Here is a 253782-nt window from a genome sequence, read left to right on the forward strand (position 1 = left end):
GCTGAAATTACGGGGATGTTTTCAGGCTGAAACATCCCCGTAATTTCAGCCGTAACGGACGCCCTCGTGTGAACATACCCTAAGTGTTAGGGTATGTGCACACGCTAGCTGGCTTTTACGGCTGAAATGACAGACTGTTTTCAGGAGAAAACAGTTGCCTCGTTTCAGCCGTAAAAGCTGCTCCTCGTATTATGCGAGGCGTCTTTGACGCCTGTAATCTTGAGCTGCTCTTCATTGAGTTCAATGAAGAACGGCTCAAATTACGTTGCAAAGAAGTGCCCTGCATATAATGTATATAAGTGTCCTGCACTTCTTTGACGAGGCAGTCAATTTACGCGTCGTCGTTTGACAGCTGTCGGCACAGTACGTCGGCAAACCCATTCAGATGAATGGGCAGATGTTTGCCGACGTATTGTAGCCCTATTTTCAGACGTAAAACGAGGCATAATACGCCTCGTTTACGTCTGAAAATAGGTCATGTGAACCCAGCCTGACTGTCTCACCCTAGTGCTGGATTCTCAGATACACTGCTCATAACTGATGTATAATCTCCTCTAAATTGCTGCCGCTTCTATATATTTGTGATAGTATGCAGTGTATAAAAGACAGAATAGCCGTTAGGCTTTGTCCACTAGATCAGAGAAAACTGGAAATTAAAGATAGAGCCTGCAGAGGGGAAAACTGCTACATAATGTAGAATACAAGCCATAGCCAGAAAAAAAAGTGTTATTTCTCATGTACACACATAGAACAGCTTATTCTGAAAAGTCCTCCCAATTTGTAAAATTAGCAAAACGGGAGTCAGTTATATTGCTGAACCAGAGGTTAGTGCAGCCAGAGAAAGTCTTGTGTAGCAAATGATCACTCCTGGCAAATCTGCCTCCCCAGCTGTACTTCACAATTTGAGAAGAACGGATGTAGCTAAAACATGCATATGTGCCCCTAGTTGGGTTAAAAGGAGTCTGTCAGGTCCTTTATGGCAGCTAAACCAATAACAGCGCCAGGTATGGAACTCATACTTTTGTGGCCGCAGATAGACTCAACATTTCAGAGGGAACAAACTTTGTTCACATATGCAAATTAGCTCGCTAGTGCCCAGAGGGCAGTCACAAGCTTGGTAAGTGCGCTGACTCTCGTGAGTAAAGTCTGCCCAACGCCTCTTTCTTGGCCTTGTTTGATGGCTCCAGCGTTCTCTGAATGCTAAGTCTATCTGCGGCCACAAAGTTCCCCTACTCAGCGATGTTATTGGTTTTAGTTGCCATAAAGGATGACAGACCGCCTTTAAAGGGGTTGTAACAGAATTAAAAAATATCACCTATCACAATTTCAATATTTATGTAAATTGCAAATAAAATTGGCAAGTGTATCATAGTAATGACGGTGATTAGTTACATACTAATTTATTTATATGAATATAATTACTTTGTAGAAAATAAATGGTTTATATTGACTACAGTCAAAAAGTCTTAATAAATCCATTGTGAATCCAGGTTGTTACGCTACAAAGCATGAAAAGTCCAAGGGGGATGAATAGTTTTGTAGGCACTTTGGGAGGAATTTATTAACCTTTCTATGGCAGTTTTCTGCATTATTCCTGTGCAGTGACATTATTGTCTTTATTATCCCTATGCTATGATTTCAGTTTTAATTTTCCTTTTACTATGACAGAACTGTGGGCGCTACCCTTGTTCTGTGAATATTTTTCTAGTGCTGAAACGGCACTATGTCAACTCCATCTATAGTGACTTATATAGTCCCTAAACTATGACATCACTGTTTATGATCCTTGTGCAGTGACATCACTGTGTCTTGGCTGTTACATCACTATCATTACTATACTGTGCAGTGACATCAATCCTGATTCCCCCTACCCCGTTAGTTTTGTCTACTCCATGTGTTTTTACAATGTGATGCTATTGTGTGTAACTTCTCAGTACTACCTAGTAAATCCATCAATGTAAAATCTTTTATGAACACTACATAAAAACAATTGTTTGCAAGGTCACGACCAATATTTTTATTTTCAAAATATTTTTTTTTTGCAAAAAGAAGGCTATTTCCTTTAACCCCTTAATGACCAGTCCTGAAAAGGCCTTAGGCCCCATGCACACGGCCGTGCCGGCAATCTCGACCCTCCAGCATTTTTCGGGCCGAGCTCCCATACAAAGCATGGAAGCACCTCCTGCAAAACACGATAAAACGGACATGTTCCATAATTCCCAGCACAGTTCTACGGTCCGGACCCCCTTACATAGCGATACGGAAAGGTGTCCGCGGCCATTAGAACTGAATGGGCGCGTAATTACAGACCGTAATTGTGGGCACTTTTACGGTTGCGTGCATGGGGCCTTAATGATCAGCTAAATTTTTCTGGTTTTGCCTCTATGCGTTTCAGCAGCCATAACATTTTAATATTTTTATTGACGTGACTGTATGATGCCTTGTTTTATACGGGAGAAATAGTATTTTTTTTTTCTCGCATATATTTGTACGGTGTGAATGTAGGAAAAACCTATTCTCTGCATAGTTTTTCTTGTTTCTTTTTTTATCCCGTTCACGTTTCACACTAAATAACCTGTTAAATTAATTCTTCAGGTTATTACGGTCGGGTACATACCTTATATGTGTAGGGTTTTTGTTTTTATGTAACGTAGGGGCAATAAAATATATTTTATGCAAAATAATTACTTTTTTATGGGGACTTTTTTTCATGTATTTATTTTGTTACTTTGTAATGCCATTAAGGGAGAACTTTACTTACAACTTTATCTTTTTACTTTAATGTATTAACATGCTTTTGTATTCTAATACATTATACTGTGTCACTATAACACAGGCTGCTGTTAGGGTATCACATAGTGTGCCCTAACAGCAGGCAAACTGAACAGACAGCCCTGGGGTCCTTTCTAGGTCCCCAGGTCTTACTGCAGAGGGATTCCCCAGTCTTTAATGACATCACCGGGTTTTCGATGATGCGATCAAAGAGGGGAGTTTCCTTTGATCATACCGCGGTAATGGACGGTGATGTTTTCCAATCCCAGCTGTATTTAGCAGGCTGCTCTAAGATCAGGAGCTGTAAGTTACTGCTTAGAGGATGAGCGCTCACAGGAGTGCTCATCAGCACCTGCAGACGAAGCACCTGCACCGCCTGCCGTCAAAAGACGGTGGGCGGTTGTTAAGGAATAGTAATCGAAACAGTCATCAATGAGCTCATAATAGTTGGTAGGCTACATTTCCATGTGACCGCTTCTACTATGTGCACTTTATAATAGGAGAGTCATTGTACCCGGTTTAATAATAAGTGAAGTTATACTTTATTAAGTACTTTATTGGTGATTCATACATTCATTATGTACAAAATGTCATGTTCTTTCATCTATTTTACAAAATTATCAAGAATTTAAATGAAACATTCTCTTGCAACAAAAAAGCATTCAACCTAAAAATAAAAAAAAAAGTAAAAATAATTATATATATATTAGTCATGTAAGTCACAGTCAGACGCACAGAGGCTGGTTCATTTTCTTTAGCTGCTGGTTCACTGCGGCTAAAAAGACAAAAAGAGACTTGTACACAGAGAACGAATACATTTCGCTGTTGATGTTGTTTTCAGACTTGCTATTCTACAATTCTAGTGAACATAAGTTGTGCTTTAAGGCCTCATGCACACGACCGTGTTCGGTCCAAGATATAAGGTCCGCATGTTATCCGGATTTCCCGGACCGAACACAGTGCAGGGAGCCGGGCTCCTAGCATAAAAGTTATGTATGGCGCTAGGTGTCCCTGCCTCCCCGCCGAACTACTGTCCCGTGCTCAAAACAGGATTACAGTATGGGACAGTTTTCCCGCAGCGAGGCACTGACACGTGGCATTGTACATAACTATGATGCTAGTAGCGTTCCTCCCTGTACGGTGTTAGGTCCGGGAAACGCGGGCCGACAGGCGGACCGTATATCACGGACCAAACATGGTCATGTGCATGAGGCCCAAGAATCACTTTATCATAATATAAAACTTGCTGAACATAGTTGATACCATGAATTCCTTGTTTAGAAAGAATATAGATGCCATAATACTGAACAAGACGACAATCAGGGATTAAGGTATAGCTCTCCAGTTCCCAACCAGTCACTAGTTTAGAAACAGAAGGCGGCAACTATGAAGAGTGCTAGCAGCTATCCTAAAGGGGTTTTCCCAACAGGGACATTTATGGCATATCCACAGTTATGCTTCCGTAAGTGCCATTCGCTTCTATGGGAGTTACGTAAACAGCGTAGCTCAGCAAGCTACGCTGTTATCTGCTTACATGGTCAGAAATTACAAGTCGCAGCAGGAAGAGAGAAATATAGAACGGGGTTTAGGGTGCCCTTTTCTAGAGATCGGTGCAGGTCCCAGAGGTGGGACCCGCATCTCTCTGACATTTATGACATATCCTGTGGATATGTCATAAATGTCCCTCATGGGAAAACCCCTTTAAAGGCACAACCCAGTCATGCGATTGCAGCCGATGAATTGATAAGGAACCAGTGACCTCATTAATGTAACAAGGAAAACATTTGAAAATCTCATTGGAGACTAATGCCTTGATGTGTGTAGGACTCAAGAGCTTATTATAGTTCAGCTGTATAATACTTTATTCTTCACGTTCCTTAGCCAAGTGCAAAACTCATGTCTTAATTATATAATAGTCAAATGTACACTATGAAATGTTCCCCCACCTTGTGTACGGTGTGTCCCTTGTTCCGTGTATCATCAGGAATATCGGTCTTCCCTGATGATACACAAACAGCATTACATGCCACTATACATTGACCCAAATAGCGTGGCTAGATTGTGGACCTTGGCATGCAATCTTGCAGGTGTATTCTTAACAACACTGAACCACCAAGAAAGATCAGCTCCGCCGCAACACTAGCCAAAAAGATACTCACGATATGCAGGTACTTAAGGGGTAACTAAACGTTCAACAAACTTCTCACATGTTATAGTGACATGTCGGAAGTTTTGATTGGTTGGGGTCCGAGCACTGAGACCCCAGCGATCGCTAAAACGAAGCGGCAAAAGCGATCGTGTGAGCCGCTTCGTTTCGGTTTGGCTTTTTCCGGAAATCAATGTAGCGGTGTAGGGACTCAATAGAAAGTCTATAGGCCTGTACACCGATACATCAGCTTTCTGGAAAAAGCCGAACAGAAACGAAGCGGCTGAACAGTCACACGAGCACTTCTGCCGCTTCGTTTTAGTGATTGGTGGGGTCTCCGTGCTCGGAACCCCACCGAACAAAACTTCTGATAGGTCACTATGACGTCAGAAGTCTGTTGAACGTTTAGTTACCCTTTAAAAGGTTGTAGGAGAATAGAAAACATGGCTGCTTTCTTTCAGATACTCTGCCATTCTTATCCATGGGATGTGTCTGGTATTGCAGCTCAGCTCCTATTAAGTGGTTTTTAAGCTGCAACACCAGACACATCCCATGGACAAAAATGGTGCTGTATCCGGAAGAAGCCATGTTTTTCTAAACTCATACAACCCCCTTTAATCAATTACCCTTGTCAAATATAATATAGAAGGAGGCCGACCTTGCTTACAGCAGTAAATTTGATATAAACATCATCACAAAGTATCTGCTCTCTTCCCCTGGAATTCATATTCACTGTGAGTTCCTAATGACAGGTAACCAATAAGTGGCATCCATTAAGGAGCGAGTATGGAGATCAAGGAGTCATATCTGAAATAAAAGTTCATGAAAACTCAGTTACCCCGAGCCAGCAGATCCTGTATTCAGAGCATCCTCTCTCCCTCCATTCATTCAATATATATTCATTATGACGACTTCTTACAACAGGCAACCTATATGTGCCGTTAAATTGAAGAGCCCTCACAGGGTGCATGAAGACCCAAAGAGCCGGAGCAGGAGCTTAGTGAATACTTCTAAAGACTGCTGCCATGAAGATGGGGGATCTGTTACCCCTTGGCTCTACTGGACCGAACGTAAATCATCATAGGGTTCTATAGTATAGCTGCGGGGGAAGGGGGGGGGGGTCTTGTGTTGCAACAATAATACAGACACTAAAACACAGCAAGTCTTAGAGAGGTCATCTTTAAAGAGGCTCTGTCACCAGATTTTGCAGCAGATCGGCGCTGCAATGTAGATTACAGTAACGTTTTTATTTTTAAAAAACAAGCATTTTTGGCCAAGTTATGACCATTTTTGTATTTATGCAAATGAGGCTCGCAAAAGTCCAAGTGGGTGTGTTTAAAGTAAAAGTCCAACTGGGCGTGTTTAAAGTAAAAGTACAACTGGGCGTGTATTATGTGCGTACAACTGGGCGTGTATTATGTGTGTTACATCGGGGCGTTTTTACTTCTTTTACTAGCGGGGCGTTGTGTATAGAAGTATCATCCACTTCTCTTCAGAACGCCCAGCTTCTGGCAGTGCACAGACACAGCGTGTTCTCGAGAGATCACGCTGTGACGTCACTCACTTCCTACCCCAGGTCCTGCATCGTGTCGGACGAGCGAGGACACATTGGCACCAGAGGCTACAGATGATTCTGCAGCAGCATCGGCGTTTGCAGGTAAGTCGATGTAGCTACTTACCTGCAAACGCTGATGCTGCTGCAGAATCAGCTGTAGCCTCTGGTGCCGATGTGTCCTCGCTCGTCCGACACGATGCAGGACCTGTGGCAGGAAGTGAGTGACGTCACAACGTGATCTCTCGAGAACACGCTGTGTGTCTGCACTGCCAGAAGCTGGGTGTTAACGAACAGAAGTGGATGATGCTGATTCGTCAGCATCATACACTCCCATTCCTAACGCCCAGCTAGTAAAAGAAGTAAAAACGCCCCGATGTACGCACATAATACACGCCCAGTTGTACTTTTACTTTTAAACACGCCCAGTTGTACTTTTGCAAGCCTAATTTACATAAATACAAAAATGGTCAAAACTTGGCCAAAAATGCTCGTTTTTTAAAAATAAAAACGTTACTGTAATCTACATTGCAGCGCCGATCTGCTGCAATAGCAGATAGGGGTTGCAAAATCTGGTGACAGAGCCCTTAAGCTTTGCAATGATTGGATGGCCATTTCTTGCCCCTGGGAATTGCACAAATAACGTAAAGCGTAGTCGACGAGCCAACCCAAACGATCAAGCCATTTATTCCCGCCACAGGGCAGAATACAAGCTGTATGTATGGTCTCCGGCTGCATCCAAAAAGAGTACAAAGTCATCACATACAGATACAGGGTCAGTGACAATCCTATAAACTCACACTGCGATTGAATATTAGCCCAGCTCATGTGCATGTATTTTTAATAACTGAAAACAATAGGATGGTCATACATTTACAATGCAATGTGGTTTTATCTACAAGATAAATTGCCCGTTACAACTTAAATTACGTACACAAAAACAAAATGAACAGTCAGAAGTAAGGCTTAAATTCCGTTTTTAGGCAAAGCGTTCTACCTCCAACATGAAGCAAACACTGTAGATGCAGCCATTTTGCTGGCTACAGAAATATTGACCTGGTAGCTTAGTAAGAACAGGTGACATCACTGTGACCACTCCCCTTGGTGATGTCAGCGAGGCACGTTGATTCTAGGAACATTCAGTGTAGACAGGGAAGCAGGATATGTGCGGATATCCAGAGTGCCACGTATCACCAGGGATGCCCACATTGTTCATGTTAATACTGCTTTCTGATCTGAACTGCTCTTTCTGGTGGCACTAATAAATATTCTTCTATTCTTCTTTTTTTTTTTTTTTCAAAGAGCCACCAGTTTTAGGCAGGCAGAGTTGAATGAAGATCTATAAATGGTGATCAGGAGGGAACATGGGCACCTATTAAATGGTGTCAAACTGGGCAGCTGAAATCGAGTGCATACTATGTTAATAACGTGCTCCACCTGTTATCAAGACCAAGTGGTACGTACTGTATTTGTGAGTGTGGAGGAAGGGCTAACATCTATTGTTGATGTCCTCCTTTAAAAGAGATAAATCCTTTGACAGATGCCCTTTAAATAGACTGCCAGTAAACTGGTTAGTAGATGTCTGTGCCTGTCATGATGAGTGACCCTGTGCTATTAAAGGGGTTTTCCAGTTTAATTTAAAGGGGTTTTCCCATCAGAGAGATTTATGACATATCCACAGGATATGTCAAATGTCAGATAGATGCGGGTCCCACCTCTTTTTCTCATAACTCCCATAGAGCGGAATGGCAGTTGAAGAAACAGCGTAGCTCGCATGCTACGCTGCTTCCGTAACTGGAATGCACTACTATGGGGGTTACAGAAACAGCGGATCTTAGCGAGCTATGCTGTTTCTTGTAATTCATGGTCGGAAATCACACGCTTCAGCCACAACACAGAGCCATAGTACGGGGTTTAGGGTCCCCGTTCTAGAGATAGGTGCGGGTCCCACATCTGACATTTATGTCATATCCTGTGAATATGTCATAAATGTCTATGATGGGAAAACCCCTTCAAGTACATCCTAATCATAGTGTACTGAAAAGTCGTACCACTTTCAAAATCTACTTTGTGTTTCAATTCAACAGCATTTACAAAATTGTTGTTTGCTGTCAGTGAACAAAAACATTATTGTCTACATCCACAGGCTGAAAACCAATACAGATCTAGTTCTGCTCACAGATGGATGGCATATAGGACTGCATGCGCTCTAGACCATCCGCTGTCAGCTAAATAGTCTGGACTACAGACACATTTTATTTACACTGATACATTGTAGCAATTCTCAGGACAGAAGAGATTTGCACGTATGACATATTTAGATCACAGAGGATTGCCTAGGCTGGATACAATTAGATTCAGCTTTCAGCAGTGAGCACGACTAGTTTTGGCAACTTTTCAGCATCTGAACAAGAATGTTTCCATTTAATGAAAGTGGCAAAGAACTGAGACATAAATGCATAACTTTGCATTATTTAATGCTTAAGCTTTCTAAAAAAAAACAAAAAAAAATGGAAAACCCCTTTAAGAGTGCAATGAGTGATGTGGCTTCTACATCCAGAAGTAATGAATGGCTTGCACATAAGAACTCTGCATCTACTGTATGAGCTGTTGCAGCCGTAGCCGGAGGCCTCATGACCTGGTTTCCCCATACACTGCAGGGGGTTGACCGAAGTTATGTTAACTTTTATAACGTAAAAATGAAGACTATTCAATAAACTTCATCCAAACAGAGAAATAATTACAGGGGTTGTCCAGTTTTAGAAAATGAATGTTATTCTTTTTGTATAATTAAAAGTTATAAAACTTTCCAATATACTTTCTGTATTAATATCTTACAGTTTTCAAGATCTCTGCTTGTTGTTATTTAGTAAGAACATTCATTGTTTACTTTCAGTGGATACATTTCTGTCCATGGTCATGTGATACACACACAGGTGCTGGGATCGTTACAAGACAGCTCCGATACACATACTGTAACTGTAACGATCCCAGCACCTGTGTGTCCAGCACATGACCATGGACAGAATTTTATCCACTGGAAGTAAACAATGAATGTTCCTAATGAAAAACAACAAGCAGAGATCTTGAAAACGGTGAGAGATTAATACAAAAAGTACATTGGAAAATTGTATAACTTTATACAAAAAAATGACATTTATTTGCTGAAACCGGACAAAGCCCTTTAATAACATGTAATTGAAGGGAACAAAAAGCTATAATACATATTTGTTTTACAAAGTATTTTCCTTACATACATATACAAAATGAAAGACATTGCATCTCCTTGTGCTTCATAATCTAGTCCGCAGAAATAGTGATTCAATGGTTCAGGAATCAACGCTGTGGTTGTTATTTTATACAATGGCTCGTCCAGTTAAAGGCCGCAGCGTTGCCGGTTTGCGCTGCATATAATAAAGGTAGGATACGTTTAGTCTCTGTTAATTCCAGATGAGATCCGACAGTCAACAGGTAACAAGAAATCCTGGCTCATTATCTTGAGTTTTTCAGGAAAACAAAAACCTCCTTGGTTTAAAAAAATCCAAAATATATAAAAATATGAATACTGTACAGTAAGGATTTGTTTCTGTCGGATGATGTTCCTGGTCTAGTCTTTTCTTTACGTCAAATTTGTTACTGTTTTGTGTTCAATAAGGTCCCTAAGAAACATCTGCTCCGCTGATATATTGTGGTATTCATTCTGCCAAAGGGAAAGAAAAGACAATAGATGTAAGAAATGTATATATCCCCACAAGCGAGCAAAGCTTGGACGCATTAAGAGAGCAGGGCTTGTCAAACTACAGTCAATATGATGAGCAGGAAATTCGGCCATGGTGACCCGGCTTTGCTCCCTGCACTTTAAATATTCAGCAGGTAGGTGATTCCACATGGAGCTGAAAACATGGTACTAGATCACGGACCACATAAAGCTCCATCTCGCTTACCAGGCGGACGAAGAACACAGCACTGCCCGCCACCGCAGCAGAGACCGCGATGCAGGGGGCTGCCAATATTATGCTGCTCGTACATACGGATTCCCACCAGCAGAGGGCGCATCAACAAGGGCTATTACTATCTCCCAGGGAACCCGTACAATTCTTCTGTTGTACTTATTTACATTTTGCATCTAATTTTCTCACTTGATTTCGAAACCACTGACCCTTCATTTGCTTGACATCATAATAAGGCCCTCCTGTTCCCTTTTATCCTCTGAAGAAATATCTGATAAGAAAGTAAAGATCTTGGAGGAAGAATAAGCGGCAATTTTGAATTGTCCTAGATTTCCTTTACTCAAGGACTAAATAAAAAATATATAGTACCTGATGTACAAAAACTGGTGCAGACAGAATAGCTTCCCATAGCAACCAATCAGGAAGCTGAATACTGTGGCTAAGCACTACATTTTCAAAAGTTTGTTTGTTTGAAGCCCGATTTTTCATTGGTTTAAAATCAGGGAATTGCTATTTTTGATTGGACATTGAACAAAGTTTGCCAGTCCTAAATCAACACTATATAAATCTGTAATGAATATATTGCTTCATTTCATTTCTTTTATGCTTCCAATAACATTATTTACATTCTCTAGCAATTAAATTCATACTGAGAGGTATTTATTTAAATAGTGACTTTTACTCTATCTATACCGTAAGTCAACCCCCCGAGCAACGCCGGGTATAACAGCTAGTTTTATAGATAAGACACAAAGACTGTTCTAATTGACCAGGGCAGCCAATCAGATCACTCATTTTTATTTTTAGTCCACTATGAAAAAAATTAAAGCTGGAATCTGGTTGGTTGCCATGAACATTTTCGCTTTTTCTTGAGAACCAGTCTGGATGGCATTAAAAGAAGACAATACAGAACGCAGGTTTGCCATAGGACATAAAGATAAATAGGGAGCTGTCAATTCTTTACCTGAGCCATTACAGACATGGTGTCATTTCCATAATAATGAAGAGAACTATTTAAAGAAGTCAGGTTGTATTTAAATCCAGCAATATGGACTTCATTGCATATGTGCAGCGCCAGCGTGATCGCAATGATACCAGTTGTTGGGTGCTTTGGCTTCTGGAAAACAAAAGAGCAACAAGCAGACTTGAATATTAATCCACAATTTACTGATATCCACGTACAACCAGTAGATGGCAGCATCAGCAAACTTCTATTGTTCAGATTTGTGTAAATCCCTTTTGTAAGAAATGACTAAAAATCAGCTTAAATATGACCTGACAGCTTCCCTGACATATCTGTATTAGTAAATACTTGTATTCTCCATGAAATAACAATGTTGAAGCGTCTTTTCTCAGATCTCTGCATGGTTTTGTTCCTCTGTTATTCCTCCTGTAAACGTATGAATAAAGTGACAACTTCGTGTTACCATTACCCTTGACAATAAGTTGATTGAACTGTGTCCAAGTGTGTAGGTGTGCGTTCCCTACTGACAAGGGGAATGGTAACAGCTAGTTGTCAATGGCTTTATACATTTCCAGGAGAAATAACGGCAGAACACAGAGATCAAAGACAAAGTACTCGAGTATTGCCATGTCAGAAAACCTGATCGGTCCTCTTCAACCATACCGACATCTGCTCCACTAGACAAAAACCTACATCTTGCAAAATATAATTATAATTAATTTGCATGATAGAAACATTTATGTATGGAGATAATACCACAACTAGAATGAACATTTCATCCCCCCATATTTCTCTCCCAAACCTTAGGCAGGTCCTGTCCAGCTTTGGTTCAATCTCCGGTTTGATATTGAGAGCCCTTATTATTACTCCTTCAGATGCTCATGTCTCTTTACTTAGGGCCAACTTTACGTCTACCTGATCGCCCTCCTGGAGTCCCTGGGTATCCGCCTTTCAGCATCATATGACACCCTTTTTTCTACTATTTGTCCTCCTCTACACAGTAATTTGCGGAGTCTTTTAGAAGCCTGGGAGAAATATCTTAATGCCATAGATTCTCCCCAGCCGGGACATATGATGTCATTTTTACCTCAGCTTCTTATTCTCATCAGTACATGTGGCAGGAAAGTCTCCTGTGTCTGGAAGCACACACTCCCTCACATAAGGAAGACTACATTGTTTTACCTTAAAGTCTAGGTGTCCCTAATATTACAAAATATTAACTATCAAGCCTCCAACATTGCCCTCCTAGCCCTATACCATTCTAGCACTGACCTCCGCTTCTCGCCCGAACTTCGTGTTTGGGACATTTCCCCTAATTTCCCCTCACTAGCCTCTTGCTTCTGACTGCAGGAATCCCATGTATTACCCAGGACAGGTGTCCCCTTTTTACAGGTGGACCACCTCGGTATAACTAGGATTTACCACTTATTAATAACATATAGAGTCCGATCCTTCTCCTCCTTACGAGCCAACTATGGCCTATCTGCAGAGCAGCAAGTCCGTTATCTACAATTAAAACAATAGATTGTTTTCTCTTTTACAGAACACAATGTGCCCCTGTTGCTCTCCGTCCTTCGAGATTTGTCGCCTGTCTCATCTGCACGCCTCAGACACAATTTCTGAAATGTATTCTTGCTTTCTCTCACAACCACGCCGCTCTCAACTCACATATTGTCCATAAATAGGTGTCAGTTAATTGGGAACCTAATTCAGATTATGATTGGCAGAATATTTGAGATATCACTTCCAGAAGCTCCTATAGAAAGGAAATTTGCATATTATTGTTGACCAGTAATTTTCTCTAAATAGAACTTACGTTATTAGCCAATTTGTTAACCCATTCAGGACACAGCCTGTTTTGGCCTTGTGGACACAGATGATTTTTTCAAATCTGACATGTGTCACTTTATGTGGTAATAACTCCGGAATGCTTGTACCTATCCAAGCGATTCTGAGATTATTTTCTCGTGACACATTGTACTTTATGTTAGTGAAAAAATTTGGTCGATAAATTCAATATTTATTTGTGAAAAACTTAAAATTGCAGCAAAAATGTGCAAAAATTAGAATTTTTCTAAATTTTAATGTATTTGCTTGTAAAACAGATAGTAATACCACACAAAATAGTTACTAGTTAACATCCCCCATATGTCTACTTTATGTTTGCATAGTTTTTTTTCACGTCCTTTTATTTTTCTAGGACGCTACAAGGCTTAGAACTTTAGCAGCAATTTCTCATATTTTCAAGAAAATTTCAATAGGCCATTTTTTCAGGGACCAGTTCAGTTCTGAAGTGGCTTTGAGGGCCTTATATATTAGAAAGTCCCCATAAATCACCCCATTTTGAAAACTGCACCCCTCAAGGTATTCAAAACCACATTCAGAAAGTATTTTAACCCTTTAGGCGTTTCACAGGAATTAAGGCAAAGTAGAGGTGAAATGTACAAATTTTAGTTTTTTTGCCGAAATTCATTTGTAATAAAAAAAAAATCTGTAACACAGAAGGTTTTACCAGAGAAACGCAACTCAATATTTTTTGCCCAGATTCTGCAGATTTTAGAAATATCCAACATGTGGTCCTAGTGTCCTAATGGACTGAAACACAGGCCGCAGAAGCAAAGGAGCACCTAGAGGATTTTGAGGCCTCCTTTTTTTAGGAATATATTTTAGGCACCATATCAGGTTTGAAGAGGTCTTGTGGTACCTAAACAGTCGAAACCCCGAAAAAGTGACCCCCATTTTGGAAACTACACCCCTCAAGGCATTTTTCTAGGGGTACAGTTTTTTAGCAGAATTTAGTGGAATTAGTCTGTGAAGATGAAAATCACCTTTTTTTTCTGTGGAAACATAGAATTTTTTTTCATTTTTACAAGGAATAAAGGAGAAAAAGCACCCCAACATTTGTAAAGCAATTTTTCCCGATTACGGCAATACCCCATATGTGGTCGTAAACTGCTGTTTGGTCCCACTGCAGGGCTCAGGAGGGAAGGAGCGCCTTTTGGATTTTGGAGAGCGGATTTTGCTGGATTGGTTTTCAGTGCCATGTCGGGTTTGCAACGCTCCGGAGGGACCAAAACAGTGGAAACCCCCCAAAAGTGACCCTATTTTGGAATCTACACCCCTCAAGGAATTTTTCTAGGGGTATAGTGAGCATTTTGACCCCACAGGATCTTTTTTAGAGCTAAGGTGACCAAAAAACAGCGATTTTGGCGCTTTAAATTCTTTATTTCTTACAGCGTTCACCATGTGTAATAAATTACGTTTTAATTTATTCTGCCGGTCGGTACGATTACGCCGATACCATATGTGTATAGTTTTTTATAAGTTTTGCAGCGTTTGCACAATAAAATTACATTTCTATAAAATAATGTATTTTCTGAGACACACTATTCTGAGCCGTACCTTTTTTATTTTTTCGTCAAAAAAGCTGTTTGGGAGGTCTTGTTTTTTGCGGGACGGGTTGTAGTTTTTATTGGTACCATTTTGGGGTAAATGCGACTTCTTGATCACTTTTTATTTTAGATCTTGGGAGGGGTGGTGACCAAAAAATAGCGATGCTGACAGTTTTCCGTTTATTTTGCTTGCGGCGTTCACCGTGCGGAAAAATTAACATCGTAGTTTCATAGCTTGGGTCGTTACGAACGCGGCGATACCAAATATGTTTTCATTTTTTCCCTAAAATAAATGACTTATAGGAAAACAAAACCTTTTATTTTTACACTTTTATAAACATTTTTTTTTACTTTTTACACTTTATTTTTTTTACCTGCAGCTCTGATCGCTGCTAGAATACATTACACTACCTAGGTAGTGTAACGGGTTAATTGCCTAAATCAGCGGCGATGAGCCGCTGATCGGCAACACTGGAGTGTCAGCTGTCGGGGACAGCTGATCTCCAAGTTCCCGATGCACACTGTCGCCGACAGTGTGCATCGGGAACGACACAGTGACTTCCTGTCACTCTGACAGGAAGCCTATCAGGACCAGCCGAAGGTTGGTCCTGATGGGCTTCCGTCCATGGCAGACACGGAAGCCATTGTTTGGCTTCCGTTTGCCATACTAACTAACTATCAGCAAACCCCGCGATTTCGGACCGGGGTCTGCCGATATGTTAGAAACCCCCAAAATTCGGCGATTGCAACCGATCGCCGAATTTAAGGGGTTAATTCGCCGAAATCAGCGGCAAAGGACCGCTGACCAGCAAGAGTGGAGGGTCAGCTGTCGGCGACAGCTGACCTCCCAGTTCCCGGTGCACACTGTCGCCGACAGCGTGCACCGGGAAAAACTCAGTAACTGTACATCGTCGTGCGGGAAGTAACCTCCCGCAATGACGCACAGTTACTTCCTCGTGCGGGTAGGGGTTAAACGTGTTATCACTGTCTTGTAGTCCATGTTGTTCTCTTTATTCAATTTATACCTTGGTCACTTCTTTAAACCCTTACCGCTGTGGCAAGTCGACTACACTATTGATTCTGTCAAAATGACGGAACCTGACGGCGGAACCCTTGCACAGCTGAGACAAACAGAAACCATTGGCACCGGATCCGTCACGATTGAAATCAACGGTGATGGAAACAGAAACCACTGGTTTCCATTTGTGTCAGTCAGGGCTCTGTTCCGATAGAAAGCTCAGACGCAACGTCAGAACAACGCCCTGACGCAGGTGTGAACAAAGCCTTAGATAAGTGCGGTTAGCAATTTACACCTCCTGAGCTGCCCAGCCATACAGGCCAATTAATTGCTATGAAGGAAAGAGTTTCTGTTGATGCAAAAAAAACCTGAGTCTCCTTTAAAATGAAACCTGGCCAATTCATTCACCTTCTACCACCAAGGATGGACAGCTAAGAATGTCTGCCAGTACATTAAACGGAAAAAAAAAATTAGCAAGAAGATGAACCTACTTCTGTCTTGGGAAAGCTTGATGGAAAATTCAACAGATTTTGAGACACTTGTTTCAGGATGAAGGGGCTGAGGACTCTCAGCTGATGAGGTTGGTAGATTAACTTCATGGCAGGTTTTCTCCAAAAACCATAAGTGCTCTGCAATGAAATAAGCATTATCTGTAATTTGTATACAATGGAAGGAAAACAACGGATAAAGACATGCTATTGTGGGAACATATCTAGGACTTCGATTTTAGTAGGTACAAAATATATCATTTATAATAAATAATATTAGCTCTCCTGACACTTTCTGTCTGTCTGTTTTAGTAAATAATTGTATTCCACATCAAATAACAATTCAAGTTTTTTTTCTTAGAACTCTAGATTGTGCCAATCCTCTGTTACTCTGCCTGGAAATATATAAATAAGCTGACAACTGGGTGTTAGCATTCTCCTTGTCAATAGGGTGTGTCCCTACACAATTTCAAACGGTCAGCACTGATTGAACAGTGTCCGACTATGGAGGGACAAGTTCCATTGACAAGAGGAATGGTAACACCCAACTGTCAGTTTACATTTCCAGGAGGAATAATAGAGTAATGGCACAATGCGGAGGTCTAAATAAAAGATGCTTCTGAATTGTTATTTAATGGGAAATACAAGTATTTACTACCACAGATATGAAAACGGACAGGTCCTAGGAAAGTTTGTATTTACTTGTATGTGAATAATACCTATGTATTTGTCAATTAACTCTTCCATCACAATGACGATTATGAGACACTAGTGTTCATACGCTGCCGCTCCTCCCTGGCCTGGCACGACTCCTCTACTCGCCTACTCTTTGATTTTCATAAATCTTTCTTCCCACAGAAGTTCTGCAGTATCCAAAGTGCATCCCAAACGATACACTGTTCATGCTGCTGCAGAACCTCATAATGCACATTACAGCTACAGGAGAACCTCTTCTGAAGGAAAATGGGAAGCTATATGTTTGAGTCCAAGTATTTTCATTTATTTACGCTCCCTCCGCCCTCCAGTCGCTGATGGACACATTCCATAAAGAACCTGTATCATCTGAAACCTTCATTTACTTCAGGATCGGTTATAAAAAAAAACTAGTGCTTGAGGGGTCTTATTTGTTGCCACAATCCCTTCAACAAAGCGAAGAGCAGATCAAACAGGGGAGACACGTATAATCCTTTCCTTTGGGGAACGGCTCATAAATGGATTGCATTAGAAATCGTGCATTAGATAATAGATAAAACTTGAAGACCAAGAAGCCAAAACGCCACAAGTATAATGAGAAAATACAAATTTTATTGGGACATACAACACAAAATTACATATGTTAAAATTCAAGGGGATCTAAAAAAGTCAGTGTGGGTTGTTTCACAGAAAGGATCACCATTTCGGGCCGCAGCGTGGGGCCATCCATACATTCACCTTTATGGGTAAGCCTGCTACAATATTAATTTGTGCTTTCAGTAGATCCTTTTTGGATCTACATATGCTTCGGACATCTAATACTTTCCTCTTTTGGCCTGTTGGCTTGACTCTGACCGTTTTCCTTTCATCTACTCCTATCTTGGCAGTACTGGTCTTGCAATTTTTTGATTCTGGGCACTCATGAACACTTACTTATGTGATGTACCCCATGTTTCTCTTTAAATGCATCTGTAGAAATACGGATAGGCTGTATACATTTCTATAATCTACCATTTAGACATTTGACTATTTTCTGGTCATTGCTATGCACATCAGAGCTAAGGAATCCATTTGTCGCAGGACACCCTAGATCCTTTCTGTGAAACAACCCACACTGTTCTTTTTTAGATCCCCTTGAATTTTAACATATGTAATTTTGTGTTGTATGTCCCAATAAAATTTGTATTTTCTCATTATACTTGTGGCGTTTTGGCTTCTTGGTCTTCAAGTTTTTTCAGTATACATGAAGTTTGCCTTGACATAAATATATAGAGGAGGTGCTCAGACACTTGATAGTGGCACCTAACCCGTTATTTAACCTGCTGAGTCTTTATATTTAAATTAGATAATAGATATACGACGACTCGTAATGGACGTCAATGGGTAGGGTCGCCAAAGGAGAACTTTGGTATCAAGTTTTAAATAAGTTCAATTTGGTGAACGTGTTTTACCCATATTTGATTGTGTGTTCCTATGCAAAACAGTTAATAGAACAGAAATCAAATATAATCCAAGTCCCCTAAGCTTTGTGTTATGTGATGATACACTTACCACACTCCTATGTAACAGTAATTCTGACAACCATTTCACATCATGAGGCTTGAACATCATAAGCACCACTGTGGTGTTCGGATCATAGTGCAAACTGTCAGAAAAGATCGATTCTGGGTAACAAAGGCGGAAAGTAGTCTTCTGTCCCACATCATCTTCATACCCCAGGACAGGGCCATCATTCATCCTACAAGGGAAGGAAACCAGGCTTATTAGTTGTCTGTTTCACTGCAATCAGTGCTAATGGCAAGCACATTAAAGCGGTTGTCTGTTCACACGGCATGGGGTTAATTTGCTGAAACCAATGGTTTTTTTTCCCGCATTCCAAAATCCATTACTTTTTTTTATATTTCCATCGATATAGCCATGTGAGGGCTTATTTTTTGCGGAACGAGTTTTCGTTTTTTTGCGGAACCATTTATTTTACTATATATATATATATATAATGTACTGGGAAACCGGAAAAAAAATTATGTGCGGTGGAATGGAAAATAAAGCGATGCCTCCATTGTTAACTTTATTCTACGAGTTAATACATTTACAGCAGTAACAAATTGATACATTTTTTAAAGGTTTTACTACATTTACAAAGAATTAAAAAATAATTTGTTTGCGTCGCCATATTCGGAGAGCCATAACTCTTATTTTTTCATCAATTGAGTGTGGGGGCTTGTTTTTGCGGGATGAGCTGTAGTTTTTATTGGTATCATTTTGGGGTTTAGGCGACTTTTTGGTCACTTTTTATTCCAATCTTTGTGGGAGATGAGGTGACCAAAAAAACACAGCAATTCTGTCATTTTTTTGGGGGCTCACCTTTTGGCTTTAAAAATGTTAAAGTGTAATAGTCCATACTTTTACGGACATAGCGATACGAGTTATGCTTTTTTTATATGTATACATTTTTCTTTTTAATCTTCCCCTAGGGGGCAATCTCTTGAACCTCCCGTTCAAGATATTATTGGATCGCTTGCACAATATACTGCAATACTTATGTTAATTAGACAAGAAGTCTCACAGGAAAAATACGTGTCAAGGTGGGAGACAACACTCAACCACCCATAATACTTATGTATTGCAATATATTGTTTTTTTTATCGGCTCCTATTAAGCCCTGCCCGGTTTTGATTGGTGGGAGTCCAAGCACTGAGACCGCCATTGTTTGCTAAAACTTTAACGGTAGAAGCGCTCGGGTGAGCGCTGAGCTGCTTTGTTTCTTATCGGCTTTTCTCAAAAAAGCCGATGTGTCAGTGTACGAGCTCAATAGAAAGTCTATGAGCCCGTACACCGCTGCATCGGCTTTCTGAAAAAAAGACGATCAGAAACCAAGTGGCTCAGCGCTCACGCGAGCGCTTCGGTCACTTCATTTTAGCGATCGGTGGGGGTATCAGTGCTCGAACCCCCACCGATCAAAACCTATGACATGTCAGAAGTTTGTTGAAAGTTTAGTTACACTTTAATAATAGATCACAGATGGCAGACCTGGAGGCCTTCAACAGGCCTCCGGCTGTCATGACAACCCGAGATTTTGTTGCGGGGGGGATCGGGGGACAACTGCATTGAAGGGATTACACGGCCAAGATCGAAATTATGTCCTGGCCGCTGTCAGGTGAATGGAGCTCAATGGATACGTTTGGTGTATAAGCCGGGAGCTTTCCTGGTACACACGCCAAATATAGGGATCAAACAAGATGTGAGCGGAGCCTTAAGAGGAATGGGACTCCCTATGTCACATGCTAGGCTTTCAGGGTCCGGTATGCCTGGTGGATACCCGTGATTTGGTACTGTCGTGCTGCTGAGTGTACCCGCTCTTTACAATCCACCAAGCGTCCACACCTAAACCTGTGCATCAGTCAGATCAGTAGTCAAGTAGTGCAAATCACCCTGTGATTGAGCGTCACACAGACCTGATATGACCCTCCACATGAATCTTTGAATATACAAATACAAGTATAACATGGAGAAGTCGCCGTACCTTATTATTACATCATAGCTATCAATTTTCTTGCCTAGTGTGCTGTTCCGCAGTACGCCTCCATTCCCGACAACAACACATTTCTTACAAGAAATACTGGAGAGGAGAAACAGAATTGTTCAGTTGTTAATGATATCACAATAAAGGAGGTAGAGATTCATTGCTGTCTATAGTAAGTTCATTTAACTTTTTATTAATAATATCTTCTATGCTCAGGAAGAACAGCATGGCTGGAGAAAAACTAAGGCGAGATCTCCACATCAACTTTTAGTCATCTGAGATTAGAAGTAAAATCACTAAATTACTGCAACGGACGTGCCATCTCCATGATACCTTTATGAATAAAAGTCTCTTCATTTGCTACCACAAAATTGAAATACTGTATTTGGGCAAAAACTGTTTACTTTAAAGAGGTTCTGTCACCACATTATAAGTGGCCTATCTTGTACATAATATGATCGGCGCTGTAATGTAGATTACAGCAGTTTTTTATTTATTTAGGAAAACTATCATTTTTGACGGTTATGACCTATTTTAGCTTTATGCTAATGAGTTTCTTAATGGACAACTGGGCATTTTACTTTTTGACCAAGTGGGCGTTGTACAGAGAAGTGTATGATGCTGACCAATCGGCGTCATACACTTCTCTCCATTCATTTACACAGCACATAGCGATATAGCTATATCACTATGTGCAGACACATAAACACACTATAACATTACTCAAGTGTACGGATAGTGAATATACATTACCTCCAGCCAGGACGTGATGTGTATTCAGAATCCTGATACTTTTGTAGCGTCTGTGTGATATTTACAGCAAGGCAAGCATAATCTCGTTTTAAATGACAGGTTACATCGCAATCTCACGAGATTACACTTGCCTTGCTGTAAATATCACACAGACGCTACAGAAGTATCAGGATTCTGAATAGACATCCCTTCCTGGCTGGAGGTAATGTATATTCACTGTCAGGACACTTGAGGAACGTTATAGTGTGTTTATGTGGCTGCACATAGCGATATAGCTATATCGCTATGTAAATGAATGGGGAGAAGTGTATGACACCGATTGGTCAGCATTATATACTCCTCTGTACAACGCCCACTTGGTCAAAAAGTAAAACACGCTCAGTTGTCCATTAAGAAACTCATTAGCTTAAAGCTAATATAGGTCATAACTCCGTCAAAAATGTATTGTTTTTCTAAATAAAAAACACTGCTGTTATCTACATTACCGCGCCGATCATATTATGTACAAGATAGGCCACTTATAATATGGTGACAGAGTCTCTTTAAGACATACTTTAATAAAAAATAAAAAAAATACGAACCCAATTGTCAACTAATCGTCCCTAAATAAGGTTTTAATGGTTCCTAATTTGGCCCTGACCTGGCACCTTCATGCAACTTTACAAAGTGACAATGCTTTGCCCAAACAAAGCAAACTGCTTTACCCTTCACTTCTGTGTGGGGGAAGTGACAACCATGCCAATCTCTACAAACTGCCACCACCACCCCCTGAAGTGCATTTGAAAAGCACAATTCATACTACAAATTTAGTTGGGAGGAAAAAAATAAATAGATATTGTAGTCGTCAACTTGACACAACATTGGCCCCTTGATTCTATCAGAGGGACACACATCACACTCATCTAATGCCAGAATAATAGGTATGCTTAAATATATACAAATATTACACGCTTAAATTTGCAGGCTTTTTTCCCTGTTTTATTTCTTGCCAAAAATTTGAGTTAATAGGCAGAAGAGGGGGAAAAAAAAAAACGTTTTCCCGCTTCTTGCCGTCAAAATCTGTTGTTAGTTTTGGCAAGTTTTCAGATGCGACGCTGCCCCTGCTGCTTTCTAGCTGTGAGAGAGAACAGCCCCTCTGTTCTCTATGGATGGGTAGGTCACTCTGCCTGATCATTATCCTGGGAATGACAGCTGCCCTCTATGTGGATGTCTTCTCTTAGGCTCCGGGCCACACTCTATACACACACGGATCACTGTATAAGATGATTGCGTAGGGTAAACACATTTTGATCATGCATCGCAATTAGAAACGCTTTCATTAAACTAGACCTGTACCATGTGACATGTAAGACTTACTTCCTAATCTCATCCGGAAGGTCGCACTTTGGAAGCTTCCTGAGAGCCATATCGAAATATCGTTCTATTAAAACATAGAAAAAAAAAGCATGAAACCATGCAATGTCCACAGTAACCAACACAGGAACGTTATTTATTGTGCAAAACATGATTAGTTAATAGTTAAAACGTTTCCGCTTGAACCAGAAGACAAACTGCTGCGGAAAAACCGCACCATTTCCTGCTTTTTTTTTACTGCAGATAATAGTGCGGATTTTGCGGCGTTTTTTTTCCAAGTTTGTTTAATGGTAATATCTCAGCTGAAAAACGCAAGAATTCAGTCCACTTTTCGCAGCACTAGTTGACATGCTATGAAACGAAAAATACGCACCGCAGGTGAATTTCTGGACTGAAATTTTCCGCAGCATGTGGATGAGATATGTTCATTCACACCCACGGTGCTGCTACTGTATTCTGCTGCGTAATTTCTGTCTGGACGGAAAATACGCAGCAATTACGTTACGTGTGGACAAGCCCTAAATGTGTGAAAAGTTCTCCGTACTACAGAAATAGAGCAGCTAAACCTTAAGTATATTAGGAAAACGTCCAAATACTTTATGCTGCAAGTTCCTTAGAACAAAAGTATTAATGGTAGATCTCAGCAACGCCAGATATCAGTCCCAGAACTGAAATGATTAACCACGAAAATCAATATGACTCTTTTGAACACTGTAGACAATGTTCTGATCAGACATTTGACCTGTGACCCTTCTCCTGACAATGGGACCTTGTTATTGCCTTGCACAGTTCACAGCGTATAACATGATGGCATTTTCTGCACTAAGCTCCGGGTTATTAGCAAGTCTCATGATCTGTGTAACAATCCCACAGTTATTGTATATGTAGTCATATGTCAAGAATGAGATGGAGTTTCACAGACTGATCAGCAGATTAAAAAAAATTAACATAATAGTAAATTAACATTAGCAAAAAAAAACATTTTTAGAAACTTTCACTTTAATGGGTCTCTCGACATCCCCTAAAATACTTGATATGGTTCATTGTTCTAGTCCTTGCTGCCTTTAACATTTTAAAAAAACGTACGCCTCATGCACAGGACCGTGTGTGCCGTCCGAGTTCCGTCAGTGATCCGAGGAAAGATAGGACAAGTCCTATCTTTCCTCGGATCGGAGACTCTGACCATTTTTCACGGACCCGATTCACACGCTAAAGAGAATGGGTCCGTGAAGACTATCGGGTGCCACTTGGATGCTGTCAAAAACGGCCCGAATGGCACAACGGTCGTGTACTTGAGGCATTATAGTGTGATGTCCCCTAAGGGGGAACCCCCACACCCCACCCTTCAAGCCTTAGGCCCCATGCACACAAACGTGCTTTTGCAGCCGCAATTACCCCGAAAATCCATGGGGGAATTGCGGCCCCATTCATTTCTATGGGCCCATGCACATGACCGTGGTTTCCACGGTCCGTGCATGGCCCAGTAGCTTGGACTGCAGAAAGAACGGACACGTCTTATTACGCCCGTGTTCTGCAGTCCAGGCTCATAGAAAATAATGGATGCAGCCATGTGCATGGCTTGCGATTTGCAGGCCGCTTGCGGGTGACACTCCGCGGCCGGCCGACCCGAAAATCACGACCGTGCACATGGCTACGGTTGTGTGAATGAGGCCTATGAGTGAGAGACACTTCAAGCACTGCTCTTTGCTTTGGAGAACTACAGGTGTCCATTGGAAATGTGTGGAATGCTTTATTTTACCAGAAGCAGTGCCAGTGCCAGAGGCTTAGGGAGTAAGTTTGTTCGAACCGTCAAATCCCATCCATGAGACCACCCACCCCTTCTTAAATAGATGTCGGTGAAGAAATCAGCCGATCCCCATGGGCCCGGATTCTCAAACCGTGAGCAATTAGCTGTTTTTCTGGGGAAAATTTAGTATTATATGGAAGCTATTCAAATAATGCATGAAAAGGCCGGGTCTGCGAGAGGGGGCGAAGCTCTTACGGAACGACTCTCCATTCTTATAGAGGGTGGTCCCGAGCCTATTAGGATATAAGGATAGGAGTTGTATTTATGAGACTAATCTCATCAGTCGATGCCACAAATTTGATCTGTAGTGTTAGAAAGTTTATATCTGCTGACTAGTACTTCAAACTTGCTAAACTCACTATAAGGGGCCAAACATCCCGCAGAACTGGGTTAAAATTTGACCATGACATCATCTACATAGAATTTTATTTTTTTTATAATGGTCACCTAGTTTCCACCAAAACTATACTGGTAAATTGACTGGTTTCCTACTAAAATGAACCTCAGTGTGGGTGTGAGATATCAACATTGTGTATACTGCACGCAAAATAGGCTAGCCCTGAAAAAATGATGGAAAATAGAAGCACAGTTAAAAACGAATTGTTGGATTGCGTCAAACGTAATAACATTCTTAGAGCTACGCCATCCAAAAACACAGAACCTGACCAGTTTGCCCAAGGATGAAGTTATGATGCAATATGCTATACTGTCTATACGTTTATCTTTATAATTGAGTTTGCCAACTATTCCAAGGCGATGCTGTCAATGAGTATATGAGACGTGCTTATAATTGCAATGTTTTCCAAAGATAAGCAGTAAGCTAAACAGTCAATATTATTCAACTTCCTTAATATATTAACGGTTTTGGCAATGTTTTTGTACAGAAATAAGAATTGACCTCACCGGCAAGTCAGGACATACCGTACATAGGACATATTAACAGTTCTCTACTTGTATGTGGTTGTGCCGTATTAATCTATAGCGATTCTCTTATGGTGTAAATACTTCACAATGAGTCATTTTAGTGAGGGGAGAGACCAGGTGATCATACAGTGAAATCCAAAACTCCAAAACCACAAAGGTTTTCAGTCGACTTCAATATCATTTCGATTTGAAGCCAAGGCGTATGACAAGGTGTATTGTCCAATGAAGGTATTTTCACACCTTCATTAAAGTTCTGTATAAACTCTGATTACAAAAAATTTGAGGATCTCCAAAACAAACCAAAACTAAAAAAAAAATAATAAAAAATCTTAGGAGGCAGAACTTTGTGGGGTGAAATGTGCAAAAAAACAGCGATTACGCCATTTTTTGAGGGGTTTTGTTTTTACGGCATCCATCAGGAGGTAAAAACGACATTCACCTTATTTTACAGGTTGATACCATTACGGCGATACCAAATTTATGTTTTGTTTTACCACTTTTAAAAAAATAATAAAACTATTTGCCAAATTAAAAAAATCTTTTGTGTCGCCATGTTCTGAGAGCCAGAACTTTTTAATTTTTCCATCAATTTAGCAATGTGAGGGCTTAAATTTTGTGGGGCGAGCTGTAGTTTTCACCGATACCATTTTGGGGTATATCCGACTTTTTGATCAAATTTTTTTGGGGGGCTAAGGTGACCAAAAACCAGCAATTTGCGTGTTTTATATATATATATATATATATATATATATATTTATTTATTTTTTACGGCATTCACCGGTTAAACAACGCTATATTGTGATAGTTCTGACTTTTACAAATGCAGCGATACCAGTTATGTTAACTTTTAATTTTTTTTTAACATTGATTTAGGGAAAAATTTGAAAAGGTATTTTTTTAACTTTCAATACTTTATTTTTTTTGGAACATAAAAAACCCTTTATTTAAGTTTTTTTTTTATTCGTCCCCCTAGGGGACTTGAACCACCGATCGTTGGATCGCTTGCTTGATATACTGTAATACTAATGTATTGCGGTAGATCGTGAATCTGACAGTCTCCTTTGAAGCCGTGCAGGAGGCAGAGCTTCAAAGGAGTACAAAGATAGCAGACCTGGGGGCTGCCATAACAACCGTTGTTACAGGTCGATCGTGTCGCAGGTGGGGGGGTGATGGCTTGTTTGAGGGGGCGCTCCCCCCCAATTTTAACACTTTAAATGCCTTGGTCACGATTGACCGCGGCATTTAAGGTGTTAAATGGGTGAAATCAAAGTGATCTTAGTTTCCGCCCGTTGCAGTGAGGTGTCGGCTGTGTAACACAGTTGCCACCCGCTGTGTATGGAGCGAGCTCAGCCCGTGTGCTCGCTCCGTACTTCCGCTTAACCCTTATCACGTACAGTTACGTGATAATGCGTTAAGGGGTTAATCTCCTCTTCTAGCTTGAAATTTTGGATTGACTTTTCCTCCGTATAATGCTGTATGAATTCAGATTATTTGAGCCTGATTAAAACAACTCATCTCATTTCTTTAAGACCGATTACAAAAGACTACAAGCATTGTGAAACGCAAAATGACTGGGGGAGGGTGAGGAAATGTCCAAACATGTTCTAACCATGGTTCTTCTGGCTGAATATTCCCCTTGTTGTTCTCATATTCAAACCACAAAAATTAAGGAAATCGTTTAAGCAAATCAGAAAAAATGAGTTAAAATAATAACCATTGATATCCCCCCATCTGCCTTTATGTGACCATCTTCATACCACAAACCAGTCTGCAACCGAAGAAACCCAGCAATAGATATTACCACTTATACAAGCCACAGATACAGATATTCAGGCCTATACGATAAACATTCATTTAGATAATCATTGTGTCTATAAAGATCTCTTTCAAGTGCCTGAACACATATCAGGCATACGTAGAACACTAGTCCCACTAAAAGTACAAGTGCACCTTTAGAAAAGTCGGCGTCAATAGCTAGAACATATAAAAATCTATAACGTGAATTACTTATTCTGCCGCCTTACTCCTGTTCCACCGCTGGGTGTATTGTATTATAATAGGAATAAATTAGATCTTCTGTATACTAACATAGGTGGTGCTATTGTTTCAGCTAGGGAGATCGGATCACAACTTGGTTTTGCCGCACCCGGAATATAAACCTGTGGTATTAAGATCGAAAATTAAATCTAAAAGTCTTCAAATGTAGAGCAAGGAAGCGGAGGATGAATTTAAGGCGTGCTTTGGAACGGATTGGGACGTACTGTGCGGCCCTGCGGGTGGGAACATTGATGAGGCGGTGGATCTGGATTCAGAGTACATTAAATTCTGCACAGATAATATTGTCCCCATGAAGGATTATTGCTCCTGTGTCCAGGTCAAATTTTCCATTTCTCATAACCACTTCTTTAAACGATAATATTTTTGCAACCGCTTTGAATATCACAACTATTTTTACTTCATTTTTTTTTACAAGACTTACGAGGCTTGCATTTTGTAGATGTTTTTAATGAATTCCGTGTTTTTAATTTTTATTATGAGGGCTGGCCGGGGATTCCGCTCCTAGAGGGAGCTTAGGTGGCGCTATCTACAGGGGGTTGTATTACATTGTTTATATACGTGACAACTGAACGGGGCATCGGCAGTTGAAACGTATATAGTCGCATGGCAGTCGTGAAGGGGTTAAGAATGCGCAGAAGGAGTTGAAGAGTAAACTCAGAGAAGGGAGAGAATCGTACGGGAAGAAATGAGAGAATAAGCTATCAAATAAAGTCATGAGAGTTTTGGGCGGGTTTGAAAAATATTACGGGATTGAAATCAAAGTGTGCGACTGTGGATGGTGATATGGATAGAGCTAAAGAGTTGAATGTATTTTTTAACAGATTTAATGATGACTGTGGACAGATGCTGGGTATAGTACAGGGTAATGTCTCTAGTAGATCTGGGTGAAATCCGCAACCAACGGCTAAACCCTCAGATGACAGTGTCGGACTGCCATTAGTTGTTGCGCCGTGGGGAGGTTATCAAAGAACTACATAGGCTGCGTGTGAAGAAAACCGCCTAACCAGATGGGATCTGCACTAGAGAATTAAAAGTGTGTGCGGGAGAGTTGGGGGAGGTTTTTTGCGAAACTGTACAATATGAGTATATCTACACTACCGTTCAAAAGTTTGGGGTCACCCAGACAATTTTGTGTTTTCCATGAAAACTCACACTTATATTTATCAAATGAGTTGCAAAATGACTAGAAAATATAGTCAAGACATTGACAAGGTTAGAAATAAAGACTTTTATTTGAAATAATAATTTTCTCCTTCAGACTTTGCTTTCGTCAAAGAATGCTCCATTTGCAGCAATTACAGCATTGCAGACCTTTGGCATTCTAGCTGTTAATTTGCTGAGGTAATCGGGAGAAATTTCACCCCATGCTTCCAGAAGCCCCTCCCACAAGTTGGATTGGCTTGATGGGCACTTCTTGCGTACCATACGGTCAAGCTGCTCCCACAACAGCTCTATGGGGTTGAGATCTGGTGACTGCGCTGGCCACTCCATTACAGATAGAATACCAGCTGCCTGCTTCTTCCCTAAATAGTTCTTGCATAATTTGGAGGTGTGCTTTGGGTCATTGTCCTGTTGTAGGATGAAATTGGCTCCAATCAAGCGCTGTCCACAGGGTATGGCATGGCGTTGCAAAATGGAGTGATAGCCTTCCTTATTCAAAATCCCTTTTACCTTGTACAAATCTCCCACTTTACCAGCACCAAAGCAACCCCAGACCATCACATGACCTCCACCATGCTTGACAGATGGCGTCAGGCACTCTTCCAGCATCTTTTCAGTTGTTCTGCGTCTCACAAATGTTCTTCTGTGTGATCCAAACACCTCAAACTTCGATTCGTCTGTCCATAACACTTTTTGTCCAATCTTCCTCTGTCCAATGTCTGTGTGCTTTTGCCCATATTAATCTTTTCCTTTTATTAGCCAGTCTCAGATATGGATTTTTCTTTGCCACTCTGCCCTGAAGGCCAGCATCCCCGAGTTGCCTCTTCACTGTAGACGTTGACACTGGCGTTTTGCGGGTACTATTTAATGAAGCTGCCAGTTGAGGACCTATTTCTCAAACTAGAGACTCTAATGTACTTGTCTTGTTGCTCAGTTGTGCAGCGGGGCCTCCCACTTCTCTTTCTACTCTGGTTAGAGCCTGTTTATGCTGTCCTCTGAAGTGAGTAGTACACACCGTTGTAGGAAATCTTCAGTTTCTTGGCAATTTCTTGCATGGAATAGCCTTTATTTCTAAGAACAAGAATAGAGACTGTCGAGTTTCACGTGAAAGCTCTCTTTTTCTAGCCATTTGGAGAGTTTAATCGAACCCACAAATGTAATGCTCCAGATTCTCAACTAGCTCAAAGGAAGGTCAGTTTTATAGCTCCTCTAAACAGCAAAACTGTTTACAGCGGTGCTAACATAATTGCACAAGGGTTTTCAAGTGTTTTCTAATCATCCATTAGCCTTCTAACACAGTTAGCAAACACAATGTACCATTAGAACACTGGAGTGATGGTTGCTGGAAATGGGCCTCTATACACCTTTGTAGATATTGCATTAAAAACCAGACGTTTGCAGCTAGAATAGTAAATTTGGCACATTAACAATGTATAGAGTGTATTTCTGAGTAATTTAATGTTATCTGCATTGAAAAACACTGTGCTTTTCTTTCAAAAATCAGGAAATTTCTAAGTGACCCTAAACTTTTGAACGGTAGTGTACTTAGTGTGTTCCAGTTTTGTGGAAAACTTATTGGATCATCCTGGTACCAAAAACCAGTAGTCCGAGGGAGTTGAATGATTACCGTCCTGTAGCCCTTACGTCACATATAATGAAAGTATTTGAGCCGTTGGTGTGGTCTTACATGGCTACAGTGGTGGGCCAGTATCTTGACCCTCAGCAATTTGCATATCGTCCAGGTGTGGCGGTTGAGAATGCAGTTATCCATCTTTCTTTTGCAGAGGGCATACTCACATTTAGAATGGCAGGGAAATTCGGTTAGAATCACCTTCTTTGATTTCTCCAGTGCATTTAATACTATCCGACCGGGTTTGTTGAGAGATAAGCTAATGATTTGGGGTTCGATTACCCGACTGTGATGTGGGTGTTCGATTATCTGTCTGCTACGCCACAGTTTGCTCGACTTGGGTCATGTATGTCAGAGTCATTGCTGAGTAATGTTGGTGCCTCAGGGTACGGTCTTGGCACGGTTACTTTTTGCGATAGAAACCTCTGACTTTCAATACAACTCTACTACTTGTCATATGCAAAAGTATTCGGATGACTCAGTGATAGTGGGGTGTATTGTTAATGGTGATGATCTGGAGTATACGGAGCAAGTGGAGAAGTTCTGTGCATGGTCAACGAACGAAAAATTGTTTAGTGTTAAACGTTAGTAAAACGCAAGACATGGTAATTGACTTCTGTAGGAGGCGGCAAGAAACTAGCGAGTTGAGTATTAATGGGCAGAAGGTGTCAATTGTGGACAATTATTAATACCTGGGAGTGCACCTCAACAATAAACTAGACTGGAAGTTGAATTGTGATATGTTGTATAGAAAGGGTTCTAGTCGCCTTTATTTTTTATGCCAATTCAGGTCTTTTAACATCTGTAGAATGATGTTACAGATGCAGTGCAATATTGGTTGCGGTCTTGTGCCGGTATGGCAATGCGAGGGTTATGGATATTAATAGGTTAAACAAGTTGATTAGGAAGGCGAGTATTGTTGTTGGACGTGCGATTGACCCGATCAGTGTTGTGGCTAACAAAAGGATTTTGAAAAAGTTCAATTGAACGGTTGCGTGTCCACAGCATCCTCTTTTTAAATATGTGAACTCTCAATAAAGTTTGTTCAGTAGACGCTATATTCAATTAATGTGCTCTAAAGAGATAGGTATAGGAGGTATTTTCTGCCAACAGCTATCTCTTTACTTAATAGAGTCATAACCAAAGTTATTTATCTACTGTACTGCATTTTAAAGTATATGCATATTTATCATGTATTTTTATTTCTTAATATAACAGAATGTAATGTGTGTGTGTGTGTGTGTGTGTGTGTGTGTGTGTGTGTGTGTGTGTGTGTAACAATTTGTTTGATAAGATTGTCCTGTCTGTGTTGTTAGTTTTTCATGGATAATACTGTGTGACCATTATTAATTTCCCTTTGGGAAATCAATAAAGTCTTTCTTATCTTTAAATGTAGTTGTTTTATACATGAAAATTCTGTGTAAAGTTACTGCCACTAGGTGTCTCCTTTCCTGTAACCTGATATCCACCCCCTTCTGCCAAGCAAAATCCATCTCTAGTTACAAAGCAGAGGAGACAGGCTGCAGGAAGTGGAGATGTGTCGCTTCACAGTATGCCCATCAAAGTCTATGGAGAGGGGAGGAGAAAGAAGAGAGAGAGAGACACACACACACACACACACACACACACTGCCCATAGAAGTCTATGGAGAGAGGGGAGCAGGAGGAGGTAGCAGAAACACACACAGACACACTTCCCAAAAAAGTCTATGGAGAGGGAAGGAGGAGCAGGGAGAGACAGACACTGCAGCCCATAGAAGTCTATGGGGAGAAGATGGGGAGCAGGAGGAGGAAGAAGAGAGAGATAGAGAAACGAGGCACAGAGCCCATAGAAGTTTATGGAGAAAGGAGGGGGAGCAGGAGAATAGAGTAGATACAGAGCACACAGAAATCTATTGAGAGGGGAGGGGGAGTAGAGAGAGAGGAGACACAGGCACTGCTGCCCATAGAAGTCTATGGAGAGGAGAGTGGGGGAGAAGAGAGAAAGACAGAGTCTCTGCTGGTAAGAGATATAGGTCACTCCAGTGCTGGATTCTCAGCTGCACTGCTCATTACTGCTGTATAAACTCCTCCATGTTACTACTACTTTTATATATGGGACAGATAGAGATAGGAGAGCAGGAGTCTTCTCTTCTATGTGTGCAGTGTATAGGAGACATGATAGCTGTTAAGCTATACCCACTAGCTCAAAGAAAACTCAGAATTAGCGATAAAGCCTGCAGAGTGGAAAACTGCTAAAGAATATCATAAACAAGTCATATAATGACCAAAATAGTGTTATTCCCCATAAACACACACATGACAGCTTATACTGAAAAGTCACCTGAAAAGTTTAAAATTTAAGGCCCAAAATAACTGTGTCCTCAAGGAGTTAAAGAGGCTCTGTCACCAGATTTTGCAACCCCTATCTGCTATTGCAGCAGATAGGCGCTGCAATGTAGATTACAGTAACGTTTTTATTTTTAAAAAACGAGCATTTTTGGCCAAGTTATGACCATTTTTGTAGTTATGCAAATGAGGCTTGCAAAAGTCCAAGTGGGTGTGTTTAAAAGTAAAAGTCCAAGTGGGCGTGTATTATGTGCGTACATCGGGGCGTTTTTAATACTTTTACTAGCTGGGCGCTCTGAAGAGAAGTAACATCCTCTTCTCTTCAGAACGCCCAGCTTCTGCCAGATCACGCTGTGACGTCACTCACAGGTCCTGCATCGTGACGGCCACATCGGCACCAGAGGCTACAGTTGATTCTGCAGCAGCATCAGCGTTTGCAGGTAAGATCGTTACCTGCAAACGCTGATGCTGCTGCAGAATCAACTGTAGCCTCTGGTGCCGATGTGGCCGTCACGATGCAGGACCTGTGAGTGACGTCACAGCGTGATCTGGCAGAAGCTGGGCGTTCTGAAGAGAAGAGGATGTTACTTCTCTTCAGAGCGCCCAGCTAGTAAAAGTATTAAAAACGCCCCGATGTACGCACATAATACACGCCCACTTGGACTTTTACTTTTAAACACACCCACTTGGACTTTTGCAAGCCTCATTTGCATAACTACAAAAATGGTCATAACTTGGCCAAAAATGCTCGTTTTTTAAAAATAAAAACTTTACTGTAATCTACATTGCAGCGCCTATCTGCTGCAATAGCAGATAGGGGTTGCAAAATCTGGTGACAGAGCCTCTTTAACCCCTTCCCGACATTTGACGTACATGTACGTCATGGAAAGTACTGACTTCCCGCATCTTGCCGTACATGTACGTCAAACGTTTGGCACCGGCTCAGAAGCTGAGCCGGTCCCATCATCACCGGATCTCAGCTGTATCTTACAGCTGACATCCGACTGTAACGGCGGGGACCGAAATTAGCTTCGATCCCCGCCATTAACCCCTTAAGTGCAGCGCTCAAACGCGATCGCTGCACTTAAGGTGTTTGCAGCTCATCGGAACCCCAGTAATGAAATTGCCGGGGTTCCGGTGGCTGCAATGGCAACCGGAGGCCTAATACTGGCCTCCCGGTCTGCCTAGCACCGAAGCCGGTCAAGATCCGCCCGGCGGCGGAGCCTGATCGGCTTCCGTAGCTGCCGGCAAGATGGCGCCGGGTCAGGAGCTGATCCGGCGTCATCAGCGGTGGAAGTCAGCTGTACTGTACAGCTGACATCCACCTGTAACGGCAGGAACCGGAGCTAGCTCCGATCCCTGCCATTAACCCCTTCGATGCAGCAATCGAAAGCGATTGCTGCATCGTAGCGGTTACAAGCAGATCGCCAGCCCTGACAGGCAATCGGGACTGGCGACTGCTGTTATGGCAACAGGAGACACAATGGTCTCCTGCTCTGCCATTACGGAAGCCGATTTAGGCCCCGCCGGGAGGCGAAGCCTAAACGGCTTGCTGTCAGTGAATGACTGACAGATCTAATACATTGCACTACATAGGTAGTGCAATGTATTAGAAAAAAAAAAATCTGACCGTTGGACCTTCAAGTCCCCTAGTGGGACTTGAGAAAAAGTGTAAAAAAAGTATAAAAAAGTGTAAAAAAAAGTGCAAAAAATAAAAGTTTGAAAACAATAAAAGTTTCAAGTAATCAAATAACACACAATCCCCCTTTTACTCTTATCAAGTCCTTTATTATTGAAAAATAATAATAAACCATATGTATTTGGTATCGCCACGACCGTAACGACCGGAGGTATCAAAATATTATATTATTTATTGCACGCGGTGAACAGCGTAAAAAAAACCCGTAAAAAACGTTACCAGAGTTTCTGTTTTTTAGTCACTTTGCCCTACAAATATTACAATAAAAAGTGATCAAAAAGTCGCACGTATCCAAAAATGGTACCTATAAAAACTATAGCTCGTCCCGCAAAAAACAAGCCCTCATACAACTCCGTCGACAAAAAAATTAAAACGTTATGGTTCTCACAACTTGGCGACAGAAAAAATACATTCTTTTTACAAAAGTAATTTTATTGTGCAAAAAGTTGTAAAACATAAAAAAGTTCTATAAATGAGGTATCGCCGGAATCGTACTGACCCGCAGAATAAAGGTAACATGTAGTTTATAATGCGTGGTGAACTCTGTATAAAAAAAAACCAAAAAAAGCTGTGCCAGAATTGCGTTTTTTGGTTTACCTGGCATCCCAAAAAATAGGATAAAAGGTGATCAAAAAGTCACATGTACCCCAAAATGGTACCAATAATAACTACAGCTCGTCCCGCAACAAACCAGCCCTCATACCGCTACGTCTATGAAAAATAAAATTAGTTATGGCTCCAATAAGTCAGGAAATAAATAAATATGCAGTTGTGCCCGAGGAGAACATTTCTTCTGTTTCAAGAGGCGATTTATCAAGGACCTAAAATTGGGGAACCAGGAAGGGAGGGCCCAATCATATCCGATGGAAGCGACGGTGCCCGTATTATACCAGGATAATACTTTCCCAGCAAAATTCCCCAAACTACAAAGGCGCGGAGTGTGGACCAAAAGGGGGATAAGAAATGACACCATTTATCAGTGCGACACCGGCCTGTGCAGAAAGGATTGCTTCACAGCGTAACACACATCTATGGATTATTTTTATTTTTTTATACCACCTGACTATGCCCCTTATATACTCCGCCCCGCTTACATGTACCCCCACATTATAAAACACCAGCAATACTCAAACAAATATAGTACCAAGCAAAATCCGCTCTCCAAAAGCCAAATGGTGCTCCCTCGGCCCTGAACCCTACAGCGTGCCCAAACAGCAGTTTCCTTCAACATATATGGCACCGTCATACCCGTGAGAACCCTTTTAACAATTTTTGTGGTGTGTGTCTCCAGCGTCATAAGCTGGGCATGACATATTTGCCACTGAATGGCATATCTAGGGAAAAATATAAATTTTTAATTTGCACCATCCGCAGCGCATTCATTTATGGAAAAGACCTGTGGGGTGAAAATGCTCACTACACCCCTTAATAAATGCCTTGAGGGGTGCAGTTCCATAATGGGGTCACTTATCAGGGGTTTCTTTTTATTATTTCACATCTGAGCCTCTGCAGTTGTGAACCAATACTTTGTAAATCGCCAAATTAGGCCTCCACTCCGCATGGTACTCTTCACTTCTGAGCCCTGTCATATGTCCAGACAAAAGATTAGGGCCACATGTAGGGTGTTTCTAAAACCGGGAAACACCGCATAATAATTAGAGAGCTGTCTTGTTATGGTGGCACAAGCCGGGCACCACATATTGGCATATCTATGGAAAAAAATCCCATTTTCACTCTGCAACATTGAGCGCACACTAATTTCTACAAAACACCTGCAGGGTTAAAATGCTTACTACACCCCTTGGTAAATGCATTGAGGGGTGTAGTTTACAAAATGGGGTCACTTCTGGGGGGTTTCCACTGTTTTGGGCCCACAGGTGCCCAGAAACCAATCCAGCAACATCTGCACTCCAAATGGCGGTCCTTCCCTTCTGAGCCCTGCCGTTTGCCCAAACAGCAGTTTATGACCACATATGGGGTATTGCCGTACTCGGGAGAAATAGCTTTACAAATGTTGGGTTCTTTTTTTCCTTTATTTGTTGAGAAAATGAAAAAATTTGCGCTAAAGCTACGTCTTATTGAAGAAAAAGGACTGTTTTTATTTTCACTGCCTAATTCTAATAAATTCTATGAAACATCTGTGGGGTCAAAATGCTCACTACACCCCTAGATGCATTCTTCAAGAGGTGTAGTTTCCTAAATGGAGTCCCTTTTTGGGCGTTTTCATTGTTTTGTCCCCTCAGGGGCTTTGCAAATGTGACCTGGCCTCCGCAAATCATTCCTGCTAAATGTGATCTCAAAAAGTCAAATAGTGCTCTTTCCCTTCTAAGCCCTGCCGTGTGTCCAAACAGCCGTTTATTACCACATGTGGGGTATTGTTTTACTCGGGAGAAATTGCTTTACAAATTTTGTGGTGCTTTTTCTCCTTTAGTCCTTCTGGAAATGAGAAAAAATTAGCTAAACCTACATTTTCTTTGAAAAAATGTAGATTATTATTTTCAGGGCCTACTTCCAATAATTTCTGCAAAAAAACTGTGGTGTCAAATCGCTCACTATACCCCTAGATAATTTCCTCAATGGGTGTTGTTTCCAAAATGGGGTCACTTGTGGGGGGTTTCCACTGTTTTGTCCCCTCAGGGGCTTTGTAAATGTAACATGGCCTCCGCAAACCATTCCTGCTAAATTTGAGTTCCAAAAGCCAAATGGCGCTCTTTCCCTTCTCAGCCTCGCCGTGTGTCCAAACAGCCGTTTATTACCACATGTGGGGTACTGTTTTACTCGGGAGAAATTTCTTTACAAATTTTATGGTGATTTTTCTCCTTTAGTCCTTGTGGAAATGAAAAAAAATTAGCTAAACCTACATTTTATTTGAAAAAATGTAGATTTTCATTTTCACAGCCTACTTGCAAAAATTTCTGCAAAAAACCTGTGGGGCAAAATGCTCACTATACCCCTAGATAATTTCCTCAAGGGGTATAGTTTCCAAAATGGGGTCACTTGTTTGGGGTTTTCACTGTTTTGTCCCCTCAGGGGCTTTGTAAATGTGACATGGCCTCCGCAAACCATTCCTGCTAAATGTGAACTCCAAAAGCCAAATGGCGCTCTTTCCCTTCTCAGCCACGCCGTGTCTCCAAACAACCGTTTATTACCACATGTGAGGTATTGTTTTACTCGGGAGAAATTGCTTTACAAATTTTGCGGTGCTTTTTCTCCTTTAGTCCTTGTGGAAATGAGAAAAAAAATCGCTAAACCTACATTTTCTTTGAAGAAATGTTGATTTTAATTTTCACGGCCTACTTCCAATAATTTCTGTAAAAAACCTGTGCGGTGAAAATGCTCACTACACCCCTAGATAATTTCCTTGAGGTGTCTAGTTTCCCAGATGGGGTCACTTTTGGGGGATTTTGACTGTTTTGGCACCGCAAGAGCCCTTCAAACCTGACATGGTGCCTAAAATATATTCTAACAAAAATAAGGCCCCAAAATCCACTAGGTGCTCCTTTGCTTCTGAGGCCGGTGTTTCAGTCCAGTAGCACGCTACGGCCACATGTGGGATATTTCCTAAAACTGCAAAAACTGGGCAACAAATATTGAGTTGCATTTCTCTGGTAAAACCTTCTGTGTTATAAAAAAAATTGTATTAAAAATGTATTTCTGCAGAAAAATATGAAATTTGTAAATTTCACCTCTACTTTGCTTTAATTCCTGTGAAATGTTTAAAGGGTTAAGACATTTTCTAAATGCTGTTTTGAATACTTTGAGGGGTGAAGTTTTTAAAATGGGGTGACTTTTTTGGGGTTTCTAATATATAAGGCCCTCAAAACCACTTCACAACTGAACTGGCCCCTGTAAAAATAGCCTTTTGAAATTTTCTTGAAAATGTGAGAAATTGCTGCTAAAGTTCTAAGCCTTGTGAGGTCATAGAAAAATAAAAGGATGTTCAAAAAACGATGCCAATCTAAAGTAGACATATGGGGGATGTTAATTAGCAACAATTTTGTGTATTATAACTGCCTGTCTTACAAGCAGATACATTTAAATTGAGAAAAATGCTAATTTTTGCAATTTTTCGCTAAATTTTGGTGTTTTTCACAATTAAATACTGAACATATCGAGCAAATTTTGCCAGTAACATAAAGTCCAATGTGTCACGAGAAAACAATCTCAGAATCGCTTGGATAGGTGAAAGCATTCCGGAGTTATTACCACATAAAGTGACACATGTCAGATTTGAAAAATGAGGCTCTGTCAGGAAGGTCAAAAGTGGCTAAAGAGGGAAGGGGTTAAGGACAAACCTAACAAAAGACAGAAAGTAGATTTAATTTATAATCTTTAGGTAAATAAGTGACTGTGAATGTTTTAAATCTTCTAATAATTAATGTTAATGTGATATTAGTGGTCTATACATATTTGTGAATATAAAGGGAACGACTGATTTAACATAGTTTGTATTTTTGTGCTATAATCCACATTAACACATTTCAGCCCAAAGTGGTAAAGTGCACGCAGGTACAAACTTTCTGTACTTATTTGGTTCTAGTGTCTTATAAGAGTTATATATGATCCTCTGCCGAGCAACACATGTTGAAACAATCTGGTGTGAGCACTGGTTAATCTGTACAGATTAGTATCGAAGCAATTAATCTCCTATTACTGAGCAGTGAAATATGTTAATCTCCAGTACAACGTTAGAAATTATTGTTATCGTGTATTTTGCAAGAACGTTGGGATATTGCTTAAGTAACACAAATACAATAGTACCTCAGCTTACTATGTAGAAGTCCTGAATCGGCAGATACAGACAAGCTACATTTCTGTTGCTCCTGTGAAGTAAATCCCTTCACTGTCTAGATGTGTGAATAATTGCTATGTCAGAGTTTAGATCACTAGGTTTACCTTGAAAAGGAGCTGTCATCTCTCCTGACATGTCTATTTTAGTAAATACTTGTATAAACCATGAAATAACAATTCTGAAACATCTTTTTTCAGAACTCTACAATCTACCGCTCCTCTGTTATTCCAGTAAGAAATTTATGAAAAAGTTGACAACTGGGTGTTAGGCCTCATGCACACGAACGTAAAAATGCCCGTAATTACGGGCCCATAGACATCTATTGGCCACGGGTACCTTCCCGTTTGCTTACGGGAAAGTGCCCAGGCCGTTGAAAAATATAGAACACGTCCTATTTCAGGCCGTAATTACGGCACGGGCAGGCCCATAGAAGTCTATGGGGCTCCCGTAATTACGGGTGGCTACGTGTTTGCACCCGTAATTACGGGAGCGTTGCTAGGCGACGTCAGGGGATAGTCCCTGTCCAGGGTGCTGAAAGAGTTAACTGATCGGCAGTAACTCTTTCAGCACCCGGGACAGTGAGTACCGCTGGAGTTAATAGTATTAAAAGTTAACTTACCTGCTTCTTCCTCCAGTCCGGCCTCTCGGGATGACGTTTCATCCCATGTGACTGCTGCAGCCAATCACAGGCCAATCACAGGCTGCAGTGGTCACATGGACTGCCGCGTCATCCAGGGAGGTCGGACTGGATGTCAAAAGAGGGACGCGTCACCAAGACAACGGTACGCATGAACTTCTTTTACTTTCAATCGCTGCGGAAACTCTGCTCGAAAGGGCTGCCCCTTTTCTCTTTCCAGCACTGATATAGAGAAGGTGCTGCCGATTAGCGCAGAGAAAACGAGTCAATCAATACGGGTGGAATACTGGTGACACCAGACCCGTCTTTACGGGCACGGGTCCGTAAATACTGGTGGAATACGGGTCGAATACGTGTGACAAAGGACCCGTATTTACGGGAGGAAAAAAATATGTTCGTGTGCATGAGGCTTTAGTCTGTCTAGGGACACACCCCCAACTGGTAACACCCAGTTGTCAATTTATTCATAAACTTCTAACAGGAATAACAGGGGAAAAGCACAATGTTTTTATGTTTTGCTACTTTTGCACAATTAAAACACTTTTAAAGAAAAATTATTTGTTTTTGCATCACTGCATTTCAAGAGCCGTAACTTTTTATTTTGTACCTCGATGTCGCCATACGAATACTTGTTTTTTGCGGGACGAGATGTAGTTTCATTGGTATCATTTTGTGGTACATGGGACTTATTGCTTAACTTTTATTAAAAAAATTGGTGGGGGGGGGATAGGAAAAAAAATGTTTTTGCCTCTGGCACGGCCTAATAGGCATACAGCCAGGGCAGGCCTGGGGGCCTTTGTTAGGCCTCCGGCTGCCATGGCAACACGCCGGAGGTCAGTGATTGAATTCGCGTGCCGCCGATCGGTGACAGAGGGAGCTCCCTCCCTCTGTCAAACAACTTAAAATGTGGTGGTCGCTATTGACCTCGGCATTTAAGGTGTTAAACGCCCAGGATTGGAGGTTTCTCCAATCCTAGCCATTGCAGCGAGAGCACGGCTGTCAGTCCCAGATGGGCTCCCACGGCGATCGTGCGGGCACAGTTCCTGTGCCCGCACGATATCCATCACGTACATGCACGACGAAATGCACTAATGACTGCATTCTATGCAGTGCATGTACGTGATTATGCGGGAGGGGGTTAAGGAAATGATCAGAACCCCTTATTTAGTGAGGAAGAAATATATCAGTTAGGGCCTGTTCACATCAGCAGTCGACTGCGCTATTGATTCTGTCAAAAACAACGGAACTCTGTCACATCGGTTTGTCTTTCCGTTGAGGGGTTAACCCGACGGAAACCTCAGACGGAACCCTTCAATGGAAGAACAACGTTGATGTAAACACAGCCATAGATCAATATAACCCTAAATGGACATGCACTTCTTTTTACAAGGTGTTTTTTAACGCGCCATTTTTTTCAAACGGCCGCGTAAAAACCGCCTCGTCGGAACGAAAGGCTGTTTTTTCCATTGAAATCAATGAGCAGATGTTTGGAGGCGTTCAGCTTCCATTTTTTTCAACCGTTTTTTGAGGCGTTTTCAGCCGTGTGAACATACCCTAAGAAGACTCCTGAGCTGCATTTTTCACAGAAATCACATCTTGCACAGTCCAGTAAGAGGGAAAAAAAAGGGGGTGGGTGACACAGGCAGTGCCTACCGGGCTCTGAACTTTGGAGCTCCAGAAGTGAAAACGTCAGATAAAGAAGGTCTTAATAATAATAATAATAATAATAATAATAATAAAAATAATAATGCAGAAATCCCACAGAAATTAATACTTGCCTCCTTTCCGGGTTCCGTACGGGAGATCTACTTTGTTGCTGCCAAGAATTGCAGACTGTTTCCTGTAGTCTTCACATAGAAAAGGCTCAATCTCAGAAATGCTGTAATCAAGAGAATATATTAATAAAAAGTAGATCAATCTGATAACAACAATAACACTTTTACAGAATTGGACAATAAGGTAACGTGTCCTCATAGATGGCAGGTTATTTATAAAAGCTGCTAGCAGATACTAGCAAACATATCAACTCTCCCAGTTTTACCAGGAGTCACCCAAATTGTAGCCCCCCTCATATATAGTTATCACTTAGCTGCAGGGGAAGGGGGGCACAGCATCCCAAAAAAATAAATAAAATTGGCCATTATAAATTTATCCAATAGATAGCAGCATGTATATTTACCCTCCTCGTACCCAGTGCCTCTGCAGACCCCTACAAAAGACAACCTCGCTGTAATGGCCGTAGAGAACTCCGATCCCAGTTGTTTAATCCACTTAGATGCCACAGTCAATAGCAACTACAGACTCTAAGCCATTATAAAGAGGAGGGGGCCCTCTGTCATCCCATCGTTCTTGCGACGCGATCGTGGGGTGCCGATGGGCTGTCATGTCATTCGGAGGCCTAATGAAGACCCCCAGGTCTGCCATGTTGCTCCTCCTAATAAGCCCTACTAATAGCCACCCACATGTCTTTTCACTAATATCATTAAAGGGGTTTTCCATCCACTAAAAATTTATGAACTATCCTCAGGATAGGCCATCAATAGCTGATGGGTCGGGGTCCGACTTTAGGGACCACCGCCGATCTGCTGTTTTGAAGGGGCCACAGTGCTCTTACGAGCGCTGCTTCCCCTTAATTTCTTCTTACTCACTGTGAATCGTCGACGCGAATTTAGCGGCGATTCACAGGTATTGCAGCCTTTTCTCCCATTTACTTCAATGAGAGAAAAGTCTGCAAAACCTCAAAAAGTCGGACCCCGACCCATTAGCTATTGATGGCCTATCCGGAGGATAGGCCATCAATTGTTAGTGGCTGGAAAACCCCTTCAAGGTTTCTTATGCCACAGCGCTGCCTATTCATGGTGATATGTCATAAACCCAGCACGGGTGTCCTGTGTCGGCTAGAGTGGGTGTTGTGCAGTCTAAAGACAGCTGGGCTCCTGCTCTAACAGGCAGGATTGGAGTTACCTCCAATCCCGCCCATCTAACCCATTAGATGCCACAGTCATCTAAGTAATTTCAAATGGAGGGGGCTCCCTCTGTCACCCAATTGGCGCCCTTCTAACGAGATTGCGGGGTGCCAATGGATTCCATGGCAGCTGGGGGCCTATAAAAGCCCCCCCAGGTCTGCCATCAGTGAAAGTCTATTAGGCCCGGATAGGTACAATGCACTGCAATACAAAAGTAAAAAATATTGGAGGTGAGGAATTTGGCGATGGCGGTATTACAGCAGGATATTCCTCTAGACCCTCTTCATTATCTCCTGAATGTCCCCCCTAGGTCCCTGGAGAAACCACTAGCCCGACTTTTTCGACACTTTCTCACCGCTGCTAAGACGTTGATAGCTTGGAAATGGAGACAGACCGCCCCTCCCTCTCACATCGAATTAATGACTAGAATTAGGGAAATTCGCACTATGGAGTATATGACGGCCTCTATTGATAACACGCTAGACAGGTTTAAAGTGGTGTGGGATCCGTGGGATAAGTATTGGCTTCCGATATCTCAGGACTAGGCCGTAGCTTGATCTCTGATTATCCCCTCCCCCCCCCCTTTTTTGTTTTTTCCTGGTGTCTTATTTTGTCTGTTTGAATTTACTGCTATGTCAAATGGATTGTATGGCTTACCCATGCGTCCTAATGTTATGTGTATATTTTGAAAATTTTCAATAAAAATACAGTTGAAACCAAGTAAAAAATAAATAGTTCAATAAAGTTACGAATAAGTAAATAATAAATAAATTAAAAACCCAATTTTTCCCCTTAAAAAAAAATAAAAAATCTACACATAATTAGTATTGCTGCAACCGTAAGGACCTGAACTATAAAACTATTATGTTATTTAACCCACACGGTGAAAGCTGTAAAAAAAAACGATAAGTTATCTCGCAAAAAAAAAGCCCTCATACAGATATTAAATATGAATTTAACATTTCAGATTTTTTTTCTATTGCAACCCAAAAAAAGTTTGTAAAAGTTAATCAATAAATTATATGTACCCCAAAATGGTGCCATAAAAACTACTTGTCCCGCAAAAAACAAGCCCTCACACGACTATGTCTACGGAAAAATAAAAAGTTAGTTATTGCTTTTGAAATGAAACGATCAAAAAACAATCAATTTCTCCGTCATAATAGGATGGTCACTAAAGGGTAAATAGGAGACTGTTAAAAGTACCATACACTGAAATACATAAGTATTGCAATGTATTGTATCAGCGATCCAACGATCGCATATTTAAGTCACCTGGTGGGACAAAATAAAAAGTCAAAATAAATTTCATAAAAAGTTTTGAACAATAATAAAAAATATACAGTGTTAAAAGTTCAAAACACACCTTTCCCCATTTTTTTTATCAAATAATAGAAACAATAAAATATAATACATATTTGGAATCGCCACGTCTGTAAAAGTCAGAACTAGTACAATCTCATGTTATTTATGCAGCATGGTAAACGCTAAAAAATTTAGGAAAAACTGCAGATTTGCTGGTTTTAGTCAACTCGCCTCCCCAAAATAAGAATAAAGAAAAAACTGATAAAAATTTGATGTGTACACCAAAATGGTACCAACAAAAACTACAGCTACAGCTACAACTACAACTACCCCAAACATTTTTTCACAGATTTTTATTTTATAAAACACCCCTTGAGGAAGCGGACATCGCGAAACGCACGTCGGGGTTCCATTACACAGGTATCCAGGCCACCAGGACTACTATCATGGGTAAGACTATCTGACTCACCAATTCTAGGGGTTATTTGCTTCAGAAAAGATATACCTTGTACATCCTTTTCTTAACCTAATAGCTTATGCCCTATTTACTGACTTTATATATAAGATAGCATACTGCCCTAGCCACATGCCCTCTATAACAGGGACTTTAAAATACATCATACACTTGGTCCTGCTTTTTACCTGTGTTTGTATTATAAAGAGTCTCTCCCTTCATGTACCTTTTTAACATGTAAAAAATATCATATTGGTATCGCAGTAATTGTATCGACCCGCAGAATAAAGTTAACATGTCGTTTTTACCACATGGTGAACATCATAAAAACAAAACCCAAGAAACTAATTTTTCCATTCCATCCAACAAGATAATTGTTTAAAGTTTCCCAGTACATTAGATGGTACCATTAAAAACTACAACTCAAAAGAAAAGCCCTATAGCAATAGGCAGGTGTACAGATATTTGTTTCTTCACTCTTGCTGGCTATCCAAGAGCCTGCACGGCACAGGTTTAACAGATTGTTTCTAGAAGGCTTTGTTCACATCTGCGTTGGGCTCCTGTTCTGACGTTCCGTCTGAGCTTTCCGTCAGAACGGGACCCTGAACAGACAAACTGACACAGATGGAAACCAGAGGTTTCCGTTTCCATCCCCACTGATTTCAATGGTGATGAATCCGGTGCCCATGATTTCAGCTCGTCTCTGTTGTGCACCGTCGTTTTGCCGGAAGCAATAGCGGAATCAATGGTGATGGTGATGGAAACCTCTGGTTTCCGTCTGTGTCAGTTTGTGTCTGTTGAGGGTCCCGTTCTGACGGAAAGCTACGACGGAACGACAGAACGGGACCCCAACGCAGATGTGAACAAAGCCTAATGCACCTCTTCACACTTAAAACCCACAATTATCTTTTTTTTTTTTTATTAAGGCACTGATCGCCACCTATTATTTTAAAACATAACCATTATTGCCAGTTTAACAAATTAGCCATTACTTTTGAAAAAGGGGTTCCCAAGCCATGTGGAGCTATAGGTGCCAGAACTATAGATCACCTATAGTCATGGGAAAAATTAAGTATACCCTCCTTCAATTTCATGTTTTAATTGATCAGGGCCTAAATAACAATTGTGTGGTACTCACCAACTTTTATAAGGGTAAGGCCACACGGAGCGTAAATACCGCTGAACTTCTGACCAGATATTCCACGCAGAAATTCCGCAGCATTTTCACAACATAAATGAACATGCTGCAGATTTATTATCCATACAGCAAGTCAATTTGCGCTGTTTATTTCTGCGACACGTGGATGAGATTTTTTTAAACTTTTGACTTTGCTGCTACTGTATATGCTACTTAAACTCGCAGTGTTTACGCTAAGCGAGAACACACCCTAAGGCTTGGGTTACGCGGCCACTTTGGCCGTGACACAGGTCGCTCGAGCAAAGATTGCTATGTCGCATGGTTTTTATTTTAGGAGATGAAAGTCAATAGGCCCCGTTGCGACCCGCAAGTAGAAAATCCTGCAGGTTCATATTTCTTGAAACTGACGTGTCATGGTAACCTGCAGGTTGCAACGCGGCCACATTGACTTTTCATTACATGTGAAGCAGGCAGGGCGACACAATCTTTGGTTGTGCGACCTTTGACGTGGCCAAAGTCGCTGTTGTAGCCCTAGCCTAAGGCCTTCTGCAACATAATCTGCAGTTGCTCTCATCTGTATGTGACTTGCCGATATCCATACACCTGCTGCAGAAACAACCAAATTCAGATGAAAGGAACTGCACCATAAATAACCTCTGGTGACAACAAAAAACACAACGGATTTCAGTATACAGGGTATATTCAGAAACCAAAATTCAGAATCCAGGTGGGAAAATAAGTACACCCGGTCTGTGACCCTATTCTGAGTTATTTCCCTTTTTCTTTTAATTGTGTTTTAAAACGAACTGTTTATGGGTGTACTTATTTTCTGTGATCTTCACAGAGGTGTTTACATTCTTTTTCTACTTTGAACTATTTTGGGTTTGAATAGTTTTTCTTAGGTGGTCGCTTGTTATATGTTAATTCTGGTTAAAAACAAAAGTGCCGCACAATCTACACGTGTGATAACTGTAGAAACTTAATGGGCATGTTGTTTTGGTTGACAATCAGTTAAGTGCCCCTTAGAAGAGAAAATCCCTATACACCTCTGGTGAGACGGATCCCAAATGCTCATATTGGAGCGTAACGGCCGCTTAAAAACCCCCATATTCATTATTCTTATATACCAATGGTTAGAAAGAGCCCAAAACTTTGCTTTACAACGTGTAGTAAATGACTCTTGACTTGGCGTTTCAAAGTGAATAGGCTTTCATAATGAAAAAGGCAAACCAAAATTACTAAGATGGCAGCGCCGCCCTGTAATTGAAAAACCCCGACAAACAGAGGAAAGAGCTTACTGTACATCAATGAAACATACAATTACCGTTTTAGCATTTCTGTATTTAGCAAGACAATAATAAAGCAATGTAGAATCTACCTGAAATAATGAAACCTTTCATTCCATACAGAGGTTCCGTTTTTTAAGGTTCCTAAGTCAAATCATAAGAATGGTTGTAAAGTTTTCAATCAGGAGTTTGAGAATTTTAGTAAGGCTGGGTTCACACAGGGCACATACGCTGCGTTAGGCTGGGTTCACATGAGCATGTTCGGTCCGAACACAGTGCAGGGAGCCGAGCTCCTAGCATCGTAGTTATGCACGACGCTAGGAGTCCCTGCCTCTCCGTGGAACTACTGTCCTGTACTGAAAACATGATTACAGTACGGGACAGTTGTCCTGCAGCGAGGCAGGGACTCCTAGCATCGTACATCACTATGATGCTAGGAGCCCGGCTCCCTGCACTATGTTCGGTCCGGAACTCCCCCCCCCCCCCCCCGCAAAAAAATAAGCCCCCACACCACCCTATTGACAGAAAATTTAAAAAGTTATGGCTCTTGGAAATCACGGAGTAAAAAAATAAAAACGTAAAAGGGTTAAAACATAAACAACATTAATCCAGGAGTAATTCAAGAGAACAGCAACCAACTGGTTCTTTCTAAAGCACGTTACATTTTGTCATAAACAGACCTTTTAATCCTTCATCGCCAGTTCATCACCACTATGTTATTCAACACTATTCAGGGAAAAATGCGCATTCAGTTATTCCTGGTTCTAGTTTCTCAAAAACACAGATTACCAGGAATTTAACAAAGAAAACGAATATAGCACTCGCTGAGAAGAAAAAACTATGGGATGTCAAACGATATTCTGCAAAATAAATAATTGCAGCATTGTCTTCTGACATTGATTTTTATGGCCGCATAATAAAAAAATAATAACGTTTTCAATATACTTACCGTATCAAATCTTGCTTATAACCACACTGATCTGGTCAGTCCCCCAGCGGTCCTCATATACTCCCTTGTATCATGGCATGTTGCTCATGAGTACGTCCTGTCATTTGACCCAGGAAGTCAATCACTATCCGCCATGGTGAGGTCACATTCCTCTGGTGGCGATTTGCCACTGCAGTCAGCGGACATGACGTCGTCATGGATGACACCTTATCATGCATGGGTCTAAACAAGGAGCAGTGGGGAAGCTGAATAAACCGGTGGTGCGAGTACAGGGAAGAATCGTTAGGGTAAATATATTGAAGAGTTTATACATTTTTTGTAATTTCTATAGTTTATTACTATTATACAACTACGGATGTGACAACAATTTGGGGTCAAAAGTCCTTGATCTTAAAAGGGTTGTCCAATTTAGAAAACCCAATTTAAAATACCCTATTAAGAAATGCTAAGATCAGAAACCTCATCTATAGCCAAGACAGAGCGCAGCCACAAAGATCAGGTCCCACTCTGGAGGACCCAGCATGTCTGTGCATTAAAAAGGTCATTGATTTTATCGGGAACTGTGTAATGCTTCATTTCCCCTGTGGTGGCGCTGCAAAGGATTTGAGCGCTTGATGCCGGATTACAGCACAAACTACAGTCGATTGCAGATGGTGCCAGAAGTGACTCTCTGTGATCAATGTATCAACAGGAGAGCCATCTAACAAAAAGGGACTGTCCAAAATTCTAAACAGAAAATCTCATTTACAATATGGACTCAATGTTGTAAACAATGGTGAACAGCTGTCCGGTTCCAGGGGAGCAAATATAGAATTGCTCGTTTTACCTGCAGTGACAACAAAGCATTAAATGGTGCTCATTAAAGTCATTGGGTGTCAATTGCTTTCCCTAGACAATGCAGCTATTAGAAAAGTCCCGATTGCAGGACTTTAATAAAGTATAGCCTATGGAAAGGGACTGTCTAGCTAGACAAATCCTTTGAAAATAATAATGTAGTATTACATTAAGAGCACCTGTAGTTGTTTTGACATCTACCCTGTATACACAATCCATAATGGAAGCGTGCAGTTGTATTTGTACAGTATACAAGTAAGGACACCATATCCTGTAGCAGAGCTGAACTCGGCCATTGTCTAGCTGCAAGTCATTTTACAACAGCTGGAGAGTCACACATTTTAGACAACAATGGGATAGAGAATTCGTTTTTTTGGCCATTTATAAACGTTAGGGAGAAATAAGTGACAAAGTTATATAGGTGCTAAAATATTGGGAATGAGGTTCTCTGCTTTTTATATGGTGTCTGCACACAACAGCCCAGTCGCCACTTATACGTCTTTATAATGACCACTTACTTCAAGAGGATGTGAAACTTTTCATTGTAACATGACTTGAAATCTTTGATTGGATCTGTGGGTAACCTGGAAGAAAAGCATGAACAACATTAATCTAATCTGTTTGTAATGGTTTTAAAACATGACCAATGTTTTAGGTCTTGTTCACACAGTGTAGATTTTGCATGCATTTTATAAGCCAAAAGCAGAATTGGATCCAGGAGAACAGATCTATTAGGCGTTACTTTATGCAAAATTTTTTATATATATATATATATATATATATATATATATATATATATATATATATATATATATATATATAGATATAGATATAGATATAGATATAGATATACAAAATCTGCAGTTAATCTGCACTGTGTGAACAATGCCTTATAAATCTTGAAGAGGCCTTGTCAGTTCTCCTGACATGTCTGTTTCTGTAAGTACTTGCATTCCCCATGAAATAACAATTCTGGAGAAGATTTTCTTACAACTCTGTACTGTGCCGTTCCTCTGTTATTACAAATAAACTGAAAACTGGGCGTTACCATTCTACATGTCAATAGGGTGTGTGTCCCTTCACAGTCTGACTCTGTCAGCACTGATTGGACAGTCAGACTGTTCAGAGACACACTCCGTTGATAAGGGGAATGGTAACACCCAGTTCTTAATTCATTCCTACATTTCCAGGAGTAATAACAGAGGAATGGCACAATGCAGAGTTCTAAGAACAGTTGCTCCTGAATAGTTGTTTGTTTGTTTTTTTTACTAAAACATATCTCAGGAAAGCTTTCAGGTCCTTTTTAAGAAAAGAAAAAACTGACATTAAAAGAGAAACTGCTTTTACATTTGTAAATGTTGTTGGATGAACATCTATGATAAATGGCAAGTCTGCAGAAATCACAGAATGACCACAGAAAGATCAAATAAAAACCATTAGACTTCATTTAACTCAAGTGAAAAAAGTAACATCCGAAGTACAGGCCAAAAGGGTAACAAGTCTGCACATCAGGTCGCAACATCGACACCTGACATAACCCATAGGCTTAGCACTAGGGATGGGCGATTATGATCTAGATCTAAATCACGATTAATTGAACATGTAACCTCGATTACAATTAATGAAGGATTTAGGCCACATCCCTTTTTGAATACCACGCCCCTATTTTCATGCTACGCTATTACATTTATATTTATCCCGAGCCTGCTCTATACTACTGTATATAATATACTGTGGGGGGGGGGCAGTGTCAAGGGGTATATTGAGCCCATAGTGCTACTCACAGAGTATAATGCCCCATAGCTGACCCGACACCGTAAAATGCCCCCATCGTTGCCCTCCACACACTAAAATGTCCCTATAGCGGTTTCTATACAGTATAATGCCCCCATAACTGCATTCTGTGATAGGCTGTTCACAGCGGTCACCTCCTCCTATCAGAGGTTCCCCTAACGTTGTCTCCAAGCCTCAGCTGTCAGCAAACAGCTGAGGCTTGGAGATATACGCGCTGATTGCAGCGCGATCTCATTCTAAAGCGCCGACGTAGTTTGGCGGCGCTCTAGAATAAAGCCCACTAATGACCGCCGTAAAAAGACGTATCGGCGGTCATTAAGGGGTTAAAAAATTAAAATATATGTAACGATATTCAGGGGGCATTAATCGATAAATTGAGAAGCGTTGCAGTGATTAAAAAAAAAAAAAGTATTGGAAAACCCCTTTAAGTTAACATGTTCAGAAAAAAAAAACTATTGAGGAATTGCTATCCCCCCCCCCCCCAAAAAAAGGAATTCATAAACGTTTCATAAATATACGTCGAATAATGTCAACGTTATGGCTCTTGCAACGCAATGATGCAAAATGATGGCCCACGCTAACTTACATTTCCCCCCCTGTAGATTTTTACCTAAAACCCTGTGTCACAATTTGCTAGATCCCACAAGTGGCTCCCCTAGATTACATAGTTACATAGTTTGTACGGTTGAAAAAAGACACATGTCCATCAAGTTCAACCAAGGGATGGGAAAGGGGAAGTGGGATGGGAAAGGGGAAGTAGATGCAGCAAAGATTATGATGTTTTGGGGCCTTGTGCTGCACATGGGGCTAGTGAAGAAGCAAGATTAGCCAATAGTGAAGCACAGATATTTTGTTCAATACCCTGCGTTGTTCCATGGCAACACTTTCCCAGTGACCTTCCCCAAAAAGCAAAGAAAGACCCAAAAAAGGTGCAAAGTGTGATTCAAAAAGGGGTAGGAATAGACACCATTTATTAGTGCGATCCCTGCCCCCCCCCCCCAAAAAAAAACCTGGCCTATACATAATGTATTGCGTCAAAGAGCACCACACATCTATGGATTATTCATTTCATCATTTATTTACCCTGTTATTATACCACAATATTATACCCTGACATACTCTGCACAGCTCACTTATGCCCCTATATTATAAACTGAAATACCAGTAAAACCACAAACAAAACTACTAGAAGGCAAAATCCACACATTACAAAAGCAAATGGCAGTCCTTCCGAGCCTGACAGTGCGACCAAACAGCAGTTTATGACCAGATGTGGGGTATTACCGTAGTCTGAAGAACCTGCGCAACCTTTTTATGCGGCGTGTGTCTCCAGTGGCCTGAGCTAGACACTTAACTTCTCGGGGTTCCCACTGCACTGGGGCCTCAAGGGTTCCTCAAATGCGACATAGTGCCTGAAAACCATTCCAGCAATATCGGAGCTTAAAAAAACCAAACTGCGTTCCCTCCCTTCTAAACCCTGCCATGTGTCCATATGGGGTATTGCTGTACTCAGGAGAAACGATTATACAAATTGTGTGGTTCTTTTTCTCCTTTGATTGTGAAAATTAAAATGTTTTAGCTAAACCTCCATATTATTGGAAAAAATGTAATTCTAATAATCTATTAAACACTTGTGGGATCAAAATGCTTATTTACAACCCGCAATGAATGTAGTTTACAAAATGGGGTATTTTGTTGGGGTATTTCTTATGTTTTGGCACCTCAAAGCCTATGTAAACCTATAGTCATAGCTCCCAACCCTCCCGCATTCGGCGGGACAGTCCCGGTTTCTCACCGATGTCCCGCCGTCCCGGGCGGTCTGCAAAATGTCCCGCTGGGCGCTGCAGCTGTATTAAAACAGCGGATCGCTGCTGACAGGCGCCCTGCATGCCAGACGACTGCAGCAGCGATCAGCATCACAAGAAGGCAGGAGTCTTGCGGCGGTGTTCTGACTGGGATCGATGCCGGCCCGGGAGTGGACCAGTCCAGTTACCTGACAGTCAGGTGACAGGTCAGGTGACTGGACTGGTCCACTCCCGGGCCGGCATCTACACCAGTGAGAACGCTGCTGCAAGACCTCCTGCCTTCTTCTGACGGTGAGTGACGTCAAAGCAGAGCGGAGAGTGGCAGCAGCAGGCTACATCTACCTCTCTGGCGGCATTGTGGCACAAAGAATAAGGGGGTTGTGTGGCACTATGTACAAGGGGGGAGGGGGTTGTGTGGCGCTATGTACAAGAGGGGGCTGCGTGTGGCGCTATGTACAAGAGGGGGCTGCGTGTGGAGCTATCTACAGAGGGGCTGCGTGTGGAGCTATCTACAGAGGGGCTGCGTGTGGAGCTATCTACAGAGGGGCTGCGTGTGGAGCTATCTACAGAGGGGCTGCGTGTGGAGCTATCTACAGGGGGCTGCGTGTGGAGCCATCTACAGGGGGCTGCGTGTGGAGCCATCTACAGAGGGGCTGCGTGTGGAGCCATCTACAGAGGGGCTGCGTGTGGAGCTACCTACAGAGTGGCTGTGTGTGGAGCTACCTACAGAGGGGCTGCGTGTGGAGCTACCTACAGAGGGGCTGGGTGTGGCGCTATTTATAGGGGGGCTGTGTGTGGAGCTATCTACAGGGGGGCTGCGTGTGGAGCCATCTACAGAGGGGCTGCGTGTGGAGCTATCTACAGAGGGGCTGCGTGTGGAGCTACCTACAGAGGGGCTGCGTGTGGAGCTACCTACAGAGGGGCTGCGTGTGGAGCTACCTACAGAGGGGAAGCGTGTGGAGCTACCTACAGAGGGGCTGCGTGTGGAGCTACCTACAGAGGGGCTGGGCGTGGAGCTATTTATAGGGGGGCTGTGTGTGGAGCTATGTACAGGGGGGCTGTGTGTGGCTCTATGTACAGGGGGCTGTGTGTGGAGCGATCTACAAGGGGGCTCTGGTGGATGATTTTTCCATTGACCTGTAGCAGAGTTACACAACTGGAAAAAAAATCCCCATCATGTAACTCTGCTACCTGTCAATTGAAAAGTCATCAACCACAGGGTCTCCCTCTTGACTTTCATTGTTCTCAGCCTTTTGGTTTGTCCTGCAGCTGCTGCTGCCGTGATGAGCAAATGTTACACCCAAGTTAGGAAAAGTAACATAAAGACGATATAACCTGATCCATAATATTGGTGATATCCATAGTTTTTTTTTTGTAAGTCTAGAGATCCGCAGTGAGAATGTGATCTTGTTATTTGAAGAAGGATCTGGTCGTGATTTGATGTGTTGATGCGGGATATTGGTCGTGGCTTAAAAAATTTCCCTCTTTTCCGAATTCAAAAGTTGGGAGGTATGCTATAGTGGTGCCCGGAAAACCTCCTAATAAAAAGGAGGCCTCAAAAACTGCAAGGTGCTGCTTCATTTCTAAGGCCTTTGTTTGAGGCAAGTTGCACACTAGAGTCACATATGCAATATTATTAAAAACTACAGAGCCAGGGTAATAAATATTGAGTTTTGTTTCTGTTAGCACCTTCTGTATTACAGAAAAAAATAAAAATAAATGTAATATCTGCAAAAAAAAAAGTCACATTTTTTTTTACATTTCACCTCCAAGTTGAACTAATTCCTGCGAAACACCTTAAAGGGTAACTAAACCTTCAACAAACTTCTGATATGTCATAGTGACATGTCAGAAGTTTTGATTGGTGGGGGTCTGAGTTTGAGACCCCCACCATATGCTAAAACGAAGCGGAAGAAGTGTCACTTCGTTTCTGTTCGGCTTTTTCCAGAATGCCAACTTATCGGATTTCGGGCTCATAGACTTTCTATTGAGCCTGTACTCCGTTACATTGATTTCCGGAAAAAGCTGAACACAAACTAAGTGGCTGAGCGCTCACCCGAGCGCTTCTGCCACTTAGTTTTAGCAATTGGTGGGGGTCTCAGTGCTCCGACCCCCACCAAACAAGACTTCTGACATGTCTTATTGACATGTCAGAATTTTGTTGAACGTTTAGTTACCCTTAAAGAGGCTCTGTCACCAGATTTTGAGTAACGCTTTTGTTTTTTAAAAACGAGCATTTTTGGCCAAGTTATGACCATTTTTATATTTATATAAATGAGGCTTTCTAAAGTACAACTGGGCGTGTTTAACGTTAAAGTCCAACTGGGCGTGTATTGTGTGTTACATCTGGGCGTTTTTACTTCTTTTACTAGCTGGGCGTTCTGACGAGAAGTATCATCCACTTCTCTTCAGAACACCCAGCTTCTGGCAGTGCAGACACACAGCGTGTTCTCGAGAGATCACGCTGTGACGTCACTCACTTCCTGCCCCAGGTCCTGCATCGTGTCGGCCACATCGGCACCAGAGGCTACAGTTGATTCTGCAGCAGCATCGGCGTTTGCAGGTAAGTAGCTACATCGACTTACCTGCAAACGCCGATGCTGCTGCAGAATCAACTGTAGCCTCTGGTGCCGATGTGTCCTCGCTCGTCCGACACGATGCAGGACCTGTGAGTGACGACACAGCGTGATCTCTCGAGAACACGCTGTGTGTCTGCACTGCCAGAAGCTGGGTGTTAACGAAGAGAAGTGGATGATGCTGATTCGTCAGCATCATACACTCCCATTCACAACGCCCAGCTAGTAAAAGAAGTAAAAACGCCCAGATGTAACACATAATACACGCCCAGTTGTACTTTAACTTTAAACACGCCCAGTTGTACTTTAGAAAGCCTCATTTGCATAAATATAAAAATGGTCATAACTTGGCCAAAAATGCTCGTTTTTAAAAACAAAACAAAAACGTTACTGTTATCTACATTGCAGCGCCGATCAGCTGCAATAGGAGATAGGGGTTGCAAAATCTGGGGACAGAGCCTCTTTAACCCCTTCGCGCTCAGCGACGTAATAATCCGTCGCGCTAACTGTATCGTTAGCGCTCAGCGACGGACTATTACGTCGCGGGAGTAAGAGCCATTTCGGCCGTTCTCCCGACACATACAGGAGCTGTGACAGCTGCTGTCTCGTACAGCAGCTACCGCAGCTCCTACAGCGGGGACCGATCGCGGTGTCCCCGCTGATTAACCCCTTAAAAGCCGTGTTCAATAGTGATCACGGCTTTTTAGGGGTTAAGCTACAATCGCCAGCCTGCTACGCGATAGCGGCTGGCGATGGTGGCTATGGCAACCGGACACCAAACAATGGCGTCCGGCTCTGCCATCGACAGAAGCCTAGTGGGTCCTGACGAAGTCAGGACCCACTATGCTTGCTGTCAGTGAGTAGCTGACAGTTCTAATACACTGCACTACGCATGTAGTGCAGTGTATTAGAATAGCGATCAGGGCCTCCTGCCCTCAAGTCCCCTAGTGGGACAAAGTAATAAAGTAAAAAAAAAGTTAAAAAAAGATGTGTAAAAATAAGAAAATAAAAGTTTTAAAAGTAATAAAAGTAAAAATCCCCCTTTTTCCATTATCAGTCATTTATTATTAATAAAAATATATAAACAAACAAATAAACTATAAATAATTGGTATCGCTGCGTCCGTAACGGCCTGAACTACAAAATTATTTTGTTAGTTATCCCGCGCAGTGAACGCCGTAAAAGAAAATACTAATAAACCGTACCACAATCACAATTGTTTGGTCACTTCACCTCCCAAAAAATGGAATAAAAAGAGATCAAAAAGTCGCATGTACCTAAAAATGGTATTGATGGAAATTACAGTTCGTTACGCAAAAAATAAGTCCTCGCACGGCTTTCTTGATGGAAAAATAAAAAAAGTGAATGGTTGTTTACAAAATGTATTTTATTGTGCAAACGCCATAAGACATAAAAAAAAACTATAAACATCTGGTATCGCCGTAATCGTATCGCCCCGCAGAATAAAGTGAATGTGTCATTTATAGCGCACGGTGAACGCTGTAAAAAAAAAATAGATAAAAAAAACAATAGTAGAATTGCTGTTTTTTAGTCACCACGCCACCTAAAAATAGAACAAAAACTGATCAAAAAGCCGCATGCACCCCAAGAAAACTACAATGAATTCCTCAAGGGGTCTAGTTTCCAAATTGGGGTCACTTTTGGGGGTTTTCCACTGTTTTGGCACCACAAGACCTCTTCAAACCGGACATGGTGCCTAATAAAAAGGAGGCCTCAAAATCCACTAGGTGCTCCTTTGCTTCGGAGGCCGGTGCTTCAGTCCATTACCGCACTAGGGCCACATGGGGGATATTTCTCAAAACTGCAGAATCTGGGCAATAAATATTGAGTTGTGTTTCTCTGATTATACCATTTTTTTTATAACACAAAAGGTTTTAAGAGGATTTTCTGACAAAAAAAAAAAGTTAATTTCACCTCTACTTGGCTCTAAATTCCCGTGAAACACCTAAAGGGTTCATAAACTTTCTAAATGCTGTTGTGAATACTTTGAGGGGTCTAGTTTCTAAAATGGGGTGTTTGATGGGGGTTTCTAATATATGGGCCCCTCAAAGCAACTTCAGAACTGAACTGGAACCTAAAAAAATAAATAAATTAGGAAATACTTCATTTCTTACATTATACTGATAATGAGCCGTGCCCACCCCGAGATGACCCCCAGTTTTGACCGTTTGTATAAACGGAGACCCCTATTAGACCGTTTCAGTGCCCGGTTTTCCCAAGCATACACCCCAAGAAGTGTATTTCTATTGATGAGTCCTTTGTGGATTTTAAAGGGAGGGTTCAATTCCGCGAGTACCTGCCGAGTAAGAGGGCAAGGTATGGTATGAAGATGTATAAGCTGCGAGAGCATCAGGGTATACCTACAAATTTAGGATATATAAAAGGGAAGGACACCAGTATTCAGCCCCCAGAATGCCCCCCCCCTTACTGGGAGTTAATGAAAAAATTGTGTGGGATTTGGTGCACCCACTGCTGGACCAGGGTTACCACCTCTACCTGGATAATTTTTATACCGGCGTCCCACTCTTCAACTGCCTCGCTTCCAGAAATACTGCGGCATGCGGCACTGCTAGAAGAAATCCGAGAGGCCTCCCTAAGACTCTGCAGGGCAAACAAGAAGGGGTGAGCGCAGGGCACATTCTAGCAGCAACATATTGTGCGTCACGTACAAGGACAAGAGAGATGTCACACCAGTACCCATGTACCAGTACGAGGTACCAGTACAGAGACCCCCAAACCAGACTACATCCTGGACTACAATAGGTACATGGGAGGGGTGGACTTGTCAGATCAAGTCCTGAAGCCCTACAGTGCCATGCGGTGTGGTATAAGAAGCTGGCCGTGTACATCATACAGATGGCATTGTACAATGCGTACGTGCTACGTCGATGTACAGGCCAGAGGGGAACTTTCCTGGAATTTCAAGAGGTGGTTATCAAGAACCTAATCTTTAGGGACCAGGAAGGGGGGGGGGACCCAGTACTTCTGGAAGCGAGGCCACACGCTTCGCACCAGGGCAGCACTTTCCAGGAGAAGTTCCCCAAACTGGCAAGAAGGGAAAAAGTCAAAAGAGGTGCAAAGTCTGCTATAAGAGGGGGATAAGGGAGGACACAATATATCAATGTAACGCGTGTCCCGAAAAACCAGAGCTCTGTATGAAAGAGTGTTTTAAAATTTATCATCCATCCCTTGATTTATAATTTACCCCAATTCTACTTACCCTGATGCACTCCGCACAGCTTATCTCCCATTATCTTTCCCTTCTGAGCCCTGCTGTGTGCCCAAGCAGCTGATAACAGCCACATTGAGGGTATTGCCATACCCGGGAGAACCCACATTACAGTTTATGGGGTGTATGTCTCCGGTAAAAATGCTCACTACACCTCTAGATGAATGCCTTAAGGGTGTAGTTTTTAAAACGGGGTCACTTCTTGGGGGTTTCAACTATACTGGTACCTCAGGGGCTTCTGCAAACATGACTTCGCACCAGAAAATCCCCAGTAGGCCAAATGGTGGTCCTTTCCTTCTGAGCCCTCCCATGGGCCCAAACGGCAGTTTATCACCACAAATGGGGTATTGCGGCACTCAGGACAAATTGCGCAACAGAATGGGGTATTTTATTTCTTGTGAAAATAAGACATTTTCAGCCAAAACTACATATTATTGGAAAAAATAAATTTTGTTTTAATTCCCAGCCCAATTCAAATAAGTTCTGTGAAAAAACTATGGGGTCAAAATGGTCACAACACCCATAAATGAATTCCTTGAGGGGTGTAGTTTCCAAAATGGGGTCACTTCTGGTGGGTTTCCATTGCTTTGATACCTCTGGGGCTCTGCAAATGCGACATGGCACCCGAAAACCAATCCAGCAAAATCTGGACTCCAACAAACACATAGCGCTCCTTTCATTCTGAGCCCTCCCATGAGCCCAAACGGCAGTTTATCACCACAAATGGGGTATTGCCGCACAAAGGACAAATTGGGCAACAAAATGTGGTATTTTGTTCCCTGTGAAAATAAGAAATTTTGATCACAAATTACATCTTATTGGAAAAAATGACATTTTTTTAATTTCACAGCCCAATTCAAATAGGTGCTGTGAAAAAACTGTGCGGTCAAAATGGTAACAACAACCATAAATGAATTCCTTGAGGGGTGTAGTTTCAAAAATGGGGTCACTATTCAGGGATTCCTACTGTTTTGGCACCTCAACACCTCTTCAAACCTGGCATGCTGCCTAAAATATATTCTAATAAAAAAGAGGCCTCAAAATGCACTAGGTGCTTCTTTGCTTCTAGGGCTTGTGTTTTAGTCCACGAGCGCACTAGAGCCACATGTGGGACATTTCTAAAAACTGCAGAATCTGGACAATACATATTTAGTAGTGTTTCTCTGGTAAAACCTTCTGTGTTACAGAAAAAAAATTGAATAAAATTGCAATTCAGCAAGAAAAATGAAATTTGCAAATTTCACCTCCACTTTGCTTTAATTCTTGTGAAATGCCTGAAGGGTTAAAAAACTTTCTAAATGCTGTTTTGAATACTTTGAGGGGTCTAGTTTTTAAAATGGGGTGTTTTATCAGGGTTTCTAATACATAGGCCCCTCAAAGCCTCTTCAGAACTGAAGAAGTACCTTAAAAAATAGGCTTTTGAAATTTTCTTAAAAATATGAGAAATTGCTGTTTAGGTTCTAAGCCTTGTAACGTCCATGAAAAATAAAATAACGTTAAAAAAACGATGCCAATCTAAAGTAGACATATGGGAAATGTGAACTAGTAACTATTTTGGGTGGTATAACCGTCTGTTTTACAAGCAGATGCATTTAAATTCTGAGAGCCATCATTTTGTTATTTTACCATCAATGTTTCAGTGTGAGGGCTAGTTTTTTGTGAGGTGAGCTGTAGTTATCTATTGGTTCCATTTTTGATCACTTTTTATTCCATTTTTTGGGAGCTAAGATGACCAAAAAACAGCAATTCTGGTGTTTTATATCTTTTTTTTTTTTTTTTATAGCGTTCACCCTGCAGTTTAAATAACGTTATATTGTAATAGCTCAGACTTTTGGATGCGGCAATACCAATTATGTTTATTTCTTTTACATTACTTTAGTGGAAAAATGGGAAAAGGTTTTGTTTTTTTCCTTTAGCTTTGTATGTACTGCTTTACCTATACAACGCAATTTTTACCGGCTCCTATTAAGTGCATCGGGGCCGCGCAGTGACAGAAGCTTCCCCCTCTTTCTAGCAGCTGCTGTTGATTGCGGAATCACATGGATAAGTAAAAGCAGGACCAGCATTCACCGAAGCAGTCAGTCCCGCAGATCTGACGGATTTGGCTTTGACCGCAAGATAGAGCTACTATATATACAGGCTACATAGATGCTAGATCTTAAAAAGTTATATTCATAAAAAACACTTAAAAGGTTGTTCAAAATGAAATAAAACTTTGATTTATGTAAAAAAACAAAAAACTTCTTCAAAAGTGTATATAGCCTTTAAGTGGTTAAATGTGTTGCATAAGAATCAGCAAAACAAATAATATAAACAGAAGTGGGAGCCACATCTCTCAGGAGGTAACCAAGATTATTATTTATTTATGTAGTACCTTCCTCTTCAGTGGCGTTCAGGGGAATGTGTACAAATGGAATGAATAAATAAATGCACAAATACAATATGCAAACACAGATTAACAGAATAGACCGTGACAGATACAATAGAGAGACCTACTCAAACAAGTTTACAGCCTAAAGACTTCAAAGCGTACCTAACGTTTCAGGTGACTTTTCAGAATAAACGATCATATGTGTGTCCATGAGGAAGAACAGTTTTTTCTAGTCATTATATGAATGTATGACTTGTATGTGGCATTATATAGCAGATTTCTCCTCTGCAGGCTCCATCTCTAATGCTCAGTTGTCTCTGAGCTAGTGTGCATTGCCTAACTGCTATAATGTCTTCTATACCGTGAACACAGAGACGAGGAGAATTCTGATCTATCTCTATGTATCACATATATAGAAGCTGCAGCAGCATGATGGAGATTATACAGCAGTAATGAACAGTGTAGCTGAGAATCCAGCACTGGTGTGACATAGAAATCTTACCAACACATCTGTGTGTTTCTCATTTTGCTCCTGCTTCCTCCTCCTGCCTCTCTCCATAGACGTGTATTGGCAGTGTGTTTGTGTCTCTCCCTGCTCCACCTCCCCTCTCCATAGACATGTATTGAAAAGATTATTATGAGAGTTTATATGCTTCTCTAGAGAAGTGTGTTTTTAGGTTGCACTTGAATGCTTTAAGAGTAGAAGTGTGCCTAGTGTTTTGTAGTTGTGAATTGGGACATGTTTTTGACATGAGGGTGAGAGGAGGAAATAAGTGAAGGAGAGAGAAGAAGATTGTGTGTGGAGCAGATGTTGTGTTTGGTTTGAATTTGGAGAGTGTTGAGGGCCTGGTAGGTTAATGTAAGAATTCGGATTGGTATTTATTGGGTGATCGGCAACCAGTGTAGGAAGAGGTAGAGAGGTGAGACTAGATGCATCGACTGGAAGGGTGCAAATCTATTTGATGGTTAAGGCTCTGTTAACTTCATATTTGAGCCTTCTGCCGGAGGAAGGCTCCCACTGTATGTATAATTTTATATTATATATATATATATATATATATATATATATATATATTACGGCACGCGGTATACTTTTTATTTTACGGTTTCCCTTTGCAAATAGCGTAGTCCACTGCGCTATTATATATAGCAAAAATACAATTATGCCGATGCATAGGGGCCTGGAAAATGTCAAAAGGACACCCTTCTGGCATACGCCGATTGAATGGGGATCTAAGGGTATGTTCCGCTTATGCGTCAGGAAACGTAGGTCACAGACGTGATTAGAACAGTGCCAAAGCCACAGAGGCGGTTGCTAGAGTAGTCGATCTGGGATTTGATCAGAGCAAGCCACTAGAAGGAAGAAGCAGCCGTGGGAAATGTTTTTTCATTGGAGGCAGCAAGAGGTGGTAAATGAACAGACATGTTTAACCTGTTAGTGGCCGCCCATTAGAGTTTTTACGGCGGCCACAAACGGGCTTTATTCCGATGCACAAACCAAAAACTAAAAAAGATGCAAAACGCAATAGTAAAGTATCAAAACTAAAGAAAAGACGCACATCAATGTAGGTTTACATTAGAAGATAATACAAGAAGAAAAGTAACCATACTGACTCATAAGGTGCTGGAGTAAATTCATAAGCGTCCACCGCGACGCGCGTTTCGGCGCACTTGCCTTCGTCTGGGGGTGATTTATTCAGATGCAATAGCCTTTTTACGGCGTTGCATTGGAATAACTAAACAGAGCAGGGAGCCGTTAAATCTCTGCTATCAGCTACTGGAAGTACCTGAGAACTGGGAGCAGCCCTGCTCTAACAGACGAGATCGATATCAGTATCAATCTCGCTCATTTGACCCCTCAGATGCGGCGCTCAATATTGAGCTGTTTTAGAGGGAGGGAGCTCCCTCTCTCACCCCACCCTGGGTATAATCGCAGGGTGTCGGTGGTTTCTATGGCAGCCAGGGACCTAATAGAGGCCCCCAGGTCTGCCACTAGGAATGCCAGAGGCATGGCCTAGAAGATACCTGTCCATTTTACATGGTCAGGCACTAATACACTGCAATACAGAAGCATGGTACCAATAAAAACTACAAGTCGTCCCGCAAAAAAAAAAAGCCCTCACACAGCTGCATCAGCGGAAAAATAAAAAAGTTATGGCTCTTGAAATATGGAGACACAAAACAAATAATTTTGAAAAAAAAAGTGTTTTTACTGTGTAAAAGTAGTAAAACATTAAGAAAACTATATCAATTTGGTGTTGTTGCAATCGTAACAACCAACTGAATAAAGTTATTGCGTTATTTATACCACACGGTAAACGGCGTCAATTTAGGACACAAAAAAGTGTGGCGAAAGTGTTTTTTTTTCTTCTTGTAGTCAGGGTGTCTTTAACAAATATAAAAACATATGAAAAATATGGGTTAGGCTTAACCCCATTACTGTCCCTTTTTTAGGCTCATGAATGTATACATGAAATAGATGTAACATCAGGCAAAATTATATACATTTTCTTGTGCAAAATAAACTTTTTTTTTTTAAAGTTTGGATATAGTGTTTAAAAGGGTCATCTCATCAAGACCTTTTCAGATTGAAGTTGGCCCGATGATCACCATGTGTCAGCATCAAGTGGGATGAAGATCAAAGGGCTTTGTACTTAAGCTGTGTTCACATCAGCGTTGCCCTTCCGTTGAAAGGTCCCTGTCTACCATATTTGAAAAATATAAATGCATTTCTGAATATAAATGATTGTCTTTCAGTGAATAGTCATATTGTTCAGTATCCATTAGTCACACCAGCGCAGCAGAATTGAGCTTTTCAGTGTCAGTGTTAGAGCAACTTTAACATTCTTCATTCCAGATGTCTAGCTAGTCACTCAATTTTCATTTAAAGAGACAAGATCATCAAAACCAATATTGATTTAAATTTGCTTTAAACACAAATTAAAAGGTTTGATAAAGCATAGAAAAGATAAGCAGACAAATGTAATGTAATTCGAAAAATAAAATTTAAAATGAAAGCTTTTGAGGAGAACCATGCAAATGTTTTGCCCCCGGTTTTTAAAGTAATTTCCAAATATATAAATCAACACTGATTTACATATTAAACATCAGAGAATTTGCACCTAAAATAACTGTATGCGAGTAAATCATAAGTTATAGTGATAGCCAAAGTTTGGTAATTATGGTTGTTTTATAGATAGACTAATATTAAACACTATGTCCACCTTTGTATTGTTCCAATGCATAATTGTTGATTAATAAATATTTTGGGTCTACGGTTCCTAAGCAGACGTATGTGTTTCCATGGTAAGGCCCCATGCTCACGACCGTAGTTTTGATCCGCAATTACAGACCGTAATTGCGGATCAAAACACTGATTCATTAATTCCTAAGACCCACAGACACCTTCCCGTATATTTTTTTTTATCTTACGGACCGTACTTTATAATGGGAGCACGGCCCGGAAATGCGGGAGAATGTCTGCGGCAGTCTGTGCTTGTAATCACGGACTGTGATTACGGGCACGGCCGTGTGCAGGAGGCCTGACAAAGAAATTCTGTGTAGTCTGATCCGGAAATCATATGTATATATCCAACTACTGCTTGCTAACCTTCTGAATTTATGTTAGCAAGAAGTAGGAGACAGATATAAGGGAGTATGACTACAGGATATGACTACCCAAGGTTTGTTTGTAGTCTGTTACCATGGAGACACATAGGTCTCCAAATGAGACACTAAACGGTAGGAAATTTTTAATGTAGACTAGTTGCTTAATTTTCTAATTAAGATGCGTTGGAGCAATAAAAAAAGCTCTGTCTGCTGATAGATATTCTTCAAAGGGTAATCAATTTGCAAGCCTGTTGTAACAATGAATAGAAAAATTCATTGTATTGGCTATACAACAATATAGGTTTAATTCTGCTTTTAAAAAACGAAACAAAAAAAAGGCTATCAAATTAACCAGTTAGAAAGACATAATAAAGAAGAAAAAGAAGACAGACATGCATAAATAATGCATTCTTTCACATTAAAATAATTGAAAAAAGTAAAAGAAGAAGGTTTTTCTCAATCACGAGAGCATTTTGATGAAAGAGTCTCATTCAATATACCTTAATGAATATCTCACAGATTCTGCAGTCGATGGTTTGAGTGTGGTGAGAGGTTCTTGTGGAGACACAATGGACCTGCCCATATAGAAATTTTATAAGCAATAGTATTGAGAACAGAGATAAACAGTTTCTGTAATATGTTTTCACAAATAATTATTGCAGATACATGAATTTTTACACCTCTGGACTGAAAAAACTCTGGACAATCACATGAGACTGAAATGTGCAGTTTATCCAATGGATCATATAGGTGGTGTCTGAGCAGCATTTCGTTTCGGCATTCATTTGACGTTGCTTTACTACATTTACTGTTTGCTGATGCACTCACAGGGGTCAGGTAAAACTTAGTTATGGGGAGATTTTTAGTAGGATGATCACAGAAAGCTGGTGGTTCTCTGTTCCAGACTTAGGCTATGTTCACATTTGTGTTCTGGACTTCATTAAGAGTGCCCATTGCAAATTCTGTCCGATTTGACGAGAAGAATAGCAGCGCAATTCTTGTTGTTAAAATGATGGGACACCACGACAGAACCCTAAAGGAGCCCACTATAAATCAATGGGGTCTATCAGGCATGGGTGGTATCCATCGGCACTGATGCAGATGCCTAATAAAAAAAAATTTCGTCTGAGAGGGACCACAGTACTCGCCCAAGTGCTGTGGTCCCTTCACGGTTTATACACGGTGGCACATAGACTGTCTGTACATAGAGCTCCGCCTGTCCTGCAGCTAAACACCATTGCCTGGAGCTGCAGTACCAGGCACATATACGGACGAGCCAACTTGCTAAAGTTCCATGGCCACCTTTATTCTGTTGATTGGTGGGATCCTGGCGGTCAGACCACACTAATCAAATATTGGTTAGATGAATCTTTAAAGTTTTAGCCCAGGTAAACCCTTTTAAAGGCCATCCGTCATGTCAAATATGGTTTTCCCTCTGTGGACAGCGTGTGGTAGAGCAGGGGGAACTGAAAAGATTGATACGTGGTTTTGTGGGAAAAGGTTCCTGCTCACTGTGTTCTAAAGATTGGCAGCTATTTCTGTATGCACACTAATACAGGGGAACCGCATCTATCTGACATTTATGACATATCCTGTGGTAGGAAAACCCCTTTAAATGACCAAGCAGTATTTTTACGTTTTTCCATCGTTGCATTCAAAAAGCTATACATTTTTTATTTTTCCATCGACATATTGCCATATTTTAAGACCCATAACTTTTTTCTTTTTCTGCTGACATAGCTGTATGAGGGCTTTTTTTTTTTTTGCGGGACGACTTGTAGTTTTTATGGGTACCATTTTGGACCACATACGACTTTTTGATCAAAATTTTTTGAAGGCTGGATGAACAGAAAACAGCAATTCTGGCATTATTTTTTACAGCGTTCACCATGCCGGTTAAATAATGTAATCGTTTTATAGTTTGGGTCATTACGGATGCAGGGATACCAAATATGTGTAACTTTTTTTTTCACAATAAAGCATATTAGAAGAGGAAAAAGTGGGTTTTTAATTTTTATTTTTTATTTTTTACTCATTATAACCTTTTTTTAGTCCCACTAGGTGTCTTTCCTATGCGATCATTTGACCGGTTTTATAATACACTACAATACTTCTGTATTGCATTGTATTATTGCCTGTCAGTGTAAAACAGACATGCACTAGAGGCAGTCCTGGCGGCCCCTGGCTGCCATGAGAGAGGGAGCCCCCCTCCCCCTAAAACCACTGAGATGCAGTGGTCGCTATTGACCGCCACATCTGAGGGGTTAAATGGACGGGATCGACGTGGATTTCGATCCCGCCCGCTCAAGCAGGTCTGCTCCAAGTCCTCAGCAACCTCCGTTAGTTGAGAGCACGGAGCTTTTACTGCGCCTGTGGCACTACTTTATTCTGATGAGGTGACGTAAAAAGGCTAATAATCCAGAATAAAGCCTGTTAGTCGCTGCCGTAAAAACACCTATGGGTGGTCACTAACGGGTTAAATGAATAAATTGCAGGTAATTCTAAATCTTTTCCCACAAAACTATACATCACTATGTTCAGCTCCCCCTGCTCGCAGAATGGACAGCATGCTCAACATGATAGGTACCCTTTAAGGAGTGCATTTTTCATATTCTATCAAGTCTCTGGTTTTGTTATTTGAATTAGAAAACCAGTGACCACCAGCTCTCTAGTGATAACCCTGTCAAACAACTCCCTATATCTCAATTTCCAAAAGTTGCATGACCTAATAATCCAAGGAGGATTCACTCTTCTGTGAATGTCTAATTTCCATGATTGGGAATTCTATAGGCACAATGGAGCAACGTAGTTAACAAACACAATGGGGGGAATTCATTAAGACTGGCGTTCCAGATGTCAGCCTTAACCTAATTAGAGCTGCACTCCTCTTATTAAATTAGGTGCTTCTCTAGACGATCGCTACGAGCTGAAGTAAACTTGCGCTATAATTTCCGGCAGTTTCTGGGGTAAATTATAGTAAATTTGTTGGGTAGCAGAAGGCCACGTCCATTTCCGCTAAGCCCCATCCACTTTAGTAAAGTGGCGCAAGCGGTCAAAATGCCTCAAAAGTCAAATTTTTCTCACAAATTGAAACTTTTAAAGGCATTTGCGACTTTTCTATGCCAGAAAACCGGCATAACAAATAGAAAATTCCCCCAATATTTGACCAGAGCATTTGACCGTGTGGACCGTATGTCGGCCATATTTCCTGGACTGATCACAGTTCAGGCAGCCGGACTCCAAAAATCATAGCCATCTATGATGCTAGGAGTCCCTGCCTCTCTCCATGGGAATACTGTCCAGTAATGAAAACATGATTACAGTACAGGACAGTAGTGCCGCAGAGAGGCAGGGACTCCAAGCATCAGAGAGAACTATGGCACTAGGAGCCCGGCTCCCTGAACTGTTGTCAGTCCTGGAAAAATGGCCGACATATGGTCGGTATATCATGGACCAAACACAGTCATGTGCATGAGGCCTAAGCAGTTCTAAAAAATATACCACATACATTAACTCTAAAAAGACAAACGCAGATAATAAACCTAAAAATAAAAACTGCATTTCATGCGGACACAATTAATATACTTCCGTGAAGGACAATTTAACATTTGCTTACCCCTACACATTATATTGGCTCTGTTATTCCTTTTGGTAAAAAGGGTTTGTGTGTAAAAACAGCATAGGTAGAAACCAAATGCAGTAAGAGAACACAGCGATTGCTATGCAATCCACTGAACGCTTAGCTAACCCAAGATTAGGGACTTTCCAGTGGTCCTGTGCCATTTCGCAAAGGAGGTGTAAAACAATGAACAGAAAATAACCAAAAAATTAACTACTACCAAAGAGTATTTATAATCATTGTATAAAGCTGCCGTATACATTAGGGCAAGCAAAGCATTTGTCGCCATGGATTTGCTGTGATCAGCCCAATATTTTATTTATTTATTTTTTTTAAATAATCCTGGGACGGCTTCTCTGGAACTCTTGATTCTGAATCTAATCTATTGTGGGTGTCTTCTTTCGGACATTTATAAATGTTAAAAAGAAGACACCCATATAAATTTTTTCTCAATATACATGACAAGTAGAAAGAAATAGAACTTACGTAGAGATGGTTTTCTTTTGGACAAATATATGAAGCATGAAATGAAGCAAAGCTGCAAAAACTATTCCAACGAATAGGAACTTTCTCATGACTAAAAAACCTAAAACACAAGAGAACAAGATTTTGTTAGCGATAATACACAAATCCCTTTCTGTAACCTACATTGTGGTCGACATCCCTCCAAAGACAGCAAGTGAGCGTGTTATATCATTATTAGGATCCGGTACTCAAATGCTCTCATAGCAAGACCGCTTCAGATCCAGGTTCTCTGTGACATGACAGCATGCCCTATTAGATGGACACCTGGATCATTAGTCAGACTAGAATATGAGCTATATAGTAAAATATACATATATGTTTTAAGTACGAGAACAGGAGAACTCTATTATTGTCACAAGGATGGGTACCAGATCGGGAAATTTCTGTCTAGATCTGATAATCGCCACAAACATTTACATAACCAATACGGTCATTATGATCAAATATTCTCAGCTGGATCATTGGGAAAAAATGTGGACAGCCACAAAGGGGTGGATTTTCACAGAAAATGTAAATATTTAAGGCCACGTGCACATGGCCGTAATTTTGATCCGCAATTATGGACCATAATTGCAGATCAAAGAACGGACCCATTCATTTCTATTGCCCACGGACACCTTCCCGTATCTTTACGGGAAGGTGTCCGGGCCGTATAAATGACCCGCAAAAAATAGAACAGGTCTTATTTTTTGACTTTACGGACCGTGCTCCCACACTTTATAATGGGACCACGGCCCGCAAATGCGGGTGACGGTTTGCGGCCATAATCACTGGCCGTGATCACGGGCCTAACACTACGCTAGTAATAAATGGGTATTCTCATCCACAGGACACACCATGAAATATCTGAAAGGTGGGGATCTCGCCTCTGCGACCTCCATCCATCAGGAGAACGAGGGTCACTTGACCCCTATTTGCCTCTTTAAAGCGCCCGCTTTTACTATTAAAATCATTTAAGAGGTGGCTGCACTTGTGTCTATGGGAGTTATGCATACCCTGTAGATATGCCATGAATGCCTACAGCTGGCCATACACCTTAGACAGCTGTTGGTTGAGCGCTCTTTTGGCTGACAGCCATTTCTCCCAAATCCCCCCCCCCCACCTGCACACATGAAAATAATCCAGCGTGAATTAAACAAACAGGTTCAGCTGTATTGATGAAGACGAGATAAGTGGCTTATGTGACCATATGGTGATTTCACCCCTTCAGGACGCAGCTCTTTTGAATTTAAAGACTCCGTGCCTTCTTTGGTTTCTTCATCATTGCGTTCCGAGGGCAATAACTTACATTTTCTATGCACATAGCTGTATGTGGGCTTGTTATTTGCGGGACAAGTTGTATTTTTTAATGGCACCACTGTGGGGTACGTATACTTTATTAAAAGATTTTTAATAATTTTTTTTGGGGGGGGGGGTGAAAACAAAAACTTCTGCATTTTTTGGAGGGTTTCATTTTTGCAGCTTTCACCATACGGTAAAAACCACACGTTACCTTGATTCGGACAGTCATTACGATTACAGCGATACCCAATTTATATAGTTGTTTTTTTTTATGTTAACACTTAAAAAAAAAAAAGCGCTCTTAGAGTTGTGTTTTTAAATGCCACTTTATTGGGCTAAACATAATTTATTGATTAACGTAGAATTTGTTTGGGGGTGTTGTTTTAAATAATGAGCTACCTTTATTATAGGGGTTGCTATAATCGCAGCAATACCATATTTGTGTATAATTTTTTTAACACTTTTGCTAGAAAAAAACAACAAAACACACAAATACTTTTTATGTGGAAATTTTTTTTATTTTACTGTGAACACTATTTTGTTTATATACTAATAAACTTTATTCAAATGTGATCAGCAATTTTTTTTAGTCCCACTCTGAGACTTCAAAATGTGATCTTCTGATCACAACGATGGGTATACTCCGTATACCAAAGCATTATCGCTTGTCAGTGTAAAACGTAAGCAAAACAGTGTAAAAATCAGGCTGTGCCTTTGGCACTAACAGTCACGTATCTTGGAAGACCTTTTTTGCGAGGCACCGACAGCGGTGACAGAGTTCACCATTGACCATGTTTTCTAAGGGGGTTAAACAACCAGGGACTTGTTTTCCCCAAGAAATAACAATTCTAAAGCATCATTTCTATTAACACTGTGTTGTGTCCTTCTTCTTCGATTCCTCCTTGAAATGTATGAATAAACTAACAACTGGGTTTTACCACCAAATTAGAATTATGGTGGATAGTCACAGCATGGACGCATTGATGTCTTAACCATCCAAAATCTAAGCCCATACATAGGGTTTGTCTGCATATAACTCTACAGTGCTGTTCAAACAAATCATCTAAGGCACCACGCCAGCACATTGAGCATGGTTTACTGGCACGCTACCCTCTACCGATGTCCAGCGCTGTTGTGTGCTTGGCGGCGCTGTACACAGGAAGAGAGAGATCGGCGCTTCATTATGCGCTTGGTGTCAATGATCACCAGGAGAGTGAGAAGTACTTCATTGTCTTGGACGCCGCCTAACACTGGGCAAGCACACAATGCAGCACTGCTATCTCTCCTGGTGTTCAGCATCGCCAAGCGCATACTGAAGCGCTGCTCTCGCCCGGTGATCAGTGCCACAAGGACGGAGTTCAGTAACCACTCTGTAAAGGAAAAAGTTAGCAAAAGTTGGCATCTCTCTCTCCTATGTGCAACCCCCCCCAAGCTGGTGTTCAGTAGCCATGGTCCCTACAAAAAATGCACTCCCCCAAGCTGTTGCTCAGTAGCTTTGGTCTCGCCTATGTGCACCCCTCCAACCTGGTGTTCAGTAGTCGCTCTTTCTCCTGTGTGCAGCCACCCAAGTTGGTGTCTAGTAGCCACAGTCTCTTCTATGTGCACCCCTCCCACTGGCGTCACCTTGTACGCACCACAAATGTATCATGTTTGCAAAGAAAGTAAGGGACAAGGGTCACGCTAAAATGTAAGTTTAAATAACCGATTAATTGATTCATGTCACATGTGTGGTAACCGTTTGTCTTAGGCCTGATGCAGACGACCATAGTGGTGTGCACGGCCGTGATTTGCGGCTCGGATGGCCACAGAGTGTAAACCGCGGGCCGCCCCGCAAATCACGGCCATGCACATGGCCGTGTACATTCATTTCAGTGAGCTTGGGCTGCAAAATGCGGCCGTAATAAGACATGTCCTATAGTTTTGCGGTCCAGGCTCCCGGGCAATACACGGACCGTGGAAACCACAGTAGTGTGCATGGGCCCATAGAAATGAATGGGGCCGCAATTCACCTATTCGTGTGCATGGGTCCTTATCTGACTTTCATGTTTGCATGGCACATGGTGTACTTCATCATTGATTATTTTATTTTTTTATATTAGCACGCCATACAAAAAAAGGTTGGCTACCCCTGGTTCTAAGATAATGTGGTTTGTCCAGATAACAAGTAGATTGTAGGAAATATCTAGTGTGTGGCATTTATTGGCAAAGACAGCTCTATAATAAATACCCTGCGGAGCTTACAGATAAAAGCCATGAGAAGTGCAGTGAATGGAATGGTGGCCGTATACCAATAGTTTCCATATTTCTAAGCTACAATGAGCAATTTGACATGTCGTAGATAAATGAAGCAATGTTTCTTTGTGTAAATGTGAGCGATGCGAACAAACAAACATTTAGAAGTGAAAGATTGATTCATATGGGAAATTATATTTTATCATGATGCCAATTAAACTGAAGAGGCAACTAGAGTGCATATATAAGAACATATCATTTAAACATTCCTGCCAGCATTCAGATGATCACACACACACACACACACACACACACACACACACACAGACACTGAGGCTGCGTTCACACCTGCGTTTGGCTTTCCGTTGCTCTGCTCCATTAGATCTCTTTGTGAGTGGGCAGGGAAGCAGGACTCACAGGCTCCATACAAGTCCCGGCAGTATGTAAGTAACTTTTCACACGAACATACTAAACCAAATTATAGAAAACTAGTATATCCCCGAGCTCAGGGTCTTCCCCTCTACCATGTAATGTCCATGGATAGCATAGCAGACCTGACAGGGCTGCAAAATGCACTTCATACAAGCGTTAAGCTTTCAGACCTGTGTCCTTTTTCAAGCCAGAAGAATACAGTCGACTGCGTTATTGGTTCCGTCAAGAACAACGGAACCCTGTCACAACGGTGATAAACGGAAAGCATCAGCAACGTTTCCGTCACCATTGAGATCAGTTTGCCTTTCCATTGAGGGGTTAACCTGATGGAAACCTCCAACGGAACCCCTTAACGGAAGGGCAACTCTGATGTGAACAGGCCCTAATATGTAGGCATAGTACATGCAAATTGATAGCGCTGCAACTATATATTATAATACAACAATAATATTTTTATTTATGAGGTTGTAAAGTTTCACAATGTACCATTTATTTGTTTACGTTTGTTTAGAACAGCTAGTACAGTTGTAAAAAGAAAACAAAGTAAGCGTAAAATTTCTGCATCGATTACTAATAAAATGTGGTCTGATTGTTATCTAATCACATTTATAGACAAACACATCTAAAAATTATAGACACGCAAACTAAAATCCTGCCGTTTTCATTATGGCCATTGAGCCTTACAATAGACTGACACTTCCTGTTCTGTAGAGATCACATCTCAGCAGTCATCTCATTATCTTTAAAGCAGAGGCACGGTCAAAGATTCAGTTTGGTGCCCCCCCCCCCCAACATCTCCTTCCCCCTCGCCATTTTTGCTTTTTCTATCAATCAATGAGGTGTAATTTTTTTCACATTTCTTTTTATGTAACTCGAGCATAAAACCATTTGTACATTTTCAATCAATTTATTTATAGAAGGGAGTTAAAAAGAAATTCAAAGCAAATAAGTTAAAAAGAGGTCAGTGTGCCTGACTAAAACAGATTGTATAACTGAGGCCCCATCCACACGAACGTGCTTTTGCGGCCGCAATTCCCCCGAAAATCCACAGGAGAATTGCGGCCCCATTCATTCCTATAGGGCCATGCACCGAACCGCAGAAAGAACGGACAAGTCTTATTACGGCCGTGTTCTGCGGTCCTGGCTCATAGCAAATAATGGCCGCGGCCATGTGCACGGCCTGCGATTTGCGGGCGGCTTGCGGGTGACACTCCGCCCTCGGCCGACACGAAAATTACGGCCGTGCACATGGCTACGGTCGTGTGCATGAGGCTTAAGACTAATGAGACTGTATGGTGACATAATGAAATGCCTCCTCTTGTAGATAGTGCCACACAGTACCCCCTTGTAGATTGTGCCACACACAATCCCTTGTAGATACTGCCACACACACACCTCTGTGGGTACTGCCACACAGCCCCCCTTGTAGATAGTGCCACACAGCCACCCCTTGTAGATAATGACACAGCTCCCCCTTTGTAGATAGTGACACAGCCTCCCCTTGTAGATAGCGACACACAGCCCCAAATAAAATAAAAATTGTACTCACCTAGCCTCATTCCCGCGGAGCAGGTCCACAGCCTCCCCAGCAGCCTATGAGATGGGATCCTTGCGTAGGCCGGCATGATCCATTTGTGTCATAGCACCTTAGTGAATGGAAGAGCAGGGAGTTGGCTCCTTGCTCCTCCATAGCATTCAATTGTCTCTGCGTCCTACAGATGCAAATACACTAGAATGTGTCAGTCGCCCGGGGCCCCGGATGCCCGATGCAGGCAACGCCATCGGGAATGAGGAGTCACCTGCACCGGGCATCCCACATTCATTCCCATATATTAATTAGAAAAATAATGTTTGTTTTACAATCTGTTTATAGTAGCGGAAAAAAAAAATATAGGCAGTAAATTCTCTTTAAAGCCTATTTATTTTCCTTATCTGCATGCGATGGAATGTTAAAAGAACACTCAAGTCTCATGCACATGGCTGTATTATACCGCCAATCGTAATCAGGCACCCATATAAATATATGTAGGGGCCTTACTGTGCCTCCGTATACCTCCCATTTCATATGAAAGTGTTTTTGTTGGCTTCCGTAGGAATCCAAACAGGAAAAAAATTGTGCCATGTTCCAGATATCTACTTTATAATATAACCTTTAATAATTACCCCTAAAATCGGGTGTATAAACTCACAGGACAAACAAGACAAATAAATGGTATGTGGAGACCTCCAGTGCACAATAACTGGAAGAGCCCCTAAAAAAAATCCAACTACAGTAAAACCGTAGTATGCACAGCAAGGAGATCAGATGCATAAAAAATATACCAAAATCAGCACACCATGAGTTAAGGTTTACTGAAAAATGGGTGGATCTTACCAGAATCATTGGCTGTCCGTGCTCAAAGCATTTAAATGGAGAAAACTCAGGCGCTTGGCCAGCGTTGGTCTGTGGAAAGAAGAGACCGTGGTAGCCATCCCTATCTCACCCTTAGGCCTTATTTACACGAACGTGTCCGTTTTGCGTAAAAAAACAGACACCTTTGTGTCATGTGTGTGTGTGTTCCGTGTCGCATTAGTTGGTGATGTCACTGTTGGTGCACATTTCTTTCTTTATTTTTCATTTCAATGGGTGCGTGAAGCTCTAAAACCGCACAAGAATAGGACATACAGTGCGTTTCACGCAATGGAAACACGCTGCGTGAAAAACACTGCATGTCTGAATGGCCCTATTGAATTGAATAGGTCCGTGTGACGGCCGTTCTTTTAACTTTCGTCACACGGTCGTATTATATGTCCGTGTGAATAAGGCCTAAGACAGAGAACAACAGGGCAGATATTCAGACCTGCTTATCTAACCCTAAACAGGAAAGTGGCCCCTGGGGGCCCTCACCCTATACTACAAAACCTACCTATATCTACGAATTATCCCAACGCGTTTCATCCCTCACGGGATTCATCAGGGGATTTTGAAAAAAAATTGGCTGGTGGGTTTTTTACAGTTATCGTACACTGGAGGTCTCCACATACCATTTATTTTTCTTGTTTGTCCTGTGAGTTTATACACCAGATTTTAGGGGAAATTATTAAAAGGTTATATTTTATAGTAGCTACCTATGCTTTTTCGACTTTCTGTAATATTGAGGTAACTTTCCAGCCGCATTTTCCATCTGATGCATGGTACTTTGGATGGGCTTCTCAACATGTTCCAGATATACAGCACCACACGGAGATAGTAGAAACTACTGCTCCTATTGCAATTAACATCAAGCTATGCATCCGCCCAACACTGTAACCGAGACATGGAGGAGACCAAGATGTGCACCTCTAGCGGCTTTCCACAGAAAGCCAAGGAACACTCGCTAATAGGCAAGGTTTTTATTTTTCATGTATGGATTAAAAAGATTTTGGCAGCATTCTGCCACCACTACGGGGGTGAACTTTAAAGACCATTTAGTCCTCAAGTAATTCTGCATCATGCAATTTACAAGTAACCGTTACTGTACTAACCTGTGATTTCGCAGTAGTTGTGGTGCAAAGTCTGATATTTTTTATTATGGTGGGGGGGGGGGGGGTTGACTCATGTCTGGAGCTATAGTTAATAACTGAGATTCCACCGAAATACTTTCTCTTCCTGCCACTGACTGCGGACACTTGAAACAGAACACTGCTCAAGCTGTTCATGCTAAGACTAGTCATTTTTGGAAGGAAATAGGAGTAGTCTGTATAGGTGCATGCAGCTGTTGCTAATATGGCAATAAACCTCCATGGTGGAATAAAGACACAAGTGTTTGGAAGAAAAAACAAAAACTTGTAGCCAGGGCATATCAGAGCACATGAAGTTGAGTGAAATGTACGTGTCAAGAATAAAAACCTTCTAGAGTACTCGCTACACCTTTCCCATGAAACAGTCAATCTTCAAGTCAAGTTCTGGTGTTTGTTCAATTCAAGAATTTGGTTGCCTTGAAAACGTCACAGAATCCTTCTCTCGGGAGTATCCTCTTCTCATCCTGATTTATTAAGTTACCAGGCACTTAGTTGAAGAATGCGAGGAGGAGCAGAGGGAGTATTGTTATTTTATGTTCTGTTGTGGCCTTAAGCACACAGCCGCAATATGAATCTGGTCATGTGCATGAACAATAAAATACAAATAAAGCTTTTACACGATAATAGTGTTTGCAAATTTTTGCGACATGACAACGGTATGTCTGGTTTCGACCAAAAATTTGTCACGTGTACCTATGGAAAAGATCACATATTTAAAGTGCCTGTTATGTACTTTCTTGGGCAATAGTAAAATAAAGGTTACAATACTTGGAAGTAAAATTTTGAAGCACTAACTATATCTGTTCTGCTCAAAGGGTCGGATTTCCTATGTGGACGAAAAGGATAGACATCTGTCATCAGCGGACGGTCACCACAACCCCATATATATTACATAGTCAGCTTTTCCTGCCGAAATCGGTTGGTTCAGCCGACTTTCATCTATTCTGTATGGGTACCCTTAGACGACTACTGGATCCACAGTGAATTTTTAGTGACCTACCAACAAGATTTTTTTTGGCCATCGATGGAAACCCAATTGAAAAAGTTTTGCCTCCGTAAGCCAATTTCATGGGGCATTGCTACCTGGCTAATGGATTTATCCAGCCTTATCTATGAGAGATCTTATTTCTACAGATCTATCACACAGACACAAAGAAATTAGAAGGTAGGGATTATCTTGCGTGTAGGCAGACAAACATATAAAATGGTAACCAAGTAGTACAATAGAAATTTACACAAAACGCTTGCTTCCTTGTATAAACTGGGTTCATACGGGGTGAACCATTGTGATCTTTGTTTGACTTCAACATCTGGGTCTACAGCAAAGTGAATGGGCAGGTTGCAGGTTTCACTTGTGAAATCTATTGTAACCATGAGAAAGCATTAAATAAATATATTTTCATTATGAAGGAGTTTGTACAACGCTATTATGATAAAATATTTTTTTGCTTCGCTTTGTTTTGTGCTGGGAAGGTTCCGATTATGGCGTGGAAAGCCACAACGTATCCGAGTCTGGAGCACTGGATACAATTAATTAATAAATATGAACCTATGTATCAAAAATTGTACCTCAACAGGAGATGCCCTGACAAATTTGGGAACATCTGGTCTAGGTGGTTGGAAACCTCAGACACTGCCATCTAATTTTTGTTTGCCCTACCGGCTGGAATGGGAGCAATGCGGGTTGAATGGAGGGCTTGGTTGAATGGTGTATAAATGTGTGGTCTTTTAGTTGTTATTAGGCAATGACTGTGGTCACTTAGGCTGGGTTCACACACCCTATTTATGGACGTAATTAGGGCGTTTTAGCCTCGAATTACGTCCGAAAATACGGCTCAAAAGCGCCGGCAAACATCTGCCCATTCATTTGAATGGGTTTTACGATGTACTGTGCTGGCGGGCATTTTCTTTATGCACCGCTGTCAAAAGACGGCGCGTAAAAAAGATGCCCGCGTCAAAGTAGTGCCTGTCACTTCTTGGGACGCAATTTGAGCCGTTTTCCATTGATTCCATAGAAAAACAGCTCCAATTACGTCCGTAGTGGACGTAGCAAAAAACGTCTGCACATGCCATTTACGTCTGAAATTCACGAGCTGTTTTCTCCTGAAAACAGCTCCGTAATTTCAGGCGTATCGGACGTGTACGTGTGACCATACCCTTATTCTTATCCTGATTAACGTCGAAGGACGGATATATCCGTCCTCTGCAGCTGCTAGTTCGCGCAGGAGGACGGATATATCCGTCCTGTGATCGCACAGGTACTGACACTGTACCCACACGATCAGCGGCAGGAGCACGGCTGTTATACACAGCCTGGCTCCTGCCGCAACAGCCGGAATCGAAGCACGCTCCGATTCCGGTTTTACCCATTAAATGCCGCTGTCAATAGCGACAGCTAATGCGTTTGACAGAGGGAGAGAGCTCCCTCTGTCACCCCATCGGCGCCCCCGCAAAGTAATCGCCGTCAGGTTTCCATGGCAGCCGGGGGCCTAACAAAGGCCCCCAGGTCTGCCTTCAGCAAATGCCTGTTATGCCATGCCTGAGGCATGGCGCCCCCGCAAAGTAATCGCCGTCAGGTTTCCATGGCAGCCGGGGGCCTAACAAAGGCCCCCAGGTCTGCCTTCAGCAAATGCCTGTTATGCCATGCCTGAGGCATGGCCTAATAGATTGCCTGTCAGTTTTACACCGACAGGCAATAATGGTTTGGTATAGCAAGTATACCAAAGTATTATATATGTGATCAGCAGATCGCATAGTGAAGTCCCCTGGTGGGACTAAAAAAAAAAAAAAAAATGTAAAGCAGTTAAATAAAGTCTGTGAATAAAAAAATAATAATTTACAGTCAAAATCAAATAAAACTACTTTTTTGGCCGAAAAAGCGGATTTAGTAAAAGTGTCAAAACAAATAACACATACACATATATGGTATGCCCGCGATCTAAAAGCATCTAAAAATGGTACAATTACAAAATACAACTCGTCCCGCAAAAAACAAGCCCTTATACGGCTATGTCGACGGAATAAAAAAAAAGTTACGACTCTTGGAACGCGACCGTAAAAAAAACAAAAAATAATCCTTGGTCATTAACGCGCAAAATGGCCTGGTCATTAAGGGGTTAACAGCAAAGTATATACTGTGTTGTGATACTCCTTCCTTTGTCAACTGCTTTCTCTGAACTGTTACTATCTTATATACCATGGTGCCTTGTTGTTGCCAACTAGTTTTTAGTTGGTAATTATGTTGTGCTTGTATTTACTTGTACTATTGTACTTGAAAATGTAACAAAACCTTTTAAAAACAAAAATAAAAACTATTTTCAGGCCAGGATCACACACACACACACACACACACACATCCTTTTGATTACATTTTTGGCTCAGTTTTTTTTGCCAAACGCAGGAGTGAACACAAAAAAGGATCTGCATCAGTCTTTTCTTTATACATTTCCTTCCTTTTGGATCCACTTCTGGCATGGGCCCAAAAACCGGAGGCCAAAAACTGCCCCAAAAACTGCACCGACGGCGTGTGTGATCCTGACCTCAAAGTCCTCTTCAGGTTATGTTGAAGTAAGTCCCATGATCGGGATTCTCTACTAGCCAGAGCCAACATCGGCTTCAAGTGCAGCGCTCTGCTCTAAAGAATCTCCAGCATCCATCAAAATAAATTTGCCTCAAGTAATGTTTGAAAATGTAATCTTAAAAATGGTTTTCTGGGATGTACAAATAGGGTAAATAAAATTGGTAAAACATTGGTGTACCTGTAATATCATATTACGTAACTGCAGTGGCTAATCATCGCCACATAATGTGACACAAGCATGGCCTAAACGCCACTGCAACAAGCCTCATCACGATCACGTCACATAGACCCATCATTACCGCTCTAGGTATGCATCCAAACTCCAAGGAGACCGTAAAGCCTCTGCAAACCTTTGAAGACTTTTTTTGTTTTACTAAAACTGTGTATTTTAGTGTTTTGTGCAACTATGTATTTTTTTTTAATTAAAAATGTTTTTTACTTTATTAGGTAGAAACTATATCTTGCTCTGGAACCTGAATCCGTCAGGTCAGCGGGCATGATGGCTTTGGTGACAGCGGGTCCTGCGTGTCTCTGACATACAGGATCCACCTGATATCTATCACATCTTTGTTTATTACTTAGATGTGAACGATGACAGGTGTGTGTGTGTGTGTGTGTGTGTGTGTGTGTGCGCGTGTGTGCGCGCTTTCCTGGTAGACGCTGCGTTTACTCTGGACTTGATCTAACACAGTGGACCAACACTGCTGCTCAGTGGTCCAAAGTCTTGTTTTCAGATGTAAATTTTGCATTTCATTTGGAAATCTCAGTCCCAGAATCTGGAGGAAGAGTGGAGAGGCGTCAATCCAAGTGTCTTGCGGTCCAGTGTGGAGTTTCCACAGTCAGTGATGGTTTGGGGGCCATGTCATCTTCTGGTGTTGGTCCACTGTGTTATATCAAGTCCAGAGTCAGCGCAATCGTCTACCAGGAAATTTTAGCGCTCTTCATGCTTCCCTCCGCTAACAAGCTTTATGGAGATGCTGATTTCATTTTCCAGCAGGACTTGGCACCTGCCCACACTGCCAAAAGTACCAATACCTGGTGTAATAACCACAGTATCAGGCCTCATTTACACGAGCGTAATATACGCGCGTGCGACGCGCATGCTTTTCACGCGTCTCGTACGCACCTATATTACTCTATGGGGCAGTGCAGACGATGCGTGAATTTTGCGCAGCGCGAGTGCGTTGCGTAAAACTCACGACATGTTCTAAAATTCTGAGTTTTTCGCGCATCACGCACCCATTGAAGTCAATGGGTGCGTGAAAAACACGAAGGTCGCACGGAAGCACTTCAGTGCGAACTGCGTGATTCGCGCAAGAGCTGTCAAACTGAATGTAAACAGAAAAGCACCATGTGCTTTTCTGTTTACAAACATCCGAACGGATTGTCTTACACATGAGCGAACCGACCTTTACCGGGTTCGGCCGAACTCGTTTTGACCGAACCCGGCAGGAGACAGTCACTGTGCAGGGTGCTGAAAGAGTTAAACTGGTTCAGCACCCTGGACAGTGACTTCCGATTCCAATATACGTGAACGTGTAAAAAAAAAAAAAATTCTGACTTACCCATAACTCCCGGCTTCTTCCTCCAGTCTGACCTCCCGGGATGACAATTCAGTCCAAGTGACAGCTGCAGCCAATCACAGGCCAAGCACAGGCTGCAGCGGTCACATGCACTGCCGCGTCATCCAGGGAGGTGGGGCCAGATGTCAAGAGAGGCGCGTCACCAAGGACGCGTCACCAAGGCAAAGGCCGGGAAGTTCTCGGTAAGTACGAACTTTTTCTTTTTTTTTTAACAGGTTGCTGTATATTGTGTTCGGCATTCACTGTCGAGGGTGCTGAAAGAGTTACTGCTGATCAGTTAACTCTTTCAGCACCATGGACAGTGACTGACGTCGACTAGCCTCATCTCTATGATGGCGGCTGCGCGAAAATCACGCAGCCGCGCATCATACACGGATGACACACGCAGCTGTCAAGTGCCTTTTGCGCACGCAAAACGCTGCGTTTTTTGCGCGCGCAAAACGCACACGCTCGTGTAAATGAGGCCTCACTGTACTTGATTGGCCAGCAAACTCGCATGACCTAAACCCCATAGAGAATCTATAGGGAATTGTCAAGAGGAAGATGAGACACCAGACCCAACAATGCAGACGAGCTGAAGGCCGCTATCAAAGCAACCTGGGCTTCCATAACTCCCCAGCAGTGCAACAGGCTGATCGCCCCCATGCCACGCCGCATTCATGCAGTAATTCATGCAAAAGGAGCCCTGACCAAGTATTGAGGGCATATACTGGACATCCTTTCAGTAGGACAACATTTCGGTATTAAAAATCATTTTTGAAATTGGGCTTATATAATATTCTAATTTTCTGAGAGACTAAATTTTGGGTTTTCATTAACGGTTACCATAATCATCAACATTAGAAGAAAAAATGCTGGAAATTGATCACTCTGTGTGTAATGAATCTATATAATAGAAGTTTCACTTTTTGAATTGAATTACTGAAATAAATTAACTTTTTGGTGATATTCTAATTTATGGGGAAGGACTCCATGTCCCTGGACATAGACATGACCACCAGAGTGAAAAGATCCCTTGAATTTCTGACTGGATTCAGAAAACTGCAATGATGCGCAGTAGAAAAAAGGTTTACATCTCAAAAAAAAATGTAATAACCAAAACATTTTTTTGTAAAAACGTAAAATTAGATTTTTTTTTACTGTTGCAGTCCAGTGCTAAACACTGAGAAATTTCTACAGAAACTCACAAGTAATTTCAATAAATAACAATGTTCTCTAAATTCTGTAGAAAACAACTTGCATCATGAGATATGTAGTAATAATAATAGTAGTAATAATGATCACATATATAGTATAAAAATTAAAAAAAAGGAAAGAAAGAAAAATTGATATTAGCTGTAATCCACCCACCAGAAGCTCCTCCATTCTCAGGCTAAACCCTTCATAACAACCATAAATGACACGAGGTTACGAAACGAACAGCAAGGCCTTAATCCAGATTTAATAGCTTTCTTATAACGTTCATGAAGGTGCCAGCGACTTATTCAAGCAGCCATCAAACACACACGGCTCTGTTGTACAGGAAAGGATACACGGAGGTCATGTGAAAACGACGTATTGCCACACACTTATATATATATATACACTGCTGTGGCTTTTCTCTGGTCTGGATGCCAATGCACTTTGCTATGATATATTTAGTAATATAGGAAACACAAGCAAAATGGAGATTTTGCACAACCAAATAATTTTCTGTAATCTGCAATACCTTGCCCCGTGCTGCAGTGTGCAGTTTTCTCCCTGTACGTCCTGATGGTGTCCTTCCGTCCGGCGGCCATTGACATATTGGCTGTGGTCTTTAAAAGCTATTTTGTGCCACACAGTGGACCTGCCCGTGATACAGACAGGAAGCAGCAAGATGGTGCCGGGTCATTGCATAAACTAGGAAAACAGATGTAGGTGGACTGAGGGGCTATTTTTACTCCACACTCGTCATACACACCGCACATGCAGTTTATGAGAGATAGGCCACTTTCACATGGCAGTATTTAGCAGCGTTTGTCAAAATCATGAGTGGGTCCAAAACAAAGAGGTAACTAATCTTTCTATGGCTTTTGTTCACAAATGCGTCAGGGCTCCGTTCCGACGGAGCTTTACTGACACAAACGGAAACTATAGGTTTCCGTTTCCATCACCACGGATCCGGTGCAAATGGTTTCCGTTTGTCTTCGTTGTGCAAGGGTTTCGTCGTTTTGACGGAATGAATACCGTAGTCGACTACGGTATTTATTCCGTCAAAACGACGCAACCCTTGCACAACTGACAAAAATGGAAACCATTGGCACCGAATCCTGAAATCAATGGTGATGGAAACAGAAACCTATGGTTTCCGTTTGTTTCGGTCAGGTCTCCATTCTGACGGAAAGCTCAGACGGAATGTCAGAACGGAGCCCTGACGGATATGTGAGCGCAGCCTATTATAGTTTTCCTCTGTTTATGTTCCAGTCCTGTTTCGGGGAAACACATTGTGCTGTCCTCTGTTCCTTTTTTTTTAGTCCCTGTGCGCACAAAAGGGATCCTTTGGATAGGCATTGAATGTTTATGGTTGGAATACCCTTTTAAGGATGTTTCCGACAGCAAACACAATAGTTTGTTCTTCGGTAAATTGAATCTATGACACAGAAGGACTGGTCAGTGGAGAGGAAGGGGATTTGCAGTGCACTGTCCTATTTACAGTTCCTATGAATCCCTACAAACACAGTCTTTTGCCACTGATTTGAAAGCGGAAACCGCGTCGGAAACAGAATCAAAAGACGTCCGAAATTGCCCACCATTGATTTCAATGGGAGGCAGAGACATTTTTTTTCCCGGGCGGCTTTTAGCCGCTCACGGGGGAAAACAGTGGCATGTCTTTTCCTGTCATGGTTCTGCCTCCGACATCCCATTGAAATTAATGGGAGGCAGAAAAACTCCTGCAGCACTAGTTTCCGAGCGCTTTCCGGTGCGTTTTCTGCCTGCGGTCTTTAATGGCAGCGGGCGAATAATGCAGCGAAAACCGCAGCAAAAAAGCACAAACAGGTCCAAATCTGCCTGAAAAAAATCAGTGTGAACAAGACCAAAAGCTGGGAAGCAGTAAATAAAACATTGTGCTACTCACAAATTAGGAGCGGCACGGTTTGCATCTGAGATTTTCTGAAAGTTTACAGTAAATTTGCAATTTAATCGTTCCTCCATCGAGTTCTCACAGCTCATGGGTTTTGTCATTGTAACGGAATTGAGGGCAGATTCAGACGAACGTTGCGTTTTTGCGCGCGCAAACAACGCGGCGTTTTGCGCGCGCAAAAAACATTTGACAGCTGCGTGTGTCATCCGTGTATGATGCGCGGCTGCGTGATTTTCGCGCAGCCGCCATCATAGAGATGAGGCTAGTCGACTCCCATCACTGTCCAAGGTGCTGAAAGAGCTAACTGATCGGCAGTAACTCTTTCAGCACCCTCGACAGTGAATGCCGAACACAATATACAGCAATCTGTTAAAAAAAAAGAAAAAGTTCGTACTTACCGAGAACTTCCCGGCCGTTGCCTTGGTGACGCGTCCTTGGTGACGCGCCTCTCTTGACATCGGACCCCACCACCCTGGATGACACGGCAGTCCATGTGACCGCTGCAGCCTGTGCTTGGCCTGTGATTGGCTGGAGCTGTCACTTGGACTGAATTGTCATCCCGGGAGGTCAGACTGGAGGAAGAAGCCGGGAGTTATCGGTAAGTCAGAACTTCGTTTTTTTTTACAGGTTCATGTTTATTGGGATCGGTAGTCACTGTCCATGGTGCTGAAACAGTTTAACTCTTTCAGCACCCTGGACAGTGACTATCTCCTGACGTCGCGTACCGGAAATTTTTTTACCGGGTTCGGCCGAACCCGGTGAAGTTCGGTTCGATTGTCCGGGTTCGCTCATCTCAAAGACACTCCATTTGGATGTTTGGAAACAGAAAAGCACGTGGTGCTTTTCTGGTTACATTCATCCTTTTGACAGCTGGTGCGCTGTTTCAGTCGGTTCGCACGGAAGTGCTTCCGTGCGACCTGCGTGGTTTTCACGCACCCATTGACTTCAATGGGTGCGTGATGCGCGAAATACGCGGAGATATTGAACCTGTCGCGTTTTGTACGCAGCGAACAAACGCTGCGCACAAATCACGCACTGTTTGAACTGCCCCATTGACTTCTATAGGGCTGTGCGTGGCGCGCGAAAAATACGCGGCCTGCACGCACGAAAATCACGCTCGTGTGAATCCCCCCTGAAACAATTTTTTTTTTAATAGAAATCCATTAGAATTAATCTTTTTGTTCTAATTATTTATTTGGTACCTTATTAAACAGATTTGCCCCATATTTGGTTTAATAATAATTTAAGACTTATAAATGCTTCTATGACTTCAGACTACCGATTCCCCACAATGGCAATATTGGGCAGCAGAAGTCTGAGACCTTTCCTCCACTGTGCTGCTACCTGTAATAAGACAACAGCACAGTGTAAGTGAACGACGTGAACGGGCACAGCAGGTATTGCGGACAAGAAGTGTGAGGCATTGTACACATCTGGATAGGAGCCTCCGTTAGGGGCCTCTGTCACAGATCTGGTAAAAAAAACTGCAGAAAGATATAGTGCAGCAAGCTGTGCTTTTTCTTACTGTAAACCGACAGACACCTTCAGGGAAACCTGACGACACCTTTTAGTGTTAATAGGTTCCGTTGGGCAACCTTCGTGTCTGTGATGTAATGGCTTCGGCACTTCAGTTTTTTCATTCCTCTGTTCCTGTGACGAAACTGGAACAGAAAATCTTAGAGCAGATGTGAAAGAAGCCTTATATAGTGAAAGTTAAGGTAGCTGTAAAGTTTAGCTTTTAGCTTAAAGAGGACCTGTCAGCTCTCTGGACATGTTTTAGTAGGCCTTAAGCAAGCCTAAGGCCTTGTTCACACAGTGCAGATTTGATGCAGATTTTCCATGCATTTTTTTAAGCTGAAATCCAGTAGAGCAAATCTTTAAGGCCTTCCTTTATATATTTCTTCTGTTTAGGTTCTTTTCCTGGTTTTGGCTTACTAAAACACGTCAGGAAAGCGGACAGATCCTCTTTAAGCTAAAACGGTCACCTGAAGGGTTAAGATCCACTAAAGGGTCCTTTTGATTCTCTTCTGGTGGGTCTCCTTTGAATATAGGACAATGTCGTCGGTTAGGCTTGGGTGGCATTACCCTTTTACATTGTGTAATGTTTTTGAGATCCAGATGTACTTGATGACACCACTTTTACCGCTTGACCGAGTAAAGATAGAGCAAGCAGTATGTGCGGTTCAAGCCCTGAAATAGTCAGGATGTACTGAATGTGTTTACAAAGAAGAGTAGTAAAACACGCCGCGCACATATAAAAGTCTAACAGGCACTGGAATATTGTTTCAGGGATTTTCCGGAAAGAAAAAATTGATCGCCTGTCCTCAAGATATACGATCAATATCTGATCGGTGGGGGTTCCGCCTCTCAGCACCCCCGCCATGCAGCCACACTGCTTCCCCTTAATTACTTTTACTGCTCACGTCTGTAAAACCTCTACACACTTGTAACATCTGATAACAGTATTACAGAATGGGGGAAGGCTGTAATATTGTCAACCGCCGCTACAAGTGTGCCAGCGTTTGACAGTCTAGAGCAGCGATTGTACTAGCACCACGGCCCCTTCAAAACAGCAGATTGGGGGGGTGCTGAGAATTTGTCATCAATTTTCTTTCTCTGGAAACCCCCTTTAAGCATAGCACAATGTGAGTATTGAAACGAGGTCGTTACTGTAACGTCTGTGGTCGCTGACCACAAACTACTTTCATCCGGTCGACGCCCTTCTCTCCAGAGATGTCTGCACTTGCGGCCATCCTGTTCCAGAGTGACCACCAGGGTGCGCTCGCGAGCTCCGTCCAGACAAGGAGCCAGGTCGCACACAGGTGGGAGATTGAGCGGATTGCTCCCAGAGCACCCTGGACTATCAGAAAGCATGTGCCCCTCCCTCCAATGCCTGACCCTTGTTGTCGTTATCCTAGTATGTCTATGCAAATGGTCTCCTAGTGTTTTCCAGTTCCCAGTGTTCCCCGTTCCTGCTACCTGTAACCCGCGCTATCCTGGTAAAGTGCCGTGTTGAGCTGAAGTCGTGCTGTGCTGTGTACCATGCATGCCTGCTGTCTAGTCCCAGCCGAGCCTGTCTTGCTACTGTCTGAGCTACCACAGGTACACTATATGAACTATAGACTGTGACCTGTTGGCCAGCTGCCATTCCGTCAAGGCGGTATGGCCCAGTGGGTCCACATACCCAATGTGACAGTTCTGTCTTCTTTTCCATGTATATAAAAAAAAAAAAAACAGACTTTGTAGTGGGACAGCTGAGTAGAGTTACCCCAATACACTGCTCCCCAGTCATGGCATTGAGGCGGAGTTCTGGGGTTTTCAAATCTTTTTTAGGGGTTCCTGCAGTAAAATATTGAATATTCTGATGTCACAGGCACATTATTTCATTAATACGGAGAAGAAATTCACAAAACACAACACACTTCCCTCCATGACCGCTCTGCAGGCACCCTTACACTACATGCATTCGTGGCGGAATTTGATGCAAAAAATCCACAGATAATCACAGGTGATTCCACAGGTAAAATCCGCACTTAACATTGCGTTTTTTTTAGGTGTTTTTATGTGAGGATTTTACATTTTGATGTGGAAACAGACGCAGATTTTATGCTGCAGAATTTGTTACCTTTTTTTTTAATAATCTTGTCACAATGTATAATCTTGTAGAATACTGAGCCAGAAACGCAAGATAATTGACGTGAGGAAAAATTTCTACAACATGTGGATGAAATTGCTTGAAGTCTCATTGACTTTGCTGGTACTGTACTACGCTGCGGAGTTGTCGCAGGAAAACTGTGTGCATGTGGCTTTAGAGTTTAGTTACATGCAGAAAATTTTATTGCAGAAATTTCTGCAACGGAATCGAATTTGCAGAAAGCTATACATACGCTGCAGAAACAAACCCATTCAGGTAAAGCAATCTAATTTTCAGTTTTAGACATTTTTGCAGCTAAATCTGCTGTGTGTGACTGCACCCTAGGGTTTGCTCACACATGGCATACTTGCATTGGATTTTCCCAGTGTAAAAATATGGGGTGGAAACTACAATGTATGCCTATGGGAAAAATATTCCGCAACGCAGATTTCTCCAGTTCTTGCGACGCGGAAATGTTTTTCCAAGAGGCATACATTGTGACTTTTTTTCCAGCAGAAATACAATGCAAGCATAAAGCATACCACGTGTGTGAACACGTTCACACGGAGTATTTTGGGGGAGGAATATCTGCCTCAAAATTCCGTTTGGAACTTTGAGGCAGATATTCCTCTCCCTGCACGCCGATTTTCGCGGCAATTATCGCGCCGTTTTTCGCCCGCGGCCATTGAGCGCCGCGGGCATAAAACAGCGAGAAATACGCTTTCTCCTGCCTCCCATTAAAGTCAATGGGAGGTCAGAGGCGGAAGCGCCCCAAAGATAGGGCATGTCGCTTCTTTTTCCCGCGAGGCAGTTTTACTGCTCGCGGGAAAAAGACGCCGACGCCTGCCATTGAAATCAATGGGAGGCGTTCTCGGGCCGTTTCTGCAGAGTTTTGCGACGCGGTTTCCGCGTCAAAAAACTCGGCAAAATACCCCGTGTGAACATAGCCTTAGGCCCTGTTCACACTGAGTTTTTTGACACGTTTTTTGACGCGGAAAACGCGCCAAAAACGACCCAAAATGACTCCCATTGATTTCAATGGGAGACGGAGGCGTTTTTTTACCGCGAGTAAAAAAAACGCCTCGCGGCAAAAAGAAGGGACATGACCCTTCTTGATGCGGTTTCCGCGTCCAAAACCGCATTGAAAGCATTGGGGACACGTCAAAAAACACCTCGAACTAGTGAGGTGTTTTCTGACGAGTATATTGCCGAGTGTTTTGGAGTCGTCTCCTGCTGCTAGTCCAGCCCAGCAAGGGGCTGTCATTTCCTGTCTGCTCGTGGAGCCTGAAAAACATCGTGGACAGAACTCAGGGATACAGAAAACCGAAGTCCTGCATCCAAATCGAATACAAGTAAGTGCAATTGCTCCTATGTTCCATACATGCTATACATGTATGGAGCTGTGCATTGTTCGATTTTTTTTTTCGATTTTTTTTATTTTTAATTTTTTAATTTTGTTATGCAGTTGTTCATGTATGTCATCTCTTTTTTATTTTTTTTTTAACATTTCAGGAACAGAAATGACGACAGCAGAGGTGTACCACCGAATGGACATTGATGTTGGGAAATTGATTCAAGAAGTAAGTATACTTTTTTTTTTTTTAATGTGGGCCTGTTCACATCAGCGTGGTTTCCGCTGAGGGGTTCCGTCGGTGCTTTCAGTCAGGGGAACCCCTCAACGGAAAGGCAAGTGTGAAGTGGTGACAGATCCGTTGCTAATGGTTTCTGTTTGTCCCCGTTGTGCAAAGGGTTCTGTCGTTTCGACTGAACCAATACCGCAGTGTAGGGAATCCCATTAGCAACGGATCCATCAGCATTGAAGTCAATGATGATGCAAACAGAAAACAATGTTTTTTTTAATGTGGGCCTGTTCACATCAGCGTGGTTTCTGCTGAGGGGTTCCGTCGGTGCTTTCAGTCAGGGGAACCCCTCAACGGAAAGGCAAGTGTGAAGTAAGTTCCGTTTGCATCACCATTCATTTCAATGGTGACAGATCCGTTGACAGAAGGATGTCAGGCTGGGTTCACACGACCATGTTACGTCCGTAATGTACGCAACGTATTTCGGCCGGAAGACCCGGACCGAAGACAGTGCAGGGAGCCGGGCTCCTAGCATCATAGTGATGTACGACGCTAGGAGTCCCTGCCTCGCTGCAGGACAACTGTCCCGTACTGTAATCATGATTACAGTTGCACTGCCAAAACCGCCTTATAGTAGAATATGAATGGGTATTGGAGAAGGAGTTTGGAGTAATTGCAATCAAACTTGAAATTGGCTGGGAAAATTAAGATCACAAAAAATAGACATTTGGATTATCCCATCTTAAAGAGTTGTGCAGAGGAGAAGTTGAGCTGTTGCCCATTACAACCAATCAGCTTCCAGCTGTCATATTATAGGCCTATTGGAGAATAAAGACACAAGCCCGATTGGTTGCCGCTTCTCTTGTTCCTTGAATTAAGTTAAAAAAAAAATTCCCACCAATATGGAAAAGAAGAAGTTTGGCTTATTTAAATGATGGGAACAAGGCAGAGTGTTGGATGTCATTATAAGAGACGTCTTCTCTTCATGTCTACAGCTTACAAAAACATCTGCTGCTTGGGGCAAAAAATAAATAAAAACACAAATGCTTCATTATGTCTGTGCTCCGCACACATCCTCCCTCTTAGACGGTGTGTACAAGTAATTAAAAGATGACGGGAAGACAAGCAGGAGTTTCCTTTGATAGTACAGAAGTTGCCAGACAAGTCACAACCAGCACCGACTTCTCAACTGATCGCCAATTCTTTGCAAACATCAGTGTACATGAGCTGGACAGAATATTTACTGCACGGTTATATAACAGAACATGAGGTCCATTTCTTCAACATGGGACCATAAAGGGTTTGGCCAATAACAGTTTTTGGAATATAAATAACAAAAAGATGGCCACAACTTCTTCCGTCACATGATTCCTGCAAAAATTTTTCCTAATGACTCACCGATAATACACTTTACAGGTCCGCTGTAAGCATTCCTAATTACAAGCCAACATGACCCATGCTGGCAAGTGCACTGTTAGGCTGGCCACACACGTTAGGTAATAGTCGTCCGAATATCTAACGTGCATAGGGGTCCCCCGACTCTCCCATGACAGCAAATGTCAGGGGGGGGGGGGGGGATTGGGTTTGTTGGATTTTAAGATGCCCAAGTCGTTATTTCTGCAGGGGATAAGATGCTGCCAGAGGGGTTTGGCAGCAGCTGATTGTCCTCTACCCATTGAATAGAAATACGCACGCTTGGCCAGGTCACTTAGTTGTATATTGTAAAATGCGCCACCAGTTGCATGGCCTTGCACACATGTGTAACAGAGTAATATATCAACTACCAGGCTGTGGGCTTTATCGTATGTTATTCACTTATGAATTTACAATGGAAAGAATAAATTTAAAAGGGGTTATAAGGTTACCAATTTTTTTTTTTAGTAATGGACTACAAGTAGTCTGAGTTAAAAGAAAAAGTAAGTGCAAATCTGGATGTTGGTCATAAAACTGATGTGATATATTTGGATTATATAAAAGCATTTCATACTGTTCCACACAAGTGTCTTGTTCTGAAGCTACAGACGCAGGGACTGGGGGACCATGTATGCAAGTGGGTAAAGAATTGGTTAAGGGACAGAAAACAAAGGGTCGTTATAAATGGTACTTAATCAAAATAGGTTGAAGTCAGCAGCGGGTACCACATGGATCGGAGTTAGGCCCAATTCTTTTTAATCTCTTTATTAATGACCTTGTGGATGGGATTGATAGCAAGGTGTCAGTTTTTGCTGACGATACAAAACTTTGTAGGATACTTAAAACTCAGCTTGACTTTAAAATATTACAGAAAGACGGCAGCATATTACAATAAGCTGGCAGCATGTGCAAATACCTGGCAGATAATATGTAATGTAAAAAAAATGTACAGTAATCACCTAGGACGCAGTAATAGCATTAATTCATACACATTAAATGGAATAAAATTGGGGATAACAGAACAAGAGAAGAACCTGGGTATTCTGGTAACAAATAAGCTAAGCAGCACTCAATGTCAGGCAGCAGCTGCAAAAGCAAATAGGATTTTAGGGTGTATATAAAGAGAGATAAAAACCTGTGATTCAAATGTAATATTACTACTCTATAAATCCCCTGTAAGGCCACATCTAGAATATGGAATTCAGTTTTGGGCTTCACATTGTAAAAAGGATATAGGAGAACTGGAGAGGGTTCAAAGTCGGGCGACTAGATTATTAAATGGGATGGGAGGTGTCACTTACAATGAAAGACTAGAGAAATTGGGCTTGTTCAGCTTGAAAAAATACGTCTTAGAGGGGATCTTATTAATATGTATAAGTATATGTGTGGTCAATACAGAGAACTAGCACATGACCTGTTCTTTCCAAGGACTCTACATAGGACCAGGGGACATTCATTGCGTGTGGAAGAAAGACGTTTCAGACATCAATATAGGAAAGGGTTCTTTACAGTTAGAGTAGTCAAACTATGGAATGCCCTACCCCAAGGGGCAGTAATGGCAGAACCTATGTCAGCATTTAAAAAAGGCTAGATGATTCTTTACTGACAAATGGTATTGAGAGTTATAATTGATTGAGAAAGGTTGAATTTGATGGACCCATGTCTTTTTTCAAACTATGTAACTATCCTTTCCCCCAGCGATCCAGTGCTGATGCTCCGACGGCCCTCTCAGCAATTGTGTACATGCCAGCAGCACTATAAGGCTGTACTATGAACCCCCTACTATAAATTATAACCTTGGAGTTCGGTGACCTGTATAAAAGCACATATATAATAGGCAGGGGTGCCAGCAGTCCGACCCACGCAATCTGTAGGACAAATCCCAGAAATCAGATGAATGACACACTATTCCTCCCGTCAAATCTGACGGAATTTGCGATGAATGCTACAAATGCAAATGTCAACATCACCAAAATGCCCCAATTTCAAAATACCAGACAGGCAGAAGAGCTGTGTGAATAGATATAAAATGTAAAAAAACAAGTAACCACTGTAAAAATTTCCAAGACAAGTAGTTGTTTTAAATACTTATCATTATTGTATCTTGTTATAAGCCTACACGTATACATGAACTGTATAGGTTAATGCGGAAAATATATTTGTTTTTTTACAATCAGAAAAGAACACTATGGATTTTCATTAGGCGACATTCCCCAATCACCCAAAATATAAATAATAAAAAAACAAATCTGCATCTCATGTAATATTGTAATCCACGGATATAACCAAATTATTTTCTACAGTGCCGAGCTCCATGGCGTAACAGCAATGACTTGACAAGTCTAAATAATACTTTACACATTGTGCCAAGAGGAGTAAAGATTTCGAAAAGCTGCCAAAGCATTCAATTATATTCTCAACAGAAAAAACAATAACCACAACTTAACTGTAATGTATCCCGGTAGACATGACAAGACCCGAAGAGCCACTTGCAGAAATAGAACAATAATGAAAAAAAGCCGGGCAATCTCTTTTCACTGGCAGGTGAACAAACATGCAGAGTAATCCAATCATTCCAGGTTCTGGGCGCTCTGTTGCAATCCAGATTTACGTACAATTGATATAGGACATATAGGCATCAGGGCTGATGGGACATGCCCAGCACTAGGAGCCACCCACAGGGTGTGGACAGCCTATATGCAGCCTGAGGTGATAGATGATATGGCACTGAATTTGCTTTTCAACTGTTGGCAACTTTTCGACATAAAACAAAAAAATGACAACATAATGACTAGTTCTATGTGAAACATGGCGTGCGTCTGGGGCTGCGAGACATTACAACAGTAGCAAAACAGAGAATTTACTACAATGCGCTAAAATACGGGCAGCACAGAGGTTTAGTAGTAAGCACTGTTGGCACTTAGTACGCATGCATGGCGTTTGGAAGTTCTCCCCGTGTTTGTGTGAATTTCCTCCGGGTACTCTGATTTCCTCCCTACACTCCAAAAACGTACAGATAGGTTAGGTTCATTGGTTTCCTAGGAAATTGGCATGAAATACAGAACTTCTATGGAGAACAGGGACTGATGTGAAAAATCTCGCTCAGTGACAGCCCTGCGGAAAAAGTTGCAGGAAATAAATATAATATTCTATTCAGCTATTGTTGGGGCTATTTTATACGACCATTTTTGTTATCTCTGTGTCTACAACGAGCGCAAAACGGTCTGCACCCTGACCTTATAATAGTAAATGGTTCAATTCACATGAACGTTTTTCTGTATGAACACTCGAAGACTTGGATGCCGTAAAAATAGAAATGAAGCATGCATCAATGATCCATCCAATTTACATCTGTATTACAGTTGGGACAATATTGTATGGTATTTTTGAGGATTTCTAAAAACATGTATGGACATAAAAAACGGATATAATATGGTCAACAGTCGTAATGCTTCCGAAAAGTCATACTGATGAAAGAAAGTTTTTCTTACGGTCATATGAATTAGGCCTTACGATAAGGTCTTAACGTATTTTTCATCCATGTGTTGTCGGTTTTAACAACAGACAGCACATTGACCCATACAAGTCAATGGGGCTATTCACACATACATTTGTTTCGTAGCGCATGTGTCCATTGAGAAAAACTCACAGCATGCCCTGTTCTGGTCTGTTTTTGCAAACTAGACTTGCCCATTAAAGTGTATCGGTGCGTGAAAAAACGTATAGAACACGGATGACATCCATGTGCGGTCTTGTCTGTTTTACACTGATCAGGCGCTAAATTCAGAAAAAAGAAAAGTAAAACCAGGGAGTGCTTATAGAGAAGAAAAAAAACAGATAATACACGGAAACCACACGGAAGCAACAAGGGCAGTCATATGAATGAAAAACAGTCTGTTCTTTGCGGACGAAAAATCTCACACGCTGGTGTGAATAACAGATGCTGAAATACAATGAGATTCTATGTGGATGTTCACAGCTGGCGAATGCACTGCAGAAATATCTGCAACTGAAAATCTGTTCTATACAGGAGAATGGGGTTATTTCTGTCTGCAGGATGTGCATGGATTTTGGCGAGCTTCAATTAAATTAACGGGGAAGTCACAGAAATTTCTGCAACAAATCTGCTGCGTGTGGATATACATTTATGCCTTGATGTGAGCCAGTGAGGAGTGTCGAGAGGGCTCACGTACCCTCATTCTCATATGATGTGTCCCTCTGAATGCACATACAATCTCCTTTTCTTAGGCCCCATGCACATGACGGCGCCCAGCCATCCGCTTTTGCGGGCCGTGCCCCATATGAAGTATGGGAGCACGAACCGTAAAAAGCAAAAAATAGGACGTCCTATCTTTTACGGAGCATTTCTACGGCACGGACACCTTCCCGGAAATATACAGGAAGGTGTCCGTGGGCAATAGAAATGAATGGGTCCGTAATTACGGATGAATTCTACCGTCGTGTGCATGGGGCCTTATGGATGCCCTGAAATAAAGAGCTCTATAAACAAAACTTGATCAGGAGCGGAAAATGCTGCTGCGCCAAGTTCATACTTGATTCGTTTAGCTGCCAAGAGTTGTTAATTATCCTGAATCTATTGTCAAACCTGCCTCATAAGAACTTTCTCAATTCTGAGAGGATGGTTGCTGGGCGAGACTGTTGGTTCGAGCTCATAGAAAGAGCTCAGCAGCTGTGACACTGAACTGAAGAACATAGGAACATATCTTGCTTTTTTTTTTTTTTTTGTTTTTTACATCACCATCCATATAATAGTCCACAGTAAGGCCTCATGCACACGACCGTAAAAAAAAAAACCTCCATAATTGCGGGTCGTCATACGGTCCGCAATTGCGGACCCCTCCCGTTCCATTGGCCACGGACACCTTTCCGTACCACTACAGATAGGTGTCCGTGCCGTGGGACAGTGCTGGGAATTATGGAGCATGTCCTACTTTTAGTTTTTTATGGGCTGTTCTCCCATATTTTGTATGGGAGCACGGCATGAAAATGCGTCCCACTGCCGTCGGCGGCCGGTTGCGCCCGCAATCGTGGGTCAGGATTACGGGCATGGCCGTGTGCATAAGGCCTTAGTCTATATGAACATTCACCTTTTTTATTTTCTTTTTTTTTACCATGGTAACAATAGAAACGTTTTTTTTGAAGTGTGTTTTCCCTTAATGTTACAGTTTCCCCCATACACCTTTAAGGGCCTGTTCACATCAGCGTCGGTCTTCCATGTATGGGATCCGTTAGACCGTTCTGTCGGAGAAACCGATGAACGGAAAACCAAACGGAAACCATAGCTTCCGTCTGCATTACCATTGATTTCAATGGTAATGTTGCAGTTGGTTTCCATTTGTTTCCGCTCCGTGAGGCTTCTGTTATTTTCGCAGAAACAATAGCGTAGTAGACTACATTATTCTTTCTGGGGAAAAAAAAGTAAACCTTACGGAACGGAAACCAACTGCAATGGGAGCATTACCATTGAAATCAATGGTAACGCAAACGGAAGCTATGGTTTCCATTTGGCTTTCCGTTCATCAGTTCCTCTGACGGAAACGTCTAACGGAACCCATGAACGGAAGGCAGACGTTGATGTGAACACACCCATCAGTCAATTTCTTCAGTGGGCTATCTATTCTTTTAACAAAAAGCACACTGACCCATTCATTTCTATGGTGCAATGCACATATCCGTTTCTGGATTTTTTTGTGGGTCCGTGTGCCCGATCCGAAAACTCAGCAGGTCCTATCCCTGTCAGTTTTTGAACATCTGTCCGTATACGTCCTGTTTTTCACAGATCCATTTTTTGTGGCCGTATAAAAGGACAAGGATGTGTGCATGAGCCCTTATACAGCAAACCTTAATAGAATTCGATGTGCAACGTGTAAAACCGTGACAGTTTTCTCATTAACTTTCTGAAAGGACACTGAACATGGTCTGTACTCTCAGCATCCTTGGCAAGACTAGGAAAATCGTGTGCGTTTTAAAATTGACAATCTCTAAAAATTTAAAATTTAACTATTAGCTAATTGTGTTGGATCTTCTACTTGGTACTTACGGCCGATTGAAGGAACACTTTAGTGCAGGGCTTGAGGGGCGCTGCATGACACAGTGTTTGTCTCTGGTGTTTTTTTTGCACCGATCCCTCAGGCCCTGCACTGGGCATAATACAATGTACAGTTTTGGAGTGTAAGCAACCGCTGACTATACAGTTTTCTCTAAGCGAGCTGGAAACCCCCCAACACAGTGAAAAAAAAAATGCTCAGCCTTCAGCTTCTGGTCACTTAAGTGTTTGGATTATCTTGCATTAGTCACACATTAGTACGAGACTATCAAGATTACCATTTGCTGGATTAAAGGAATTTTACTATAGCTGGTCCAAAACAATTTTTGGGGAAAACCATAACGGTCCAAATTTTCTAATTCTAATATCAGACATAAAAGTATCTAAAAACCTAAAAAACGGTTTAACACATGTAATTGTGATCATGGAGTTATCCAATGAGATCAGTCAAAAGTAAGAAGGCAAAAGCAAGAGGAGTACTAAAGGTAAGTCCACACGGGTCGTAAATGTTACAGATTTTACCTATGGATATGTAAAGGGAAAATCTGCAGCCGAATACAGTACTAGGCAAGTAAATTAGATTTTTTAAATATTATCCACCTGCTGTGGACATTTTCAGCACAGAAATGTACCTACAGTGCGGATTTAAAATCTGCATTATTCCAATTTTCTCAGAAAGCCGAGCAGTTGTGTACGGGCTCATGTATTCATTACAACAGATGGATATTGTCTCCAGATCCCCAGAGACGCCAGTGGTGGCACGCTGCTTATAAGAGTAAGAGAAAGCTTGACTTCCATAAAATGCAAGACAAGCAGAATTTTGGCTAGTGTAAGTCAAATACATAAATATGAAGTGGTGTAGGACCATGTATATTCTAGATCCAGAATAAAGCTGGCCATACACATTAGATAAAAGTCACCCAAACCCGTCCATCTTGGCCAACTATCTAATGTGTATAAGGGTCTCCCGACTCTCCCCCCAAGGCAGATGTCGGGGGAAAGAAGGCCCTTTTGTACCCACATAAGATAAGCTGTTGCCAGAAGTGTCTGGTAGTGGCTTATTTCCCTCAGCCAATTAAAATAACAACGCACAATTGGCCTGGCCCAGTGTTGGAATCGAGAGGAATAGCCGTCTGCCGAACGAACCATCTCATGTGAATGGCCAGATTAAGACGGCAAAATATTGTGAAGTATGAATAACAATAACTTAATCAGATAATTTCTTTAGAATAATTAGGGTCCAGGCATCAGTGACTCCTATGTGGGTCCTGCTGGCAAAAATGCAGGAGGAGAGGAGTCCTATGCTACTGTTCAGTGATCAATATTAGATGGATCGTGTATGTTAGAGACAAACAGGACCCGATCTCAGGCTTAACCCGCTCTATACCAAGAAGGTGTTGAATGTATGTTACAGCCGACACCTAACTGTAATGGCTGGGATCGGAGATTTCTCCAATACCGACTGCTTAACCATTTAGATGCCGCAGTCTAAGTTATTAGAAAGAGGGGGCCCCCTCTGTCACTCCATTGGCCACCCGCGGCATGTTGGGTGGCGATAGTGGTCATGGCAGCCACTGGGCCTCATGAAGGTCCCCAGGACTGCCATCTTGGTGCTCCTATTAAGTCCTATTTTAAAAAAATACACATATTTGGTATTGCTGCACCTATAAAATGCCAAACTATTATGATATAAGCATATTTATCCCGCCTGTTAAACACAAGAATTTTTCTTTTTTGGGTCACCTCAGCTTCCAAAAATAATATTGTATGTTAACCCAAAATGGTACCAATAAAAACTACAGCCCGCCCCACAATAAACAAGTCCTCACACCGCTCCAGCGACAGAAAAATTAAAAAAATTATGGCTCTCAAATTATGGCGACACAAAAATATTAACAGTAATAAAATAAACCAAGGAGATAGAGACTATGAGCACCGTTCTCCAGGTTAACAAGATACCACAGGTAAGACAAGGAGCATATATCAACTGTTGAGCAAATATCAAGGTTACACTCCTGTATACTTATTAATCTATCAGGCTAAAACAACTATGCCCAAAGCAGATGCATATACCAATAGGTAACTATAGGTAACTGCATATACCAATAGGTACCTACAACAAGGGCTAGTGCAAAAACGTTACATGCGATAGGTAAAATGTTTGCCCAAGGGAAATCCACTCTATCCTGGTGCATGTGTACCCGAATGTGTTTCCCCTTTCAGAGGGGTGCTCATAGTTGGCATCTCCTTAGGACAATGTATACGTATTGTGACAACTTGGGGTAAATTTAACTCACAGGATCGCCATCTCCCGGGTGAGATGGTTGACACATATAGAAAGTTCACTCCAACTCCTTGAATAAAGTTTTAAACCAGCCGCAGCTAGCTTTATTGTCTTCACCACAGCAATCAGTGTTACAACAATAAACATACAAAATAAACCCTAGGCCATCCAGCCTCTAACTAACACATTCAGTGTCCCTCACTACGAGACACTGAGCCTTGTGCCCAGCACCTCAAAACCTTCACCTTACACGTTGGTGACTCTCACAGGCTAGCATGCCTGTCTTCCCCAGACAGAGCCCTGTGTGAACTGCACACACCTGAATTAACCCCTTAAGGACACAGCCTGTTTTGGCCTTCAGGACACAGCCGATTTTTTCAAATCTGACATGTTTCACTTTATGTGGTAATAACTCCGGAATTCTTTTACCTATCCAAGCGATTCTGAGATTGTTTTCTCGTGACACATTGGACTTTATGTTACTGGCCAAATTTGCTCGATACATTAAGTATTTAATTGTGAAAAACACCAAAATGTAGCGAAAAATTGCAAAAATTTGCATTTTTCTAAATTTATATGTATCAGCTTGTAAGACAGATGGTAATACCACACAAAATTGTTGCTAATTAACATCACCCATATGTCTAATTTAGATTGGTATTGTTTTTTGAACATCCTTTTATTTTTCTATGACATCACAAGGCTTAGAACTTTAGCAGCAATTTCTCACATTTTCAAGAAAATTTCAAAAGGCTATTTTTACAGGGGCCAGTTCAGATGTGAAGTGGATTTTAGGGCCTTATATATTAGAAACCCTCGATAAGTCACCCCATTTTAAAAACTTCACCCCTCAAAGTATTCAAAACAGCATTTATAAAGTTTCTTAACCCTTTAGATGTTTCACAGGAATTAAGGCAAACTAGATGTGAAATGTTCAAATTTCTTTTTTTTTTTGCAGAAATTCATTTTTCATCTATTTTTTTTGTAACACAGAAAGTTTTACCAGAGAAACGCAACTCAATATCTATTGCCCAGATTCTGCAATTTTTAGAAATACCCCACATGTGGCCCTAGTGCGGTAATGGACTGAAGCACCGGCCTCAGAAGCAAAGGAACACCTAGAGGATTTTGGGGCCTCCTTTTTATTAGAAAATATTTTAGGCACCATGTCGGATCTGAAAGGCTCTTGCGGCACCAAAACAGTGGAAATCCCCCAAAAGTGACACCATTTTGGAAACTATACCCCTTGAGGAAATTATCTAGGGGTATAGTGAGCATTTTGACCCCGCAGGTTTTTTGCAGAAATTATTGGAAGTAGGCCGTGAAAATGAAAATCTACATTCTTTCAAAGAAAATGTAGGTTTAGCTAATTTTTTCTAATTTCCACAAGGACTAAAAGGAGAAAATGCACCACTACTTTTGTAAAGCAATTTCTCCCGAGTAAAACAATACCCCGCATGTGGTCATAAACGGCTTTTTGGACACACGGCGGAGCTTAGAAGGGAAAGAGCGCCATTTGGCTTTTGGAGCTCAAATTTAGCAGGAATGGTTTGCGGAGACCACGTCGCATTTGCAAAGCCCCTAAGGGACCAAAACAGTGAAAACACCCAAAAAGTTACTCCATTTAGGAAACTACACCCCTTGAAGAATTCATCTAGGGGTGTAGTGAGCATTTTGAACCCACAGGGGTTTCATAGATTTTATTAGAATTGGGCAGTGAAGATAAAAAAATTCCTTTTTTTCCAATAAGACGTAGCTTTAGCTCCAAATTTTTCATTTTCTCAACAAATAAAGGAATAAAAGAACCCCAACATTTGTAAAGCAACTTCTCTGGAGTATGGCAATACCCCATTTGTGGTCATAAACTGCTGTTTGGGCACACGGCAAGGATCAGAAGAGAAGGAGTGCCATTTGGCTTTTGGAGCACAGATTTTGCTGGATTGGTTTCTTGACACCATGTCACTTTTGCAAAGCTCCTAAGGTGTCAGTACAGTGGAAACTCCCCAAAAGTGATTCCATTCACAAAACTACACCCCTTGAGGAGTTCATCTAGGGGTGTAATGAGCATTTTGACCCCACAGGTGTTTCATAGATTTTATTAGAATTGGGCAGTGAAAATAAAAAAAATCCTTTTTCTTCAATAAGACGTAGTTTTAGCTGAAAATGTTTCATATTCTCAACAAATAAATGTAAAAGAGCACCACAACACTTGTAAAGCAACTTCTGCTGTGTATGACAATACCACATATGTGGTCATAAACTGCTGTTTAGGCACAGAGTAGGGCACAGAAGGGAAGGAGCGCCATTTGGCTTTTGGAGTACAGATTTTGCTGGATTGGTTTCTGGGCGCTATGTCGCATTTGCAAAGTCCCTGTGGGACCAAAACAGTGGATCCCCCCCAGAAGTGACCCCATTTTGGAAACTACACCCCTCAAGGTATTCACCTAGGGGTGTAGTGAGCATATTAACCCCACAGGTGATTGGCAGAAATTGGTGTGCACGTGATGTTGCAGAGTGAAAATGGTTTTTCAATAGATATGCCAATATCCAGCTTGTGCCACTGGAGACACACACCCCAAAAATTATTAAAAGGGTTCTCCCGGGTATGGCGATGCCATATATGTGGAAGTAAACTGCTGTTTGGGCACACTGTAGGGTTCAGAAGGGAGGTAGAGCCATTTGGCTTTTGGAGCGTGGATTTTGCTTGTAGTAGTTTTGTTTGGAGTCTTACTGGTGTTTCCGTTTATAATGTGGGGGTACATGTAAGGCGGGCGGAGTATATAAGGGGCATAGTCAGGTGGTATAGTGGGGTAAAAAAAAACAATAAAATAATCCATAGATATTTTTTATGCTGTGACACAATCCTTTCTGCACAGGCCGGTGTCGCACTAATAAATGGTCTTTACTTATCCCCCTTTTGGTCCACACTCGGCACCTTTGAAGTTTGGGGAATTTTGCTGGGAAGTGTTGTCCTGGTATAATACGGGCACCCTCGCTTCCAGCAGATATGTTTGGGCCCTCCCCTTCCTGGATCCCTAATTTTAGGGGCCTTGATAATTCGCCACTTGAAACAGAAGAAATGTTCCCCTCGGGCTGCACAACTGCATATTTTTATTTCCTGGCTTATTGGTGCCTTGACTAATTTTATTTTTTCATAGACGTAGCGGTATGAGGGCTGGTTTTTTTTGCGGGACGAGCTGTAGTTTTTATTGGTACCATTTTGGGGTACACGCGACTTTTTGATCACTTGTTATCCTTTTTTTTTTGGGAGGCAAGGTGACCAAAAAACAGCAATTCTGGCATATTTTTTTAGTTCTTTTTATACAGCGTTCACCATGTGTTATAAATTACATGTTACCTTTATTCTGCGGGTCAGTCAGATTCCGGTGATACCTAATTTATAGCACTTTTTATGTTTTACAACTTTTTGCACAATAAAATAACTTTTGTAAAGAGAATGGATTTTTTCTGTCGCCAAGTTGTGAGAGCCAGAACGGTTTTACATTTTTAGTCGACGGAGCTGTATGAGGGCTTGTTTTTAGCGAGACGAGTTATAGTTTTTATAGGTACCATTTTTAGGTACATGCGACTTTTTGATCACTTTTTATTTCAATTTTTGGAAGACAAAGTGACCAAAAAATAGCAATTATGTCAGTATTTTTTAGTTATTTTTTTTACGGTGTTCACTGTGCGGAATAAATAACATAATATTTTTATAGTTCAGGTCGTTACGGTCGCAGCGATACCAAATATGTATGGCTTTATTATTTTTTTCAATAATAAATGACTTGATAAGGGAAAAAGGGCCATTGTGTTTTGTGTTATTATTTGAAACTTTTATTGTATTTTTTACAACTTTTATTTTTACTTTTTTGACACTTTTTTTGACACTTTTCTTTAGTCCCACTAGGGGACTTGAAGGTCCAACAGTTTGTTTGATGTTCTAATACATTGCACTACCTATGTAGTGCAATGTATTAGAACTGTCAGTTGTTCACTGACAGCAAGCCGATCAGGCTCCGCCTCTGGGCGGGGCCTAATCAGCTTACGTAATGGCAGACAGGAGTCCAGTGTTAGGGCTCCTGTTTCCATGGTAGCAGTCGCCAGCCTTGCCATCGCGTGGCAAGGCTGCCGATTTGCTACAAACCTCTAGGATGCAGCGATCACAATGGATCGCTGCATCGAAGGGGTTAATGCCAGGAATCGGAGCTAGCTCCGGTTCCTGGCGATAGATCGAGGTGTCCGCTGTAACATACAGCGGACACCCACTGCTGATGACGCCGGCTCAGCTTCTGAGCCGGAAGCTGAGCCGGCGCCATCTTGCCGATGGTACCGGAAGCCTCCTGGGCCCCGCCGACGACGGGGCATAGGAGGATTCCGTTGCTGGCGGACCGGGAGGTAAGCATTAGCCCTCCGATCACCTTTGCAGCCACCGGCAACCCAGCGATCATGTTGCTGGGGCGCCGGTGGCTATAAACTCCTCACATGCTGCGATCGCTATTCAACGCAGCATGTGAGGGGTTAATCGGTCGGATCGGAGGCTAGCTCCGGTCCTGGCCGATACCTCAGGGTGCCAGCTGTAACATACAGCTGTCACCCGGCGGTGATGTCGCTGGCTCAGCTCCTGAGCCAGCTTCATCTCCATGACGTACAGTTACGTCAAGATGCGGGAACAGTCCATCTCCCATGACGTAACTGTACGTGATTTTGCAGGAAGGGGTTAAAGAGCCATCTCAGGTGAAGCCTAACTAAGCTCATCAGACAGCTCAAGACATGGACTGTCTGTATGGAGTGGAAGCCGCCCTTCTCCTTCACACTCCAGCAAACCAGGCCCTATTCCGGGCTTTGCACCGAAGCAACAGCAGAGAAAACCCTCTCTGCTGTACATGCTCCCTGGTTGCTTAAAACCTGACAGTTTCTGCACTGTCCAGTAGCTGCACTGCTACAGTATTGATAATTTTTTTTTATTGCCATCATTGTTTTATAGAGTAGTTTATTTTTATTAAGACTGTCTATGTGGGGAAATTACTTCCATAAAATAAATGACATGTAATTTATATATTTACCTTGATACATGGTATCGTCTCCCTCTACCCGCATGGAACGGCTAATCTGAATCAGTCAAATCCACATAGCAATCTTTGGGCCTTCCTTTCAAAGCAGAAAACGTCCACATTGAACCGCACGTTTTGGACCCTGGAAAAGGGAAAGAAAGAAAAATAAAGTACATTATAATCAACAGCTCATCATATTAGGTAAAACAGCACACAAAAACCATCACCTTAATAATGTAATTTAAAGTAAAGATGTCACCGTTATCAGACATAAAACAGTCAGCGTTCTGTTAGCAGTTCATTAAAACTGAAATATGAACTTTTAGATGTAGCAGCGCTGAATTTGTCATTTACCCTTTTCCGCTATATAATTTGTTCATTTTATGCTCGCTGTGTCAAGATTATGCAGTGATTTATAGAGGACCTGTCTCGTCTCCTCTCCTGACATGTCTGCTTTAGTATAGAGTTGCATTTCCCAAAAAATAAAAATTCTGGGGCATCTTTTCTTGGAATTTTGCATTGTGCCTTTCCTCTGTTATTCCGCTTGGAAATGCTTGAAGAAATTAATAACTGGGTGTTACCATTCCCCTTATCAAAGGGGCGTGTCCCTACACACTAACATTCTCCAATCAGTGCAGAGACACCCTATTGACAAGGAGAAGGATAACGCTCAGTTGTCAATTTATTCATTACATTTTCAGGAGGAATAACAGAGGAATGGCACAATGTAGAGCTCTAAGAAAACATGCTACAAAATTGTTATTCTATGGGAATACAGGTATTTACTAAAAAAGACAAATCAGGTCTTCAGAGAAGAGATATCACGCATCGTGCGAAATAACAAACTCATCACCGCTACTTTGGACAAAGGCAGCTCTGCTTCATGACTTTTTACAATACTTTCTGCAAAAATAAATCTAACAAAGACATAAAATAACATCAGTTTATCTATTATTTGATTATTGTTCACCAAAACACTGCACATTGCTTACTAATATAAAAGGGACCCTCACCTGTACATTTCAGAAAATGAAATGCTAGATTGTATTTAGGAGCCCCTGAAATATTAAAACTGTATGTCCCTGAAGCAGAAATAAAAAGAGAAAACATTATACACACTTTGGTTTGACACTAGTTGCTAATATATTGCCCTGCACCAAAGAGCCAAAATGCAGGGCACAATATCAACTAACTTATCGCACATATGCACAAACATTAGGGTGTAAGAAGAAGAAATGTGAGAACCCAGAGAAAGCCGACATAAACATAGGAGAACATTTAAAGGGGTGATCCAGAGAACACAAACATTGGGTTAATTACATATAAAGAGGTTTCTTATTTTACTTGCATCATCGAAAATGTGATCAAAAGGGGCTGGCGCTGCTACCGACCGACCGTTTACTAAGCCAGCCCCTTCAGGAATGCAGCATTGCGCCTCTGCCGGCTATTATTGGGGATGTGACTCCTCGGTTAGTCTCCTGCACAATCTGTGCGTGCTCCTTAACTCAAACTGCAGTGAAACGCAGGAAATAGCATGGAAGAATTATTAGGGGAAGCGATGGGGGGAGCCTGTGATGAGATGGGGGAAGGTGTAGGCGGACAAGGGTCAGAACTACTCAGGTGGATGAGCAGAGGGATGTGGTGGGTGGAGATTAGTCTGTAGAGAGGCCAGCAAAGCATGATGGGACAAATAGGAAAAGACCGAAAGAACAGCGTGCAGTCCCGCCTATAACCCAGAAGTCTGACAGCGTTTGTGGAATAATATGGAAGGGTTGGTACAGGCATAGTATTTATTTATTTTTTAAGTGGAAATAATAGAATTACATTGAGGATCAAGGTTCTGCTTTTGTATTTTTTTTTTGTATTTTTTTTTAATGGTGCCGTTGGATAACCCCTTTAAAACCTAATGCAGATCAGTCCTGATGAAACCCAGTGTATCAGGCAACAATGCGCTCATGCCACCCATGTCCATTACACATCTCTATTCGCTGTTTTTAGCAATAATAACAGATGACAATGAGGGTAGAAGAGTCACTTTGGTCTACCTGAAAATCTGTAAATATGAATTGGGCTCTATCGGCCCTCAGCCTTCGGAGATCAGTTCCAGCTGCCTGAGATATGTTGGAGATATTCTGAAATGCAACAGTCTTGTGTTATAAAAAGGAAGAAAAAAAATATGCTGCAAAATAGTACACTAGAAGATCACACACCCAAACTAGCAATGAAAGATTTTAAACACTTGTTTTGGAAGGAGCAAAAGCGGATTTATTAAATTTTTTACCATGGGAATTCAAATGCATTCACTCCCTCTACTACTCCACCCATCTCAAGAAAACAGTATTTCACAATCGAGTTCTCTCACTAGAAGAAATTCTCTTTTGACTGAGGTTGATTTTCCAGATAAAACATTACGTACAACAGTAAAGAAGATAATTTACAAATAAATATGTAGATTTATGAAATCCAGCCATAACAGGTCGTCACCGTTGCTCCAAAGTGTTCTACCTTCTATTCCCAGCCCCTCCCTTCCTTCCGATGATTTGCAGGGCCAGGCAGTGTAGAAGACGTGATCACGCCTGGCCTCGTATTCTTCTGAGATCACCCGCGCATTGACACATGTGCAATACACCACCCGGGGGTGGCGTGACATAATCGGTGCGTGCGCAGTGGAGCCGATTCGACTGGTGAAACTTCACTGCTGTACTACACATGCGCCGATTCGGAAAGGCACGCTCAGAAGCATACGGGGCCAAGTATGATCACGTCTTCCACACTGCCTGACCCTGTCAATCAAAGAACAGAGGGCGGGTCGGACTGGGGTTAGACGTTAGAGCAGTTTGGAGCAACGGTGACACAATTGTTGCTCCAAAAAGCTAATTTGCATACTAATCTGAAAAATTAAAACAGCCTTATATTCAGGTGAGGCTGCACTATATTACTGGGCTGTTGCTTTGATAGGCCAATTTCTGGTGACAAACTCTCTTTAAGGCTGGGTTCACACAAAGTTTTTTGCAAGAGGAAAATCTGCCTCAAAACTCCGTTTGGAATATTGAGGCAGATTTTCCTCTGCCTGCACGCCAATTTTCGCGGCAAACGTTGCGAAATACGCTTTCTCTGCCTCCCATTGATGTCAATGGGAGATCAGAGGCATAAACGCCCCAAGATAGTGCATGTCCCTTCTTTCTCCCGCGAGACAGTTTTTCCGCTCACGGGAAAAAAACGCCTCCGCCTCCCATTGAAATCAATGAGAGGCATTTTCGGCTGTTTTTTGGCGCGTTTTCCGACGCGGTTTCAGCGTCAAAAAAACGTGTCAAAAAACTCAGTGTGAACTGGCCCGAAGGTGTTCAGACATATCTGACAATATAATATCAACAACTAGACGGAAAAACAAACAACAAATAATACAATTTCCCAGTTGGCCTTTTACTTCTCCTTCATACATGACCGGTAGCGATTAGTATCTGGTTAGAGAGAAGCTTCTATGGTATAACGTTTCAACACTTATAAAGGGGTTGACGGGTTTCCGCAAATGAATATGATTCCAATATATTTTCTGTATTAATTGCTCAAGAGTTTCAAGATCTTCAGTAGGAACGTGCTTTTGCGGCGGCAATTCCCCCGAAAATCCACCAGAGAATTGCGGCCCCATTCATTCCTATGGGGCCATGCACACGACAGTGGTTTTCACGGTCCGGGCTCATTGAAAATAATGGCCGCGGCCATGTGCATGGCCCGCGATTTGCAGACGGCTCGCGGCTGTCACTCCGTGGCCGGCCGGCCGACCCGGAAATCACGGCCGTGCACATTGCTACGGTCATGTGCATGACGCCTTATTGTTTTTATCCACTGGAAGTAAACAATGAATGTTCCTACTGAATAAGAACAACAAGCAGAGATCTTTAAAACGATGAGCAATTAATACAGAAAGTATATTGGAAAGTTTGCTGAAACCGGACCTCCCCTGTAAGAGCTTACCGATAGAATAGCTGAGAATATTTCCCAGGAACGGATAAGTGGCCATGCCTAGAAATTTAATGTTTGATAATGCCAGTTTCTATTTTCACATTATTCTAAAGAAAGGGCTAATCAAACAGAGGCCTGGACCCATGCCACGGTGTAAACACAACTGTATTATGGCAGCAAAGTTGAGTAGAGATCTGCCGTTCTAGTATTGTACCTAATACTTCCCTGAAGGCTGTGTTCACACAGGATGGATACGATGAGTAAAAGTACACAGCGTACTATACAGAAAAAATGGGGAATATCCTCCAGCTCACCTTGTCACAGGCACGGTATAGTGATCAGCGCACGGATCATGACTAAGTCATGACTAAGGACCCAGCAGGGGTCTGAAACGCGTAGGCTACCGCCTATCTTCTTCAACACTCTCTGTACTTTGGACATTACCTGCCCGTCACCACTATATATTTCGTTGTCCATTGTTTTTAACAAAGCAACATTAAAACCTGGAAGAAGATTCCCGTTTTTAACAGAATTTCCACTTCAGCGCTGGTTTCAACTTCCCTTTTCTCTGTTGTTACACAGCGTACTAGTCGTGGAACCTGCAGGGAATTCTGCCCGAAAAACTTTCTATTTGTTGCGGGTTTCACATCCCCATTGAATTTAATAGGGAAAACTCGGAACAAAAGTGCAGCAATTCTGAAGCATAAATGGATATGCTGCACATTAAAAACCGGAACCGCAGGTCCATTATGAACTTTTTCTGCAGTGTGTGGTATGAGATTTGTTCAAATCCCATCCACTCTAAGGCTGAGTTCACACGTGGCGGATATGCTGCGTACTAGCATGAAGCGCATCCGCCCTTTGCGCCGCAGGGAATTCCGGGTGAAAAAGTACATCAAACCAAAGGAGACCTTTGCAGCCTGTGAATGGCTGCAGGAGCGGTCACATGGCATGAAGCGTCATCCCAGGAGGCCGGCCCTCTGACATCATCCAGGCCGGCCTCCTGGGGTGACATTCTATCCATGTGACCACCGCTACAGCCTGTGATTGGCTGCAGCGGCGGTCACATGAGATGAAGCGTCATCCCAGGAGGATGAAACACAGACTCCTCGGTAAGTTTAATTTTTTTTAACGGAACAACTGCTATTTAATGCAGGATTTACATTCCCACTGAATTCAATAGGGAAATCCCGCAACATATAAACAGTGTAAAGATAATCGACATGCTGCAGAATGAAATTCCGCACCACAGGTTAATTTCTGAGCGGTATTTCCGCTCAGTATTTCCGCAGCGTGTGGATGAGATTTGTTCAATCTCATCGACTTTGCTGCTACAGTATTTGCTGCGGATTTTCCACAATAAAATCCATTCCGGAAAATCTGAAGTGTTAAAACTGTGGGTGAACATATCCGATTAGTGACAGATTTATAGTTAAAGAGAATTTTCCCAAAAACAAGAAAATACTTGAAAAAATAAGTCAGTGAGTCGTCCTCTTGACCTAAATCTTATTATTCATTCATAATTTGGCCCTAGGACAAAGCATTTCCAATTAATTATCAATACTTATACATTATGAAACTTCTGAATATTTAGTGCGCAACAAAAAAAATTAAAACCCCAGCATTCCTATATCTTCCTCCTTGTTTGATCTGGTCTATCAGCGATATGCGAACGGGTTAAAATATCACCAATCCCTACAGTCTATTAGTGAAAAGAAAACATAAATGGCGATCTAAAATCCTCCCCAACATGTTTCGCCAAGAAGTGGCGCCCTCAAGGGTATTGAGGCTTATATTGAGGGTATTATTTCCTATACCCTTTTATAACCTATCTGACGGCAAATGTGTCACCGCTACATTAGCCAATCCTATTCGAACGCTAAAATTCATCCACCCAATAACGTCCTTATGTAATTGACATGCTTTCAAGGGGTTGCACAGGATTAGAAAAACATGGATGCTTTCTTTCAGAAACAGCGCCACACTAGTCCATGGGTTGTGTCTGGTATGACAGCTCAGCTTCATTGTAGTAAATAGGGCTTAGCTGTAATACCACACAAAACCTGTGGACAGGTGTGGTGCTGTTTTTGGAAGACGCAGCCATGTTTTTCTAATCCTGTACAACCCCTTCAAGGATGTAGTTAAATGGGTCTGCAGGGGAGCCGCACGGAAAAAACGCATTGCTGAACCACGGCAATTCATAGTAAAATGTGTACTTTTATGACGATGCGGCACACTACCGGCCCATGCAAATATACTCTTAGAATACCTGATCAGCAGCATAGACCGACTACAGCTGTCCCTACACATTAGATAACGGTTTACAGACTGGTTAATACATTCTGTGTCAAATTTTATCTGCTTTAGATTCCGACAGCCTTTCCAAAGTTCTCACGGCGAGTTTACTGAGAAAACAACAGACTAGTGCAGAGGCTATCAATTGGAAAACGCAAACGACCTTCAGGCTATAGTTAGTTTACAAAAGGCAAAACATCAGAGGACTGTCCGCGCCCCCCCCCCCCTCCCCACCCACGAGACATCACAAGTTTTCCTTCACCTGATAATTGACAGTTTGACACATAGCAATATGAGGTACAGATCCTGCGATACATATAACCTGTGCACGGCTTTGTAGGCACCTACAGATGTTTTATAGCTGCGACACTTATAATCACAGACTAGGAAGCAGGCAGTACAAATTGTGTGTTTGTGTGTAATACGTAGGTCCCAGTGCTTCTGTTCCCTACCAAACACTCACCTGAAAGGGGGTAAATTCTTCAGAAAGGAAAATTGTACATTGTGACCAGACTTAAAGGCTATGTGTCCTGTATACAGAGCAGCTGTATCTTGCACTGAATCCTGTACCAGTCAGGTCCGCGGGACTGACTAATTCACTGACACGCAGGATCCACCTGTTATGGATCATATAGTTATGAACTTAGATGTGATCGATAACAGCTCAATCCTGCGTGTCAGAGATTTCAAAAGGTGTACATAGCCTTTAAATATTAAATCAAAAAATAAATAAATAAATATACATATCTATTTATCCATCAACCCCTTGCCGCTACAGCCAGTGTTGAACTTCCTGACAGCCTAATTTTTCAGATCTGACACTTTATGTGGTTATAACCTTGGAATGCTATTACTTATCCTAGTGATTCTGAGATTGTTTTCTTGTGACACATTGTACTTTATGTTAGTGGTGACATTTGGATCAATACATTTAGTATTGATTTATAAAAAAATAAAAAAAACATGTACATTTATCTGCATATGAGAGATAGTAATGCCACACAAAATAGTTACTAAATAACATTTCCCATATGTTTGCATAATTTCTTTAATGTCCTTTTATTTTTCTAGGGCGTTACAAGGCTTATAAGCTTATCAACAATTTTTCAAAACCTATTTTTTTTTAAGGACCAACTCAGTCCTGAAGTGGCTCCGGGGGATGTTAAAATCCCCTATTAAATCACCCCATTTTAAAAGCTGCAGCCCTTCAAGTATTCAAAACAGCCTTTTGGAAGTTGCTTAACCCTTTAAGCGTTTCATAGGAATGAATGCTAAATTAAGGTGAAATTAGAAAATCTTTTATTTTTTAATTATTTTTTTTTGCAGGTAATTACTTTGAATCCCTTTTTCTGTAACACAGCAGGCATTAACAAAAAAACACAGATCAATATTTATTACCTTGAAGCTGCAATTTTTCGAAATACTGTATACTTGGCCCTAGTGTGTTACTTGACAAACACAGGCTTTAGAAATGCAGGGGCACCTTGTGGATTTTGCGGCTCCTTTTTATTAGGATGTTATTTAGGCATCACTATAGGTTTGCAGTGACCTCAAGATGCCAAAACATAAGAAACCGCAATAGACCCCATTTTGGAAACTACACCTTCCAAGAAATGCATGTAACGGTGCAGTGAGCATTTTTATAAAAAATTTTTTTTAAAAAGAACCATAGACAAAACATAAAAGTTACAGCAGTTAGGGTAACCTGACGATGGCGGTGTAAACGCGTGCAGATCAAGGAGACAGCCTGTTGCTCAGCACTCGTTTCCGCCTTTCACAAGGAGCTAGTATGGGGATGAGCGCTCCTTACTACGATCGCTCGTCCCCATACACCTCTATCATGTTGGCAGCACCTCTCCCTGTTTACACACAACGATAAAATTTTCGGCTGCATAAACGATACAATCAGCCGATGAACAAGTGTTTGCTCATTCGTCAGCTGATCATTGCCTGATAATTACAACTCATGGAAGGGTTAAGGAAAGGGAGGAAAAACTAGATTAGGGATATCCAGAAATATGCATTTAGAGATTCAGACTAGTCGTGCAGTGAGCATTTTGACCCACAGGTGTTTCACAGATTTTAGTACAATTGGACCGGAAAAATCAAAAATATTTTTTTTCCCAAAAATAAATTTTTAACTTACATTTTTAATTTCCAAGTGAAGGAGCTAGAGCACCCACAATTTGTAAAGGAATTTCTCCAGAGTAGGGCAGGAACTGCAGTTTGTGATCAAACTGCTGTTTGGCCACACAGCTGGGCTTAGAAGGGAAGGAGTGCAATTTGGCTTTTGGAACACAAAATTGGTTTCTGAGCACCATGTCACATTTGTAGAGACCCTGAGGTACCAGTACAGTGGAAACCTCTAAGAAGGGACTCCATTCGGGAAACTACACCCCTTGAGGAATTCATTTAGGAGTAAAGTGAGCATTTTGGCCCCACAGGTCTTTGCTAAACTGATTAAAATTGGGCTGTGAAAATGAACATTTTTTTTCAATAGTGTACTTTTAGCTCAAAATTTTTCATTTTTACAAAAGGATAAAAGGAGAGAAATCATCCCAACATTTCGAAAACTATTTCTAGAGAGTAAGGCAGAAACTGCTATTTGGGCACACGGCAGGGCTCAGAAGGGTAGGAGCGCCATTTGACTTTTGGAGTGCAGATTTCACTGGATTGGTTTCTAGACGACAGGTCACATTTGCAAAGCCCCTTAGGTACCAGTACAGTGGAAACCCCCGGGAAGTGACTCCATTTGGGAAACCACACCCCTCATGGAAATAATCTAGGTGTGTAGTGAGAATGTTGACTACACAGGTGTAAATTAGTGTGCAGTGGAAGTTAGAATGAAAATGGCAATTTTTCCATAGACATGCCATTTCAGTGTCCATTATCTTGTGTTCAACTGTGTGAAAAAACAGCTCTCTAATTATTATGCAGTGTTAAACACCCCACATGTGGGCCTAATCTTTTGCCTCGACATACGACAGGGCTCAGGTGTGAAATAGCACCATGCGCATTTAAGGCCTAATTTGGCAATTTACACAGGATTGGTTCACAATTGCAGGGTTCTGATGTGAATAAAATAAACCTCCAGGAAGTGATCCCATTTTGGAAAATAGACCCCTAAAAGGTGCTTTCCAGACAATAATACGCAGTGGATGATGCAAAGCGAAAATTGCAATTTTTTCCACCGATATGCCATTTCAGTGTGCAATATGTTCTGCCCAGCTTGTGTCACTACAGACACATAGTCCATAAATTGTTAAGAGGATGCTGTTTGGGCACACTATCGTTCAGAAGGGAGGGAGAGCCATTTGGCTTTAGGAGCGCAGATATTGCTTGGTTCTGTTCACTGGTATTTCAGTTTATAATTCTGGAATTGTTTTTTAATTAAATTTTTTGACAGTGTTCACCGTGCAGTATAAATGACATGTTAACTTCATTCGGCGGGTCAGTACGATTATAGATCATACCAATTTTTTTTTTTTTTATGTTTCACTATAGGAATGTTCCCCTCTGGCGCACATCAGGATGGTTCTACGCCTTACCTTTTTTATTTTTACGCCGATAGAGCTGTGTGAGGGCCTGTTTTTTTGGTGGACAAGTTGTAGTTTTTATTAGTACCATTTTGGGACACTTTTTATTCTATTTTTTGAGAGAGAAGGTGAGAAAAAAAAATCTGCAATTCTGGAATTGTTTTCCATTCTTTTTTCGTCGTTCACTGTACGCCATAAATGACATGTTAACTTTATTTATCGTCTCGATACAATTATGGTTTATAGTTGTTTTTTTTATGTTTTACAGCTTCTGCACAATAAAATAATTTGTTTTATGGGTATGTTCACACGAGGTCATTACGTCCGTAATTGACGTACGTATTTCGGCCGCAAGTACCGGACCGAACACAGTGCAGGGAGCCGGGCTCCTAGCATCATAGTTATGTACGACGCTAGGAGTCCCTGTCTCACTGCCGGACAACTGTCTCGTACTGAAAACATGATTACAGTACGGGACAGTTGTCCGGCAGCGAGGCAGGGACTCCTAGCGTCGTACATAACTATGATGCTAGGAGCCCGGCTCCCTGCACTGTGTTCGGTCCGGTACTTGCGGCCGAAATACGTCCGTCAATTACGGACGTAATGACCTCGTGTGAATATACCCTAAGTGTTGCCATATTCCAAGAGCCATAACTTTTTTATTTTTGGATGAAGTTGTGTGAGGGCTTGTTTTTTGAGAGACAGGCTGTAGTTTTTATTGGTACCATTTTGGGGTAAATGCGACTTTTTATTCCATTTTTTGGGAGGCAATGTTTTTCATATTTTTTTACAGCGCTCACCGTGCGGGATAAATAACTTGATAATTTTATAGTTCGGGATGTTACGGACGCGGTGATACCAGTTATGTATAGTTTGTATTTTATTTTTTTACAATAGTAATAGAGTGATTTCCTGTCGCAGAAATTTCTTTATTTGTCTGAATGCATGTTCCATTTAGATTAATGGGAAAGTCACAGAAATTTCTACAACAAATCTGCCATGTCCCTACTCCGTCTGAGACTGAGCGGTGATTGGACAGTGTCAGAATTGCGTAGGTTCACACCCCTTACAGGTAACATCCAGTTGTCAATTTGTTCATACATTTCTAGGAGGAATAACAGAGGAACGGTAGTAATACGTTTTACATAAGATATTGTAATATCGAGTAAAAGTTCCCAATCATTGCCCAGTGTAAACATGATCAGCAATTGCACGATCAGCGAGAACTTGCTCGCTTGCTGTTGATCTAATCTTTTAAGATGGCCTAAAAACTAGTGCTTGTCAGCGTTATATCTCCTCGTGTAAATGTTAGGCGATAGCAGACTAAACTGGAAGAAAGCAGTAAAGACAAGAATTCTCAAAAGTGATCGAAGTTATGAAAAACTACAATTATTGCAATATCGTTGATCGCCACTTGTTTTTACAAATTAACTTTCACGAGCACCCTTAGGACAATAAAGCTACACTGCCGTAAAACACATTTATCATCAATAGTCAGGAAGAAAGGGCTGTAACATGTATTTCCTTCCAGGTCAATTCCAAAGAAATTTTAGGCACAATACAAGATTTTCCAGAGTCATAAGGCTGAATGCTGCGTATAACGTGCGGATTTGCTGCGCCTATTGTCATGCGGCAAATCTGCAGCGTAATACAGCACCAGCAAAGTAAATGATTTCAAGAAATCTCATCTACACAGTGCAGATTTTTTCTGCACGTAAATTGACCTGCGGTGCATTTTTTTAAATCTGCATCATGTCAATTTATCTTGCGCTTCCGCATTTGACTCGTATTGAACTAATTTAAAAAAAAACGCACCAAAATCCGCAGCACAAATACGCACCTATTTCCGATTCAAAATGGAAAAACCACACATTCAAAAAAAAACAAAAACTATTAGGTGCGGATTTTACCTGCAGAACTACCTGCAGTTTTGATGCAGATTTTCTGCACTAAATTCCGCACGTGTGCATTTAAGCCTTAGGCTGGATTCACACGAGCGTGTGTATTTTGCGCTCGCAAATAAAGCAGCGTTTTGCGCGCGCAAAAGGTCCATAACAGCTCCGTGTGGCATCAGCATATGATGCGTGGCTGCGTGATTTTCGTGCAGCCGCCATCATTATGACACTGTTTTTATGTGTGTACACAGAAAAGCACGTGGTGCTTTTCTGTTTTCATTCATAGTTTTTACTGCTGTTGTGCGAATCACGCGCGTCCCACGGAAGTGCTTCCGTGTGCTGCGCGTGATTTTCACGCACCCATTGACTTCAATGGGTGCGTGATGCGCGAAAAACACAAATATAGGACATGTCGTGAGTTTTACGCAGCGGACATACGCTGCGTGAAAATCACGGACAGTCTGAACGGCCCCATTGACTAACATAGGTCCGTGCGAGGCGCATGAAAATCACGCGCGTTGCACGGACGTATTATTCGTCCGTCTGAATAAGCCCTTACAGTGTGGGGCCTTCACCAAAAAACTCCTGTTATCAGGGCTGCCTCCAGGTTTATGTGGGCCCTTGGGCGACAGAGACTTAGTAGGCTCCTTTGCGGGGGAACTCACGGCGGCAGTAAAATGGCAGAAAACGTCACTTTGTGCCCCAGATAGAGGTTAGGCCCCGTTTATGCCCCCATATAGAAATTAGGCCCCCAGTTTGTACCCCCATAAATTTAGTGCCCTCTGTAAATAGTGCCACACAGTCCCCCTCCCAGGGAGTGCCACACAGCCCCCTTCCCTGGTAGTGCCTCACAGCCCCCAAGGCAGTGCCACACAGCCCCCTCCCAGGTAGTGCCACACAGCCCCCATCTCCCAGGTGGTGCCACACAGCCCCCACCTCCTAGGTAGTGCCACACAGCCCCCACCTCCTAGGTAGTGCCACACAGCCCCCACCTCCTAGGTAGTGCCACACAGCCCCCGCCTCCCAGGTAGTGACACTCAGTCCCCGCTTCCCAGGTAGTGCCAAACAGCCCCCCTCCCAGGTAGTGCCACTCAGTCCCCGCTTCCCAGGTACTGCAACACAGCTCCCTCCTCCCAGGTAGTACAACACAGCTCCCTCCTCCCAGGTAGTGCCACACAGCCCCCCTCCCTGGTAGTGCCACACAGCCCCCGTCCCTGGTAGTGACACACAGCCCCCGTCCCTGGTAGTGACACACAGCCCCCGTCCCTGGTAGTGACACACAGCCTCCCCCTGTAGGTAGCGATTTGGGGTTCCCCCTAGGAGTGGAATCCCCAGCCAGAGCATTGCCGATGCTCTGGCTGGGGATTCCGCTTCAGGAGAAACCCCTGACGTCACTGTCCATATAAGGCTAGTGATGTCAGGGGTAACCCCAGAGCCAAAGTCCCGGGCAGAGTGCTACTAGCACTCTGCCTGGGACACTGCTCTGTTCCTGACAACACTGTCCATATATGGACAGTGATGTCAGGAGCTTCCCCAGAGACGGAGTCCCGAAACAGAGCCGCTTGTAGAGCTCTGCCTGGGATTCCTTCTCTCCCTCTGACATCACTATACATTTATGAACAGTGATGTCAGGAGCTGCCGCAGAGACGGTGTCCTGGAGCAGAGCCGCTAGCTCTCTCCTCCTGACATCACTATATGTGGATATATATGGACAGTGATGCCGTGATGACGGCAGCGACAGCACCCGGCAGCCGAGTGGGGGCCCCCCATGGGTAGTGGGCCCCGGCACTTGCCCGGGTTCGCCGGGTGCCGACGTCGGCCCTGCCCGTTATCTCGGCTCCCTGGACCCCTGTGAGCATTACATGGTGTGACCAGAATACTGAGGTTAATCTGTAATTGGGCATGGAAAGTGTCAGGGAGAATGCAGGGCGGTACAGTTGCCGAGGCAACCATACGATGCCAGAAGAGTTTCGTGCACGGCTCCTTGCAATTGGCAACCGCACCACCTGGTGTACCTCCAGAGTGTCTCCATGCCTGATGACAGATCGGGTTGCTGATTAGTGTACACACGTGGTGATAAAAAAAATCGCAGTATTTTGCCGAAAATGTAAAAAAATGCTGGTAAAAACGTAAATTGACCGCGATGTATGAACACCGTCTTAGGTTAGTTTAAGTCGATGTAATGGAATAATCTGCTAATTCTTCTATATGGAGAATATCATTTTCAGAGTACAGAAATTATACTAATTCACATTCTGTACAGCTTACATATTATGCAGAACCCACAACCCTTTTGAAATTAACAAGTATCTGCAACCTGCGGCTCTCCAGCTGTTGTAAAACAACAACTCCCATCATCCCCTAACAGTTTTCAGAGCCACAGGCTGCAGACCACTGGCCTAGAACATCAGTTGAAGCATCAGGTAACCAAGAAAGGCAAATAAACAGGTAGGACTTGAGGGGATCCAGCCGTACAGATCAGTGACAAGGCCTCAAAGGACCTGCACATGGTGTTCAGTGACTGAGGCACTGAAATCAGCCGCCGTCATTAACTGGCAGGATCACATACCCAGCAATGCTGGCATAATTTATTGCAAAAGTACAAACGTACAGTAAGTATGTCATCAGCTTTAACCACAGAAAAATAAACAGGATGTGGTCAAGTAGTCATAGGTCTTTCTCCCTCAGTTACACCCGTTGGCTTACCCACGTTTAAGACCGCAGTAAGAAGCCAGCAGAGTGCAATTTAATGGGTCTTTATTAAGCGGCACTGGCACAACCATATGGCTAAAAATAAAAGTTTCCATACAGGTCACGGATAACAACATGCTATGAATTTAGTCAATTATGAAATAAAACATGACCAAACAGGACAAAGCTCTCATTGTCAGGGCTCATTCCGTTTTCAGACCTTTTCGTATATCCCGTCAGGAGTTCATAATGATCATGAGCCCATACTTGCATGTGTTTTTAACCTGCAGCTGTGCCCATAATGCACCAGCCTAATCACATCATGTCAAGAACATAACACCACGCTACCACTGAGAGAGTCACAATTTAGATTTTTTTTTTTTAAAGATCCCCTTATTCTTTTGTACTGTACCAATTGTGAATTTTTTACTGCGCATAGGCCGTTAGAAAAGACCACCTCATACTGTTGGGGGACTGCAAATATAGAAAATATTTTTAAATATTTTAACTTGGTACCCAGAAAAGCAAGGTTATGCACCCGGCTGCATTAGGAATAATAGACCCCTAATGGGGCTATTCACACGACCGATTTTTTGACGGCCGGGAAAACCGCCCGTCAAAAAATAGGATATGCTCTATTTTCAGCCGGGTGCCCGGCCGCCCGGCTCCCATAGAAGTCTATGGGGCCGGGAAATACACGGCCATCACCGGAATGTGTCCCGAGTGATGGCCGGGTCTGCCGTCGCTCGCACACTCTCTCTCCTCCTCACAGTGCAGAGTGCATGTGAGGAGGAGGATCTTTTATTGCTCGCTGTAGGAGTCGGAATCCCCAATCCCCGGCTGGGGATTGGGGATTCCGCTACAGGAGAAGTGCGTGACTACACTGTCCATATATGGACACAGCGAAGGCACGCACTTCTGCAGCGGAATCCCCGACTCTATGGCCGGGGATGCCGCTACAGGAGAAGTGAGTGACTGCACTGTCCATATATGGACACAGCGAAGTCACGCACTTCTGCAGCGGAATCCCCGACTCTATGGCCGGGGATGCCGCTACAGGAGAAGTGAGTGACTGCACTGTCCATATATGGACACAGCGAAGTCACGCACTTCTGCAGCGGAATCCCCGACTCTATGGCCGGGGATGCCGCTACAGGAGAAGTGAGTGACTACACTGTCCATATATGGACACAGCGAAGTCACGCACTTCTGCAGCGGAATCCCCGACTCTATGGCCGGGGATGCCGCTACAGGAGAAGTGAGTGACTGCACTGTCCATATATGGACACAGTGACGTCACTCACTTCTGAAGCGGAATTCCCGACCTGTGGCAGGGAATTCCTCTTCAGGAGAAGTCAGTGACTACACTGTCCATATATGGACATTGAAGTCAGTGACTTCTCCTGGAAAGGGGGGGGGGATGGGTGCAACCTACAGGGGACTGTGTGGCATCACCTACAGGGGGCAGGGTGGGTGGCATCACCTACAGGGGGCAGGGTGGCATCGCCTACAGGGGGCTGTGTGGCATCGCCTGCAGGGGGCTGTGTGGCATCGCCTGCAGGGGGCTGTGTGGCATCGCCTGCAGGGGGCTGTGTGGCATCGCCTGCAGGGGGCTGTGTGGCATCGCCTGCAGGGGGCTGTGTGGCATCGCCTGCAGGGGGCTGTGTGGCATCGCCTGCAGGGGGCTGTGTGGAATCGCCTACAGGGGGCTGTGTGGCATCGCCTACAGGGGGCTGGCTGGCATTACCTACAGGGGGCTGGGTGGCATTACCTACAGGGGGCTGGGTGGCATTACCTACCAGGGGGGCTGTGGCATTATCTACAAAGGGCTGTGTGTGGCAACAAATTTTAAATGAAATTCATCCGATTTTAAAACGGACAGGGAAAAAAACGGATTCAAATCAGGTTCAAATCGGCCGGTAAAAACGGCAACTCGGCCCGGAACGGAATCGGAACGGATGCAAAACGGATGCAAACCGGCCGGGAAAATCGGCCAAAAACGGCCGATTTTCCCGGCCGACACTCGGACCCTGTCGTGTGAATGAGGCCTAAAAGGACTTGTCTCACCAGGATAACCCCTATTTCTGAAACATCGGATATTGCCGCCATGTAAAGTTGAGGCCAGTCACACATGGTAACAATGCAAGTGGATGAAATAGATGGCTGGGCCGAGTCAGTCAGAACCGTTCTTTGTTAGGGGCTCACTGCTGTGGCTAATATAGAGAGGCCCCAAGCAGGGGACCACCCTCTATGACGTTCATACTCCCTCATAGGACATATGGACGGGGGATGTCTTGAGGAGACAAACTCTTTAATTATTATTACAAAAACAACTTGATATTGGGCTTTCCAACCAGAGTCCAGTTGTGAAGTTTGGACTAAAATAAATCAAAAGCCCTAATATAAAAAAAAAATTACGGGTGTCCAAGCTGTGTGCCACGTCTATAGTGACTAGCAGAACTTCACCTGGAGAAACAAAATCAGATTAGTTTGATTTCAACCTCTCTGATGCTACCATTGCCCCCTGAATAAGAGCCGCCAGTGACACCATCTTACTCCCACCATATAAATAACACGCAGTTCAACTGACAGGAATTTTTATAGTGGCGTGAAGGGAGATATGTAGATAGTGATGTCATGTCTTTGGCCAGCATAAAGCTTCAGGAATACGTCATGTATGTCACATGTGTGGATATGGCTGCAGTTAAGGCCCTTTTACACGGGCCAATGATCAGGCAAACGAGCTCGTTCATCAGCTGGTAGAATCTTTTATGCAGCCAGAAAAATTGTCGCTTGTCGGCAGCACCTCTCTCAGTGTCAACAGGGGATGTGCTGTAGACAAAATGTAAATGTATGGGAACGAATGATCGTAGCAATGATTGTTCATCACCATAAATTCTGATAATTGCGCCATTTAAATAGAGCAAACGAAGGCCGATCTGTACTCGTTTACCAGGCAGAAGATCTGTCTGTGTAGAAGGGCTCTTAGGCCCTATTCACATGACAGGGTTTCCCGGCCGTGTGACGGCCGTTCAAAAAACGTCCGCCACAGGAACAACAGACCCCAAATGGGGCTACTCACACGAACGATTTTTTGATGGCCCGGAATCCGTGCCAAAATATGGCTGAAATTGCCCCCCCCCTCCATTGCTTTCAATGGGAGGCAGAATCGTTTTTCTCCCCGGGCGGCTTTTGGACACTCATGGGAAAAAAAAAAAAAAAGCAGCATGTCCTTTCTTGCCGTGGTTTCCCATTGAAATAAATGGGAGACAGAAACAACCTGCGGCGCTCGTTTCTGAGCATTATTCGCACAATTGTTTGTTTGAAGTCCTTGCATTAGCTTCAATGACCGCGGGTGAAAAACGCTGCGATAAAAGCCGCAAAAAAAAGCGCAGGCAGTTCAAAATCTGCCTCAAAATTCTTGAAGGAATTCTGAGGCAGATTTTTTCTGCCTGCAAAAAACTCTGTGTGAACAGGGCCTAATAAGTCAGAGCCAGTATTGAACGACTACATTCATATAAGTAGCAAGCTATAGCACGTTTACATTTTTGTCTTTTCAGCCATGCTAGATCGAATTAACATAATTGTATGACAGCTTCTCTTTAGCAGACAAGTAACATAAATAATGTAAAAGATCCTGTATGATAAGACATCACCTGGACAAGCGGTTCACTCCACAAAGGTTACATTTTTCAGTAAGGGTCATTTCGCACGTTGCGTAAATACTGCGGAACTCGTTTAGCGGAAAATCCGCAGCAAATACAACAGCACACGACCTATTTTCAGGCGTAAACGAGGCGTATTATGCCTCGTTTTACGCCTGAAAATAGGGCTCCAATACGTCGGCAAACATCTGCCCATTCATTTGAATGGGTTTGCCGACGTATTGTGCAGACGACCTGTCATTTACGCGTCGTCGTTTGACAGCTGTCAAACGACGACGCGTAAATGGACTGCCTCAGCAAAGAAGTGCAGGACACTTATATACATTATATGCAGGGCACTTCTTTGCCACGTAATTTGAGCTGTTCTTCATTGAACTCAATGAAGCACAGCTCAAGATTTACAAGCGTCTCAGACAGCTCGCAAAATGCGAAGAGGAGCATTTACGTGTGAAACGAGGCAGCTGTTAACAGTCTGTCTTTTCACACGTAAATGCCTCTCATCGTGTGAACATACACTAAACGAATCTCATTCACACGCTGCGTAAATACTGAGGGAAAAAACGCTAGCTAACCGTTTGGTGCAGTTTTTCGCCTGGAATTCCCTGCGGCGCACAGGGCGGATACGCTGCATGCTTTTTCGCAGTGCACCCGCGCCGTGTGAACTGAGCCTAAGAATAAAGTATAATCTTCTATAAATTCCCTGTATCGTTGTACATTTAGTATTAGTTACATTTAAGGGAGGAGACGCTGTGAATGCCTGATATGTGTAATCATCTCTGCACATTACCAAACTTCTACTATCAGAAAATAAAACATTCCCACAAGAACGGACAGTAATATGGAGCTAGAAGATAAGACAGACTAATGGCTGTGAATGGAGTCTTATCTGGACTTGGTTAGTTCCCTGATTCAGTCAGTAAAAAAGCAACAAAACAATTAGGCCTCGTTCACATCAGCGTCGGGTTCCGTTTGACGTTTCCGTTCATCCATTCCGTCAAAGGAACAGATGAACGGAAAGCTTCCATTTGCTTTACCATTGATTTCAATGGTAATGCTTCCGTCGCAAATGGTTTCCGTTCCGTAAGGTATCTGTTTTTTTCATGGAAACAATAGCGTAGTCTACTACAGGCCAGTGGTTTATAAAGTACTAGCCTCTTGTGGCTACTGGGTTATACGGTACTAGTCCCTGGTGAACCATGAGTTATGGAGAACCTGTACCTTTAGACCAGTGGGGAATTATAGAAATACTCCATGGTGGCCATTGGGTTTCACAATAAGTGTATGTTCACACGAGAACGCAAAATACGTCTGAAATTACGGAGCCGTTTTCAGGCGAAACCAGCTCCTGAATTTCAGACGTAATTGCAACCACTCACGTTGTTCGCGGCGTCCATTACGGACGTAATTGGAGCGGTTTTTCAATGGAGTCAATGAAAAACATGCACTTCTTTGACGTGGGCGTATTTTTACCCGCCAACTTTTGACAGCGACGCGTAAAATTACACTTTGTCTGAACAGAACATCGTAAAACCCATTGCAAGCAAAACGCCTGAATTACGTCTGAAAATAGGTTGTGTGCCCATACCCTAATAGTGAGTGCTATACTATCCAATCACTAATGACAGTGTCAGACTGTGTAGGGTAGAAAAGCGGCTTATCGACAAGCAAAATGGTAACATCCAGTTGTCAAAGCATTCATACATTTCCAGGAGGAATAACGGAGGAACGCATTGTTCTAAGAAAAGATGCTCCACAATTGCCATTTCATGGGGAATGCAAGTATTTACGGAAACAGAGAAGTCAGGAGAGATGACCAATCCGTTTCAATTTGCTTGGCTTTGAAGCTCTCTGTGGACATCTATCGTGAATGGATATATTTTCTATACGGTGCTGCAGAATATCTCGCTGCAATATATATAAAAAAAGGAATCTCAGCAGACCTGACAGGATCGCTTTGCAAAAAAAAAATAGACAATAAAGTTATGCTAATTGTTTGCAAAGTTTCTCAGCCTTGCATATAGATAATATCTAAATAGTTGTTGAGAAGGAAGTCTCCACCTTCACTGATCTCTGGCGCTGGCATTACTAGCAGACCATATCTCTGTAGGAGAACAAGCAGCGGATGAGTACTCCGGCTCATACTGTTTACTATATAAGAAGACCCCAACGTCCAGTGCAAATAGAAATAGAGCACCGACAAACCCATATCTGAGGCCTATATGGCTATACGCGGTACTCGAGCAGGGGAGCGTGCTGCCGATTGTGGAAATAGATGTATATAAAGAATACGTCTAGGACACCACAACGCTGTCATATGCTTCTCCGGTACATTTTTGGTGGCCATTTAGCACAAAGGCTACAATTATAGAGAAGATGTGATAAGTTGGATTGCTCATCTGCTTTGCAAAACAGAATAACCTAACATACCGGACATCATCTTTAGACATAGGCCTCATGCCCACTTCAGTTATTTTCTTCAGGGTGCTATCCATTTTTTATTAACCCCTTCCCGACAATTGACGTATGTCTACGTCATAGCCGGGTAGGGGAAGTATGGAGCGGGCTCACATACAACGCAGCTGTTGGCTATATGTTACAGCCAACACTTCACAGTAACGAGCGACCACTGCATTTAAATAGTTAGAAAGAGGGGCGACCCCCTCTAGCAGCTCATTGCGCCCCCCAAAATGCAAATTGCGGGGCGATGGTTGCTATGGCAGCCTGGGGTCCTAATAAAGGCCCCCAGGTCCGCCATCTTTGCGCTCCTATTTAGCCCTGCCTCTGGTAGGGCTTAATAGTAGCCTGTCAGAAAGACGATATACTGCAATACATTAGTATTGCCGTGTATATAGTGCAAGCGATCCAACAATCGCTGGTTCAAGTCCCCTAGGGGGGGGGCTAATAAAAAAAAAAAAGTATAAAATATAAATGCCATAAGCGCTATTTTTTGGTCACCTCATCTCCCACGAAAAATGGAATAAACAGTGATCAAAACCTCGCATGTACCCCAAAATGGCAGCATTAAAAACTACAGCCTATCCTGCAAAAAATAAGCCCTCATATCACTTAATCGATGGAAAAATAAAAAAAAAGTTATGGCTCTCAGAATTTGGCGACACAAAATACATTTTATTTTTTACACTTAGTTTTTTCCTTGTAAAAGTAGTAAAACGTAGAAAACAGCTATATATATTTGGTATCGCCGTAATCGTATTGACCCGCAGAATAAAGTTAACAAGTCAATCAAGCCCTCAGAGGACTATATCGATGGAAAAATTAAAAAGTTATGGCTTTTGGAAGGTGGAGAGGAAAAAATTAAAATCTGAAAATTGTTTATGACGGCAAGGGGTTAAAGGATATCACACTGACATATTAATTTCTATGGGGCCATGCACACTTCCGTTGTTTTAACGGAACCGTGTGGCCGTTCCGACAAAAATAGGACAGGTCCTACCTCCTGTCCGTTTTTGAAGGAACAGACTCAGCCTGTTCATTCATTTGGCCCGTTGAAATAACGGACTGCACATGGAAGCCATCCGTGTGCAGTCCGTGTTTCACGGATCCGTCAATAGCGGCCGTACGACGGCCAACAGAGGTGTGCGTGAAGCCTTACAGAGCTGTAATAGGGTTGTCCTAGAAGTGCATGGGGCCTCTTCTGTATCTCCCATTTGCCTCTGATTTCATACAAAGAAATAGTCAGGTTTTTTCTGTATTTATAAGGCCCTCATTCAGGACCTTTATCTATTAGCCAAAGTAGAAAGTGGTTACAAAGTGCGTCTCTTGCCTTGAAAGACCCAGCACATCTATGCATTACATGGACAACCCACTCATTTCAAGAAGAACCATGCAAGGCCCCATGCACACTGACGTAAAAATCATCCGGAATTGCGGAGCCATTCACTTCTATTGTCCACTGACACCTTCCCGTTTATTTACGGGAAGGTGTCCGGGCCGTAGGAGTCTACCACAAAAGATAGGACATGTCCTATATTTTGCGTTTTACGTACCGTGCTCCCATACTTTGTCCGCAGCCATCCGTGACCGCAATAGTGGGCCGTGATTACGGTCACGGCCATGTGCGTGTGGCCTAATGCTTCATTTCAGCTATGGTAGAACTGCACGGGAATTGAACACAGTTTCCAGAGTACATCTGTCCAAAGGGGATAACAACAGCAGGACACACAACATAAAACGCTCTGACCATCCGAATTGTTGGGACGTTCGTATATGAGCAGCGGGTCAAAGTGTCATCACAATCACACATTTTCTCTTTATAAATCACAGTGCGATCACATTACATGGTACAAGTGTTTAGCAAGGTGGAATGTTTGGCAAATTTGCTGCATGTTACCCAAGGATGAATGCGCAGATGTTTTTGCTTAGAGGTTTTATTTTATTCCCATATTTGGAATGATACAAATACTGCAGAGTGTGAAGAAATCCAGAAAACAGCTTTATTTTTATTTACACCACTCCATCCGTAACAGAATTGGAATACCACGGCTATACTTCAGTGTCCTTACTAACTATGGAAGTGACAGCTTGCATAGTCACGATGGCACAGATTGGGCACTCCATGAATTGACACTATAAATAGCTCCTGTAAACTATTTACAGTATAACCAGCCATAAGAAAGGCCAAGCCATCCTAGCCCCCTGGCCACTCTCTTCTTAAACGGTAGACCCGTCAACAGCTGCTATAGCATTTACCGCCAGTATTTTCAGCTATCAGTCCTCTATTCTAAACTTGACTACTTGCCAAAATCCATTTCCCATTTGCCTTTATGAGAGCTCCTCAGCGATGTGATTATTGCACTAAGGCCCTGCTTACACTGCGTGTATTTGATGTGCATTTTGTCGCATTTGACTTGCTGAAATACGCTTCAAAAAACGCATCACTAAGCTTCCCATTCAAATCAATGGGAAAGCGCACAGTTAGTACATACACTTGAATTAAAAAATGCGTTGTATTTTTTAAAAAAACGCGTAGCGTAAAAAATTTGCGTCAGGTCAATTCTTTGACGTGTAAAACATGGCATGATATAGTCAATAGGAGTCCTAATTGCTCTCCAAAAAAAACTTGCAAAAAGCGCGCACAAAACGCGTAAAGAACGACTGAGTTTTAAAAAGCACTTCACAAAAGACGCTAGCATATTTGACACGTTAGGTTTTTTTTAGCGCCATGTGAACATGCACTAATACATTCACTTAAGATCGCAGTGCGATACCATGTGTACTGTTTTGCTATGGGGATCACATGAAATAATATGCGTACATGTGATTTTATGTGACCACGATATCGTCATTACAGAAAAACTAAGGGTATGTTCACACAGCAGCGTCCAATACGCCTGAAATTATGGAGCACTTTTCAGGCGAAAACATCTCCTGAATTTCAGACGTAATTGCTCGTACTCGCTTTTGTCGCGGCGTCTTTTACGGACGTAATTGGAGCGGTTTTTCAATGGAGTCAATGAAAAACGGCTCCAATTACGTCTCAAGAAGTGACATGCACTTCTTTGAGGCGGGCGTCTTTTTACGCGCCGTCTTTTGACAGCGGCGCGTAAAAAAAGCCTGTGTGCTCACTAGAACATGTCAGAAGTTTGTTGAAGGTTTAGTTACACTTTACATTGTAATAGCACAATATCACTTACTATTTTAATAAGACATTGCAAAAAAAATTATTCCATGAAATACGTAATACCCCCTGTGCTTGTTGGGAATTCAATGAACAGCAGTCTGGATACTTCTGGTGCCTCACGCCTCACATAACAGAACAACCAGTAAATATGTAAAAAAAAAGAAATCAAACATTCTGGGCACTAAAAACTGAACCATATAATACATTTATATTCATTCATTTAAAACATAACCCAGTTCCAATATATCTGCAATACCTATAGAACGTTAGACGTCAATGTTTCCCACTGTGTAATAAGGGAATATATATTGCATGCTCACCAACCAGGGGATTTACTGATGTACAAGTAACTTAGAAGTGTCCGCGTGGGGCACTGGCCCTTTGAGTCACTCTCCGTGCTTTTTTCCTTCCCATACGATAAGTTGCCGCAGAACCCGACGAACAGTATTAACTAGTAATACAACATATGCTGCTTCTGAACTGTATGTGTAAAGCTCCAACATTTAACAGTATGTGTACCATTAATGGGTTAGGCTATAAAAGGGAGGTGTGGTGACATGTCAACAAACAGGTTTATTCAAGATAAGAACAAATATAGGAGTTGTTGCTGGAAAAAAACACAATCTTGTCCATGGGTCATGTCTTGTATCGAAGCTTGGCACTATTTTTGCTTTATTTAGCGCAGATAGCCCTTAGCCCCTTCCTGCCCCATAATATTATGTCACGGTGAGTGGATAGTTCCTGTGAACCGGCATAATATTTTGTCGTGGTGATGTTGGAACTAACAGCCGACATTAACCGCCGGGATTGGAGACAGTTCCCATCCCGGCCGTTTAACCTTTTAGATGCCTCAGTCAATAGCGACTGGGGAATCTAAGTGGTTAAACAGAGGTAGGAACCTCGTCGCGATAGTGGGTGCCGATGGGTTTTCATGGCAAGTGGAGTACTAACTAAGACCCTGGCCTGTGTATCGGCCTTCTAAGGTGGCCATACACAATAGATGAACGATGGCCGAGCCCAACGATTTCGGCGGGACCGGCATACCATCTAAGGTGTATAGCAGTGTCCCAACAGCTGAGAAGGCTTAGAGAATTGGGATAGAAGGATCGGGCATGTTGGATTTCAACATGCCTAATTATTTTGTTTGTAAGGAGCTAAGCTGGTGCCAGGTGTCCAGCAGAAGGCTTTCTCCCTTCTCCATACTGAGAATACATGCATGCTCGACAGAGCCAAGAGTACATGCGTATGGGGAGGGGGTGGGAGGAATAGCTGTCAACCAAACGAGCATTCAGCCAACAGCTTTAGGCCCTGCCTAATAAAAAAAATTCCCAATAACAATAGCGGAATAATTTTTTCCCATTAACCGCCCTAAAAAAATTAATAACAACAGCTAATCACTGAGTTATATGTACCATTGACAAATAAAACTTGGCACACAACAAACAAGCCCTCATAAGGCTAAGTCATTGAAAAAAAAAAAAAGTAATAGCCCTCAGAATGAGGAGATACAAAAACCATTTAAAAAAAATAAAAAAAATACTTTTATTATGCCAAAGTAGTAAAATGTACATTTCTAATACGGGTGTAAATGTAACGACCTGTAGAGTAAAGAGAAAAAAATTTAAAAAGTGTCGGAAAAGCTTTTCTTTTCCTCCCACCACGAAAAAAAAAAAGGGGGAGTCAATGAGTTTTCTATAACACAAATTGGTACTGCTAAAAAGTATAACTCGTCCCGGAAAAAAGAAGCCTTCACACGGCTATGTTGATGGAAAAACTAAAGAGTAATGGATCTCGGACTGCAACAATGAGAAAATCCTGAGGCCCGCAATAGGCCGCCTCCTTAAAGGGTTATTCCAAACTCAGACATTTAGGAAATAGCCACAGGATATGCCATAAAAGTCTGATAGATAGAAGCTCAGCTGTTTCCGTAACTCCCACAGAACGTAATAGAGAAAGACGCACGCATACGCAACCCCCTCTCCACTTAGTCCCTGTCTGGAACCTGTTGCTAGCAGCCGCCTCACTGGGCGAGGGTCGGGTGACCCCTATTCTCAAAATAGGTAAGGGGTCCCAGAGTATTTAGGGCATATCCTGTGGAGTTGGGAATAACCCTTTAAGGGACTAAATAGTATCATCCAAAAGTGTGTCTACAGCAACCTAGTTTATACAGTAGCAAAGGTATGGAATCAAGAATTCAAATATATGCACATTGCCTGCCAAGATGCACTATATGGACAGAAAGTATTGGGACACACCTCTTAATCATTGAATCCAGTTGTTTATTTAAGTTTCATTGCTACAGGTGCAAACGCTCTGCCGACTCAAAAACTTCAGAGTTCAAAACCTCCACGGGCATGAATATCCGCACAAAAACTCTGCACCGGGAGTTTCCAAGGCCAAGCAGCTGCATGCAAGCCTTACATCACCAAGCACAATGCCAAGCGTCGAATGGAGTGGTATAAAGCCGTCGCCACTGGACTCTGGAGTAGAGGAAACGTGTTCTGTGGAGTGGCGAATCACGCTTCTCCATCAGGGAGTCTGATGGATGAGTCTGGGTTTGACGAATGCCAGGAGAACGTTACCTGCCTGACTGCATTGTGCCAACTGTAAAGTTTGTTGGAGGAGGGATAATTCTATAGGTGTTTTTTAGGGATTGACCTAGGCCCCTTAGTTCCAGTGAAGGGACATTTTAATGCATTGGAACGCCAAGACATTTTGTATCTTCCAACTCTGTGGGAGCAGTTTGGGGTTCGAGCCCCTTCTGTTCCAGCAGGACTGCGCCCAAATGCACAAAGAAAGGTCCATAAAGACATGGGGGGCAGAGTTTTGTGTGGAAGAACTTGACTGGCCCGCAGAGAGTCCTGACCTCAACCTCAAATACCTTGGAATGAATTACAATGGAGATTGTGAGCTAGGCCCCCTCGTCCAACATCAGTGTCAGGCTTCACAAATGCTCTTCTGGATAAATTGGCAAAAACTCCCACAAACGCTCCAAAATCATGTAAGAAGCCTTCCCAGAAGAGTGGAAGCTGTTTTAGTTGAAAAGGGGGGACCAATTTCATATTAATGCCTATGGATTTAGAATGTGATATCATAAAAGCTTCTGTAGGTGTAATGTGTAGGTACTTTTGTTCATATAGTGTATATACTCACACGTTCTCCCTAGTGCCCACAGATACCCAACTTGCCCAGGCACTAGCAGTGCACTCTCTTTACCTCTTTATAGAATTAGCCATCTGCTTCATAACATGCTTGGGAAATCCCAAAGCATCAATTTTGCCTCTATGGCAACACCGCTCTGGACAAGGAAAATTAAACCACTAATTAATGTCTAACTATTCTGGAAGCAGAAATCAACCATGTCTCAAGATTAGTAGCCTCTAGGCTCTATTCACACCATACGTTATATTTCGTTTAACAGCATGTTTGTTTTTTATTAAGAAAAAATATACCAGCTCATTGCCTGGGTTTTACAGAAGCTAGATCCTCTGCAATCAGCTGATCGCTCGGGGTCCCCATCCAAGTGCCATGCATTAAATGGCCTGCCATTCCCCTGCAGGCTGCAACTAAATATATGGCCAGACGCAAATTCTCCCCCCACAATAACAATCGATCACCAGGGACTTAAGAAGAGATCAGCGGATCACGGGACTGACTTCTATTTAAAAAGAGGATGTTTTTGTAGAAAAAAAACAATACTTTTAAATTGCAGGGACACTGTATTTTGTGGGAGCACTTTTGGCCCACTTCATAAAGTAAAGCCATATAAACAAAAAGCAACTTTATATAATACTACTACATCATCTATTTTAACCTGTTCCTGTCCCATTATTAAAATATGCCACCATATTTAGTATATAATGTCCCTATATAAAACAAACAAAAAATCTAGAACTTATGTTTTGTGAAAATGTAGGAATTTAAAAAAAAAAAATGTTTTAAGAATATATTGAATTTGATCAAATATCTATAACCCCCACATATTTGGCATCCACATAATCAAATTAACCCATACTTTAAATATATACACTTTATTTAGGACAGTGATTAACAGGGTGAAAAAAAAACCAACATATATATAGTATCGTTTTTAATTAAATTACTAAAAATGAAAGTCCAAGACTTGGGTCACATCTGCGTCGGGTCTCCATTCATGGGTTCCGTCTGAGCTTTCCGTCAGGGGAATCCATGAACAGAATCCAAACTGAAACCATAGGTTTCCGTTTGCATCACCATTGATTTCTATGGTGACGGATCCGGTGCGAATGGTTTCCGTTTGTCACCTTTGTGTAAGGGTTCCGTCGCTTTGACGGAATCAATACCTTAGTTGACTGCTCTATTCAATCCGTCAAAACTGAAACCATTTGCACCGGATCCGGCACCATAGAAACCAATGCTGATACAAACGGAAAGCTGTGGTTTCCATTTGTTTCAGTTTGGATTCCGTTCATGGTTTCCCTGACGGAAAGGTCCGACAGAACCCATGAACGGAGACCCGACACAGATGTGAACGAAGCCTAATGCAGACATACCCCAAAATGATTGAAATAGAAAGTACAACATGTCCCGTTAAAGACAAGGACTCATTCAGCAACGTTGGTGACGTTTTTCATACTGATGACCTATTTACAGGATAGGCCATCAGTATATGATCAGTGCGGGTCCGACACCCAGACCCAGCACCGATTAGCTGCACTGGCTGCATCTGGGCACCATATGTTATGCAGTGGTTGTTACCGGAAGCAGAAGGCTCCGACCACTGTATAGCAGCTGTGCTGGGTTACTGCAACTTTGCTCTTATTCACTTGAATAGCACTGCAGTACAGCCGCTATACTGTTACCAGAACCATCTTCTTCCGGCATGGACATCCAGTGGCCGGAGGCAGCCGGACAGCTGATCAGTGTGGGGTCTGGGTCTCGACTTAAGAGACCAAAAATGGCCTAAACCTTCTGGGGTTTTAATTTTTTCTGTGCAACTTGTATACATGCTCTGGTTCTATAAATAAAAAATTAAAAAATGTATTATCTGGTTTGGACACCCCTTTTTAGTAACTAGGTCCCTGAAAAATAAACTGATCAGAAAGAAGGGGAGAAAATTCTGCTGGCACCGGCTACCAGCAGTTGTCACTGAGGTAAGCAGTATCCTATGTGCTCATTTACACGCATTTGCTCCAATTCCAACATTTTATATCAGCAAACTCTTTAACTCATCACAACATTAGTTTCATATTACTTATAAACTTTAGTCAGTTATTCATAACACAACTAGTCTATTTGTGATGAAAATTAAAGTAGATTTCCACTAAACAATTTTTTTGTTAGAAAAGTCCGCTGACGATAAAATGCAATCTGTGGGTAAATCCATCTATATATGTTCAAATCCCCTGCAGCGCCACAACTGGGGAAATTGAGCATTACACAGTTCCCATTCAAACTATTGTCGGGTCCTCCAGAGTAATAAGAGACGCTCTTTGTTGCAGCTCTCTGCTCTGCCTAATAGATGTGGGTCCTGAATGGGAGAATCCCTCTATTAACTCCAATAGGGTATTTGAAAAGGGGCTTAAAAAAAATCCCCAAAAAAACACTTTAATTAGTTTGTTACAACTCTTTACCAGCTACTGACATTGATGATTTGCACATGCATATTACAGCTCTATACGTTGTATTTATAGCACCTAAAACGGCATCAGATCCCATTAGTGAAACGCAGGATACCAGGGACGTTCACATACCTTATCGCTGTCTCTGCATCTTGTCTTGTCCAACTATCAGCTTGTCTTTACCTAGTAGCCTGAGCCAGGCATGCATGATAGAGTAAGAGATAACACCAAATGAAACTGAACTGTTCAAAGTAAAGTAATCTGTGGCTGTCTAGATGCTGTGAAACTACAAGTCCCAGCAAACCTTCGGACTGGTTCACTATGTTAAATATGAAGATACAGACATTCCACACACACAGATACTGAATCAATACAAGTGTATCAGAGAATGAAATTATATATACTTTACAGGATTGTTCATATATATATATATATATATATATATATATATATATATATATATATATAGAGGGAATAACTGTGGTATCACCTATGGCAACCAGAAAACTGCTTTTATTTCAGATCAAATGAAAATGATAGATTGCATCTGACTACCTACTATTTGCAAATCTTCTATGAAGAAAAATAAGAAGAAATTACCCCCCAAAAAAATAGGTTATACTTGGCATAGATAAAAATATAACTTCATTCGTATGGTGTTTAAAGAGTATCTGTCACCAGACTTCACAACACAAACTGCATACATTATTAAATAGACCTGATAAAGCTGGTGTACTTACCTTGAAAATCCATGTCAGAATGGCAGTATAAGGCCAGGATCACACAGTTTAAATGCAGTTTTTTTTTTAAACCAAAGTCCTGGATTCATAAAATTCTAATATTAATATCAGACGAGAAAACTTTGAGAAAGGATCATACAGCCATTCTGACATGAATGCTCAAAGTAAGGCCTCATGTACACGACCGTAAAAACACCCGTTATTACGGGTCGTAAATACGACCCGTAATAACGGGCTCATAGACTTCTATTGGCCACGGGTACCTTCCCGTTTTCTTACGGGAAGGTGCCCGTGCCGTTGAAAAAGATAGAACATGTCCTATTTCAGGCCGTAATAACGGCACGGACAGCACATAGAGGTCTATTGAGCTCCCGTAAGGACGGGTGGCTACGTGTGTGCACCCGTCATTACGGGAGCGTTGCTAGGCGACGTCGGTAAATAGTCACTGTCCAGAGTGCTGAAAGAGTTAACTGATCGGCAGTAACTCTTTCAGCACCCTGGACAGTGAATTCCGATCAGAATATAGAGCAACCTGTAAAAAAAAGGACGTTCATACTTACCGAGAACTTCCTGCTTCCTCCAGTCTGGTCTCCCGGCCGTTGCCTTGGTGACGCGTCCCTCTCGACATCCGGGCCGACTTCCCTGGATGACGTTTCAGCCCATGTGACTGCTGCAGCCAATCACAGGCCAATCACAGGCTGCAGCGGTCACATGGACTGCCGCGTCATCCAGGGATGTCGGGCTGGATGTGAAGAGAGGGAAGCGTAATCAAAACAACGGCCGGTAAGTATGAATTTCTTTAACTTTTATTACAGAAAGGGCTGTCCCTTCTCTCTATCCTGCACTGATAGAGAGAAGGGCTGCCGATTAGTGCAGTGTAATTTTGCAGCCAAAAACGTGCCCGTAAATATGGGTGGAATACGTGTGACACCGGGCCCGTATTTACGCCAGTATTTACGGGTGGGAAAAAATACGGTCGTGTGCATGAGGCCTAAGTGCGCCAGCTTCATCAGGTGGAAGTGATCTATCTTGCCATCAAAAATACCATAACTCCTGATAGAAATAACACATATTTGAGCCTTAGGTGTGCCTTCGAATTCTTTACCATGAGTGGTAGAAGGTAAGTCCTGATCACTACGGGGTGCTTATTAATACATTTAGTTTTTTTTACTGTAGTTTTGTGGGAATTGGCAGCCATGTTTTTTGTATTATCAGAATGCTAAAAAAAAGCAATGCTAACAATTTTTCCTAGTTTTATTTCTATATAAAAACTGCTATGGTAATTTCTATATGACGTTTCCTTGTCTCCTTACATGCTACATCTGAATGCTGTGTTGTTTACACTAAAATCAATTGTAGCAAGACTTACAGATCTAAGGGCTCGTCCACACGCTCTGGAATTGACGCGTTTTTTCCGGCTGGAATTTCGGCCGGAAAAAACGCTGCAGAATACAGTAGCAGCATAGTGGATGAGTTTAACAAATCTCATCCACATGCTGCGTAAAATTTCCGAGCCGAAATTGACCTGCGGTGTGTAATTCACATACCGCAGGATGTAAATTCCTGCTACCGAAAGTGTGCAGAATTGCTGCGTTTTTCAGAGGAGTTGTCTCCCTCTCCTAACATTGAGAAAAACACAGCAATTTATGCAAAATTTTCTGCCGCAAAAAAACGCAGGAAATGGTGTGTTTTTGCCGTAGCGGAAAGCCTTTGTCTTTCAACAAAATTGCAATTGAAAATTCTCTGCAGCAAATCCATTGTGTGTAGGCAAGCCCTAAAGGAACAAGACATGATGGAAGCCGTCTCAGTCTAAACAGACAAAGAATAATCTCTCTGTATACGAAACAAAATCAGTGTTTATACAGTTTTTTTTTCAAAGGCCTCATGCACACGACCGTAGCCGTGTGCACGGCCGTGATTTTCGGGTCGGCCGGCTGCGGACTGTCAGCCGCGAGCCGCCCGCAAATCGCTGGACATGCACATGTCCACGGCCATTATTTTCAATGAGCCCGGACCGCAGAGCACGGCCTTAATAAGACAGGTCCGTTCTTTCTGCGGTGCGGGCTCCCGGGCCGTGCACGGACCGTAAAAACTACGGTCGTGTGAATGGCCCCATAGAAATTAATGGGGCCCGCAATTCTCCCGTGGATTTTCGGGGGAATTGCGGCCGCGAAAACACGTTCGTGTGCATGGGGCCAAAGTGTTATGCGCCCTTTACATCGCGTTGATGAATTACATTTATCTTGTATGTCGGGAAAGCTCCTGATGTACATGATAAACGCTTCTACAGGGCTCCATTAGACCAATAGAGGACCAAAGAGTGTCCTTTTGGCCTTCATTGGGCTTGTATACGTCAGTATACGTTTCTTTGAAAGATGCAGTAGCATAGCAGACTACGCTATTCCATCCTGAGGGATCCCGAAAAATAACGTATACCACTCTTAGGATCCCTCACAGGTATACGTTAAAACGTATACGTTGGGTATTCCAAGTGACATCATTTTCCATATATGGACAGTTATGTCGCTGGAGCTTCCTCCACAGCCACTCTGCCCGGGGACTCCTGCCCTAAGGAAGCTTCAGACGTTACTGCCCATATATGGATAGTGACTGCAGGAGCTATCCCATGGCCAGAGTCCCCGGGCAGAGCAATACTTGATGTTTCCTCTGCCTGGGGAAGCTTGTAAACTCAATGTCCATATACAGACAGTGACTACAGGAGTTAACCCAGGGTCAGAGTCCCCAGGCGACGTATCCCACTGTATGCCATACAGTGAGATACGTATTGTGCCGACGAAAGGTCAAAATGCCATGTGAGGAGGGCCTAGAGAACAGCAACATGATATCACAGGGTAAATAAATCTACAGAAAGACACCAATACCTAAATGTATTAGGGGGCCTGAGTTTATCAACATCACCCACAAATAAAAGTTTGGAACAAGTCGCAAAAAGTACGGGCTCATAGACTTTCTTTTGAGTCTGTATACCGATACATTTATTTCCGGAAAAAGTCGAACAGACACAAAGCGTTTCAGCTGCTTCGTTCTAGCGATTAGTGGGGGTCTCATTGCTCGGACCCCCACCAATCCAAACTTCTGACATGTCACTATAACAGGTCAGAAGTTTGTCAAACGTTTAGCTACACTTTAACGTTCTCCCCCCCATTATTATTTTTTAACCCCTGATAAAAAGCAAACATTATTCGGGGTCATGCACACGTCCATGAGGCCTCTACTTTACCTTCGTATGCCTCGGATTTTATACCGATTCTGTATGAATACGACAGAAAAAAAAGTTGTGTACAGAGGTATTATCCCCTGGAAGTATTGCTTCTAGAGAAAACATCTCTGTACACGCGGAGTCCGACGGAACATGTGCAGTTCAATAGTAAAGACAGTACAGGTTTCTAGTACAGAGATCTGACATGTGCATGAACCCAACGTTTCAAAAACATACAAAATAAAGACAAAACTATCTTTAAAAAAATAAATTAAAAAAAAAGGCTCAAAATTACATTGATATAAACTTCTAATCACTTTTTATGAAACAAGTTATGAAAGTCAGAATGTTGGGGGTTCAGCAGCTGACAACCCCAAATCACAAAAAAAAAAAAAAAAAAGAACAGCAAGTACAAAAAAACGAAACAGTGTTTGGTTGTTAAGATAAAACCGGTCCTGGCCTTTAAACCAAGTTTTAAGGTATTTTTGTACAATTTTTATGAAGTTATGAAAGTCAGACTGAGGGGGTACAGCAGCTGACACCGTCACATATTTTAACAAGTGGGTCCCAGCCCCATTTTCAGCTCAACTATAAGGCTAGATTCACACAGGGCGGATACGCTGCTTAAAGGCACACAGTGTATCCGCCCTGGCAGCCGCAGGGAATTCCAGGCGAAAAACAGCACTCAGTTGTGGTGCAATTTTTCAGATCGAACATCCGCTGCGGAAAACTGCACGTTGAAAAAAACCCAACAACAAATACTTACCCTCTGACGTCCTGCAGATCGGCCTCCTGGGATGGCGTTTTATCCTATGTGACCGCTGCAGCCTGTGATTGGCTATAGCGTTAACATGGGATGAACCGTCATCTCAGGAGGCCGGCCTGGATGAAGAAGCACAGAATTCTGTGTAAGTATAATATTATTTTTTTACGGAGTTGTGTTTTTTTCAGTAGAATCGCAGCTTTTCCGCTAGAAAAAAAATGCCCCATTGAATCCAATGGGGAAAACCCGCAACACAAAAGCAGCGATTATGCAAATACAATTGACATTGCTGCGCATTTAAAAAACACACCGCAGGTTAATTTCTGACCAGTTTGTTCAACTCTTATCCACTCTGCTGATACTGATTTATGTTGCGGATTTTCCGGAACTAAATCCGTTGCGGAAAATCTGCATTATTTACACTACATATGAACTTACCCATATTGAGATCAATGGGATGAAAGAAACCGACAAGTAAAAAAATATACAGCCATCTAAACTGAAAATGGGATCTGGGACCTGATTTATGAAGCTGTTCATGCTCTGTTCTTCTGGGAAATACCTCCGGCAGCAGTGCCCCCCCCCCCACCCCACTTTCCTATATAAAAAAAAAAAAACAGAAAACATGCACGCTCAGCCTAACTAAACGGCTCATATGTGGCTCACATGCCTTATCCGCACATGGCACAGGAACTCACATTAAGTGTACGTTCACACACAGCATAAACACTGCCAAATTTCCTTTCAGATTTTCTGACATTTTGCAGTGTATTACAGTAGCTGCTAAATGGATGGGATTCAAACACAACTCATCCACATGCTGCATAAAAAAAATCCCTACAAAAGAAGTATGGAAACCTGCGATGCGGATTCTCAATCTGCAGCAAGACCATTTCTCATGATAAAACGTTGCGGTACCTATGCACGGAATCTGATTGGAAATTCTGCATTATTTACGCTACATGTGAACATACCCTCAGCGTGTACAAGTGCAGTCGCGCTCTCCCTATTAGCAGCCCATCCTATAGATTCTATCAGGTGATAAAGGCTTTTTGCAATAGAATAACAGATTCCAGGAACTAGTCTGACTGCCAGGTGTGATGTTGGATAGGACTTTAATTTCCCACTTTATAGATTAGGTTGGCAGAAGGCTCACTTTCGGCATTGTATTGAGTTCCTTCTAATGCATTTAAAGCATTTGCAAATAAAAGCAGGTTGAACTTAAAGAGGCTCTGTCAGCACATTATAAGTGCCCTGTCTCCTACATAAGGAGATCGGCGCTGTAATGTAGGTGATAGCAGTGCTTTTTATTTAGAAAAACGATCTATTTTCACCACGTTATTAGCGATTTTAGCTTTATGATAATTAGTTTTTAATGCCCAACTGGGCGTATTTTTACTTTAGACCAAGTGGGCATTGTACAGAGGAGTGTATGGCGCTGACCAATCAGTGACCAATCAGCGCCATGCACTTCTCTCCATTCATTTACTCTGAGCATAGGGATCCTGCTAGATCACTATGTGCTGTCTTATACTGACACATAAACGTTACTGAAGTGTCCTGACAGTGAATAGACATTCCTTCCAGCCAGGACGGGATGTCTATTCACAATCGCAACACTTCGCTAACGTTTCTGTGGTACTTACAGCAGAGCAAGCGTAATCTCGCTGTAACCGGTCATTTACAGCGTGATCTCGTAAGATTACGCTCGCTCTGCTGTAAGTACCACAGAAACGTTACGGAAGTGCCGGGATTGTGAATAGACATCCCATCCTGTCTGGAAGGAATGTCTATTCACTGTCAGGACACTTCAGTAACGTTAATGTGTCAGTATAAGGCCTCATTTACACGAGCGTGTGCGTTTTGCGCACGCAAAAAACGTGGCGTTTTGCGCACGCAAAAAACGTGGCGTTTTGCGTGCGCAAAAGGCACTTAACAGCTGCGTGTGTCATCAGTGTATGATGCGTGGCTGCGTGATTTTCGCGCAGCCGCCATCATTATGACACTCCATTTGGATGTTTGTAAACAGAAAAGCACGTGGTGCTTTTCTGTTTACATTCAGAATTTGACAGCTGTTGCGCGAATCACGCAGTTCACACGGAAGAGCTTCCGTGTGACCTGCGTGATTTTCACGCACCCATTGACTTCAATGGGTGCGTGATGCGCGTACAGCGCACAAAGAAAGGACATGTCGTGAGTTTTACGCAAAGCACTCGCGCTGCGCAAAACTCACGCACTGTCTGCACTGCCCCATAGACTTGTATAGGTGCGTACAACACGCGTGAAAAGCACGCGCGTCGCACGTGCGTATATTACGCTCGTGTAAATGTTGCCTAAGACAGCACATACTGATCTAGCAGGATCCCTATGCACTGACTAAATGAATGGAGAGAAGTGCATGACGCTGATTGGTCACTGATTGGTCAGCGTCATACACTCCCCTGTACAACGCCCACTTGGTCTAAAGTAAAAACACGCCCAGTTGGGCATTAAGAAACTAATTAGCATAAAGGTAAAAATCGCTCCTAACGTGGTGAAAATAGATCGTTTTTCGAAATAAAAAGCACTGCTGTCATCTACATTATAGCGCCGATCTCCTTATGTAGGAGACAGGGCACTTATAATGTGCTGACAGAGCCTCTTCAAATTAAACCTTGAATTTGATTATTGTAATTTCTTATCACATACGGACACCCCTAAGGGTATGTTCACACGCTAGACTAAAAACGGCTGTAAAATACGGAGCTGTTTTCAAGGGAAAACAACCTCTTAGGCTGGGTTCACACACACTATTCACGGACGTAATTAGAGCGTTTTAGCCCCAAATTACGTCCGAAAATGCGGCTCAAAAGCGTCATTTTTTTTTACGCGCCACTGTCAAAAGGCGGCGCGGAAAAAAGACGCCCGCGTCAAAGAGGTGCCTGTCACTTCTTCAGACGTAAATGCAGCCGTTTTCCATGGACTCCATGGAAAAACAGCTCCAATTACGTCCGTAATGGACGCAGCGAAAGACGCCTGCACATGCCATTACGGCTGAAATTACAGTGCTGTTTTCTCCTGAAAACAGCACCGTAAATTCAGCCGTAACGGACACTGCCATGTGAACATACCTTTATTGTCAGCCGTTTTTTAAGCATCAAGTGTTTTTTACAGCCGTTTTTGGAGCTGTTTTTTTTCTATTGACCCAATGAAAAACTGCTCCAAATACGGCTCAAGAAGTGACACACACTTTTTTCCACGTGGTGTTTTTGTATGCGCCGTTTTTAAAAACAGCCACGTAAAAAAGGCCCCGTGGGAACGGAACGCCGTTATTCCCATTTAAATCAATGGGCAGATGTTTGGAGGCGTTCAGCCCCCCGTATTTCCAGCTATTTTTCAGGGCGTTTACATTCCGAAAAACAGCTGAAAATAGGCCGTGTGAACATACCCTAACTTCACGAGTTTTCGCAAGAAAAATAAGCATGCTGCAGAATGAGAATCCACACCACAGAACAATTTCCACACATGTTTTCTGCAGTTTGTGAATGACATTTGTTCAATTCTCAACCACTCTGCTGCTACTGTAATACGCTGCCGAAGTTCCGCATGTGTGTGGACGTACCCTGAATATCAAATATGCAACAAAAAAAAAACTCCCCAACCCACAAATATAATTGCTTAGTTAGGCAGCTACAAAAAACAAGATGCACTTTTCAATACGGTTGCAGTAAAAGAAAAACATAACCACATTGAAAGTCGCACAAAACCACAGTAAGGGTAGGAACACACCGAATATTCAGGGCGGATACACTGCGTCAAGCTGCGCAGCGTATCCGCCTTGAACACCGCAGGGAATGCCATCCAAAAAATCTCACCACGTTGTGGTGCGTTTTTCCAATGGAATTTCCACTGTGAAGCAGCGCCAAAAAAAACTAAAACATTTTCATACTTACCCCTTCCCTCTTCTCGGTGCGCAGTTCAGCATCCTGGGATGACGTTGCAGGCCATGTGACGCTGTAGTCTGCGATTGGCTGCAGCGATCCCATGGCCTGCAACATCATGCAGGGAGGCCGGACTGGAGAAGCAGCAGGGAACTCTGGGTAAGAATAACTTTATTATTTTTTTTCTTACTTGCGAATTTTGCAGCGGCATCGCTGTGATTCCGCCGCATATATCGCAACACACATTGCTTTGTTGCGAGTTTAAAGAGGCTCTGTCACCAGATTTTGCAACCCCTATCTGCTATTGCAGCAGATAGGCGCTGCAATGTAGATTACAGTAACGTTTTTATTTTTAAAAAAACGAGCATTTTTGGCCAAGTTATGACCATTTTCGTAGTTATGCAAATGAGGCTTGCAAAAGTCCAAGTGGGTGTGTTTAAAAGTAAAAGTCCAAGTGGGCGTGTATTATGTGTGTACATCGGGGCGTTTTTACTACTTTTACGTATCATCCACTTCTCTTCACAACGCCCAGCTTCTGCCAGATCACGCTGTGACGTCACTCACAGGTCCTGCATCGTGTCGGACACATCGGCACCAGAGGCTTCAGTTGATTCTGCAGCAGCATCGGCGTTAGCAGGTAAGTAGCTACATCGACTTACCTGCTAACGCCGATTCTGCTGCAGAATCAACTGTAGCCTCTGGTGCCGATGTGTCCTCGCTCGTCTGACACGATGCAGGACCTGTGAGTGACGTCACAGCGTGATCTGCCAGAAGCTGGGCGTTGTGAAGAGAAGTGGATGATACTTCTCATCAGAACGCCCAGCTAGTAAAAGTATTAAACACGCCCCGATGTACGCACATAATACACGCCCACTTGGACTTTTACTTTTAAACACACCCACTTGGACTTTTGCAAGCCTCATTTGCATAACTACGAAAATGGTCATAACTTGGCCAAAAATGCTCGTTTTTTTAAAATAAAAACGTTACTGTAATCTACATTGCAGCGCCTATCTGCTGCAATAGCAGATAGGGGTTGCAAAATCTGGTGACAGAGCCTCTTTAAGCACCCAATTGAATTCAATTGGAAAACCCGCAAAAGAAGAGCTGCATGTCCACAGCATTAATTGACATAACCGCACCGCAGGTAAATTTATGTGCGGTTTTTACGGCTGCATTATTCCGCAGTGTGTGGACGAAATTTGTTGGAATCTCACCCACACTGCTGCTACTGTAAAACGCTGTGGATTTCCCACAGTTAACCCTTTCAGGACCAAGGTCATTTTGGCCCTTGGGGACCAGCCCCATTTTTTAAAATCTGACGTGTCATTATATGTGGTAATAACTCTGGAATGCTTTTGCCTATCCAAGCGATTCTGAGACTGTTTTCTCGTGACATATTGTACTTTACGTTAGTGGAAAAATTTGGTCAATAAATTAATTGCTTATTTGTGAAAAACACTAACATTTTAAGAAAATGTGCAAAAATTATGATTTTTCTCATTTTAAATGTATCTACTTGTAAACAGAGATAGTAATACCACACAAAATTGTTGCCAATTAACATCCCCCATATGTCTACTTTATATTTGCATCATTTTTTGAACATTATTTAAATTTTCTAGGACGTTACAAGGCTTAGAACTTTAGCAGCAATTTCTGACATTTTCAAGAAAATTTCAAAAGGCTATTTTTTCAAGGACCTGTTCAGTTCTGAAGTGGCTTTGAGGGCCTTATGTACTAGATAGACCCCATAAATCACCCCATATTAAAAACTGCACCCCTCAAAGTATTCAAAACAGCATTCAGAAAGTGTTTTAACCATTTAGGCATCTCACAGGAATTAAAGCAAAGTAGAGGTGTCATTTACCAATTTCATTTTTTTGCCGAAATTCATTTGTAATAAAAAAAAAAATCTTTAACACAGAAGGTTTTACAAGAGAAACGCAACTCAATATTTATTTTCCAGATTCTGCAGTTTTTAGAAATATCCCACATGTGGCCCTAGTGTGCAACTAGACTGAAACACAGGCCTCAGAAGCAAAGGAGCACCTTGAGGATTTTGGGGCCTCCTTTTTTTTTTAGAATATATTTTAGGCACCGTGTCAGGTTTGAAGAGGTCTTATGGGGACAAAACTGTGGAAACTCCCCAAAAGTGACATGGTTTTGGTAACTACACACCTCAAGGAATTTATCTAGGGGTATAGTTAGCATCTTGACCCCACAGTTCTTTTGCTATATTTAATGAAGTTTGTCTGTGAAGATGAAAATCTACTTTTTTTCTGAAAAAATATAAAAAAAATATAATTTTTACAAGGAATAAAGAATAAAAAGAACCCCACAACTTGTAAAGCTATTTCTCCCGATTACGGCAATACCCCATATGTGGTAATGAACTGCTCTTTGGACCCACAGCAGAGCTCAGAAGGGAAGGAGCGCCATTTGACTTTTGGAGCGCAGATGTTGCTTGGTAGTAGTTCGGTTTGGGGTTTTGCTGTTATTTCAGTTTATAATGTGGGGGCATATGTAATCTGGGCAGAGAACATCAGGGCATAATAAGAGGGTATAATAATGGGGTAAATAAATAATAATTCATAGATATGTGGCCGGTGTCGCACTGATAAATGGTGCCAGATGTTATCCGCTTTTGGAACGCTCTACACAATTTCTGTCGCTATATTCCGAGCGCCAGAACTTTTTTATTTTTTCTCCACCAGAGCTGTGTGAGGGCTTATTTGTTCCGTTATAATCTGTAGTTTTCATTAGTACAAATTTAGGGTACATCATTTTTTATTTGATTTTTTTGGCAAGCAAAGTAACAAAAAAAACACATTTTGACAATGTTTTTTGTTTTTGTTTTTTACACTGTTCACCGTGCACTATAATTTACATTTTACTTTATTATGCGGGTCGATACGATTACGGCGATACCATATGTATATAGGTTTTTTTATGTTTCCAGCAAAGTCGTGATTTCAAGTAATCCCATCTACATGTTTTGCGGAATTGTTTTGCACGTAAATTGACCTGCAGTGTAGATTTTAAGATCTGTAGCATGTCCATTCATCTTGCATTTCTGTCTCAGAATTGTAACAGACAAGTTTATATTTTAAAAAAAAAAACAGCCCCAAAATCCGCAGCATAAAATCCGCTCCGTTTTCCGCATCAAAATGCAAAATAATCTGCACCTATAAATATATCAAAAACCTCAATATTATCTGGAGATTTTACCTGCATTTATCTGCGATTTTAAAGTGGGTTTCTGTATCAAATTCCACAATTTGTGCTCGTAGTCTTACGGGAAATGCTCTATTCCCAGAATTGGCATATATACAGTATATTCATGTGATAATGGCTGTGACTAATTGTGGTGGCATATTTGCACTAAATGCCTGTATGTCACCTGCTCACGTACAACGCAAGCATCTCCTGAGGCAATTTGCACTTCTAGGGTAAAAGCAAGCCTAATGGAAACCAAAGCTGTTAGAAGCAAGGAGGGGTTAATGAATTACTGCACAATCCAAATGTCAAATATAGTGACAGACCTGCTATTCTGGAATCTAGAAAAACTAGGTGAAAGCTGTAAGGCGGGATTCACACGACCGGGTCGTTCCCGAGCCCGAGTGTCGGCCGGTAAAATCGGCCATTTTGCCCGGCCGGTTTGCATTAAGTTTTGCATCCGTGCCGGGCCGGGCAGATCCGGACAGTGACATCAGCGGCAACTCCTGAAGGGGAATCCCCATGTGTTCGGGGATTCCGCTTCAGGAGTTTCCCCTGATGTCACTGCCCAGATATGGACAGAGACATCAAGCGCTCTGTCCAGGAGCGGAATCCCCGAAAACACGGGGATTCCGCTCCTTCAAGGAGCTAAAGTGCGGCTAGCACATAGCAGAGCGGGGAGATACCTCCCTGCTCTGCTATAGTGGCGTCGCTACAGTAGCAGCAGCCGCAGCAGCTGCTAGCGCCGCCATGGAAGGTGTCGCTGGGCCAGGGTACTTTTAAAACAAGCAGGGGAAGGGAGCCAGCGCAGCGCTCCCTTCCACCTGCTGTACACCCCGGCCCTGCCACACAGTGTACAGCGATGCCATTCGTCAGAATGGCATCAACTCTTCCTCCTCACATGCACTCTGCGCTGTGAGGAGGAGGAGATAGAGCGCAAGCTCCGGAAAACCCGGCCATCACTCGGGACACATCCCGGTGATGGCCGTGTATTACCCGGCCCCATAGACTTCTATGGGAGCCGGGCGGCCGGGTACCCGGGCGAAGATAGAGCATGTGCTACTTTTTGACGGCCGGTTTTCCCGGCCGTCAAAAAATCGGTCGTGTGAATAGCCGCATTAGGGGTCTATTATTCCTAATGCAGCCGGGTGCCGGCCGATTTATGAACGGCCGGCACCCGGCCGGGAAACCCTGCCGTGTGAATGAGGCCTAATAGCGGTTGTCATAGTAAGTTTCTGTCATCCACAAGAGGAAATAGAAACAGTTGAACTGTGTATATAAAACAACAAGAAAACAACTCAAGCGGAGAAGAAAAGACAACGGCCCTATGCACACGATCGTATTTTTCATCCATCCGTAAATACTGTCCGCAAATACGGATCCGTAGTCATTTATAGTCTAGGGATGCACGATGCATCGAAACTTCGATACTCTCCATCCCCAAACAGTTCGATACCGTTATTTAATGTATTTCGATACTTGCTGTGCGGCCGCACAGCTCAGTATTGTAACACGTGAATGTATGAGAGCGGAGCTGCGGCTGTGTGATACAGTCATTGCTGCGCTCCGGAGTCCTGATAACAAGTGCGCGGGGTCAGGATGATGTGATGCGGCCGGCGCTGCACTAATGAGCGGCGGCACTGAAAACAGAACATTGCAGGCGCGCTACAAAACACCCCCATGAGTGTCTTCAGTGCCTGAACCGTCGCTCATTAGTGCAGCGCCGGGCGCATCACCTCATGCTGACCGCGCACGCAATTCCTGTCAGGAGCGGGGCAATGACTGTATTACCGCAGCCCCGCTGGCGGAGATCAGAGAAACCTCTCATCTCCGCCGTTATTCCCGTGAATTCTGCGATCAAAGCGGACAATACACTGCAATACAGAAGTCAATGAAAAACGGCTCCAAAAACGTCCCAAGAAATGTCCTGCACTTCTTTGACGCGGGCGTATTTTTACGCGCCGTCTTTTGACAGCGACGCGTAAAATTACACCTCGTCTGAACAGAACATCGTAAAACCCATTGCAAGCAATGAGCAGATGTTTGCAGACGTATTGGAGCCGTCTTTTCAGGTGTAATTCGAGGCGTAAAACGCCCAAATTACGTCTGAAAATAGGTCGTGTGCACATACCCTTACAAAATGCTTTACTATTAAAAATAAAGCAAAAAAGCTACACATATTTGGTATCGCCGCGTCCGTAACGACCCCGACTATAAAGCTATTACATTATTTAACCCGCACGGTGAACGCCGTAAAAAATAAAATTAAAAAAACAATGGAAAAATTGCTGTTTCTTGTGAAACCTGACTTAAAAAAAAATTGATAAAAAGTGATCAAAAAGTCGCATCTACTCCAAAATGATACCGATAAAAACTAGTCATCCCGCAAAAAAAAAAGCCCTCACACAACCGCATCGGCGGAACAATAAAAAAAGTTATGGCTCTTCAAATATGGAGACAAAATAAAATAATTTTGAAAAAAAAGGGTTTTTAATGAGTTAAAGTAGTAAAACATACAAAATCAAAACAAATTTGGTATCATTGCAATTGTAACAACTCGTTGAATAAAGTTATTGTGTCTTTTCTACCCCCCCCCAAAAAAGTTAATCAATAAATAATATGTACCCCAAAATGGTGCTATTAAAAAATACAACTTGTCCCGCAAAAAAGCAAGACCGTATACAGCTATGTCGACGCAAAAATAAAAAAGTTATAGCTCTTTGAAAGGGACGATGGAAAAACTTAACATGGCTTGGTCATTGGGGCCCAGAAGCAGGGGGAAGGGGTTAAATGCCGCGGTTGCTATTAACTGCGGCATTTAACGGGTTAAACAAGCGGGATCGCGCACGAGCTGTAACAGCCGACACACTCGTCCTATGGAGCGGGCTCAGCCTGTGAGCCCGCTCCATACCCCCCAACCCGACGTGCGCCGTATATATACGGCGGATGATGGGAAGGGGTTAATTAAATAGATAGCATCACATGCGGTCACACGGAGCCGCACTGACTGCAATATGGGTTCTTACTGCTGAAGCGAAATGCAGTCCGTGTATTTCTGCACCTGAGGCCTTAGCGTTCATATACAGAGCCACATTAAAGCACCCCTCCAGACCCTCCAGAAAAAAAATATATATATACATTGTTAATGTATAGTAAACCTAGCTTCAGCCCCACTCCTGAATGACCCGGCCTCCATTTTGGTCCCCCATTTTCCGCTTTTCAAGGTGGCCACCACAGTCTCAGACTTCGCTGTGGAGAGCTTCTTCAGAAGTCTGAGACTTGCCCCCACCCCCTCCACTGGAAGAGTGCTGATGATGTCGGCCCTGTGACTAGTAGCGCCGACGCCATCAGTGCTCGTCCATCGGAGGGAAGTGGAGGGGGTGATGGCGTGTTTAAGACTTCCAAAGAAGCTCTCTATAGGGAAGTCTGAGACTGCGGCGGTCATCTTGAAAAGCTTGAAAAACTCGTCCCGCAGTCCTGAGGCCTTATGTACATGAGCGGGTAGATACACAGAATTCAATATGTAATATGGTACCCATAGAAGTCTACGGGATCATAGTATAGATTAGAATCTATCCGTAATACGGTGGCACACAGAGTACCTACAGCTATGAAACACCAAACTGCAGGGAGTGCAGTTTTTGAAGCCACAACAAGGAGAGGATAAAAGGTAGGGGAATTATATATGAAAGATTCAACTTTTTTTTTAACCAAATCCTGGTTGTGACTTCAAAAACTGCACCAAAAAAACTGCACGGTGTGAATATACCCTTAGGCTACATTCAGACAGCTGTACAGGAGACACATATTTAGTGGCAAGAACGGGATTAGAAACGTTCAGAACAAGCAGAGCGACCTTTCCCAGACAAAATCTTATGGAAAGGTTTCGCTGCTTTTTCCGGACAGGATTTGTCCCCGTTCTTGGCATAAAACATACAGCTCCGCATGTAAAAACTATATTCATGGTACATGCAATTTTTTTTATTTTGTTTAAATGCGACAAATCCACACCTGTTTTCAGCCGCATTGTGTACCTTCATAACACACTTATTGGCATCTGGCCGAGAACGCCACCACCGTGATCAGGTCAAGCCAATTCTCTGCATATATTCCAGAGCTTTATGAAAATAGTATTTGTTGCCTATTGCAACCAATCACAACACAACTTTCCTTTTTCAAGAGCACTATTTGAAATAAAAGCTGCGGTATGATTGGTTGCCATGGGCAACAAAGACAGTTTTCATAAATCTCCCCCCTGGAACAAGCTTGTGTGCGCCATTTTAAGTACCAAATGTAGTTTACGTGGTCAAAAAAAGCTTTTATACGCATGGCCCTCTATGTATCTTACACTATATCCCGAGACTAAAGGTCGGTTTACACGGGCAGATTTCTGCCCATAATGAGCGCCAATCGACGATTTAACAAGTTGATCTGCGCTCGTTCACAGGTCTGATGCTTTACTGTACGGAGATGAAGGATTGTTGATATGATCGTTCGGTCCCGATCAGTTTACATCGCTGTCGGCAGCACATCCCGTTTACATGGCGAGGTGCGTAGTCGACAGCGATGATTTTATAGCTTGCATAGACGATGTGATCAGCTGCCGAACGAGCATATAGTTCCCGATTTACTTGGGCCAATAATCAGAAATAAGCGTTCGTAAGAACGCATGCTTGGCCCGTGTAAAGGCGTTGTCCCCGTAGTGCTATAGCGTGTACATGGGGGTCCATCCATGTCCTTATCCCGTCCATATGGGCAAGGTGTAGATGTATGTAAACAAAATGCTTCCCAAAGTTTCTGTTTACCGGGATATTATAGACACCATATACTGCTACAGAGAACATATCATGAAACAGATGTGACATATAAAATACATTTATTTACGTCAAAATCATCTAAAACATTGCCCTATAGTCATCAAAATCACCGCAAAATACCAAAACAAAACTTCAGCAAACACCAACCAGAGCTCCCCCCCCCTCTATCATGACAAGGACCCTTTAAGAAGCCAAGACACAGACAGAGCGCCACTTCACCCAAACAAGAGCCTATGGCTTTGTAAAACTTCTGCCACAGGATGCCATTCACAGCTTGTCCCCAGGGCCCGGCACACAGACAATGAGATGGAACACAAGCCGTTTACTCAGCTCCTGTCTGCCTGCAAACAATGGAGCACAGAAGAGGAGATCTTTCCCCAAAATACACACACATGCCTGGGCTAAGAGGACCAAAGAGAGGCAAAGGAACTACGCCATGTAGGGGAAGCTCACAAGCAGCGACCACTTCACCAACTATGTGACATGGGGTGCAGAGGACAGGAAGCCCCTCAATGCGGAGTGCTATAGGTCTGGGAATTAACCCGTTAGTTGCCGGGGGGGGGGGGGGGACTTGCTTTCTTGTTTATGCTGGGGGGAGGGTTACTTGGTCACTTCAGTTATCACAGCAGGGGGTACAGGGGGTGCAATGTGGCCTGTGCTCTAGGTCCTGGGGGCCTGCGGTACTTACTTGTTCTGCAGATGGCTGTGTGCAGGGACTATCCGCTAGCAGCACCATAAAGAGGACGAATGAGGGAGGGAGCAGCTCTGCTCTATACAGATAGACTGCACGCCGGGACGGAGGGAGGCGCCTGGATGAGGGGCTGGCTGAGACATGGTGGGGGAGACTGGAACAATGTTACAGCGCAGTGGAGTGTGGCAGGAACTCGCACAAAGGGGGGATATCCTGTGCGAGGAAGCCGAGGCTCAGGGAAGGACGAATGGAGGCTTCAAAGGGATGTAGGATGTTAGACACGGGCGTCTCCTCTGTACTGACGTGGTGCTGGATACAGCCAGGCTTTATGTGACAACCACGACACGGCCACCAGAGAAGTTTATAATATCCAGAACAGGGTCCTGTGGTTGAAATTGCATTACAACTATCAAATTTGCATGGCTTTGGTGTTGCGTGAGGTGGCTTTGGCGCTTTCGGTGTTGCGTGAGGTGACTTTGGCGCTTTTGGGTTAGCGTAGGGTGGCTTTGGCACTTTTGGAGTAGCGTGATATGTCTTAGGCGCTGGCTACGCTGCTTTCCGTGTCCTATGTGGGTGGCTTTCGTGTTTCTGAAACCGCAGAGGTAGACTTTGCCACTTTTGGGGTCGCGTGGGGGGGCTTTAGAGCTTTTGAAGTCGTGTGGTTTTGGTGACTTTGGAATGGCATGAGGTGGCTTTGGTGCTTGTGGCGTCGTGGGTGGCTTTGGCTCTTTCGTATTTGGCTATTTTCAGAAGTTTTTGAGTTTGCGTGTGAACATACCCAGGTTTCAAAACTGCTGAAAGAGCGATATAGGGGAGGGCATTGCCAATATACCTGTGCTATCGGTCATGCAAATTGTATGACCGAGAAATTGACGTTTGATTCACCTGGCGCAGCGGTCGCCAGTTTCACACTCAAAGCAGAGAGGTGGGACTGGCAACGTGCAGGAGCACTTGTATATCAAGTGCCTGCTTTAGTAGCTATCACGGCACCGGGGGATTTAAACCATGTTTTCAAGTCAAAAGTTATGTTTACAATGCCCTGTATTATGCCGTTTGAGGCCTCAAAACTGCTGACAGATTCCCTTTAAGACTCCGCTAGTCTTAAGAAAAATCAAGCTGGAGTAAGGCGGGATTCACACGAACGGGTCGTTCCCGAGCCCGAGTGCCGGCCGGTAAAATCGGCCATTCTGCCCGGCCGGTTTGCATAAAGTTTTGCATCCGGGCCGGGCAGATCCGGACAGTGACATCAGCGGCGACTCCTGAAGGGGAATCCCCATGTGTTCGGGGATTCCGCTTCAGGAGTTTCCCCTGATGTCACTGCCCAGATATGGACAGAGACATCAAGCTCTCTGTCCAGGAGCGGAATCCCCGAAAACACGGGGATTCCGCTCCTTCAAGGAGCTAAAGTGCGGCTAGCACATAGCAGAGCGGGGAGATACCTCCCCGCTCTGCTATAGTGGCGTCGCTACAGTAGTAGCTGCTAGCGGCGCCATCGAAGGTGTCGCCGGGCCAGGGTGATTTTAACAAGCAGGGGAAGGGAGCCAGCGCAGCGCTCCCTCCACCTGCTGTACACCTGCTGTACACCTGCTGTACAGCGATGCCATTCGTCAGAATGGCATCAACTCCTCACATGCACTCTGCGCTGTGAGGAGGAGGAGATAGAGCGCAAGCGCCGGGAAACCCGGCCATCACTCGGAACACATTCCGGTGATGGCCGTGTAATACCCGGCCCCATAGACTTCTATGGGAGCCGGGCGGCCGGGTACCCGGGCGAAGATAGAGCATGTCCTATTTTTTGACGGCCGGATTTCCCGGCCGTCAAAAAATCGGTCGTGTGAATAGCCCCATTAGGGGTCTATTATTCCTAATGCAGCCGGGTGCCGGCTGATTTATGAACGGCCGTCACCCGGCCGGGAAACCCTGCCGTGTGAATGAGGCCTAAGATGCAACAATTTTGTTAAGAGGTACACCCTGTTAATAATTTTTCGGATCTTTGCTGTCTGTGCGCCACTGAATGATTTCTACGCCAGCCGGAATCAGACGTAGATTCTGTTATAATTTGCACCAGCTTCTGCCGTAAATTAGAATAAATTAATCGAACTGAGGATGACCACGCCCCCTTTCAATACGCTCCGCCCACTGTTTAAAAGGTTTTTAGAGCGGGGTGAACGGACCAATAGTTGCAATTTTTGTAAAATTCGGCCTGTTTGCCACGTTTCTAAACCAGAAAACTGGTAGAAATATTGTTCGATTTCCCCCCTTGGAGTCATTGTTAGGGCCAGTTCACAAGAGTTTTTTGACGCGGAAAACGCGCCAAAAAAAGTCCGAAAATGCCTCCCATTGATTTCAATGGGAGGCGGAGGCGTTTTTTCCTGCAAGCGGAAAAACCGTCTCACGGGAAAAACAAGCAACATGCCCTATCTTCGGGCGTTTACATCTCTGACCTCCCATTGACATCAATGGGAGGCAGAGAAAGCTTATTTCACTGCGTTTTTTGCCCGCGGCGCTCAATGGCCGCGGGCGAAAAACGCAGCAAAAGCCAGAATTTCTGTCTGCAAAAAACTGTGTGAACATAGCCTTAAATAAGACCATCTAGAACATTTAAAAATAAATGTTTGTAATGGATTCATCCTATAAAATATTTGCTTGGCTAACCAACCTTTCACCTGTACTGATGAAAGCTCAAGGCAAAACAAATATCAGTGCTACACCTGCTTCTACCTGATCTTCTCAGAACTGTGGAATATAAGGGGGTATATTCACACAGAATTTGCAGAATTTTATGCGACTGAAAATCAGTCTTCATCTGAATAGGGTTCTTTCTACAGCGTGTACATGGATTTCTGCAAGTCGTTTTCATATGAGTAAGAGCGTCGAAGAAATGTCTCCCAACAAATCTCCTGCGTGTGAATATACCCTTAGAATATGTTCCCACAGGCAGAGTTCCCTGCAGAATTTCTGTAACGCATTCTGTGCGGAAATGATGCAGCGTTAACAGTAGCAAAGTGGATGAGGTTTCTGCAACTCTCAGGTTCACGCTGCAGATAAAAACCGCAGAAAAGTAGTGCGGAAAGTGTTCTGCGGTGCGGCTTTCAAATCTGCAGCATGTCCATTTATGCTGCGCGTCCTCAGCGGAGATGTTGCGTGTTTGGGCCATGAGCTTGAATGAACATAAATTCCGCGCTAAAATACGTAAGTTGAGTTTTGATGTGGTTTGTACAGCATTTATGCAGCGGAAACACTAAAAACCGCTGGAAATCTGCAGATGCACAAAGTTTTCTACTTTTAATGCTTCACACTAAAATCCACAGGTAAAATCTGCAGCGTATCATGCCTGTGGGAGCATACCCAAAGGCTTCATGCACACGGCTGTGCCCGTAGTCACGGTCCGCGATTACGGGCACTGGTGGCCGCGGACAGCCACCTGCATTTTCGGCCAGTGTTCCCATACAAAGTGGAGTGCGGTCCATAAAAAGCAAAAGATAGGACGTGTCCTATATTTTGCTGAGGCTTTCTACAGCCCGAACACGTTCCCACAAATATACGGGAAGGTGTCCGTGGTGTCAATAGAAGTGAATTACGTCGTGTGCATGGGGCCTAAGGCTGGGTTCCCACAGGTCGGATACGCCTCATAAAAGTACGCTGTATATCCGACCTAGAACCAGCAGTGAATTCTGCCCAAAAACTGCACCAAATTGTGGTGTGGGTTTTAGGGCGAAAACTCCACTGCGGAAACCAGCGATTGATAAAAAAAAAACTATACTTGCCTCGGGCCATTGTCTAGGCGACGTGTCACTCTGGTGTCGGTGCAGTCTGGCCTCCTGTGATTGTCTGCAGCAGTCACATGGGATGAAACGTCATACTTGCTAGGGTACTGTCGATTCCAGTGTTAGTGGAGCCGGGTATCTGCTTATTCGGGCTGATTGAGGAGGAATTGGTTTCACCACACCTCCGCACGTGTCTTCGTGAGACCTTGTTTATGGCCCGCAAGGCAATTGCACTTAGATGGATGAATGCCCGTCCCCCTAACAAAGCTATGTAGATCCAACTGGTAAACACAGCTATACCTTATGAACGTATAATTTATATTCATAGAAACCGACCTGAAAAATGTAACTGGATTTTGGATAGCTGGTGTAACTCGGACCTTACGTCTAACTCTGGGACGGAGTTATCAGTGGCTATTAGAGGGATCCATACATGAGCACTACCGGCCTCCACTGATCTAGGTAGGATATGAGGGACGTTAGCTGAACATCGTCACTACAGGGGGTATCTATATCTATATACCGTACCGGATGTCCCGAGATGCATATGTCTTTGACTGATTAAATTACTGAACCCCCCCCCCCCCCCCCTGCTCACTTTTCTTATTTTGGAATGTTCATATTTCATTGGGACATGCATGTAGCTGGTCAGAACTTGGTAAAAGAGATGTATTTTTTTATTTTTTTCTCTTTCTTTTTCTCTTTCTTTTTCTTTTTTTTGTTTCATTTCATATAAGTTGCTATGAATCTTGTTATGTACTTAATGTAACACTAAACAGTTTCTTTATATGCATATATTCTGGACATGTCCGCTGCGCGGGGGTCCAGCAGTTTACTGTGTTAAAGTGTTTATATGTCTCCTTCAATAAACTGAGTTAAAAAAAAAAAAACTGCTGCGGAACTGCTTTTTTTTTCTGCATTTTCGCCAAAATAAAAATTGATAGAAATTAAACGATAATGTATTTGTACCAAAAAATGGTACCTACATAAAGTACAACTCGTCCCGCAAAAAAACAAAGTCTCATACAACTACGTTGTGCAAAAAATCAAAGAGTTATGAGCGTCGGGATGCAAAGAGGGAAATCTAAAAAAATTGCTCTGTCCTCAAGACCAAAATTGTCCGTGTCCTTAAGGGGTTAAGTGCGGATTTAAAGAGGATCTGACATGGTTTTTTGTTTTGTTTTTTTTTAAAACGCATACCACTCCTTATTCCTGGTGTCCTTTTTATTCCAGCGCTGTATTAATTTTTATTTTTTTAGCCCTCCCGTTGTCCAGCTACTGCCACTGCTCCTCTTGGCGCCTAATATGCTAATTGTGAGTAAAGGTACATAGAGGAGGAAGAACTCATCTCTCTTCAGTAGGCGTTTCCTCCTGCATCACTATAAGGGCTGATTCAGACGAACGTTGCGTTTTTGCGCACGCAAAACACGCAGCGTTTTGCCTGCGCAAAAGCCACTTGACAGCTCCGTGTGGCAGCAGCATATGATGCGTGGCTGAGTGGTTTTCGCGCAGCCGCCATCATTATGACACTCCATTTGGATGTTTGTAAACAGAAAAGTACATGGTGCTTTGCTGTTTACATTCATCCTTTTGACAGCTGTTGCGCGAAACAGCCAGTTCGCACGGAAGTGCGACCTGCGTGGTTTTCACGCACCCATTGACTTGACCCAACGCCGAGATATTGAACATGTCGCGCTTTTTACGCAACGATGAAACGCTGCGCAAAAAGCACGGACTGTAAAGGATCTGCCAGGCACAGCTTCTGTGTTAACGCCCATAGGTAATCAGTCTGCCCCTGCTTCTATGTCTGTGAGACTGACTCCATCTTCCACCACTCAGGATGGCAGGCTTAGGAGTAGGAGAGCCTATCACAGCCTGGCCAGACGGAGCTAGCTCCCGCCCACTGTCTATTTATACCTGCCTTTCCTGTTCCTCCTTGCTTGTGATTCTTCTCGTTTGGTTTCCTGGCCCTGCTGCAGCTTCTTGTACTATTGTCCTTGCTTCATATTGACCCCGGCTTGCTGACTACTCTCCTGCTCTGCGTTTGGTACCTCGTACACTCCTGGTTTGACTCAGCTTGTTCACTTCTCTTGTTGCTCACGGTGTTGCCGTGGGCAACTGCCCCTTTCTCCCCCTAGCTATGTGTACCCTTGTCTGTTTGTCTGTCGTGCACTTATTGAGCGTAGGGACCGTCGCCCAGTTGTACCCCGTCGCCTAGGGCGGGTCGTTGCAAGTAGGCAGGGACTGAGTGGCGTGTAGATTAGGGCTCACTTGTCTGTCTCCCCACCCCCATCATTACTTTGACTGTCTGTACTGCCCCATAGACTTCTATTGGTCCATGTGAGCCGCGTGAAAACCACGCGGCCTGCACGGATGCAATTCCCGTTCGTGTGAATCCGCCCTCACGCTGTCTAATCTGAGAGGACAGCCTTAGGCCGGTTTCATACGAGCGCGTGCGTTTTGCGCACAAAAAAAACGTGGCGTTTTGCGTGCGCAAAAGGCACTTAACAGCTCTGTGTGTCATTAGCATATGATGCGCGGCTGCGTGATTTTCGCGCAGCCGCCATCGTTATGACACTGGATGTTTGTAAACAGAAAAGCACGTTGTGCTTTTCTGTTTACAGTCATAGTTTTACTGCTGTTGTGCGAATCACGCGCGTCCCACGGAAGTGCTTCCGTGTGGTACGCGTGATTTTCAAGCACCCATTGACTTCAATGGGTGTGTGATGCGCGAAATATGCACAAAGAACGGACATGTCGCGAGTTTTACGCAGCGGACTCGCGCTGCGTAAAAATCACGGACTGTCTGCATGGCCCCATAGACTAACATAGGTCCATGCGAGGCGCGTGAAAATCGCACGCTTTGCACGGACGTATATCACGTTCATCTGAATAAGCCCTTAAATGGCTGGGATTGGAGCAGTCTTGACCGTTACAGCGGGGTGTCAGCTGTATATTACAGCTACCACCTGCTGCAATGGCGCTGGCACAGCTCCTTTGCGTGCGGCATATATTTACCAGACTGTGCCTGAAGTACAACCTGTCCACGCCGTAAATGGGCAGTGCGAGATTCGGAATACCATCTAAGTTCGTCAAAAGATAACTTTAGTGGGGGACTAAGAGCTTGGATGTCCAGCAATTAGTAAAACAACCCATAAGGATTCCATGTGCCACCATACATGGTCTGGGAATGTAACTTGCCATGTTTATGGACCCTACTAGTTTAAGGGTGTTCATTTTGAAGCAGGAGAGCTGAATGCTTTCCACACATCCTTGCCGCTGCTAATCTTTGGGCAAAATGATAGAATCCGCCTGGGATATCTTATCTGGCCAATGTATTTTCCCCTGTGCCCACAAATACCTGACAAAAGCCACTGATCTGTTTTCATGCTTACACCTTTCTAATATCTGTGGGCACCTTCAGGACCGTTCAAACTGTAAGGCTATGTTCACACAGGGTGGATACGCTGTGTAAAAGCACACAGTGTATCCGCCCTAGTTGCCGCAGGGAATTCCAGACGAAAAACCGCACCAAATTGTGGTGCAGTTTTTCGGCCGGACTGTCCGTGGTGGAAAACTGCATGTAACCATGGCGACGTGTCCCTCTGATGTCCTGCAGCCTGGCCTCCTGACTGCTGCAGCCAAAAACAGGCTGCAGCGGTAAAAGGGGTAATACGTCATCCCAGGAGGTCGGCCTGGACGAGAAGCACAGAATACTGGGTAATTGTACAAATTAATTTTTTTCTGAGTTGCGAATTGCGGCTTTTCTGCCACAAAAATCGCAACATCTGCTATTTGTTGCAGGTTTTACCTCCCCATTGAATTCAATGGGGAAAACCCCCAACAAAAAAGCAGCGTTTACGTAAATACAATTGACATGCTGTGGATTTAAAAAAACGCAACACAGGTCCATTTTTGAGCGTTTTTTTCCGCTTATCGCTTACGCAGCGTGTGGATGAGATTTGTTCAAATCTCATCCACGTTGCTGCTATCGTATTATGATGTGGATTTTCCACAACATACTCTGTTGCGCAACATCCGCAGTATTTACGCTATGTGTGAACCCAGCCTAAAGATGTGTTCACACATAGGAGTGTCGTTTAGGCTTCTATGAATACCTTTCTTAAAAATTACCACTAATCTCACTTGAGTCCTGTTTGCAAGGTTTTCTGAAACCATAAAGTGAAAATTGCTTCACCTATAAATAATGGTGCTGTTAATTATAGCTTTTACAACACAGAAGTAATAGAAAAATAACACAAGATGATAAACAAACCAGTGTCATTGACTCATAATTAACCCCTTAACGACCGCCAGATAGTGTTTCTACGTCGGCCGTTAAGTGTAGTTCTTCAGAAGCGCCGCCTTTTCACGTTGACACTTCAGAAGTTTTCCTGCATCTGGTGGGGTGCTCCTGAAGCCCGTGCTGTTGCTAACAGCTTCGGGCTTCAGGGCTTAAATCGGAGACCACTAGCAGTGGTCTCCGATCATGTTTAACCCCTCAATAGCGAGTGCCGCATCTGAGTGGTTGTAGAGGGAGGGGGTTCCTCTCACCCAACCGGCATCCTGAGATATAATCGCGGCGTACGGATGGTTTATATGGCAGCCTAACAAAGGCCCCTAGGTCTGCCTTTAGTAAATGCATGTTAGGCCGTGCAAGAGGCATAAGGATATGTTCACACGCAAACTCAAAAACATCTGAAAATACGGAGCTGTTTTCAAGGGAAATCAAATCCTGGGTTTCAGACGTTTTTTAAGTCACTAGCGATTTTCGCTGCGTTTTTTACGGCCGTTTTTGACTCTATAGAAAACAGCTCCAATGAAAAAGGGCTCCAAAAACATCCCAAGAAGTGACCTTCAAAACGGCCGCTTAAAAAAACAGCCCATCGGAACAGAATGCCGTTTTTCCAATTGAAATCAATGGGCAGATGTTTGGAGGTGTGATGCTTCCGATTTTTTTCGGCCGTTTACAGCCCGAAAAACGGACGAAAATAGGCCATGTGAACATACCCTTATACACCAACAGGCAATAATACAGTATTGCAGTGTATTATAAAAGCGATCAAAAGATCGCACAGTAAAGTCACCTACAGAGATTAAAACAAGTTTAATAAAGTTTGTAATAAATAAATAAAAGCCCCAAGTAAAAAAAATATAAAAACCCACTTTTTCCTTTACAAAATGCTTTATTATGGGAAAAAAAGTGAAGTTACACATATTTGGTATCGCCGCGTCCGTAACGACCCCAACTATAAAATGATTGCATTATTTAACCCGCACGGTGAACTCTGCAAAAAATAAAAAACTACCAGAATTGCGGTTTTCTGTTTATCCTGCCTTCAGGAAAATTTGATAAAAAGTGATCTAAAAGTCGCATGTTCTCCAAAATGATACCAATAAAACAACAAGTCGTCCTGCAAAAAAAAAAGCCCTCCTACAGCTATGTCAGCAGAAAAAGTAAAAGAGTTATGGCTCTTAAATATGGCGACACAAAAACAAATAATTTAGAAAAAAAGTGTTTTTATTGTGTAAAAGTTGTAAAACACAAAAAAAATATATAAATTTGGTATCACCGCAATCGTAACGACCAGCTAAATAAAGTTATTATGTTGTTTATACCACACGGTAAACAATGTAAATTTAAGACCCAAAAAAGTGGCGGGATTTCAGGTTTTTTTCCTATTACCCCACCAAAAAAGTTAATAAAAGTTATTAATCAATAAATTATATGTACCCCAAATTGGTGCTATTAATAAAATACAACTTGTCCCGCAAAAAAACAAGTCCTTATACAGCTATGTCGACGCAAAAATAAAAAAGTTATAGCTCTTTGAATGCGATGATGGAAAAAACTTAAAATATTGCTTGGTTCAAAAGTTTGGGGTCACCCAGACAATTTTGTGTTTTCCATGAAAACTCACTTATATTTATCAAATGAGTTGCAAAATGACTAGAAAATATAGTCAAGACATTGACAAGGTTAGAAATAATGATTTTTATTTGAAATAATAATTTTCTCCTTCAAACTTTGTTTTCGTCAAAGAATGCTCCATTTGCAGCAATTCCAGCATTGCAGACCTTTGGCATTCTAGCTGTTAATTTGCTGAGGTAATCGGGAGAAATTTCACGCCATGCTTCCAGAAGCCCCTCCCACAAGTTGGATTGGCTTGATGGGCACTTCTTGCGTACCATACGGTCAAGCTGCTCCCACAACAGCTCTATGGGGTTGAGATCTGGTGACTGCGCTGGCCACTCCATTACAGATAGAATACCAGCTGCCTGCTTCTTCCCTAAATAGTTCTTGCATCATTTGGAGATGTTCTTTGGGTCATTGTCCTGTTGTAGGATGAAATTGGCTCCAATCAAGCGCTGTCCACAGGGTATGGCATGGCGTTGCAAAATGGAGTGATAGCCTTCCTCATTCAAAATCCCTTTTACCTTGTACAAATCTCCCACTTTACCAGCACCAAAGCAACCCCAGACCATCACATTACCTCCACCATGCTTGACAGATGGCGTCAGGTACTCTTCCAGCATCTTTTCAGTTGTTCTGCATCTCACAAATGTTCTTCTGTGTGATCCAAACACCTCAAACTTCGATTCGTCTGTCCATAACACTTTTTTCCAATCTTCCTGTCCAATGTCTGTGTGCTTTTGCCCATATTAATCTTTTCCTTTTATTAGCCAGTCTCAGATATGGCTTTTTCTTTGCCACTCTGCCCTGAAGGCCAGCATCCCAGAGTCGCCTCTTCACTGTAGACGTTGACACTGGCGTTTTGTGGGTACTATTTAATGAAGCTGCCAGTTGAGGACCTGTGAGGCGTCTATTTCTCAAACTAGAGACTCTAATGTACTTGTCTTGTTGCTCAGTTGTGCAGCGGGGCCTCCCATTTCTCTTTCTACTCTGGTTAGAGCCTGTGTGTGCTGTCCTCTGAAGGGAGTAGTACACACCATTGTAGGAAATCTTCAGTTTCTTGGCAATTTCTCGCATGGAATAGCCTTCATTTCTAAGAACAAGAATAAACTGTCGAGTTTCACATGAAAGCTCTCTTTTTCTAGCCATTTTGAGAGTTTAATCGAACCCACAAATGTAATGCTCCAGATTCTCAACTAGCTCAAAGGAAGGTCAGTTTTATAGCTCCTCTAAACAGCAAAACTGTTTACAGCAGTGCTAACATAATTGCACAAGGGTGTTTCTAATCATCCATTAGCCTTCTAACACAGTTAGCAAACACAATCTACCATTAGAACACTGGAGTGATGGTTGCTGGAAATGGGCCTCTATACACCTATGTAGATATTGCATTTAAAAAACAGACGTTTGCAGCTAGAATAGTCATTTAGCACATTAACAATGTATAGAGTGTATTTCTGATTAATTTAATGTTATCTTCATTGAAAAAAAACTGCTTTTCTTGCAAAAATAAGGAAATTTCTAAGTGACCCTAAACTTTTGAACGCTGGTGTATGTATATTTGTATGTTTTGGAAAGCAATAATTAAAAAAAGGTCAGGTGCAGGACTACAACAGGAGATGGCAGTGCTGGAGGTTGGGTCCTAAGAGAATATAGTAACATGCCCTGTGGGTGTAATTAAAAGAAGTCCTTAGTGTATTTTATGTTCTGTTAGGAGCAATGTATTGGGGGTATTATTTACACATGACATGGTGATATTATTTTGGCTTTGTATGGAGGTATTATTTGAGTACTGTGGGTATTAGTTCAGCATCACTCCTTTTTGGACAGTGTTATATAGTTCCTGTGTTATACTATTTTTAGGCATTGTATAGTTATTTGCACATTGACAGTTATGTTTGTTATTATGTTGGTATTGTATGGGATTATAATTTCTATATAATATTGTAGTAAAAAGTGGAGCAAATTGAGTGCATGAGGATGTATTCAGTCATAATGGTTTTGACAGCATTAGGCTCCGTTCACATATACATTGGAGGCTCTGTTAGGAGCCTCCGTAGCAGATCCCGCTGAGATTACTGGAAACAATAGCGAAGCATGCTGCACTATTGTTTCCGGGAAACCACGGACGCCCCGACAGAAAGCCGATGGAACCCATTAAAGTCAATGGGTTCCATCAGCCGCCGTTGGTGTCCGTGGTGCAATGGAATCGTTGCTTCTGGAATTCTCTTGTTCTGCTCCTCTAATGGAGCAGAGTAATGGAATGACCAGACACAGGTATGCACCCAGTCAGAGATGTAAATATGTCCCTGTCTGGTAACAGTGATATTGTGCTGAAGGAAGATGCAAGGTGTACGAGCCAGGTAGTTAAAGAGGCTCTGTCACCAGAATATAAGTGCCCTATTTCCTACATAATGTGATTGGCGCTGTAATGTAGATAACATCAGTGGTTTTTATTTTGAAAAACGATCATTTTTGAGCAAGTTATGAGCTAGTTTAGATTTATGCTAATGAGTTTCTCAATGGACAACTGGGCGTGTTTTTACTTTTTACCAACTGGGTGTTGTACAGAGGAGTGTATGAGGCTGACCAATCAGTGACTAATCCGTGTCCTGCACTTCTCATTGTTCCAGCCCAGCTTCTTTCACTGCACAATCACACTGTGCTGTGGATCATGCTGGGCTGAAACAATGAGAAGTGTATGACGCTGATTGATCACTGATTGGTCAGCCTCATACACTCCTCTGTACAACACCCAGTTGGTAAAAAGTAAAAACACGCCCAGTTGTCCATTGAGAAACTCATTAGCATAAATCTAAACTAGCTCATAACTTGCTCAAAAATTATTGTTTTCAAAATAAAAACCACTGCTGTTATCTACATTACAGCGCCGATCAGATTATGTAGGAGATAGGGCACTTATAATCTGGTGACAGAGCCTCTTTAAAAAGGCTCTGTTACCCGATTCTCAAACCCCTATCTCCTATTGCATGTGATCGGCGCTGCAATGTACATAACAGCAACGTTTTTTTGTTTTTTAAAACGTTCATTTTTGGCCAAGTTATGAGCTAGTTTATATTTATGCAAATGAGCTTTGGGCGTTTTTTTTTCGTTATGTCCAACTGGGCGTGTATTGTGTTTTTAACTGGGCGTGTTTATGTGTATGACGCTGACCAATCAGTGACCAGTCAGCGTCATACACTCCTCAACATCTGCACGCTCCTCTCCTGAAATATTCTGTGCAGGGTAATGAACATACAGACAAGCAGTAGAAGACTGACTAAGGGCTGAGCATTTCATTGAATTCAGTCTTCTACTGCTTGTCTGTATGTTCATTACCCTGCACATAAACCAATCACGTTCTCCGAATATTCACAGCGCAACCAATCTGAAAGTTTACAGTGCTTGGGAATAAGTGACTGGGGCAGAAGAGGATGGAGGCGCAGCCTTATATAGTGGATCGAGCGGGTTCCCCAGCAGCATTTAAAAAAAACAGGATCCTGACCTGTCCACAGAGTTTAAGGCAGCACAGAGTATTTCAGGAGCCGCGTTCTGCTCCCGTAGGTAAACGGGGTAGCAGCACTGCGAAGACCGCACGGAGAATTCACCGGCGGTCAGGATAGAACGTAGCAGCTAGATGAGGGGAACACACCCAGCTGCTAAGTGAGACACAGCAGGGCGCGCTTCCAACATAACCGTGCTGTTAGCTATACAGCTGACGGCTGTCAGCCGTGCAGTAGGATCTTGTGCGGGGTGGTGACTTGCCAATCATGTGAAGGTGTTATTGAGGACAGGAGTGGAGGAGAGGTAACAGACTGAGAGCTATGTAATGGTAAGAGCAGAGTTCACAGCAGCACAGAATATTTCAGGAGAGGAGCGTTCAGATGTTGAGGAGTGTATGACGCTGACTGGTCACGGATTGGTCAGCGTCATACACATAAACACGCCCAGTTAAAAACACAATACACGCCCAGTTGGACATAACAAAAAAAAAACGCCCAGTTGTCCATTTCAAAGCTCATTTGCATATATATAAAATAGCTCATAACGTGGCCAAAAATGAACGTTTTAAAAAACAAAACACGTTACTGTTATCTACATTGCAGCGCCGATCACATGCAATAGGAGATAGGGATTTGAGAATCTGGTGACAGAGCTTCTTTAATGGTGTTTTTATAGTGCAAAATTCTGGTGTAAGATAAGAGTTATGCGTTTTCAGCTACAGTATATATTTTCATCCATATAGCTTAAAATGTGTAAGTAACATTTATTATTTTTGTCTGGAGTTGGTGAAGGTCACCAAGTTAGTAGGGGTGCCCCCTTATAAATTAACTTCTCCATATCCTAGACACCCTTAATCTGGCCCTGGTGACAGCCATCACCTTCTTGGAGTTGTCCTTATTGGTACATGTTTATTCCATCCCTACAGATGGGGTTAAAGGAAACCTGTCATCTACATTATGCTGCCCACTCTGGCAGCATAATGTAGTGACAGACACGCTGTCACTTATATGCTAATCTGAATCCTTTTTATGAGAACCGACATTCAGAGCACAGGCAGCGCCGCCAGAGATGAGTCGGGCGTGTTCATGAGCTGCCGCTAGCTCCACACACTCTCTGTTGATTGACAGATGTCTTTATAGTACTATGAAGTTGGTAGCAGCTCATGAATACGCTGGACTCCTCTTTGGCGGAGCTGCCTGGACACTGAATGTAAGGCTGCACATTAGAACCTAAGTGACAGACCGCTGAAATCAGCTTGTCTGTCACTACATTACGCTGCCCTCAGTGAGAGGAGCATGATGTAGATGACCGCTTCCCTTTAAACACAATCTTAAACTTTCCAAGTTATACACTATTAATCACTTCCCTCCAAAGCCATTTTTTGGATTTTAATTTTCAATTATTCCTCCCCACCTTCCAATAGCCATAACTTTTTTTTTTCCAACGATATAGAAGTTTGAGGGCTTGTTTTTTTGCTGGGCACGAGATGTAATTTTTCACGGCACCATGTATTGTATCATATAATGTACTGGAAAAAGTTTTTTTTGGGTGGAATCGGGAAAAAACGGATTCTTTCATTGGTTTTGGGGTTTCGTTTTCACAGAGTTCACCATGCTGTAAAATGACATGTTAACTTTATTCTGCAGGTCAATACGATTACAGTGATACCAATTTTTTTTTAATGTATTACAAGAAATTTCTTGTTTATTACACTCCTAACGCTTATTAATATTGCTGTACCTTTAATACATTGAAATTTCGTATGGGCCAGTTTACCTTTTCTGCACTTCGTGATGGTCCTCTCTCACTGTGTCGCTTCGTGATTGGTGCACAGGTGACCGGCCTCCGTTCCGTTGCTCATGACGCGTCGGACTCTGGACTAACGTGACCGTGTCTGCTGACGCGGTGACGTATATCCGGCTCCGACCCCTCGTGACCGGTGTTTCCGGCGGCGCGGCCATCTTGTTCGCCTCGACAAAGCGACTGGTACTCATACAGTGAGGTAACTATTGAATTAATGGAATATCTCTCACCTGAGACATGCAGTGGTTATTGGCTAGCCCCCGCTTAAAAATGGTGAATCCATTGTCTAACGCCACCCCCAGACGAAGGCATTAGCGCCCGAAACGCGCGTTGGGGCGGACGTTTGCTGTGCTCTCTACTCCTGCATCAATCATGGGTATGTTGCATCCCTGTAGTTTGCTCCAGCACTTTTTTGTGTATTATTACCTTACCTTTTCCTGTTGTTTTATATGGACTTCATTACTTACCTCATTACCCCTTCATATTAAATACGTCCACTTGTTACATTGTTATATACATGTGGTCTTTAATATAGTCCGTAGGTAAACTCAGCGGTAGGTGTGCTATTGGCACAATTTTTGCATTATTTGCCTACTTGTGAGATGCATGGCCAATCGTCCCTTTTTTAACCTGTTGGTTTATGGATTCTTTTATTTATTGTATGTCATCATGTCATTTCAATAAAGTATTTTTCTATTTTTTCAGACTTTCTAGTTTCTCAGCATCTTTTTTTTCTTCTTCTAGGAGATTATATATATATATATATATATATATATATATATATATATATATATATATATACAATCTTGATGCTTCTTGGGTACACGCCCTAGGATCTAGCCCAGACTAATTACATGCGTACTGATTCTTGCCTTGCACGTGTCGGGCTGTCGGATCCATGCTGTATTTTTGGTTAGGTTTTTTGATTTTCCAGTGTGGCAAACCTTAGGAATTTTTGATATTTCCAATGAATAGGGATGTGATCGTACGCATCCTGTAGGTCTATTGTAGTCATCGTAAAATCTTGACCTATCAGGGGTATTGTCAGTTTTATTGATTCCATTTTGAACTTGTGGTAAGCTATAAATCTGTTTCTAGGTGATTATGAAACGTCTGTATATAGGATTGGGGTCCTACCTGAGAGTGCTGTGGGTTTAGCGGTGAAAATGCTGGTGACCGGTTCCCTTTAGAATAGTCCATGAAGGGAGATGAGAGGCAGGCTGAGTTGCCTTGCCTCAGCAGTTAGACTATATTCACACGACAATGAAAAAAAAACTACCGCTAAAAATAGATTAACAGTCAGTATTTTATGGTCATTTTGCAGCAGTGTGTCTCTAAAATGTCATCCATTTCCAGGCCGTCTGACCGTTTTTAATGGTAGTTTGTCATGCGTTTGCCATGGCCATTAAAAAAAAAAAAAAACAGCTGAATTTCATGCATCAGGTTTTTTTTGCTCCCAACCCCCTGAAAACATCAGTGCCACAGATGATAGTGCCACAGTGCCCACTGTAGATAGTGCCCGCATATAAAGTGCCAGTGTCACAGCGCCCATGTAGATAGTGCCACACGCAGTGCCCATGTAGACAGTGCCACACACCCCCTGTACATGGTGCCACATGGAGCATGTACGGTGGCACACGGAGTCCCTGTGGCTCCATACTACAATCTTATGGAGATATTCTTTAGAGCAATTCTGCTAGGGTGGAATACCTCCATAAAATGGCGTCTAACGGAATGGATGGAATCCAACCTGAAAAACCTCTATATGAAATCAGAGGTATATGGAGGTACATTACGGCTCCATACACATTTGGAGGTTGTGGCCCAGAGGTGTAACTTGAAGCTCCCGGACCTCATGGAACCAAGGTGATGCAACTACGTGTAGTCTGCTAGTGGTATAGTTCTAGGTCGTTATCTTGATTGCGCCCATAGTCTACCTGGCTACATAAGAAAACGACCGCAGAATGATTTTGTTACGTCCCTAATATTGGAATTATACTAGGAAAAATATTGAATTTTTAGGTCCACTTTTCCTTCAACTTTGCTTCTTTCTACTCTTTATGACTAGTCCCTGTTGAATTGACCTACCGTATTATAATAGCCCTCTACATGACAAGCTTCCTACTGTCATTGGCATGAAACAGTGAATTGCTCAATTTTTCGGGTCCTGAATCTACTAATGTGTGTATATGTGTGTGTGTGTGTGTGTGTGTATATATATATATATATATATATATATATATATATATATATATATATATATATATATATATATATATATATATATTGTCCTACCAAAAACACCTGACTTAATTCAAGGGTCTATATTCTCTTAAGTTTAGGAGATCGACACTAAGATAATAGCGCCATTCACTCTTTACCTAAGGGAAATAAAATATTCCTGCCTACGTGCAAAGAACAAGCCAGACAGACGTTACTATAACCTCCATAACCAACTGCTTTGATTGGATTGTAATGAATGTAAAACGGAATCTTTTCATCTGAAACGAAAGATTTGTCAGTTATTGCGTTGTGGTTTTTATGTTTCGGTAACCACCGCTCCCATCGTTTTCATCTTCTATTTAGGTTCTTTCCATTGCAGATTATTTTTTTTCGCAACCTATCACATACAAGTTATGCATCCTGGTGACATTTCAACCACAGACTGTAGATAAAGATAAAGAATATAGATATAGATATAGATAAAGAATTTATAAGTGTGCGCCTGGGGCCTGGAAGAGGTAAGTATGTTTTACTCTGTAAAGACATTAGTTTAGGATCTCCAATAGACTTGGATTCACACACAGCGCTTTGGTTGGGGTTTAATGGCATTTTTTGTTGCGTTTTTCCGGGGCGGGTGTTTCTTTGGGGGGGACAAGGGGCAAAATCTGAGTAGCCAGAAGTTTGCTGTGAGTGCATAGGAAACTATTTATTCAAAATCTAGTGTATTGGCTTGTGCCATTTTTTTGTGGATTTTTTTACCCCTGTAGAAGTGTTGACTGTTTTGCTACCAAATAGCCCCTTTTTTGCCGAAACCACATAAAAAACCTGCACAATCTCTGTGATTATTTCACTGCACATTTTTATATGGTTTCTTTGTCATTTTTTTGAGCATTATTTTGTTTTGTTTTTTAGTTTAAATTTTTGGGGTTTATAAAACGCACACAAAAGAAAAAAAAAAGGGGGAAGGAGGCCTAAAAATATTACTAAATGGAAAAGAACATACAGTGAGTAATCATACTATATGAGTAATTATTAAAAAAAAATATTGTGATTTTAATGGGTAAGGTATGGCTGATAAAACAGGATGGAGTGTCTTTAGAAATAAGCATGCTCTTAAGGGTTTATAATTGGGTTACAAATTGATCTAGTTAAGAAGCTTGTGCCCTATGACTTAGCAGCTACTGTCTCTGTTGCAGATACTGGCCCATGTACCGGCTACCATTCAATTGAACAGTAAATAAAAAGACTATCACTCTCTTTCCCCCCCCCCCCACCCACCCCAAGTCTGATATTCTTAAAACAGATCTACTGTAGGCATTGTTGGCAATGAGTACTGGTGGTGAAGTCATCAGTTTTATACACGAATACTGCCATAAACAAAAGAAATTCCTGAAGAGAAAAAAAAATGTTTAATTCTGTTTGGTGGTAATTATTTTGACTAATTGCAGATGAAATACTAACCCATTTATTTATATCGGCCACAGGCACCTTCCCGTGTATTTACGGGTGTATCTCTGGGACGTAGAAATGACCCGCAAAAATAGGACATATCCTATTTTTTTCATTTACGGACTCTTCTCCTATTCTTTTTAACGTGAGCTCTGTCCGCAAATGTGGGTGACACTCTGTGGCCCGCCCGCTGCCTGTTCGCGCAGTATTTACTGACTGTAAACACATTACGGTCGTGTGCATGAGGCCTAAGGGCATAGTTACTTTTTCACATTTTATGACTGTACGGAAATTTTGTTCCTTAACCCCTATCCGCACCAGGACGTAACTGTCCGTTGTCGCGGGAGGTTACTTCCCGCACGAGGACGTACAATTACTGAGTTTTTCCCGGAGTTTTTCTTTAAGGGGTGTAGATTCCAAAATTGGGTTACTTTTGGGGGGTTTCCACTGTTTTGGTCCCTCCGGGGCGTTGCAAACCGACATGGCACTGAAAACCAATCCAGCAAGATCTGCGCTCCAAAATCCAAAAGGCGCCCCTTGCCTCCTGAGCCCTGCTGTGGGTCCAAACATCAGTTTACGACCACATATGGGGTATTGCCATAATCGGGAGAAATTGCTTTACAATGCTTTTTCTCCTTTATTCCTTGTAAAACTGAAAAAAATTCTATGTTTCCACAGAAAAATAGGTGATTTTCATCTTCACAGACTAATTCCACTAAATTCTGCAAAAAAACTATGGGGTCAAAATACTAAGTATACCCCTAGAAAAATGCCTTGAGGGGTGTAGTTTCCAAAATGGGGTCACTTTTTGGTGGTTTCGACTGTTTAGGTACCACAAGACCTCCTCAAACCTGACATGGTGCCTAAAATATATTCCTAAAAAAAGGAGGCCCCAAAATCCACTAGGTGCTCCTTTGCTTCTGCGGCCTGTGTTTCAGTCCATTAGGACACTAGGGCCACATGTTGGATATTTCTAAAATCTGCAGAATCTGGGCAATAAATATTGAGTTGCGTTTCTCTGGTAAAACCTTCTGTGTTAGATTTTTTTTTATTACAAATGAATTTCGGCAAAAAAAAGGAAATTTGTAAATTTCACCTCTACTTTGCCTTAATTCCTGTGAAACGCCTAAAGGGTTAAAATACTTTCTGAATGTGGTTTTGAATACCTTGAGGGGTGCAGTTTTCAAAATGGGGTGATTTATGGGGACTTTCTAATATATAAGGCCCTCAAAGCCACTTCAGAACTGAACTGGTCCGTGAAAAAATGGCCTATTGAAATTTTATTGAAAATATGAGAAATTGCTGCTAAAGTTCTAAGCCTCGTAACGTCCTAGAAAAATAAAAGTACGTGAAAAAAAATGATGCAAACATAAAGTAGACATATGGGGGATGTTAACTAGTAACTAGTTTCTGTGGTATTACTATCTGTTTTACAAGCAAATACATTTAAATTTAGAAAAATGCTAATTTTTGCAAATTTTTGCTAAAATTTGAAGTTTTTCACAAATAAATATTGAATTTATCGACTAAATTTTTTCACTAACATAAAATACAATATGTCACGAGAAAACAATCTCAGAATCGCTTGGATAGGTAAAAGCATTCCGGAGTTATTACCACATAGAGTGACACATGTCAGATTTGAAAAAATCATCTGTGTCCGAAAAGGGTTAAATAAATGCAGCAATAATAACAATACTGTGTTTTGTGTCTACTTCCAATTTTATTTACAGATGAGATTGTTTCAGGGCTCTATTGACAAATTGGCCATTAGGACATCATAGAGAGTTATCACTTGTTCAGGACCCCTTCTATTAGCCAAGACAGGATGTGTTACACACCTCTCCCCATTTCAGCGGTGGGTTCCCATTAACAGCCATGGCGCTCCTTCCTCCTGTCCCTGGCCATGTCAGATTTGCGGGTGAATTGCGGCCGCAAAAACGTGTTGGTGTGCATGAGGCCTCATGGATGCCGTAACTTTAAATGAGCTTATAGGGGCCTATGTCCTTTTAGGTCAAGTAATTTTCAGAGGCGCTCTCAATCTAGTGAACACAGCACAACTATTCATTACATGGTTGGCAATTTATTTTGATGGCCCGGGATATAATACTACATTTTGCCCTGCAGCAGAGGGATCATTGGGGTTTCTGAACATGCCATAGCGGCCGTGCTGTAGAACTGCTCCTATTCACATGAATAGGAGCAGAGCTGCAGTCAGCTCAGCCACTATTCCGTGAACGGAGCGGTTGATCGGTGCAGAGTCCGGGTGTCGAAACCCCACAGATCATATACTGATGACCTATCCGGTGGATAGGTCATCAGTTGTCCGTTAGTTGACAACCCCTTTAATTGCCCTTCGAACATGGGGGTGTATGCCACCAGGACCCGGTGATTTGCCTATTTTAATCTTTTTAGGGGCTCTGTACTTCTTCCTGGGTTAGGTAGGAGACAACTAATAGAGATTCACTTTACTCCTCTGCATTAAACCTGAATTTTCGTTCTCTCTGAAAACACAGTTAAAGGAACAGTGTCACCCAAATTTTTTTTTTAATATGTTAAAGATGTTAGTGCTTTATTAAAAACGTTTGGATTAATTTGTGTGTTTGTGTGTTACTTTTTTTTATTTTTACACTTTTTCTTCCCTATGGGGGCTGCCATTTTTTTTTCCATTTCTGTATGTGTCGATTAACGACACATACAGACATGGAATATGGCAGCTCCAGTCCCATAGGGACTGCAAACGGGGCCCGTTCCATCCACTATCGTGTACGCCGGTGTGTGGGAACGGCGCATGCGCCGCTCCCACACAGTTCAATTTGAAATGCGCGCCGTCCGGCGCCATTTTCCTGTGGACCGGAAGTCGCGGCTGGACAGTAAGATTACTACTTCCGGTCGCGGCTTCCGGACTTGTGCACATGGAGCAGCGGCAGCAGACGGAGTGGATGGACCGGAGGGAGCGGCGGCGACTGGAGCAGGTAAGTTATTTCTATGTATGTTCGTGTTTCAGTGTGTTTTACTACTGTATGTTAACCTTCTACACTGTGTGTTAGCTCAAAAAATGGCGACACACAGTGTAGGAGGTTAGACCGTTCAAACCCCTCGTTTCTCCCGGCACTAGCCAGGATAAAGGAGGGGGGGATGCTGAGAGCTCACTAGAGCGAGGGATTTTTACCCAATTTTGCAGCATAAAGCAATGTGGTTGCTTTACCACATGCAATGCTGCAATTTTGGGAATGGCTCCATCTAGTGACCAGTGCTGGGAAATATTATAAATTGAATCCAATTTATAATATTTCCTGACTCGTGAAAAAAAAAATAAAAAAATTAGAACAATGTTTAATCACCTATACACTAATTGTTTAACTAAAAAAAAACAAAACATGTTTTGCTGGCAACACATTCCCTTTAAGAAAAATGTTTTTATAAATGTAGAATCGGTGAAATCAACAGTGACTTCATAGCAAAATCAGTACCAAAATCTGTATATGTTACACGCGTGGGTTTGCTGCGGAAAAATCTGCAACAAATCCACTACGTGTACTCTTATGATGTATATACAAGGACAATTGTTCAATTGAAAGTGTTTGAAATGTAAAACAATATAATCCAGTTAATTCAGCAGGCCTTAAAATGTATTGCAGTGCACAAGCATTCATCTGAAGTGTGTGGGGAGTAGTATGTTGACATGTATTTTCCCAGGACCAAAATGTCCCTAAAAAAAAAAAATTAAGAAGGAATTGCAATACGTAAATGCACATAACCTTGGGGAAATAACCGACAGCTTTAATAGGCCACAAGCTATTTATAATGGAAAATATATTCCCAGTTGAATGTGTAGCTTCTACTGCTTAACCTTTACATACCTAAAGCGGGGATCTGTCATATTTATGCTGCCCTGTCTGACAGACACACAGATTTCAGCGTGCTCTCACTTATTAGTTAATGTGTCGTAGTTGAGAGGCTCTGTCACCACATTATAAGTGGCCTATCTTCTACATAATGTGATAGGCGCTGTAATGTAAATTACAGCAGTGTTTTTGAGTTATGACCTATTTTAGCTTTATGCTAATGAGTTTCTTAATGGACAACTGGGCGTGTTTTACTTTTTGACCAAGTGGGCGTTGTGGAGAGAAGTGTAATTACGATGTAACCTGTCATTTAAAACGAGATTACGCTTGCCTTGCTGTAAATCTCACACAGACCATACAGAAGTGTCAGGATTCTGAATAGACATCATGTCCTGTCTGGAGGTAATGTATATTCACTGTCAGGACACTTGAGTAACGTTATGGTGTGTTTATGTGGCTGCACATGGTGATGTAATAAGATCACTATGTGCTGTGTAAATGAATGGAGAGAAGTGTATGACTCTGATTGGTCAGCCCCATACACTTCTCTCCACAACGCCCACATTGTCAAAAAGTAAAACACGCCCAGTTGTCCATTAAGAAACTCATTAGCATAAAGCTAATATAGGTCATAACTTTTTCTAAATAAAAAACACTGCTGTAATCTACATTACAGCGCCGATCATATTATGTAGGAGATAGGGCACTTATAATCTGGTGACAGAGCCTCTTTAAAAGTGTTTAGTAGATATACTTTCAGCGCGCAGCTAGAGTCGCAAACTTGAGTCCAAGTATATTCATATATTCATGCTGCCCTCACATCTCCGTTGATTGACGCTTTTCTCCCTGTGCACAGTAAGGGTATGTTCACACTGCTTATTTTCGGCCGTTTATCGGGCCAAAAAAATGGCCGAAAAATCTGGAGCAGAACGCCTCCAAACATCTGCCCATTGATTTCAATGGGAAAAACGGCATTCTGTTCCGACGGAAATGCCTGTAAAAAAGAAGTGCATGTCACTTCTTGAGCCGTTTTTGGAGCTGTTTTTCATTGACTCTATAGAAAAACAGCTCCAAAAACGGCTGTGAAAAACACGAATTGCTAAAAAAAAAGTCTGAAAATCAGGAGCTGTTTTCCCTTTAAAATGGCTCCGTATTTTCAGACGTTTTTTGCTAAGCGTGTGAACATACCCTTATAGGAAAAAAAGTGTCACTCCGCTGGGGAGGGTGAATATATGAATATACTTGTACTCGAGCTTGCAGCTCTGACCACATGCCGGAAGTACAGTATAACTATTAACTACTCAAGCAGCAAAACAGAAGATCCAGCAGCACCGGGTTAGAGGTGTGGGTGCAGGCCCATGGGAGCAGACCAAGTTCATGGGGCAATAAAGTACCCTCTTTTTTTCACTTAAACCACGGTGTGCTGCCTGTTTTTTGGATTGCTATTAACTACTCAAACTACGGCACGCAAACTAATAAGGGACAGCCCTGAAAAACAATCTATAGCATTATCCCTCCTCCACCAAACTTTACAGTTGGCACAATGCAGTCAGGCAGGTAACATTCTCCTGGCATTCGCCAAACGCAGACTCGTCCATCAGACTGCCAGATGGAGAACTCTATAACGTTCCCAGATATAGACTGACGGGCTGGTTCCCGTTAGTTACTTCCAATTTCAATTATAGTATAATATAGAGGAAGTATTAATTATTAAACTTAGCTTTTATTAAGCTTGAATATGTATTCAAGCTTAATAAAAGCTAAGTTTTATAATTAATGCTTCCTCTATATTATACTATGCCAGATAGAGAAGCGTGATTCATCACTCCACAGAACACATTTCTACTGCTCCAGGGTCCAGGGTCGGCGGCTTTACACCACTCCATCCGACACTTGGCATTGTGCTTGGTGATGTAAGACGTGCATGCAGCTGCTCAGCCATAAAAACCCATGACATGAAGCTGCCGGGGCACAGTTTTTGTGCAGATCTTCATACCAGAGGAGATTTGGAGCTCTGCAGTTATTGAGTCAGCAGAGCGTTGGCGACTTTTATGCACTATGAGCCTCAGCACCTGGCGACCCCGCTGTGTAACTTTACGCGGTCGGCCATTTCATGGCTGAGTTCCGGTGGTTCATAAACTCTTCCACTTTACAATAATACCACTCACAGTTGATAGTGAACGGACTTGTTGCACTGGTGACATCCTATTACGGGACCACTATCTAATTCAGTTATCTTTAGAACGACCCATTCTTTCACAAATGTTTATAAGGGCTCATTTACACGAGCGTGATATACGTCCGTGCAACGCGCGTGATTTTCACGCGTGTCGTACGGACCTATGTTAGTCTATGGGCCAGTGCAGACAGTCCGTGATTTTTGCGCAGCGTGAGTCCGTTGCGTAAAACTCACGACATGTCCTATATTTGTGCATTGTTCGCGCATCACGCACCCATTGAAGTCAATGGGTGCGTTAAAATCACGCATGCCACACGGAAGCACTTCGTGGGCCAAGCGTGATTCGCGCAACAGCTGTCAAACTATGAATGTAAACAGAAAAGCACCATGTGCTTTTCTGTTTACAAACATCCAAACGGAGTGTCATAATGATGGCGGCTGCGCGGAAATCACGCAGCCGCGCATCCTATGTCATGACACACGGAGCTCTAAAGGCGACTGCATTGCTAGGTGCTGGATTTTATTCACCTGTGGTAATGGGACTGAATGAAACACCTGAATTTAATGAAGAAGAGGTGTGTCCCAATACTTTTGTCCATATAGTGTGGTGTGTGTGTGTAAAATATATATATACATACACACACACACACACACACACACACACGTATATATTTTTTTCCTTTCTGGTTTGTTTGCAGCACTAGGGAGCTCAAAGGTTCTTGCTTTGTGTCACATGGAGATAAGAATGCTTTCCTTCATGCAAACATTCCATGCATACTTAATAAAGCTCATGGGAGCTTATCTGCCACAATTTTTTCCACCTTGTATTGGGTGCAACAGTTAGAGCGAGCGTGTAGTCTGCCAGGTGAAAAGTAAAGCGTATGATCTAAGCCATACAAGCAGATGTTGAAGGCTGTACTGCAGTCCCACGTCCACAAAGGATGAAGCCAATGTCATTGTCGTTCGTTGTGTAAAAAACAAAGTATACAAAGCTCTGCTGTAGGGGAAGTCTCTATACTCACATTTGTAAGAATAGTAAATTGTACCAGTAATACCGTGCATTTGGTAGTTTTAGCGTTCGCAGAGTGCTGTTGCAATGTTTTTTGTTATGTATTGTTTGCGGTTACAGCGTACGTGCACCTGTACATTTGTGTAATTTTTTTTAGGATGTACTGCTCATATTGTGACATGGCTGTTGATTTAGACAGATCTATAGAACATAAGATATTACAGAACAATACGTGCCAAGTATTTGCAGACTCCTCAGAATGAATCATGGAGGTAACCTAACATCAGCTGTGTTACCACTAAACCTAAATAGCCATTAAAAGTCGATTTCATGTTTTATTTCAAGAAAAGAAAAAAAGATAAAAAGCTCAATAATAGTACAACGAAAGTTATGCAACTTTCTAATATACTTTGCTTCAATCCCTCCATTTTAAAGATCTCTGTTTGGTGGTAGTGAATAGAAACATTTTTGTTTAAAGGGTAACTAAACGTTTAAGAAACTTCTGACATGCCATAGTGACCTGTCAGAAGTTTTGATTTATGGGGATCCGAGCACTGATCGCTAAAACGAAGCGGCAGAAGTGCGCGTGTGAGCGCTCAGCCGCTTAGTTTCTGTTCGGCTTTTTACGGAAATCAATGTGTCGGAGTATGGGCTCAATAGAAAGTCTATGAGCCCGTAGTCCGATACATTGGCTTTCCGGAAAAAAAAACTAACAGAAGCTGAGCGCTCAATGCCGCTTCGTTTTAGCGATTGGTGGGGGTCTCAGTGTTCGGACCACCACCAATCAAAACCTCTGACATGTCAGAAGTTTGTCGAACGTTTAGTTACCCTTTGAATTTCAGAGGCTGAAACCGTACAAGCAGCAGGTACCACGATATTTCCATTGTCTTTGATCATCCTGTTTTCTGGCTTATCACAATCTAAAGGGTAAAAAAAACTAAAATTTCCTATAATGTGTTAGAGGCATCCTTTGATCGTGTTGAGATATGAATAAATGGTAATTCATAGACGTGCCCGTTCTGCCAAAGCAGGAGTCGTTCTTACAGAACAGCTCTACGTTCTGGCACATAGAGGAGGGTCCTAAGCAGGGGACACTCTCCGACATCTGTATGCATTGAAACATTTATCGCAACTTTTCAGCAATTTTTTTTTATTGCAGTTCATTGTTTTTAATTGCTTATAATTGCTCTGAAAAATGCATTTGCCACAATTTTGCAATGCAGTTTTTGGCCAAGCAGATATTACAGGTGAAGCACATTTGAAACCATGTGCTTCACTCGTAATAGCTGCATGGCCAAAAAATTGCATTGCAAAACGGGATAAACACATGCGGTTTCTTTCTTCGTTTTTTGAAGCAATTAAAAAAAAAACCATCAAAACCACAACAAACCTGCAATGAAAACGCTGAAATAAACACGATACAAACGCCCTGTGAGAATCCAGACTAAGGCTTGGTTCACACGACCTATTTTCAGATGTAAACGAGGCGTATTATGCCTCGTTTTACGTCTGAAAATACGGCTCCAATACGTCGGCAAACATCTGCCCATTCATTTGAATGGGTTTGCCGACGTACTGTGCAGACGACCTGTCATTTACGCGTCGTCGTTTGACAGCTGTCAAACGACGACGCGTAAATTGACTGCCTCGGCTAAGAGGTGCAGGGCACTTCTTTGCAACGTCATTTGAGCCGTTCTTCATTGAACTCAATGAAGAGCAGCTCAAGATTACGGGCGTCAAAGACGCCTCGCATAATGCGAGGAGGAGCTTTTACGTCTGAAACGACGCAGCTGTTTTCTCCTGAAAACAGTCTGTCTTTTCAGACGTAAAAGACAGTTCTCGTGTGCACATACCCTAAGGGTCTATGATGCTGTTAGTTTTGGTAATTAGTGAACCACCTTTGGACTGGGATTAGCAATCATAATAAGGCGCAAAAATGCACACATATTACGCTCGTGTGGAATCGGATTAAAGGCCCTTTTAAATGAGCAAATTATGGGGCAAACGAAGGTTCACAAAACGCTCGTTCCTGATCATTGCCCTGTGTAGGGCAACAATCAGCCGATGAACGAGCAATCGTCAATCAGCTGATTTTCATTTATGCAGCAAAACAGGGAGACGTGCTGCCGACATGAAAGAAATGTATGGGGACCAGTAGCGTAGGTAGCAGGGGCAGGGGGTGGCCCACTGAGGTGATGGGGGGCCACCGCGACTGCCGCCGCCCCTGCCAACAGAAACCAAGCTGCCGCCACCTCCTCCTGCACTAATTGTACCTGCGTCTATAGGACGTATATAAAATTACATGCATAAGCGCTGAATGGCCGGGGGCATTCGGTGCCCGACCATTCAGCGCCTAACAATGATGCTGGTTGGCAGGGTAGAATGAGTTGCCCCGCCAATCAACACCTTTCAACGACTCTTGCGCTTCTGTTGTAGAAAGGCGCACGTTGGCAGGCAAATCATTCTGCCCTGCCAATCAGCGCCTTTCAACGACGCAAGTGGCGCGATGACGTCTTCGCGCCGCTCGCGTTTACCCCCAGCAAATCTGCTCAGAAAAGAGCAGGCCTGCATTGACACAGGACGCCGCGGGAACGGGATCAAGGTGAGTATGTAAAGTTTTTTTCACTTAAGTGTGAGTTGCATTCTCTATGGGGGAGCTATATGTAGGGCCCTATTTACAGGGGGGCTATATGTGGGGTACTATATACAGGGGGCACTATGTGTGTTGCACAATCTACAGGAGGGATATATGTAGAGCGCTATCTACAGGGGGCTGTATGTGGGCACTATCTACAGAGGTATCTATGGGGGGCACTATCCTACAGGGGGCTCTATGGGGGCACTGTGTGTATGTGGGACACAGTGTATGGTGATATTATAATCAGGGACAGATGCTAGGCACGTCTGCTAGAGCAGAGCACACCTCTAAACGCTACCCGCCAGACAGAAGGAGACGAAGCTTGCGTGTTAGAAGAGAGTGAGAAGAGTGAGCAAGCACCCCTCCTCAATAATGAATGGATACAGGGCTGATGGGGTTTGTATACAGGGATAATTGCAGATCTATACAGGGATGATGGGGGTTAATGCAGAGCTGATGGCTGGACTACCCATCATCCCCGTATATAACCACCATCATCCCTGTATATACCAGCCATTATTCCTGTATATACTAGCCAGGTTGGTATTTTATAGGAATGATGGGGTTATATACAAGAATGGTGGCTGGTATATACAGGGATGATGGCTGGTATATACAGGTATGATGGGGATTACATACAGTGATGATGGCTGGTATATATAGAGATGATGGGGGTTATATACATGGATAATGGCTGGTCTAGACATGATCACTGTATATAACCACCATCATCCCTGTTTATACCAGCTATCATCCCTGTTTATACCAGTCATCAGCCCTGTAAATACTAGCCTGGCTGGTATATACAGGGATGATGGGGTTTATATACAGGAATGATGGTATATACAGGGATTATGTTTGGTTATATACAGGGATGATGGGTAGTCCAGCCATCATCCCTGCATTAACCCCCATCGTCCCTGTGTATACCAACCATCATCCCTGTATGTAACCCCCATTATCCCCGTATATACCAGCCGTCATCACTGTTTATAACCCCATCTTACCTCTATATACTAGCCAGGCTGGTATATACAGAGATTATAGGGGTTATATACAGGGATGATGGCTGGTATATTCAGGGATAATGGGGTTTATATACAGAGCTGGTATATAATTAGAATGCACCTCTTCAGTTGTAAACATGCGTTAGGGTGGGCCCACTGGGTTGGGGCCCATTCAAATATGTCCGTCCCCCCCCCCTGTGCTAAACCCCTTGCTACGTCTGATGGGGACGATCGATCGTAGTAACGAGCGCTCGTCCCCAAACTAGCTGCAGCAGTCACGGACCGCCGACGTCCCTCACCTTCAGACGACCGTGACCGCAGACCGCTGGCATCTTGCCAGCGTCTCCCTACTCGGAGACGCAAGCACATGTAGCCGTCCTGCTCTGTAGTGTTCTCTAAGGCGCGCGCTGGCCCTTTAAGGCGGGATTGAGCAAAGACTTACCCAATTATCCCCAGATCACCCTTGACTATAAAATGGGCTCTGCCCTTCCACTCCTTGCTTGAGCGTTGTTGTTGTTGTCTACCATGTTTGTATTGCAAATGGTCCCTTAGTTGTATCCTGCTCCCTGTGTTCCCGTATCCTACTTCCCGTATCCTGTTGCTGTATTTGTTCCTGAGCCTAAGCCTATTGTTGGAAAAAATCTTGGGGAGGGTTCCTCCAGCTCACCTTATCGCAGATGTGTGGAATCGCGCACGGGTCCTCGTGTCGGCACACGTATGGATACAGAAAAGGCAAAGAAATAGATCCAGCGCTGTGTCTTTTTTGTCTTTTAAAATAGGAAACTATTTCCAAGTTTTATTGATTAATGAAAAAATAAAAACAATAATAATGCAGGTAGATATTCCCAAAACAAATGGAGGGATTGTGGCAGTGTGAGCGGTGCCTACGCGTTTCTGACGCCTACTGCGTCCTTAGTCATGGCTTCTAGTCTATCTCATTGTCAGTCTGAGAATTTATAGCCAGTCTATTTTTAGCAACAGTTAATTGCGGGTCAAAATTGGAAACTCCCAGGGATACCCTGGAACGCAAATCATTTCCTTTTCAACAGGAACAAGATAACAGTGGGCAGGTAAATATAATCTCTCTAGCTCATTCCTTAAAATGTCAGTTCCCTACAAGATTATCACATGAATCCATAAAGATATAACTGTCCGTGTGACATAAACATACATAATAATTGCGATGTTTGTAGGGAAATGTGATGAGCGTTGTTTGCCTTTTCGTTGCAGACTGGTTTCGGAAATGTTTGACTAATAAAAAACTGAATGAGAATATGTGTAATATAAGAATAAAAAATATAAGTTTAAAAAATTATCAATTTGGTAGGAGAGTTTTTTAAGAGATACATTTTTAGTAATATTTATTATGAGAAACATAGTTGATGCCACTTTGTATATTACAATTCAACATAATGTGGCTTGTTTTATATCAATGGGCTTAGTAATTCATATATTTAGTTTTATATATTTTTATGGAGACTTCCGTTATATGTATCCGTATTTGTCTAATGGCTGCTATGACTATACGATACGAACACTTGGATGAGAAGAGTTATAACGAACTATTAGATTTGCTCTTATATTTAAGATTCTATCTCTATTTAATTTTTTGATTTGTGGTTATGTTATTATAGAGATACCCTATCCGACGGCCTTGAGGAGTTCGGTGCATGATGTAAGTACCGATTTTATTTTGGATCTGGTGGACAGCATAAACACGAGACCATGAAATATTTGTGATTCATTTAAAATATGGAATATAGAAATGAAGTTTGAGATATGAAAGTCCATCAATTACAGTAAATTTATTGATGAGTGTCTATCAATCCTCAAATCAACTCTAAATAAGTACTACGTCTGTTACGGTTTGTGCCAACGAATCATTTGAAACATGTTATGATTAAGTCATATTTAATAATTAGTCGGTCTCTACAGAATGGATACAATTTAAATGTATTAGTAGAGTAGGTGAGTTATTAAGTGGAACCAGAACTGCCTTTGATAAAACGTTGAATTGACGTGTATATATAATTTATGCAGTTATGAAACATTAGATTTATTATTTTATAGTTGAGATTTTCGGTTCAGTGTGTTATTCAATAATGGAACATCAATTCTTTTCTTAGATTAAGGCCATTGGGTGCCCGGGTTCGTAGTCTATATATCCAAAAAGCCTCTCTGGTATGTGTCTTATGTTTGATGTCCCCTCCCCTTTTGGGAGTGCGAATTTTTTCGATGGCATAACATGTGAAACTATTAGTTGATCTATTGTGGTGATGAACAAAATGCTTTGCCGCACTTGATATATTTAATATATTTGGGTTACGGATATAACCTAGATGTTCAAGTATTCTGGTTTTCAGTTTGCGGTTTGTACACCCGATGTATTTGAGATTGCATAGTGTGCATTCTATAATATATATTACAGATTCTGAATTGCAATTTTTATAGTTATTGATAGTGAAAGTGTCGGTATTTGTAGAATCCAGGAACACCTTAGTTGGGGTTGCGTACAGGCAAACTTTACAGGGTTTGTTACCACATTTATAGAACCCTTTGTGTTCCAACCAAGTTGTTTTGGGTACATTAGAACTGAAAAAAGAGGGAGAAAGAGAGCCACCAAGTGAAGGGGCTTTAAGTGCTACAAATCTGCAGCCCTCTTTGAGAATGTCCGCTAAAATGTCATCTTCCATTAACATGGGAAGACGTTTGGTGACAATCTTTTTTTATATCATTAAATTGGTTACTTTGACCCAAGACCAAGGTAGGTTTATTCGGTTCTGAAACGGAATGTATGTGTTTATGTGATAAGAGGACATCTCTAGTTTTTTAGAGGTAATGTTGGTTGCCCTCTTTAATGACCATTGGGGGTATCCTCTTTTATGCAATCTATTGTGAATTTGTTGCTGCTCTAGCTTAAATTGAGTGTCTGAACTGCAATTACGTTTGGCTCTGTGAAGTTCCCCTACTGGAACAGAGGTGATGGTTTGTTTTGCATGGTTGCTACGAGCATGTAAAATTGTGTTGCCAGCTGTAGGTTTCCTGAAGGTTTTGGATTGTATTAGTAAGTTGGCTGTTCCTATTAGTTCTAAGTCTAGAAAGACCATGGTGTTTTTATCCTGGGCAGATGTAAACTTCAAATTGGACGTGTTGGAATTCAAATAACTGACAAAATCCGGTATGGCAGATACATCTCCCTTCCAAATGAAAAGGAGATCGTCTATGTATCTGCCATACCAGTGGATACTGTCTGCAAAAGGATTGGACATGGAGAAAATTGTGGTTTCTTCCCATCAAGTCATCACAAGGTTGGCTAGGGAGGGGGAGAATCTAGCTCCCATGGAGACCCCTCTTAGTTGCAGATAAAAAGTACCATCGAACTGAAAATAGTTGTGGGTCATCAAAAATGTTAGTACTTGTAGAATAAATATCTGGAGCTGATCGCTATAATTACTGTGTATATTCAAGTGATGCTTCACTGATGCATAGGCTATGTGGTGGGGGATACTTGTATATAATGATGTCACATCACATGTTAGCCATGTATAATTTTCAAGCCATATTTCAGTGTGAAAAGCACGGAGTACATCTGCTGTATCCCTAAGATAACCTGGGGTGTGTTGGGCTATAGGCTGTAGCAGAGAATCAAGCCACTCAGAAGTTTTTTCTAAGAGAGAGCCTATGCCTGACACAATAGGTCTCATCGGTGGGGGAAAGATGTTCTTGTGGGTTTTGTGGAGTGCATGCATTATAGGAATAATTGGATGATTCACATACATGTACTCAGATTGTTTTGATGTTAATGAGCCGTTTTGAAGCCCTGTATCTAGTAAATTTTAAATTTATTTTTGAAATTTCAATGTGGGGTTGTCTTTCAATATTTTATAAGTATCATGGTCGGCTAATAAATCTTTCATTTGAGTTTTGTAGTCATCCTTATTCATAATGGTGATGCTGCCACCTTTATCTGACATTTTGATTACAATGTCCTTATTGTCCTGGAGAGTTTTGACAGCCTTTTTCAAATTTTTGGACAAATTCATAGGTTCTTTTGATTTATTTTGAGTGTCCAATAGATGTTGTAAGTCCTTTTCAACGATTGCTTGAAAACGATCCATATTCTCTGTCCTTGAAGTAGTAGGGTAGAATTGAGGGTTTGAAGTTTTGAAATTGTTTGAAATGCAAGTGTCCCTTGGTTGTAATTCCGTATTCAGACTTTCCAAACATATAATAGTCCTGGATTCTTCAAATGAGGGAATATTGTAATTGGATGTACCATATTTCCACTTGTCTCTTTGTGAATTGATAGCTAGCTTGTCTGTTGTAGAAATCGTTTCTTTTTCAATGTTTTCTTGTGTCCCTGGATCTTCTATGGAAAAGTGTCTCCTGACAGTTAGGTTTCTAACAAATTTGTTAATATCCATTAAAGTTCCAAAAAGGTCAAAGCTTTGGCTAGGAGCAAAATTGAGGCCAAGTGATAGTACCTCTGTTTGCTCTTTGGTAAGTATAGTGCTTGAGAGGTTGATGATGTTTAGATCGGATACTGATTCTTTCGTGAGCGGAGGCGACGGCTCTGTTCTTGATCCGTGTTTGTGTTTGCGGCCGCCCCTCCTACCTCGTTTTTTGATGAATGTTTGTCTTTATCAGGAATGTATCTAGATTTGTATCCTCTCATGTTCTCATTGTCAGATCCATCGTTATCACCATCTGCTGAATCAAATTCGGTAGAGCTGAAGCTCACTCTATGTTGATAGTTCCCATAGTTTTTCCGGCGTTGTCGTTGTTTGAAGATATAACCACCATCATCCCTGTATATACCAGCCATTATTCCTGTATATACTAGCCAGGTTGGTATTTTATAGGAATGATGGGGTTATATACAAGAATGGTGGCTGGTATATACAGGGATGATGGCTGGTATATACAGGTATGATGGGGATTACATACAGTGATGATGGCTGGTATATATAGAGATTATGGGGGTTATATACATGGATAATGGCTGGTCTAGACATGATCACTGTATATAACCACCATCATCCCTGTTTATACCAGCTATCATCCCTGTTTATACCAGTCATCATCCCTGTAAATACTAGCCTGGCTGGTATATACAGGGATGATGGGGTTTATATACAGGAATGATGGTATATACAGGGATTATGTTTGTTTATATACAGGGATGATGGGTAGTCCAGCCATCATCCCTGCATTAACCCCCATCGTCCCTGTGTATACCAGCCATCATCCCTGTATGTAACCCCCATCATCCCCGTATATACCAGCCGTCATCCCTGTTTATAACCCCATCTTACCTCTATATACTAGCCAGGCTGGTATATACAGAGATTATAGGGGTTATATACAGGGATGATGGCTGGTATATTCAGGGATGATGGGGTTTATATACAGAGCTGGTATATAATTAGAATGCACCTCTTCAGTTGTAAACATGCGTTAGGGTGGGCCCACTGGGTTGGGGCCCATTCAAATACGTGTCCCCCCCCCCTGTGCTAAACCCCTAGCTACGTTTGATGGGGACGATCGATCGTAGTAACGAGCGCTCGTCCCCAAACTAGCTGTAGCAGTCACGGACCGCCGACGTCCCTCACCTTCAGACGACCGTGACCGCAGACCGCTGGCATCTTGCCAGCGTCTCCCTACTCGGAGACGCAAGCACATGTAGCCGTCCTGCTCTGTAGTGTTCTCTAACGCGCGTGCTGGCCCTTTAAGGCGGGATTGAGCAAAGACTTACCCAATTATCCCCAGATCACCCTTGACTATAAAATGGGCTCTGCCCTTCCACTCCTTGCTTGAGCGTTGTTGTTGTCTACCATGTTTGTATTGCAAATGGTCCCTTAGTTGTATCCTGCTCCCTGTGTTCCCGTATCCTACTTCCCGTATCCTGTTGCTGTATTTGTTCCTGAGCCTAAGCCTATTGTTGGAGTCGTGTGTTTATCATCTGCCACGTCCGGTGTCCTCTGCGACACCAAGAACCATCTGTGCCGAAGTCTCTACTACACCTCGTGTCTGTCTGGACTCTTAGGGTATGTGCACACGACCTCTTTTCAGAAGTAATGGAGGCGTTTTAACGCCTCGAATTACGCCTGAAAAGACGGCTCCAATACGTCGGCAAACATCTGCCCATTGCTTGCAATGGGTCTTACGATGTTCTGTGCAGACGAGCTGTCATTTTACGTGTCGCTGTCAAAATCCGGCTCGTAAAATGACGGCTTGTCAAAAGACGTGCAGGACACTTCTTGGGACGTTTTTGGAGCCGTTTTCTCATAGACTCTATTGAAAACAGTTCCAAAAACGGGCGTAGAAAAGGCGAGTTGCTCAAAAAACTTCTGAAAATCAGGAGCTGTTTTCCCTTGAAAACAGCTCCGTATTTGCAGACGTATTTTGTTACTCGTGTGAACATACCCTTAGACTGAAAGCTCCAGAGGGACAATGAGAGCTGCCTGTAGTGAAAACAAAGATAATTGTATCCAAAAGTTTTAAATCCAGCACTCTACAAAGAAAGCTTCAATTAATTACTTTTTTTTTTTTTTATCCAAATGTAGCAAAGATGTTACTAAATAAGGATCAAAGGAATCTTCACTAACAAACTTCATTTTGCACACAATAGTGGGAATGTGACTGTCTTCTGCACTGCAACCCTTGACATGGGACCTTTGGCAAGTCTTGTGATGGAGGTTTGATTCTGTGTTACTTTATGTCATGTGACTCTCCGTATCACAAGATTCTCACTTGCTGAAGTGATTTATTTTAAACAGGATTCACAGCAATCTGACTAATTTCTGAATATCCCTGATTTTATATAATAGTGTATTTAGAGACATAATCTCTTCTATGCTGTTGTTGGATAGATAGAACTGTTCCCAGCAGCGTTACACGGCAACTCTCCATTCTGACACATAGGAGGGGGTTCCATGGGCATACCTCCCAACTTTCAAGTATCACAAAGAGAGACAACCAATTTTCTGTTCTTTTACGCCACGCCTTTAATCACAACCAATCCCCGTCCATACACACCCGGTTCAGCCCACACAGTATTATGCCCTCTAGCTGCCTCCATACAGTGTAATGGCGCCTTAGAAGCCCCATAGTCTAAAGAATCCTTATTTGCCCCTAGTGCCAGTGCCCACATTGATAGTGCCCATGTAGATAGTGTCACACCTCACTTAAAGATAGCATCACCATCTCGGTATATAGCGGAATCCCCAGCCAGAGCGTTGCGGATGCTCTGGCCGGTGATTCCGCTCCAGGAGGAGCCCCTGATGTCACTATCCATCTCTGGACAGTGACGTCAGGGGTTACCTCTAGGAGTGGAATCCCCGGCCAGAGCATCGGCAACGGTGATTCCGCTCCAGGAGTAGCCACTGACGTCACTGTCCATATATGGACAGTGACATCAATGGCTTCCCCCGGGCACCGCGCTTAAAGTACCACTGTTCCCGGGGAGTCCACGGCAAGCAGAGCAGCTCCCACTAATGCTGAAGCAGGGAGCTGACTGTTCCCTGATTCAGCATTGGGTTCAACTGTATCTGATAGTTGACAGTGGGACATACCCCCGGCCGTCTGGGACAGCGAGACACAGCCCAAAGTCCGGGACTGTCCCGCTGAATACGGGACAGTTGGGCGCAAGTACATAAGTATTGCAGTATATTGTACCAGCGATCTAATGATTGCATGTTCAAATCCCCTAGTGGGACTAAACAAAGTTAATGAATTTAGTAATGTACAAAAAAAATATTAAAAGTAATAAAACGAAAAACACATTTTGAATTCTTTCCCCTGAAGTAATGAGAAATTGGTATTGGTGAGAACATAAAAATCAAAACTATCACAAAATAACATTATTTAATTCGCAGGAGGGAATGTGTGAAAAAACAAAACAAAAAAAGAATCAGAATTGTTGTTTTTATTTGTCACCTTACCTCTGAACACTTTTTTTTATTCCAGTTTCTTCAGAGTCGTACGTACCCCAGGGTACCCATAAAAACTACAAGTGGCCCCTCAAAAAACAAGCCCTTGCACAGCTCTATTGATGGAAAAATACAAAAGTTCCTGGTCTCAGAATATGGCAACATAATTTTTTTTTTCCAAAATGGTTTTTATTTTGTCAAAATAAAAAGATAAAATAAAAACTATATGAATTTGGTATCGCCGTATTCATATTGAATGGCAGAATAAAGTTAACATGTAGTTTTTACTGCTCGTTGAACGCTGTAAAAACAAAACCCAAAAAGCAATGGAGGAATTTCTGTTTATTTTTCCCATTCCACCCCACAATCATTCTTAACCCATTAGTGACCGGCCCATAGTGTTTCTACGTCGCTGCATCAGAATAAGTAAACAGAGCAGGGAACTGTCTAATCTCCCTGCTCTCAGCTGCCAGAGGCAGCTGAGGGCTGGGGGCGTCCCTGCTCGACCGGGTGAGATCAATATTCGTATCGACCTCACTCGTTTAACCCTTCAGATGCGGTGCTCAATAGCGAGCACCGCATCTGAGTGGTTTTGGAGAGAGGGAGGGAGCTCCGTCTCATCCCACTGACACCCGGCGATAAGATCGCTGAGTGTCTGTGTCTCCGATGGCAGCCGGAGGCCTAATAAAGGCCCCCAGGTCTGCCTGTAATGACCTAGCAGATGCCTGTCCGTTTTAAACGGACAGGCAGTAATACACTGCAATACAGAAGTATTGCAGTGTATTATAAATGCGATCGGATTATCGCATAGTGAAGTCCCCTAGTGGGACTAGTAAAAAAGTTAAAAAAAAGTTTAATAAAGTGAAAAAAATATTAAAAACCCACTTTTTCCCCCTTACAAACTGCTTTATTATTAACAAAATAAAGTTAAAAAGTTACACAGATTTGGTATCGCCGCGTCCGTAACGACCCCGACTATAAACTTATTACATCATTTAACCCGCACGGTGAACGTCGTAAAAAATAAAATAAAAAACTATGCAAAAATTGCTGTTTTCTTTGAATCCAGCCTAAAAAAAATGTGATAAAAAGTGATCAAAAATTCGCATCTACTCCAAGATGGTACCGATAAAAACTACAAGTCGTCTCGCAAAAAAAAAGCCCTCCTACAATTTAATCGGCGAAAAAATAAAAACGTTACGGCTCTTTAAATATGGAGACACAAAAACAAATAATTTTGAAAAAAAATGTTTTCACTGTGTAAAAGTAGTAAAACATACAAAAACCATACAAATTTGGTATCGTTGCAACCCGCTGAATAAAGTTATTGTGTTATTTATACCACACGGTAAACGGCATAAATTTAGGACGCAAAAAAGGGTGGTGAAATTGCAGTTTTTTTTCTATTTCCCCCTCAAAAAAGAAGTTAATAAAAGTTCATCAATAAATTATATGTACCCCAAAATGGTGCTATTAAAAATTACAACTTGTCCCGCAAAAAACAAGACCTTATACAGCTATGTTGACGCAAAAATAAAAAGTGTATAGCTCTTTGAATGAGACGATGGAAAAATTTAAAAAATGGCTTGGTCATTAACGTCTAAAATAGGCTGGTCATTAAAGGGTAAAAAGTTTACCAGTACATTAAATTGGGCTATTAAAAACTACAACTTGTCCCGCTAAAAAAAGTCCTCTTATGGCTATGTCAACGGAAAAATGAAAAAAAATAAAATTATTGCTTTTGGAAGGAGGAGAAAAAAAACAAAAAATTTCTGCGAGGCGAAGTGTTTAATATGTAAATTATGTATATTTATATGTTAGGTGATCACAATACTGCATGAGTAAGAGAAGGACACCCAGGGTGGGACAAGGCGACAGCTGCCGAGGGTGCTAGATGTTGTGAGAAGTCGCCGCAATGTACTGCTTCATTATGTAAGACACAAACGTATGACCCAGGTTGGGGGCTAGTTTTTATATTGATGACTTATCCACAGGTAGGTTTATCAGTATAAGATCAGTGGGGGTTTGACACCAGGACCCCACACCCATCAGCTGTTCCGGCTGCCTCCAGGCCCAGGAAGTATGCAGGGGTGGGTGCCGGAAGCAGAAGGCTCCGACAACTGTATAGCAGCCGTGCTTGGTTACTGCGGCTCTGCTCCTATTCACTTGGTGTCGGACCCCTACCATTCATATACTGATAACTTATCTTGTGGATAACAATGTCTCCCCTTTAGGCCGAATTCAGACGAACAAGAGGAAACTCGGATGTGAAAAACTGACTTTTTTCACATCAGAGTTGCCCCCGTGCGGGTGCAGTTTTCATGGATCCCCATAGATTTGGTTCTATCGAGTGATCCGTGAAAAAGAAAATAGGACATGTTCTATTCTTCCACGGTCCCTCCACACAATTCGTGGAAACAAAGGCCGTGTGAACAACCCCATTGAAACATGTGTCACACGGACAAATAATACGGTCGTCTGAAGTCCTAGCGATGCAGGAATGACAGTCACTTGTATGGCATAGTGTTTTGCCAGATGGGTGCAGTAAAATTCTTTGGAGCAGGCTGTTCTCTCCCGCTTTAAAGCATTAGCAGCGCATTGCTCCAGTGATCTAGCGGGATAGTAGTCAATGGGACACACACACTGGCTTTTTGTGGCACACAGGTGCAGAATAGCAGCAGCAGCAGTCAAAAAGGATGTATATTTTGTGGCAAGAACTCAGCTGGTGACTTAATGTCTGTGTCAGGACGTCAGAGAAAAACTGGAGTGGTTGGCGGCTGAGCAGCAAACACCGTCTCTGAGAAGTCATTTACTCCGGTTTTCAGACTGCAGAGCAGAAGCCAGAGAGAGGAGCTACAACGCGTTTAGACAGCATGCAAAGGGAATAAAGTTTTAGCCTGTTATGAAACTTTCCACTATAGCAGCCTGATGTAAACACACGGTGCACGACGGGTTAAGTTAAACTGGTAAAAAAAAAATTATCTTTTACATGTAATGGTCACATATTGTATGCTATTTTTTTTTAATATATATCTCGGGGAAAAAACCCTGACCTTAGCAAGTATGTGATTTTTTTTTACTCCTATCTATTTCTATTATTGCATCAGAAAGACTGATTCTCTTCACTGCGATCGGATTGTTATGTCCTGCTTGGAAGTAAGATGTCACTTGTTATTTGGAGAGTGTTGTATTTCAGATCTTCTCCCCTAGTGCTGGCGTGCAGTCTGAGTATTTGCACATTATTCATAACACGTTCTAAAATAAACACATTCATGAATTCTCTTTATCTTTTATAACTGTTTACTTGTTTGCTGTTCCGTTCTTCATTGCCAAGTTAGACAGAATGGGGGAGATTTATCAAAATTAATGAAAAGGTAAATAGAGTAGCTGCTCATGGCAAACAATCGGGTTGCTGCTTTTATTTTCCAACGGGCATCTGAAAAATGAGAACTAGAATAGGCCATGGGCAACTACTCCATTTTTCCTTTGCACCAGTTTTGTTACATCTCTTCATTTAAGTTCCCTGTACAGCGGGTGGATGGCAGCTTTGTAGATGGGAAAACCAACACATCAAAGGAGTTTGACAGATGGAGGGGGTTGTCTCTGTCAGCCCATCTGAACCCCCTCAACGCGATCGCGTGGTTTGTTGGGTATCTAGTGCCACCGGGGGCCTAAAAAAGGTCCTGCTAAAGGGTAGACAACCTAGAGGCAGGCATAATACACTGCTCTACATAAGTAAGGCAGTGTATTATGTAAGCGATCAATGGATCGCATAATTAAGTTCCCTTGTGATACTAATAAATATTAGAACAAAACTAAAAAACTAAGTAAAAAAACACAATTGCCTTTTTTTGACAATTAAAAATGCTTTATTATGAAAAAGCTTTAATTAAAAAAAAAAAAGCCTAAATTTGTATCACTGCATTTCTAATGAGCTGTACTATAAAAATTACCTTATTTAACTCCAGCAGAAAAAAAATAATTGTTTTTTGATCAATTCAAAATAAATTGCCAACGGGTGGTATGCGAACTAGACATTGATTCGTGGTACGAAGTACACAGTGGGGGGAATTTATCAACCTATCTACAGCAGTTTTCTGACACAAGTCACAGTGCGGTGCAAATTGCAGCTTCTGGCATTTTTACTCAGCCCTCGCCACTTTTATGTAAAGGGGCAGGTCTTGACAAAAGGGATGGGGCCACAGCAGCTAGACAAATACATTATAATTTACGCCAGAAAACTGACGTTTCGTTCTTGTATGAGCCGCGACAGGAACCAGGGGGGGGGGGGGGGTAGGAGAAGAGTAGCGTGGTTAGTATAATTTTTTTTACATTTTATATAATGTTGGGATGGATGGGTAACGGTCGTTACGCCACAACAGTGGAACGTGGCAAGCCACAATCCTGGCATTTAGCCAGTGGAAAGTTTGTCTCTTAATAAATGTGTTGCATCCTACTCCAGCAAATTGGTTATTAAGGCCTCACACACGAGCGTGTTTGGTCTGTGATATACGGTCCGTATGTCGGCCCCATTTCCCGGAGCGAACACATTGCAGGGAGCCGGGCTCCTAGCATCATAGTTATGTACGATGCTAGGAGTCCCTGCCTCGCTGCTGGACAACTGTCCCGTACTGAAATCATGTTTTCAGTACGGGACAGTAGTTCCGCGGAGAGGCAATGACACCTAGCGTCATAGATAACTATGATGCTAGGAGCCCGGCTCCCTGCAATGTGTTCGGTCCGGGAAATGCGGCCAATGTACGGACCGAAAACGCTTGTGTGTGGGGCTCCTAAGACTGGCGTATGAAATGCCAGTCTTATTAAATCTGCAGCAGTTCCAGTAATTTCAAAATGCAGTTTATTCATCCATGGAAATGCGAAGTTTGAGCGCTGTTGCAGGGCTTTTCTCAAGCTTGAGAAAAGGCCTGTGATAGGGCTGAGATGTTGCTTTGACATGGATGAATAAACTGCATTTTGTATTTTTTAATTACTGGGAATGCTGCGATTTCTTCATACGATAGATAGGATAGTATATTTTGGGACTTCTACTGACCCAGCACAATAGTACTTATGGGAATGTTAAATTATTCCAATTTTACTGTATAACGCATCTGAGTCGGAGGCTCCGTTGCAGATTCTGACACATGCAGGAAATAAAGGCCATCCATAGGACCCATGTTAAAAAAAATAATTAACTTTTAGGATTTTTTTTTTATTGCAGAGGCCCACTGTATAAAAACTCTGCAGACTCTTATTTTATACAGTAAAAAAAAATAAAAAGTGCTCGTTTGCTCCTTTCAAACTGAGCAATGATCAGACTATATGGGGATAAGCAATCGTTAATCGCTTTTTCCCATACATTTGCATTTTGTGAAAAGCACATCCCACTGTTTACACAGGAAGATGTGCTGCCAACAAGCGGCCGTTTTTCTGGCCGCGTAAAAGATCTGACCAGCCCATGTAAGGGCCTTTAGTGTCTCCACATATACAGTATCTTGTATTTCCTGACAACGTAAGCGCCTGTTGACAGGGACTTGTGTGTTACTATTTGTGAAACAATTTCCTTTTCCCTGTGATGTTGAAGCTTAACAATGGCAAAAATAAGGGAGACCAATGGTTGCCACCTTTTCTACCAAAAATACCGGCTTTGTGGGCCTGGCTGTACACGGACTATAATTTGCTTGTTGGGTCTGGGGACTATTTATTGCTTGCCAAGATTATTTAATGCGACTGTGCAGCGTTTTTCATCCCTGACATCCTATTATTGGTCTATATCTAGATAGTGGACTATTATCGCCGTAACTTTAAGAACACTGCGTCCCCACGGTGGCAACATGACGCACTTTACACTGCCGAGAACTGTAATTTGACATCAGCATAGTGTAAGGGAATAGAGCGGCCGCAGCTGGTGACGTCCCTCATCATTGTCTGTCCACCTACTCCATTTTAAGTCAAGAGGAAGCCGCAGGGGAACGAGGCAGAGGTGAGGAGTGGTTTAATTGATTTTTTTTATGAATTAAACCTCAAAAATAATAAATATACTGAGGAACTACAAGTCCCAGTTTAATAAAAATAAAATACACATTAGAACATTTTAATCACTATAGGAGGAGGCTGTTAGGAAGAGAAGACTCTGCACAGGCTGAGTTACAAGGGACTGACGATGCAGATGATCCTTAGGAGGAGCGCTGTACACACAAGTAACTTGTGCATGCGCTATATCTTTAAAGAAAAAAATAGCAATTAATATTGGCACAAAAAAATTATTACTAGGCCTGTTGATTACCGACTGGGTGACAACAATACACGCCATTTAGCTGTTTGCTGCTGGTCCGACTTCAGAAATCACCAGCCATGAACTGGGTCTGCCAGAGCGAGACCAATTCTAAGATAGTACTTCTCCTCTCTGGCTAATAGAGGGCGGTTAGGATGGACGGTCCCCCTTTATGATGTTCATATACCATTAAAGTCCTATTGGGCAATTTAAGACTGCTTCCCTAGGCCGTGCGGCCTCCAACCAATATGCATATATGTAACTAGAGTGCTCCAACAGCAAGGACTGACAGGGCAATTAATGGGGGTTGTCCAGGCAGTTTCTCCCTCTCTGACATCGGACATGGAGAGACACTCGTGCACGCCGGGTGGGACAGTCGCCGAGGCAACCGTCTGATGCCCAGCAAGTATTGTGCACAGGTTTTATTCTGAATAATAGTCTTGTGCCCGATATTTGCTGGCATCAGATGGTTGCCTTGGCAACTGTCCCATCCATTGTGCATTAGCATCTCTCTGATGTCCATTTGGGCAAGAGAGAGAGAGAGCCTGGAGAAATCCTTTTAACAGACCACAATAAAGCCTGGCACTTCTAATCACAAAGCTTCATTGTACTTATCGGAGTCCTTGAAAACAGGCACAATGGAGGGTCACAGCAGACACCAGCAGAACTGTAACAATGAAGACCGCACTTGCACCAGTGTTGGTGGAGCCTCTAGTAATACTGATAACTCTAATAACTCTCAGTTTGGCCTTCTACATACAATCACCACATGGGGTCTGTATTGCCGTGTGGCGCTCACCAAAATACTCCCCCCTCCCCTGTTACCCGCCCTTTATCCAAACCAGCTTGGCAATTGACACAGACGGCCTACTCTGATCTTATGGCTAAAACCTAATCAGTTCTTCCACAGGCAAGACCATTATGAACAAGGGAACCACTGTGGTACACATCTGGGCCATTTTGCCAAGGGGGAAATTACCAAGATAATTCCCCTTCCTCATCTATCAAAGTAGCACTGTGAGTCTTTGGGTGCGCCTAGGACTGAAGAAGAGGTCTCTCTAGCCTTGTCTTCCCTACAGAACCATAAATCGAGTCGTATCGTCATCAAAGAAGACTGTGCCACTAGACATCCTGCCAACGCTACAAAAATCAATTAAAATCTCATAATCAGCGCGACGGGAGACCGGAGTGTATATTAGCGAGTGTACCCACATACTGCAGTGAGTACAGTGCTTATACTTTTCGGTCCCCACATAACCCCTTTAAATAAACTATTTCTAATAAACTTACCATACTTCCCATATACCATACTTGCTAAATCTCCCAAAATATCCGGGAGACTCCCGGAAAAAAAGGGAAGATCTCCAGGAAGTGTTGGCAAATTTCCCGGGTGCCACAACAAACTCACCTCTCCGCGTTCTTGCTCTCCCCTTCTCTCCTGGGCACCGCCGAAGACAATGCCCGGATGCACAGCAACGCTGTCTGCAGCTGCACCCAAGTATGGAGAGGAGCGCAGGCATGCGGAGAGGTCAGTATATGAACGTGGTAGCAGCCTGACAAATCCTAGATGCCCCAGAGGTGCAGAGTCTCTTCATTATGTTGCAGTAGCAGGGAGGCATGATTGGAGGAAGTCAGCAGTCAGTCGTGTAAAGAGGAAGGGACATAACCATCATCTAGGGTGTTGCCAGGACTACCTGTGAGGAGAGTGTGTGATTCAAGGCCTGGTGGGGTGTCCTGGGAAGCAGCCTTTGGTGTCGGGACAGGAATCCTCTGAAACTGCCGGGAGCCTGGTGTTCAGCACTGCTAGAGCCTGGGAGCGGCCACCCACATAGCAGTTATATTCAGTCTTCGGACCCCTGAGTCTTCTGAACAGCCAGACACAGAGTAAGTAACCGGTTACTGTGCTGTATTGCACCTGGGATGGAGCAGCTGATATCCCGATCATCTTAGTACTTCTAGTTCCGGTGACCCTGCTATTCACCTGCTGTGCAGGTTCTGGTCATACTTGCTAACTTTCCCAGAATTTCCTGAAGACTCCTGGAAAAAAGGGAGATATATCGGAGAGCTGGAAAATCTCCCGGGTGCCACACATACTCGACTCCTCCCGTTTCTGTGGAATAGTTTTTCTTGATTCATCTGATTCAAATATAAATTACATCAACTCCCTTTTTTTTTTTTTTTTCAATCTGTCACTTTAATGAACAAGAAAAAAAAAAAGATCCTGAATGAGCAGTGATGAGCACAGGATGTTTTTTGTTTTAATAAAAAAGATATACTGCGAGAAAATAATTCATAATGCATATTACGCTATAATGTTTATTATACAACTAAAAAATAATCCCACTTTCTAAAAATGTTTAGAAATTGCAGCAATAAAAGATTGCGATTTGAGAATGCCAAAGTTCCCCTTTTGCTAAAAATTTACTGTATATCTGGCCAGTTGTGGTAAAAATGTTCTTATTGGTATCATTTCCTTTAGCTGTGACTGGGCATCGAGAGTAACACCCAGAGCTGCCGGAAACCTAAATTGCAACAAAAGGAAGTTTAAAACACCTTCTCTTTTTTTATCGGATTGCTCCTCGGATTAACTAGCTATTGTATCGATAAATCTGTGTCACGAAATTGCCTGTTAAAGGCATTTTCCAAATTTATGTATACAAAAGTTAATCATTGTGTAACAAAAAGTCATGCTACTGTTTAAGGTATTTAGATGTCAATCCCTTATTGTCTTCAGGAACTCTGCTTGCTGTCAGTAAATGTGAAAACAGGCGCACAGCTTATTATAGTGTATCCGAGCTTCCTCTTCTTAATGGGGTATTCAGCAAATAAATGTTTATCTTTGTATAATGGAACGTTATACAATTTTCCAATATACTTGATTAATTCCTCACAGTTTTCAAGATCTCTGCTTGCTGTCCTACTCATGTGATGGATACACAGATGCAGGACTGATTACAGTTAGGGTATGTTCACACGGCCAAATTTCAGACGTATACGAGGCGTATTATGCCTCGTTTTACGTCTGAAAATATGGCTACAATACGTCGGCAAACATCTGCCCATTCATTTGAATGGGTTTGCCGACGTACTGTGCAGACGACCTGTTATTTACGCTTCGTCGTTTGACAGCTGTCAAACGACGACTCGTAAAAATACAGCCTCGTCAAAAGAAGTGCAGGACACTTCTTTCAGACGTTTTTGGAGCTGTTTTCTCATAGACTCCAATGAAAACAGCTCCAAAAACGAGTTGGTAAAAAAATGAGTTGGTAAAAATGCGAGTTGGTAAAAAACGTCTGAAAAGCAGGGTCTGTTTTCCCTTGAAAACAGCTCTGGATTTTCAGACGTTTTGGTTGACTACGTGTGAACATACCCTTAGGGTCTCTTCACCCGGTGTTTGCAGTGTACATTCGGCATATGCGCTGGGAAAGCTTATATCCAATTAGCCCCATTTACCCGATGAATATTTAAAAAAAAGAAGTGTCCTTTTGCCATTCGTTGGGCCGGTATACGTCAAGGCATCCCATAAGAAGAATGTATATGATGCAGTACACATTGTAACATGGGAGCCTGGGGACGACCTATATCACAGTATGCCAATGCTCACTTTTTATAGACATGCAACACGAGACGTTGGCCCAAATTTACTAATGCTATCCAATAGTTACACAGCGTAAACTTAGACGAGATAGGCACAAAATATGTAAAATTTATCACAGTGGTGCATGCTGCATGATAACATTTTGGTATAAATAAAATGTTGATTTTTATTTTATTAGGGCTGACTACTACAAGAATATACAAACACTTTTCCTTCATCGCATTTGGTATACACCAGAGTGTCCATAGACTTCAATAGCCAAACTTATGGCAAGAGTATTTTTTTGTCATACATTTGTCCGGTATACATTAATATACCTTTTTTATGTTTTACGAGAAAAATGTTTCAGGCATATTATTTAACCATAGTTAAATACACTTTTCAATACCAGGATATCCGGCGGGAAAAAAAAATAGGAAATGGCACAGTATGTGTTTTTTTTTTACAATGTGAATTAATGGCAGATGTATGTAACTGTATAAGCATACAGTTGTATAGATCTGGAGCATACAGTACAGTCAGCATATGCTCTGAATGTGATGTGAACAGAGCCTTAGGCTGTGTTCACACAACCTATTTTCAAGCGTAAACGAGTTGTATTATGCCTCGATTTACGCCTGAAAATAGGGCTCCAATACGTCGGCAAACATCTGCCCATTCATTTGAATGGGTTTGCCAACGTACTGTGCAGACGACCTGTAATTTACGCGTCGTCGTTTGACAGCTGTCAAACGACGACGCGTAAATTGACTGCCTCGGCAAAGAAGCAATTTGAGCCGTTCTTCATTGAAGTCAATGAAGAGCAGCTCAAGATTTACGAGCGTCACAGACGCCTCGCATAATGCGAGGAGGAGCTTTTACGTCTGAAACGAGGCAGCTGTTTTCTCCTGAAAACAGTCTGTCTTTTCAGACGTAAAAGCCTCTCATCGTGTGCACATACCCTTATACTATATGCACTGTTTAAGCCCTGTTCACATCTGCGTCGGAGGCTCTGTTAGGGGCTTTTTCACAGATTCAGTTGGTTTTGTCTGATAAAATGGCATAGCGTGCTGCACTATCTTGTCCAGCAAAATTACGGAAACTCAACAGAACTAATTAAAGTCAATAGGTTCTGTTGGGCACCGTTGGTTTCCGTCATGTGACTGATATGGCACTTCCAGTGTTTTCATTGTGCTGCTTCTATGACGGAGCAGAACAACGGATCCCGGAACACAGATGTGAACACAGCCTTACAGTAATTTGGTCTATATCTACCCCTTAACTCTTTCCCGACCCATGACGAAAATACACGTCATTGGGCTGGGGGGGGAGGGTGATGTTTGGACCGGGGTCATGCGCTCCCACTGTCAGCTGTGTTTTATAGCTGAAACGCTGCTCTAACGGGCAGGAACAGCGACTGCCGCAGTCAATAGCGACCGCGGCATTTAAACTGTTAGAAGGAGGGGGGCGGTCCCCTCCGACAGCCCAACGGCAACCCCATAGCGTGAGTGGGGGACGCCGATGGTTGTCATGGCAACCTGGGGGCCTAATGAAGGCCCCCAGGTCTGCATTCTATCTGTGTCTGCTAAACCATTCCTGTTTCAGGGCTTAGCAGAAGCTTGTAAAAATGACAATATACAGCAATACATTAGTATTGCAGTGTAATGTACCAGCAATCTGACGATGGCTGGTTCAAGTCCCCTAGGTATATAAAAATATATATATTAAAAGTTTAAAAAAAACTCTTTTGCCAATTTTTTCCAAGCACAATGTAAAAAATAAAAAAACAAAACTAGATTAGTATCGCTGAGTCCGTAAAAGTCTGAACTATTACAAAATACAATTCTTTAACTCACACGGTGAACGGCGTAAAATATAAAACTTTTAAAAGACAAAGGTAGTTTGTTGGTCACCTAAGTGCTGAAAAAAATGTAATAAAAAGTGATCAAAATATTATATGTACCAAAAAATTATACCAGTAAAAACTACAGCTCATCCCGCAAAAAATAAGCCCTCACACTGCTCAATCGACCAAAAAAGAAAAAGCTTACGGCTCTCAGAATGTGGTGAAACAGAACAATTTTTTTTTTAACAAATAGTTTTTTTTTGTAAAAGTAGTCACATTTTAGAAAAACCTATATAAATTTGGTATCACCGCAATCGTATTAGGCCGCAGAACAAAGCTACGTTGTCATTTTTACCACACGGTGAAAGACGTAAAAACAAAACCTAAAAAGTAATGGAGGAATTTAGTTTTTTTCCAATTTCACCCCACAAAGATTTTTTTTTCCATTTTCCAGTACATTAAATGGTGCCAATAGAAACTACAACTCCTCCCGCACACCACTCTATTGACAGAAAAAGAAAAAAGTTATGGCTCTTGAAATGCGGGGAGGGAAAAACTAAAACGTAAAAATGAAAAATGTCTGGGTCTTTAAAGGTTAAGGACATAGCCTATTTTGGATTTCAGGACGCAGACCCATTTTCAAATCGGATGTCAGTTTATGTGGTAATAACTTTGAAATGCTTTTACTAATCCAAGTGTTTCTGAGATTGCTTTTTGTGACACATTATATTTCAATATGATGGTAAATTTTGGTCAATATGCTTACTCTTTATTTATAAATAAAACCTAAAATTGAAAGAAGATTTTGAAAAATGTAGCATTTTCCTACATTTGAAATCCTCTGCTTTTAACATGGATTATGATACCACACTAATTTTCAATTAGTAAGGTTGACCGTTATGTCTTCTTTAGGCAGGGATCGTTTTTTCAATTTAATTTAATTTTTTAAGACTTTATGATGCTTATAAGTTTAATAGCAGCTTTTCAAACTTTCTACAAAATTTGTAAAACCTATTTTTTAAGGGCCTATATATTAGAAACCTAGATAATTCACCCAATTTTAAAAACTGTGCCCCTCAACGTATTTAAAACAGCATTTAGGAAGTTTGTTAACCCTTTAGGTGTTTCAGAGGAATTAAAACACAGTGAAGGAAAATGTACAAATTCCATACATATATATATGTATATATATATATATATATGTCACGGCGCAGGGTGTGGACCCACTGGGCCGTACCGCGTAGCGGGATAGCAGCTGGCCAAACAGGTATATATGCAATGTTTATAGTTCTGAAAGGGTACCTGAGGCAATGTAGAGAGTAGGGGTGGTATCAGGCTAAGATGAGGCTCCGGCAGTAGACAGACACCCGGCGGAGTTCGGCACAGTAGATGCAGCGGAGGGCACAACATGACTCCAACTCTTGAAGGCACGGTAGCACGGGATACAGAGTACAGGCGGCAGGAGCGGGAAACACTGGGAACTGGAAAACACTTAGGAGACCATTTGCAAGGACAAACAAGGGTAACACTACAACGCTCAGGCAGAGCCCCTTTTATAGTCCAGAGGCATTCTGGGCTAATTGCAGCTATTCTGAAAATGTGAGCGTACTGGCCCATTAAGGCCGAGCACGCGCACCCTGTGGGAGACAGTGTCCGAACGAGGAAGTGAGTGTTGGTGTCTCCCAGGAGGGGGATGCTGCCCAGAACTCACTAGTCCAGGACCGCGGCCGTCAGAGGGTAAGTCAGGATGACGGTCCGCGGCCATAGACGTTACACATATATATATATATATATATATATATATATATATATATATTTATATATATATATACACACACACACCCCTCCTATTTTTGACCTTGGCAGCGCGTAGCTCATGAAGCAAGTGATGTGCCGTGGGATGGCTTTGCGGATATATAAGGTGTGCGATAGGCTGTCTGAACACATATCACTCGTTGTTGCAATGGGTAAAAGAGGCGATTTATAAGAGTTGCAAAAAGGGATGATTATTGGCTTTCGGACCAAGGGTCGCGGTATTTCTCAAACAGCGTAGTTTGTGAACTGTTCACGTGCTGCTGTGGTGAAAGTGCATCGTAAGTGGACAAATGGCACCATTAGGAGTAACCGACGTGGAAACTGCGGAGCCCCACTTGCCATTGATGTGAGAGGTGAACATCGGCTACAAAGGTGCGGGAGGGCCGAACGACGCGCTATGTTGGAGCAGATCACAGTGAAAATCAACCAGGGGGCTACCAAACGTGTGTCTAAAACAACTGCTCAGCAAACCCTACTGCGAATGGGGCTCCGAAGCAGACGTATGGTGACTACTTCTATGCTAACAAAGGTGCATCAGAAAAAACGGCTTAAATTTGCACGGAAGTATCAGAACTGGGCCACCGATGATTGCCAATGGGTTGCCTTCTCTGATGAGTCACGTTTTCTGCTTCATCGATCGGATGGATGTTGGCGTGTCAGACGAGAAACATCAGAGAACAAACACCCTCAACCATTGCTGGAAGAATACAAGCTGGTGGCGGCAGCATTATGGTCCTGGGAATTTTTTCATGGCATTCTCTGGGCCCACTCATCCATGTAGAAGGCACTCTGAACCAATTTGCATATGAATCCATCGTTGCAGATCACGTCCACCCATATATGCTGTTTGTCTTCCCTGGGGCAGATGGAATCTTCCAGCAAGACAATGCGACATCACATGGCTAGAAATGTCAGACAGTAGTTGAATGAGCACCACCAAGAATTCTAAGTACTTCCCTAGCCCCCTAATTCTTCAGACTTGAACCCAATTAAGCTTTTGTGGGACCAACTCGATCGTCTTGTTCACTCTATAGATCCTCCCCACACACCATCCAGCAAATGTGGGATGCACTGCAGTCAGATAGTGAGCCATACAGGGGCACTGTATGGGGCACTTTCTACAGGGGGCACTGTGTGGGGCACTATCACTGTGTGTTAACTGTGGTTTTACATAGGGCTGCAGGTAAAATCTACTACATTTTCTTTACTCTGAGAGTTATCACTGTGTATTATGTGTGGTGTTACATAGGACTGCAGGTAACATATACTACATTATCTGTACTATGTATATATGTGCCTGTGTGAGTATGTATGGGTTGCATGTGTATATGTGAATATATGTGTAAACTAACCAATGACCGCTTAGAGCTGTTAATGCTTAAATTACTGTCACAGACTGAGGAAGATATAATAATTGTTTTGAATGTTACTAATGGTTCACTTTTTGTGTTTTTTTACAGGTTCGGTTGTTGGACTAATTCGGATTTGAGGACTACTTAGATGACGGCATTTTTATTTTCAATAAAATGATTAATGAAGGTTGTGGGGGGGGGGGGTTTATTTCAATAAAATATTTTTTCTGTATAGGTATTTAGTAACATTATTAATAATGCCTTAGTAATGGCTGTTGTCTGAAAGATAGCGTCCATTACAAAGGCGGGGCTTAGTGTTAGCCGGTGAGAAGGCTGGCAGTAACCAGTAGCCATTATTGCCCCAGTACCCACCGCCACCTGGGGTACCGGAAAGAGCCGGGTACGATCCAGTAGCTGACCATCTAAAGTGATGGTCAGGCACTGGCGTGGCCGCAGGCTTGTATTATTAGGCTGGGAAAGCCCAAAAACCGTGGCCAATTCCACCCTGGTAATGCTAGCCTGCTCAAACACAAACATCCTCTGAGTATACACAAACATTCTCTGATTTCCTCCCACACTCCAAAAACATATTTAGATTGTGAGCCCCATTAGGTACAGTGAGTGATGACAACTTCTGTATAGTGCTTTTGAATATGAAGGTGCTATATAAGGAACAGAAAATAAATTAACACCACCTAAAAATAAAAGTTCAAGATGTGCAGAGATCAAATACACCACGCTGCCCTGCCCTGCCCTGCCCTATGGCTCTGCTAACCATGAGTGACTGTCTCCCACCTGTTCTGACCTACGCTGGTATAGACCATGCATCTTGTCTGTTGTTATTCTATGTCATGTGTCCACGGTGGCCGTTGCTAACGGAGATTACTCTACAAGATTACTATACAGTAGCGACCTGGGGATTTTAGCGGCCAAGTCCACATCTTGATAAACAGCTAGCTATCCATTAGACTCTGTTCCCCAGTTTAGATCTATGCCAATACTGTTGGCAGTACAGTGGGTCCTCACCATCCTCTTTTGAGCCCATGACAGTCAACAATCTCTACGTACACCGTGACACCATCAATATATGGTCTGTAGGAGTTTTTCATTCAAGTCAAGGGGAAGCAGCGCTTGGCAGAGCACCACAGCCTTCTTAAGCAGCTGATTGTGGGAATGCCGGGAGTCGGATCCCCACCAATATGATATTTCTGGCCTATCCTAATGATAGGCCATCAAAGTTTTGAAAAACCCCTTTAAACCCTTGAAGGGGTTGTCTCATGAAGACAACCTCTGTCCATACGCCCTATTAGGTTTTTCCCGCTCTGTACCCCACTTTTTGAGCTCAAACGGAGAGCCATTATAAAACGAGAGTCTCCCATTCTGTTGGACTCAAGCCAACCTATTATAATAAAGATCGCCATTTATCTCAATAGCTGCCATGTAATATTTAATTTCCTTGCTGCCCCCGGCAAAATCAACTGTGTGCCAGGATCAGGACCTGGGGCAGAAAGCAGATCACTCTAGTGACAACATTCTAAAATTTGTTGTCTCTCAAGAAACAACTCCTTTATACGGGTTGTCCAGGACCTTAACATTGTTTACCCAAGTGAGCTGTAATACCAGGCACAACCGAATGTAGAGAGCGCTGGAGCCCCTCCATTCAGCTGATCAGCAGGGCGTCGAGAGTCAGACTCCACCCCGATATACCTAAAAAAAAACTTGAAAATAATAAGGAACCATAAAGAGCTGGCAAATGACGGCCCTCAAGATGTCTGGATTGTATTGTACCAACTACAATAATTAGAATAAGATAATATAGGTAGAAATCCAGAGCTACTAAGAACAAGGAATGATTACTTATTACGTTCCTTCAGGATAATTATATAGTTTTACAATAGACAGTTCTGATTATTTCTTGTACTATAAATTCCTGATAACTTCAGGAGTTGAAGCAGGAGAGTAGCCATCTAGTATTACAAATACCTTGTTCCCAGGATTCTCTACCGGCAAATAAACTGATTGGTATTCTCCTTATGGAAGTCAATGAACTCTAAAAATATAGATTCTTAGGGGGGTTTTCCCGCCATCACTTACTGATCAGTAGGTGCCTGCCAACCGAGACCCCACGAATGGGGGGGGGGGGGGGTTATTCACTTTGGACGATCCTTTTTTGTTCGATGGGTACCCAACAACAAGTAGATCACAAGGTCTATGGCTGCTGGGACATCCAGCAATCAGGTGTATCCTTTGGGGGAATCTGGCAGCAAGTATTTAATTCTCTTGCAGCGCCCCCTGGAGGGGAAATTAAGTATTACACAGTTCTCATTGAAATGATTAGGCCGTCCATGTAATTCACAAATGTGTTGGGTCCTCCAGAACAGGAGGCGCTCTGCTGAAGGGGTTGTATAAGTATATGTTACACAGTGTAAGAACATCAAGTGCCAGATTTTAACACCATATATTTTACCAAGTGTTTGCTGCTATGGCTCCTTCTGTGTCCTGCCATTAGTTATTCCCCGCTGTATTGGACCCAATGTCATCATTATAAAGATATGTGCACATGGGGTGGATTAGCTGCAGATTTTCCGTAATGGATTTAATTGCGGACAGTATGTGCACCATATTTATAAAGCATATGGTCACTATTTTTGGTAAATTTTCCTTGTGTTTGACATTTTTCATTTTGGGGATTTGGTTTAATATGTTGCAAACGTGTTCCATATGGATAAACTGCAGGCGGCTTTTTAGATGCCAAGAAATAGTCAAACTGCCTGTGAAAGAACAAACCAGGCCAACATTGTTAAAGTGTTGAAGGGTTTTTGTATGGCAGTAGAATGTTGACGCAACATGTTATCTATCTTGTAAGACTCAGCAAATATCAGTGAGTATGCTCCAACATATACAACTTCTCATGAATCCTTTTGACAGTTTTGTAAATTTGACGCACATCTGGTCACTTTTGCACCATATCTGCCATACAAAATATAAGCTTCGTGTAAAGTTCTATAATAAAGTATGGTAAAGTTGCTGTTGGATGCAGGGAACCTGCAGTAGCGGTTTCGGCTTCCGGTCAGCAGAGGGCAGTATGTGAATCCCTCTATTCACGGTAGACGCTCTGATCACCCTTAGACTAGGGGACTGCGGGTCTCCGCCAAACACAACAAACAACCATGGTGTTGGCGGTACCCGGTGAGAAAAGCGGTATGTGCGGGCCCGGTGAGGCCCCAATGCTGCAAGTTCTGGATCTCTGTGACTTTTGGGGTCTGCAGAGCCAGCGCTGCATAAGTGGAAGGCACACGGCTGCTAGAGGATGCACGGTATGCTGGGACCAGTAGTTCTTTCTCTGCAGCAGAGCATGATGGGACCAGCAGATTTTTCGGGCAGTGTTGATGGCCCTATTAAATGTACCCAGTGGCAGGCATTACATGGGCATCATGACAAGAATAATTTTAAGGGGAAAATTATTGTAGAAAAAATGCCATAATTTTAGCCAATGTAAAACGTAATGGCAGTGACGTATGTGACAGATTTACCATGTACACGTGTGATCAGAAATTTGTCACAACGTATGTCAATAAATTAGCCGGGCTTTATTTGAGATCTTAGCTAAAATGACGCTAATTGTAAACCTGTGGGTCAATATCTTACCCCAGGAATGTGTGCCCACCTATTGTAATTGTGTGCTAACGTTTGTCTTTGCTCCATTCTGTATGACAGAGCGGGAGCAACTATTGGGGCAAACACACAACCACAGGGAGGTTATTGGCTCATATGGGAAGGAGATATCTGTCTATTTGTGATATGTGATGGACCCAGACAAAAGAAATGAAACCAAAAACTGAACAATAAATACACAGAACAATTTCATTTGTTAAACAGCCCAACTTTTATTTTGGGAATATATGGGAAACCCCCGACTTACGAAGAGTCACCCTCCAGCACTCAGGAGAGGAAAAACCCCCTGTGGGGGAAACCTCTAGGGAAACCATGGCTGGAGGATTGCCCTTCCTCTGGGCTTAGGAGGTTAACGCTAACTAATAATTCATAATACATAGTTGTAACACTATGATCTTGGGTGAAGGGGCTGCACGTACGGGTCTGTGTCTCGTGGGGTCGTCAAGCTCAAGGTCATCAGGCGCATCAAATACGGCACTACACGTGGTATGGTCTTTTACAGAATCTTCTTTCATGGGTTCTTTATGACATAAACATGTATTATGACATCAGCACAGCTGTCACGGCTACTGCAGGTGTTTAGTACTGATACATGTCTTCTTCATTATGTAGTCATGCATAGAATTCTGAAGTATTAACCCTTTAATAACTGCCAATGTGCCTTACTATAGAGACAGTTATAATGTACTTGTCACAAGGCCGACCCCACTCATAAGACGTCCTAATAAATAGAAGATAACAAGTTATTCGATGTGATATGCACATTAATGTACAGAATACAGAACTGATTGGTATTCTCCTTATGGAAGTCAATGAACTCTAAAAATATAGATTCTTAGGGGGGTTTTCGCGCCATCACTTACTGATCAGTAGGTGCCTGCCAACCGAGACCCCACGAATGGGGGGGGAGTTATTCACTTTGGACGATCCTTTTTTGTTCGATGGGTACCCAACAACAAGTAGATCACAAGGTCTATGGCTGCTGGGACATCCAGCAATCAGGTCAGTGGCGTAACTACCGCGGTAGCAGCAGTAGCGGCTGCTACGGGGCCCGGGGCTTGAGGGGGCCCGTGCCGCCAGCCGACACGCCCACTCAAATGCCCGGTGGCGCCGCTAGCAGCCGTTATGGCTGCTACAGCGGTAGCGCCGCTACTGTGGGGCCCGCGACGCCGAGCCTTACACAGGCCCTCTCATGCCTGTAGGTGTCGCTAGCACCGGAGGGGGCCCCAGTGCTAGCGGCAGCCAAATACATGTATTAGCACTGAATGGCCGGGCATGTTCCGTGCCTGACCATCCAGTGCCTTACAATGACACTGATTGGCTAGCGGCGCGATGACATCATCGCGCCGCTTCCATGCTTGGAAGGTGCTGATTGGCGAGGCAAGTCATTCTGCCCCGCCAATCAGCGTCATTGGAGGACACTCGTTCAGCTCCTGCAGACATGCTCAGAAGAGAGCATGTCTGCATCGCCAGTGAACAGCGTGGGAACGGGATCATGTGAGTATGTCAAGTTTTTTGTTTTTTTTCCCTCATAAAAATGTGAATGGCATTATCTATAGTGGGGGGGGGGTCATCTTTATGTGGGCTATTATATATAGGGGGTCTATATGTGGGGCAGTAGCTACAGGGGGGTCTATATGTGGGGCAGTAGCTACAGGGGGGTCTATATGTGGGGGTGTGGGCCACTATATACAGGGGGCTCTATATGTTGGCCATTATATACAGGGGGTTCTATATGTGGGCCACTATATACAGGGGGGTCTATATGTGGGCCACTATATACAGGGGGGTCTATATGTGGGGCACTATATACAGGGGTGGGTTACCTGTGGGGCACTAGCAACAGGGTGGTTATATGTAGTGCAGTCTACAGGGGTGGGCTATATGTGGGACACTATATACAGGGGGAGCTATATGTGAGACACTATCTACAGAGGTGGGCTATACGTGGAGCACTAACTATAGGGGAAGCTATATGTAGGGCAGCACGGTGGCTCAGTGGTTAGCACTATTACGTTGCAGCTCTGGAGTCCATATGTGGGCACTATCTACATGGGCTTCTATGTAGGTCACTATCTACAGGGGGCACTATCTACAGGGGGCACGGTGTGTGTGTGTGTGTGTGTGTGTGTGTGTGTGTGTGTGACAGTTATATTTAGATGTGTTGAGAATTTTAACTTTGTTTATAGGTGCAGAAATGTTTTAAAAGTGAGAAGCTGAAGACATCTGAGCGGAAAACTGCAGAAATGGGTCATGGCCGGGAGAAATCCATCATAGATGTCTGAACCGGAGGGAGAAGAAAAGAACTAGAATCTGAGACGTCACCGGTGAGTCACTTAATGTAAATGTTTATTCTGCCTCTAATCAGTATTGTAGTCACTGTATGATCTGCAGCGAGATGATGGTGATAGGATTTTTTTTGTGAAACCGCATCTCCCAGCATATCCTTACCATTGTTCCGGCCATGCTGGGAGCTGTAGTTTTACGCCGTACAAACCTATACGCAGTGGCGTAACTACCGCTATAGCAGCTGTAGCGACTTCTACGGGGCCTGCAGCATGAGGGGGCCCGTGGCACCCGCCGGCACGGCCCCCTCCCATGGCCGCAGGCTCCGCTAGCAGCCGCTATGGCTGCTACAGCGCGACGCCGCTGAAGGGGTTGTTCCTACAAAAGACATGCATCCCCTATCCACAGGATAGGGGATACATGTGGGATCGCTGGTAGCGATGAGGAGAACGGGGGACCGAAAGTCCCCCCTAAGTTCTCCATGACAAACCTCGGACTTCCGGGGTCTGTGTCGGCAGCTCCGTAGAAATGAATGGAGCGCCGGTCGTGCTTGTGCGCATGCGTGACCAGTGCTCCTTTCATTTTTATTGAACGCCGGAAGTCCGAGGTTAGTCATGGAGAACTTCGGGGGACTTTCGGTCCCCCGTTCTCCTTATCGCTGCCAGCAATCACACATGTATACCCTATCCTGTGGATAGGGGATGCATGTCTTTTGTAGGACAAACTATAGGCCGTTTTTTTTTTGGGGGGGGGGCTATATGACGTTATCTACAGGGGGGTCTGTATGGTGTTATCTACAGAGGGGGCTGTATGGCGTTATCTACAGAAGGTCTGTATGGCGTTATCTACAGGGGGGGCTGTATGGCGTTATCTACAGAGGGGGCTGTATGGCGTTATCTACAGAGGGGGTCTGTATGGCGTTATCTACAGGGTGGACTGTATGGCGTTATCTACAGGTGGGGCTGTATGGCGTTATCTACAGGGGGCTGTGTATGGTGCTATCTATAGGGGGGCGCTGTGTGGTGGAATCTATAGGGAGGCACTATCTACAAGGGGGGGGGTTGTGTAATACCCAGCAGAGGGAGGGCCCCAGTCAAAAGTTTGCTATGGGGCCCAGTCTTTCCTAGTTACGCCCCTGAATCAGGTGTATCCTTTGGGGGAATCTGGCAGCAAGTATTTAATTCTCTTGCAGCGCCCCCTGGAGGGGAAATTAAGTATTACACAGTTCTCATTGAAATGATTAGGCCGTCCATGTAATTCACAAATGTGTTGGGTCCTCCAGAACAGGAGGCACTCTGCTGAAGGGGTTGTATAAGTATATGTTACACAGTGTAAGAACATCAAGTGCCAGATTTTAACACCATATATTTTACAAAGTGTTTGCTGCTATGGCTCCTTCTGTGTCCTGCCATTAGTTATTCCCCGCTGTATTGGACCCAATGTCATCATTATAAAGATATGTGCACATGGGGTGGATTAGCTGCAGATTTTCCGTAATGGATTTAATTGCGGAAAATCCGCAGTGTATTACGATAGCAGCAAAGTGGATGAGGTTTGAACAAATCTCATCCACATGCAACGGAAAAAAATCGGCGGAGAAACCGTGAATAAAAAGTTGCGATATCGTTGCACTTCTGTAGCGGTTTTTCCCCATTGAGTTCATTAGGGGGGGTAAAAGTTGCAACAAATAGTAAATGTTGCGATTCACCTGGTGAGAAAGCTGGGATTTCACTGCAAAAATCGCAAATCTGAAAAAAAACCCAGCTTTTTCTAGTTTAAATTTATTAAATATGCCCATACTTACTTGCCTGGCGTTACCATAGCGACTGCTCCTTGTTCCCCTTGCTGTTCTCTGTGCTGCTGGCCTCCTAGGATGACGTTTCATCCCATGTGACTGATGCAGCCATTGCAGGCGGTAGCGGTTACATGGGCTGCAGCATCATCACAGTAGGCCAGGCTGCACGGAGACGGCAGAGGTGGGATTAGGGACTCGTCCCTATGGCTACGCCAGTGAAGGTAAGTATTGTTTTTTGGTGTTTTTTTTGTGCTCGGCAATGACAATTTCGGACGAAAATCTGTATTGCAATTTGGTGCGGACTTTGAGACGGAATTCGCTGCGGGTTCAAAGTCTGATACGCTGCGTACTTTTACGCAGCATAACCGACCTTTGTAAACATACCCTAACTGTCAATTCAATATAAGTCAATGTGAAAACTGACCGGTGGCAGGACATGAAAGTGAATAGGGGAAAAATTAGTACAAGAGGTAAATTTGAAAGTTTTAAGTTGTTGGCAAAATGCAAGAGTTCTAGGAAAACCATTTAGGCCACAATCACATACACGCTGCTTTGGTGCAGATTTTGGTGTAGTATTTGGCTCCAGTTTTTTTTTTTCTTATTCAAAATTTTTATTGAGTTTCACAACACAAAAGTTACAAAACATAGTGGAGGGGAGACCTCCACACCTTAAATAAAAAACAAACAAGGTCAGTGGACCAAAGCAAAAACAAACAAAACACCAAAGGGAAAATCAATAATGTGCATCACATCTCAACATGCAAAAGAATGGTCGGTGTACAACAGTAGCATGAGTAATCCTAGAGGCATAACAGGAGGTACAGCTAGACCACTTAATTCAAACAGAGAAGAAGAGGCACATTACCCTAGACAGGGGAAGAGAAAGTATAGAGAAAGGCCCCAAGAGAGGGAGGGATAGGAGGGAGGGAGGGGAGAGGACAAGGGGATCCTGGACTCCAGTTCCGGCGTATTATGAATGAAAATCAGCAACGAGCAAAAGCCATAGTACATTTCACAGGGGCATAAGCCGACTCAGGTGACAGCCGTGAGGTAGGAAGGAGAAGAAAGAAACACTATCCAGGGAGACCATGTAGACGTGTATTTTACCACAGCTGCCGGGGAGTGAGCCACAAAGTGTTCCATTCGCTGTATCAAGGCAACTTCCCGAAACCACTCATCTAATGTTGGGGGTATGGCCGTTTTCCACCTGCGCGGGATCACTGATTTTGCCGCCTGAAGGAGATGTCTAGTTAGGGAGCTTTTATAAACGTGTATTGGCATCGGGAACATGAATAAAAGAGCTGCTTCCGGAGAGTTGGGGACAAAGACTCCAGTAACCTCCACTATTAATTTAAGTACCGCATCCCAAAAACTCCTCAACAAGTGACAACTCCACCAGACATGTGACATGGAGCCTCCCGCAGCACCACAGCGCCAACATTTGTCAGGCACAGACGGATACCATTTATGAAGCGCAGCCGGGACCCTATACCATCTAGAGACAATTTTGTAGCTAGTTTCCTGGGCCCTAATGGCTATAGAGGCTTTTTGTGAGAGGGAGAAACACCTCTTCCATTGTGCGTCAGTAAATGTACTATGTAATTCTCTCTCCCAGGCCCCACAGAAGGAGGGGAGTTGTTGAGAACGCTGTGAAAGGAGTAATTTATATATTGTGGATATGGTATGGGTAGGGGGCTGGGAGGAGACACATAGGCGCTCAAAGTCCGTCAACACCCTGTGAAGATGTGCGCGTCGGTTAACTGTTCCATAAAAATGTTTTAACTGGGCATATTCATATATATGGCGAGTGAGGGGCACGGCATCGGGATAGATGGAGGTTAGAGGGAGAAGAGAGGAAGCGGAGAGGACCTGAGCAAAATACATGGGGCCGGTGGACGACCTGCCTAGGAAGGAGCGACCAGCTTTACCAGCAGGAAAGTCTGGATTATCTGTGATAGGAGTTAAAGGACCCAGAGGGTCTATAAGCGTACTTCCAGGCCCTAAGGACCTCAACACCATGAGGGTATGGTAAACAACAATGGAGGCTTGAGTCGGTCTATTCCCGGGCAGGATCCACGGCAGGGATGATAGGGTACTGGGACATAGTTGTTGAGCCAAACGGACCCACAATTTTGATTCACGGTTATGAAAAAAATCTAAAACCCGTGCGTGAGTTGCCGCCAGATAGTAGAGCCGACAATCCGGCAGACCAACCCCACCCGTACCCCTGGAACGAGTCAGCAGAGCCCGGCTCAAACGTGGACGACCAGTTGGCCAAATGAAGGAGCCGAAGCATCGCTGAAGCCGCAACCAATAGGAGGATGGGATAGAGATGGGGATCGTCTGCAGGAGATAAAGTAAGCGGGGGAGGAGAGACATCTTAATAATATTGATACGACCAAACCAGGAAAACTCAGTCTTATGCCAGGAATTAAGATCAGTGCGAAACTTGGCCAGTAGGGGGATAAAATTATTTGTAAACAATTGTGTAAGATCCCCACTTATACGGGCACCCAAATATGTAATACCTCTGGAGGGCCATGAAAAGGGGAAATTACTTTGGAGAAGCGATACTAACGGGCCTGGGAGAGAAACATTTAACGCCTCAGACTTGGAGAAATTGATTTTGAAATTAGACCATGTTCCAAAACGAGACAACTCGGACATCAGTGAAGGAAGAGAGACATGAGGGTCTGTTAGATAGACCAATAGGTCATCAGCAAATGCTGAGCACTTGTATTCCTTCCCTCCAATATTAATACCCTTAATATCCGTGTTGCTCCGAATGGAGGCCATGAGGTGTTCCATAACCAGGACATACAACAGGGGGGATAGGGGACAGCCCTGTCGTGTGCCATTGTAAATAGGGAAAGGTGCCGAGAGGGAGCCATTTATTTTTATTTGGGCCGAAGGCGTGCGATACAATGCCATAATTTTTGCCAAAAGAGAGGGTCCTATTCCCACATGCCGAAGGGTTTGGTAAAGGGCAGGCCACGATATTCTGTCAAACGCCTTTTCAGCATCTAGGGACAGGATCATGAGCGGGATTCGGTTAGTCTGGGCGTGGTGAATGATATCGAAAGTTTTAAGGGTGTTGTCACGGGCCTCCCGACCAGGCACAAACCCCACCTGGTCCGGGTGGATTAGGTCAGGCAGGTATTTATTCAATCTATTGGCGAGCAATTTAGCGTAAATTTTTAGGTCTACATTGAGCAAGGAGATGGGACGATAACTGGAGCATAGTTGAGGGTCCTTACCCGGCTTAGGGATAACCACGACATGAGCCAAGGTGGAGCTAGGAGGAAACAGGACCTCCGGGGAAATAGAGTTAAAAGCTAACAACAAAAGCGGTAGCAACCGGTCCGCCAACACCTTGTAAAACTTGGCAGTGTAGCCATCCGGGCCAGGACTCTTTCCCCCAGGAAGCTCGGTTATAACCATGAGGAGCTCCGAGGAAGTGAAATCCATATCAAGTTCCTCAGCTATCTCCCCCGACAACTGTGTGAAGGGAGATGGGAAAGAATCCCGGTCCGGCGGATGGAAGGGGGCGGAGGTGGGAGGGTCAAGGTTGTAAAGATCAGAGAAAAAACTATGGAAGCACTCCGCTATCTCTGGGGTCGTGTGAACAACTTGGCCAGAAGGAGCCTTAGTATTTGGGATGTGTGACTGGGCGATTCTATTTTTTAAAGCTCTGGCCAACATACGTCCGCTCTTATTGCCAAACTCGTAGAATTTACTGCGACAGACTTGGAGAGCGCGCTGCTGGGCAGAGTCCAACAGCCGTCTAGCGTCCTGTCGGGCAACCTGTAACTCCCTTAAAATCGGAAGAGACAGCGCACGTTTGTGAGCCAGTTCAAGAGCGCTAATTTTTTGGAGAGCAATTTTAAGGGAGTGGGCCCTTTCTCTTTTAAGGCGCGCCCCGTGTTTTATGAGGACTCCCCTGAGAACGCATTTAAGGGCTTCCCACCGAACCAATGGGGACGTGTCATCCTGGGCATGATCAAGTGTGAAATGTTCCACCGTTTGAAGCAAATCAGCCTGGCACACCCCATCCAGGAGCAGGGACTCATTCAGTCTCCAAGTCCAGGGGCCTTTAGTGATGAAGGGGAGATGTAAGGTGCAATATACCGGGGCATGGTCAGACCACAGGATACTGCCAATGGACGTAGAGGCTACCCAGGGGAGGGCATGTTGCTGAAGGAAAATGTAATCCAAGCGACTGTAGGTGCCATGCGGATGGGAGTAAAAACTATAATCCTTATCCGTGGGATGTTGAATACGCCATGCATCACACAGTTGCAGTTGTAGGAGAGCACGCTTCGCCCGCCTAATAGCACCGTATGCAACACTAGAGCGACCAGTAGAATTATCCACCGTCGGATCCAGAGTAAGGTTAAAGTCTCCACACAGCACCACAGTCCCCCGGACCACCGGAAGGGCGGTTTCTATAAGATGAAGAATGAAGGGCACCTGACCCTGGTTAGGAACATAAGCGTTAATCACCGTGAATTCCCTCCCACCAATATTAAGCACTAAGATGAGGTATCTCGCATCGGGATCCACAACAAGATTGACAACCTGATGGAGGAGAGACTTGTGAAGGGCTATGGCAACTCCACACGATCTGGAAAGGGGATTATTACTGAAATGCCACGTAGTGTAATGTTTGTGCTTGATAGTAGGGGTATGTCCCTCCTTAAAATGTGTTTCCTGGAAGCATGCGATGTGTACCTTACGCTTGTGTAGATGGTGTAAGATTTGCGCCCGCTTTTCAGGAACATTCAGCCCCTTCACGTTGAAGGAGGCAATAGTAAGGTCAGCCATGGATGCAGACTAAACGGCTCGCTGAGGTATGCCGGGTAGCGCACAAAGGATCGGAGTCCAGGATCGCCAGGAGGGAAGCAGAGGAGGGAAACAAGCTAGGAGTAAAGAACAGAGCATTAGAGAAAAACACAGACATAAAATCAAACCAAAAAGGCAGTACAAAAACCACTGCCGCACAAGCTAAGCGCACAATTACGGAGGACCAAAAATTCGGTCCAAAACCTACAGGGGGAAGGTGACAACTACGCATAAGAGTTATCCGCACTCCTTAGCGTACAATAATATAAGTATTAACAGCTTAACATCATTTGCACATTTTAAATAACGAGAGAGGAAGACATTGGAAGGCATCTGAAGGAAATACTCAGAGCAACAAGTAATCTTGAAATCAGACAGCAAGTAAGTAAAAGGAGGAATTCCAGGAGCGGCAGTCCGGGTCATCACGCCGAACGGGCGGATTCCATGGGTGGAGTAGGGTCCCGTTCTTGTCGGCGCCTAGATCGTCTGCGATGTCCACGCGGAGGGCGACCCTCCACCACAGCCAGGGGCCCAGAGAACGGGCGTCTCCCCCGCGATCCCCCGCCAGCAGAGGATAACAACGAGGGCCACTCCGGTAGTGCAACATGAGGAAGGTTCAAGTCCCGCAAGAAACCAGGCAGGTCGGCCGGGGATCGCACAGTGTAGGTACGGCCCTCCTGTCGGACCATCAGGGCAAACGGGAAGCCCCACCTGTAGATGATGTCCCGATTCCGAAGCACCTCCAGCAGGGGTTTGAGAGCAGCTCTTTGCGCCAGCGTATGTCGAGACAAATCCGGCAAAATACGTAACTGCGTGCCTTGGTGGAGAATGATGGGCTGCCGTCTGATTTTTTTGAGGATAGAGTCCTTGATTGCGTAAAAATGGATTCGGCAGATGACATCCCTCGGCCGAGGATCGTCAACACTTACAGGGCGGAGAGCTCTATGCGCCCGGTCGATCTCTATATGGGTATTCGGCGGACGGCCAAGTAAAGTATTGAAGATGGTGGAGAGAGTCGAAAACAGATCAGACGCAGGAACAGATTCGGGCAATCCTCGAACACGTAGGTTGTTCCTCCTATTGCGGTTTTCAATATCATCAAGGTGCTGCTGCAAAGTGAACAACTGAGCTGAGTGCTGCTGGATAGTGGATTGGATATCTGCAATAGTGGCATTATCAGCAACCCGGTCCTGCGTAAGAGTGTCCACCCTCGTAGAAAGTGAGGAAAGTTCAGCACGAAACTGTGTAAACTCCATCTTGCATTCTTCAACGATCTGTCTGGCAAAGGAAGTCATATCAGCCCTAGTAGGCAACAATTGAACAAGTTGGCGGATATCTGAGAGAGTCGCCGGCCGATTTTCACACATAGATCCAGACGACGGGTCGGTAAAACTTAATCCACTACTGGCTGGCGTGTCCACTTCAGGGGACGGGAGTGGGTGTACTTGAGGACCTTGGCCACTTGCATGTAATGCAGGCATATTCCCAGGGTGCTTGGGAGACCCCACAGGCAGGGTCAAGGCTGTGGTTGTTGGGGCATTGGGGAAGCTGTGCCATGCGGAGCCAGAGGACCACGAGGGAGAGGCCACCACCAGCCCAGGGTCCCTGGGCGGGAGTGGAAGCACTGGAGCTATCAGTCCCATAGGGTGTGAGGTGAGCTGGGTGATGGGAGGCTCAGGGCCTAGGTACTCACTGTGCCTCCTAGCTAGCTCCTCCAATTGCAGAACTGCAGGCTGGGCAGGTGTGGTGTCTCTCATTCCCGGGGATGGAAGTAGGCCGCTGTCGGGTCTCGGCAGGAGAGGGCCCGCAGGCCATGAGAGCAGTGACGGGGGAGGGTGGCGTCCCGGGATGCGCAGGCCCTCCAGAGAGCCATCTTGAGAGGCCTCATGGTCTTGCGACAGGGGAACGGCATCCGCCGCTGCAGGGGCCCCCAATGCCTCCCAGCTAGACCGGGGATCTGGTGCCTCTGGGTCCGGTACCTTCTGTGCTGGTCCTCTCTCTTCCGGATCAGCTGAAAGAAGGGCCGTGCTCTCCAGAGCAGGCCCGCATCCGCACGCCTCATGGTCCCGGCGGCCATCTTGGAAATCGGCAGGCGTTGTCGACCGTGCCGCAGGAACTATCACCGCCCGGGAAGGAGACAGAGGACCGGGGACCTTCAAGGGCTGCACCTCAGAAGGTGAGTGGACTTGTCCTGCTGTCGTCTCCGGCGCCCCTGAGCACTGGGCCGTTGAAGCTGAAGAGGTCGGGCGGCCATCTTGACCACCGGCCTCGGCCCGCGTCGCAGCCCGCAGCTGCATCTGGGGCTGTCGCCCAAAATAATCCCCGATATCGCGCTGGGGCGATGAGGGGCATGAAGGGGCTGCTGCCTTTGTTTTTTTGGAGTTCTTCCCCATATCTGGGAGTGGATGTCAGCCGATTTTGGACACGCTGTTAGAGGAGCTGGAAAGAGCACGTCTTCACTCTCCCATAGCTGGCCACGCCCCCTCCAGTTTTTTTTTAACAAAACCAGAAGTGTATCCAAAAAAAAAGGCAGGGAATAAAGAAAAGACTGATTCATCTCCTTGTCTGTCTTAGGCAAAAAAAAACTTAACCAAAAAATGTGTGTGTGATCCTTACCATAAGAGGTGAAATGGGGACATTGGGGGAGAATTATTTACACTGGCTTTTCACTTGCCAGTCCTAATATAGTAAGAAGCGCCTTTTAATAAATTATTCGCATTTCTGGCCGTACATGTGCCAGAAAGTCAAATTTATTCCATCTACTAGCGCTACACTTTCTGGTGTAAATTATAGTAAATTTGTCCGGATGCGGGTGACTCCACCTTCTTTCGATAAGCCCTGCCCTATTTTATAAAAATGGCATGAGCAGCGCAAACGGCACAAAAGTGGCAATTTTATCGCAAATTGCGAACTTTGCACCTTTTCTACTAGAGAATGCTGTTGTAGAAAGGTTAATAAAATCCCCCCAATGGGTCACACTTACAAAACAAAATTTGCAGCTTTTTGGCATTGCTATGGATCTAACAACAGTATGTGCACCATATTTATAAAGCATATGGTCACTATTTTTGGTAAATTTTCCTTGTGTTTGACATTTTTCATTTTGGGGATTTGGTTTAATATGTTGCAAACGTGTTCCATATGGATAAACTGCAGGCGGCTTTTTAGATGCCAAGAAATAGTCAAACTGCCTGTGAAAGAACAAACCAGGCCAACATTGTTAAAGTGTTGAAGGGTTTTTGTATGGCAGTAGAATGTTGACGCAACATGTTATCTATCTTGTAAGACTCAGCAAATATCAGTGAGTATGCTCCAACATATACAACTTCTCATGAATCCTTTTGACAGTTTTGTAAATTTGACGCACATCTGGTCACTTTTGCACCATATCTGCCATACAAAATATAAGCTTCGTGTAAAGTTCTATAATAAAGTATGGTAAAGTTGCTGTTGGATGCAGGGAACCTGCAGTAGCGGTTTCGGCTTCCGGTCAGCAGAGGGCAGTATGTGAATCCCTCTATTCACGGTAGACGCTCTGATCACCCTTAGACTAGGGGACTGCGGGTCTCCGCCAAACACAACAAACAACCATGGTGTTGGCGGTACCCGGTGAGAAAAGCGGTATGTGCGGGCCCGGTGAGGCCCCAATGCTGCAAGTTCTGGATCTCTGTGGCTTTTGGGGTCTGCAGAGCCAGCGCTGCATAAGTGGAAGGCACACGGCTGCTAGAGGATGCACGGTATGCTGGGACCAGTAGTTCTTTCTCTGCAGCAGAGCATGATGGGACCAGCAGATTTTTCGGGCAGTGTAGAAGAGGCTGGACGCAGCTGCAGGCTTGAGGGAAGCCGACATGACCGTCCTGGTAGGGAAAGGGTTAATGTTAAGAGGTGAGGGAAAGGTGAAGGAGCTGAAGGAGGGACGGGGAGGAGCTAGGGGGGACGGGGGGGCCGTTACTGCGCTTCCCGCTGTTTCTCGGCATTGAGCCGGAAGCAGCGGGAGGAGTAATACACAAGAAGCAAAGCTCCCCGTTGCCCGGCTTTTTAGTATGTCAGAGGCCCTGATTTTAGAGCGGCTGCGTGCCGCTGCTGTGCACCACGGTCCCGGATGGCTGGAGGAGACCGTGGCTGCATTAACGCGGATCCCGGACGCCGTTTCGCCACGCCGGGCACGGCGTTCGGGGTCTGTTGTAAGGGACAGGCTCCCCTCCCCCGGCCCCCCTACGAGCATGGCTATGGCGGCGGGGGGGGAGTCGGCAACAACCGCTCCTGCGCTGGGCAGGCAGAGAGCGGTAGCAGGGGTGACGGCGATGCAGGCTGTGTCGACCCGTCCCTCTCGGCGGTCCCGACCTCCAGAGCGCCTGAGTCCGGAGGTAGTCCCGCGGACACGGCGTCGCAGAGGGAGCCCGATCCCGGACGCTGCAGGCCAGGCAGCTGGGAGGACCGCCCCTTCCCAGGCCCTGCGTCCTGGCAGGAATCCCAGGCCGCGACGGGGTCCGGCGGTAAGCAGGGAGTCGCAGGCCGGGCTCCCTGTCACCCCTCCCCCATCAGATGGAAGATGTCGAGAGCAAGGTACGGCCGCCCCGCATGGTGATGTTCCGGCCAGGGGGCAGGCTTCGTCAGGATCGTCTAGACGGACGACTAGATCTGCAGCGACGTCGAGGCAACAGGTCCGGTCGGAAGTCTGGGTCCCGGCGGTCGGGCGGCAGGTTGCCGGCCCATCGGTCAGCGCGTCCTCATCCCCTTTCCGAAGAGGTCGTTGGGAGGGACAGTCGTCGGCGAGAGAAGAACTGGAGGAAGGTGAACTGGACGTCTATCGTCGAGGTCAGGATGGTCCGGCTGACGGGAACACAGCGCCTGTGCAGCCCGGTGAGTGTATAACTCCATTATTGTCTTATCCAGCGATTTTTATGTCGGGTGTCGGCGGGGGGGCTGCTAGCATAGCATCGGGGGCCGGTAGTGGCGCGGGCGGACGCGACGGAGCGGGTTTGGCAGATTTAGTGGGTTGCTTACGGGAGCTGGTGGGGCGCCTGGATAGGGCCGCGGCGCCGGTAGTAACGGAAGTGTCCCCTGCGGTAGTTTGGGAAGGCCCCAGGGAAGTGGGATCGTTGCAGGCGCGTCCTGTGGTGGCGGTTAGAGAGGCGGTCGCGGTGTCGGTGCAGACTGAGGCACAGAAGGACGGCGATCGAGTGCGCATGGACGATCGCGCTCGGGGGGAGGTGTATGTTTGTTTTGAGGGTCCGTTGGGGGCGCATTTAAAGCAGGAGGTGCGTGATCGGATCTGGAAAGATGAATATGTTGAAATTTTTTCTCTCTTGCCGCTGGCTAAATTCAATTTGGATAAGAGCAAGCGGGATGAGAGTAAAAAGGACGAGGAGGAACGGCGGCGGTATAGGCTTATCCCGCAGACGTTCGTTAATTGGTCGCAGGCGTTCGCCATATTGGCTAGTGTGATAGGGGAAAAGGCGCCGGAAAATTGTTCGGCGTTATTTTGTTATTTTGATGCTATTGGGGAGGCTCATAGGGCGTATGGGGGTCAGGCGTGGCTGCGATATGATGAGCAATTCCGTCAGCGGAAGGCGGTTCGGCCGGCGATTCGGTGGGACCAGAAGGATATTGCTCTCTGGTTACGGGTTACGGCTCCGGTTAGGCAGCCCTTTCCCGGGAGCGGTGGCCAGGGAGGCCAGACTAGTCAGAGTGGACCAAGCGGCGGGGGAAAGGCGGGGTTTTGCTGGCAATTCAATGAAGGCCAGTGCAAGTTCGGGGCCACGTGCAAGTTCAAGCACGTGTGCTCCGAGTGTAATGGGGCATCACACGGGGCGGCAAAATGTCTGCGGAAAAAGAGGTCCGGGAACCAGCACGGGGCTGGTCAAGGGGGTGTCGCCGGTGAGGGTGGAAAGGATGGCCCCTTATCTAAATGAGTATCCGGATAGGGCGGCAGCTAAGTTGCTTTATGAAGGGTTTAGTGTTGGTTTTGTTATTCCTCCGCCTCCTTATGAGGTTCCGGTTACGCGGAGAAATTTAAAATCGGCTTACTTGCATGCGGAAGTCGTGTCGGAAAAGTTGTTAAAAGAAGTTTCGTTGGGGCGCATGTCGGGGCCATTTGTGGAGTCGCCGGTGAAAGATTTAGTTGTGTCCCCTTTGGGTATTGTCCCTAAACGCGAGCCCGGAAAGTTTCGTTTGATTCAACATTTATCGTATCCCAAAGGTTCGTCGGTAAATGACGGGATTGATCACGAGTTGTGTTCCGTAGTTTATACCTCATTCGATAAGGCGGTGGGGTTAGTGCGGGCTGCGGGTCCGGGGGCGCTGCTAGCAAAAACCGACATCGAGGCGGCGTTCAGGTTGTTGCCGGTGCATCCAGAAAGCCAACGGCTGTTGGGTTGTTTTTGGAATGGGGCCTTTTACGTGGATCGGTGCCTTCCGATGGGGTGTTCTCTTTCTTGTGCATACTTCGAGGCGTTTAGTAGCTTCGTGGAGTGGGTAACGAGGGGAGTATCCGGGGTCGATTCGTTGATCCATTACTTAGATGATTTTTTGTGCGTTGGCCCGGGGGGTTCGCCGGTTTGCGGTAACTTGCTTCATGCCCTGCAGAAGGTGGCGAGGGATTTTGGGATCCCTTTGGCGCCGGAAAAAACGGAGGGCCCGGTAGCGACGATTTGTTTCTTGGGAATCGAAATTGACTCGGTGGCAATGGAGTGTCGGCTCCCGGCGGATAAGTTGGGTGCTTTGAGGCTGGAGGTGCGACGGGCTTGTAGAAGGAAGAAAATGTCGCTGAGGGAGCTTCAGTCGCTGCTGGGGAAGTTGAATTTCGCCTGCCGGATTATGCCGATGGGGAGGGTGTTTGGTAGAAGGTTGGCGGCGGCAACGGCGGGAGTGCGGGCGCCGCATCATTTTGTGAGGCTCAAGGAGGAGCACCGAGCTGATCTTCAGGTTTGGGATGACTTCTTGGGCCAGTACAATGGTCGCTCGCTATGGATGGCCCCAGCGCAGGATACGAGTGATCTGAATATTTTCACGGATGCGGCTGGGGCGGGTGGCTTTGGAGCTTACGGGGGAGGTCCGTGGTGCGCAGGTCAATGGCCGGCTAGCTGGGTGTCCAGTGGATTGACGCGGAATCTGGCCCTGCTCGAGCTGTTTCCCATCGTGGTGGCGGCTACCATTTGGGGGGACAGGCTCAGGGATAAGAAGGTCCGTTTTTACTGCGACAACATGGGGGTGGTGCTTGCCATTAATAACATCACGGCGTCCTCTCCTCCGGTAGTTCAATTGTTGCGACATTTAGTGTTGGTGTGTTTGTCGCTGAACGCGTGGGTGGTGGCGGTGCATGTCCCGGGTGTACGGAATTGTGTTGCTGATGCTCTTTCTCGCTCGCAGTGGGACCGGTTTCGGCAATTGGCCCCGGGAGCGGAACGTCTCGGTTTGGCGTGTCCGGATCATCTATGGGATCTGGTATCGGTCCCGTAGAGCAGCTGTTACAAAGGTCTTTGGCGCGCACGACGTGGAGGGCTTATGCTGCTTGTTGGAGGCAGTGGGAGGAGTGGGTAAGAGAGTTGGGTGATGTTAATACGGATAGAGACAGGTTGGTGGCACTTTTGTATTGGTTAGGGGATGCCTGGGAGGGGGGGTTTTCAGTAGCGAAGGTGAACCGGTTTATATCCGCGGTGGCGTTTGGGCTTAAGTTGCGGGGCTTGCGGGATGTATCGAAGGAATTTCTGGTATCGCAGGCTTTGAAGGGGTTGCGCAGAGGTAGGGTGGAGGCGGATAGTAGAAGGCCGGTGTCGTTTGCTTTGCTGGGCTTGTTGGGCGGTTCATTGGCATCGGTATGTCGTTCTTCAGATGAAATGGATTTGTTTCGGTTGGCTTTCTCGTTGGCGTTCTTCGGAGCATTTAGAATAGGTGAGTTGGTGTCGCCAAGTACTAAACAGGCAGGGGGGCTGAGATCTGGGGAGGTGAGCCTTTTTGCAGATCGGTTGGAGGTATGGTTGCGTAGATCAAAAACTGACCAATTAGGGAAGGGAAAACTGATAGTTTTGTTCGCTCTCCCGGGGTCGGTCATGTGCCCAGTAGAGTGCATGCGGGGTTTTACAAAAAACAGGGGGTCTCCAGATTTGCCTTTGTTACGTCATGTGGACGGGTCGTTCTTGTCCAGGTTTCAGTTTGGAGCTGTTTTTAAAAAATGTTTGACGGCGGTTGGGGTTGCGGCAGGCTCATATTCATCTCATTCCTTCCGGATTGGCGCAGCAACGGAAGCAGGGCGCTGGGGGTTGGATGATGAGGGGGTGAGGCGTATTGGTCGTTGGGAGTCTAAAAGGTTTAAGTCCTATGTCCGCCCCCATATGTTGTAATTTTGTTGTTTATGCTTGCAAATGTTATATGGTGGTGCCTAACTGTGTTTTCCGTTTCAGATTCGGCTCCTTGTCTGGTGTGGTTGATGGGTCATTCGTACGTGCACTGGGGGGCTTTGAGGGCGGACGTCCGCCCGGATGGTCGCCAGTTGCGCATTCCGCGACAGGATGCGGTTGTGCATTGGCTGGGGTTTAGAGGTATGTCGTGGAACAGGGTGTTGGCGGAATTCCAGACATATGTGCGGCTTGATAGGGTTCCGGAGGTTTTAGTGTTGCACGTGGGTGGGAATGACTTAGGAGTCCGCCCTTTTCGTGAGTTGGTGCGGGATATCAAACATGATTTGTTGTGTTTGTGGGTATCTTATCCCAAGTTGGTGGTAGTGTGGTCGGACATAGTCCCAAGGAAGCATTGGCGGTTAGCTAGATCGGTGGAGAGAGTCAATAAGGCTCGGATAAAAGTTAACCGGGCGGTGTCCCGTTTTGTGGCAAAGAACGGGGGCATTTGCGTGAGGCATAGGGATTTGGAGTCAGGATTGGGGAATTTCTGGAGGAGTGACGGGGTTCATCTGACCGAGGTTGGCATTGATATTTGGAGCTTGGCTATAGCAGAAGGCATAGAAAGGGCGGTGGTGGTGTGGAGGAACTCACAGGCTTAAGGTGGTCAAGGCCTGTTTCGCGGTGGCGGGGGGAGTCCTTGAGGCCAGTCAGTACAAAATGGTGGGGGGGTCGCATCGGGGGTATGCGTCCCCCAAAAAAGGTACATGGTTGAAGACTTCATCGGGTGTTATCCCTTTGAAGTGGTCTTCTGGTAGAAGGTATGTCACTTGAAGGCTTCATCGGGTGTTATCCCTTTGAAGTGGACTTCTAGTGGTCGGTATATCACTTGAGGGCTTCAACGGGTGTTATCCCCTTGAAGTGGACTTCTAGTGGTTGGAGCCATCTGCAGAGGTGAACGGTGCTTCCGAGCTGGTTTACGGCTGGAGGTAATTAGTGGTTTGCAGATGGCTAATTCGGTGTGTTCTTGAAAGGAACATCTGAAGGGGCTTCAAGGACTTCCTCTGCTCGGGTTAATGTTAACGTTTAATTGTTATTTATGATTCTGACCCATGTTGGGTCATGTGAATTATTAGGAGGAATTCTCTGGTGGATTCCTAACTAGTTATCCGAATGTTTCGGATTTAAATTGTTTTTATAAAACTGTGAAATTAATAAACGGCTGCTGTGGCCATTTCACATCCAACCTCGGTGTCATGTGTCGTTACTAAATGGGGGTGGGGGATAGTATGGTTTAAGGTTAACACACGACTCTACCTAGGCAGGTCAAGAAGAGGCTGGACGCAGCTGCAGGCTTGAGGGAAGCCGACATGACCGTCCTGGTAGGGAAAGGGTTAATGTTAAGAGGTGAGGGAAAGGTGAAGGAGCTGAAGGAGGGACGGGGAGGAGCTAGGGGGGACGGGGGGGCCGTTACTGCGCTTCCCGCTGTTTCTCGGCATTGAGCCGGAAGCAGCGGGAGGAGTAATACACAAGAAGCAAAGCTCCCACCCTCCCACCCTTGTTTTGTTACTCCTTAGGTCTTCTGTACGTCCGTATATGAGCGTTGTGTTTTATTTTGTGTGTTTATTTAACATGTTTTTCTTTTTTCCGGAGTAGGTTCTGTTGTCATGGCAGCTGGCGGGGGGAGTCCTTGAGGCCAGTCAGTACAAAATGGTGGGGGGGTCGCATCGGGGGTATGCGTCCCCCAAAAAAGGTACATGGTTGAAGACTTCATCGGGTGTTATCCCTTTGAAGTGGTCTTCTGGTAGAAGGTATGTCACTTGAAGGCTTCATCGGGTGTTATCCCTTTGAAGTGGACTTCTAGTGGTCGGTATATCACTTGAGGGCTTCAACGGGTGTTATCCCCTTGAAGTGGACTTCTAGTGGTTGGAGCCATCTGCAGAGGTGAACGGTGCTTCCGAGCTGGTTTACGGCTGGAGGTAATTAGTGGTTTGCAGATGGCTAATTCGGTGTGTTCTTGAAAGGAACATCTGAAGGGGCTTCAAGGACTTCCTCTGCTCGGGTTAATGTTAACGTTTAATTGTTATTTATGATTCTGACCCATGTTGGGTCATGTGAATTATTAGGAGGAATTCTCTGGTGGATTCCTAACTAGTTATCCGAATGTTTCGGATTTAAATTGTTTTTATAAAACTGTGAAATTAATAAACGGCTGCTGTGGCCATTTCACATCCAACCTCGGTGTCATGTGTCGTTACTAAATGGGGGTGGGGGATAGTATGGTTTAAGGTTAACACACGACTCTACCTAGGCAGGTCATGATGGCCCTATTAAATGTACCCAGTGGCAGGCATTACATGGGCATCATGACAAGAATAATTTTAAGGGGAAAATTATTGTAGAAAAAATGCCATAATTTTAGCCAATGTAAAACGTAATGGCAGTGATGTATGTGACAGATTTACCATGTACACGTGTGATCAGAAATTTGTCACAACGTATGTCAATAAATTAGCCGGGCTTTATTTGAGATCTTAGCTAAAATGACGCTAATTGTAAACCTGTGGGTCAATATCTTACCCCAGGAATGTGTGCCCACCTATTGTAATTGTGTGCTAACGTTTGTCTTTGCTCCATTCTGTATGACAGAGCGGGAGCAACTATTGGGGCAAACACACAACCACAGGGAGGTTATTGGCTCATATGGGAAGGAGATATCTGTCTATTTGTGATATGTGATGGACCCAGACAAAAGAAATGAAACCAAAAACTGAACAATAAATACACAGAACAATTTCATTTGTTAAACAGCCCAACTTTTATTTTGGCAATATATGAGAAACCCCCGACTCACGAAGAGTCACCCTCCAGCACTCAGGAGAGGAAAAACCCCCTGTGGGGGAAACCTCTAGGGAAACCATGGCTGGAGGATTGCCCTTCCTCTGGGCTTAGGAGGTTAACGCTAACTAATAATTCATAATACATAGTTGTAACACTATGATCTTGGGTGAAGGGGCTGCACGTACGGGTCTGCGTCTCGTGGGGTCGTCAAGCTCAAGGTCATCAGGCGCATCAAATACGGCACTACACGTGGTATGGTCTTTTACAGAATCTTCTTTCATGGGTTCTTTATGACATAAACATGTATTATGACATCAGCACAGCTGTCACGGCTACTGCAGGTGTTTAGTACTGATACATGTCTTCTTCATTATGTAGTCATGCATAGAATTCTGAAGTATTAACCCTTTAATAACTGCCAATGTGCCTTACTATAGAGACAGTTATAATGTACTTGTCACAAGGCCGACCCCACTCATAAGACGTCCTAATAAATAGAAGATAACAAGTTATTCGATGTGATATGCACATTAATGTACAGAATCCTTTTGGCAAATCAAATGTGGCGAGAGGGCTCATGTGCCACCTCCTCATGGGCAGAGGCGTAGCTAGGTTCTCCTGCACCCCGGGCAAAGATTCAGATTGGCGCCCCCCCCCCCCCAACTTATTTCCCGACATCTCCTTCCCCCTCGCCATGTTTTCTTTCTCTACCAATCAATGAGATGTATTTTTTTGTTCACAATTTTTTTTAATGTAACGCGAGTATAAAAGCATTTCTACATTTTACAAGCGATATAGTTCTATAATGTAATTAACATAAAAATAAATTAAAAGAAAATATATATAAGAGGCCACACACAGCCCCCTGTAGATAGCGCCACACAGCCCCTCTCTTGTAGATAGTGCCACACACAGCCCCCTGTAGATAGTGCCACACACAGCCCCCAGTAGATAGTGCCACACACAGCCCCTCTTGTAAATAGTGCCACACACAGCCCCCTGTAGATAGTGCCACACACAGCCCGCTGCCCCTTTGTAAATAGCGCCACACTCCCCCCCCCCTTGTAAATAGTGCCACATTCCCCCTCTTGTACTTAGCGCCACACTGTGAACAGACCGGTGAGCAGTAGCCTACCGCTACCACTCTCCGCTCTGCCTGGTGTGACTTACCGGAGGAGCCGAGGAGGTCAAGCGGCGCAGGCAGCGGCGGAGTTTCTTCTGACGAGGGTTGGTGACAGCCAGGGCTGGCCTTAGGTTGGATGGCGCCCTGTGCAGGACTCTCTATTGCCGCCCCCTACACAAACCAAAAATGAACCACATATATGGACACGCTGGAACATATATACTGTACATACATAAAGTCAGATATTTAAACATACAGGCAAATATACATACACACATTCTGGAATATATACATACAGGTAAATATATAGACGTACAGACACATATACACACACACACACACACACACACACACACACACACACGGCAGATAAATACACAGACAGGAACATATACAAATACATAAAAGGCACAAATATAGAAGCACAAAGACACATTCACAAACAGACCCAAATATACCCACACAGGCACATATGCACACAGCACAGATAATGTAGATGTTACCTGCAGTCCTATGTAACAACACAGATAACCAGTGATAACTCTCTAAATACAGATACCGTGTTTCCCCGATAGTAAGACACCCCCGATTGTAAGACGTATCGGGGGTTTCAGGGGGGTCGGCTAATATAAGCCGTACCCCGAAAGTAAGACATATGCCCACTTCCACTCCAACTTAACGCCGAAGGACGGATATATCCGTCCTCAGCAGCTGCTAGTTCGCGCAGGAGGACGGATATATCCGTCCTGTGATGGCGCGGGTACTGAGACTGTACCCACGCGATCAGCGGCAGGAGCACGGCTGTTATACACAGCCTGGCTCCTGCTGCAACTGCCGGAATCGAAGCGCGCGCCGATTCCGGCAGTTTAACCCATTAAATGCCGCTGTCAATAGTGACAGCGGCATTTAATGTGTTTGACAGAGGGGGGAGCTCCCTCTGTCACCCGATCGGCGCCCCCGCAAACAAATCGCGGGTCGCCGTCGGGTTTCCATGACAGCCGGGGGTCTAACAAAGACCCCCAGGTCTGCCTTCAGCATCTGCCTGTTAGGCGATGCCGGAGGCATGACCTAATAGGTTGCCTGTCAGTTTTACACTGACAGGCAATAATGCTTCGGTATACTAAGTATACCAAAGCATTATATATGCGATCGGCACATCGCATAGTGAAGTCCCCTGGTGGGACTAAAAAAAAAAATGTAAAACAGTTAAATAAAGTTTGTGAAAAAAAAAAAAAAAAATATTTTTTTTCCAATATAAGACATACCCCGAAAGTAAGACATAGTGGGGCTTTTGGGGATAAAAAGAAAGTAAGACACTGTCTTACTTTCGGGGAAACACGGTAGTAGTGTTACCTGCAGTCCTATGTAACACCACAGATAACACAGTGATAACTCTCTGAGTACAGATAATGTAGTAGCTGTTGCCTGCAGTCCTATGTAACACCACAGATAACACATTGTAGCAGAGCTGAGATTGTAATTTAGCACAATGTGTTATCTGTGGTGTTACATAGGACTGCAGGCAACAGCTACTACATGATCTGTAATCAGAGTTATCACTGTGCTATCTGTGGTGTTACATAGGACTGCAGGTAACACTATTACATTATCTGTACTCAGAGCGTTATCACTGTGCTATCTGTGGTGTTACATAGGACTGCAGGTAACACTACTACATTATCTGTACTCTGAGCGTTATCACTGTGTTATCTGTGGTGTTACATAGGACTGCAGGTAATATCTACTACATTATCTGTACTCAGAGGGTTATCACTGTGTTATCTGTGGTGTTACATAGAACTGCAGGGAACATCTACTACATTATCTGTACTGTGTAGCAGAGCTGAGATTGTAATTTAGCACACAGTACAGATAATGTAGTAGATGTCCCCTGCAGTTCTATGTAACACCACAGATAACACAGTGATAACCCTCTGAGTACAGATAATGTAGTAGATGTAAGAGACAAACACATGCAGAGACACAGACAGACACACTGTAACATATACACATACAAACACAGAGACACACATTACACACTACACACTCACCATGTCTCCTTGGGGCTGTGTGTGGGCGGAGCTTCCTCTCTGCTTCTCGGCGTGTGTGCAGAGCACAGAGTAGATGCAGGGAGGCTGCAGCACGGGAGTGGACCTGTTCCCTGACCTGAGTTATCTGACCTCATGTCACCGATGTGAGGTCAGGTGACTGGACTGGTCCACTCCCTGGCCGTCACAGACCCCAGTCAGTACGCCGTAATGTCCTGGCTCTTCCTAAGCTGCTGCAGGTGTCCGACATACGGGGCGCCTGTCAGCAGCGATCAGCTACTCTTCGGCGCCCCCCTTCCCTATCCTCCGGGTTGCGCCCGGGGCACATGCCCCGCCTGCCCCCCCCTAGCTACGCCCCTGTCATGGGATTACAAAACATACTATTAACCTATTAACCTAAATTAACATATTAACTAAATAAATAGACACGACACTGGAGTGGTGCTAAAAATATTCTGGCCACGGCCTTTTATTAAAGTTACCATAAAACATTAAATAATAAAAACCATTAACTTTATCATCCTGAATTATTAACCTGGCTTAGCTATAAGCTCAAGCCTACCACAAATAATACATACAGTGCCCACCAAAAGTTCCGGAACACCCTCATAACATTTGAACGGCTCGAGGTAGAGGGTTGAAATTTGATGGGATTTAATGGGGTCATAAAATCTACCAGTTTACGCCAAAAAAAAACACCCCCACCCCCTTGGGGGGCAGTAAAATCTTAAATGGCATGGGGGGTCAAGTGGGGGCTCATTTGAAAGCTCTTTTCAATAGAAAAACGATGCACCAAATAATTTTGAGATAGGATTTTTTTTCGCTGAGATATTTAACGTTAAAGTTATCATCTTCATTATCGGCTACCACTGGTGTTAGCATTACCCAAAATGTACCGTGCGGGTAAAATCCTAAATGTGTGTGGGCGCGTGTGTGTGTGTGTGTGTGTGAGCTTGGGATTGTCACATCAAGGTGACTTAAAACTACGTATTATTACAATCGGACTCGGTGATACAAAATGGATCTTGTCTACGATTGTAACATGATTTCATATGTACACATTTCGGTAGTCGCTTGTTGTGCTCCACTCAAGACAGATGTATGAGGATTATCATGTCCAGTGAGCAGAACATCTAAAGCTTTTTCATCATTACGAGCATTTTTGGGTCTTCCAGATCTTGGTGCGTCTTTAATTGAACCGGTTATTTCGAAACGATGAACAGTTCTTTTAACAGTTGACAATGAAATTGGATCACGGATAGTATAAGTGGCATTGAATAAAGCCGCTACTTCTCGATAGGATCTTATTTTTTCTTCGCAATACCATCTCATCATCAATAAAGTGATCCTTTCCGTTTCGGTGAAATGCATTTTGTGATATGACAATAGAAATGTACAAAAATAAAAATTACTCTCGAATTAGCGCTCTCTGAAATTCACAAGCGACTACCGAAATGTGTACACATGAAATCATGTTACAATCGTAGACAAGGTCCATTTTGTATCGCCGAGACCGATTGCAATAATACGTAATTTAAAGTCACCTTGATGTGACATTCCCAAGCTCACACACACACACACACACACACAGACACACACACACACACACACACACACGCGCCCACACACATTTAGGATTTTACCCGCACAGTACATTTTGGGTAATGCTAACACCGGCGGTAGCCGATAATGAAGATGATAACTTTAAAGTTAAATATCTCAGAGAAAAAAAAATATCTCAAAATCGATTGTGCCATTATTTTCATATTGAAAAGAGATTTCAAATGAGCCCCCACTCGACCCCCTGTGGCATTTAATATTTTGCTGCCCCCACCCACCCCACCGCCCCCAAGGGGATGGGGGTGTTTTTTTTGGCGTTAACTGGTAGATTTTATGACCCTCAAGCCGTTCAAAAGTTATGAGGGTGTTCCATAACTTTTGGTGGACACTGTATACGTCCACTCATACTGCTGAGCGACATACCCCAACAGGCCAGAATGCCCTAAAGCATCTCTGGCCCAACCCCACCAAAAGCAATTTCAATCATTGCCTGGAGGTTCAAATTAAAACTATCCAAACCCATCTCAGATAAATGTACAGCATCTTTCCTATAAAGGTCGGGCACACCACCTTCCAGATGTCTAAATGAAAAACCACATAGCAAAGGTAAAAATTGGAACATATATCTATTCACTCGTTTCCGTATCTGGTCGCAGAACTTTAAATCCTTAGACCGCAGCCATATTAGGCGAGGAATAATTTCAGAAAAAAATAATTTAGTCTTAGGGAAAAGATGCCTAAGCGTCAAATAAACTGTGTTTCAAGAGAAAAATTAAATTAACAGTACTATCTTTACCTATGTCGTTACCCCCTAAATGTACAATAATTACATCAGGATCCGGGTACCAATTACTCATCAACATAATTGGCTCAATCAAACTGTCACATTTCTGACCCCTAACACCCCTCCAGTAAATTTTTATTAAATCTGGTTCCAAGGATAAATTTGTACAATAACATCTATCCGCTGCTCTGCGTTCAGCCCAATGAATAAAAGAATGGCCAACGATCCAAGCAACTTGACCTGTGGAAACTAAAGAAACATAATAAAAATAAAGATAACGATGGTCTAATATATAACGCTAAAAACAATCTACCCATCCTTTTAATAACCCGAGTGCCTAAACCAGCTCTATAGGCTTCTGTAGCTGCACTTATACGAAAAGAATGGGAAGAAAAATGATGGTTAAACAATCCAAATTCCCGAGGACATTTCCGCAGAACTAACCGAAATTGAAACTGAGTACATTTACTACCATCCTGATGAACTAACAGCAACTCCATCCCTGCAGGTCTAATGGCTAAATCATTTTTTAACAAAAGCATTGGACAGACTAAGGATCTTTGCAGCCTATTCAAACGCAACCAAGCACCTTTACCTTCTTGATCCATTTTTGATTGTGCAATAAAGAAAAACATGAAATGGCGTGTAACCTGAACTTGAGAAAATAATAAACCCGAATTGTGCTTTTTCGTTTTGGGCAAAAGCTCCCCAATACGCAGCGCTCCAAAAAACATAAGAGAAAATGCCGCAGAGAACAATACTGCTTCAAAGTCAGAGTAGCAACATTTCGAGCAAACTGAACATAGTTGTAGCAAAATATCTGCAGAAATAAGACATCTCCCATCAGGGAAACAATTTCCTCTTTTGTAACCTTTTAAAATCTGCTTTATTAAAAATAAACTATTTAACTGAACATCTTGCAATATCTTCATGAAAAAGGAAACACCAGCTAGAAGTTTACACACACTGCTATAAGGCCCCATGCACACAAACGTGCTTTTGCGGCCGCAATTCCCCTGAAAATCCACTGAAGAATTGCGGCCCCATTCATTTCTATGGGGCCATGCACACGACCATGGTTTCCACGGTCCGTGCATGGCCCAGGAGCCTGGAACGCAGAAAGATAGGACATGTCTCATTACGGCCGTGTTCTGTGCTCCAGGCTCATAGAAAGTAATGGCCCGCGATTTGCGGGCAGCTCGCGGGTGACACTCTGCGGCCGGCCGACCCGAAAATCACGGCCGTGCACATGACTACGGTCGTGTGCATGAGGCCTAAGCCAACTTTTCATCAAATAATTGAAGACAAAATATAAGGGATGACTGCTCTGTACTGCGATAAACTGGGAGATTATACAAATCTAACACCTGACACCATTTCTTCCAGGCTGCTACATATCCAGACCATGTAGATTTCGCCACTGACTGCTCCAAAAACGTAAAAGTTACGTCCAAATTAACCCCCACAGGTGATCTGGACAAGGTTCCCCTTCCTCTTCTGCCCAGGGGACCAAACCACGGAATCTGGGAAACTGAAAACGTGACAAAGCAGCAGCAATAGAATCATCTAAACCCAGAATATGCACAGCTTTAACCCAAATATTTAACTTTAAACAAATCAGAACTAAATGACGTAACAACTTAACAACCAACGGACATTTCGAAGACAAACGGTTAACAGCTAACAAAACACCTTTGTTATCCGTGTGTAAACGAATCCTCTTAGGGTATGTTCACACGCAGTAGCAAATTACGTCTGAAATTACGGAGCTGTTTTCAGGCGAAAACAGCTCCTGAATTTCAGACGTTTTTGCAAGTACATTTTTCGCGGCGTCTTTTACGGACGTAATTGGAGCTGTTTTACTTCTTTTTTTTTAAATTGTGAAAGAGGATTGTATGGGGGAGTTTTGATTTCAATAAAAAAAAAAATCTTATGTCTGTTTTTTTAATTATTTTATTATGGCCTTAGGGCTGAGGTCTGATTGACAGCGTTCAATTACTAAGGCTGGGGCTTAGCATTAGCCAGTAAAAAGGCTATCACTAACCCCTATTATTACCCCGGTTCCCACTGCCGCCAGGGATACTGGGAAGAGTTGAGTACGATTCAGTATCTGGCCATCTGAAACGACGGCTAGGCTGCGGAGCAGCCGCAGGCTGGTATTATCAGGCTAGGAAGGGCCAAAAAATGTGGCCCTTCCCACCCTGGTGATGCTAGGCTGCAGCTGCTTTTTTGTATCTGGCTAGTTATGAAAAATAGGGGGAACCCTACGTCATTTTTTAAAAATAAATTGAAAAAAATTACGTGAGATCCCCTCCATTTTTCATAACCAGCCAGATACAATAAAGCAGCAGCATCCTAGCATCACCAGGGTGGGAAGGGCCATGGTTTTTGGCCCTTCCTAGCCTGATAGTACCCGCCTGCTGCCAACCCAGTACCCTTCACTTCAGATGGTCCGGTACTGGATCATACCCAGCTCTTCCCTGTACTCCTGGTGGCAGTGGGTACCGGGGTAATAGGGGGTTAGTGCTAGCCTTGACCATTTACCATTTTATTGAAAAAAAGCTTAAAGTGTAGCTAAACATTCAACAAACTTCTGACATGTCATTGTGATATGTCAGAAGTTTGGATTGGTGGGGGTCCGAGCACGGAGACCCCCACCAATCGCTAAAACAAAGCAGCTGAAACACTCGTGTGAGCGCTCAGTTGCTTCATGTCTGTTCGGCTTTTTCCGGAAAGCCGATGTATCAGTGTATGGGCTCATAGACTTTGTATTGAGTCCGTACACCGATACATTTATTTCCGGAAATAGCCAAACAGACACGAAGCAGCTGAGTGCTCACACGAGCACTTCAGCTGCTTCGTTCTAGCGATTGGTGGGGGTCTCAGTGCTAGGACCCCCACCAATCCAAACTTCTGACGTGCCACTATGAAACGTCAGAAATTTGTCGAACGTGTAGCTACAATTTAAATCAGCGAAGTAGTCCAACGAATCTATGACGTAGTCCAAATGGTCCAGCGGAACCTGCAAAACAAAAATTAGCAGTATGAAAAATAAAGATGGCTGCCCCCACAGAAGTACAAACACATGAATAAATAGTTACTTTAGAGAACATATTAAAATAATTAGAAAAAATAGGCCCATAAAGAAAATCTTCAATAAACTATCAAATTAAAAAAAATGAAATAATTATAACACCTTTCCTTTAAAGAGAACCTTTCACCTCCCCATACATGTGCAGCTGAGTGCAGCATGTAATGGGAAGGGCTGCACAAACCCTGGGGCACTTTCCATTTTTTTTACTACCCTCCTTCGTTATTTAGAGATTCGTGCCGTAATATTTGGCGCCCGATATTTAAATAACCCCCTGAACTGTCAATGGGGCGGTAATTGGCAAGGGGGCGTGTAACATTGCTGTGACACTGTCCAATCAGCTACGGACAGTGTCACGGAAAAGGCTGGAGAGAGGAAAGCGTGTGTGCGCGTGAGCGTGCAGCTACGCCGCCACTACGGAACAGAAGAGAAGAATGTGAATTCTACTTCTATTCCATGGCATCGGAGCTGTGCACGCACGCACGCTCTCACTCTTTAGCTCTCAGCAGACAAGGACGACAAGACTGATCTCTCGCGAGAGATCATACAGTCTTGTAATTGCCTGCCGGGAGCTGAAGAGTGAGAGCGTGCGCACGCACACGCTCTCTAGCTCCTGCTGTTGACACAGTCCGTAGCTGATTGGACAGTGTCACAGCGATGTTACATGCCCCCTTGCCAATTACCGCCCCATTGACAGTTCAGGGGCTTATTTAAATATGGGACGCCAAATATTACAGCACCGATATCTAAATAACGAAGGAGGCTAGGAAAAAAATGTAAAGTGCCCCAGAGTGTGTAGCCCTCCCCATTACATGCTGCACTCAGCTGCTCATGTATGGGCAGGTGAAAGATTCTCTTTAAAGTGTAACAAAAAATTAAAAAAACTTTTGACATGTCAGAAGTTTTGATCAGTGGGGTCCGAGCACTGAGACCCCCACTAGTCGCTAAAACGAAGCCGCAGAAGTGCTCGGGTGAGCGGTGTGCTGCTTCGATTCTGCTTGGCTTTCCTTGGAGCAGTGTACGGGCGCAATACACCGTGTTCCAAATTATTATGCACATTGGATTTAAGTGTCATAAACATTTAATTATTAGTTTTTCAATTAAACTCATGGATGGTATTGTGTCTTAGGGCTCTTTAGATCATTGCAATCAATCTCAGACACCTGTGATAATTAGTTTGCCAGGTGTGCCCAATCAAAGGAAAACTACTTAAGAAGGACGTTCCACATTATTAAGCAGGCCACAGGTTTCAAGCAATATGGGAAAGAAAAAGGATCTCTCTGCTGCCGAAAAACGTGAAATAGTGCAATACCTTGGACAAGGTATGAAAACATTGGATATTTCAAGAAAACTTAAGCGTCATCATCGTACTGTGAAAAGATTTGTGGCTGATTCAGAGCACAGACGGGTTCGTTCAGATAAAGGCATAATGAGGAAGGTTTCTGCCAGACAAATTAATAGGATTAGGAGAGCAGCTGCTAAAATGCCATTGCAAAGCAGCAAACAGATATTTGAAGCCGCTGGTGCCTCTGGAGTCCCGCGAACATCAAGGTGTAGGATCCTCCAGAGGTTTGCAAGTGTGCATAAAGCTATTATTCGGCCACCCCTAAACAATACTCACAAGCAGAAATGGTTGCAGTGGGCTCAGAAATACATGAAGACTAATTTTCAAACCGTGTTGTTTACTGATGAATGCCATGCAACCCTGGAGGGACCAGATGGATGGAGTAGTGGATGGTTGGTGAATGGCCACCATGTCCCAACAAGGCTGCGACGTCAGCAAGGAGGTGGCGGAGTCATGTTTTGGTCTGGAATCATGGGGAGAGAGCTGGTAGGCCCCTTTAGCGTCCCTGACGGTATGAAAATGACCTCTGCAAAGTACGTAGAGTTTATGACTGACCACTTTCTTCCGTGGTACAAAAAGAAGAACCGTGCCTTCCGTAGCAAAATTATCTTCATGCATGACAATGCACCATCTCATGCTGCAAAGAATACCTCTGTGTCATTGGCTGCTATGGGCATAAAAGGAGAGAAACTCATGGTGTGGCCCCCATGTTCCCCTGACCTCAACCCTATTGAGAACCTTTGGAGCATCCTCAAGCAAAATATCTATGAGGGTGGGAGGCAGTTCACATCAAAACAGAAGCTCTGGGAGGCTATTCTGACATCCTGCAAAGATATTGAAGCAGAAACTGTCCAAATACTCACAAATTCAATGGACGCAAGAATTGTGAAGGTGATATCAAAGAAGGGGTCCTATGTTAACATGTAACTTGGCCTGTTAAGTTTTTTTTTATTGAAAGAGCTTTTGATTTCTGTAAATATGACCTCCTGATGCTGCAAATTCAACAAATGACCATTTTAGTTCTCTTTACAACCTTTAAAATGTTTTGATCTCTGTTGTGCATAATAATTTGAAACAGTGCATTTTGAGTTTTTTACTTCTAAAAAAAAAATCTGTTATCATTAGGAGATTTGTTCAATAAAATTCGCATTATACTCCAACGGTTGATGGCTTGAAGATTATACTGACTGTCATTTGCATCGACTATTTAGGAAAATCAGCGAAAAATAACATTTGCATAATAATTTGGAATGTGGTGTAGAAAGTCTAGGAGTCCGTACACCGCTCACTCGGCCACAAGTCGATCATAAATGAAGCGGCACAGCGCTCAACCGAGCACTTCTGCTGCTTCGTTTTAGCGATCGGTGGGGGTCTCAGTGCTTGGTCCCCCACCGATGAAAACTTCTGACATGTCAGTATGACATGATAAAAGTTACAGTTTAAAGGCTATGTACACCTTTAAAAACTTATTTATATACAGTATATATATACATATATGAAGATATCCATCAATGTGATTGGTGCAAGTTTTAATTACTATTTATTGTCAATTATTTTTACTTTTTGAGATACAGCTGCTTTGCATCCTGTATACAGAGCAGCTGTATCTAGTGCTGACACCGGAATCTATTAGGTCACCTATTATCGATCACATCTAAGTTATGAACTTAGATCTGATCAGTAACAGCTCGATCCTGCCCCTAATTTAAAAGGGGTCGGCCGATGCTGGGGGGCCGGGAGTATACAGCAAGGGGGGGCTGGGCGTTTTACTGACAGCAGAGGGCTCTATAGGGGGGAATAAGCCCCCCCATAGAGCCCTCACTAGTTACTATACTGAAAGGTTAGGGGGTCTGAGCCCCCCCTATAGAGCCCTCTGCTGTAAGTCAGACGCTCAGACCGATCCCCCCTTGCATCCCCCTATCCTTCCATTATAGTAACGTGAGGGCTCTATGGGGTGGATTATTCCCCTCTATAGAGCCATTGGCTGCTAGAAATGTTTGCAGACCGTTATGTACAGTCGGAGGAGTTTAGGAGAGGGGATAACGACAATGAACTTTTGATAGCAGCGGCCAGTGAGGGATGAGTAAAGTTCAATAGGTGAAATGCTGGTGACAGGTTCCCTTTAAGGTGAAAAACTGTTAACATTATTCCACGATACGATTACGACGATATCAAATTTGTATAATTTTTTTAGGTTTTAGTACTTTTACACAATGAAAACCTTTTTTTGTAAAAAATAAAAAACATGTTTTGGTGTTGCCATATTCTGAGAGCTATATAACTTTTTTTATTTTTCTGTCAACTAAGCTATGTCAGGGCTTGTTTTTTTGTGCGACGAGTTGTAATTTTTCTTGGTACCATTTTGGGGCTTTTTGATCACATTTTATTATATTTTTTGGAGGCAATGGTACCAAATATATGCGATTCTGCCATCGCTTTTTATATTTTTTTTACGGCGTTTAACATGCTAAATAAATAACATCGTATTTTTATAGTTCAGGTCATTGCGAATGCGGCGATACCAATTATGTATAGTTTTTTACAAAATTGTAACTTTTTCCTAATGGTAATGGACTTGATTAGGGAAAAAAGGCCTGGACCGCAAAAAGATAGGACATGTCTTATTACAGCCGTGTTTTGTGGTCCAGGCTCATAGAAATTAATGGACGCGGCCATTTGCACGGCCCGTGAATTTGCGGGCGGCCTGTAGGTGACACTCCGTGGCCGTCTGAGCCGAAAATCACGGCCGTGCACACCACTACGGTCGTGTGCATGAGGCCTAACTGTACGACAATTTGCGGGAACTGATTCCCTCCCATGACGTACCTGTACGTCCTGGGGCAGGAAGGTTTTAAACACAGGATATGTCCTAAATGACCGAAATCTCACATAGATGTGTGTCCCATCTCTGGGACCCGCATCTATCTCTAGAACGGGGCCCCCTAAACCTCGTTCTACTGCTCTGTGTTGTGGCTAAATTCTGTGATTTCCGACCATGAATTACGGAAACAGCGTAGCTCCCATGCTATGCTGCTTCCGTAACTGCCATTCACTACTATGGGAGTTACGGAAACAGCGTAGCTGATCGAGCTACGCTGTTTCCGTAATTCATTGTCGGAAATCACAGGATTCAGCCACAACACAGAGCAGTAGAACGAGGTTTAGGGGGCCCCGTTCTAGAGATAGGTGGGACCCGCATCTATTTGACATTTCGGACATATCCTGTGGATATGTCATAAATGTCTCTGATAGGAAAACCCCTTTAAGTGCGGAGTAGCTGTTGTCACCTCTGCTTCAGCCAAAAGACAAACAACATTTGGAACGCTGCCATCCTGGAGGTCATAGACCTCTATGTAGAGCAGCTGTTTGTAGCTCAGCAAACACCATGTCCCATCAATGCAGAGTTCAGTCTTACAAAGTGGAGAAGTAGTGCAGTCTGAAGCACTACTGAGGCCCTGCAAGAGAAAGCAGACAGCTGCACTCTTCGGGTATGTGCACACACACTAATTACGTCCGTAATTGACGGACGTATTTCGGCCGCAAGTAGTGGACCGAACACAGTGCAGGGAGCCGGGCTCCTAGTATCATACTTATGTACGATGCTAGGAGTTCCTGCCTCTCCGTGGAACTACTGTCCCGTACTGAAAACATGATTACAGTACGGGACAGTTGTCCTGCAGAGAGGCAGGGACTCCTAGCATCGTACATAACTATGATGCTAGGAGCCCGGCTCCCTGCACTGTGTTCGGTCCGGGACCTGCGGCCGAAATACGTCCGTCAATTACGGACGTAATTAGTGTGTGTGCACATACCCTTCTACAGAGGTCAATTACATCCTGGACAGCGGTGGTCACTGCTCATCTGCCCCTGCCCTTACCATAGTATGGAGCATAGGTGGCAACAGCTGCTCTACGAATAACACACCAATGTGCAGGTAGCTTCATTTGCATTTATATGTAACTTTATATTTGACCCCATGTTGGAAGCAAACAATGATGGTTCCTAATGAATGACAGCAAGAAGAGATCTTGAAAACTAAAAGGAAACAAAACACAAAGCATGTTCATTTTTTTTTTTACAACTTTCATTATATAAAGCATAAGGCCTCATGTACACGACCGTAGTGATGTGAACGGGCCCTGACTTGCGGCTCGGACGGCCGTGGAGTGTCACCCGCGGCCGCCCGATTTGGCCGCGTCCATTCATTTCTATGAGCCTGGACCGCAAAACACGGCCGTAATAAGACATGTCCGTTCTTTTTGCGGTCCAGGCTTCGGGCAATGCACGGACCGTGGAAACCACAATCGTGTGCATGGGTCCATTGAAATGAATTGCGGCCACAAAAATACGTTTGTGTGCATGGGGCCTAACATTTATTTGTTGAAACAGATATACCCCTTTAAATGCTATGTCAATTTTTTTAAGCTTTTTTATTTTTCAACTAATCAATGTTTTAGGTGATTTTAAGCAGTTTTTTTTAAATTTACTTTTGTTAGAAATGTTGCTTAGTTTTTCCCAGAAACAACTTCTATGTACCCCCTAAGCATAGACGCTATATCGTTCAGCTGAACTGACAGACTCGGCGAGGAGCGGGTCCTGTGTGTCTCTAAGGGTATGTTCACACGGCCTATTTACGGACGTAATTCGGGCGTTTTGGCCCCGAATTACGTCTGAAAATAGCGCCTCAATAGCGCTGACAAACATCTGCCCATTGAAAGCAATGGGCAGACGTTTGTCTGTTCACACGAGGCGTATATTACGCGCCGCTGTCAAATGACGGCGCGTAATAAAGACGCCCGCGTAGAAGAAGTGACCTGTCACTTCTTTGGCCGTAATTGGAGCCGCTATTCATTGACTCCAATGAATAGCAGCGCTAATTTCGGCCGTAATTGACGCGGCGTTCAAGCGCCTGCACATGCCGGTACGGCTGAATTTACGGGGATGTTTTCAGGCTGAAACATCCCCGTAATTTCAGCCGTTACGGACCCCCGCCGTGTGAACATACCCTAACAAACAGGGCCATCATTTTCTCAATCACATCTAACTTACAAAAAGGTCAATTTAATTTTTTTTTTTTAAATGGCCTAAAAGATTGATTTAGTAATAATAAAAAAAATGTTCAAAAGTGTACATAGCCTCTAAATCCTATATAATTGCTTTGCAGTTTGCAGTCCTTTTACAATGGCCAATATTGCCCGTAAATACGAGACAAGAAAGCTCGTTGATCAGCGCTCGTTTGTTCCTTTCACAAGAAGCTATGTATGGGGACGAGCGCTCGTTACTCCGACTGCTCGTTCCAATGCATTTCCATTATGTCGCCAGCGCGTCTCCCTGTTTACACGGGGAGATGTGCTGCCGATAACGATATTTATTGCTGCATAAACTAGCAGATCAGCCGATGAACTAGCGTTTCCCCGTTCATTGGCTGATTGTTGCCCTGTTTACAATGATCGAGAAGTAGCGTTCATGTGAACGCTCGTTTTCCCGATAATTGGCCCGTGTAAAAGGGCTCTTAGCCATCTGCTCTGCTGGAGTAAAATACAACAGATTTATTTAGAGGCACCATCTGCACGTGGCGGCTCATACAAGGTCCTGACGCCGAGTAGCGCCAGGGCCTTATATGCGATGCAGCAATCAAGTTCATCAGTGCTGCGTTGCATATAACGTTCTGACGCTGCCCGGCTGTCATGCTAAGGGGACCCAGAGGGGAGAAGTGCGGTAAACGGTAAACATAATTTTTTTTTAAAATAATTCATTTTATTGTCTGAAGGGGGAAATGAGGGTGGGGGTAGTCTCAACGGGGAGGGGACATGTCAGAAGTTTGTTAAAAGTTTAGTTACCCTTTAACAATTATATGAGTGACATCTAGTGGCTGTTTCGGGCATAACATTGGTTTAAGGTCAATTTAAAAAAAATCAGTATAGCTAAATACATTCTGAACACCTGAGTGTGATATGAAATAAATCTTGACCATTAAGAATTTTTCAGCTATTCCCCCCCCCCCCCAGATCCGGACTTTGACTTGCCCATTCAAGAATCCTTAATTTTTTTTTATTTCTCTTAACCAATTCTTAAAGAGAGTCTGTCACCAGAAATTGGCCTATCAAACCAGCAGCCCAGTAATATAGTGCAGCCTCACCTGACACATTTAGTTCATTTTTCAGCTTTAACCCCTTAAGGACACGGCCAATTTTAGCCTTGAGGACAGAGCAATTTTTTTTACATTTCCCTCTTTGCATCCCGACGCTCATAACTCTTTTATTTTTTGTACGACGTAGTTGTATGAGACTTTGTTTTTTGCGGGACGAGTTGTACTTTATGTAGGTACCATTTTTTGGTACAAATACATTATCGTTTAATTTCTATAAATTTTTAATTAGATTAAAATGCAGAAAAAAAGCAGTTGCGCTGCAGTTTTAATATTTTTTTTTTTACACCATACACCGATCATAATAAATAATGGTATACATTTGTAGTACAGGTTGTTACGGTCGTGGCGATACCAAATATGTCTATATTATTTCATGTTTTGGGACTTATATTTTAAAAAGTTGATTTATTATAAAAAATGTGTGTGTCTGTGTATTTTATTAACTTTTTATTTATTTATTTACCATTATTATTTTTTTACATTCATTTAACTTTTTTTTTTAATCCCATAAAGGGATTTATCATTTTGATTTTTATTTTGTAACCGCAATGTACTGGCATAGATCTATATGCCAGTACATTAGCCTGTTACTGATCGTACACAGGCAGTTGTTAGGGCATACCACAGTATGCACTAACAACAGGAAATATGTTCAGACAGCCCTGGGGTCCTTCAATGGACCCTGGGCTGTCTGGCCATACGAGTTGTGGGCTTTGATCGCGTCACAGTTATTTTCTGTGACGCGATCAATGTGCAGTCCCCTCTCCTTGAACGCCGCGATCAGCTGTCATCGCGGCGTTCAAAGGGTTAACAGCGGAGAGAAGATGTTTCTCTTCTCTCCGCTGTCAGAGCGGGGCCGTGGCTGTGTATTACAGCCGTTGCCCCGCTCTCGATCGCAAACACAGAGACGGCAGGGACGGCTGTCACACAGGACGAGTATGCTCGTCCTAATGCGCGAAGTGCTCGCCGCTTCTGACTCTTTTCTGTGAGCTTCCAGCAAGCCACGCGTAATCTCGCGAGATTACGAGGTAAACGAGATTTTGTTTCCCTTGCTGGAAATCTCACAGAAAAGATGCAGAAGTGTCAGGATTCTGAGTACACATGACGTCCAGGCTGGATTTCATGTGTATTCATTATCAGGACACTTGTGTATGTGGCTGCACATCGTTCTAGTAAGAACGTGATGCTGCTGTGTAAATGAATGGAGGAGTGCATGATGCTGATTGGTCACTGATTCGTCAGCGTCATACACTTCTATTCACAACGTCCAGTTAGTAAAACAAGTAAACACGCCCAGTTAAAAACACAATACACGCCCAGTTGGACATACAAAAAAAAACACGCCCAGTTGTCCATTTCAAAGCTCATTTGCATGTATATAAAATAGCTCATAACTTAGACAAAAATGAAAGTTTAAAAAAAAAACAATGTTACTGTTATGTACATTGCAGCGCCGATCACATGCAATAGGAGATAGGGGTTTCAGAATCTGGTGACAGAGCCTCTTTAACTAGCAATCCAGCCCCTTAATTATAAAGATCGGTGGGGGTCCCAACAGTCAGACCCCTATCAATCAGAAAATGATGGCATATCCTATTGATTTGCTATCACTTTCTATGAGGGGAATAACCCTTTAAGGCCAGGATCACACATGTAGTTTTGATGCAGTTTTTGAGCCAAAGCCAGAAGTGGATTGAAAAGGAAGAAAAGGTATAAAGAAAGGACTGATGAATTTTTTTTCTTTTGTGTCCACTCCTGTGTTTGGCTCAAAAAACTGCCACAAAAACGGCATAAAAATTGTGTGTGTGATCCTGGCCTTAAACTTCATTCTGCATCTTGCGTTCTGCTCTCAGGCTGAACTTGCTGGGATGGCCTGGGCATATTGGAAGTTGTTTTAAATGTAGATAATCGTCCGGACGGTGGAATGATCGAAGTCCAAATCTTTTTTTCAAATCCCTTTCCAGACTCTGAGGCATCCATAACCTTTTTTCTAAAGTCCTCAGAGAGTTCCTTGGATCTAGGCATGTCGATACAACAAAAGACTTAGGCCTTATTCACACTAACGTGTTATACGTCTGTGCTACGTGCGTGATTTTCACGTGCGTCGCACAGACCTATGTTAGTGAAGGGGGCCGTTCAGACTGTCAGTGAATTTCACGCAGCGTGTGTCCGCTGCGTGAAACTCATGACATGTCCTATATTTGTCCGTGAAGTCAATGGGTGCGTGCAGATCGCACTCGGCACACAGAAGCACTTCCGGGTGCTCATTTGATCCTTTCACAAGGAGCTAGTATGGGGACGAGCGGTCGTTACTCCGATCACTCGTCCCCATCCATTATCATCATGTCGCAGCACTTCTCCCTATGTACACTGGGAGATGTGCTGCCGACAACGATAATATTTTCAGTATTTAAAAAGATACGATCAGCAGATGAACGCTCTTTTGCCCGATAATTGGCCAGTGTAAAAGGGCCTTAAACTAAATGTCTGAGGTGTAAGGCTGGGTTCACACACACTATTTACGGACGTAATTCGGGCGTTTTAGCCCCGAATTACATCCGAAAATGCGGCTCAAAAGCGTCGGCAAACATCTGCCCATTCATTTGAATGGGTCTTACGATGTTCTGTGCCGACGGTCATTTTTTTTATGCGCCGCTGTCAGAAGGCGGCGAGTAAAAAAGACGCCCGCGTCAAAGAAGTGCCTGTCACTTCTTCAGACGTAAATGGAGCCGTTTTCCATGGACTCCATGGAAAAACAGCTCCAATTACGTCCGTAATGGACACAGTGAAAGACGCCTGCACATGCCATTACGGCTGAAATTACGGTGCTGTTTTCTCCTGAAAACAGCACCGTAATTTCAGCCGTAACGGACGCTGCCTATTTACAGACGTAATTCAGGCGTTTTATGCCTCGAATTACGCCTGCTCCAAATTGTGCTGCTCCAAATCTGCAAACATCTGCCCATTGAATTCAATGGGTCTTACGATGTTCTGTGCAGACGGGCTGTTTTTTTATGCGCCGCTGTCAAAAGACTGGCGCGTAAAAAGACTGCCGCCTCAAAGAAGTGCAGGTCACTTCTTGGGACGTAATTGGAGCCGTTTTTCATTGTCTCCAATGAAAACCAGCTCCAATTACGTCCGTAAAAGACGCCGCGAAAAACACGTGAGTAATTTCAGACGTAATTGGCGTTGCTGTGTGAACATACCCTTAGGGTGTACTTCAGGGGCGTAACTAGGAAAGACTGGGCCCCATAGCAAACTTTTGATTGGGGCCCCCCCTCCCCTGGGTGTCACACAACCCCCCCCCCCTTGTAGATAGTGCCTTTTTTACAAACCCCCCCTTTTGATAACGCCATACAGCCCCCCTGTAGACAACGCCATACAGCCCCCCGTAGAGAACGCCATACAGCCCCCCTGTAGATAACGCCATACAGCCCCCCTGTAGATAACGCCATACAGCCCCCCTGTACATAACGCCATACAGCCCCCCTGTACATAACGCCATACAGCCCACCTGTAGATAACGCCATACAGCCCCCCCTGTAGATAACGCCATACAGCCCTTTGTAGATATCTACAGAGGGGGCTGTATGGCGCTATCTACGGGGGGACTGTATGGCGTTATCTACGGGGGACTGTATGGCGTTATCTATGGGGGGACTGTATGGCGTTATCTACGGGGGGACTGTATGGCGTTATCTACGGGGGGACTGTATGGCGTTATCTACGGGGGGACTGTATGGCGTTCTCTACAGGGGGGAGCTGTATGGCGTTCCCTACAGGGAGGGGCTGTATGGCGCTATCTACAGGGGGGGCTGTATGGCGCTATCTACAGGGGGGCTGTATGGCGCTATCTACAGGGGGGCTGTATGGCGCTATCTACAGGGGGGCTGTATGGCGCTATCTACAGGGGGATTGAAAGGCGCTATCTACAGGGGGAACTGTATGGCGCTATCTACAGAGGGGGCTGTATGGCGTTATCTAGAGGGGGGACTGTATGGCGTTATTTACGGGGGGGCTGTATGTCGTTCCCTACAGAGGGGGCTGTCTGGCGTTATCTACAGGGGGACTGTATGGCGTTACCTACAGGGAGTCTGTATGGCGTTCCCTACAGGGGGGGTCTGTAGGGAACGCCATACAGCCCCCCCTGTAGGGAACGCCATACAGCCCCCCCTGTAGGGAACGCCATACAGCCCCCCCCCTGTAGGGAACGCCATACAGCCCCCCCCCTGTAGGGAACGCCATACATTTGTTCTTCGTTCAAATAGTATATAAAGGTAACGTGATTGAAAAAAAATACTAACATATTGGGTGCAATAATTTCAAACAATGACATTTATTACAGTGTATTTACACATGCAGATTTTTGCCACAATTTGTGCAAAATCACAGCACACACCCGCTGTGATTACACAAATTTGTGGCCAATTTCCATCATTTTAATAAATCAGTGTGTTTGCAGTGATTTTGTGTAATGGCTGTGGTCTTTTTGGGCCTTAATTTGTGCAAATCGCAGTAAAAGTAAAGTCACAAAACCTGTATGTACACCAGTGGCGTAACTACCGCCGTAGCAGCAGTAGCTTCCTTGTGGAAGTAGGAAACGAGCGTTGATCAACGAGCTGTCTTGTTTTTACGGCCAATATTGGCCGGTGTAAAAGGACCCTAAGGCCCCATGCGCACGACTGTGCCCGTAATCACGGTCCATGATTACGGGCATGGCCGGCCGCGGACAGTCATCCGCATTTGCGGACCGTGCTCCCATTATAAAGTATGGGAGCATGGTCCGTAAAATAAAAAAAATAGGACACGTCCTATTTTTTACAGAAGGTTTCTACGGGAAGGTGTCCTTTTCAAATTGTTTTGGTGTTTTTGTTTTTAAAGAAAAATTTCTCTCAGTGTGATTAGTGCAACTTTCAACTGACGGGTTCAGTGTCAGCGGGTCCTGCATGTCTCGGACACACAGAATCAAGCTGTTGTCGATCACAGGTGGATCCTGCGTGTCTGAGATATGCAGGACCCGATGTCACTGAACCCGCCAGCTCCATGGACCTGGATTCAGGTCTTAGGGTATGTTCACACAGCAAACCAAAAACGTCTGAAAATACGGAACTGTTTTCAAGGGAAAACAGCTCCTGATTTTCAGCCGTTTTTTTTAGAAACACGTGTTTTTCACAACCGCTTTTGGTGATGTTTTTCTATAGAGTCAATAAAAACAGCTCAAGAAGTGACATGCAATTCTTTTTACGCACCGTTTTTGGAAAATGAGGCGGAAAAAAACGGCCCGTCGAAAGAGAACGCCGTATTTCCCATTTAAATCAATGGGCAGATGTTTGGAAGCAGAACTTTTTGGCCGTTTTTCTGAAAAACTGCAGAAAATAAGCCGTGTGAACATACCCTTAGCTCACGATACAGCTGCTCTGTAGGCAGTACACAAAGCAGCTGTATCTTAAAAAGTTACAATTATTTTTAATAAAAAGTATTTTAAAAGTTGCACCAATCAAAGTGATAGTTTTTTATTTTTTTTATTAACAGGTTCCCGACCGCTGGCCGTAAATATACGGCCAGCGGTCAGGGTCTCTAAAGTCCAAACAGTGTGCACGCGATCGCGTGCACACAGCCCTGTGCCCTCGCTGTTACCAACAGCTCTGGGCACTGGGCAGAGTATCAGGGACCAATCTGATGGTCCCTGAACATGTGGTCGCTGTGAAAACCTATCACAGCGACCACATTTGTTTTATTTTGACTTTTCTGGCAGTAAATCTCCTGCCTCTTTTCTTCTCCTCAAACATTGTTTCAGTTTGAGGAGAAGAAGAGACTCGGGAGAATTGCTGCCAGAAGATTACAGTTACAGTTACAAAAAAATACAGTTACACTATAAAACATTCTCTGTATAGATAGATTTCTATCTATCTATACAATCTATCTATCCATCTATCTTTTTTTCTATATATCTACCTTTCTTTCTTTTATTCTATTAGAATAGGCAGGTAGGGAGTATATAATTATATATATATCCACATATATATAATATATATAGCAATAGCGGTTTATTTTTTTGTTAGCGGTAGTGTAGATATATATAGCAGTTAGTTTGTGTGTTTTATAAAAAAAATAAAAATAAAAAAAATTTGTTTAGTTAGTGTTAGTGTTAGTTACGTTATGGCGAGGAAGTTGTTTAGCGCCGAGGAGGCATACGCCATGCTGTCGTCTGAGTCGGAGACCGCATCAGAGATGGCGTCCGAGATGGAACCTGTTTTGGGCAGTGACGATGACAGCGTCACTTCAGGTTCATCTTCAGGGGACGTTGTCCCTGATGCAGTCGAAACTGCAGAACATGAAAGCGCAGGGCCAAGTAGCGCTGTAGCACGGGACAGCCTGGTCCCTCCAGTCCAGGCTCTTGTATGGGCACCTGCCCCATCTTTTGGGCCTAGAATCCACGGATTTACGGCCACTCCTGGCATAACCGTGGACAATACAAATTTTGTCCAAATGGATTACTTCCATTTATTTATAACGGACGACATCCTAAATCAGATTGTCCACGAAACAAATTTATATGCCACGCAATATATAAGGCAGAAACCTTCATCCACCCATGCCAGAGATTGGACGCCCACCAATTTGCAGGAATTAAAAAATTTTTTGGGGCTCACCCTAAATATGGGTATTGTCAAAAAGCCCTCCATTAGGTCTTACTGGTCAACAAGACCCGCCCAAGCCACCCCAGTATATTCTGCAGTAATGCCCAGGTCTCGTTATGAGACAATAATGAGGTTCCTCCACTTCAATGACAACGCACAGGCCCCCCCAAGTACCGATGCAAACCGGGATCGGTTGTTCAAAATAAGACCGCTAATAAATTCCCTGAATAATTTATTTCTGCAACTCTACACCCCTGAGCAGAATGTAAGTGTGGACGAATCCCTCCTCAACTTTCATGGCAGACTTAGCTTTCGCCAATATCTACCTTCCAAAAGGGCAAGATATGGCGTTAAGCTCTACAAATTGTGTGAAAGCGGGTCAGGATATACCACCGCCTTCAGGATTTATGAAGGGCGGGACCGCACAATAAATGTTCCTGGATGCCCCCCTGATCTTTCCACCAGCAGTAAGATTGTGTGGGAGATAATGCAGCCTCTGCTTCACAAGGGGTACCACCTGTACTGTGATAATTTTTATTCGAGTGTGCCCCTGTTTAGGCATTTGCATGCTGCAAGGACTGGGGCATGTGGTACCATGCGCAAAAACCGAATTGGTTTTCCACAGCAATTAGTGGGGAAGCGCATGGTAAAGGGGGACTCCTGTGCTTATGCATCTGAAGAATTGCTGGCGGTCAAGTTCAGGGATCGCAAAGATGTGTATGTGCTAAGCACGATTCATACCGCAGGAACAGTGGCAGTGAGGGAAAGGGGGGCAACATCGGACAAGCACAAACCAGTGAGCGTGTCCGAATATAACAAGTACATGGGGGGGGGGGTGGATTTAAGCGACCAGGTTTTACAGCCCTATTTAGTAAAACGCAAAACTAAAACCTGGTACAAAAAGGTGGCCATTTATTTGTTACAGGTGGCCATCCACAACTCATTTGTGCTCTATAAAAAAAACAGAGGCAGAGACACATACCTGGATTTCCAGGAAAAAATTATTGAAGGCCTCATTTTTGATGTTCAGGACACCCGAGAATGCCCCCAGTCTGAGGATGTCACGCGACTGACTGAAAGACACTTCATCAGTCGGATTCCCCCAACAGCAACCAGAAGCAACCCCCAGAAAAAGTGCCGCGTCTGCAGAAAAGACGGGCACCGCAAAGATTCCCGATATTTCTGTCCCTCATGCCCCTCACAACCAGGCCTGTGCATTGAGCCATGTTTTAAAAAATACCACACTGTTCTGAATTATTAGATTTTAGTTAATTTGTTGAAAATATATTTGCCCTACATTACGTTTTTATTTTTCCCATGATTTTACTCCAAGGGTGAGGGATGGAATGGGTGGGGGGTGGATGTCATGTTTGATGTTTTCTAAAGTTCATCTGCTGGAGAGCTCCATTTGCATTAACCTGCAATTTCTTATTTTAGAAAACCCCAAAAAATAAATTCCCATTATACCCCTAGATGAATATTTTGAGATTTCTGCTTCAAGAGCAGATATTTTGGAAGTGTTATAGAAACTCTGTTGAGTTTTGTAAAACCAGCTTTGAAAAAAAGCGATTTGTGAAATAATCTTCTTCTATCCTCCGCCCTCCTACATCTCTATGTGATAAATAAGGCCACATATTTGGTATCCCCATGCACGGGAGAAGTGGCAGAATGTGAACGGAGATTAATTTTGACCGTGGTCTATACCGTGTGTGAAAAATGCTGGTATAAACTGACGCATTTGCTAAAAAATTGCTAATTTTATTTTGATCCATCTTATTCAAGAAACTTTCAGAAGAAAACTGGACTGTCTAAAAATATGATAAACCCCTTGAAGGAAACCTTGTGGGGTCTACTTGTGTGAATGAAGTCATTTATGGGGTGTTTCTAATGTTTCAGCAGCATTAGGCCCCCCAGAAAACAGTATGCGGCTCTAAAATCAAATGCAGAATTCCTGGACCAAAAAGACTCCTTTTATGCCAAGCCCTGGCACATGCCCGCACAGCGAATAAGGCACACATATTTGGTATCCCCATGCACGGGAGAAGTGGAAGAATGTGAAAGGAGATGAATTTTGGCCGTGGTCTATACCGTGTGTGAAAAAGACTAGCCTAAACTGACGCATTTGCTAAAAAAGTGCTGATTTTATTTTGTTCCATCTTATTCAAGAAACTTTCAGAAGAAAACTGGACTTGCTAAAAATATGATAAACCCCTTGAAGGAAACCTTGTGGGGTCTACTTGTGTGAATGAAGTCATTTATGGGGTGTTTCTAATGTTTCAGCAGCATTAGGCCCCCCAGAAAACAGTATGCGGCTCTAAAATCAAATGCAAAATTCCTGGACCGAAAAGGCCAAAAAGCCTCCTTTTATGCCAAGCCCTGGCACATGCCCGCACAGTGAATAAGGCACACATATTTGGTATCCCCATGCACGGGAGAAGTGGAAGAACGTGAAAGGAGATGAATTTTGGCCGTGGTCTATACCGTGTGTGAAAAATGCTAGCATAAACCGACGCAATTGTTAAATTCTTGCATTTTTTTCCAATTTTGACCACTTTAGAGAAAAAAAAAAAAATGATATATACTGACAAATGCCACTAAAACAAAGCCCTATCTGTCCTTTAAAAAGAGTGTAAAATTCAAAGATGAACTTTATTCACCTGCTGAGTTATAGTCATCTAAAGAAGCACATAGCAAAATTGTGAAATTTGCTCTGGTCATTTAGCTGTAAAACAGCCTAGTCCTTAACCGGTTAAAAATGTCTATTTCAAAGGTGTGCATAGAATTTAAGATAGAAAAAAAAGACATTGGTATAACAGGATTTACATTTAGCTTATAAAATACGCTTTGGATCCATTCTTTGGATTACAGATCTTTTATGGTTAGAACAAGGGGTGTTCTTTTTTCTTCCTTTTATGATAATAATGATAACTAAATCGCTGAACCAGGAGAAGCACAATCTTCCAAGTGCCTCATGTAACGCTTATGTCAGACCTTCAGGAAGACTCAGTTTGGATCCTCCCTTCTACGTCTACAGAGGTTTCTCCCTGATAAGAAGACACATTTCTCTTTGTAAATTATCTCTGCACATCCAACAGGCTACACGCTGAGCAGAAAGAACATCATTACACATTGGGAATTTTGGATACTAGAGACTTAGGCTGGGTTCACACGAGCACATTAACGTCCGTAATGGACGGACGTATTTCGGCCGGAAGTCCCGGACCGAACTCAGTGCAGGGAGCCGGGCTCCTAGCATCATAGTTATGTACGATGCTAGGAGTCCCTGCCTCTCCGTGGAACTACTGTCCCGTACTGAAAACATAATTACAGTATGGGACAGATGTCCGGCAGCGAGGCAGGGACTCCTAGCGTCGTACATAACTATGATGCTAGGAGCCCGGCTCCCTGCACTGAGTTCGGTCCGGGACTTCCGGCCGAAATACGTCCGTCCTTTACGGACGTTAATGTGGTCGTGTGAACCCAGCCTTACAGTGCCCATAAACGTGTGTGTGTGCGTGCGTGTGTGCGCGTGTGTGCGCCCCCTTTAAAGCATATATCTGGTACATCTAGAGCAGAGGTCCCCAAACGTTTCTGGCTTGTGAGCCACTTTCAGATAAGGCATGCAGTGTTGAGCCACACTGGGTAGTAAAAGAGAAAAAGTTTACTGAAGATATGACCAAGTGATAGTACTGTTACTCTAGTGTAAGGCCCCATCCACAGCTCGGTTTTTTTCCTATGTTTACCCTGGGAATAGCTCTTGACATATACCATAAACTTAGGCTGTGACAGATGGGTTTAATCAGACGAACGTAGAATACGTCCGTGTGACGGCCGTTAAAACAACGGACGCATGTATTTCAATGAATCCGTCCACACGGATTCATTGAAATAGACCTTGTGAAGGCCCTTTTTCACACCTGAGTTTCCCCACGTTCGTATGAATAAGCCCTAACAGTCACATCCGTCACCCATATGCTATAATGATATCCATGGAACAAGAGTTCATGACGTATCCGTTAAACACGTACCATTATAGTCTATGGGTGATAGATGCCAATGTTAGGCCTCTGTCACAGGCATCCTAAATTATTATGGTATATCAGCCTGATGGAGGCCAGAAAGACACTCTTTTGGCCTCCATTGGGTTAATGCAACCCTATAGACAGGTTCAAAGTGCACGCCGGAAGTTTTCTGGAGTAAAACACTAAGGCCTTATTTACACGAACGTGTGCATTTTGTGCGTGTATAAAACGCTGCGTTTTTTGTGCGTTGCAGTTTCGTGTGTCATCAGTGTTTGGTGCGTGCCTGCGTGATTTTCTCGCATATGGCATCCTTATGACACGCGGTTATGAGGTTTAGAAAATGAAATGAAGGAGGTGGTTTCATTTTTCCCTTCATTTCTTATACAACTGTTGCGCGAATCACGCGCAGCACACTGAAGTGCGTCCGTGTGCTCCGCGTGATTTTCACGCATCCATTGACTTCAATGGGTGCGTGATGCGCAAAAACGCTAAAGTATAGGACATGCAGTGAGTTTCACGCAGCGGACACACGCTGCGTGAAAAATAC

The 253782-nt window shown here is 43.3% G+C and overlaps 1 protein-coding gene across 6 annotated transcripts; it reads right to left on the bottom strand.

Annotated features, from left to right (window-relative positions):
* Positions 1-9356: 9356 nt before the first annotated feature.
* ST3GAL6 (ST3 beta-galactoside alpha-2,3-sialyltransferase 6) lies at positions 9357-150732 on the bottom strand. Of its 6 annotated transcripts, XM_075850902.1 has the most exons (14): positions 150557-150732; positions 105949-106035; positions 104917-104985; positions 103916-104045; positions 68082-68181; positions 64477-64551; positions 49090-49155; positions 41418-41518; positions 22608-22671; positions 20499-20594; positions 18527-18713; positions 16286-16423; positions 11385-11537; positions 9357-10170 (listed from the first exon to the last, which is right to left on the bottom strand). In XM_075850902.1, exons 4-14 carry the CDS (start codon positions 103947-103949, stop codon positions 10090-10092), a joined length of 1095 nt encoding a protein of 364 aa, XP_075707017.1. In that variant the 5' UTR covers positions 103950-104045; positions 104917-104985; positions 105949-106035; positions 150557-150732; the 3' UTR covers positions 9357-10089. The 6 variants fall into 6 exon arrangements, with proteins under 6 accessions (XP_075707017.1, XP_075707016.1, XP_075707018.1 ...); XM_075850901.1 differs by lacking the exon at positions 104917-104985; XM_075850903.1 differs by lacking the exons at positions 104917-104985; positions 105949-106035.
* Between the last annotated feature and the right edge of the window lie 103050 nt (positions 150733-253782).

The sequence above is a fragment of the Rhinoderma darwinii genome, chromosome 2 (genome assembly GCF_050947455.1).
Source record: "Rhinoderma darwinii isolate aRhiDar2 chromosome 2, aRhiDar2.hap1, whole genome shotgun sequence".
Classification (NCBI taxonomy): Eukaryota; Metazoa; Chordata; class Amphibia; order Anura; family Rhinodermatidae; genus Rhinoderma; species Rhinoderma darwinii.

What these genes read in the sequence shown, in the direction of transcription:
- ST3GAL6 (XM_075850903.1), bottom strand. Translation starts at nt 103,949, where the DNA reads ATGCGGGTAGAGGGAGACGATACCATGTATCAAG. An exon ending in AGACGATACCATGTATCAAG is followed by an intron (nt 68,182 to 103,915) that starts GTAAATATATAA and finishes CTTGTGTTTTAG; the next exon opens with GTTTTTTAGTCATGAGAAAG. An exon ending in CTTCCGGATGAGATTAGGAA is followed by an intron (nt 20,595 to 22,607) that starts GTAAGTCTTACA and finishes TCTCCTCTCCAG; the next exon opens with TATTTCTTGTAAGAAATGTG.